At 40.8% G+C, this 260,952-nt stretch overlaps 3 protein-coding genes across 5 annotated transcripts; all 3 read left to right on the top strand.

The window, feature by feature from the left end:
* Positions 1–16,047: 16,047 nt before the first annotated feature.
* Positions 16,048–62,917, top strand: ACYP2 (acylphosphatase 2). The gene is made up of 4 exons (XM_042789782.1): positions 16,048–16,230; positions 16,879–16,895; positions 19,161–19,270; positions 61,953–62,917. Exons 1-4 carry the CDS (start codon positions 16,161–16,163, stop codon positions 62,065–62,067), a joined length of 312 nt encoding a protein of 103 aa, XP_042645716.1. The 5' UTR covers positions 16,048–16,160; the 3' UTR covers positions 62,068–62,917.
* A 15,528-nt stretch (positions 62,918–78,445) lies between these two features.
* On the top strand, positions 78,446–92,158 carry CUNH2orf73 (chromosome unknown C2orf73 homolog). Its single transcript, XM_042789800.1, is given in 6 exon segments — positions 78,446–78,537; positions 80,301–80,346; positions 86,454–86,522; positions 90,827–90,931; positions 91,980–92,019; positions 92,022–92,158. Coding segments are annotated over 6 exon segments (489 nt in total).
* Positions 92,159–127,715: 35,557 nt separating this feature from the next.
* On the top strand, positions 127,716–260,324 carry SPTBN1 (spectrin beta, non-erythrocytic 1). 3 transcript variants are annotated; one of them, XM_042789265.1, is made up of 36 exons: positions 127,716–127,835; positions 167,785–167,981; positions 205,987–206,138; positions 211,363–211,536; positions 212,867–212,958; positions 213,635–213,715; positions 214,510–214,625; positions 215,663–215,775; positions 216,409–216,596; positions 217,632–217,749; positions 219,106–219,264; positions 219,859–220,161; positions 221,009–221,162; positions 221,856–222,726; positions 222,868–223,005; positions 223,648–224,404; positions 224,644–224,846; positions 230,578–230,668; positions 235,012–235,158; positions 236,790–237,053; positions 237,747–237,971; positions 238,170–238,259; positions 238,545–238,823; positions 240,000–240,130; positions 241,482–241,686; positions 241,839–242,213; positions 244,408–244,652; positions 245,070–245,208; positions 246,328–246,412; positions 247,601–247,797; positions 248,890–249,002; positions 249,608–249,671; positions 254,844–255,082; positions 256,376–256,549; positions 258,531–258,573; positions 258,984–260,324. In XM_042789265.1, exons 2-36 carry the CDS (start codon positions 167,834–167,836, stop codon positions 259,197–259,199), a joined length of 7,089 nt encoding a protein of 2,362 aa, XP_042645199.1. In that variant the 5' UTR covers positions 127,716–127,835; positions 167,785–167,833; the 3' UTR covers positions 259,200–260,324. The 3 variants fall into 3 exon arrangements, with proteins under 3 accessions (XP_042645199.1, XP_009970629.2, XP_032845334.1); XM_032989443.2 differs by lacking the exons at positions 127,716–127,835; positions 167,785–167,981 and adding an exon at positions 182,073–182,621; XM_009972327.3 differs by lacking the exons at positions 127,716–127,835; positions 167,785–167,981; positions 254,844–255,082; ... (1 more) ...; positions 258,531–258,573; positions 258,984–260,324 and adding an exon at positions 182,070–182,621 and having other exon boundaries at positions 249,608–250,350.
* Positions 260,325–260,952: the final 628 nt, after the last annotated feature.

Genomic DNA, 260,952 nt, shown 5'->3' with positions numbered 1-260,952 from the left:
TTTTGCTACATGCTTTTTGTATAAGGTATTATTTTTATTTCCATGCCACGGCAACAGGAAACCATCGTGTGTGCTATATTCGCCCACACCTGCAGGAGCAGAATCACACTACTTTGATTTACAATCACCAAAAAAAAAAAATCAGTGCAAGTGCTGTAGGTTTCTTCTGATGAAGTGTACTAGTAAACCAGCATTATATAAAGTTTTTCCCAGGTGCCCAAAGGAGACTCGATACTCCCATCAAGTATTTTTCTTGTAATACCTTGGGAAAGTTAAAGTCTATAATCACTTTAAGTGCGCCAAATAGCTCCTTCTCCTACAGGTTCGGTGATGGTAATTGTTTGGGGTGATGAGATGAGACTAGGATAAAATAGATACTTTGCTAATCTCCCTTGAAGTGCTACAAAGGCTGAGCCTTTTCAAGCAGGTATCAAAGAAAAAGCAAATTCTACCTTTTCTCACCTTCCTAGACATACTTTTAATAAAGGAAGCGCACCAATTATTTTTACTGTTCAGTGCTTTTGAAATACCCTTCCATTCATTTTGTATCACATAATCTTGAGATTATGTATATCAACTTTTACATTATTACAAAATACTTGGACTTTCCTATTATTTTTATTGTGATTTGGAGGATATTTGTTGACATCTTTCACACTGGCTTTACAATTACATTCTATTGCCTCATATCCATATTATGCAAAACAATTTATACATGAATTTCTGTCCTTTCTGGCCTGCATTAAAAATGAAACTTGATTATGATCAAATTTCTATGAGAATAAAGTAGATACTGTTCTAGTATTTTGCTCGTGAGAGCAGGAATAAGCAAAAGGTGCAGCTAGACATTATGAAATGAATAGCTTTATCAGTTCAGACAAGGATAAATTGGATAACTGGCCCAGAAACTGTAATTTCAAAAATCCATATTTATGGATAAATGAAAATATATGTACCTTGAAATTGAAAAGTCTACAATTGCTTATTTTCTGTCACTTACAGGTGATTTTTCTTCCCTTCTTAATTGCAACGGTGGTTTGTCCTAAGAGCTGCTTCCACTGTGGAAAAGTGTTTGTAACATTTGAAGCATGTAGAGTTTGTTTGGAACTGGAGAAAAAAAAATATCAAAATTATAGTCCGGTTTTCTGAAATCAAAGTTGGCACTTACATAAGAAACTTCAAAGCTGCATTCTGTCTCTTCATAGCTATATTATCACAAAAAAACTTCTGCAGTTTCTGCCCATTCTAACCCAAGTTAAAACTGAAGCTTGATTTTTCACACATTTCTAAGTATTTTGCAACATGATAAAGCACCTCTGACCTCATGGAGCCTATCTGATCTGAACCGGTGAGCCCCCTCATCTGTGACCGCTGTACCTCAGACACACAAGTGCCTTCCACCAGAATTAAACACTTAACTTTGGGGAAAAAATGCGCAAAGTATGTATGTCATCAGCAACTCAGTCCTCGTACTAATGTGACCTCCTCATTCTCAGAAATAGGATTCCTGTTTTCAAAATCTAAAATATGGAAGAAGGAGTTTCTGAGTCCATTCACAATTATAATAGTAAGCATACATATACTACTTTCACTTTTGAAATATTTTCTGTATATTGATTAATTTAGTAATTACATTCACTAATGATTAAAAAACTAATCCTTTCCCCCCCAGTATGCTGGCATTCTGCTATTTAAAAGGAAAAAAATGATACATTTTGCCAAGTGAGTCAAAAATAAATTTGTTCTTCAAGTTTGCAATATGTTTTGGCTGCAGCAGTGTGTAAAAGCACATTTGGTTCCCGAGTCATATGATGAAGCACTAGCTTTCATAACAAGGAACCCGTCTGTGCTACTTGCATCAACAGCTTTTTCCTCTCTTATTAAAGTAGGAGGAATATGAATTGAGAGCAACCCAAATATGGCTGCCACCTGTTGTTTTTGGCATTAAATCCTGAGAATTGATGAATCCAAGTGTTGTAGTTGTGAAAAAAAATACAATCTTTCCATTCATGAGAAATTTCGACTGTTAATGGTGACTTCAGTCACGCTGCACATTGTTCACACATTCCCTTGTCGGATGGCTTGCTGCCTTAGGTCCGCTAACACCAGCACTGTCGTCGCTATTTAGGAAACTTGTCACTCAACCTTAACCGTGGTTTCTACTATCTCAGATCTTAAGCAACTACTTTTCTGATACGGACATTTTGCATAGTGACCCATCTGTCCTTTCTGACCTAAGTTAAAAGTTGAATAATTTTTTGAGTGACAGTCTTCTATATATTTTACAGCTTGGAAAAGAACACCCAATCCAACAGGGGCTTCACATTACCTGTATCATACCTGTCCTGGTCTGTGACCCCACCTCATATCTCAAAGAACCGGATTACAAAAATAAAGAGGAATAGCTTGCTTTTCAATGTTGTCAGTGATGAGGATTGTCATACTTTCTCTCATCCCTGCATTTCTAAACTGGTCAGTCATCCAGAGCAGGCACTGAAAGATGCCACAGAGTCAAGAAGCTGCTGCCATCCTGCTCACCACCTTTCAGACAAGATGCCAGTAACACTTTCTCCAAGAAGAAGCATCTGTGATTACTAGCTGCAAGTCTTTGCACTAACAAGGGCATTTTCATTGTAAGGAGCTGTTCCATCCCTTCAAGATGGAGACATGAGAAGAGCCTGTAATTACAGCCTGCTATGAAAGCGTTTACTCCCCTGCCCCTGGGAAATGGAGCTGCTCTAAAGATTTTGGGTAGCAACACTTCCTCGTCTGCTTCACTTCATTGTCTCAGCTTCACTATAAACAGTGAAGAGCAGTAATTGCAGCTGCTCCTCTCCCTTCTGCCCCTAGGAACTCAACTGCAGTTATTCTGTTCTTGAGAAACAATGAGCAAGATTGGCAGTAGGATTAGTCAGCCTAACCAATCTTCTGAAGAGTGTGAATGCGATTGAATCACTAGTTTAAGTCAAAGAAACAGTAACACTGATTTTAAAAACAACATATCTGTATTGGTTTGGAGCTAGAAAAATCTCATCTGGAGACATGTGACATCCTTTGCCTTACTTAAAAAACATATGAGAAACACTGCTTTACCTAAATATAGAAAAAATTTTCATGAGCCAGAGACTACAACTTAGAAATACACCTATTGCATAAACTTCTATTTTACAGAGACTTTATCTATTTGGAGGATGGGGGCAAGAGTGATTACAGCATCTGAATAAGGTGCCAAAGAACTTAAGGTTCCTGTATAGTATGGGACAAAAATAGGTTCTTCTAAAGCATGATTCAGAGTAACTAATTTTAGGTCCCTAAAGTAAGGCTGTCTAAATACTCTGTTACGTGTTTCAAGTTGGATGTGGAGGCGGGTTCGGTATTGACTAAAGCACATACACTGAACGTTGATACTGTTCTGTTTCTACGAGGCCTGTTTAGGTACACAAGTTCTAATGTAAGTGGAACATTTCTCAGTTCAGCCTATATTGAACAGAAATAAAAGGTGCTTGTGAAGGCGTTAAAAGTGTTAATACGGGTACCTATATATTTTGTAAAACTCTGCTACATAGGGCTGACTGAATATGTGCAACATTGCCATCATTCACTTCATGTTCTTGGCAGTTCTATTTACAAGAGTTCAGGCAGTTAAATCCATCCTCAGTTATACCAATTCACAAGATATTAGTTGGCCTCTTCTCTTTCCCAACTAAAGTTAGTGTGTTACTGTTCTTACAAGGATGGACAGTCACTGCACAAAAACAGGACCAAAATCCTCCTTGGTGAAATAAATTAATTTATAGCAGAATTGGTTTTCCCTCTCCACTTGCTCGATTTTTCTCTTTAGGTGTCTTATTGCCCAAAATTTGGAAAGCAAAATTGTTTCAAATCCATGCAAGAGAACCTGGCTTTGACAGTGTTTCCTCCTGAAGACAACCCTGGAAACTACTGTGCCTGCAGGGAGAAAAGTAATAGACTTGAGCCTCCTTATAGGACCTTACTGCTGACTTCTTTCCAAATTACTCATAGCTATTTGAAATAAATAATAATTAATTTGATGTGAAATAAATGCAGCCAAGTTCAGGGAGACATTTTTTTATTTTTATTTTTTTCCTTTTGAGTCACTGAGATGGATTTTTCTGTCTTACTGTCTTGCCAAACAGAAACCAGCTGCAGAAGAGCATGTGATGACAGTGAACTCACAAAGGTCAATTCTAGGGATTCTGCTGTTCTAGGAAATCAAGGAAACACATTGCCTTGGCAGCCCACAGCCACTTGCACTGAAACTGCTCATTATGGACTTTGCAGTTTCATACAGCTACTCTGTGTTTGCCAAAGCAGAACTGCAGCAGACCTTATCCCAAGTGCTTGAGTAGCTGATGGTATTTTTTTTCAGTGGTAAATGCATCTGCTGTATCTTCATCTGCAGTTCTCAGTTCTCTAGTTTGTCTATTGATTCCTCTCATTTCAATCTCCTTCCAATTCTTAGGTTAGCAAAATGGCAACCATATATAACTTTTCTGGGCAGGATTTATCTTTCTAAATAGGAACAAATTGTGAAATACCAACTTGTTTGATAGTATCCGACTTCCTGAATAGTCCCATTGACTTCAGTGGAGTATCACATACAGCAGTGTACTTCTTCGCATTAGAAGAATAAAAATATTTTATTTTAGAAAAGCCTTCAAAGCCCATTTGGATATCACTGATGAATGGAATCTGTGAACAGGTGCTCTTCATCCTAAAATATCTGCAGTCTCTCCTCTTTTGAATTAAGCATTAACTGAAAATGTAAGGTCTTCTGTATTGTTCTGGTTAGGAGAAGAAATTGGCAATGTCTATTTAAAAAAAAAAAAAAGAAAAAAGCAGAAGGTCTGTTTTCCCAAGCCAGGATAAATCAAACAACAGCCAAAAATCTTTGTTGAGGTTTTCAACCTTGCTTCAAGCAGCATTCAGCACAAATAAATAGTTGTTGTGTTTATCATGGCCATAGCTCAAGTAGTTGTTCAGGTTTTAACTCTTTAGGTGGATTTTGTGTTCACTGTTTCGACGTGTGGATCAGACATATTTAAATATTTATGAATCCTGGAAGAGAGGCAAGCTCACTTAAATATTCCCTTAAGCAACCAATCCTTTCTCTCCTGCTAAAGAATTATTTATACTCTGCTTCTGACTGCATGGTTTTATGCAGTGAATCCACATCGTAGACTTTTTGGCACGTTTCTAAAGCAGCAGCTTCTCTCACAGGGTATTATGGAGACATCCAGCAGATTAACAAACTTTTGAGAGGATCAGGTGAAACAAGCTGAGTTATCTAGCATTCATTTGGTCTAAGGTGGCAAGTTGTTTACGTTTTTGTCCTACCAACATGGAAATAATAACTCTAATTGTGTCATGGGCATGATTATGACACTGCAGGTCCCCCTGACTAAAACTGGGATTCAAGGAACTGTAAATTGGTGAGTTTTATTGTTGTGTCAGGTATCCTGTTAAGAAGAGTTCAAGGTGAAACAGTAACTCTAAATTAACACTTCATAACAACCTTGGAAATGCAACTGTCAAAAAGGCCATTTAGGATAGAAGGAATGTTCTAATTATGGAACACAATAGGACTGTAAATTCAGAGAAACCCCAGGGAGAGGGAAAAGTCGATTTTGCCACATTTGTATATGTCACTTAAAGGCTAAATCCAGTGGAAAACAGCCATATTTAGTATAAAGGCAGAAGCTGCCCTTCTGCTGGGCAAAGTACCAAGAACTGGGTGAAAGAACTAAGGAGGCTTAAAAAACTCAAGTGAGAAAAAGAACCTGTCTTGAACAAAAAGAGCAGAAAAGATAGCTTGTAATCTCAAGAGAGAGCTCTGCAGGACAATACAGTAGGCGTTAACTGTTATTTCCTCAGACAGATAGTGATACCACTATCTACAACCCCCATGTGTTTTCTTTTTCAGTAACACTGCAATGGATGAATACAGAATCTGATTCATGCTTTCTTGGCTTTGCCAAACGCGCACTCAAATCCTATAACCATGCTATGAATTAATCTGCTCACCCAAAGGCCTGATGACACATGGTTGGAAAAATTGTTGTCCTTGGAGATTCCAGCCCTCTTTGCCTGGGAAAGACAGAGTAAGGGATTGGTCATCAGCATCTGGAATGGTATCAACAGGAAGCCTGACAGGCTCTGAAGTTAGAAGAAACTGGGTCAGTCACTCTGGTTATCTGCAGCAAGTGAGCACCTCTGAAAAGCAGGGCATTTTGAAATGGGAAGTTGGGAGGAAAAGGAATTTCGGGTGGTGTCAGGGGTATCAGAGGTGCTACCAAGAAGGCATCACTTTCTGACCCCGACAGAGTGTACAAGAGCTTGATGTGTTTTAGCTACTGAGCACAACACCTCGGCAGCAGGGCTCAGACTACAAGCTACGAGAACAGCCATACCAGCTAAGACCCCCAGCTCTGTGTCCCTCGTGCTATTCTACCTCTGCACAAAATGTGGGACAGCATCCTTCAGCTCTCCAGGGACTTCTCAGGGAGTGGTTGGTACCAGGAGGGTTGTTTAGTTCAATACCTCATTCTTGCTCTCCCATTTTGATAACTTCAAACTTAGATGTTCACCTCCCTTCTCATTAGATTCCTGGGCTCTGTGCCTTTTTCTCTCTCCAGCCCACGCAAACATTTATTTTTTCCAGGAAGGCTTTCAATTCCTTTAAGACTGACCTGAGTCTTTGCTGCAGAAACGTACAAGAACAGTTTCCTGTGACCGGACTAAAACTAAGAACTAAAGACTAAGAACTGGGCATGCATACAATTTTACTTCCTCTCTGTACAGTCTCCACTTTCTTCAGTTCACAGACAGCCATCCTGAATCACAGGCTATTTAGTTGTGATTAACAGTGCTAAATTGGTTTTTCATCCCCTCATTCATCTGCTTAAGCTCATTATGTTTTGGCATCAGTGTTCTGCGGCCACAATTTCTGATTCATGCACGCACGGTGTGGAAAGTTGCTCCCTTCTGTTTGTCATAAACTTGTTATCTGATAATTTTGTTTGATGCTGAGTTCTCGTATGTGAGAAATAATGAAGCCTGTTCACCATTTACAATTATGATTATACAGACCTGTGTGGTATCCCCTGCATGGACTAATCTTCTTCTGTCTCAAGAAGACACAGAAAAATATTTGTCTACTTAGTCCTTCATCATATGAAGCTCTCGCAGGCTTCAGATCATCCTTACTGATTTTTTTCTGTGGTCTTTTCTGGTGTTTGAGGTGAGGAGTGGCTGGAACAGGATATTTGGTACAGCATAGTGACCTGAGCATATTTTCTATTCTGTTGTCCGTTAACATTCTTCTCCTAGGGGCTTTTCTTGACAGCCACTGAATATTACACTGATCTTCTCATAAAACTGTTCACAGTAATTCCAGAATCTCTTTCTTCAATGATAATCTCATCCAGTAATCACCACTGTGTTTCCATAGTTTGGTGTGCTTTTGGTCTGAATATTACTTTGATTAATAACACAGAATTCAGTCTGACTTTTTAATGTGCAGTCATTCAGTGTAATGAGATACTTCCGTAGTTCTTCACGGCGGCACTTGCTTTTACCACCCAATCTAATAGAGGATTTTATCAAAAGCTTTTTAAGAATCCAGAAACACTCAGTATATCACCCAGATCACCCTTTTCCACATAATCACTGATTTCTCAAAAGCATTTAAGTCGATCCGAAACATGAATTCTTGCTACAAAAAATCACGCTAATTCCCCCCACATTTTATCAGAACTACTGATGTTTTTACTAGGTTGCATGGGGACAATGACATCAAAGTAGCATAAGGATGGATAGAAGTTTGGGTCCAACAGCAACAACCTTTTTATCTAAGCATAAACCCTGTTTAGTTAGGACAAAAGAAAGGGCACACAAGACCCCACCGTTGGGGTCTGTGGCATGCATTAGGTCTTGCCTGATGCATCTAGATTATACGATATGAGCTTCATCCCACCTTTTAGAGGCAAGAGAGCCTCTTCCTTCATCTAGATGCTGATTTTCACCAAATTTGTCACAAGTTCATGTCTCTGAAACATACTTCACTCATTTGATAGGAGTTGGCCAGCAGATTTAAACTTGGAGAAAGATAGGGGAGATTGACAGGCTGGGGGACACAATGAATGGATAAACATCGCTTCCTCAGGAAAGAATTGCTGTTATTATCAGCCTGCTCTAACCAGTACAAGGTCCTGTACTGGGGAACTATGAATAGAGAATAGAAGGACCATCTGAAACCATCTGAGAGTTTTAATGTGTTACAATATAGACAGTACCTATGGATTTACTGCCTTTCACACCTTGTCTCTTTTTATCTTAGCAAGATGAGCAATCAACATGTTTTCATTGTTATTACTAATTTAGCATTTAATTTTCTAGCAGAAGTAACAACTCAATGTACCAACTGAAGGAGGTGATATTATGGGAACTTAAAGTAAATGTTTGGATCTGAGTGCCTGAATTAAAATGACAATATAACAGTATTTTTTGCTAAATCTAAGAAGCTATTCCAGGCCCCCCATTCCATCAACACCAAGTGCTTGACCATCACTGGTTCTCAGGTTTCCCTGTAATAATAGCAGATTGCTCATTTTATCTATTTCAACACAAATTGTATCTTAAGCTTTTGAAGTTATCCAGTTCCGAGAACTGGAGTGGTAATCAATTCAGCAAAACTTGACTGAAATACTTGATGTCACAGGCTGCACTAATACATTTCAAGATTCCGAAATACTAATTAGGGTTTCTTTTTGTTGCTTTTGAGAAACAGTGGGCTAAAGCAGTTAATGAGAATGAATCAAATAGTTTCACAAAACTGCAAAATTTAATAGCTGTCAACCCACCTCCATTATAAACCATTCCTTTACCAACCCACACTCTTTTGTGCTTTCTTAGATCTTTTATAGAGCCCTAAATCCTCCACAAAATCTGACGTCATTGGTCTAGTGGCTGTGGGAAGGGTGATGTTTAAATTTCCCATATTTCAATGGGAATAAAGAACTAACTGCCTTAAATGACCACATCTTCTCCTCTTCAGTGTGTTGCATAAGAGAAAATATAACCATCAGCAGCATCTCAGTCCATGTTTTCCCCAAATTTTAATATGTTTCATGTGAATGGGTATTTCATAAATAAAACATCAGCTAAATCTCCCTCTGCTTTTCCGTCAAGCCATGAGATTAAGACTTCTAATGTGCCCCTTCTAAATCTAAGAGGATGGCCTGGGCTCCCCTTCTTCAACAAGCCCCCATCCTTTTGTCCTTTCTCTCTTTCCCTGTGCAGCTCACTCATGCCTCTAGTAAAACCTCAGGAAGCACGACATTTCAAATTGTTTAATAATCCAGGTAAAACAGATCACAAAGACAACACCAAAAGAACAGCTTGCTAAATTGAAGAATTTTAACATTTTGTTTGCATGCATAATAAACTTTTTCCTGATTAAAAATGCTTTTACATGTTTGTTAGTTTAGGATCATATCTAATTTGCATAAAACTCCTAGGTCTTGGATTCATAAAATTAAAATATTATGGTTAAATTGTTCTGTTGTTCACGCACTGCTTGTAAAGCCAAGTTATACTTGTCTTCTGTAATGATTTCATACCCAGTGAGTTTAAATCCTTGCAGGCATTATAGTAGGTGGGTTTGTGTTTAGACTTAATCATCAAGCCAAGCCTTACTCAATCGACCATGCCAGCAGAGGCCTGACAGACTTAACTACAAATTGCACCCTCTGATTCTTATGCTTTAGGACTCAATCACATTACTTTATCAGTCACATTTTTGTTTGAGAGGGATATTTACTTTTTTTTTTTTTTTTACTATAAGATACATAATTTCATATTCTCATGTTTTATTTACCAACACTTTATAATTTAAGAGAACTTTGCAATGATGATGCAAGTCTTCAGGGCTGACTTCCTCATACTAAGCATTTATTTTTACCGAGTGTTTTAGTTCCTTATTATGTTTCCAGATTAATATTTTTACTACTACTGACTAGAACCTATTTATCTGAAGATTCTTTCTTTTTAATTAGCAGTGAAAACACTTTTTAAAGCCTAACGTAGGCTGAAAAATCTGAACTTCATTTTCAAGTGGTTTCGTTGGTGGAGGTTTAGTAGTTTATTGCCCTAGACATTCAAGTGGAGGAGTGTTAAGCAAACTAAAGACTTGGACATGACAATGACTAAAAAGAAAGTTGAAAAGTGGACAGAAGTTCAATTTCATCGAATATTCATATCTATATAGGATGTCAAACAAGATTGTCAAGCTGCGAATGGGGTCACAAGCAAATGAACTTCGGGGATTTCTGTTTTAACTGAAAAAATAAAAGCTTGTTTCACAGAAAAATACAGTTGATAAGTCTTCATGCCTTAGAATCAGGATGTAGAGAATTACGGTTTTAATAAAAAAAAAGAATTCTTCCATGCAATTTGCTGTACAAGAACATGGTGGTTCTACATGTAGGCTCTCAGCAAAACTGTTTGAAAAATCACAAAGTAACACAAAATCTACACACTATAGCCTAGCCACAGTAAAATAATGGGTTCACAATTTCATACCTGTCACCATATAACCTGTGTTACTTTATGTAAGCAGTCCATGATTTTAGAGCACGAGCAAGACAAATTTAGGTCCCATCCCCTCAAAGTTTGGCCGCAGTCCTGTAATCTGATCTGTGCAGGCATGACCCTTCCTCTGCGCAACACTCCACTTGCTTAAGTGGGACTCTGCACAGGTGTGTGGGTCCTCCCACACAGATCACATTGCAGGATTTGGATCTTGCATTATAAATGGAGCAGGAGACAAATGTTGTAACCGGGTCACCTGCCTGTGCTATGGGTATACTGTAGATTCATCTATAGCATATTTAATCAGTCAACCACCAAGCAAATATTTTAGCAATTGTTATTTTTATCCATGTGTTATTACTTCAACAATCTTTCATTTTTATTTTTCCAGAAGGGTAATCAAATCCTCTTTCAAAACTGAATGCAGTACTTTCAAGCATTCTGTTAAAATTTTTCTCTAGGTTACATGGTAATATTTACATTATAGGTAACCAAGTAAATAATTCCCAACTATTTTGTAAAATTTATATGATTGAACTTCAAATTTTGCAGTTCCAGAGTACAACATAATTTTTCATTTTTAATGCAGCTAAAGAAAACAGTGTCCTCCTATGTTGTTCTATTTTAACATGAGACTTCATTCTTCCCAAGCACTACTTTTTTGTTAACTTATATCCCAACGCTCTCTCTTAAGACACTCCTTTTCTACACTTCTCTACAAAGCGCTTAGACTCCCTATACTATATGAATATACCGTATCAAAGATATATAAAGATTAAATCTTCCACTGACACTTTTACATTCACACCCCTTGACTTTTAATTTCCTCTAAATAAGCTGACTCATAGCTAAACTCTTACAGGCTAGGAACACTTCATTCTCTTCCACTAAAGCTTAAGGAAAAGAAGTTATTTTGTACTTATTTCTGCATGATTACAACATTTCTATTCAGTAGTTTTGCAACAAACCATTGTTTTCTATCCAATGTTTTCTAAGGCAAACTAAAGCTCTTCAAGAGTCCCACTGTGTGCTTATCTTGTTCTTCAAGCTTCAAAATCTAATCTTTACTGCTAAAGAGAAGACCACAGCTACTGATAGCTAGTGATCTCCAGAAAAAGAAGAAATGGGATGAATTGCAGCTGTCTTTTATTTCACAGTTAGTCACTATTAAGCCTTCAAAAACTTTTGGGCATATTTAGATATGATGTAAATAAGGATTGTAAAATAAAAACCCTGAAGAAGCTTGTACAACTTCAATGTAAAGTCTGTAAAGTTGGAAATCTTATTAATTTTTATTCAGAAATTAAGTAATGAAGTTAATGTGATAGAAAAATAAAATGCAATAAAGGAAAAAGAAAGAAAAAACCCTTAAAAAGGAATGAAGTTTGTAACTTCAGCTGAAGAAATAAACACAAAGTATTATTATATAGACTAACATACAGTACATTTAACGGAAAACAAGCTAAAGAAAGAAGCTATAAAGAACAAACTAAACATACATAGCTCCTAACTTTCTTCCTAGATATTTAGTGCTTTTTAGGTAACAACAATAACCACATAAGCCCCGCAATAGCTTCTTTTATCTAGAGGCTTTGGTATCCTTTGGGAAGTTGCTCATCGGAATCAGCTGCGGACTGTTTGCAAGTGAATCAGGTTTAGAGTTTGGTTCAGATAGTGATGAAACAGAGTTGCACAAATATTAAAAATTCTAGAGAAAATGTATAGCTAAAAGATACCTGTTAGCAAGCCAATAAGTGAGAGAGAGGGGTCAACTCCAAAGAAAAGTCAGGAACGTTAATGGTTTGTAGACTGTTTAAGAAATTCTGCAAAAAGGTAGCAGGAGAGCAGAAATGCAATCATGCACAGGTCTGAGGAGAAGCCATGTTAAATTAAAACAGTACAGAAAAATAGCAGTATAGTTACAAGTTGAAGGATGAATTAAGACAGCAAGGTGGGAGGTTATGTGCTTAATGGGACATCTGCACGAACACCAGAGATAGTAATTTTAGAAGTGGCAAACATCAAGTAGATATGGTGTTGTGAGGTGACAGCCACAGAGAGAAATCAGGAGTACTGGGTATGGAAAGAAAATATGGTTTTGACGGTTTTCCAACAATTCTGTGCCAGCATTGAACAAACAGCATAAATATTGAAGCTACAACTTGCAAAATAACTTCAACAACCAAAACAAAAGCTTAGTAAGAGACTCTTTTATCAAAAACTTTTTTTTTATATACTGGTCAGTGTCAAGGGCACCAATAGGTCAAATTGTCCTGACCAGCCTCACCTGGGACCCAAACACACCCCCTCTGCTCCTTGGTCTCACAGCTCCATTTAAGCTCAGGGTTGAGCCCTTCTTTTTCTTCTAAATGCTAGGCTAGCTAGTTTTCAGTCTTTTTTTCAGTTTTGCTTCTTAGATGTACTTTATTTCTACATTATAGCTATACTTCCAGTCCAGTGTTCTATTGCTCCTAGACAGACCCTGCTGTCAACCCTGGCTCTGCCTGCCCTGCTTAGGTAATGTGGGACTGTATCACTTAAGTTTTATCATTGGTCTCAGCTCCTTCTGTAGTCACCCTTGTACCCTTCTCTGACGTTTAGCTGCAAGGGCACCAGTGCAGGGACTTGGTGTTTTCCTAGAATGATGTTCTTTACTATATCCTTTCTTTATGCTATGATTAAAAATAAGAGAGTGGGAAAATTTTACTGTACTTAACAATAACTACTACTGAGAGGAATTTTTAAAGACTTAATGCTAGAGTAGAGCCAGATGACCTAGTGGTAATACTAGACCTATCTGTAATAATTTTCAGCAATTGCAGAAAGTTTGCCAAGTAAAAAACCTTTCAGAATAAAGAAGCCCTTCTGTACAAACCAAAGTTGCAGTAATAGCTGTTCCTAGATGACGCTGTGCTGACAGTGAAAGCCAATCTGTGCATCAAAAGCGAGAACACAAAAGTTTATTCTGAATGAAAGAAAGGAATAAAAGCTAGGTAGCACATATTTGAATTAACAAGCACATTTAGTAATCAGAAAAGAAAAAGTAAAATTAATATTGTGAAATAAGAGATGATTCTTAAAAAAGCAACTGCTGTGAGCATAGCAAGAGCCTGGGCAAACTGGCACCATAATGGTCATCACTGGAATTCACTGCAGCTGGGAACTTCTCACTAGAATATTAATTGTGACTGTTGCTGCTTTGCTTTAATAATAAAAAAGGTCACTCATTTACTGAATAGCAAACTGAATCGAATATGTGGTAATAGCTAAGCTGGCACTAGTATGAAAGACTCTCTATTTTACCTAGAGATGCTATGACATTATATTTTCTGCTTATCCTAAAGGTACAAAAATTGCAGGAAATGTTCATAATCATTTACATTCCTCTGTAGTATAATCAAGGAATATATCTTATGCCTTAACAGATGTAGGTCTTCAACATTTTTTACAATTGGCTATAGCTTTAGAAAATGCACCAATATCACCACCCTAAACAGCTGAAAGAGAGGGAGAAAATTTAGGATTTTACTGACTTTGTACAGATTTTCTACATTTCTTGTGTATGATAAAGCTCTCATGCTAATTAGAGTATTTAAATACTGTTTCTTTACTGGTCTTGGTTACTTGGACTGTAAAATATTAGATGTTTATGGTATCTCTGCTACTTCTCATGAAATAATGAGAAACTCAGACTCATCTAGGAAAGGAGTGGCAAAATGTTCTTATAGCAAATTAGAAAAAATAATCTTAAACTGACTTTTCTGAAAACCAACCATAGCCATAGGAAGAGAAGAGATAAGAGTACTTCTGAGCCAGGGGGCTCTCAAGGACAGTCACAGTGATTTCCATCCTTAGTATGAGCCAGTGCAGATATGAGGAGACCTAACAAAGTGACATGGAGAATACTCACTTGAAAGGTCAGAGATACTCTTGGTAAAACAAAGGTTGTCATTGCCAGTACTGGAATCTGCAGATAGTGAAATGTAATGAGTATTAGAATAAGCTTTGGTTTCAAAGCTTGTGTTACAGTGCTTTATACTGCAAATACGCTGCTACTGTATTTTTTTTTTTGTCTTGCTCTTCACTGCTGATAGATGGCGGCAAATGATAAAAGATTTTCAGTCTATACTGCATTCTGTTCCTCTTTGTGTAGAATCCTTCTCTTTTAAAACAAAATGGTGCCGATTTTACACTAGTAAAACGTGTGACCCCTGCAAAAGGCAAAGGTTTAAGATGTTATGTAGGTTAACCAAATGATGAAACTTTGCCCACTGTGTTCCTATTCCCTGTGATACTGGAAGTTTTAGGATTCTATGTGAGTATTTGTGTTCTCCACTGAATTGTTTCTGTAGTTAATTGATGTGTCTCAGAAAATCATTTTTTTTTCTAGGTCTTGATCTATTTTTAACCTTTTAGTCTTGAGATCCAAACATGTAAACAACTTGGGTTATGCTGCATTAATGCTAGGACATGAAGTGGTGTGTGGGAGGGAATTGCCTAATGGAGAGCAAATAAAATTATTATTTTAATTGTTTGTAAAGTCACAGTTAACATACCTTTATCTGTTGGTAAGAGAAGGCAGAGTTCATCTTCTAAGGTTGGTTAAATGTTGTTTCTATTGTAGAATTCTGCCTCAAGACACTTATTTTCAGGAAAAGGCAAATACCAGGGGGGTGTGTGTGTGAACATTAAACTGTAAGCAGACATAGAATATTCCAGAGAAAAATCTTTGTGGTGTTTGGAGACTCAGCCTACTAACAACCAACTTCTGGCCTGTGCTTTTGCACATGTAGCATCTACATAAAATAAATTACAGGCGAACACATCTGGAAAGGTTTGCTAACATCAAAACATGAGCACTAACAGATATCACTGAAGGTTTGGTGAACAAGTTTGTGTGAGGGTGAGCTTTCTATCTCCAAGGCTAGGCCTCCTGCTTCAGCAGAGTACTTGAGCTTTGCTATTTGCCTCAGCACAGTGGTTGAACAGGGAGGAGAAATGAGCTTTTAAAACTTGGGGTGAAAGTTTAAGTAATATGGAGATGTACGTCAGGCACATGGCCTTGCCAGGGAGCGACACCCAAAATCAATTTGTCATTTTTTCTTATGTTTTAGCTTTCAAATACTTCTAACCTTGTCAGTCAAAATTACCTCAGGTCAGCCACGTATGGAAAATACTTTTTTCTTTCAATGATTCCTGTAAACCTTTGAAAAAGGCTAACGCTGCTTACCTGCGCACTGGATGCTCCAGCTGGGAAGCCCAGTTGGGCACACAGTCGTACTGCACCAGCCCTGAAAGAGGAGAGCGCCTCGTTCAGACCTTTGTTCTTTCAACCTACTTCTAATCCTAGCTACAGGAGAGAACTAACGCCTTTCCCAGGGCTCGGCAGGTACCTCACAACACGCCGTCGCCAGCAGCTGCCGCAGAGCGCCGGTAACTTGAGCCTCGCGCGCTGCCGTCCGGCTGCCACCGGGCGAGGGGACGCGGCTGCCCCGCTCGGCCCCGGCCCGGAGAGCACCGCGCTGTGCCAGAGCGGCTCTGCCGGCGCCATGTCTGCCCTGGCGAAGGCCTCGGGCGCGCTTAAATCGGTGGATTACGAAGTGTTCGGACGGGTGCAAGGTAAAGACGGGCCGGGCGCGGCGGGGCGGGAGGGTGAGGGGCGCCGCGCTGAGGCGGTGGTTGCGATGGCGCCGAGGGCGCGCGGCTGCGGCGGGCCGCGCATGCGCGCGGGGCCCGGCCCGGCGAGGCGGGCGGGGGCTGAGGCGGCGGCGGGGGCTCGTCCCCAACGGGGAGATGGGCAGGGGGGAAAAGGTGGTAGGTATGGCCCTACTGTAAGGCTCGCCGGGCTCCCTGGGGAGCACAGGCTGTTCTGTCAAAAGCACTTCACGTTGTCCGCGTTTATGCTCGCGTCTTCTGTCAGCGCGGTTATGTGGGAATTCCCGACCCTCCCACCCCCCCCCCCCGTTTGGCAGCAGTACTTTTTAAAAGTGAGAATTATGTCAAAGGTAACTCCCATACCGCAGCATCTTTATTAAATAAAGCTGTGTGCGTTAATGAAAACGACTGTTTGCCGAAGGGAAGGCTCAAGGCCAGCTTGTACCCAAATCCTGTGGAGTTTGCCCAGTGTTAAAATTTTGTAACTGCTCTCTGAGATTTCTGTAAGAAAAGGCCACAGATGAGTTGTATGCAGTTTACTATATATTAAGTGAAATTCCTAAAAGTGGTATTCTTCCAAATTATTTTATTGTCTTTTTCTTTCTTTTTTAGGTGTTTGTTTCAGGATGGTAAGGCAACATCTGATTTACTAGTTCCACTTTACAGTATAGTATTTCCAGTGCTAAAAATACGGCAGCAGGTCTGTAGAGTATAATCATATCCAACCTGAGCTCTGAGTTCTAGCTTAGACGGTTAAGTATTGCAAGGGGATTTAAAAGGAAAAAAAAGTACTTGTTTTATATTACTGTTATATTAAAATGGATTTTTGAAAGCTTACTCATGTGTTGCTTGTTTATATAGTGTATAAAGATTGTGTTTAGATTGTCTTGTGATAAAACAGCCACAAGCGCATTGTAACATGTTAATTTTAGAAAGGTTAAATCTGAACTTCTTGGTACTGGCTTCTGAAATGATGTATTCCAGTTGATCCTTTTAAATTACAATTACAGTACCACTATTTAAAGACGCTTATTATGTTTCCTTGTAACAGTGTACTACAGACACACTGTCTGTGTCTCATATCCCAGCCAGATGTCTCTACCAGCTCTGAAAATGCATCAGGTAGTTTTTAATTTTATAGAAACCCAAGAAACAAGAGGACATGTTTCAAATAAAAGTTTTCAGTCTCAGAATAGTGGACCATGCTTAATATTAGACCTATAGGGTTTTATGCATACTTTATATGTATTGTGAAATAGTGCAAAATTGAAATGGACAGAGGATTACAATATAGTAGGCCTTGAATTGAATTAATCTATCAAGTGGAAAGTGTATGCCCACACATTATGTGGTGGGCAGGTGCAAGCTTGCTCTGCCTTCTTTGGAGCTCACCTGGAGCTGCGTGAATGCATACCACAGTGCCAGTCCTGAGCCTAATAAGCAGTAGTGAGAAGCAGGTTGTCAGCTGCATTCCCATGCTTTTGGACAATTTAGTATGGAGAAGCTGCTCATAATCCTCTTGAGAAACACTCTTAATAGTTAGCAGCACCTTTTCATTAGCTAAATTACCCCAAAATTTGTTTTGCCTTTTGGAATGTAGTCATATTGACCTGAAATTTTTGGCTGTTGGCATTAGAATAAGTGTCTAAAGAGGCTGATAACACAGTGTGCCTATTTAGTATCTGTGTACTGTTTTGAGTATTACTCCACATAGTCTAAAATGTTTGGTGGCTATTTCCCATCTAAATGCATTGAAAAATATCCGATCTTATTGTTAGAGCCACCAGTGTCTGTTGATGTTCTGCAATACAAGGTAAAAACATGGCCATGTAGCTTTGTACCCCTTTACTAAAGGAGTGAGAAGTAAAACAGGATGTACCTTTAATGTAAATAAATTTGCTATTAATGAAATTAAGTAACCTGTATTGGCTAATAGTGTTTTTATTGTCCTACATGGAACAAAAATTCAATGGATTTCTGCAAAACAGGCTTTCTGTTCCCTACCATTACAATGTCCAGAAAGAAATTATGAAAACGTGCATGTATTCTGTGGAAGAGGGAAAATGAGAAAGTTTAAGAAAAAAACCCTGAACATTAAAAAAACCAGGAAACTTGGAAGTTCCCAATTTCATCACAAGGAGTGAATAGCTGGGAAACCATAATTTGTTGTGGTATTGCAAAAACACTAGAAAACCAGTATAAATTGATTGTGATCTTTGCTGCTATTTGTTTGTAGTAATGTAGCAGCTGAGGGTAGAATTTAAAGGGTGGAAGTCAGATGGAAAGGATTTAAAATTAAACTGGAGAGAAGAACTATGAAGTTTGTACATATAGCAAATTTAATGAGGTCAGTCACTGATTGCTGAAGAGGCAAATGAGCAGTGATATGAGCTATAGAAAGGAATGGAGTGGGTACAAGGGAGAGGTGTGGAACTAGTAGAGTACTTAGTGATCAAAACTGTGTTAAAGTTCCTGAAATAAGGGGAGCAAGTCTTTGGCCTCCCTGTGAAGGAAAAAAGCCTCATGACATCAGAAGGCTTCTATGCACGTATATATGAGAAAGGCAAGAAGATGTCTTCTTTATAAGCAATGTAATGTCTCAGTGGGAGTAATCATATGTATAGTTTTTTTTAAGAAAAGTATTAAAAGGTGTGGAAGTGGGAATTAATTGTGCGTTTATTATGTATATGCGAAATCTCATTCTTGGTCCAAAGCTGGCTGCCTCTGCTGCATCTTCAGAGCTGACAGGAATATCTTAGTGCCTGAATCTGAACATCATCCATGTATTTTTTTTTAAGTGTAGGTCTTAAAGATATGAAAGTGGGGTTTTAAATGGTATACATGTGGTGTATATGCTGACACTGATTGTCCTTTTTCGTTATTTTTCAAATCAGTACACAGAAGAGGAAGCTAGGAAATTAGGAGTAGTTGGCTGGGTTAAAAATACCAGTCAAGGAACTGTAACGGGTCAAGTTCAGGGCCCAGAAGATAAAGTAAATGCAATGTAAGTACTTTTGTGGTTTTTTTCAGTCTTACTGTAGTTGTTTACAGAAGCATTTTTAATACAAAGTAACAAGTAGAATTGTATGTCAGTAATGTAACAGTACTTTCAATAGTCAGTTTTAGTTTTGAGGAGATGCATCCTCTTAAGCTGTAAAAAAATCTTTTGGCTTTAAAAATAGCATGTACCATCAGGGAGTTTTAATTTCTAGTGTCTTACAGTTTGTCGGTGTATTTCTGTAACAACTCTTTTCGTGTGAAATGAAGGAAAAGCCTTTATTCATATACATGAGCAAAGATCTCATTTTTAATTCTTCAGAACTTCTCTGTTAAGAAATAGACTGAGGAACTACTTGAAATGCTTGTTCAGCCTGTATTTAAATCAACTTCAAGGAAACTGTGTTTAAATGTTTTTTTTTTTTTCCTGATTTAAAAAATTAATACGTAAATACACATTTCAGCAGAGGCCTGTAGGCTCTACCATCTGGAAATAAATTTTGAAGTATTTTGCTGACTTGAAAAGAATGGGTAATGATTTTCTTTATGAAATTGCCAATTTCCAAAAACTTAAAGCTATCACTCTGAGGAAATGATGCCTGGAAAAGCACAAAGCCCAATTCAATTGCTTCCAACCATCATTTTTGCAAGTGTATGTAGGAGGATTGTTGGGAGTTTTGAAAAATCCTTCAGTGGTTTGTACGCTCAACAAATAATGAGTGAAGGTAAAACTTCCCTTTGTAAGCTTTATTATGGATGGGCAATTACTGGTGCAAATTCTGCCATCACTTTTCAATACAGGAATTGCTTCAAAACTGAACTTACATAAAGTTGCCTTTCTGCAGAAAGACTAGTGTTATACTTTCTGGTAAAGTGATTTATATATGATTATCTAATGTGACAGAAGTATTTGTAGTAATTCTCGTTGGTTTTGAGCTTAACATTAGGTTGCTTATCTTGGGCTGCAAAACAAAGCCAGAGAAATCTCAGTTGTTTTCCTAGGTCAAGTTTGTACTTATATTCTGGAAGAACTTTGTTAATAGCCTGATTTAAATATTTTGTAAATTTAGTATCGGGGTGCTACCTCTCTAGTTAATTTAGCACCAAAAATGAACATGTGAGGAATCAGGACTTGGTTTCTATTTGTTGGAGTACTTGTTCATTTCAAAATTTCTAGTCAGTTGATTTATTCTCATTAAGCAGGTTTAAGTGGAAGTGCAGCTTAGCTCCTGATATTTCTCGTATCTGCATGAACTAGATTTTCTGCAGAATGCAGTGTTTTCATGCATCCTTTTCCTGTTATCTGTGTCAATGGGATTTAAAGGAAACCACACTTACCCCAACACCAGAAAGTTTGTGTGTAACGGGGGATCTCACAGGAGAGCTCTAAAATTAGACTAACAGAAACTAGGCTTGTTCTCAAAGAGTCATTGCATACAGACTATTGCAAAAAGAAAGAAAAGTTTTTATTTTTTGTTGTTATACAGTTTTAAGTGGGTCAGCAAGCTGGACTGCAACGAAGAAAAATGTTGAAGCTTTTGACATACCTTGTGTTCGATACTCAGAGCAAATAAAAAGTTGTTTTGAGTTGCTGCCTCTTCATTTCATGCTGGAAATCAGTGTTTTCCTCTGTGGGAATAATGTTGCAATGCTGAAGTTGAAGTATGATTTCAAAGTATGCATTGATACACAGATTATTAAATTGGAGATCCTACAGTAGGATGCTGAAGGACAAACAGTTCACTTTTGCTCCCTGTGTGTACGCTGATAAATTGAAAAGGTAGTGAGTTTATTTTTGTCATTAAATTGATGAACTTGCACATAAAAACAGAGCTACTCTATATGAACAACTACTTCAAAAGGTCCTTACTTCTCTCTGCTGGTACATGTTAATAGGAGGTCAAAATACATTTGAGTTTTCTTTGAAGTTTTTCCTAGAACTTACAGCAGAACATTGTAATGCTCAGTCATGCTTCCCAGGATTTTGTAATACTGTGTGTTCTAGATTCAAGGGTTCCTTAAAATGCTATGTTAAAAACAAAATGATGCTTCTGTTATGGCAAATTAATATAAACCGGTAACCCTAGACATACATTTGTATTCAAACTGTGATAAATAATCAGGAGGTAACTCTGGAGCCAACTTCCTATGCAAGCTCTGGTTTGTATTTACTAGATATTCAGAATGTAAGAGACTGTGTATGTATTACACTTCTTAAAAATTTTGCAATCTCTATGTTCAAAGACATTGGACACTTTTCAGACACATATGGTATGTGAATCAATATTGTAAGATATTACAAGAAAGGTTCCTGGTGAATGGTATTTCAAGTGTTGGAACCACGTGCTACTTTGTAGAAATCTTTCAGGAATAGTTTGTGTAGTGTCTTTTGGAGAAGTATTTTCACACTTGCATAACTTTCCAAATTAAACATTAGGCACAGAATAGCCTGGTTTTCAGAGGTGCAGAACTTGGACTTTAAAAAAAAAAAAAAAACGAGTATTGATGGTAATAAAATGTTTTATCAGTAGTTTTACTGGTTCTGACTTGTTAATGTTAGTGTTTTTCTGGGGGGAAGGTGGAAGAGGTGTTTTGGTCTATCATAAACAACTTCTATGCTAAGAAGAATCAAGGATATAAACTAAAAAGAGAGGAGGGATGCCATAAGAAAGTACAGTTCTAGAACAGGTACGTAGAAAAAAGCAATATGGGAGGGAAGAATGAGGGTTAAGAGTTTGAACAGGATAATGATAGGGAAAATGTAAAAACAAAAAAAAAAAAAAAAAAGTGGGAAAACCACTATGAGGCAATTCACATTACCAAGAAGCATGGAGTGAATAAGAAAGCATGCCTTTGTTCTGGGGCAGTAATGCGGCAGACCTCCAAGCCAACAGCTTTCCAGCAGCAGTCCTTTGCTCCTGATTTTCTGACTTGTTTTATTCTACTTTGTATCACTACTTGTATTGTGAGGCACAGCTAGGAAGTGTCCAGTACAGGCTCAAGAAACAATGCCCTTATGTGATTTATTTTTTTTTAATGCAGATTGCAAAGTAAAATGTAATCTGGAAGGAATTGAAGACAGTCCTGGTGATTGATTTTAAGCATTATTGTAATGCATGTATAGAGTTTAGATGGAGAGTGACCAGAACCAGTGGAAAGTGGAGAAAATTAGTTTTAACACTGAGAGAGTTGGAGGTATGATTATCCATCCACACTTAAAGTTCTCTAGAGAAGTGGGAGTATGTTAGAGAAGATCTATTCTGGAAATCAGTTGGCCAGGTATTTGATGATCTTCAGAGAGTCTAGGGTAGTCAAATATGACTTTATTCTGTTAGAATTGAGGGATTAGGTGCAGGAAGGCAGCCAAAGGCTTACGTACGTACTGCTGCAGGTGAGCACAGAAGAGTGCTAATGCAGGCAGTGAGCTGCCAGTTTGGTTCCTTCCCATCCTGGCAGGGAAAATAACTGGCCTCTTTTACCTGAGCCTTGTGTAGTTTTTCAAGTAGTGTGCTGAAACCTGGGTTTTGTTCTAAAATGTGGAAATAATTGTTTCCCTGCAGACACAAAATTATGATGAATTATTTCTAAAGATGACATACAAAACAGAGTTTGCTCTGGAGCATGTAACAGCTTAGCAGGGGCATTCTGACTCTTGCAGAAATAAGTGGAAAATGATAGGTAAGAATGAAGGACTGGGGCTTGAGAAGTGTTGCATGTGCAAGAAATTACATTCCTTATCAAACCATTCGCTTAGTGTTGAACATTGGTATAAACTTTTGTTGAAGTGGTGCTGGGAGGCTGACTGATTTAGATTCTGTGGTGGAAACCTGATCACGATGAAAACTGACAAAATTTACTGACTTCACTGAGGCTAGGATTTCAGTGTGAGTTTAACTGAAATACAAGAAGCTTGAGGTATGAATGGGCAGGTTTTGATTTAGGCATTTCCATTTCAAGATTTGCCTTCAGTTTGTTTTTAATGAAAAAGCTTTTAGATTCTCAAAGATCAAACAACTTTTACACAACGTATTTTGAAGCCAATTATTTATTTTAATTGCGAGATCTTGCAGACCATTTTAGGAGGTATTTTTAAGAAGTCTTGGGAATATTTTACCTGTGATCTTGCTTTAACGTTTCTTGCTTTTTAACCTCTAGATGGAGCTGTTTGTTCTGTAGATACTTTCAACTGTCCGTGCTTCATTTGAAGTGAATCTATTTTTAGACTGTTATGGTAGAATCCATCTTTTCTCCACTACATTTTTTTCTACTCTATTTTATAGTCCTGTTCTGTTTGCTGCTACTGTTCCGCATAGATAATACCCATTATCCTTAGCTACTAAAAGCTCGTTTTCAGTCTTTTACCTGTCTGTAAGCCAAAGAATACTAAAGTCCCAAGAAAAGCAGTAGCAGCATTTCTAAAACATAATGACATAAGGTTTTACGGTAAACTGAAGGCTTTTTTTGCCAGCCCAGATATTGTTAAATGGGGTAGAGGAGGTAGTCCTTCATCTATGTGTGTTTGTTTGTTTGTTTGGGCTTTTTTGCTACTAAGATTTATAGTACAGGGTTTTTCATTATAGTATTTTGTGATATTTTTTCTGTTTTATCCTTTAAATAAGGCTAGAACCTTTTTAGTCATTGTGGTTGTTGCCATAGCAACTTGCCTTGACAGGCTAGAAATCACTTTTGTATGAGAATTTTTTGAACTTTGACATATTACTTAGTTATCCAGCAAAAGAAGAAGAAAACACTCTTGTGGATTGCCAAATTCAGAATTTATTTGAAAAATCAAAGATTTCAAATCAGGCTGACACTCTAAAATCTTAGGACAATTTCTTTAGACACAGGTAGTATATAACAGCATAGTAAGTATTCTTCCTGTCTTTCTAGAAATACATTATATTAAATATAGACTGCTTGTTTTAGAAGTTGTTTCTAATTAATAAAGTAATGCTAATTTAATTTGAATGTTTTAATTTTTAATATCAATGTCAGTTAAGAATTAAGATGAAATATATAAATGACACAAGATTTTAAAATTACTTCAGTGTGTATCTGCATAGAAAAATCTAGATTTTTACCACATAAAGGGGAGAAAGGAACTCTATCTTAATGAATATCACAACTGTCATTCTGTTTCATTTGGTGTATCTAAGATTACTGTTTGTACCAAGTAGCGTTGAATAAATGCTTTTTTCCTCGATATAATTTTTAATTTTTTTGCAAATAATATCCCTGATGGCATGAAATGGAACGAAATGCTACTAAAAAGACCAAAGCTCCATATTTAGACTACGACTGGGTTCTTTGAGCAGAATTCTAGATCTTAATACCCAATTTACATTGAGATAAAAAACGAAAGTATTTTAGTCTGTATTTTGAGATTTTTCTCCACTATAAAAGGATATTTTAAAAAATGTTCAGTTCAATCTAAATGTTTAGGAGAAAAAACTGTAATGCTTTACACATGAACCTAGGCATAATGGTAGAAATGAATCTGCAGGGGATGCTTGTACAGAAAAGGAAGTGGTGTAGGTTTTTAGGTATGTGCGAGAGACATCTGTGATATGCCCAGAAACCTGCTATTGAAAAGAAGACAAAGGCAGTTGAGTGAAATGTTCAGAGAAGTTGGAAATATTGATGGATTAGGGAGAGAATATGGAAGTCAATTTGGGTTTGGCAACAGCTGATCAGTAAAATAATGTGATTGCAGATTGGGCATTAGTGGATTCAGGAAGTGGGGAGTAATATCAGATAAGCAGAAAAAGTACAAAACTTCCAGAGAATTTTGTCTAGGGGGCAGAGATACAGTAACCAAAGATGTGCTGTAATAGAAAAAAAATCATTACTGGAGATTGATCCTAGAGATAGAAGGGAAATTCTGAAATCTGTTAGTGTGGGAGAGGAGAATGTCAGAAGGATGAGCTAATTGCAGTGGGAGTGAAACGCCAAGAGGGGTTTGAAACCAAGTTTATGGTCAAACATGGTAGAGACAATTTAGCGAGACAGAGATTGTTTAGACCATCTTAATACAAGTGCTTATAAAACGAATTAAGTAGGTTGTGAGAAACCTCTTATCTTTATTCAAAGACGAATGCAGTTGTTCTCAAAATAGGCTCCAAATTCATAGGTATACATTTTCAGGGTTGTATTTATTAAAAGGTGGTAAAAATGAATTACTGGATTGGTTTAATTACTAGCCATGTTTAACAAACACAGTGGCTGAAATTTCATTGTATCTTTTATCTGATCAAGGAATGTGTAGGCCAAGGTGAACATTAACATCCCACATGTCTAAGAGAAGCATATAGATGCAAAATTGCAACTATTGTATTTGAAGTTGATCATGCAAAGTATACTAGACATTATATGCTTCATTGTTACATAAAACATTTATAAAACTGTGAGGATTAATACTTTTTGCCATACTTATTTTCTATTATTTCTATAAAAGTACATCTGCTCTGATGCAGAGCACATAAAGTTTACCTTGTGTCTTGCCAGTGAGGCAGCTATATGGCATAATAGTAAGGCTAAAATATTCCTAAAATATGTGCTGTTCTTGGGAAGCTGACACTGAGATATTTTGAAGGAAAGGGGAGAGGGGAAATTACAGTCACATTCTTTAAGCTGTCTTTTTACTTTGCCTAAGTGTGAAATAGTGAAAAAGGGTTAGGATGTGTTCTCATTTATGGTTGTAATGAAAAGTAGTTTTTACATTAATCACTGCTCAAGGTGGTTTACAGTATGTCGGTGACTTAATAACAGGCAGATGACAAGAAGTACAATGGGGTTTTTATAGTTCAGTGTGGGTCCAAGTATAACAAGCTCTGGTTTTTTGTTTGGTTTTATTTTTATTTGTTTAAAGGTAAAATTAGCCTACATTGGAAAACTAAATTATGTTAAACTATAATCTTTGTGGCTAGTATAATGATAAATGTGACCATCTCTTCCTACTGAATGTTTGAGGTATTTTTTTTATGATTATTTTTTAATTGCTTAAAATTGATAGATGAAATTGTGAACTATTTCAATTACGCAGGCTCATATCCTGGTCCTGTAAATTAAATTTACTAAATATTACCGATGATGACCTGGAAAAGATTGGAATTAAGCCTTGTTCTTTGGCATTTTAGCAGTTCAAAACTAGATAAATGAAGAACTAATTACAGTTTATTGTAGCAACTGTACTCAGCTTGCAAAGATCAGGAATGGGTCGGGTAAGTCAGAAGATGTAGTTTTTTGTTACTGGCTTCTGAGAATAAAGCCGGTAAGATATGAATGATACTTGGCTGAAGGAGAGAGCTGCATGCTTCCAACATAGAACTGGAGGCTGAGTGGCTTACCTTTGCTCTGCCCTTGCCATTTTATATGCAGCAGTGCCAACTGCCCCTAAGTGAAGTCCCCTCTTGTTAGTCACTTTGGGACATAACAAAAGATAATTCTCTCCCTGTGGACCAAGAACGGTTGAGGGGAGAGGTGTAGCTCTCCACTGAGGGTTACACAGCCCACCAGTAACAGCCACAAAGAGAAGTGGACTCCTGGCACTGGTCCTGTCGTTTAGACTGTAATGGATTGCCACTGTTCTTCATTGAAATGCCATAAACCACTAAAGCTTTTAACCATGGTTATGTCTTTCTTGATAGGGAATAGTGCAAGAAGGATGTTTTCTACACCCCCATTTCTTCTGCTGGGGTATAAAGATAGCTGTCTTGTGTGACCTTGTAGATTTTCTTTTTTAATCTAGCAATTTTTAGAGTCACTGTGAATTTGCAGTAGCTCAGTGGAACTGGAATTCTGTATCAAGTGTCTGCTTTCATTTCAAATCACTGCAGTGTTCCTAGTAGTAATATATTTTAATAAAAAAATAGTTTGTACTAAATAAATGATGCTAAATGTAGGTTTACAACACATAGTTAATTAGGATTTACTAAATACTGTCTAATTAGAGCTTAGTCCTCCTGTTTTCTTCACCCTTTGAGTATCAGATTTTTTGAAGGCATGCAGGCTAAGCACTTCAGTTACTTCTGAGAATAAATCAAGTTACTGTTGAAGTTCACATGTTCTCACTGACACTTAAGGCTACTAAATTAGGGCAGTGTTTAGAAAAATAGCTGTGAGAATTAAAATACGTTACGGTTTAGTCTCATACCATAAACACAAGCCTGTAGAGGTATTTTCATTTGTTGGGGGGTATTTTCAATTTGTTGAATTGATTCGGTGAAGAATGTTTGTTCCTTCCAGCTTGTTCCTTCCAGTTTGTTCCTCCCTTTGAAACTGCCAGAAATGTCTGTTTGCTTTAGCAGGAGCCATACAACTCCCTTTGTTCATCAAAATTTTAAGATGTTCCACACTTTGTGTGTTTGTACATCACTGTAAAGGTAAAGAAGTTGCTGCAGGCCTCTCATACATATCTGGTCTCCTGTTCTTACTACTAGTGAGCATTTAATATTTATTTAAATGTTAGATACAAAGAAGTCATAAAGCTGTTTTCCTTTTATGTTTATAGAACATCTACCAGATGTTATTCCTGCACTTAAACAAGACTCAATTTCTGGAATTGTGCCTCTGGAATAAGAAGTGTTAGTCTATACAGTGTCTTGGAAAAACTGGATGTGATCTTGGGCAAGGTGCTTAACTTTTTTTTACTGTGTCTGTCTGGTGGCTTGCCTCTATGGAAATGATGGTTCCACAAGGATGTTGCATTAACACTTCACAGTCCTTTAGCAGTACATGAAGTTCTAATTTGCTGTAGAATTCTAGACTTTGATTTGCTTAGCTGATGACTATCTGTGTTAACATACAATTCTCAAATCTGTTCCAATTGAAAGTGAGTAGGACCGCAAGGTTGTATTGGATTGTACGATCACAGGCAAGTGGAACTGCTGCCTGAACACTCAATTTAGGGATTTTTCTCACATAATTAGAAGTGATACGCCTTTCTTATATCCACAATGAAAAATCAAGAAACTCACTTTGACTCTAAATTAACCTTAATTTAGTAACAGTAACTATTCTAGAGCAACTCTATGCAGGATTGGTTGAGCTTTCTGGGAGACTGTTTAAAATGCAAATGCCAGTAAGATGTGTGATTTCTACTAGAAGCTTTTTATTCACTTGAGCATTTTAAGCATTTATGTATTCTTTATAGTTGATATTACTGTGACCATGTGTAATGCTTTGATATTTTCAAAGCAAAGATGTTCTCATTACTGATACAATAGGATGTGGAACTGTACAATGCCATTAGTCTGGCTTTTTGTGCTGAAGGAAGTGTTCTAGATGTCTTCAGTGCTTCAGCACATTTACAGAAATACTGAGTACAAGTTCAGTTTAAACTATACTTTTACGGAGGCTTTTGTACTTCAGCTTGTCAAGGGCAGTAACTGTGTGCACAGTTAAAAATTGATAGTTGGCAACAAATTGGTAACAATCAATAAAAGCATGTACTTGAAAAGCATAGGTTTCCTTGAAACATCTTCTAGGTGCTGTATTTGACAAAGCTGTCTGTGTTTTTGCAGAATGAAATAAAACTAGTACTTGAGTGATGTAAGGCTGTAAATGTTGGTCCTGTCAAATATGGCTTACTCTGTCAAGATTGCTGAGACAATGTCTGTGTTGCCTTCTGAAGGCACAGTCTTTCTTTGCCCTTGTTGAAAGAGCCAAAAGCTGTGTGACAGTTTCCAGAGCAGTGAACCCAGGCTGCTGTACTTGGCTTCAGTGGGGTCTTCACCAGTGATACTCTGTAGCTTGTAGTCATTTTAGCACATGGTAGAGCTTGCTCATGTTTTCCTATATCAAATTGCATAAACATAATAGAAAGGAAATTGAGGAACTTGTAATCATTTCCTATGGAGAAAAGACTCATATGCTAGTGAGGCTCAATTTATTCATGCACGTGGATTACACACATACAATTGTATGTAAACTCACTGGAGTTTATATGGAGGCATCTTGGACACAGCTTGCATGTGTTATTTCAAACAAGTTCTGAAAGTAAAAAAAAAATCAACACCAACAAATGTAGTTCTTAACTTCAGAAATGTAATTTTTTGTTTTGCTTTTCTAATGCAAACACATTTTCTTTGACCTCAAATTCTGAAGTGTTTTTTCTACTGAAATAAATTGGGGCATTTAAAAATGCCTTTTTTAATCTGCATTTCTTAAGGGTTTATATGTTTCAGCAGATTAGGCACAAAGATTTTGTAGGATGGTTGTGACTTTCTTCAGCATTGTTCAGGAAGCCATGCCAAAGGTATGGTATAAATTCTGGGATGAAAATTTTTGATTTGGTTTCACATAAATTCTGATGTTTCTCCCTGGGAAGGTGCTAATTGACATTAGCGTGAACCAAGAAATAGCCAGGGAAACCTACCCTGTAGCTGGGTGTCATAGCAGACCTTTTGCCTTCTGAAAAGTTTAAGGCATCAGAATTAGCAAATCTTCTGTATGCTGAAAGGGTAACTGAAACTATTTATACAAATTTATAATTTGGAAAGGGGTGTCCACTTGATGTTCTAACCTACAGAAGCTTACTGAGGAGGGAAACAATTCAGCTAATTGGTCTAAAAATGGAGATTAAACGTGCAGAGCAATGTTAAAAAATCATTACTGAATTTGTGAAGCCAAGCATTCAAAAGTCAGAATACACTAGAAATGAGTTGAACTACAGTGCACTATAATGTCTGATTTGTTCTCTGATCTTCCCACTTGATGGATGGAAGGGGGTTTGTTTGTCTTTTGTATGTGCTGATTATTTTTGAAGATTAATAGTCCAGTAAGTACGGAACAAGCCTGTTATGACCACTTTTCTATCTTTAAGAGGGATGAGGGGTGTTATTTTGGGTTTAGAGGTTTGTGTTTATAATCCATAGGAGAAAGTGACATTAAACTACTATTAAAATTGCATAGTGTAAGGATGAAAAGACCTCTGCAAGAGTGCTGTTGTTGTTCCGTAAAATAAGTGTCATGAACTAGGTAAACATATTCAGGATTAAGCTAGTAGTAGCCCTTGCTTCTGGTGAGAAATTGGGAGGGAATGTTTTTAAGATGTGTTACATCACGTGTAATTACCAGATGCAAGATCTCTTCCACAGGAATTCAAAGATTTTGTAGTCCAAATGGGCAGCATACAAAGGAGGGGGCAGATAGTTAACCTTAAATCCTGTGGTCAGTGGATGGATTTGATGTAGTTCTGAATTCACTAGTGTGATTATGAGTTTATCGTATGAATTATGCTACTACTGATCCTAACATTCTGGTGGTAAAAATGCAGACTTGAAAAAGCATCGTCTCTCTAGCATTTAAGCACTTAGTTAACTAGGTGAATCTAGAACTTGAAGTGAAATCTTTATTACTTAAGCCACACTGCACAGATAGACAGAAAGGGAGAAGCAGCCAGTTAGAGATTGTTTTATGGGGAAAGAAATCTGAAGCTTTTTCATGTTGCTGAGAGGTATCTGTTTGTTTTATTCCACAAATTAATGCAGTACTGATTTTATTCATAAGCAATCTGTGTTCAGTTTATTTACCATATTCTTATCAAAAATAAGTATGTTTCACACTTATGTACTTAAGATATGCCCTTTGCCAACAGGAGAAAAAAAATAAAAATTTCTTCTGATGCTGCTCTTCTCTCTGCCACTATTAGTGCATTGCAGCAGTAGGAAAATATGTATTGCTGGGTAACTTAATTATATAATATGTAATTCAATTTTACCTTGTTGTTTTTTTTCCCCAACTCCTCCCTCCACTCTCTTGTCTTACACTCCAGGGAAATACAGGGTTTATGTGCTTAATGTGGTGCCCTGAGATTTTTTCCTTGAGCTATGCTGGATGTTACCAACTATCCTGCAGAGTTAACATTACTTTTTGTATCTTTGCCTCTCTGATGTGGTCCCTCTGGAGGGGGACACTGAAGTCTTTTTACAGAGACTCACATAAACTTGGAGAAGACATTGGGTTTGGTCTGACATCCTTTTGCTCTTGAGCTGATTTACTGTAGTCACTCAGTGTTACTGGTTTAGAAGCTTTCTTTTCAAAGCTGGTATTCTTTGTGATGTTTTTTCCATAGTTGGGGTGAAACAGCTGGCTGGTTTAATCTATAATGAATACTCTGCTTGTGTACCTTAAATGCTTTCCACTGGTATTCAGACTTGTGCTCCTGTATTGTAATGCTGTGGGCTCTTCCTGTGTGCTACCCCACTGCTAAAGGAACAAAGAAAATCAGTCTGGAAAGTATTCAGAACTTAATGAAAGAAAAGCAGGCTTTAAAATGGGCAGCTGATATTATGTTTGGAAAAAGATTCTTTGAACTTGCAGTGACCATTCTGATGGGAGAGGGTCCTGGACAAACAGTTTTCCTTCTCTTTTTTGAATCTAAGCCATAGAATTTCAATAATTACTAGAAAACAAACCATCTGGAGCAACAAATCCAATCTATTCCAGCTCACAAATCTCCGAGCAATCAATTAATGAGATTTCAGCCATCATGTTTTTGGATCAGAGCAGGTTTGGCCTGCCACATAGCAACTCACCTGAACTCTTGTTTCACTGTATGAATGATAATCCTCAGCCTCTGGCCCTGCTTATTGTACAATATAAGCCATCCCTTGAAATTAGATTTCAAGGTCAGTACTAGGGAACTTTTCAGACAGCACAAGCTATATCTCACAGTCTGTGTAGGTTGAAAGTATTCTTTAAATGTCGTACTGTTTTGCAGAGGAGATATTTAAAAGTTTAGGACAATTAGTTGGTTTGGCTCTGTATTCTAGGAGGGGTGGAAAGGAGCAGCTGGCTGCTGCCAGTCTGAGATCTCCGTGCCCTGCTCTTGCAGATTGTGGGTCCAGGATCTGGAGCCTGGAAACTGAGATATTCCTTGTCAGGCAGGGGGCTGTGAGGACTGGCCCTAAGGGAGCTCTGCAGGGGCTGTTGCAGAGCCAGGTGCATTGGGAGGATTGGCCTTGAGCAAGTCTGCATAGCACAACTGTTCTGGGGCTGTGAACGTTGAAAGCTCAGGCTCCCCAGCAGCCTCATAGACATACTGGCAGCATATTCTGATGAAAACCACTTGGGAGTGCAAATTCAGTTCCTTTTGAAGATCAGTCTGTTCAAACTCTTAGGTCAGCTGCCAGTTTTCCAGTGAATCACACATGTAACCTGTCCATGGCTGGGAGTATATACACAGAATTTTTATTTGTGCTGCTGCAATTTACTGTTGCATGTGCTATGCCCTACTTGGCTGAGAAACCATGCTTGAGCAGTGTTACTGAGCTTCAGTGATGGGAAAGCACATTTGCTGTTCCCTGCTGCTGGTCGCAAACATCACTCGTGATGTCTACTTGTGCTTAAAAACATTCATAGTTAGGATATGGTCACCTTTGCAGAAGTTTGGTCAAACATGGCTCCCACGATGCCTTGCAAAATGACTGCTGTCCATTTGACTGCTTTCCCAGATCTCTTTGAGAGCATGAATTGATATATTATATTATCCTGCTGCCCTCACAAACACTCATCAGTAATCCCCACAATGTGTTCTGTGAGACCTGCTAGGGAGAGCAAAGCTGATTGAATGCTGGCTGTCCTAGAGATGAACCCTGCTAACACAGTTGTATTGGTGTTTTCAGCTTTCCTTTTAACTTCTGCATCCTTTCCATTAGGGGGAAAAGTGCTCAATATTACCATGAGTGAAATGAGATACATCTCTGCTTAGTTTTAGATTGAAGTGCTTTGTACGCCAAGTGTGCCGCGGATGTCAAGATCTAATGGATTTCTGTATTGTCCAGTTCACACAGCACATCAACAGTTTTGTGTGAAGTTCAGCTGTCAGGACCTACTGTTACCCAGCCTGGGGGGTGTTTGATGCTATTATTGCAGTATGTAGAGTCATAAATACACCATTAGCAATATAGTGCAACTTGAAAAACCAGATATTCATATTTACTTTTTGCTATTGTAATGGTGCTGCAATTAATAGCCATGAAGGAGTATATTTGGAATGAGGGTTGAGGCAAATCTTGGTAAATGGTGGTTGGCTTAAATTCCTAGGACAAACATGCATTAAAATTTAAAACAGTTCTGCTGAACAGCTAGATTTGGATTATTCCTATGCTGTATGTAGAGGAGCTGGTGCCCAGAGCAGCGTTAGTGCAGTCTCATAGAGCAAATCTGTGATGGAGCTGAGGGACATGTGGGACTATTGATATCCAGTCCTACACTAATCATTAGAACAAAATTTCTTGCTTTAAATTGTTGCACTTCTGTAGTGCATTGGTTAGCTAATGTCAGTAAAGTACCGAAGAGAATAACACCTTGCTCTAAACTTCAGGGTATAGTATGCTCTTACCTAGTTTTCAGTAACTGGATTTAGACTGTTTCAAACTGTATCATTGCATTATTATATCAGCTGATTTCTCTGGGCCAGCTGGAACAGTCTGTTTCTGCTACATCAGAAGAAAGCATCTAATTCTAGAACCCACCTGATGTTAAACTGAACAAAGGAAAAAAAAATTATAGGCTGTAGTCAGTCAGGACCCCATTCTGCTTTATTAATGTGTTATGAGATTCCTACTACCGCAGAGCAGGTATTAAAATGAAGTAATAAAGCCAGAGAATGAGAAAGTATTAATTTACAAATGGAAACCAGTAACAGAGATAAACTGATTGGCAGAACTGCACAGGAATTTTGTTGCAGACTCTGAATTCAAGTTGTTTTCTGACTCTCAGTCCAGTCCTTTACCACTCTATTCTCTTTGCCCTTCTGATCCTGTAGTTTAAAGCAAAACTGTTCAAATATGTCTGTATTTTTATGGCTATTAATAAGAAAACAAGTACCTTTTGTAGTTCATGCACAATAGAAGTGAAGTGATTGTTATGTATGCTAGCTGGCATGTTTTTGTTAAATGCTAGCATTAATAATAATTAATTGGATAATTACATAGAAATTTTCTTTCTGGCTCATGTCCATATGGATAGTATAGGCAGAAAATTCTGAGCCATAGCAGTGTGGAGTGGAATGTATGGGCAATTAATGGTTTCAGTGAGTATTTGTAAACAAGGTCAGCTCTGCAGGCATTTGGGAAATCTCTTATGAAATGTGATGCTGCTTTCATTATCCTTTTCAAGGGTTTTGGTGTAGGACCAGAACAGCAGGCAGGATTTCTCTCTGCCATGCTCTTGGAGTACATACAGCAGATTTCTCAGGACTTGCAGACCCATAGATAAACATTTCAAAAATCAGACTTATAGTCTTTTATTAAAACTGTATGTTATTCTCATTTTCTGAAAGCTGTTCTTTTGCCTGAGTTTAGTCACAACTATTCCTTGAATTTAGGCTAACAAGAATTTAGTCAACTTTGGGTCTGATTTACTATTTTAGCTAATATTGAGATGTTTCTGTTATTCCCAATCAGAAACATGTAAGAAGCTGACAGCCTATGTATTGAGCCACACACGTGCTGAGAAATGCTAAATATTTTGCTTGACTGTGTTGGGAGCAATCTAATAGACTTAAAAATTATCTTGAGTTTTATAGTTGTCAGGCATGTAAGGTATACCTTCTAGAGACAAATGGAAATTGCAAAGTATGGAGCACATATGGACCTGGGCACAAAGCATGTTGATGGGGATAGGTGCCAGTGTTTTCCTTGCCCAGTGAATTGAAATGTCTTGTTGCTGTGTGGGGTTGATGTGGGAGGCGATGCTGGAGCTTGTGGGACAGCACTGTGACCTGAGCAGGGATCACCGAAGGGATCACCCTTCCCCCTAGAGACCTGCCTGATGCCTTTACCCTGACAACAGTGTCCCTAAGGAAGCTATTTGTTCTCCGTTTCCTGACTATGCTTTAACTGTCCTCCCAAATGGTAATAAACAAATGAAGTTGATGGCTTAAGTTGGAGTCTTACATGGAAACTTGTCTTCTCCTGAGGGGATCGTGTCACTGGGAACATGACTCCCTGCAGAAAGGCATAAAAAAGGCCTGTGTTGCCATGTGGTTTAAAAATAGAACTTATTAAAATTCTCTAAATACTTTTCCAGCTAAATTGGCTATCAAAAGTTATGACATTAATCTTGAATTGGATAGCTTCTGAATGAATATGGAGCCCAGGTGTCTTTAGTGGGACTCTATTTGTGCAAGGGGTCTGTCTGTGCATATCTCTCTGACTTCATCATGGCACTTGTTAGGGGAAACATTTGCCTTGCTCCGCTTCATTGCCTGTTCAAAAGCACAGCATGTGCTTTGAGATACAGGGGACTTCACAGAAATAGCCTATTTTCTTAGCCAGGTGATATGTGCTGTCCAACCTAATATTTTTTTAGTGAAAAAGGAACAGAAATGCCAGAGGGCTGAAGGCAGTAAATATGTAAGTCCCTTTGGTTTATGTGAGTGTGTTCCAAGGTAGCAGAGTGTTTGTTTGCAGCAGTGGTTTCCCCGGTAGGCAGTTGCTTATTGTTGCTGTTAGAAAAAGCCTCAAAGGACAAAGTGAGAAAGGACAGAGAATTTATAGTAGTTTCGGTAATGTGTTGATGTCAAAGTATATCTGGTATGTAGCAAGTGTTAATTTTAAACAGCTGTCTTTAGGTAGACATAAGTTCTCTGATCTACACCTCCTAAAATACAATCCAGAATGGTCATGTTCAGCTGGTCACAAGATCAGGCAAATCCACAAGTGGAAGTTAGCAGTGGTGAAATGAACACCAACAGAGGTGACGTGGGCTTGCCTGAGGGTGGAACAGGCAGTCCATTTCAAGGTAATGTTGATGCAGCTTGTTTAGACCTTTGTGGTTGGTAACCCTTTTCTCCTTTCAAGCTGCCTCCCTGATCTTAGAATGGATCAGCAGTGTAACATGCCAGGGGCTTTTGGAATTAGTCTCAAAGTTCTGTCAAAATACAGGAGGACAAAATGGAAGGGCTGTGCTATACATTCCCCCCCAGTCAGCTGTAGGCAAGCATAATTCATACTCTGTATCATTATTATACAGCCATCCTGGTCTTTACAGTGAATTTAGCATTTTTAAAAAGTTGCTACATATTTGAAGGAAACCAAATTGGAGTCCGTGGCAGTGTAACATAAGCCTCTTACCTTTCTTTAAAACAAACTTTTCTGTTTAAATAATTAGTATGTAAGAAAAATTTACCACATTTACATTAACTTGTGCATTATTACCATTGTAGACAGTATTTCAGACAGGACCTTGTGAGTCTGCCCTCTGCTGAGGGTACAGGATTGTTCATACAGTAAGCAGAAAGGCCTTTTGCTTAGCTTTGGAGTTGTTGGGGGCAATGGGATGGAGTTCGCTTAAGATGAAGGCGTAAGATGAAGTGTCTAAATGCTGACATAAAATGTTAATTCTGGTTCTGTGGCCAGATCAAAGAGGAAAGAGTAAGATGGGCAGGAGAATTAAGTACTTATAAATGATTTTTTTTTGATCCTTGATTCTGGCACTCTCCAACAGAAAGAGCAGCTGTCTGGAGGCCAGCAGACGTTGAAACACATGAGCACTTTCAACCTCCCAGTTGTTCTGGCTCTACTACAGCTTGACAGCAAACAAGTTCCACTTGTGACAATTTAAATTGAAGTTTTGACTATGTTTACACCACTAGAGTGGGACAAAGAGACTGGATGACAAAGAAATTATGCCTTAATGAAATTTAAGTAATCTAATGATGAATTAAAAATAAAGGAAGCCGGCCTCATAACAGTTTTTTTCAAAGCATATGGATTTGTATAGGAAGATTTTTTTCAAGGAATGTAAAAACCAAAATTCCACTGGGAGAAAGGCCTATAACTTAAGAAGTTGTGCAGAGGAGGCTATTGCTCTAGCAAATAACTTCTGGTATGTTTTAGTTGGTGAATATAATGTCTAGAAAGGGAGGTTTTTAGTTAATGAACACTCTGGAGAACAGCAACAATCTGTTTTGTGAAGCCTGTGTTCAGGCCCACTGATAATATTTAATTCACTAATGACTCAGTGATTACATCTTGATTGACTGCATTGCTAACTAAAGATTTTTGTGGCAATACTTGTTTTCCTTAAAGCCCTGATGGTTAGTGCAAAACTGTTATGTGGGAATTTAAGTTTTGTTTTAAAGGTTTCCAGCCTTGAATATTGCAGAGAACAAGTTGGCACTGCTGAGATAATGCTGAAACCCAAAGGCAAGCAAAAACTGAATTTTGTTTTAAAGATCTCATAAGACTGCAGTTCATGATTTTCTGACACTTGATTAATAAATCTGAACATGTGGGATTAGTAATAATCTTGAGTGAAGAGGAGATACTAAGAGTATTATGAATAGTTTCCAAGTATTTCTTGCTCTGTGCCATTTTTGGTCAGGTGGTTTAGTTCTAGTGTCTAATCCTCCTAATAAAAAAAAAATGGATAGTGAAAATAAAGAAAATAATTATGTTCAAGTAATGTCATGATATGTTTAAGTCTTATTTTTTTAATCAGAGCCAGTGTAATACTAATGATGAATAAGAAAGCAGATCCTGAATCCGTGTTTGGTAGTTGGTTCAGGTGAATTCTGAATTGTTTTTCTGGAAATGTTCTGTCAGAGCTATAGCTGAACCTAGAAAGGTAGCCCTAAATTTTTTCACCCTCAGAACACAGTTAAAATATAGTGTGGTGTGTGTAGCTCATGAACAAATGAAGTAAGGTATGAAATACCAGCTGCTTCATAGTTAGAGCTTCTCCACAGTGAGAATCTCTTGTGTTGCTTCTGGATGTGTTCACCTCTTTCATCTATTCAGTATTCATTGAACTGTGGAGTTTTTGTATCTTAGGATGTACGGAAGTATATTTAGTTAGTGTTTTGTGTTGGGTTTCTCTTCCTGGAGTGGCATACGAAATCTCTTGATTTATCACATGAAAATTATGGTGGTCTTTAAACTGCCTGTGTCCACTGAAAAAAAATAGATGCGTACAGAGTAGGGCTGCTAGAGGAGGACTTGGTTGGGATCAGGGTGTGAGGAAGAGATGAGGTGAACTGCTTTTGGTAGGAATAAACTTTAAAAGTAGCATGATGAACTATAAATTAAATGTCTGATGTGTAATTTATGGTGAACAGAGTCAAATTTACTCCCTGGATCTGTCAGATAATCAAGGAAGACAAAACTTAACCTGTTTGTTCCAAAAGTACATAATTTTAATTTGTTTTCAGTATGTTTCGGGAGTAGTTGCCTTGGGTGCAGTCATGTATCTTTACTGGGCATTTCTTCAGTTAGTTTCATATTGCTGGGTTCCTAGCTCAAAACAAAAATTAACAAGATAAGGGGTTTTTTCTTCAGGGTCTGCTTGTTCTGAGAATTCTTTGCTTGAGGAGCAAAACGATATATTTGAGATTGGCAAGGTCTTTGGTATTGAGCAAATTCTTTTTAGCTTTCTCTTTAAAGCTCTGTAAGGTTTAAATGGTGCCAAGAAACTATTTTCCGGTTGACTTGACATGTACAGTATAGTTACTGTCAGGAAAGTTTTACTTCAGTGTATAGGCTTACGGTTTTCTGTTCTGTGCCCTTGCAAAAATGGCACAATGAGCAGCTATTTATTTCATTTTTCCAGATGTATTTACCATTTCCAGACCTTATTCTGAAGTCATCACTCACTTCTGACTCATGGTGCAGAGATTCCCTTGAGTCCTAAGTTTTCCTGGGTGAAAACAAGCCTTTGCTTAGATCTACAACATTAGAAACTGTCAGTTGCTTAATGATTAACATATTGAGCCAATGTCAAGCTAAACAATAATTTACTCATAAAAAAGAATTAATTTTGGCAATTAACCTATTGGCCTGAGTGATGGTTATCAGAACATAATGTAATCAGCAGTACTTTTGGATTTGAGACAACAGGAAGAAAAAATTTAGTATTAAGGATAATAGTGGGAAATACAGAAACCAATGGGAAATAATTATTAGTTTAGATGCCTGTAGGTACCATGTCTCTGACTGCTCCTTAATATCAGTTTGCTAATATTAGGTGATGCTAAATGCAAAATAATAATATATGTTGTGTGGCTTGAAGGTTTCCTTGTATGAATGTGGACTGTTACTCAAATATATAAAACTAAATTTCTTATCAATATCTTCAGGTTATGTTGTCCGTGTACATAATTATTTCTGTGCTCGTGCCCCTCTCCCTCAAGGCCTTTCCAAAGGCTTTTCAGTTCCAGAATTCTGTGATTGAGGGGGAAATGAAATAGCGAGGTTTGTGATCCATCTAGCGTATTCATAACAGATCATAAGGATGGGGGTGGACAAACTGCGAGCGTTGCCTCTAAATACCTGGAGTGCGAACGTACATGCGGATGACATCTCAAATGGCTCCAGCTGCTGCCAAGTAATTCCACTCCTATTTAGTAGAAGGCTTGTAAACTGTTTTCGGCTAAAAGCGTGTGTTCTGTTAAAAGCTGTTTCACCACTGACACTAAAGGGGGGTTGCACGGACAAGGGCCATCAGACAAATATTAGCAATAGGCTGATACTATTAGTTTCTGGAAAGCATCTAATATCTAAACATAGGGGTATGAAATGAATAGGCTCGAGGAGATTTTGGCAGGGGCCAGAAGAGAAATCCTAGTATTGTTATAGTAAATGAATCATAGATGGGTTTGGAGCTGTATTATGACTGCAATTCTGTCAGTTTTTTAAGCTATTATTTTTTTTAGATACTGCTTTTATAAAATTACTACAAGCAAGAAGGTGCAAATAGGCCTCAAATGATTGAAACTGCCAGGAAAATGTGTTTAGGTCCAAAATCTCTGCCAATGCTACCGTGAACATTGACATGATACTGGTAAAGATGAAAAGGTGACAAACACTTTTGAGATTACTTTGCAGGAATGAAAGAAAGCATCTTTGAGTAAAGATATTTCATAAGCTAAATTCTAGGATAGTGAGACTGATACTAGGGTTCAATCTTTAGCGGGATCACTATGAAAAGCCTTTTATTTCTCTATTCTACAACATACAGACTTTCTTTCATAGCTATATACCTTGTGCTAAAGAACGTAGTAGTCCAGAGGATAGTTACACCGATCCTCATCCGCTTTTGGGCCTACATCACAGAAATTATGGTATTCAAGATCTTTTTCAGTGATAAACTATAAAACAAATAATGTAGTCATTCTGCCTTTGTCTTTACCTTTTCTACTTCACCTTATCCAAGGATACAAAAAGTACTTCTGCTTGACCAGCTAGCCCTGTGCTCCTCTCCTTCTCAGTCTTCCTGTCTGAGTTTCTTTTCTGATTCTCTCATTGGCTTTTAAGATTCACTGCTAATATCTCATTTCTTCTCTTTAGAAGCTATACTTCCTCAGTCACTAGTACAGTGTTTTTGGCTCTGCGTAGCAATTTGAAAAAAGAAGATTTAAGGGTGGTTGTATTTGGAGGATTTGGTTCTCTTGTCATCTAAACAAATATATAATTTACTTTAAATTCATCCTGGTTGATATGCAGTATAGGCTTTGTAGTTCAGTGCTTTCACACTAGATGTCAATCTACCTGCATATGTAGAAGTTGCTATCCATTTTTTGCTTCTAGATATTTCTTTTGCCAACTGCACTAGTAGAATCCTGTTTTTCATCTGCTTTGCAAGGGAATCAATGCCATGAGACAAGGGATGAATTTAAATACCAATTTTCTTTTGATGGCAAATATTGAGGAACACTTCTTCCACATAAGACAGCAGTTTTGGGGTTGCCACGTGTAGTGAAAATGTTTTATTTCAGTAAAGCTGGTTGACAGCATTAATGGAAAATGAAATTTCAACAACATGGAAGCAGAAGTTGTGAAGACTTAGCATTTTTTTTCTAATTGCTGAACCGCAATTTAATATACCTATTGATATTTTTTGTTGGTAGCTGTTTTTTGCTATTTGAACGTTGCCGGTACTGAGTTTAGTAAAAAGGGTGAATATTTGTGTGACTGGTCTCTTGCTGGATGTGTAAAACTTCTGTTTGCAGAAAGAAATTCTAAGTTCCCAGAAGATGGAGGCTTCAGAAACATGAATGCTAAGCTAGAGGCAATAATAGATGTGTGCTTATGTCACCCCACCTCTGTTCTGCTTGTTCTATTCCTGTAGCAGGCAGTGTGGTGAGGGATATAAAATAAGCCCAATTAAACTTAATAGGAATGCTGCCATCACAACAGAGGGAAACTTGTATATGAAACACTTGAAAGTCTGAGAACACTGATTATAAAAATGCATACAATAATCTTGTCTACTGTCTTGTACAGAGAAAAGTATCATTTGTAAAAATGCTGACTAAGTTGTTTCAGTGCTTTCTAATCTCTTTTCCTCTTTCCAAATTCCATTCTTGCAAGGTCTTAATGAAATGAGAAGATCCTTGAATTAAAGGAGGAACAGTGTGATATATTGTGTGCTTGCAAAGCACAACACAATTTTAGGCTTACAATAGCAGACATGACAAGAGGTGTTTGAAGTCCATTTCACATGGTATTCACCTACAAGCCAGGAGATGCAAGTTTTGGCTCACATCTGTACTTAAGCATGAATGTTTTGGATGGAGGTGTCTGCAGCTGACTGAGATGCTTAACTCCAGAGGAATCCTGAAGTTTGTCAGTGATGAAGTACCACTTTTGAAGAGGTAGGGATATTAGGAAGAACAGAATCACTTCAAAAAATCAGTTCTAATAATTTTTCTGCTATTATATCCTGCTTCTGCTGTATCTCTTCTTTTTTCTGTTCTAATTTAAGGAATCATGGGGGGAAAAAACAGCTGTCTGAGGTGTATAATGCTGTGTGGAAGTCAGGTCCTCACCACCAACCACTGTACTCCACAAACCTGCTCTTGCTGGTCTGTGCTCCTGGCTAATGTAGGTGTAACCACACCGGTTTCTAGTTAGCCTGTTTAGTTTGAGTACTTAAGTGCCACTTACAAAAGTATTTCCCACCTTGGCATTGCAGAGCCATTAAGAGGATTGGGAAACCTTTGGGACTGGAGCAGTAGGGGCAGAAGCCTCTGCTTTCTACTGGTTTTTCTACATACCTTCAGTATCTTACTTGAAGTAACTGCTTAGAAGTAAATGGAACTTATTACTGCTATGAATGCTACTGGCAGAATTCAGTGAGTTAGACTGAAGTTTCTACTCACAGAGCAAGTAATAGCTGTCGTAACAATCTAACTCCCTTCCTCATTGTTAATCTCTTTCACTGTGTTATAGCATCAGTTTTGTGGCAGACCTTCTCTACCTCTTCAGAAAAAAGCCTGGAACATTTTTGGATACTAATAAAATAGCTAATTGGTCTAACAACTTGCATAATTTTTTTGACAAAGGTAAATGTGATTCAGCATGAAACTGCTGCTGCTATGCTTAGTCATCCCTGCTGTCCTGATCCTGGCTGCCTCCCAAAACTAGAGTTACCTCTTGTAGATGGCTGTGGAGGTTTTCCCTGGGCAGGAGGGCCTGTCCGGTGGGCTGGAGCGCCGTCTGGCATCACTAGGGTGTTGCGTACTGTCACCCTCCACCCAAACTGCCTTTGCAGATTGTAGCATGTCCCAGTATAAATGCCAGAGTTTGAAAGCTTTTTTTATAGTCAGGCAGTGTTTTAAACATTTTTTAATTAGTGTCTGTGTAAGATGAACTTGACCCTAGTTGGAAATACTCAGTTTATTTCCACCACGAACATGTCTTGTGTTCTACTCTAATTCTATGAGATTAAAGCATTCAAAGAGTAATTCTGCCCTTAATATCATGCAGGAGTCTTATTATAATTTGGGTGTATTAGTAGTGAGATACCAATGTAGGTAAAATTCTTCATAAACATTATATTGTTTTTTTCATGTCCCTACCTGTTTGGATCAGAGTTAATATTTTTGTATGTCTGAATAAATGAATGATAGTTCACATACTTTTAAGTTTAATATGTTTTATAATTGCATCCTAACTAATTGTATTAACCACTGAGTTCTTCAAAGCTTGCAGTGCTTTAGGGCAAAGTAAAATACCCTATGTTTGGGGTTTTTTTTAAGTTTTTGGAGTGCATATTAGTACCTTATCTTTAATATAATTATTTTTCAAGATTTTCCTTTTTCTTAACAAAATTTAAGAGATTAAAAATTTCAGACATCATTGAAAAACCAAGCTGGCCAGTGTTTCTAGTGATTTGGCGATCTGATACATAGTTTAGACATGAGTTTAAAAAGTGAAAGGATACATTCAACATGGCAGTAAAACAGCAAAGCCATGGCTAGCTAAACTGGATTTTCACTTACTTTGGATCTACTCTGGTGTGAGCAACCAAAATGTGTAGCTGCACTTGTCTTTGTGTTTGCACTGGGTTTATCATTGTAGTGAGTTGTGTCTGGGTGATGGCTGCCTCCGTACGCTGGCACAGAGAAGCCTTAGAGGCAGCACTAGAAAATGTGAGTGTAAGGCAGGATAGTGCCCACTGCCAAGAGACAGGCCACACTGCTTCACCTACATAATAAATTTCAGTAGCCATTTATAATGTAATTTCTTCATGTTGCCCATTTCCAAATTATTGAAGAATTTTAAATATGCAGAGGCTTGAAGAATTTGTACTTCTTCATTATGGAGGTAATTGCAGATGAAGAGTGAGATGGACCTGAATTTATTAGAGAACTCAATTAACTTGTTAATTAAAGTCTTTTCTTACAAGGTCAGAAAATCCTTTTAGTGTTTAGTGCTGTAAGGTTAGAGAGGACATACAACTTTGTGAATAAAAAGATTCATTAAATTTTGAGTGGAATGTAGTCTCAATTGAGTGGCAGCATCTTTCATTACCTTACAGTACAATGAAGAGCAATCAGAATTTCACTAAATACATCATTAACCAGAAAGCCAGATTGGATCCATATTGCAAAGACCAAACTGCAATGTATGACAATAATAGAACAGAGTAAGTGAAAAGATGGGGAAAGTGGCATTTCTGTAACCATAGGTAACATAGATCTCTGGCTGCGTCCTTGAATATCTGTATATGGTATCTTCATGGGGTAATTTTGGGGACCGGTAATGCTGTCCAACTGATGCTGCCTTGACTGCTTTACAGTTTAGAATTACAAGGCCAAATGCTTAAAACACTCCTGAGGTGCCGGTGTGACAGGGTTACAGGTGCCCTGAACCAGCCTTACAAGGATGTAATTGGAACCAGATGCGAATGCAGGCTGGCTGGGTAAAGAATGGAGAACATCATTGTGGCAATTTTAAGCTAAAGAAGGTATTTCTAGCAATATCTGGTACTTCCACATACAGCTGGAACTCTGTGACTGCAACTATTGTGCAGAAATATTTTAATGAAAAGGAAGTATTTTAGTATTTCAGTTCTAAAATGTTAAAGGCTTCTTTTGGTGCATCATTCTAACTGGTAGGTCAAAGTACTTTGAACTACTATAAAAAAGAATTTGCTTGGTTTAGGATTTTTTGGTAGTTTACATAAGTCCTAGACTAGAGATTTTTTTTACTAGAGATTCCTGGAAGTTGTATGATAGAATGTGGTCTTAGTAGTTATGCTTCATTTATTTTGTTATTTCATTGGGCTTAATATCAGTTCATGAAACAACTTTAACACTGAGTCACCATTCCCAGGCCCTGAGCCGAACAGGACTATTGCTACTACTTTGTGGCTGACTGATACCAGCCCCGTTAAAAACTTTGCTGACCATTGCTGTGTCGAGAGCTCTTTCTAACCTATGGGGTGAGTGTAGAGTCACTTGGGCTGTGTTCCCTGGATACTGCTGATAAAAATAGCTATTAAACGTATATTATTTTAACATAAATTTGTCTCAAATACTGATTGAAAGTGGCATAGGTACATAAACTAATAATTAATGAAGAATAATTTGCTTCAAAAAAAAAAAATTCTTTTGATCAGCTAGAATGATTTGTATCCCCTAGCCAGCATCTATCATGCAACAGTTTCATTATCTGAAAGAATTTTGCCATAAGGGAAGTGTTTTGCATTCCTTAGCAAACAGAGTCTCTTCTAGAATTCACTGAGGTGCCCTGAAGAACAGTAAATAATAAGTTATTTCTTGGAACTTGGAATTTTCTTTAAAACTAAGTTTACTTTAAAAACATATCAGGAAAGAGTGCAATTTGAATGTTATGTAATAACATCATAGAGCAGAGGTTTAGGTATTCTTTATCACATTTTACACAAAAATTTCCAGGTTTAAGAGCATGTTACTTTGACCCAACTTACAAAGTGATTTCTGTAGACTTGCATGAGTGATTCTGTTTATATATGTACTTACTGGAAAGTGTACATGGTTGGTTGTTTCTCTTGCTTCCGTATTTGAGTGCATGGATCAAAGTGAAGGCTTGTTCATCTTCACCTGTCACTTCACCTTCCATCATACACTGGAGGTGTTCTGTCTCAGGTTTTATCCCTGGTGTGAGGGTATCCTTTATTCCTGCTATCTACACACTACCCAGCAACCAAGCCACCTCATCAGGAGGTTTAAGGTGGTATCCTCATTCTCCACAGACTTTTCTGCCAGTGTTGATGCAGACCGTGGTCCTTCTGAGCAGAATGGTGAAGATCATAGGATATGCATGCTGATGTGTTGCAGAGTGCTGCTGTAATATGTTCTGTCTTTATGTGCATATCTGGATATACTATTATTGTTCATATTTGCTCTATCTTTGCCACGCTTAACTCTGCTTAAAACAACTTTGGTTTTCCTCAGTTTCTCTCTTCTGTCTAAAGTACCGACTGTCCCTAAGGACATATTGTGTCAGCTACATCTTTGATGCACTAGCAAGGACCTGTGGGTTTTGAGTGTCAGAACTTGCTCATGGAGCTAATGGCAGGCAGCGTAAGCTAGACCTGTGTTCACAGGGCTCAAGCTGTGCAGTAGAATGTGTATGTGGCAAGACAGCCTTGATTTGTAAGAGTAACAGTAGTAGACGCAGAGAAAAACTGGACAGACAAAAAGATTCTTCCACATATAAATGAATTGGAAGGCTACCCATTATTCTGAATTAAGTGTGCTTTGCAGCCCCCTTAGCATCTCTGTCTACATTTGGGTCTGGTGTCCAGCCAGGTTTCTATCAGAATTGTGTGGCTGTTCTATGTAAACGTAGCAGCTCTGAACTGCTTATGGCTCATGTTAAAACAACAGCCACGTAACCATTTTTGTCCCATGTGCTCATAGTGAACATAAATGTGTTAAAAGTATACATACAGATTGAGGCCTGAATTATTTAGGCAGTTATCTGTTCTGGTAATTTGTTCTCCTTAGGGTTCTCCCTGTTTTGTTGTGTTTTGTTTTGTTTTGTTTTGTTTTTTTCCACCACTGTATTTTTTTTCTTAATCTTGTAAGGGTTGTGTACATGTTTATGTAAAAGACAATTTTTATTAGCTTCCAAATGCCCTGTTGCTGCAGCGTTTTTTCTGTTTCATAGTTGGTATTTGATGGTTGTACCATTGGTGTATCAGTTGTATATCTGGGAAAAATGCATGACTTTTTTCCTAATAAAATCAGTAGTTTACATTTTGTGGAAGGTAAGAAGCTGTCATCGCTTTATCCAGTTCTTAGATGCCATCCAACCTTTCAGATGCACTGGTGCTGTGGTTTTTGGAAAGAATCTGCTCTAGCAATTTGGAGCGATTTTTCTGTCTCCAGAGACAGTGAAGTAGCAGTAGATAGGCCCAGCGCACTAACTCAGGTTTGAATATGTGGAGAGGAATCTAAGGGTTTTTTTCTCAACCATCAATTGCAATTTGATTAGTTGGACAGGGTTATTTTGGCTTTCTTTTCATCATTTTACTGACGCTATAAGAGCAAGGCAAAGCAGTAGATATATTAGTATTAAATAATCTGATTCTCAATTGTAATATCACATTTCTTTTTATCTGGATTAAAAAGGGTGTTGCCTCTTCAAGTTCGTAGTGTGGATTTCTTTATCTAAGAAGCTAAATCCAGATTTCATAAACTAATTAATTCTTGAGTTAGTTATATTGAGATATGCTAACCAGTTGTTTGGGTATATTCCAATGGATCAGGCTCCTGGGTTAAAAATTTTTATAAGTGAATATCCTGAATAAGAAACTATTACAGTGGGTGGCTAGCTTTCATAGACCTTTGCTGAACTGATTCTTAACATACCTTGAAGAAGAAACACTATTAACAGCTGAAATAAGAAATGGACCCTTCACTATTTGTGAATTTTGGGGTGTTGTCTTCCAGTTTTGGAAAAATAAGTCATGAAAAGTGTCTCAACAATTAAAGCAAAGATGGGGTGGAAACAATTATTGTAAAGCTGAAATGTAGAGTTTTATCTATTTTGGGGATAAAAAAAATTAAGAAAATGTGGTAGTATTTTTCTACATACTATATCAGAATATATGGATAAATAAGAAAAACTGCATAAAGGAGTAAAGGTTGTTTCTATCATGAAAGCAAAAGAGAATGGAAGAACAGAATTATTTGTATCATAATAGTAAAAAATGTGTCTGTCAATACTTGAATTATGAACTCTTGTTTCCATTGTTTAAGTAAACCAAAAAATATGTAGGCAAGACTGTAACATCCTGTATGAAGTTTAAAGCCAAAATGGATGTACTGTTTTAATTAACTAAAAATCCTTTTTGCTGCTTTTTAAGAGAAAAAGTTGTTCTTAAAAAAAATTCTCTACTCTTATTAACTTGCAGGCACCTTCCTAACTCTTACAGCTCTTATACTTGAAATGCCGTATTTGACATGTAAGAAAGGACAGGAGAGTGAAGTTAAACATGCGAACTCTTAACTTGCAGTAGAGTGTTGTTGCTTTATTGATGCTACACAGTATACATGGAGAATTTGGTAGAAGTACAGGAGAGTTAGACACGTGTTTTACATAACTTTCATTAAAGTTCAGTGGCCAAATTCCCTGCATTGCAATGAAAACAGTGTCAACAGCTATGTACGGGGTAGTGTACAGCATTATGTGTGTTTAAATCTTAGAATCAGCATTACAAGTACCTAGCAGAAGTCCTTGCTGACTGGATTTTGACATCTGTTGAATTCTGAGTACCAGGATTTCTAGTCTCCTAGAGTCGTTTGGTGTTCCTAAATGATTTAGCATGTGGTTTGGTATGTGTGTCCTAGAGGAAATGTGCTCTGGTGATTAAGATAGCATTGCTATTCAGGAGTTTGAGGCATATTTTGTCTGACCCTGATCTTTAAAAATGCAGATCTTCTGTAAATCTAGAGATATTTGAGAAAATACTCTGTCTAGAAGTGTCACAGTAAAGATTTAGCTCTGTCTGTATTATTTTCTACACTGTGTATAATGCAGATTTTGCCCCATGTAGAATGCATCTATCCCTCTATTTACACAGTATTAGCAATAGTGTTGCCTCAGTCATCTTTGCATGCGTGTTTTCTAATGAAAACCCCTACTGAACACTAAGCTACTAATTTCTCCAGGGACAGAATGATGCAGTATGATGCCAGAAACGAAAGTATTACTTTGCACTTCTTGTATTTCTGTAATATGTTGAACGTATGGGCGATCACACCTACTTGTTGGGGGTATAAAGATGTAATTCTGAATCTGTGCCACTGGAAGGAATTCCACAGATTTCTGCAGGGTGGGAATTTCACACAATTGGGCTCTTTCCCTGCAGAGAGTACTCTGGCATGGCCAATTCTCTTCACTGAAAGCAGCATTGCTCCCGAAAGGAGCAGCAAGTAATAAAAAGGCAAGTAAGAGTACATTATCTTGCCTAGCACAGGTGGAGTAGCAGAGGACTTCTACAGAGGTGAAGTTATTCCCAAGTTATGCACTGAGGGAAGTGAGGGGGATATTGGTGGTGGGTGATGCAACCTGTAGGGAGAAATGGTGATATTAAGTGTTTGTCTAAGACTTACTGTGATTCTTTCTGCTAATGTGTGCCTGTCCAGCCAGGGTTCAGTTACACCATCACAAAGCAAGTTTTTCATAGAACCACTGCATTGTTCTGTGTGCAGGGAAAGCTTGATCAGAGGCGGCAGTGGGCTTTTTATAGTAAAAGGGCTTGTAGCTTTTGGTCATGGCTTCTGTTTTCACTAGTCTTACCAGTGAATAAGAAAAGAGAGGTGATCAACTAAGACCATTAAACACTGCTTTGAAAGGTGGGGATTTCTCTGCTTTTCATATGTGAGTTGTTTTTCTTCTTTTTTTGGTACCTAGTTTGTGACCCTGGAATGTGACTTGCAGAAGTGATGTGCACTGAGCTCCTTCCTGATCTCAGTTATATCTGTTTGGCAGTGAAATTTGTCATAAAATCATAAAATTTCTTAAAAATCAGGCCTTGCTAATCTCAGAATGGGCATTCAAATTCCTGAAGGCTTTTAGTGTCTTTATCTGGAGGTCTAGCCACCCTTTTCATCCTGAATTTCACTGCATTTGTTGTAATGTAAAGTTCATATTTAACTGATACAATTTATATAGTGTTTGGACTATTTTTTCTGGACAACAAGGAAGCTGGAGCATACTCTTGTTTTTATAAAGTGCATGATGACATGAACTGTTCTGACATTAATTTTGCAAAGTTGTTATTTTAGAGCAGCTCCCCCTAATCATACACTGCTAATATTTGTAAGCTTGCATAACTCTTCCTCATAAGTTATTAGTTTAGTTGTTTTGCTTCTAAGGTCCTGGTGTGGCAAAAAAGGAAAAGATCTTTCATTCTCTATGCACTTACAAATGGCCAAACAGACCTTCATGAGCAAATCCAAAGAGTGTGAGTGTGTGCCTTTTGGCAGGTTTTATTCTAGGAAAGCTGCCAGTCTTCGATGCCGGCATTTCAACTCTCTGCCTTTGGAAATCTTTGTCACTGGAAGCACTAACTGAAAGATTATTTTGAAGTGAGCTATTTGAAATACTTTATTTATTTCTTCACTTTAAGCAAGTAGTAACTTTGCACTGTAGTCCTGAATTCTTCTAAATGTGCATTTTAGCAAGTTGAGTCAGCAACGTTACAGTTAACAAAGAAAGGGCGAAAACCTGCACACAGGTGATCACCACACTGTGACTGTCACAGGAAACACTCTTGAGTCAGGAAAGACATAATGCAGCTGAGCACCTGTGACTATACCAGTGAATTGTCCCAGTTCCATGAATTGTGTTGGAAAGCCCTTTCTGTGTGGTGCATGCAAGTTTTGTAACAGAAAAGAAAATTTATTTGTAAGTCGTGAGTCATGCCTAGTCTGGTAGCAGTCACTATTCATCCTTCCATGCATTAATTAGGCCCTGGCAATTAGCTAGAAAACCTAGGTTTGTCAAGCACAATATTAACAAAAAATTTGTGCATAACAAATTTAAGTGAAATTAGCTGCTAGTGAAATAACTGCTTTTCTGTTTGTTTGGGGTTTTTTTTGGTTTGTTTTTTCTTGTTGTTTTTTCTTACTACTTGATTCAGACAACAAAACCTACACAGTCCCTGCAGCAGTCTGCAGTGTGAAAGTGATCAGAAACAGATCTGTCTGCTTTAACTGTCCAGGCAGAATAAAATTTCAAAAAAAGGGGAAGGCAAAGGAAGAAATGGCATAAATTACACAAAACAAATGAGATGTTTGATATTTTCTGACAGCCCCTGTAGCTTGAGGGAAAGATGAAAAAATGGGAAGATTTATGAGTTTAGGAACATATTTATACTTTGCCTGTAATTCTGTTCGTACCAAGCATTTCACAAAATAGCAAAACCTGTTGTATATAAAGGAATTACAACATACTACTCTTACTCTGCTGTTATAATCTACTTGTGTGAGTTAAGTGGCAAGGTGGCATTGCCTGAGCAATGCTCTTGAAAATCTAATAGTTAATATGCTCAATTATATACATAAAATGCAGAGAGCTGAATTTACCTAACTCTTACAGCTTATTTTAAAAACATCTCGGTGCTTCATTAAGGCATACATTCTTAGGTCATTGCCTATAGTTCTTCTGAAAATGTGTTTTTAAACAATTATACGAAAACCAAACAAGTTTAATTGGACTAGAAAATATTAAAGAGAAACTCAGATTTAGCTAGGTGTTACCCATGTCAAAGGAATGTGAAGTTATCCTAAAAAAGGGAATAATATGTTGTCTAAAACAGAAATTCTTTGGGGTGGAGAACATTGCCTAGCTCACTGCACATCTACTGAGTGAGATAAGTGTTTCCTGGGCCTGTTAATGCCTTGACCCAAATCACCTTTTTTCCATATATGTCTCCTGATGAACATTTCTGCTCTGGCAGATTATATCACATGAAGCATAAGTGACAAAATGAAAATTGTGCAAGACAAGGTGCTCGTTAATAGTTAACAATGCCTATTTGGAAGGAATACTTTAACATAGTATAGGCCAGTCTTCTTCCAAAGATGGTTTCCTTGGTTTGGGCTTTTTTAGGTGTTTATTTCTTGCAAGTAGTTGTAGATCTTTGTTTAAATTTTGTAAAAACAGAGGTCAAGTCTCTCTTGCTGTCCTTGTTAGAAGTGTTACTGTTGACTTTAGTAGAAATAGGATTCTGTCTTCAGTAGAATTCTGCTTTTATTCTAGTTTTTGGAGTCTGAAGCTCTCAATAACAAAAAAAATGTACAGCTAAAGGAAAAGATTCTGAGTCAGCAGGAAGATGTCCAAAACTAATGGAAAGTTTAGGAGGAAAGATCAAGCCCATTATCCTCATAATAATAATAAAAAAATCCAGTCAGTCTGTTCATTTGCTTTCTGTAAGTGGTAACTTTAAATAGCACATACCATAGTTGCCTTGAGAAGGTGATAGTTTAGGATTTCCAGCCTGGGTTTTGTTTTGTTTTTGTTTCGTTTTTTTTTTTAGGAAAAAAGTTTTTTTTTTTTTTTCCCCCTAGAAATAAAATTTCTTCCTTAATTCAATTTATCACTGTTGTAAATGAACAGGAAATTTTTTTTTACAAATACTCTGAAAATCAGGTTTAAACGTATGTAGTATAGCACAGGAACCACTGAATAGTGAAGAACATGTATCAGATCTTATTTCAATAGATACTAAAAGCCTTGTTTGGAATAAGAGGTTTTTTTACACAAAGAAGCATTGAACCAAAATATGTGTTCATACTCTGATAGCTGCCTTAAATAGCTTGGAGCTTTGATATGAAGTGTATATATTTCTACTGAGTATATTCATAATGACAGTTTATAGACCACAGGAATGGACTTTGCCATAGGCATACTTACAGAACTGTTACAGCTCTTTTTCTTTCTATTGAGCTTTTTGTGATACTGATAGAAAGTATAAAGCCTAACAATTAGAGATGTTACAAAGCTGATCTGAATAACGTAAACGTCGGAAATCAGGTAGCTTACTGTTGAGTTACTCCTGTTATCTCTTGTTCAAGATCTCAGCTGATATATCCAAGATACCTTCTATCAGAGTAGTTTGGGATCATGACTTGAAGGGCTTCTTCAGGTGATGTATTTAATACCTACATGGGAAGGTAGCCTGTGTCATTTTATGGACTTAAAACCAAAGTGCTTACAAGTGAAATGATAAATTTATGGAACTTAGAATGTCAGTAGAGAAAACCAGTCTTTATATTAGTTCTTTCGAGAGTGGTGTTTTTTTAACGTATACGAAGTCATAAGAACAACATGATAAAGAAGTAATAGTTAAAGAATGCAAACAATTCTGTTACTGTAAATGAAATAGAACTTTTGGGGATGTTGCAATGTGCAAGAGGTAGTCCCTCCCTAAGGTCTATCTGCCCTTCCCTAAGGGACAGCGTGCCGTGCGGGAGGCTTGGCATGTCTCACTTCTGGGCCTCTGCTGCCATAGGCGGCCGCTGTGACCCGCGGTTTGCCTCAAGGCGGATGAGGCAGGCTAGACTTCGGGAAGCATGCCACTGTATTTAAATGGGAGATCTACTGCTGTTATTTATGGAAACAACAGATAATACATATCAACAAATCCTAGCTCGTGGTAACAAATCTAATCAATTGCAAAGGGGATTTCCTTTCCAGGGAGTATTATATGTAAATCTTGTATACCATGGGTACAATGTTACCTTCCTTGTAAACTTACCATGCTGGGTTCACCCCAAGAGCATGTTCTCCTGTGCTGGAAACCACAAAGAGCTCTTGTCGAATAAAGAATATAATAGCTGTAACGTATCCTTATGTTAATCTTTTTCTTCCTGCTTATTGTGTAGCTATGTTTATAATGGAAAAAAAAAAAATACAAAACAAAAAAACCCCAGCATTATAAACGTCTTGACAAAGCCCAAATTTCCTCATTGTGTAAAATATAAGTAGACTATTAGCCAGTAAATCTATTTGGTGTTTTTCCAAACAGTTGTGCTAATATAACATTGTTAAAACATTTTCCTGATCTTTTAACTCATATACTAAACTGTACTATTTTATATCTCACAGTTGCTTTGAAAAAAGCTGCTAGAGATTGCAGATTAAAACGATGGGTGTAACTGTTCTCCTTTGAAAGTGTACGATTTAAATTACCAAATTAAATCACATAATGTAAAGTCAGTGGAAAAAATAGAGCTGAGCTAGCTGAATGCTTAATAACAAAAAACATTTTTGCAAGCTGCAGATAAAGATAAAAGGAAAAACCTCGGTTGCTAAATATTTTTCTGCCAACATCATCCACTTCTATAGGGGCTAGACACTATGTGTATTGCTGTTATCTTTCCTTAAAGGTAATTTGTAAGTATTTCATCTTAAAATTGTTTTGGCTGAGATTTTTGTGACACCCTGAGGGGTGGGTTTTGTTTTTTCATGTGAAAATGGGCAGGCAGATGTTTTGTGCATACAAGTGTGATTGTACCTGCAATTCAGCATGAAGAACAGCTGGACGACCAGCTCTGCAATCGGTGCTTGTGTGTGGATGCTAATGTCCAGTACTTTGGTAGAAACACTCACTCTTGCATGTTTTGAAGTGAACCAACCTCAATTATTCAAATAGTGGTATTCTAGGGAAGGGTAAATCTGTGCAGTCACTGGAAATACTAAACGTTCTCACTCAGACTTGCCCAGTACTCTATAACATAATGCTTTGAAAAGGGTGATGCTTCCCTTTTAAGATGTCCATTTTTTTTTAAAATTGGAACTTGCAACTGTTCAGTGAGTCTTCTTGTTTTTCAGTCTTTTAGCTATCCTAAGTATTTTAAGTAAGGGAGACTTTTGAGGAAAATAGCAAGAATCCCAGTTGTGCTTGAAGAAATTCACTGTGTTTTGGTCTGGCATTATTTTTAGTTCTTGCATAATAAATGAATCTGTATTTTCCTGTGTAAATGTGTCTTCTGAGAATTACCTAGAGGATACAGCAAGCGTGGTAATGTGGGGGGTTGGTCCTCATGTGGCACTTATGTCTGTCTTCCTTGCTGAGCCTCATTACCAGAGAACAGGGAGGTGTTGTCTTTCAAATTCTCGATTGCATTTGTCATCTGCAGTTTTCTATCTTATTTGAATCCTTTCCTGGACTGTGGATGCGTGTTGGTTTGGTATGTATTCTCCAACTGGATGGCTGTAACTGGGTGCCCTTTACTGTAGTGGCTGTTTTATTTTTACCAGGCTGTATAATAATAAGGCTTTCAAGTAAAACTGAATTGGTCAAAATGTGATGGTTCATTATGGCCTTCCAACAGGGTTGCTTTGAAATGGCCAAGATGTGTAAGGGTGTATTTCACATTTTTAGGCATAAAGTTGATGGTCAGAAGCGATAGTACCTTACTCTTTGTTCAACTCTATTTAAAACAAATGGCTGTGTTATACAGTTCATGTGGGTGGTGGGTGCTAATCAGTTCCTAAGCATTAGAACTGGCTTTTCTTCACCAGAAGCCTGAATTGGTACACTAACAGCAACAGTTCCTCCTGATGGAAGCTTCCTGTGGCCTTAGATTTAATAGATGTGGAATGAGAAATAACTTTCAGTTACGTTCTGTGCAGTGGAGTCGAGTTAGCCAAAATTCCTAGTCTGCCTTGTGAGCCAAATCATACCCTGCAGAGGCAGACATATTACAAGGAAAAAAAAAAACACAATAGGCCTTTTTACTGCTTCTGGCTTTCTGGTATGTTTATTGCTTCAGGAAGATAGGACACAAGCTTAACAGGAAATCCTCTTGTGTCTTGTACTTTCTGTAGGTCAGTGTGGACATAAAAGCTGTTTTGAGTTACTGAAATGGCTGAATTTGGTTTTACTTTCCATCTACTTCTTTACTCTTCTTTGTTGGAACAAATATCTACAACTTTATTTTTTTCCAATAAGATCTATGAAAGAAGCCAAATGTGACTTGCCTAACATGGTTTAAACAAAGAGGTATTCTGATAACTTTTTAATAAAAATACAGTTCTTATGATCCCATGTTTAAGTAAATTATTACATTCTACTTGAAGATTACTAAAATGATTAATAGGAAAATCCACAACAGATCTTTGCTTTGTATACAAGAAAAAAGCCCTACTAGTTTAATTCATTCTGGCATAATTATTTCTCTTTAAATTAAGAAGTGAAGACATTTAACTTAGATTAGGTATGAATAACAAAGTGAATTTGAGGTACATAGAGTGAAATTCTATGCTAAATCAAGCAGGTAATGATCATTTTTACATTAAAAAAATCTTGCCGATAGTATATACAATGTGTTGAACATTAACATACAAGTACTTTTTCTCAGGTTTTGTAAATAGAAATGTAACACCAAAATATCTATTTGAAGCTTATTCAGTGTTGTGTCACACAATATCTTTAATATATCAGATTTTGCTAATGTGCCCTTGCTGTTGACATTACTTTCAAATAGTAGGATCATCATGTATTCTCTAGAGAAATGCTGGCCTTGAGTGTAGCAGGGTTTGACAGAAAAGGAAGAAATATAAACAAATTAACAACATTCGTCTGGCAGCTGTGTTTAAAAACACAGTCAAACACTAGTTTTGATTAAATACCTTTCTCCCCTTTCTAAAACAGTTCCAGAACTTCTGCTAAATATCCACTGGGCCAAGAAATTCCTGTTGTCAGGATGCCTGGAGCAGCTTGTGAACATACAGCAACAGTGCAACCTTCCCCACACCTACAGGCTCCAGCTCTGTTCTGGGGCACCTGCATTTACACCTGAGCAGGTTACTTCATTGCTAGCCCACCCAATTCTTGGCCTGCATCCTTAGACTGCTGACAGTTTTCTCTTTTTTGTTTTAATTCTCTGAAGTTACCTGTCACTTGGCTTTGATTTGGCAGTCTGTGGTGGGGTCATTCTAATTAATGTGCTAAAATTCCCCTCCTTTTCGATTTGCCTTGTTCTCACCTTACTACTTCCCCCATCCTTTTGCAGGTATGTGTATGCAAACGGCACAGACATGCAATTAAGAGCAGCCATTTGATCCTGACGTAGTGTGGACTGCTGCCAGCAGTGGTTTTGCTGGTGCAGCAGGCACAAGAGTCTAAAAATGCCCTGACACCCTTTGCCTGGGGAGGTGCAGCAGCACAGCAGAGCTCCACAGACAGCAGCTTGTCAGGTCAAGTGGCTTCAGTTTTCTACTCCAAGCTAGAGCCTAGTTTTGAGAGCTAACAAAATTACAATGAACAGAGGATGAAGGTCAGTAGGAGCAAGTTGACTGTACGTATTGCTTGAGTCCTCTTGACCTTATCCTGCAGCAAAATAGTGGTAATTCTTCCCAGGATTCTCCCCAGGATCCCTCCTGTATTTTCTTCAGAACCTGTTTTTTCCACCTTACTAAGGCCTGGATTGCTTTTGCTAAAGTTAAAATACTAAATGTGGGTCTTTTTCAGGCCACACTGATTCATATCATGTCAAACAAAACAGCTTTCAAACACTTGTCTTAAAAGGTTTTTATCCTTTCTGTTAGTTTTTTCACAACAACACTGAACCCTATAAATTTTGTTTCCATATTCCTATTTTACTATTAGGCCCTGGCATCAGGAGCAGGGGTGTAGAGACAGTGAAATGGCTCTACAGTAAGCTGTGAGATGTATTTACTATCCAGGCTACTAGAGGTTTCACCTAGATGTGAATTTGAGGTTTATGAAAATAAAGGTTTTTAAGTAAAATGTTCCTAGCCCTTATGATGGTAGAGAAGAATTTGAAAACCATGGCGAAAGTTCTTCCCAAAAGCTCTGAAGCCAGACAGCAGTGAAAGAGAATATTCTGCATTTCTTCAGCAAACATTTAAATACAAGGGTTTATGAAAACTTGACAGTAGCGTTTCAGAATACAACAACATTTTGGAGGTATTTTATAAATATTTGCAATCTTAGTCTATATGCTGTCACAGATGTAAGTACACTCTTCAAAAAGCAACATTCTCTCCAGTATTTTATCCTAAACAAAGGGAAATGAAGTGTAAACAAGCTAGTGAATTTATTTTCTCTCCCTCTAAATAAAAGCACACATTTCTCTCGTTTCACTGTGACACTGTGGTTAAGGTAAAGAGAAACAAACATACTCCTAAACTGTGCCTAGCTCACCAGGTATTAATGCTGTGGGTCATTTTGAGGTCCATTTCTAGCACTCTGGACTGTAAATTGCTCCAATCTCAGAATAGTCTGGCTTTTTGCATCCATTAAATGAACTATTGCAGAAGCATCTTGTGTATATCAGTGGTTTAATACAGAGTCTAGCAGAGGAAAACTCGCATTGTTCGTTTACGTGCTTGTTTGGCATGCCTGCTGGGTGAAGGTGCAGAAGGCCTGTTTCTTCCTGCACCAGAGTTACTTTTTCCTTATCAAAATAGGAAAATATTTCAGTCAGAGAATAATGCCAAGACATTTATTTTCTAGAAATCTGGTTTATATCATAGATTTTGGTTAAAATGTCTTATTTGGGGAAATCAAAGTCACTCTATTGCCTGTAGCATTCCAATCACAGTGGTTTTTAGGGCTGTGCTAGTCTTACCTTGTAAACAACGTTTCCAGAGAACTCTGCAGGTTTGACAGGGTCAGGCTTCATCTTAACAGGTTAGCAGGTAGGCACATGTGCCTCAGCTTGCAAGGAAAATGTCTGCTTGGAATACTGTACACAACCAGGCTCTTTCTGCGAGATCCTAAATTGGGATGGTGCAAACCCAGGTCTTTAGATGTTAGTTTCCAATAATATGTTGAATGGAAAGAGCCTGGTTGCCTAGGTAACAAGCCAGAGTCACTTAGCAAGGTTCATTTCAGTTAGTGAAATAAGAGCAAAACCATGACAGATCCAAATGTTTTAAACGCCTAGGAGTAAGCCCCTATGAATAGGGGATAGGGGAAGTGTGTGTTTAAGTTTAGCTGGGAAGCTGTTTGAGGCAGGCTGTCCTAATGGGGCTGAGCAAGTCAAATCCAGAATGGTGAGGAAAATGTGCTCTGAATGGCTTCAATAATAAGGGGTATTTTTGTGAGCAGCCCTGCCCAGATATGGCTACGGGGGACACCGGGGGCAAGGGCTGGTTACTGGCTGTGGAGAAGCTTCCAGAAGGAGGGGGGCAGCCCACACCAGCAGCAGCCAATCACCAGGTGCCACCTGTCCAAATGAACCAATCATCTGGGGGCTCTCAACCCTGCAGCAGAGGGTGGGAACGGGGTGTCAGGAGCGCTTCACACCCTGAGGAGAGACCCTGGGGTGCTGGCCTGCCTGGCTGCTGCCCTGGGCAGGGAGGTTGTGTAACTCCTCACTCTGGGATTAACGTGCATCTGAGTCCATCTAGTCCCCACAATGCTGCTTTGGTTTGGAACAGTGAGATCCGAGCATGGCCAGGAGCGGTTGCATGGACATGCGGTGCTTGAGAAATAAAACATGGTAGGAAATGGCTATTTGGAGATTAGCTCCTGTTCCATACTCCTTGAGGCAGTGCAGCTTTAGAAATAGATCTTAAAATATAAGAGAAGCTATATACTGTCCTGTTGCAGACTAAAGGAATGTCCTTGTTTGATTCAGACCTACCCCATGTGATGAGTGAGGTGGAAGCTGTCTTTCTCAACTCCTGAAGGGAAGTGAGTAGCAGCAGTGAGTTTTAAAAATGGATGTTATAAATGGTAAGCTAGAACTCCAAATGCTAGTAATTGTAGCTAATCTCTTGCACACATTGGGTGATCTGAAATTCATGGCACATGTGAAAGAAAATTAAGAAGGCTGAGTGAAGTAAGAGGAGGATACAGAACCTTTTCTTAACTCAGGTCTATTGACCTGGATACTAATGACTGTTAAAACCATTTTAAAGATACTTATGAAAGATAATGGAGATGACATTTTCTGCTCTGTATATAAATGAGGAAACAACTATAACTGTGTACTGCTTTTAGCAAATACTGATTTCCTGCTTTCTTAGCTTGTAAAGAATGTGCTTCATAGTGTTCAGTGAATGGTCTGTCACTTGGGCGAAGTGAAGGGACATGACTGAAGAGGTCTGATTGCAAAATATTGGCATCTCAGTGAAGATCTGACCCTCTCTAGTCATGAACATTCCAGGTAGGGAAGTAACATTTCCTTTCCTACCTCCCGCATTAAATAAGGAATGAAATACATGCATCCTGTGAAGAGTTTCCATGGAGCTAGATTGTTTTAATTGGATTTTCATCATTTGTACTTTATCATTCATATGATAGTATATGGAGCTGACAATGAGTAAAGTTTGCTCTGTGCAGTTTGCACAGTTACTCTCTTCAGTGAACTTTTATCCATGCAGTGAACTTTAATCCATGGCTGCTTCCAATTACAATTTTGGTCTTGTGTAAGGTTGTGAAGGCTGGGCAGGAGTATATTTCTTCTGGTTTTGTCTAGGACAAGCTCACCTTTAAAATGAAAAGAAAAAAAAAAAAGGAAATAGTATGTTTACCTGTGGATATCACATTAGACTTCTAAAAAGAGTACAGATTATTTTATGTAATTCAGTATTTCAAATACATGTTCTTTTTCTTTACTCAGGAACATCCAACTATTTTAGAGACTTTTCTGCAAAATAAACAAAGGGCTTTTCATATTTTTCATACTATGGAGCAAAATGGAGTGCTCTATTACTAAGCTTTTTTCTTTCTGTTGAAAAATTTAATCAACCTTTAGGGCTCCAGTGAGGAGTGGTAAGTTGGGTTCTCCTGTTTCAGTCATGTACTTGCATTCCTGTGTTACATTGCTTACTGGAAAGGCTTCATCATCTAAAACAGACAAGAAGGGAGGTTGTTCACAAAGTGAAACAAATAACAAAAGGTGTAAAGATGTGTAAACATCTGACATAATTATGAATTTTAATTGCCGTATACTAAATCAAGGTTTGTCACACACTGAATTATATCCGTATCTGGTTTGTGTTTTCTAGGCAGTCTTTCCATATAGATCATCTATTTTAGTGGTCAAATGGGAAGGAGGTCATGGGGTTCCTTGACACTGCAAGTCTATAATCCACCAAGCATACTCCCATGGTTATATTTCAAAATGATTAGTAGTACATATCTGCTTTCTTAAAGTATTAAGTATATGTATTTCTTCATAATCAAGAGGCTGTGTGTGGAGTTTCAAGAAGGAGGTTAGTTGTGCAGGTCCTGAATACAGGTTTGGAACTCTCCATGCTAGTGGTGAGACCAGTCTTATGAAGGACTAGCACAGTTTGGAGAAAATTACTTGTCTCTGATAACCAGGGAAGACATGCAAGATGCTTTGCCATGTTAAATTATGTCAGAAATTGTCTAAAACCCCTCTTGTCACATAGGGTCTCTAACAAGATACGCTTCTATATCCCAGGTGTGTTTTATTTAATGGCTTGAGACGAGCAATCTCTAGGCACAGTTTTCATTATTAAGACATCAGAAATATGTCTCACTGCAAGAACATTGCATTTTATAATGCTCAGTGTGTTGTGTTTTTTAATGGATTAATTACCATAACTTAAGACATTACTTTTATGGTCTTCAAATGGAGTTTAAATGAATATTGATATATTTCTTCAATATGGATCACAGTTATGTGTCTATACCAGTTTATGCATCATTGCAGTTATAAAAAGTAATTGTGTGGAAATATATTTCTCCTTAAATGTGGTACAGTAAAATACTTTCCTATTTCTGAGGCATCCGTGCAGGAGAAAATACTGAGACAGTATTTTTTGTAAATAAACCTCTCTGTAAGCAGTATTGTCTGCTGCACTTCAAGTGTTTGTGCACCTCCTTTTATCACACAATATCTTACCACTACTGTGCATTAGCAAATTACTGCAGGAGAGGAATATAGTGGGTGGGTGTGTAGGAACAGCCATCGCACTGTCAGTTTCCAGCCTCAGTATGGTAATTTATGTTCAGTACTATTTTCTAGTGTGCCGTGGAAGAAGGCAAGCACCAGCATAAATCAAGATTGGATCATAATGCAAATACATGCAATATCACCACTTAAGAATTCAGAATGCCTGTATAAAATTCAGTATTTATTAGTACAATTTAGTATTACTTTGTGACATCATTTCAGTTTCCATTTGTTTTAGTTGTCAGAAAAGGGTAAACAGGCTGTTAGGACTCTTTGTTTGTAATATTTTAAAATTAAAATATTTTTTAGGTCCTTGATAAAAATAGAGTATTGAATCTGCAAAGCTAATAGATATCTATTTTAGTGCTATTAATAAACACTTAAAAAGGACTTAGCCTTTAGTCAGGAATGTTTTTATATAATATTCAGTAATACTTTTTGAAATACTGACACCTTTTAAATATTTTTTTTTTCCTTTTAAGAAGAAAGGGAGGGAAAACAGAGAACTACTAAATATATTCTTTATATTCTAACCCTCTCGTTTTTCTTGCAGGAAATCCTGGCTGAGTAAAGTTGGAAGCCCCAGTTCTCGCATAGATCGAACAAATTTTTCCAATGAAAAGGAGATTCCCAAGCTTGACTTCTCAGGATTTAGCACTAGATACTAATAGAAGAAAACATCACTAAACACAAAATGATGATGTTTCTGCTGCATGATATTTTCTGTGCCTCCATAAAATGTCACAAGAGCATTTGGATGCTTTCTATACTAGAGATAAATATAAATGATCCCTGTTCACACGAAGTAAGAATCCTTAGTTGCTGTGTTAGACATTTTACACCATGAATGTCAGTATCTAGTATCTAAAATGCTAGTATCTAATTTATTGCATCTTGAAAGCTAGATAAATGGTTAAAAGTGTCAGTGATTATTTGTGCACAATGAGAATTGTTATATATAACCATATGGCACCTAATCTTTACACTGTGATTCATATTATAGATGCAAAATAATAAATTTATGGTCTACTGTTTGTAATCTCACCAAAAATACTTACCTACAGAGCTGGAATACAAAGAGATCTATTGTAACAGCTCTGTATTATAGATCATGTTATTTGTGATAATTAAGATATAGTGGTAATTTAAAATAAATGTATGTTGCCTCAAACTCAGATTATCTAACCAGTTTAAAATTCTCTGTTATAATGCAGATAAGTCTTGGGACGAGATGATGAAATGTGTGGCCTCTCACCCTTTTGTCCTTGTCTACCTACAGCTTACATCCATACTGACTATAAAGGATGTTTTGATCTTTTTGCTTGTTTGATGTTCTTAACTGAAGTCTTCAGTTTTAGTATTTTCCCTATGGACATGTATTTGCCTCTTAGTTAACGTATGTTGGAAACTGATTCAACATGATGCACTCACATACACCATATCAAGTACATGAAAGGTCCTGAGAAACTTGAGGAATGTGCTTGCAATAAATATTGGTTAAGTCTTTGCAGTATTGGATCTAATTCTTATATACAGTGCTCTTTTCACAGGCACCAAGGAGTCTGTCAGGGCTGGAACAGACCCATATCCTCACTTCTGAAGTACTTCAGTGTCAGGATTAGTATGTACAGGAAGACTCTGGTTAGATCTCTGACGTATCCAAGCAGGCAGCTGCATGATCTGGCAGTACTCTCTTAACCGGGATGGGTGCGATCATGCTCTGATGGAGGATCGTGCTGTAAGTCCCTGGGAGAAGCAGGTGGTGCATAAAGCCCAGTAATGCTGCAGTGGCGTGGTCACAGGGCCGCAGGGGGCTCTCAGCATGGGCAGAGCCTGCTGCTGCCTGCCGGGGCTGTCTGCCCTAAGATGCCCTTCGTGAGGATACTGAAGCTGGTATTTCCACTGACTGGTCTGTACCCTTCTAAGGGTAGGTTGTGTCAACGTCATCAAATTTGAAGTTCACTTTTTTTTTATTTCAGGAAAGGATGTTTCATAACTTAATCGTTGCTTCAGTGCTCTGTGTAGAGCAAGGTGTGCATAGAAAGGTACTTCTAAATTTATTTTCACTGGGCCTTTGTACATTAAACAGTGAAATCTCCTTTCTAGAATTTGCAGGAGTTATCTGTAAGTTGTTGCAGTCTACCCTTAGCTTTGCCCCAGCCAAAACCAGCACAAAACAACATTTGACTTCTGTGATAATACACAAGCATCCTTTGTTAAAGTCATTGTCAATTACTCTTGTTTAACTCAAATGGTAAATGGCAAAGTTCAAGTGTAGCAATAGCTCAATAGCTGTTACATCCTCTCTGAAAATTATATCCTGCTGAACATAAGTAGTTTACATTTTCCTTGAAGCTACCTGGCAGAAGATACCTCCTCAGTCAAAGGCATTTCCAGCCAAGTTGTGTTGCTCATATTTTGAGCAACAATGGTAGAGGAAGGCAGAAAACAAATGAGACATTATATACACAGGAAGAGGAGCCAAAGATGAAATTTTTGTTTTGATGTTTTGGCATGGGTGGAGCTGGATTCTCACAAGGACTCAGTAATTTTATCCTGACTCCACTAAAAATTCAAGGTTTGAGGAGGGGGAAGAAGCCATTTTAAATGCTTGCTTTTTTTGAGAGAAAATGTGTGGGTAGAGAACTTTGAGAGAATTGTAAGATGAAGAAATCTCTATGTATCTGTTTCTCATACATTGAAAACCAAAGAAATATTTGAAGTGTTGATATGAGCACTACACCAAGGTTTTTAGAATGCTTTTCCTAACCAAGAAGTATTTCGGCAGAAGTTATTTCTAATACGGTATTAAGCAAATATAATTCCTCTACTCTGTGGCCTATATACTGTAGGCCAGATGTCACAAGGGTGTTTTTCTATATCTGTGCAGTAACACTTCAGCCTCTGCTTTTGTGCTTGTTTTAAGGTTATCTGATTAAAAGGTTGATTCTGGAATACATCTATAACCTTCCTCTTTGCTTGTGAGTCAGCAACACTGTTTTCAATATCCACTTTCTTCACATCAGTGATATGACAAGAGGCAAAAAATACATGCATGTTCTCTAGTGAGTTTATCTCTGTTTGTGGCATTATTCAAAAGTAAACTACATCGTTTTAGTTATGTGCCCTAAAGTATTTAAGTTTTCTAACAGTGATAAATAAATTGCACATAGTATGCTTTTCCTTCTTAGAGAAGTTGATTTTGCTGAGCAAGTAAGTACTACAGGTGTGTCAATGTTTCCCAGAGGCCCTGGGCAGGGTTTTCAGAGGAAGAGAAAGAGAATAAATACCACATTCCATACCTTCAAAGTTTTGGGAAGTCTTATAGCCAGTTGTACTTCTGGAGTGTACCCATGTGTTGTTTTCTGAAGTGGATGGAGTTCCAAGGGTCAGAGGGATCTCTTCACTTAACTCCCTCATTGTAGCTAAAGGTGAAAGCCCAAGAGGGTGATAAGGGTAATAGTAATATATAACACAGGAAAAAAAAAAAAGTACATCCCTGTGAATTTAGGAGTTACTGAGGTGAAAGCCCATCTTCTGTCAAGCTGAGGAATTAATACTTGACTTACTGAGTGCTGCTGGCATCCTGATGTGTAGCCATGGGGAAATACCTTTATAGACATTTGAGGCTCTTTTTACATTGCATTGAAATCAAACTTTAATGCATCAGATCTGTTCATAAGTGTTGTTGCGTAGCCATGTTTTATTTGTGCAAATGCCTGCAGTACAGTTAGAATCCTGTATTTTTCAGGGCATACAGCCAGCTTGAGGAGTAACTTGTTTTATGCAAATGGAAATGTCTGATTTGCACAAAGTGGCACCTACCTTACTTGTGGAAAAATACAAGCTTGTAGGACTCCTGCCCAGGTGATCATCAGCAATAAGCAAATAATCCTGCACCTCCTTGGGGATGTGCTGCACACAAAATGGTGGCTTGTTGTCCTGGGTTTGAGTGAGTGGTGGGGTTTTTGGTAGCAGGGGAGAGGGCTATAGGAGTGGCCCCCTGTGAGAAGTTGGGGGGGGGGGGGGGGGGCACCACTGCCATCTCACCATAACCTCCTCCTCCCAGCTGGTTCCCTCTGAAGTTTCCCTCAGGATAGCTGGCGCTCGTCCCGGGGCAGGTTTACCCGGTAAAGCGAACGATTAGAGGTCTTGGGGATGAAATGATAATGTTCTGGGTTTGAGTGAGTGGTGGGGTTTTCTGGTGCAGATGTGGAGCTGACTTGGAGCTGGGGACGCTTCGAGAAGCTTCTCACAGTGGGCCACTCCTATAGCCCCCTCCCCTGCTACCAAAAAAACCCACCACTCAAACCCAGGACACTTGTGCTGATGGCAAGAAAGAAAGTGAAGTTTGTAAGTAGCTTAATTGAGATGGTGTTGTCAAAAGCATGTTGAAAAGAAGTAGTCTAGAAGACAGCGTGCCATTGTTGCTCTCCTGAAAAGGCTATTATAAGTGAACAGATACCAGTTTGTTTTTAATAATTTGGGTGACTTCTTCCAAGTCAGATATTCAAAGACTGTTCAAAGTAACTTCTGTTCTCCGTCCGAAAGATCCTTCGGATCGAGACAGGATGCAGTCCTGCAGGCCAAGGCTTAATGGTGAGCCTGTGGCACGGCAGGAGATAGTGGTAACTTCCATCTGTTAGCTTCCTGGGTAGGCTAGTGAGGCTGGCCTGTGTGCTAGTGAGTTCAGGGCTTCTGAAGTTGGATGCAGAGCTGGTCAGAGGGATTGGATGAGTCTGGGCAAGACACCTGCACGTTTGGGGAGATTTGAGCCCTCTTAGAATTTGGTTGCTTGGAAGTATTTTTCCATGCTGCAAGTCACATGTTGCTGTGTTACTGCAACGAGTGAAGTGTTGTCTTGTGCTGCATGCATTAATGTTCTTATTTTATTTAATCCTCAGATTGTCTTAAAGTATCATGACTCCAAAATCATCCACTTTTTGGAAATACAGTGTGTGCAAAACATCAGAGCAGTATCTCTAGATTTAATGAAAACATTCTGGATTTTGAGGAGGCAAAGAATTCCCATGGTAAGATAGCAAAAAAAGGCAAGAACAGTTGGCTAATTAGACATCAAAATGAAGTTGACACCTTTTTCTACTGCATAACCTTCAATTTCATATTTAATTCTTTTTTAAAAATGCAGTGCAGCAAGAATGGGTGTTGTGTAGGCCAACTCCATTCTTGCTGTAATTGGAAATAGTTTCCACCTCTCAAAAAAGGGTAGAGACTCCTGACAGTCTGCTCCCACTATTTCCAAGTTATTTGTGAATTCTGGACAAGGCTGTCTTTCTTGAAGGAAAATTTTGTACCTGATTTGTATTCTACTGTAATTTAAGAAAGTTCACATAATTAAACCTTAAGACCAGACATGATAATTAAAATTGGAACTTAACTCCTAAGTGGCCATGCAATTTAAAAACATTATGCTTGTTTATATTTAATTAAAGAATAAAATAATTAAATGTTCCCTAAGCAGTGAACAGAATGAGAGCATTCTGCCTCATCAGGAATGATGTAATCCTGTATTATGCTATTTACTCTCAATATTTACAATGTTGTAATGCAGAATAGGAATGTTCTGCTTTACCTACTGATTCTGGAGCCTTCATACAGAATAAAGCATGATAATATTTCCTGCCATACTTTCTCTTACATGACACCGATCTGTCACTTTTTGTTTTCTTGATATCCTCTGGAGCTGCCTTTCTTGGCTTGCTTTCTTCTTAGAAATTGATATGCATGTTTGCTGTTGGAATCCTTTTACTAGACAGAATGAACTGGATTAGTCAAGAGAGTTTACTCATTAATGCATAGCTACATTCAGCTACTCCTGGCTGAAAGTACTCCAATTTGAAGGGAACACTGTGGCAAAAGATGATGGCAAAAGTTGGTCTATGCTATCTCTTTTTTTTTTTTTTTAAAAAAAAGTCTGTTTATACAATGACAATACTGCAAATTGGAATTTGTGTAGCAATGTTCATTCTTGAAGGGTCCTCACAGTATCTTGTGTAGTGGGTATAAGTACTGGTATTAAAGAGTCAGAAGATACTTCTACATCAAAACCAAAACACATTGCACAGGCTTAAAATAACTATACTTGCCCCAGTTCATTTGATACTAATACTGACAGAATAGAATAAGAAATACTGAAATGGAAGATCAAAGGAAGAGCAACCTTACTTTTGGTTAAAAGGGCTGCAGAAGTGGATTGAAAGATTTTACTTGTCGAATTTCAAGAATGGTTTAAGTAATAATGAGGATATTAGTTGTCTTCCACAATTAGGTGATCTTACTATAATAGTTAATGTACATAAGTACAAATATGAATATATAAAAATCTTTTCTTATCAATTACTTCATAAATCAGTTGTGAAATGTCATTGTTTTTTACCAGAAGGCAGCAACACGAAGAATCACACTCTAAACAGTGTTATTGGAGGAGTATGAGAAGTTTGGCCCAATATCGTCAGAGTAGAGATCTTCTGTTTGAAAAGTCACTGTGGGCCCTTCTGTAGCTGTTTAAATAGCTTCTTGGTATTAACTAATGCCTGTGATTTCACTGCTTCAGAAATAGGAAAGTACTGTAACATTTCTTCCTGCATTTGAGTTTTTCTTGAGTGTGGACAATAGCCTTTAAGCTACATTTTTGATTCAAAGACATTTGATCGGTGTCAAGAAGTAAATTCTGTGTATCATAACTGTGCACTGTTGTCTATTCCAGAAAAAAAGGAACAATGCCCTTTAGACTTTTTGAGACCAGTTCTTTCTTGGATCTGATATGCATAGCACACGAAAACACGGCAGGATTAGAGGTGTACCCAGATTCCCTAGGTTTCTCCATTAGATGAAAGGTAACCTGGCGTTCACTTGCACTTGGCAGGGAGGTAACAGGACAAACATTGGGGAGACACAAGTTTGACCTCGGAGACACTAACTTATGTTTCACTGGAATGCTGCCATGGACTGCAGTGAGAACAGCAGTGGGGCATGCAGCTGGAGGAGCACTACCAAGCAAGGACATGCATTATTAATGGGAAAGTGTCTGAGAAGTGGTAGGTAAGATAAAGACACTAATTCACTTTATTGGTGCTGGCTTTGTTTTTTCCTACTTAAAGAATCTCTGTGGCTTCAGGAACTTTATAAAAGCCTGACCTTTCTTGCATGAAGTTCACCACTTGAAAACATGCCAGATACTGTGCTATCCCAAGCAAACAAATAATTAGCAATTTCTTGTTACAAAGTTGTTCTGCAAGGTGTGGAAGCAGAGAGAAGTGGACACATAAAACACTGTGAAGCAGTAAGAGTAGTAACAACGAAATTGCAGCTGAGACATAGGAATGGTAAATAGAGCAGCAAGGGTGCAGGAACTGGACTTTTTAAAAGCTCAACATGGAGGAATTTACCTTAAGTTGCTGATTTGGAGCTGCAGTCAACAGCATCAGTGGAAACTAGTTCTTGGTGAGGATCATAAACAGAAAAAGGCTATCTGGGAAGTAGAGGGTCTCAGCAGAAGAGGTCCTATCTTGAATGAGTTCTTAAGTTTGCGAAGGCATTCATGAGCAAAAATTCAGGAGATATGTTTGGAGTGTGGAGAGAGATCAAAATAATCTATCAAATATTAAGAAAATAATCTGTTTAGATGTCAGCATCTTGGTGTTCTGGGCACGTCTCAGCTGTGGACATGGGAGATTTGCTGTGAGTCTTGTACAACTGTTGCTGATGTTTTGTATATTTTTCCCCTGTTTAAAAACAAGTAGCCTCATAAAATTTCTATGACATATACTACTGAACTGTACAACTGCTGTACTGCTGAGCAGCTTAGTTCACTTGGGAGGGAAAAATCTTAGTAGCAGGTAGGAAAATACATATGAATTATAATGTGTATCTCCAGATAAGAGAGAGGATATAGTAGTACCATCTCTTATCAGAAATGACCATGTCTGCAGTCAGGAAATAGACAGAAAAATTTGCAGACCATGTTAAAACTAATTAATGACCCACTATATAACTCTGAGCAAAAAAACCCTGTTCAGTTATCTAAGTTTGCTGACACTTTCAAAACAAAATGATGACTAAATAGTAATGTGTACTCCAAAGAATGAGTGATATACCAAGATGAATAGGATTTACGCACTATTTATCACAGTTAAGCCATAGCCTGAATACCATAATGCTGATTACTTAAATTCATTATGCAGACAGTATAATCTAGCAGTCAGTAATGTGCCTGTGAGAAGGAAGAAACTTTCTGTCGTTTTAAACTGAATTGTAGGCACAGTGATTGACGAGGTTGTGCGTTTTCTTATTTCTAAGATATGGTATTAACATTTGTAATAACGCTTTTGTCTGAAGCAAGGTCCATTAAACCCACTGAATTCTTACATGTTTAAAATATTCAGAAGAACTGTGAAATTCACCACTGCTGATGAAGGACCCACTTTCTTCCTTGAGTCTTTCAGTAACATTGTAATATTTAATCTAGTCTGAAGCTGATGTTTCTCAAACTGAAAATGCATTTTTTCATTCCTTTAGACTCTTAGCTCTTTGAGTTTACTGGATCCAGATAAGCACACAGTGTTTTGTGATAAATGCCTTCCCAAAGTTTTCCTGCCTAGAACCACCAGATGATATAAGAACACTTAGTGCTTTTCAACTTCTGGTCACAGAACTACTTTATCGAAGGTAGGAAGTGTGATTTGCCAGTTGTATGGAAACTAAGGCACAGAAAGGTTAAAAGTTTGGGTTTAGATAGTCATTTCAGCTGTAACAAGAGGTCTTTACACCTCTGCAACTCTTAAACTTCGGGATTGTGAAGCTCACGCAGCACCGAGTTGCAGGTTAGGAATAGAGCATCGTACCTTCACGTGTGGGAACTTGAGTGAACCATTGTATATTTGTACTTACTAAATATAGGTGCCTGTCACTCTGTACGTGTAAGAGATGTTCGTGATCTCTGTTTAAATAGCCAGCAGTGCATGCGTGCATTTCCAGCTTCTATTTATGTAACCAGTCTTTGTCCTGTGGAATAAATAATAGTTCATTTTTATGGTGTTAATACTCACTCCTGAGATTCTTGTGAGTAGAGTGTTACAATTCTGCATGCAATTATTTGTAGAAATTACTATGTATGAAATAACAATTTTGTTCTGACCTAGCTATAAGATTCATTCTTTGGATGGTAGGAAATTTTGGTGGTAGAAACTGAGCTGCCCTTCAGTGGAAATTCTGTAATACTTTGGGAAGAAAAGAAAAAGAAGAGGCAACAAATAGCCCCAACTTCTGAAATTTTTGGCTTAGTCAAGGTATGTTTAAAATGCATACATGGTCTGAGTGAGCTAACTAACTGTTCTGAAAATGCTGAGATGACAGTTCTGCTTATGAGAAATGCTTACAAGTTTTCAGCCAGGCAAAAAGGGCAAATCCTAATGAATTATGCCTGCAGTGCTTATTTTGCTTCTTATACTACCTAATACTGAAGCAAATCAGGGAAGTGTTTCATACACACATGCAGGGTGGGTTGCAGTGGTGGCTTTTAACCCTTCCAATTGTGCTACAGTTGAACATGAGGAGCTATTTCCATGTCTGATGCAAAGGTGAGTTAATCACTTCAATATTGCATCTTCAAATACAGTGCCAGGTTATAGAGGATGGGAAGAATTCTGCTGTTGTACACCTCTTGTGTCAGTGGTGTGAAATGTCACCTTTTGTTTCTAGGTGATGCACTTGCCCTCCCCCCCAGCCCCAACTGCTTTCCTCTGAGGCACGCAGGTACCATCCTTCTTAGCCTGTTAACAAGAAATTAGTGAGAAGGAGAAAACATAAAGCCCAGTAGCAAATCCGCTTCCTATCTGGCAGCATTACTGACCAGCAGCTGTTTGCCTCCGGGCAGCACTCTTCACTCACTGGTTGTTTTTTTAACTTTTTAGATATAGTAGTCATGAAATACAGCAAATGAAATCACATGGGAAAGCTGAGTTGTTTTTTTTTTTTTTTTTTTAATGTCCTCTTTCCATTTTTCTAAAAGCCATGGCCAAGACTTATCTGCATTTTTAAAAAACTGTCTGTCGGGGAATGGAGACACTAAAAACTGTAGAGGATATGACATGGCTGTGATAATTAATATGATTTGATATGCTTAATGCAGGCTTGCCTTGAAGCAAATCACCATAGAAATCCAACTCATGTTCAGTCCTAGGGGAAAGGCCTGGATACATTATTTTGCTTTGTAGCAAGCCCATATGGTAAGGTTTTAAAATGTCTAAAGGAGACAGTTTGCAGAACCAAGGCCATTCTGCTAAAAATGCTGCAGAATTATCAATTCTGAAGAACCTTAGCAATAATAACATGTTATTTTTGCTGCCATCACTACAAAGTGGAAGAGAAAAAAAATGGATTTTTCTCTTTGCTGCTACTGCTGTATAGGAGGCATTAACACCTCGAAACTAGGAGGCACACTTAACCTTAGATGCTCCTAGTCACTGAAATGAAAAAAAAAAAAGATGTCAGCTGTATGTTATTTAGCATTAGAAACCTGCTGTATCTAGTAAGAGAAGCAAGGGAAAGTACCCTCAGTTTTACAAATATGCTTTAATTCAGACAGTAAACAACCACAAATCAAAGACCTGCAGCTATGAGAAAAATACTTGAGAAAACAACCTATTGAAAAGTAACCTGAAGCAACCACTAAACTAATGTAGTAGAAACAAGTATTTAAAAAGAAAAAGAAATCCCCCTGTTAACTGTTAGAAAAACAGGTAAAGGGATATTTTGAAGCAAACCACTGATGCTGCCACACCTTGTATCAGTGTATCTTTTAATTAGTACATGTAATACTTGCTGCTCAGTGGTCATGGATTATTTGGTTATGCTTCTGTGTATCACAGTGGCTATAGTTAATGCTAGTCTCAGTGAGAGAAATCCTACCAATTTACTGTTTCACATTTCCCCACTAATTTATTTTTCCTCAAACATCTCTTTTCATGTTTTGAACATCTGAACTGTGATCCATCTGTCGGAGCCAGAGATGTTTATTCTTAGTCCAAGATGGAATTTCAGACTTCTGTTTCCTAGTTACCATTTTCCTTCACCCAAGACCTATATAGTTTTGGATGTATGATATTGACGATGTAAAATTTCAAGTGGAGCAACTTAAAAAATTGAAACGCCTTAAACAGTTCCAGGGGTCCTCTGAAGTATGTTGTTGAACTGCATCTCGACAGTAGCTGCAACATAAAGTGTAAGGACTATGTACAGTCTTTTCTACACTGAGCTGCTTCCATTTTTCTGTTTTTCCAGTCCTTTGTTGCTTTAGATTAGAGTTGTCATATCCTAATGGCTAATTCCAAGATACTCCCTATGTAACAGTCGGTTTTTAGTTCCCTTGAGTCTGAGGTCATCTAGAGTTTTATAGTCTATGAACTCCCAGAAACCTCTGTGGTTCTCCTCTGTCCCTCTGGGATTTGCCTTTCTGTTTTATTTCAGGCTTTCACCATTGATAGAGCTCCCTGTACAATCCTAACCAGGAACAGCCTTGTATTTCCCCCCACAACTCGTTCCTCTCTTCTAGCTATTCCATTTTAGCCAATAGTGATCACTAACAGCTTAGGCTCCTGCTTGTGCAGTAGTTACAGTCTCTCCCAGAAGTCCTGCCTCAACAGCCACACTCCATTGGATGCTCGGGGGTGATACTTCCTGACAGCATAACACCGCTGGGGATTGCATTACCCAGGCATGCAGAAAAGAGAAAGTGCCTGTCTAGCCTAATAAAGTAAACACATGAGTAGAAAAACACAAGCCAGAGGTAGAACTAGGGCTGCGCACTATTGGGCTTTCATGTGCTCAAATTGCTCATCTCTTTCATTTTACAACAAATTTTAATATTAAAAAAAGTCGTGTATGCACAGGTTTGGGGAGATAGGTCAGCTCTGAGATTCAATCAGTTTAAGTGAGAGTCAAGTAATCTTAATCCAAGAAAAATAAATCACACGAACCAATCCTATTTCTTCTTCAACCCACTTTACAGTACATACTGCCATTAGGGTCCTGAAACTTAGCTATCTCTGCCTGACCAACTCTGACTCCTTCCCCAAAGACCCCCCAAAATCCCCCTCTGAACGCATCCTACAACCCTTCCAGAGGCAGTTGGCATAGAACAAAGGGGAAGCCCCATGTGCCATCTCATTGCTCTTCTGCCTTTTCTTCAGCAAACCAGAATGACTAAACCTTTCTATAAGGTAGCAAGCCTAGAAAGTTACTTTATTTTTAACTCTTGGTATAGGTACAGCACACAATTTTTTCCATGTCTTCATACTGATTTCTGCAGTGAACCTACTTATATTTACATAAACATTACACCTGTGATTCTGCAGGGGAGGGAATAATACTGTCGTGGAGAGAACTTAGATCCACCTGTGATCAGGTGAGTGACTCTAGTAACCCATTAAGGGTGATTTTCTTCAGATGCTGGCTGTAAACTTAAAACCCCAAATCCTCACTTATCCTTTAGGGTGTGCTTATATTTCCTTTAAAACATGTTTGTGGGAAGAAATAGACAGGAAAATATGAACTTGTGGCTTTGCCTATACTGGGAAAATTTACCTAGGAAATCTGTTTTCTGCAGGTGAGCTGTTAATGAGATGGATTTTTTCTTGAATTTAAACCCCCTCCTTTTCAGATAAGTTACTTCTCATGACTAAGTGAGGGTTCTGAAGGAGGTACTGGCTACAGTTGTCCAGTCACAAGAGTAGTTGCATCTGAAAGGGTAGTGCAAACTGTGGGGTGGTGGGTGTCATGGTTCATGCCATAGTTAAATGTCTGATAATGAATTGGAAGTTTAGTCTAGCTGTATAAATATTGCACTGGCGGTCATTTTCTTCCTTTTTAACTAATTTCTGCTTGGAACTGAAATAGTAGCAAGGTGTCTTGATATAAACTGGAACTATAGAAGAAATATTCTGTATAGGTTGCTTTTCCAAGGCTGTGAGCACCAACATACCGCTTGAGAAGCATTGAATTAACTAGATGGTGATGCTGAGCAGAGTGCAGGAAGGGAACCTCACTGACTTCCTTACAAAGTAGTAGTGCAGCTAACCAGCATGAGAAACTGAAAATGGTGAAGTCAAACAAGTCAGCATATGTAAGATCAAGAAACATTTATTACCCTAGATTCCATCCCTCACTGCTGAAGGGGGAGAAACATAACCTAAGGCCATTTTTCTCAATCAATACGTTGCTTCGCTCTCCGCAGTTGCAGCATTCTGCATCAACAGTCCCCATTCAGCAAAATGTTTCCTCACAGCCAGATAGTAAGCCTCTGCTCAGTGCTCTGTATTGAGCTGATCTCTGGTTCTGTACTAACTGCTGAGGTGTTTCAGACTGGGGTAGGAAATGGGGATATGAGTGAGCAGGAAGGCGAGGAGAAGCGCCCTGGGGAGCCGGGTGGGCTGATGCCTTTGTTGGCAGAGCCAGCGCAGGTGCTGCCCTGATGTCCTGTCCTCCCTGAGGTCAGCCCCACGCGTGTCTTGCTGCCTCAGGCTTCTTGGATGGGTTCTGCTAGCAAGGGCGCTCTAACAGCCTGGCTGGGAGGAGAGGCAGCGCTTGTCCCCCATTGCCTTCCACTCGCAAACCCTCTCTGGGTCTTTCCAGGTGCCATACACCATACCCGGGTGATCTGCATGCTTCAGGAGGAGGGAGGGCACCTCCCTGCCTGCTTCAAGTGCTCTTGCCAGTACAGGATCCCAGCTTTAAGCCCTCAGGAGCAAAGGGGACTGCTGAGATTTCCCACCCACCAGACCTGGGTCTAAACTGAAGCAGAATAATGCAGTTGTGGAGTAGAGTTCTGCCTGAGTGTTTCCCAGTTCAGGGCTCCACATCATTACTGGAGAGGTCCTTAGTTCTCAGAGAGGTGACTTGCAACACAGAGAGTGATTCAGGTACCAAACTGAGGGCTGGTGGAGCCAGGAGCTTGGGATGGAAGATATGTAGGGATGTGCAGGAGAAGGCTCGAGTCTTTAGGGTACATGGTGTGTGTGCAAAGCTGTTCTGTGAAGCGATGTCTCCATAACTGATTATGTAGCCCTCTTGAGAAAGGGGAAAACGGTCCAGGCTACTGGCACTGCAGTGCTTTGGAACTTGAGCTTAGCTGGCTGTGCATGGTACCACACACCAGGCTGTGGAGTCATAGCCTGACTCCACCTGGGTGTTCTGCTCCTTGCGCTGTGGGTGTTACAACAGGTCCCTGAGAAGCTGTAACTGTGTCTTGGACAAGCATCAGAATATGGGAAAGGATCTGTCACTTAGAGTAGATTTTCTTATGCGAACTGTGGAAGAATTTGTAGGTTCCAGGCATGAAACTGGGCACTGGTAGGCTGAGCAGTAAACAAAAAAAGTCAACACAAGAAGAAAAAAGCAGAAGGGAAGAGAAAACATCTGTTCCGTAAACCTTGTTGTTCAGCTATCAGCTCGGCTTGAATTTAAAGAACAGTTTTAGGGCCTGTAACTGTGATGTCTTTTTTTTTTTTTCCTCCTATGGATATCTTTCTCAAAGGGACATCCTCCATCAAACTAGCTATTTTGTACCTTTTTCCTCTTTTTTTTTTTTTTTTTTTTTTTTTTTTGTTATTTAGACATTCACATACTTTATAAACACAGTTTCAAAGAGCTTTCAAAATCCAAAAGATTGGGGACATTATACAAATTAATCTTACGAAGTAGGGTATTTCCTGGGAAAGCCTTCTAGGCGAATTTCTTTTTCATTAGCAAGTCACTCATTACAGGATTAAAAGCTAAACTCCTTCCTCCCTCATTTCTTCCACAAATTAGGTTTTCATAAAACCTTTTATGTGTTTTTCTAAGTACCACAGGTCTCACCTCTTCTGGCAGAAATATAAATGTTAATAACACTAATTGCTTCACATTAATCAACTACATTTGGGAACTTCATCTAGGAAAATCTTTCCTTGGAAAGTATAGGAATTCCTCCTTTTTCAGTTTTTTACTATGATATATACTAAGTGTAATTAAAATATTCAGAGCCATATAGTAGATGAATTTCATTGACTTTAAGTCAGTCTAGATCTTGCAGAATAACCCTGTCTTGGCCTTCTGAGGTCTTGCCTACCACTTCTAATACTGGTGTTTTGGGAGGGGATTTAGATTCATAATGGAAACTTGGGCCTGTTAAATCCCCAAATCTGGCAAGCGGTGTCCGTGGGTGAGCCCCAGATCCTCTGGAGATACTTTAATGTCAGGACTTTTCAATATGGGGCCAGTGAAAGATCTTGAAGAGGGAGATGCAACAGGTTGCCCTGACTCTGAGGGCTCAAAGTTGGCATAAAGGCATTAATCTCTTTTGCCCTCTTTTGTGTTCATGTACAACTGCAGAATAAGATTGTTTCGTAATAAAACTACTTTAGCAGACAGGCAGGGAGATGAGTATCAGGTTGAAAAGCAAAAACATCTGCTGGAAGATTAATGAGAAGATTATTGGCCAGGCTTTTTCCACTTCATTATCTCTGTCTTCCACAGAAGTAATCACTTCAATCCCAGTGATTTACTTTGGAGCAGAAGGGAATCAACAAAGTAGGACTGAATTATCTAGCCTGGGAGCTAGTACCTCAGGGTCCAATCACACATCTAGTAAAATGCATGCAGGGAAAAGTTGCTATTCGGTCATCTCTGAAAGTGCCTGTCCACCGTTACGGTAATGTTCACTCTTGCCACAGACCTCTGAGGAGACTTTTGTGTGTGTCCAGAATTTGAGGGGGAATGAAAACCAAAGGACAAGGACTAACTGTAAACCAAAAGAAAAGTCTGCCTCTTCTAGGCCCCTTTCTTTCCCTGTGAGGGTAATACAGATAATGCCTATATTACATCCTGGTTGTTATATAATAATAATAATTAACCTAATACAAACCTAAACCTCCTGCTTTGCCTCATCCAGTCTTCAGTTAAACTGTAAATGAATTTTAAAAATTAAAAAGCTAAGATTACAAGAATATGAGTACTAATTTTTATTAGATAGATATTTGTAAGATGTATGGAAGTTGGAGTACATAAGGATTAGCAGCCTGAGATTGATGATGTAGAAATTATTGATGAATGCTGAGCGTTTAGGATTCAAGATCTTACCCTCAGCAATAATAAATCATGGACAAGAAAAAGAAGGAAGTGTAGAATTTCTGATATGAAAATATGTGAATGCCAGGAAAAAAGGTCATTAGTCTTGTAGTCTGTACCTAAAAATGTTGGTCAGTGTCTAATGTTGTTACCAGCTTCTCACTTAATGAGATAATTTCACCCAGTGACAAGACTTGATTATTACTTCATTTAGGACTCTAGAACAAATGGAAAAAAGAATAACAGTGTTAACCTGGACTTTCTAAAAATTTTGTTAACATATCTGATTTTCTAGACAGGAAAATCATGGTAGTGCAAATCAACATTGATTTACAAACTGATGCAGTGATTCCTGGGTAACATGAGAACATAAAAGTAAAACTAAAAAAGATAGGCCCTGGTTCAGAAATTGGAAAGTGGGTAGAGAGCTGATATGAGACAGTGAGTTGTATGGTAAATAATGGGAAAGTTCATCAAATTCAGTCTTACTGGACTCATGCACACACATACATATGTGTGTGTATGTTCAATATTAACACTGGGAAGAAGTGAAAATGTGCTTATTGAAGAGATAATTTGGAGAAAGTGTCAGGATGATGAACAGAAAGAGCTGAATGACCCAGACGAGAGAGAAAAGTGTTAATAGTATTGTACTGTGTGCAGTCTGACAGTTGAGAATGTACAGGAGGTTCAAGAAGTTGAACTGGAGCAGGTTCAGCTGGGGTGAGTACAATAATCATGAGATGAAAGAGCCAAATTTGGGAAAAAAGATGGAGAACCTGCCTCTTTTTAAAACCCATTCAGAAAGAAACAGATGTAATAGAGAATGTCATTGCTATTTCTGCTCATGTTATAGGGGTAAGCACTCAGGGTCTCAGCAGAAAGAATAACCAATTTTAGCTAAAGAATAATACTTGGATAAGAATGACTGGGGCTTTATTGGCCCAAGAAACTGATCACACTGAAAATGAGGTAGCTTTTGACTTTGTGAGCAGTGAGTCTCTGGCACGACAAGAGTAGGAGTAATGGGCAAAATCTGAATTATTACTAAGATAGAGTTAGAAAATGCATAAAAAGGATCATATGGCAGAGTTGCCTACAACAACAGGTTTGTTTGAATGATCAGGATGTCCTACCAACGCTGTATTTCTGAGGCCCTAAAAGAATTTATGTAAGGTGCATATGTAAATATAAATAGGTACAAGTGTGGCTAACTTAGAAACCAAAGTGCCTGATAAACAATCCTGAATTGACACACGGTGCTGTAGCTACAGAAAGTCACTATAGGAAAAGCGGTAATCTTTAAGTCCAATAAAATCTGTTAATAAAAGACATTTATTTGTAAATAAAATTAGTATGTAGAATAAAACTAGACTGGAAACACTTCAGAGAGCTGATGCCCCTCTTCGATCAAAGACAGTGGAAGAAATTACTTCTTTGAGAGCTAGATGAGATTTTTAGGTGAAAGGCTGTCTTTCCACTGTGTATTTGCACACTGGGTGACACAGGGCCCAGTTTATATGACAACATTCTAGGCACAGCAATAAGGCTAACGGTTACTCTGATGTTTCACTATGGAGGTGTGCTGTTGGAAACAGCAGTGTGAATTTTTATTAGCTCTTTATCAGCTGAATATTCTGAGACAAGAAGCTGATATGTTGATATGTGAAGTTGGTTTCTTGTCTATGACTTCAAGTTACAGCATACATAAGACTTTTCCTTTCTTATCAGAAAATAGCTTGTGGTCTTGATGGAGAGCATTTCTGTTTTTAAACATTAACTGTATATTTCAGTATTGGTTCTGTTTATCACTGCAATAAAAGTGCAGTTCACTATTTCCTTGAAATGACTGAACTAGCTGGGTGAATGTTTTGTAGTAGAGACCTATTTCCTTTTGTAACTAAAGTACTTAATTGCTTCTAATGGGTTTCTATCGAAAAGATGGGTTGGATCAAAATAATAGGCTACAGAGGAAAGGATGCGAAAGACAATGGTAACCATATTATTAATGTGTCAATAGTATGATCAGAGCTGTCATTATGGGGTGGTACAAGGGAAAAGGAGTAGAAGACTAGGAAGAGAATATCTGGGAAGTCACAGAGAGGCAATTGAGGGATTCTGGGAAAGATTACTAAGGCAAGTTGAAAGAAACCACTGGCAAGCAGAATCAGAGGACCAATATTTGATGAGGCGGGAGAAACCTCAGCTAATCAGTGTCCAAAGCAACTGATAAGAATAGTCAAAACCTTTGAAATTAGCTGTTATCACTTGAGAGAGCTGGCACAATGGCTAGATTAAAAAAACCCACATAATTAAATCAGGAATAAAACACTGAATGTGTTTTAAAATCTCAAAAATAGGCAATCCAGTCCAGGAATTTGTATCAGTTTTGTGCCTTCAGGATCATATAGTAGATGTGAATGAGTCATATTCTTAATTTAGAAGAACTAAGACATTAACACTTTCACTGCAACTATTTGTACAACTTGACATTCATTTCTCTAGTATGACTCAGGAGTAACTGGAACAAAATTAGTTTGAATGAGAACAGAATCTAATTTTTGGCTTTTGCTGAGACTTAAACCCAGATTATACCAGAATAACTCCACTGAAACCTTATTCTAGTTTCAGAGCAGTGAATAATATTCTCTAGGGCCTACTGACTTCTCAACTGACATATTTTTTTGTTTTCTTGGTATAAACATATTTAACAGTTATAAATGTGTAGAGTGCACGTATTGGTGTAAAAATTTTTTCATTGACTGCTTTTGTCTTTTAGCTCAAATACTTATGGAATATTTAATATTGATGTGCTTGAACTATGCGTAAGAGTTGTCAACAGAGACTTTGTATCTGTCCCAAGAAAACACTGCTAATGTTTGCCAGTGGCACAACAATCCCCACATTACACAAGATTAATTAGCTCCAATGTCAGGTTGCTAAACAAGCCACTATACTATACAGGAACAAAAGACATCAAGACAAAACAGGTGTGAACAATTTGTGCTTCCTCTTTCAGTGTTATGGTAGATACATATGTGGCATGAAATAACCATAGTAAAAAAAATTCTAAACATCTGAATGAGATAATCAACCTTAGAGCAACCCACAATTAAGATTTAAAATCAGTCTGGGACTTCATGTAGCCACAGAATTTATTTCCTCAGAAGGCTAGTATTAGGTGTCAGAATGGGCTTAGCAGTAGCGGCAGGGTGGTGGTGTAGTGGATAGTGTCCACTAAAGTGTCCAGGGGGGACACTTTAGAAACACTAATTACAGTTTTGTGGTTAGTTGTGTATGTGGAATTTCATCTTCTGATTTAAAAGCATCATTGGGTCACATGTATCGTTACACTCAGCTGAATTACAGAGCACCCAAAGAACTGATCTTCAGAGACTGATCTGAGTAGGTTTTGCCAGCTGAGTTTAGTCAGCAATGGCCTTCATGTGGAATAGGTGAAAACCCTTAAAGCTCTTCTCTAATATTAAATAACATTACCTGGCTGAATTGCACTGCATACACTGTCAAATAGTTGCTATCTGCTAACAGATTTCAAAGTTATGTATTTCGGTTTTGTCTACATTCAGAAATAGCAAATAATGTACATTTTTCAAACTACACTTTATGGGGAGCACCCATCTGCAGATATGATTTTTGTTTCCTTCTAACAATATGTGTTAAGAATTTACCCTACTGATATGACTCGAGGTGTTTCCTTCTGACTCTCTTCCATCCTGAGTAAATAGCTATAAAAACTGAAAGGCTTTGCTTGCAGAGTTCACCCGTTAAATAACTGTATTAGTAACAACTGTTCCTCTGGCATGCAAAAAACCAAACCTTTTTGAGTTATCACATGAGGAAATACTTCCATTTAAAAAATACGCGTCTGGAGGCTGTAAGATTGTAAGAACCTTCCTTCAGCTATTTTAATGTATAGATACCAGATAATATTTTTGAGAGAGCTTGACTGAATTCTGCTGTCAGAGGACAATAGTTTGCAGTCCCCACTTTAGCTGACTGAATGGCCTCCTACCTGAGTGCTTGCTTCTGGCTGCTGCACTGCACTTCGCAGCCCAGACTAACACAGTGCTAGTGAAGGGCTGTCTCACCAGGGCTCAAGGCAGGCAGAATACATTCTCTTGTCCTTTTCCCCAGCCATCTCTAAAGCAAGTTAATGAGAGCAAGTCTAGACCCATTTGTTAGAAACTGCTCAGACAGGCTCTCTCCCTCTTGCTAGTGTTTTGTCAGCATAATGACTAACATTTTATTCTCTGCAAGTAGGGCATTTGGGGATCTAAGTCTTCCATAAAAATCAGACTTTATGTGAGGGGGAAAGACTCATCCAAAAGCACATCTGTAACAGCTGAGCTGACTGGCTAGAAAAGCTGTCTGTACTTGTTCAATGTGTCCCTTTATGTGCCTGGTAGCACTGTTACCAGCAAGTCAACTCAAACTGCTGCTACTGTGATTTTCATCACTTATTTTTATAAGAATAATTTGCTGGAGAGCAGCTGCAATTCTGCATTTCTTGACTCCATGCATATTTACTGAGGCAACTGGTTGATGAGCCAACACCCTCACTAACTGTGCCAGGAGGATCAGAAGAGACTGCCGCTGTCACCAAAGGATATTCCAAGGGAGCAGCATATAACAGCACTCTTGAGGACCAGAGTGTTACTGCTGAACTACATTGTCTTCAACTAAAAATATTTGTCACGTGGGTTACTATTTCAGTGCCAGAAAACACATTGAAACACAACAGATTATTTAAGAATCCAATATATTTTCTCGACTATCGGAGCCTGATATACTTGAAATAGGTATACTACTCTGAGGCTCTGAGATGCTCAGTTTCTGTGGGCTAATAAGAAGTTTTAGATTTTCAAGTCTGGAGAGAGGGGCTCCCTAGTTGGCAAATTCAGAGCAATCTGAGAGGTGAGGGGAATAGGGCAGAGATTATGCAGTGCTAAAATACTTCCAAAAAACCTTGGCAATTATAATAATTACAGAGAAAGAGGGGGAGATATTTTCTTGAACAGAGGGACAATTTCTTGTCTGTCCTGGTTTAAGGAGGGGAGTGGCTGCTTGCTCAGGGCTCTTTCTCTTCAGTAATTGATGAAGCAGATTCATTCTGCAAGGCACCACAAAGCCAGAAGCAAACGTGATGCTATCTGGGCAGATTTTGGAGCTCCCAAGGTTTCTGGCAGTACAAGGGGGACAATAACATTCAAAGAAAACAGGGGGTTTGACATTACAGCAAGAATTAGCATCTTCTGGCTTTCTTTCCTCCCAGGGTGGGAGGGGAAAGAGAATGGCAGTTGTTGGCTCTTTTTCTCTGCTAGTGGAGGAGAATAACATAGAAAAACAATGTCGTAATACAGATAGGGACAAATCTTTCAGCAGATAGGTCCTCTTGACTCTTCACGGGGTCTCTGTCCCAGTGTTAGCATATAGGAGTGAAAGTTGGAGGCAATAGTTAAACCATACATATAGCTTTTGATATATGCAGCATCACTTAGTGTTGAGATCGAATGGCTGTTGTTATAACCAAACTGCTGCGAGTTTTTTAATTGTGTAGATTATTTTTCATTGAATCCATAGCCAAATGTGAGTGAGTTATGAAACAATGGCTTAAGGTTTACTGTGTAAAGTTACGCTTGTGTAGTGGAAAATAAAAAGCTACATTTGGAACCGTGACAGCTTTTGCTAAACACTGAGGAGAAGGGTGAAAGTGACAATTTACAGAATTACTTTCAGTTTTCTCATTCTTTCTGCAGTGAAATTTAGGGCTGTTGCAGAGATGACTGGTGAAAGCTAGAACAACTTTTGAGTGTTCTGTATATATCTACCTTTACCTGAAGGATCCTGAAGCCTGTGACACTCTTCCCTGTGTCATGTTGCCCAAATTTGTGACCTAAACATGTGTTGAACACAAATAATACATACCCTTGTGGCAGAAATATTTCAGGCACTTCTAGGAAAGATCTTGGCTCTCTTGCCTGTTTGATGCTGACCATGTGTTGAGGCAGATGGAAGTGGCCTGTAACAGGATGCTCTGATCATCCATCCATGTCCAAGGAAGGAGCATGCTCTGAAATGCAAGCCCTTCCCCTTGGCAATACCAGTTTACTGGTCCTAATATCATTCTGGTTATTGCTCCATGGCTTTGATCCATGATTTTTGGCCTTGTGGGAGCCCTTAATAGATTTTGTTTGTAACTGTGGCGACTGCAGCACTACCAGCTTTGTACAATCTGGAGTCCCAAATGGGCAACTTGTGGAAAGCTTCTGTGGAGGTACAGATAGCAAATACCAGGGGAACCTGTTTTATTGATGTCAGCCAAACTGCGGAACAAATATCTTTCTATTAAGTTCCAAGTGGCTTAGCCAAGCACTGTTTCTCACTGAGAAAATTAAGATAATCAGCTTGATTATGAATAATCAACTGAAAGCAACAGCATTTACCCAGTTAATGGTGGGATCCTGGTCTGTGCTCCGTCTGTTGGTGTGAAGCAGGTGGAGCAGTCCAGCTCTCCATGGCATGGTCTCTGGGCAGTGCAGGTTTGCTGTAGCAGCTCCTCTGTAACTCCATTCCCCAGCAGTCATTGTGGGGGCATGGTGGGGGCAAGGGGTTAGGAATGATCCTGGTGATTTTCAGCTGCTGTGACAGCAGACTGGGGCCACAGAAGACTGGTGCAATCTACTCTAAATTGCACCCTAAGACCTGACTGCTGAGTAGTCCCAGGACCGAGAGCAAGTAAAGGGCACCCTTGTGCCCTTTACCCCCACAGCCACCGTTGAGCAATGCTTAACACAGCTGAATGTCTGGCCCTCCCAGACAGATACAGTAACTAGTCTATGAGAATGTTCATACCAATTAAATCTTATCATCAAATCATTCTGTTCCATCACTCTACTTAATTAACCATGGTCTTTGGTATTTCAGCAATGTTATACCATGCCAAAAATGAAACTATTCTTTGTGTGGTACACACCCAACAACTGCCTGTCTGCCAGCTAGAGTCAGATGAACAAATATTTCTCTTGCGCCAGAGCAGTATCTGCTGGAAAACGTAATTGCCAACTTCTGGTCTTTCAAACCAAAACGAATTAGAGGCTGTGGTCTTTTCATCTGGGCAGTCAGCTTTTATTATAGGAGAAGCAAGCTGGTTTCTCATCAGCTGTCTTGTGGGTTTTGTGTGACTCATCACAGTTTATGTTCACAACTAAAACACAGTTCCTCCAGTGTTATTTGTTAATATGGCCTTTCTGTTTACAAAAGATAAATGCAGAAAGACTGTAAAGGAGCACAAATTAAATATTAGTTAGCAGGGAGCAGCAGTGGATCAGAGCTACTACGTAGATCTTTGTCTGCAGCAAGGTCCACTGACTTTAGGAATTTAGATTAGGTGAGGATCTGACCTGATTTTATTTTGTATGACTGAAAACATCTTAACTCAGGCACATCATAACACCTTGCTATTAACAAGAAAGGGCCTAATTTGACAACCCATGCTCTAAATGACTGGAATTTTTTATTTTTTTTCTTCTTTCATTTGAGCAGCGCTTGTGAATAAGTGTGGATGAGGAGCTCTATGGTCTGCAGCATCCAGCCTAGAACAGCTCATAAGCAAATGGCAGTGAGGGGATGCATTAGAAATGAATTCTCAGAGCAGTATAAGGGTTAGTTCCCTGATACCCACTGATGTCAAGCCCCATTTTCACTGCCAGTGAGAAAGTGGCTACCAACCTACCTGAGAAAATAAATCAGTTTATTCGGTGGAAATAAAATCTATTTTAATAGCACCACCACAAATCTGTGTTATGCCATCTGAGGCATTTGTCAGATGTGACAAGGCACTCGGACTATTTTTGTCATGCAGCAAATCCTTTTTCCTATTCTACTTGGGGCTAAGTCCCATCCTTAGATATGAGCTCACTCTTCTTTCTCACTTACATGGAAATGTTGGGTGTACAACTGAAGGTAGAATTTGGCTGTCATATGAATATATGACATCTGTAATCTTCTTGCAGATAGGAGACCCAAAGGACACAAACAGGTGCTGGTAAACATCTAGCCTGCATTGATGCATTTGTAAATCCTGTGTGGTGTTTGTCTGCATCTTCGAGTGCCCAAATACATTGGAAAAAATCTGCCTTTGAGAGACCCATGTTTGTTCTCACAGGAAGGCCATACAGAGGTGGGTATTGAGTTGGTTTCTCTTGATTGCCCATATAGGACCTTAGTCATTATAATAGTCTTCCTCTTGCCAAAAAGCCACATTGATGGTTTTTGTCTGCTGTACACTAGAGCTAGATCTGCTTCTGTCTACTTGTCCTCCATGTGAAAGCCTCTCTCTTTCTGTAGTCCATAGAACTAATTGCAGAATTTACATTAGTGTGGAATAGCCAATCCTATCACCAGCAGACTTCAAACATTCACATGAGCCCTTGGCTTTATTATAAGCAATGGAAAAATATGTATTCGCTTCCATTGAGCTACAATTGCATTTTTAGTTTGTGGGCCTGTTCCTGGGATACATAAGGCCTCTGCCCAGAGTAACTCCAAAAGTACCACCATCACTAGTATTTACTGATTTAAAAAAGACTTCTCCTGTCTTTCTTTTTATACCAGCAATTCTTTAGGAAGTTATTTGCATTTGTTTCCCTTCACTATCCTTTGTTGTATGAGCCCAGAAAACTGTTTGAAACAGACTTTCCCTGCATTCTCAGCAGGAATTTGCCTTCCTGATCTTTCTCTCTCCAGATCATCCACATGGTTACAACAAAAATTCTCTTGATTTTTTCCTTGTGTTCCAGGCTTTCTGCTATTGCAACTTCATTGAGGCAGTCAGGCTGTTACCAGTGTCAAAGCATGTAATCTATGGTCAAGTATTTGCTATTAAACCTTTCCACTCACTCTTCTTGCTCAGACTGCTGATGTGTGGAAGTCTGCTGGATTCCCAGGGGTGATCAGCAGCCAGCACAGCCTTACTATGCAGGTATAATTTCAAGATTTATTTGCTTTGGCATTAAGCAACATCGGTGCTGGTGTATGAAACACAACCTTGTACAGAGGAGGAACTGAGCTCAGTCAGGACACAGTGTGGCTCAGACAAGCTATCACAGTGCAGAGGCTCTTTTGCTTTCTGGCATTTGTAAATATCTTTCCTACCCTTCACACAAGGCTCTAGGGATCTTCTATTGGATAACAACTTTAAGTCCAAATAATGAACCATTTTGGATGATTGATGGGGGATGTTGTGCACACACCCAGAATATGTCATTTCCAATCAAAAGGAAAGCAATTGTTTCCATATGTTGGCACATTTGTGATCTTGGTGTTGAGCCAGTTGTCTGGCTGCGATCAGGCAGCAGCATCTAACAGTGATGGAAGATTATACCTTGGAAGTGGGGTGCTAACTTTAGGCTGTATTCCTTAAAAGGATATAAACTCTGAACACTTATCCAGAATGTAATTTATGGTTCCAGTGTGTTTTGACTTTGCATAGATGAAAAAATAATCCTTTTGTGTATGAATATATGCATAAAAATTCCTTCCTGCTCAGTGCTCTCCCCTCCCCCCAAAAGGAATCCAATAAAACAATAGTTGGTGCTGGTTTATGTGCTAACTTAGCTGCATGGGCTATTGCCTCCTGAGGCTTATAAGGATCCCCTCTCTTTTTACCGCAACTCCTCAGAGGTGTTTTAACAGCTAGATCTAGTTTTGCTAAGTTGCTCAGCTGCAGTCCAGGCTCTTTGAACAGATTTTTAGAGATGCCCTGCACCTACTAAACCTATCTGTTTGGTTTTGTTTTGGTTTTGGTTTTGTTGTTTTTTTTTTTTGGGGGGGGGTAAAGTGTCAAAGTAGTTGCATATTGCTGCACAAATAGATTAATATAATTTTCAAACTTCAGAAATAAGCTTCCTCCCTACCAAGGCCCTACTAACTTCTGCTGCATCAAGCACAGGTATATACACCAGGGAGGTGATAAAGGCTGCTGGAAGAGAGCATTTTTAACAGATGAAGCAACTACCAGTTTAAAATATTCTGCAGATTGTCCAGCTATCTACAATTCACTGAGCCATCAGCACTGGAGCAAAGATGCCTGATTATGATCCAGCCAAGGAAGGATCACTGCATCCTTCCTCAAGCATCCGCACCAGCAACACAAGGCTTGCAGTGGATGTTGCATATCTGTGTGTCACAGACTTCTTTCTGTGTCGCAACCAGGCCTGTCCTTTTGGATAATCTCAATATGGACTTCTGAAAAATGTGTTCTTTTACTCCCTGAATTGTGAGCAATGGTCAAGCTTTTAATTCTGCAGCCAAAACCCCTTTGCCACTGTGAGACACAGTTGGCAGAATCATTCAAATTACTGAAGCAATGCTAATTCCTCTTGCTGAAAATAATGAACGTATCAAATCACTCTTTGACATACACATTAAAATTTAGGGAAATTACTAGATTAGGACTTTAACTCTAGAAGTGTTTGCAGTGATATCGTTGGAGTGTCTTGGGGGTGTGTATTGACCACCCTTATGAGCCTCATCATGCAAGACTTGTACGTGTATGGAGTGAAATGTCATTATGATGAAACAAGGATACATGTTCTTCCTAAGATGATTTGCACTGTTGTGAAAGGAGAGCAGAGAGCCAAATTTGGTATTCTTCTTTTCAGTCATGTGCATTTTTTAAGTTGTTTATTGGAAATAATAACTTATTAAGATTCTCTATTAGAATATTTACATAATATTTTATGAATAGAATTCTGATGTCTAAAATTCCACTGAGAGAAATGAACTAATGTCTTTTTATAGAAGATTAATTTGCAAAACTAATGTGCTGAAATGTATTAGGATAGATAATATATTCAAAAGCTAACAAAACTTACTTTGAGTAATTTGTTAAGAAAACAGTTTTGATCATCTGTGCAGGTGCTCAGATACTGAGAAAGAAATCCTCACTACTTTTATGTAAACCACATGCACACTCAAAATTTCAACAATGGCATTATTCACATGTGGTTTTGAGCAATTCAGATTCTACCTTGTCTCTAAAGAATGGCATTTTCCATGTAGCAAAAACAGAGTCTGTAGAATTTATAGCAGTGTTGTTCATGCAGCTACTACCATGATTGCTATTAATATGCTTCTTACCTCTGTATTCCACTATGAAAATTGAGAATTAGAATTTCTATCTTTTATTTTTATTTACTTATTTTATTTTTCACTTATAAGGTCTTCTTCAATTGCATATATAGATTCAGTTATTAAACACTGTCATCAGGAATCAGATAGGCAATTTATAGTTCTACCAAAATAAACACTTGCTTCTCCATGCAAATGAAGGAGGGTTAATTCTAAACGTGTATCAATTCCTGCACAGAAAGTTGTAGCTACCAGCTTCATGCTGGTAGGGCTCCAAGAACATCTCCAAATCTATGTGTGTGCGCACCCTTTTGTGGGAACTTCAAAAGTTTTGTTTGCATGTCCAGACTGTAAATATCACTATTCTGCTTCTGTGGCTAGTGAAGCCAAGGTGTGACTTTTCCTGTCATTGCCCAGGATTGCTCTACAATTGCGGAGAAGATGATGATTGGCCTAAAACTGCTAGCACCATACTTGAATGTAGATCTATCTGCTTTATCTTCAGAACCATGTTAGTACTATTTAACTGCTTTCAGCATATTAACGGTCTTCAGTATATTTCTCAATACTAGCCATGCACTAATATAGCAAGCTGCTCTGTGTTAACTACAACCTTGAGGCAACTGGTTTGCAAAAAGACTGGGAGGTCACTTAGTTCTCTGTCACAGGCGTTCCCTCCTCGCCTGCTGTGCCTGGCAGCCAAGCACTTAAGCACAGCCTGTCAGTTACGTTGACCTTGAGGAACTTGTACTGTTGACCTCTGTTTCCCTATCTTCTCAGTGCATATCTTGTTTCCTCTGCTGTTACTCTAACAAAAGGCTTTAGGTTATCACACTTAGACTTACGTACCTGATCTGGCCTTTGCTGCTATATGAGGCCTGTGGACCACTATTTCTGTACGATGGTGCATGTTACCGAAATAAATGTTCTTAAATTGGCTGGTTCAGTTACTAGGAGCCAGTCTGGCTGTAGCAGCAGAGAGCTTGATGTAGGCCATTCCGATTATTTTCTGTGTTTTTTGACAAAATGTGGTCTTTTGAAGTTAACAGTAGATGCCTATCAACATATTAATGGAATATCATTATTGTCATATATATTTTTCAACAAGAATGGCACCTTTTCAGCAGATACAGGTCTTAGTCCAGTGACGTCATAGCAATAAGCCAGCATCTATTCATGTGCTGCTAGTTGTATCATAGAGATGCCAACTATAAATGTACTCTGTTCCAGCTCTGGTCATCCATCAAGGGTTTATTTGAGACTTTTATGTCCCAGTGACTTTAAAAACTTTGCTGTGCTACCACTGTGCGAATGGAAGTGCAGCGGCCTACATTTCAACAGTGATTAGTGAGACAGCCTGACCCACTTGAAACACTTTAAGCAGCCCTGCATTTCAGAAAGCTTTGAGCACTTGTCCACCAGTGGATCTAGTCATATGCCACATCTTGAGCTGAAAATTTAAAATTGCTGGTCAATTTGGAAAATTTGATAGAGAGTATTTAAACTGTGCTTGACATTTGTTTTCTTCCTCTTGTGCCCAGATGTGTCATGGATCAAAGTAATGGGTCGGTCTGTGTTTCATTAAATATTAACAGTGAAAATTATTCATGTTCATTTAGAGGGCAATACTGTTGTGTTAATGGATGGAAAATTGCCTGGAAGACTGCTGATAAAGGTGTAGTGGCAACTGGTACTGAATCATTGATGGTGCAGTTTTTAAGCTGTTCTGCAGAGGCGATGGGTAATGGGAAGAGGTAAAATGTCCACGGGAAAACAAGAAGGAAGATACCATAAGAAATGTTCATGCACCTGCCAAGTGACCTGACAGGCCTTTTCAGTCATGCACTTTAGAAGCGATCACATTGAAATGCTTTTCCAAACTGTCACTCTGGCCTTCATCCTGAGTGCAGTGACACCACTGCTCTGACGCCACCTCAGCAACGCTGCCCCTTAACATGACCCTGTGCTGTCTTGGCCTGTGCAAGCACAGCTGAGCATCCAACTCAGGGTGACTGCTGCGGTTTCACATGTCTGGCAAGGTAACTTCAGCAGTTCAAGAAAAGCAGCGATCACTTATCTTTTGTGCAGCATGTTTGTGTGGGCTGCCTTGGATCATGTAGTACAAGTGCTCCCTAACAATATTATATTTTTCAGTTCCACTTGCAGTTCCTGGAGCTTCCAGAGATTTTACAGGAGCAGACCTCCTTTAGCCATCAGTACAACGCCAGAGAGTCTGCTAATGAACCCACCCGAGGAGAGGTAAGACAATGTGCATCCTGTATGATTAATAGCATCCAGGAAGGTGGAGGAGTATGTTTATCCCAGAACTTCCGACAGTCTGTTTAACATGAAGATTTGTTGTCAGATGAGTTAGAAGAGCTAGTAGTTAATACTAATTACCTGCTCTTTTGTTTTACTTGTACATGTTCTATTTTGTATTTGTGTGTATTGTAGCACCCAGGCTTCCTGTAGTTTTGATAAACAATAACCTAATCATAAATCACATGATTTAGATTTCTGAAGAGTCTGTTTATGCTGTGACTGCACTGAACCAAACTGTGCATGTGAAAAAGCTGGAATGAGTAAGATTAGAATAAGGGCTAGTGCATAAGGGTCCGTATGAAAACAGAAACTGGACAAAACTTTTGCTAGGCCTTGGCTCTCAGGAGTTTGTATGGTTATACACTTCTTATAAATTGGTAAGTTAGTATAAATAGGGGACTGATCCATAGATTCTGGTAGACTTCAAGAAGATCCATAATACAGGATTATGTTGTGAAAAATATTTTGAGAAATACAGGGTATGTTTGTTTCTACTTCTGTTTATTTAGAAAAAAAAAAAAAATTTTAAATCTTGTGTGACTCTGATGAGCAAAATCATTTGGGATGCAGTCATAAATCTCCTGGCCTACAAAAGCAGCAGTTCGGAATTGTATCCATAGCAACCCATGTAGCAAGAAATGAAATCTGATATGAATAGTCTCGTACAGAAGAGCCGTATGCAAGTCACACACACTCTGAGGCGGAGTGGTTGTGAACCAGAGAAAATAAGATGCATTTTCTTTTACTTGTTGCTTCTTTCCAAGTATTCCTGCCGTGCCTCATTTCATGAATAAAATGGGCTGACAAACCAGCTATTATTCCATTGCCTTCAGCTATTCGGACCTAGGCCAGTGGCCAGTAGAGAGGCCGAGAAACAAGTGTAAGCTTTGCCAGCACTTGAGCTAATAAATGAACTCAGCTCACAGCTGCATCTACGAGCTGCTTATGTTCCCCTGGTTAATGTCAACCTTGTTTCCCCTTTCAGCGACATGGAGCTTTTGTGTGTGCAGAGATAAAACCAGCAAGTGGTCGATAGTTCCTAAGGGAACAGAAATATTCCTGAGTGCTAGAGGGTCATGTTCACTAGAACGGCCAAAAACAGAGAAAGGAAACTCAGTGAAAAGCCGAATGACCTCACCCAGTCTCTTCCTGGAGAATTCCTAGGAGACAGTAGGCTCTGAAAATCACTTATCAAAACCAGACGTCAGAGAAATAGCCAAGGCATACCCCAGAATTCCTATGGGAGGACACAAAAGTTCAGGCATTTCTCAGACAACTGAGGTGGATGTTGGCTGCCCTGCTGGGGAGGAGCCCTTTACATCCTACAATGAAATGGCCTTTGATAGTTGGGGAGGGGAGTTACCTACTGTACATAAAAACTCGCAGACGCTGATACCACCATCAGCAACTGAAACAAAAAGACCCCAGAGTCACTGTTAGGCCACTGCGTTTGCTTATTCTAATATCAATACCACCAAACACAAGCTGACACCAGTGAATTGTTGGAGGGAACACAATACTTCTTTGACGTACTAACAGCTGCACCATGCTTTGATGTTTCCAGAAAAACTATATAAGAATGTTTTTTTAATGGTGAAATTTCACTGCCTTCTCTGGAGCATCTGCCCCTTCAGTTTTTTTCTATGCGTTCTGTAAGATTGCTTTGAAGTTAGTTGACACTTTCAGAGCTGCTGGTTAGAAGTAGAAGTCACTGTGATTCATGAAAAGTTACTTTGTTTTTCGAACCAGTTATACTTTTCCTTTTATTTTTTTTGCTGGTTGCTAGACTTTTTACATAAGTGGTTTTTATTTACACCATCACTTTGGATGCTGCAGTGTGAAACGTAATTTTGCATGCCATGTGGTGTCAGCTTGTGATAAATGGAAGCCATTGTTGCTTCTGTAGGAAACAATGATGGCCAAAAGGGACAATTTACTGCAGTCCACAGGAATGCAAAAATAATATGTCACTGCTCTCTACAGCTGATGAAGACAAACCCTTAGAACAAGCCCGTGTGAAGGAGAATCCTTTTGCATAGATTTAAGTCTGTAATTTTTTTCATATTAGAGCACATTAAACAAGAAAACAGCTCATTTACTCAAGGCTTTCCCTCCGTACTAAAAGAAAACTATTGTTCAAGAGACTGAAGGACAAGTTTTAATAAGATTATTTCTTGAGTATTTTTCCCTGCACTTTTCACTGGTATTCCCAACAGATTTCCCCCTCTATTCTTGTGTCAGAGAGACTAAAATTTTAATTAAAAAATTTAACTTTAGCGTTTTAACGAAACAGACAGGAGCAAGTTATTACCTGCAGTAATCAAACTGGCCCCTTTGTCATGCTGCAGGAGTTCATGTATGCACTTTGCCACAGTGAGAGTAGTGAAAAATGAACTGTCAACTTTCTACTTCAAGAAAGACATACTTGTCCTAACTATATATAATCCTACTAAACTTAGATGCTTTATAAGTTTTTATCTCAAAGACTGGTAGCAAAATGGGAAAAGAATCTCTGAACATTTTGGGGAAAATTACTTCAGATAGTATTTACTTAGTGCTTTAGATCCTGTGTTATAACCAAAATTAAAGTACACCCCTTTACAGCGTGCTGTGATAATTCTTAATTTTTCAGTTAACAGAGAAATGTATGAACCTGCTGTAATTTGGGCTTCTGATGTACAAATTCAGCTTTCATTGGTATCAATGAAAACTGCACTAGTTTGAGCTGCACCTCTTCAGTTTCTACCATCATTGCCATAATAATAAAAAATTGGCATTTATAGATATAGAAGTTACCAAAATTATCAAATCTGTATCTATTGTAATATAGTGGGGATTTTCCTGATCCTGTGCATTACGACTTTCCAATTCTCATAATGAGCTGTAAGATTTTTCAAGTAATTTGACAAAGTATGGGGAGTGGGAGTAGAAGAGAGGGTAAAATCAGTAAGAACTAAACCACTCTATACAAACACCAACAGAGATACTAGGCATAATGAGCCAATTCTGAAATCAGTTACAGCCTTTTGGGACATCTAGTACATTATAAGTAAACCTACAATGTCAGACCTCAGAGGTCAAAACAGTAAAATATCAATACTTCAGTAAAGCTGTCAGATAATCTCTAGAAGTTCAGTTCTTCCTGCAGTAACAGGGAACGCAGTTAGGGTATTCCAGGTACTTAGCTGAACAACTTCATAGCTAAAGGGGAGAAGAGCTCTACATCCCTAGCACTCTTGAATACTTTCTCTGGATGGATTTTTTTCACATGAAGTAACAGAAGCCCGGTGTTATATTTAATCGGAGATTTATATAACATGCACATAGATTCCAAAACCGTGTTAATTTACTGTTAAGTTTTGCAAAGTACAATTTTAGACAAGATGTCTTGAAAGAACAAAATACCAAAATTAAAATGAATGGAAGACCAAGTTAACGTGATAGAGAGGATGTTGCCATTGTACCTAATGTCTTCTCAGTCTCACGAATGCCCAGAGCATCTTTACTAACCAGCTTTAATTTTATCACTTCAGAAGCACCTGAATCTTGATTCTGGACTGTCTTATTTGTAGTCCCATGCGAATAGCATGTAGTGTACATCAACTGTATTTTCCAAAATAATACTATATGAATATTTTTCTCTCCTATCTGGAGTTTCTTGGAGCTTCTGTCAATGCCAGGTCACCTTTCTGAATAAATTAAATCTGTATTCTCCAAGTAGAGAAAATACCATTAGAAGCACAGGTATTACTATTTTAAATAGTGAAGAAATGTCTATTACAGGATAAGAAGGCATATACGTGACAAATTAAATCAGAGAATTTATTGCTGCAAGGACAACCATTAGGCATGTATATTATTCAGTTGTACTACAGCAATATAATGATGCTCATTAAAGTCAAAGGAAAGTCAGTGTCACTTGAAAAAGAAGTTGGATTATTTACCCATGTCATCAAAGGAGTCTGAGGAAACTTGCATTTTTGATTTTAAAAATTATCTAAAGAATCAGCAAGTGCCTTGGACAAGCTCAGAGTTCGGTTTCTATCATTACTATGAGAATAATTTAAAAATCAATAATTGCTGTTATTACTGTCCATATTCCAGTAAAAATGGTCAGACTGCCTAACTCCTTAGTAGTGTGACTGGTTTTCACTTGTGAGTAACATTGCTACTCATGGCTTTTGTGAGTAAATGTTTCCAGGCTCTGACTCATATTCCCTTTTTAGAGAATTAGCATTACATGTTGTGTAGTTTATTTCATACACAGTTTAATTCATACATTAAACAGACTACAAAGACACAGTCCAATGCCTATCCTGCCCTCTACCAGTATACCTGTATGTTCATCCTTTTGATTACTTTTATCAGATCTACTTTTTGAACAGAATTCTTTTGTTCTGAGCTTCTCTGGTGAATTCATGGTAACTGTACTGGCTGATTGCATCCCTCTGTTGTGCACTCTGGAAGTTCTGTTATCCAAGTATATTTATCTTCTCTGTTTAATAAGCTGGTTACTTTAACAGAATTGTTTCGTTAGTGACACTTTACTTTTTCATCAAGCGTTAGCGAAAGTATTTCAGCAGTCATTGTACACATGGAGAAATCAGTTTCATTTAATTTGAACTTGTTACACAATAGATTTCTATATTCTGAAGATAGCTTTCTCTTCTCTCAGTGACATCATCAGACAGTACAATACACAGAACCTTTCTGTCATAGAAGGAAAAAAATCTGGGATAAGTATTCATCGCTTCTTCTTCCATCTGTCTCTTCAGCTATACGCAACTTGGGCTGAACCCCTCTATTCCGTGGTGGCCAGGACCTCTGGTCATCATTTGGGGCTCCATTGTGCCAAGTGCTGTATGGTGGAGCAGAGGAGTTGACTGCTCTAAGGTGTTCACACTGCTAGGTTTGACAGAAGGCTACATGGAAGTTGGCCATAAACCAAGGCATTTGGTCATTGCGCATCCCCAGTGAGCTGTTCCGTTCCTCGAGTCTCGGAAGTGGTCTTCATGGGTTGTTCCCAGGTGGCACATTTCAGTCCAGGAGGAAGCTGCAAGGGAGGAATTTTGTAAGAGAGCTCTAGCAGAAGGCTCCTAAGCCTTCTCCCACAGATCTTGGCATGAGCGTGGGATATTATTAGGAAATAAATGCCATGTGGAAGAAATGGGTCTTGTTTTCTCTCTCTCTCTCTCTCTCTTTTTTTTTTTTTTTTTTTTTTTATAATCAGAGATTTTATGAGCCAGAGACTTAAAAAAATATGGTAAAATCTTTTAAATATGCTGACATTTTAGGACTTTTTGTTGTAGATACTAAAACCAGAAATTCCCAGTATTGCTATCTAGAATGTGCAATGTGAGCCTTTGGAGTGTTTGCTGACTTTTTGTGACATTTCGATGTATTGTTAAGATCTTGGTCATGAAGAATTTCTTTAGAAGCTATGCTACCCACTGTGTCATTGATCAGTGAGCTAAAAAATCCTTCAAGGCAACAATGAGAGGATAAAGGCAGTTGTTATGTTCTCACAGGTCACCAACCCAAACTACAGTCACCCATACTGGCACAGTGAGGCAAGGCAGATTATCCCCCTCTGCCAAAAAAGGCTTCTACCGTGAGGTGAGAGAATTCCTTCACAGAGGTTTGTATCCCCACTGCTCTTGTCCCTGCGCTGTGACTGGAGTCTGGGCTTGTCTCGTGCTGTTTTCATGTGACAAAACGAAGGAAGAAATGACCAAGTGTTGGCCTGGCATTCAGGTTTCACTCTGCTGAGCTGTCTAGTCTTTCATTTCCCAGGTCTTTAATGTTACCTCTATGTTTGAATGTTTGTTACCTCTGGGTTGTGTCTGATAAGGTCTGGAGAATTGTAGCTATCTAAATCAGGCATAGGTATTGAGAAATGTTAAAAAAAAAAATGATGGGATAAAGGAGAATTGGTGGCTGCACTTGTTGCTTCTGCCCCCCTCTCTTCCTGACCATTTTCTGCAATTAATTTTAGTGTGGAGAGTCAGGTTGGTCCAGCTATGATCTAAATTGCTCAACTTTTACGAACTAGACAGGCTGTGCTGTCTTTTCTAGTAACATGGATCCTGTTAGCAGAGTAACTGTACAGAATGTATAGTGCCTCATCTTTCAGCCCCGGGGAGAATTTTTCACTGTAAAGGATGCACTAGCAGCCACTGAAATCCTGCTTCTTGCACTAGCTAGGAAGCCCTCTGTCCTGGTGTAGGTGATGGAAAGCAGCAGAACCTTGCTGTGAACTCAGTTTACAGTTGGTACAGTCCAGCATAAAATGGTAAAATATATGGCTGAGGCTTCTTGCAGTTTCTGGCTGCGTTGTTTGCTCCATAACACACACTTTCCTTCCTAAGCAGCGAGAAGCTCTTCTCAGTGAAGTGTCAAAGCTTTTTTCCACAGTACTTCTGAATATATAAATATAAGAAGAGATTCAGGGAAGATACATTTTTTTTTTCTTTTCCCTATTCCTGGAGATGTGGTTCGGGATGATGGGTAGGAATTAGGTAGACAGGCATGAGTGTATGCTGTTTTAGGAGCTCAGTCATGAGGAATTCCTTTAGAAATTATGCTACTCAGTGTGTATAGGTCATTGGTCTGTCACTTTGTTGTGTGAATTACCAACCTGTTTGCACACCTGGATGGGCAGAACTCTAAGTCAGACATTCTTGAAAAGAAACATGGAAGAAGATGCCACATTTGTGCAGGAAATCCCATTCTAAGTCAGCTGAAGGTGGCATTATTCAAGACTTCTGCATTTGCATTGTGGAATGAAGACAGTGAATGATTAGCCATATTATTGTCTCTCTAGCACTGATTTAACAGAACTCATGAGATTTAATCTGTAAGGTGGGGCTAGTGAATTTTTGAAACCTCTTACAGTTAATCAGCAATTGTAATTACAATAGATTAGTCTGTCACTGATCAGCCTAAAATGTTGTGTTTCACTCAGCTGACTGGTGCTTCATGAGGACATGTCTGCTTCTATTCCAGAAGCAAGGCCATCAATTCTGTCCTTCTGTAACATGAGTGCCAAAACAGCCAAAATACATAACCTGATGGCTTATTACCAGACTCTATGACCAGTCACAGGTTGGGCATGGTATCTTGCCCCAGGCCTTGATTCACAAAACCACAGCATTGAGGCTGTTTTTACACGGTGGGCTGGCTGCTGCTTGCATCTAATGGTAGAGCTTCACCTCTCTTCTGTGCGTGGCTACTTGTGAAGAGCAGTGAAGCAGCCTGAGATGGCACTATTTAAACACTACATCATGTTGTCATTTTATATGCCAGTTTAAGCAGTAATACCCTCATATTTCTGTGACAGGTGGCATTATCTGTGTGCACTGTGGCAGTGGATGGTCAGCATGTTTAATAAAGTAGCAGTTACCGGTAGGAACAGAATCAAAAAAACTTGTAAGGTACTAAGACTTTTCCAGTCAATCTTTAGTTATAGGGTGGGGTTGAAGTCATTGGAAACAACGCCAGAGGCTTTAGGTAGTTGGATCTGGCCCTCTAATGGCACTTTATGTTCTAATTGTCTCAAAGGACTGTGGCTTTCATGTAGTCGAAAGTTAATGAAATTGCAAAGTCAGTAGTTCCAGACTAACAAAAGGAATGAAGCCTCAGTTTAATACACATTTCCCATTTGTAGTAAGTAATGGGAGCAGGACAAAACTGCAGTTTTTGAAAAAGGACACAGCCCTGTTGTTGCATTTCTTTGGCACAAATCAATGGGGATTAAGCTGTAACCCATGGAAGTTCCTACTAGAACTCTTCTATGAATACAATTGCTGTCACTGCACATGAGAGGGGAAGTGGTTTGTGCAACCACAGAGTGTGAAACACTGTGGTTCTAACCAGGAGTGAAAGTGGGGAATATCTGATATGAAGTGAGTAAACACCAAACAATGGCTAATGAACATCACAGGGCCCAAATGTGGAGAGTTTACTCTAGGAAATCCTTCTGTTGAGGAAGTCCTGGTGTCCTGACCAAGACTTTATTTAAATTTAACAGTATCTAAAGAGAGATTTACTGGGAGTGATATGGGTGGTGTAGAACCCTTTCATAGCACAGCTCAGTGCAACTGTGCCTGTGGACTTTCCTCTGCCCCCGATCCCCCTCCACTTGTCCTGCAAGAAGGACATTTTTCAATGTGAAACCTGTTTGTCAGTACTTGAGCAGAGAGGTGAGAGCAACAGGATCATTAAAAAAGACTAAACTTTATTTGTTTAATGACTCAAAAGAACATGCAGTTTACAGATGCCAAGATGCAGTTAAGAAGCTGCCTGGTGCTCAGGGAAGGTGAGTATTGCACACAGGTTTGGCACTGATCTTCTCATTCATGTTCTTTAATCTTCCCCTCTTCATCCCTTGACTAGACTGCCAGGAAACAGCTCTAGACAGTGCAATGTCTCTGAAGGTAGTGTGCAACATAGACACTGGTCTCAATGCTCTGTGCTTATTCTTGTGCAGAGAATGCTACAGAGAAAACAGTAAAATATTTATTCATTGCAAATGTCAATTAAAACATTAATAAAATGACAAAGTAGGATGTGACCTATTCAACTAGTATTCATCCCATTACTGAATATCCAAATAGCTGCTTGATAAGAGAAGTGTCTCATTACCTTCCCTTCATTTCTGAATCTGCCAAAACTCTAGCAAGCTCTCTTCAGCCCTGTGCAAAGTGATCACAATGCACACAAACGCCCAGAAAATGTCTCTCAGAATCAAAGCTGCTCTTCATAATAAACAGTGAATATTGATTTGAACCAAAGGCATTTGGCTTGAGAGGTATGGCTTAGCCCAGTCTAAGAATTTGGCTGACGTAACGGAACTGCTGTTAGTCAAGTGACTTTGCTTGACATTGTTTTGCATTGTGTTCAGGAGTCTTATCACATAGACAGCTAAATTACCTTCAGATGTTCGTTTGTTCATTGGCTGGGTTTCTTGCATTACTGTGATGAGTTCTACCACATGGAATGAAATCTAATCAACAAAAATTAAGACCCCCTTCCTGTGACATTGCTATGTGTTGGTACGGTGCGTGCTGACAGGGGAGGTTTACAGTAATGGGGAGGGGAGAAGGGAGTATAAGCTTTGTTATTTAAAAAAACCCAAACACTTCCATACTGTTTTATTGTGAACTTGTAGACTTGTTAATTTTTTAGCCCAAGCATCAAAATAGTTCCAGAATACAAAACTACAGAAGTAGAACTTTGTTTAAATAATTGATAGTGAATGATTTTATAATGCTTTTTTTGCATATTTGGGTTGCTTTACAAAGCTATAAACCATCTTCACCTAGCAATTGCTGTTCCTGTCACTGAATTGGGCCAGTACACTATGTCTTTACATGATTTATATTAACCATACATATAAACATAGGAAAGGCAAGATATCCTGACAGTATCATTGTGACCTGTATCTGTAGGCTGAGTGATTTCTCAGACCATAGGAAGCAAATAGTTTTGGAAGCTTTGGTCCTCTCTAACAGAAGTAGCAGAAGGAATTTACTAGAACAGAATGAAGGGCATCTGGCTTCAGGCATTCAGCTAGGACTCAGAAGGCCCGTGTTTGATTCCTAGCTCTGAGCTCCTCCATCCACATAGTGACTGTGAGCCAGACAATTTTTGAGCATCAGCACTTCCTCTATAAGGATGATGCTTTCCTACTTTGCGGAATCTTGAAAGCTCATAATGAATTTAAGGTACCAAGGCACTATGATAATGGTGGCGATATTACTAGATCAACTGTGCCAGCCACGCCTAGTTTTAATTAGCTATACTGCAAATCTGCTGATGTGGTAAAACGTTAAACAGAGCCAAAATCTTAATCTCAGGAAAAGTCTCTGAATATTCTCACACTCATCTAAATTACTGACTCCTGATCTCCTAGGTTACGGGAGTTTGTCACTAATTGGTCAATGAGTCTGCAGCACCAAGGATGATGTGGATGAGGCTAGAGTATAGCATTTACAATTTTAAGAGATTTTGTAAAGAATTTGGTGAGAACGGACAGTTGGGCGTGTATACAGAGGATTTAATAAAGCTCTAATAAAGATTCCTATGTTTGTTCACACAGACCTATTGTCTAGTGAGTTGCTCTGAAGAGGAGGCTCAGGCTGCAGGATTACTGTAAGAATCGTATGTGGTAAATCATGTCTTTTCCGTGACCAAATCATTGGTACAAAACAAATCTTTTGGAGAAGCCAAATTTGCTTGTTTTGTGCACAGCTCACATAGACATGCCTGCACCTTTACATGCTGCAGAATTAATCCTTTGAGTAGAGTAGGTATTTGCCATATATCCCATTAACTGCTTTGATGCTTTCTTGGTAGCAGGTTAAAATAGTGACTCAGCTAATTGAGCTTGAAAAACAGTTTAATCCTATTCCAGCACATAAGGCATCGTCTTTTTTGGCTGTCTTTCAATATTGCTGGTTCATGCACTGTTCACAGATGTTAAGAAGCACGTTTGTAAGTGGTCTGTCTAATCTAAAAAAGTGTGGATCCACAACAGACAAATGAGTATTATATTTTGCAGTTTCTATCAATGGGACTTCCAATTCACTTCATCTGTGCCTTGTTTTATTACCATTTTTACAAACTGTCACACAGATGGGGATAGTTTGCCAAGATGTTTGGGTATGATTTTTCCTCATGCACTTTTACCTGCAGCAAAGATCTGGACTAGAAGAAGTCTAGTTCTAGAAGTCTAGAAAACAAATGCATTGTTTTCTCTGTGTGAAGCAATCCATTCAGAAAGAGAGGAGCAGCTCCCTTGCTTCACCATAAAGGAAAGATGTAAGGGTCGGATTTGGCTAGTGGGGCCTCATTAATAAGCTGGCCTTTCAATAAATGTTTGGGTATGGGGAGAATTCTTGGTGTGAGAAGGTCTCTGCCTTTAGGCTTGTGGCATGAGGCTCTGTTGTGGCCTTGCAGTACTGCTTGTTGCCTGTGGAGAAACAAGCCTTGTGAGTTCATTATTCCAGGGAGTCTGTAGTAAAAGTCTCTTTAGTACCTATGACTGCTTCATGCTTACTGTGGGAACTCTCAAGCTGGTTGCTTTCCAGTGCTCCTGCACTCCTGTTCAGGATGACCTTCAAAGGCGAAACAGCCAAAGTCAGATTGTTCCGTTGTACAAAGGCCTGTTCCCATGGCGTGAGACTCTGTACGCCACAGGACAGTCAGCCACTTCACTGACCTCTCTTCCTTCACCTTCCTAATAGCTTTATAACGTGCAGCCCAACAACGGGGGCAGTCTGGGGCAGGACAGTGAAATCTTGCTGTTTTAATCACCCCCACATTCCATAGTACTCTGCTGAAACAGGGGCATGCAGATAATGGATATTTTATTTCAGTACTTTGTGCCTATTGAGCAATATATTTTCCTGCTTATGTGTCAGAGCTTGAAAGGACTATCCATTTTTAATGAGCTATACCATGCATAGCTAATGTAGAAACTTAATTTTAGATACAGATTTTGGGTTTATGCATTAGGGAACCATGTAAATCACTGCTACGAGTTAAGTTCACACAAGTGTGTTATTCAGTGGTGGCTTATAGGCCCAGGCACAGATAAAGGTGATCCTTCTGACGCCTGAGTCCCAGCCAATAGACACTGTCAAGTATGAGCTGCTACATACCTAATGTAAAAGCCTGTTCCAGTTGGCCCATTCTGGAGTTTTTTAAAGGCTCAGTTTCCTGCAGGCAGGGATTAAAACCAAATAATCTGAAAGCGGTACTAATTTAGCTAATAAGCAAAGGAAAAGAGGTGCTGCTTTAGCTTGGAATCCAACCTATTTGGCCAAATCCTCAAGCCAGCTGATCTTAATGTTCTGTTGGTACAAAGCTTGCATAAAGCTGGCCTAGGGGTTCCAAGAAGTAATTGCATTTCACTGGAGCCCAGTGGTCCAAGTCCTCACCTGCCTACATGATAATTTAAGTCTGCTGTGATCACATTACTGTCAGTGCATCCCAGAAAGTTCTGGGGTACAAATATAAAAGGTCAAACTCTCAGACAAGCCAGCCAGCCAGAAATGCAGTAAGAGGAATTTTTCTTTGCTTTGTTTTCTGTTGTATCACACTTCTTCATCTGTTTTGCTTACTGCAAAATGGTAGTTCTCCTTCCATGCTCTGGACTGCCAGTTTGGAGTGCAGTATAGACTTTTTTCTTCCTCATAATTTTGTCTTGTTTTTATTTTATGTATTATTTCTCAGCAGCCAAGGAGAATTGTAAAGTACTACATTTATGCTGATTGCAAGTGGCAAAGCAATACCACCAAGGCCTTTGTGCCCCAGGAAATCACTGAGGCCCTTCATGGCTGGTGAACCTATTAATCTAGAAGCACCTTTTTGTAATGTTCTCTTTCCCCTGCCAGTTGTTTATTCATGCATCAACAATGAGGAGCAATTGAAGGTGAACTTACTCTTGCACTTGTAGCATATTAAAATTGAAGAGCTGTGCTTCCAAGAATTGTGGTCTCCTCCCTCAAACTGAAAAGAAAAGAAAGACCTGAGCAAAGTGCAGCAGGAGATATGAAGATCATTCTACTCACATAATTAAATACAGAGATTCACAAGATCAAAGGGCACCTGGGTAAATTACAAGAAAAGCCGACATGGAATGGCTCCATCTCTTGAGCAGCTTTGTATGGATTAGAAGGATATGAAGCCTTATCAATCAAAGCAAAGATGAATATGTCTGGGGATGAACCTTTGGTCAGAGTGCACTTCTGGTTTGTATCCCGCAAAGGGTGAAAACTGTGATACAGACATATATGAGCGAAACAGGGCGCTAGCTTTCTTAGACCTTAAAGAAAATGACTGTCAAAGTCACTGAGAGTCTTTCCATTAGCACTAGTGATGCTGGACTGGGGCGAGGTTGTGTCCCCAAGATACACATCCCCATCTTAACCATACAGGAGGACCACAAGATGCTTGTGGTACAGTGCAGTAGGGAGGCAGAACAGGGAATAGGCTGTTGTGGGTACATGGGCAAGTACAGGCAGCGGTGAATCAGAAACTTTCAGCAGCGTTGAAACTAATCAAAGCAAGGAGAGAGTGAAATGTGAGAAGGACAGCACATTCCTGGGAGTGTTCTAGCAAAGACACCAAGACAAACTCAAACCTGGCGTAAGTGGGAGTGACTCACCTGGACTTCAGTGGGAGCTGGAGCTGTTCAGACTTGCTCAGAGGTTGGTCCAGTTTAGCATGAATTATGTTCCAGGGCACAAGGGTGAGAGCATCTCTACTTGCCCAAAGAGTGTTTTTCATTGCAAGAAGCTTTTTGTTCCGATTCTTGAGATTTCCCCCAATGCCAGCTGAGTTCAAGGCACTTCAGCATCTGTAAGGCACGGCTCTTGAGTGTCAAGGAGATAAGGATCTGAGGCCAATAAGCAGCATTTAGAGGAACAACACATGCTCGACTTTGTTATCGTAAATTATCCCATATCCTTCCTACAACAGAAGTTGCCAGGCCATCCACATACATCTGCAGGGTAGACACATGTCCATAATAATTGAGTGCTTATGCCCTGCTTTGTTAAGCCCTCTACTAGTTCAAAAGTCAGTGGGGGTAAGTAATAGATACTGGAGCCAAGTGGGATGATTGTATACTCATTTACATTTCAATGTCCGCATTGCTCTTCCAGTTCACAGCTCTTTTATGGCCCTGTTGATGATATCTGGGTGCTAGGAACAAAGTGACAGATCTGAAGGCATATGTCTATGGGCTAAGCTCTTTCTGTGGCAATTAAAAATCACAGCCTTTTGAATTACGTGGGACCCTTGAAAACATTACCTTCAGAGCAGTGAAGCTTCAGAGGCCCTAAGCACTGGCAGCCTTGCTGCTTTGTCCTGTTCTCCAACCTCTACCTCCTTTATCCCTTTTGCCTTCTTAAAGCGAGTATAGCACAATGTGTGTGTGCAGTGGTCTCAGTGGCGCAGCCTCTTGGGACACACAAAAGGAACATCTGTCTGGATCCAGTATGAGTAGTCTGAGAGACAGGTCTGCACTGAGTATCAGTCGTCTTTAGCAATGAGCAGAGATTCCCATGCAAGGAGGGAGTGTTAAGTTTGGCAAAAATTTGTGAAGTTTAGATGATAAATTGATTACTAAGGCTTACTACTTATTTTAGACAAATAAATTTTCAACATTTGGCTAGGCCTTTGCCAGTCTCAAAGGGGCTGTATGTTCATACCAACATCCATTACCTTCAAAGCCTGTGGACCAGTGTTACTAGTTCTAATGAGTGAGGGGTCACTTCATCACTGAAAAATGCTGCAGAGCCTCCAAGCAACTGTGTGCTGCTATGGTACTCCCCCTGCAAGTCAGTGCAGAAGCGCTGCAGGAGCATAACGCGCAAATGCAGTATTTCTGTGCGATGACAGGACATCTTATTGCAATTACTTTGAAGAGTCTCTAAGAGGGATTTGGGAGGCTTCAAGCAGTCAGGAAAGGGACAGAGAGGATAGGGTGTGGAGACCTCTTAACCGTTTCCTTAGGGTTTGCATGACTATGATTTATTGTGCCTAAACCTAAGTGGAGGGTATAGGCTCTCCGAGCTTTGGATTCCAGGACAGCAACAGATGGAGCCAGAAAGAGTCACAGCTAGGTCCAGCTCCACAGAGGACGTTCACATTGCTTGAGCCCACGCATTGTTCCACCTTTAAATTATGAACAAAAGGCCTGCTTTAAATTATTAGGCCATTTTTTCACCAACCTTGCTGTTTCTTAAAATAGCCATAGTTTTTTGCTCAGCAGGCTGCTCATGGGTTAAATATCATTTACACTCATTTCTTTCACTTATGACTGTAAGAATAACTCAGTCTTCTCCATTAGACAATTCTTGGATATTAATTGCAGGTTTATTAGCTTGCTCAGGAGCATTCATTGTTTGCACAGCTGAGCTGTGTATCTCAGGAGAAGATAAATAAATGTTCTTGTCCTAGGAAATGTCAATGACAGACTTTCAGGCTTAGCAATCAATTTACATGGGTTCTTTTCAGAAGAGGGAAGGCAGGACATTTGGTTTTGGTTAAGGAAAATCCTTTCTAGCGTCACTGGAGGTGGGCAAAAGAGTAGTTTGATGTAAGAGCCACAGGGCCTGCCTTTGAGCAGTGGAAAAATACCCTAAAGAGCTTGACATGGTTGAACATTTGCTAAACAGAGCCACAAGAGAGAAGAGCATCTGTTGGAATTAATTGCCTGTATTTTTTTTTGAGGTGATGGCTGAGTGTGAATGGCTGCAACAAAGCAGAGATCAGAAGGGTAGAACAGGTTTTTTTTCACAAAAAAATGGAACTGGTAAAGTATCTCAAAAAAACTCAAAAGAAAAGCCACATGCAGAGTCTATCTTAAGACATTGACATCTCCCGAAATGCTTCAGTTGCTAAGAAAATGTATTATAGAAAGTTCAGGTAGCAGTGCCAATAAAAGACACAGATACATTGTCTGAGACTTCCAACTCCCCTTTTTCAGCAGCTTGTAAATGCCAGATTTGAACTCTTCATACTAAAGTCTCTTGCCCTGTGTGTCAGGCTCAAGTTGAACTTGCTTTCGCTGTGGGTTTTTTAACTTTCTACTAAAGCACTTAAGCTCTTTCTCACAACAAGTGTGTCCCATGTTATATGATTTTTTTTATAGATTGGTTAAACTTTATTGACTTGCTGTTTAGGAAGACACTTACCACAGATGTGTGGTTTGCCACTTCTGTGGAAGTAGCCTGAATTTAGTCATTATAAAACCTCAGAAAACCTGTAACAGCATCTACCAAGGAGAGACATGTTGGAGTTTGTCAGCACTGAACACTTTCAGACACAGGCCCACCTCTTAGCAGACCGTCATGGCAATTCTTCCTCCTGCTGAAGGGCAAAAGCTTTGAGCTATCATGTGCAGGGAAACACAGTTTCCTGTCATCTCACTGATTCCCTGGCTGCTACACCAGCCGCAGGAAGTGAGAAGAGAAAGCAGACTGATCTTAGTTGGGAGATGGAAATAAGGAAGGAAGGAGACCTAATCAGGGAAGTAGGTAAGGGACTAAAATGTGGGAGAGATGCGTGCAGAGATGGGATTTAGTACGAGCACTGGTTTGCCAGGAGGGGTAAAATCCAGAGCCAAAGGTGAAAAGAGGGAAGAATCTGGGACTGGGACAGAGAAAGGCAGGAAAGGAATTAGGTTGAGGAGAACCAAGGGAAGGAGCATCTAAAAACCATTAAAATGCTTTCCCCACAGAACTGTATGTTCCTGAACCTTGGTACTGCTGTGTGGTCGGGAAGGACCCGTGAAGCCCAGGGTGGTGGGTAACTCCCTCCCTGCTCAAGGCTTGGCCAGAAGGCAATGCGCAGCAGTCTTCCAGTGCTCCAGTTGCTGCTACTGAAAAGCTTACCCTGGGATACCCCCTGAGGATTGTGCCTGTGAGTACTCACAACTGCTACTGATTCACTGATGTTGGGGGAGGCACTTGGATGGGTGTTATCCTGGATATAGTTCAAGGTTTGGATGATTTGTGATGAACCAGGCCTTGGATGGCTCAGAGAAAACTGCAGGACTGAGCACTGAGCAGGGAATGGCCTGATCCAGCGATGATGGGCAGCTTGGAAGCCAGACTGAGGCTGCACGGACATTTTCTAACCAGCTGCTGCTGCACAGGGTGCTCTTGCATATCTGATGTTCGTGAAGGGCAGCAAGTAGCCAGGCATAAATGAAAATGAGACGTTTCATGGGGATTGACTGTGAGAGCTAGGAAGCAGTGGGGTATCTTTGTTGTGAGCACCAGGAAAAACAAAACCTAGCAAAGAAATGAGAAATGCAGTGTTAAGAACAGAAAGGCAGGCATCTAGTAATATGTAGAAAATGAGAAGACAAGAGACTATCTACTCGTTGCTATTGGGGACTGCTTTTCCTGGAGACAGAAAGAAGGCTGAGTCCCAATGGAAAAAAATAGTGTGTAATAGTTCATAATACAAAGAAGGCTGAACTAAAATTGCGCAAGCAGCTCTTCATTTGCAGAGGTGGGAGAGGATGCTGAAAAGTTAAAGTCAGAGGAGTGGTTTGGTATTTTTTGTTTCTTCTGAGGGTTTTTTGTTTTCAACAAGTAGGGTAAGTAATTACTGCAACAATGTAATAGGGTACGTAATGAATGACTAATTAATTCTCTTCTTGGAACCTCTAAGTCTCCTAGGAAGACAAACATAACCAGGACATAATTCAGTTTACCCAGCATTTATTGGGGAAGGACATTATGGTGGGGGACATTGTGGCCTCTGTGAGAGGGGCATTAATGCAATTTTTCCTAGTTGTCAAGTCTCTGATCCTTAAATCCTGGCATTTGTACACATGGTGTGTTTGACCACAACTTTAATGCCGTTTCTTTTAGAGTCAGGTTTTCATGTGCACATGGAGCTGCAGAAAGTTGCAGAAAAGCTTTTACAGACTCGGTGGCAGCACCATCAGTTCTACTGGCTCCTGTCTGCTGCACAGGCACGGCCAGGCAGCATGAGCATCACAGGGAAAGCCAGAGAGGGGGTAATTTGGGTAAGGCCCAAATATCTCCTGGAATTCCAAGGTCAACAGGGACCAGATTATGCTAGATACTTTTGGCTTTGTGCCTGCTTAGTCCCATTTCCAGCCTTCCCTGTGTGAATTGGCTGCTAAGAGGAAGCCGATCCTGACTTTCAGGCATATGCTTGTCCCTCCTGACAAGGAAAGTTCTCCTTCAGCCCAGACATAGGCAGAAATGATGTGACAAAGGAACAGGGAGCAGAATGGGAAAGGTAGGTGGAAGAGGAGGATATCTCATTTTTCTTCAAAAATGAGCATTATATTGGAGCCTTGAAATATGCCTGAATCAATTAAATAATTTAAAAATAATTTGGGACACCACTGGAGAATCTACTGCAGAGGAGGAGCAGCTGACCTGTGTGCTCTGAGAGGTAGTGTCACAGTGGGCATCTCCAAGTGTTTCGTCACACTGTACAGTGCCTCTAAACAGATCTTTTTGTGCAGGCAGACGTGGGGCTCATGCGCAGGTTGGGGGGCAGCTGCAGAGCTTGCAGTCAGAGTCTGCAACTGCCAGCTGAGCCTGTACCGTTCCCAGTGGTGACTGCTGAGATCAGCACCTCTTGAGGCAGTTGCAAGGCCTTCCACATCTGGATGGCACAGTTCTGCTGCTGGCTGTCATGGTGTAGTTAAAGATGTGGAAAATAGAACAGAATATGGTCTATAATGTCCTGTCAATGATAAACTGCCATATAGATTGAGCTTCTTATTGCTGTGACCTGGTACCAAGTGAGTCATACCTGCACTAGTGTGGATTTTGAACCTGCTCTGCCCGAGTCAATGGTGGGAGGAAGATTTCTGCTGTTTGCAAAAACTGCAAATGCATTTGGCAGGAGGATCTCCTCTCGTCCTTTCTCCTCTCCTTCCTCCTACTGCATCCAATTCTCTTCTCCCTCTCTCCCACCCATCCTGCTTGGGAGCAAGCTGTTCCTAGGAAGGGACAACCCTTCCCTATCCCCAGCAGCCATCTCTGGAGGGGGGCAGACAGTTGCTGCCCTGGACCTGCCAGGAGCCAGGGGTCCAGGGTGCAGGCAGGTGACCTGGTGCCTGGAGGCCAGCTCCCTGCCTGCCTCTGCCCTTCTCCCTCCTGCTGTGGCTGGAGGAGCAGGGAAAAAGGAGTGTGGGTGGCAGGAGGTGTGTGCCCTCCAGTCTACAGTCTCAGCTGGGACTTCAGCACAAAAAGCAGAGCCTGATGGTGTTTTGGAAAGGGGTGGGAAGTCCACAGCTCAGGCTGTGTCTTGGGTGGAGACCTGTTGGCCCTGAGGAGTGGGAAGCAGGCCAGTGGGCTGGGGCCAGGTCCCGTGGCCTCTGCTATCTTCTGGCATGGAGGGTTCTGCTCCTCCCAGCTCTTGCAGCCAACATATGCTGCTCCCTCACTGCACTCACAGTAAACAGGAGTGGTTTTGTGTAAAAATCCAGTAAAATCTAGTTTGGATTTTAAGAGATCTCTGCTGGGCTTCTATGAAAAGTTACCATGATTTCTGCAAAAGCTGGGTGGATATTCTGCACAGACCTGCTTCCCCATGGCTTGTTCACTGATGTCATCAGACATTGGTGAGACCCTTAGCTGGTACAAAACTGCTGCATTGCCTGGAATGAAGTCACACCAGTAATCTGAGGGATGTCAACACAGTATGAAAATCCAACCATCCTATTTTAGGTTGTGCCAGCATTTGGGCTGGATTTTAGGGCAAGCATTTAGAATTAAAATAGTTGAAGAGGTGCACAGAGAAGGAAGAGAACATTGTGGAGGCTGTGACTGAAAGCCTGGCAAAATAAGAATCTCAAACACAGGTCTGGGTGTGCCCTGGGGCTGGGAGATAGTCTGAGCAGTCCTCTGGGATCCCTTCCACTCCTGTTTTTCTCTGAGTTCAGGGCACTGGAAAGGCAGACTCTCTTTTGGTTTTAATCAATGGCAGTTTTCTGAAGAGAGTTTTCTGCGAAAAGCAGCTGAGAAATGGTAGGCTGTCACATGAGAGAATCTCCCTTCCTCTAAGCTGTTTTGGATTCCAGATAATTTCATCTATGTGCACACATGAAAAAGATTCTGTTCTAAGAAACTGGATGAGGTTACCATGTCCAGCCAGCACTCTGAATTCATACGTGCAGATCTTGGAGAGTTCTCTCCATGACAGACGCATTCAAAGCCAACCAAGCATGCACACTTTTTGCAGAACACATAAAAACTGTCTTACAATCATTTCTTCATGCACTGTCTCCAGCGCCACAAAAATCTTACTCTTTTTAAGTATGGGCAAGGTGTTAATATTCTTGGCTGACTGGAAACCTAACAAATACCTTTGACATCTAGCTTGGCTGTGTTTCTTGTTGGATATGCCAAGCATTCTTTAGATGTCAAGGTCTGGGATTTATATGCTGGGAAGCGCATGATATTTTGAGGGCGTAGAGTTAACCAGTTTTGCACAAAATGTACTAGTTACGTAAAAGTCATATTTTAAAATGAAATTGGTGCCTTATGGAAAATCCTAAGTAGACAACGAGGAACCAAAGCTCTCTGTTTATGCATAGTGCAGATGCAGCCATAGGACTGGCTTTGCAGGCTTCTCCATCCTCATGTGTTACTGTGCTTCAGCCGTGATCTGAAGGGTTCATCTGAGTGGTAAAGAGCTAATTGGATTTCCATGTCCGCTCCCTTAACAAGAGTTTCATATGAGGCAGAGTCTGTTTGGTTTTCCACTTTGGATGTCTGTGTGAAGATCTCGATTCTAAAAGCCTAAGTAGCCAGATAACCCCATGCATTTTGCAACATCGATTAGTGGATTTCTCCCTTGACTCCACTGATTTCTGTTGGTAATCAGAGAAGAGAGCTTTATTGGAGGTGGACATCCTCCTCTTCACTTGGACCACCTGCTCAATTCACTGCCACTGTTACTTGCCTTGAAGTTCCAAATCCCCCAAACTAGATGCTCCTGAAAAGGACTTGAATCTCATGAGATTAATGAATAAAGGAAGGCAGGTGAATTTCTTATATTTGTCTTTCAGATTTTTTAGCTTTCAGAGGTCTCAGATGCATTTTAAAGCATTTTTCAACACCTAAACAAACAAACAAACAAAAAGCTTACTGTTTCTTTGATGGGTGGAACAGTATGACCTTTGAAGATATCTGGTATTCTTATGCAATCACTTGACTCCAGTAGCAGGGTCTTCAGGAAAAATGTCTGTCTTACAATTCCTGATAAAAACAGGGAGTGCTAGCAACACAGTTGCTCTATCAGCTCTGTCAGGAAAAGATGGCTGTGTGATACAATGCCTGTAATTTCACTGGCTGGAGCAGGAGCCAGAGTTCACTGTGTGCACAGCAGCCGCTTCTCAGATCCACGCCCTCACCAGGGGAGAGTTGCAGTTGCTCTTCTTTTTGATTAATAAAACTTCCCCCCTCGTCCCTCAGCTCTTGTCCAAAAGCGTGATAACTCTTTAAAATGAGACAACTGGAAAACTGAATTGTGATAATATATTCAAGAAATGGTATTTTGACGGAAAGCGTGGCTGTGAAGCCTTCTGAAGACCGGTTGCTTCCTGTTCATCTCCCGTAAACACCTGGTGGTGGCTTATCTTGGGAACAGGCTGCCCGTGGGTGGGTAAAGCAGGCACAGCTGCCCATGCTGCAGCTAGAGTCCGTGGGTGGCGTGACGCCAGTCTCTCTCAGAAATGCTGTTATTTCCAAAAACATTTCCTTCGGCGCAGTGCTGGCTTTTGGAGCCTTTGCAACCTCTTTCATTGCGGAGAGGAAGGGAATCATCCCTAAAGCTGGCATATTTTCATGTGTTTGCTGTGTGGATAGTGAGACTTGTGAAAGTGTGTGTTTAGGCTGTGACAGATTACCTCAACCCCCAAATCAGTTGCTGGCTTGTTAGAAGAGGAGCTATTAAAGTCAACTGTGCTAATAAGTTTCTAAATATTGGTTTGAATTGGCTTGCTCTGACTCTGCAGGCTCCCAGCTCTGCTGGGGGGGTCCTATGTGTGAGGAGTGAATCAAACCCACACAGCAGTTGGTCTGTACTGGGAACTTCCAGGGAGGCCAGCAGGGACCTGGCTTGCAATGTGAGCTAGTCTAGGGCATGGGATATTTATTAGAAACCTATGTTTTCAAGCAATTACTATCTGCCTACTTTTAAAGCAACCTGTCGCTGCTCTTTACAGTCCTGCCAGCTAAATAAAGGTGCTACAAGGAAGGAATTGAGCCTTTTCATTTTTTTTTTTTTTATTTTTAAATTAGAAGGTAATTGTTTTGGAGATCTGGTGGCAAGTAGCAAACAAACAGCCTTTTTCTAACTGTTATAGATACTGAAAAAATGTAAATACGTTAAAAGCAGAGGCTTAAGGTGGGCCACATAGGTTCTTAAGTATGGTGGTCTTATCTGTTGTTATTATGTGCACAACTAAAGTCTATCTGTCATATCTTTATTTTAGTTTAGTTAATAGAGAGTAAGATATTTCCAGACATCTATGGAATGGAAACTGAGGTTATCATTCTTGCCACTGGCTTTTCAGAACTGTAGCAAAAGATCTGATTGGAGGCTTTGTTGAAGTTTAGAGTACAAAACTACATGGAATGAATATGCCTTTACTGTGAAAAGCAGATATGGATTATTACTAGGTACATTCCATAATGGAAAGTCTCCATTTTTAGGTGGATGTGGATCCACCCTGAATATGTCTTTGCTTATTTGTAAGGTTGTTTCCTGTTTTTTCTTATCACAAACTTTCAGCTGTGAATTCAAATCAAGAGACAGGCTATGATGTTACAGTCTCTAGACTACAGGATGTGAAGAGGCCTTTTCATCAATGCTTTGAAGGAGCTGGAGAATTATCCAGGGGCATAAGGAGTCAGAGAAGATTTCTACAGCTTCCTTCACTAACTCGGTTGTTAGTTCAACTCCACTGAAGCAGAGGGAATAAGAGCAACACCAAACCTGGATTATTTTATAGTGTTTTTTAGCCTGGTTTCACATAGAATTCCACATCTGTGTCGTCCTCTTCCCCAATATCTTTTGGAGCTGCCGGCCAAAGTCAACAACATTTGACTGAAAGGAAGAATTTGCAACAATAATTAAGTTCTTAACAATTTCCTAAAAATAGGAGGACAGGGAGAGCGGAGTTGTGTTTGAACGTTTGATCCTTTCACCCATTCCTCCTGCACAGGTTCTCTGAGGTTCTTTTGCTAAGGACTTAGGAAGAATAAATTTCATAGATTCAGCTGTTCTACTTGGAGATGAAAGTAAGTCTTTATTTGCAATAACCTATTGACAGGTGACTCTTCAGTTTGTAGGGGTCAAAAGTGAAGTGAATCAGGTGTATGTACCTTTTTTTCTTTGTCTTTGAGGCAAGAAGGAATCACCATGATTATCTCATACAATTTCCATGGCACAGATCATCAAAGCTGAGTGAGTAATTTATTCATCTAGCTAAAAGTTCCCGTTGAAGCCATAGGATTGCTTTCAGAAATGTGTTTTATTCTAGTATTTGCTGGAGAGTTCATGTCATCTCAGTATATTCCAAAATTAATAGTTCTGATAGTTAATTACTCACATGGGTGGAAAAGTTTGCGCTTTATTTGTAATGAATTTGCCATTATCTTCAGCAGATTGATCTTGTATTTCCCTGATGGATTCAAGTCTGAAGTGTGTTCTGTGTTCAGTACATACAAAACTGATTAGGCAATTTCTTGACCTCTGCTTGATAAATTAGAATGAATATTTTGATATGATAAATGGCAAGCTTTTTAGATCTAAAATAATTTTATATTTCTTTCTGATCCTTTCCCCTGCATTAATCTTCTTTTTTCTCAAGAGTAGCATTCCTGAGAAAAAGCAGGCATAGCATTCCAGCAGCTTTCATAGTAATGATACAAGTAATGTCATCCTTTTCTCCTGGAAAACAAAGGAGAGTAGGAGAGGGAGATGACCCAGATTCTTCCCTTGTCATAATGTCAAAGTCAGTTACAAAGATTTCTGAACATGTAAAATTCTACATTATTCTTACTTCTTCTTCCTAAAGTTATAAGGAAACAGTGATGAAATAGATCAGCACATCTCAACTCATTTCAGTGATCTTTATGTTAGTAGCGAGTTGGGCCTCCCGTGATAAAATATTTAGGTCTATCCTAGGATAGAAAACAACATGGATATGATTCATAGAAAAGCCTTCTGAAGAAAAAGACGTAGCAAATTCCACACTTTTCAATGTGTTCCTTCTTGGAATATGAAAAGCTTAGGCATCATTCTGCTCCTCTGACCCAAGATCAAAAAAGATGTTGTGAAATAAAAAAAAATAAAGGATCCCAGGTACATAAATGGGATGCCTCTGAAAGAATCCAAACTTTTTGTCAGAATCAGCACTTCTTTACAAGCCATTGAAGTTGGTTTAAAGCTTCTTTGAGAGCCGTTCACTGAGAGCATGAGTCATTGTCTGCATACAGAATGGGAGTTGGGTGTTACAGGAGACCCTTAAACAAGATAGATGTGTAATTTACATGTTGAGTACAATTAACTGCAAGTGTAATTGCAGCTGAAATCTTTTACTCTGCAGGAGCTGGTGGCAAATTCCAAGACTGAGTTATGCTGCTGTGATGTGTCTGTCTTTGTGGCCATTGCAATGATATGACAGCATTTTAAGAATGACAAATTAAAGTACCGTGGCCTCAGGTGCTCACCCTTTTCCAGGCCATATGTAATGTCCTCAACATGTTCCTGTTGTGTGCAGCTTTTTCATCAGCCAGCACAGAAAGTGACTTCCCATTTTTAAGTGAATCTCTTGAAAACATGCCGAAGCGCTTCTCCCAAAGACCTTGCACCACGTGCAGCGCTCATTCGGGCGGAAGAGGCCAGCGGTGCCTGTGGGTGACCCGCGGAGGGATCATGGAGCCTGCAGCTTTGTAAGCCTCCAGCTTTTGCTCTTGGCTGGTGAAGTGATCCTTCCCTTGCACAGCTGCAGCACTGTCCTTGGCACCCTCTAAGCAACCTTGGGTGCTTGTTGCTATGTGGGAATGCTCTGCAGAGAGCCTTTTACCCCTATGGATTCGTCTGAACAAAGGATGTTAGAAAAATTAGTAATTTTTAAAAGAATTTATTGGTATCTGGAACTTCTTTCCATCTTAGGCTCTTAAGGAACAACTGTTCCAAGTAGGGTACTGTCCAGACTGCTTTCCTGTGTCAAGCAGTTCAAGGTCATAAGTCAATAAATATCAGCTACTGTAGAAGCGCCAAAACATATAAGAAGAATGGGTGAAATGAAACCAGAACTTGCAGGGTGAACAGACGAGGATAGTCTTGAGTGCTGAAAGGGGAGTAAATGAATTATTGCCATGGCTATCATTGCCAGACCCTCCTGACAGCTTGGCCTAACAACGGTGAGAACTGCAAACCACAGAAGATGGCAAAAGACAGTCCCTGTTAGTTAAATAATGAATCTGTATTATCTCAGATTGAGCTGTCCCTTGCTGTGGAACTGATTTTTATTTGAGAGCTGAGGTCTAGATTGTAAAGAAAACACACTTTACATTTCTGTATTCCAGAGAGCAAATCAGAAAATAAAGTAGATTTTTGAGGCTGCTCTAGTGCAAGGTACAGACCAAACAAGGCAAAGTGGGTCTTCCCCAGGGTGCTTCCTAAAGTAACAGTGGTTTGCCCTGGGTGGGTGCAGACCACCTATTCCCCAAGTCTTCCAAGGATTACATCTCCTGACACAACAGGAGAACCTGGGAGGCAGCAGTAGCAACACAGCATTATCACTGGTTTATGTCTCAAAGCAAAACAACAGCCTGATGTTTTTTTCCCTTTCCCCCCATCTTTTTTTTTTTTCCCTCCTTTTTCTTTTTTCCCTCTTCCTTTTTCTTCCCCCCTCCCCCCCCCCCCCTCCTTTTTTTTCCCCCTCTTCTCTCTTAGAGGTCCAGGAAGACTTGCATCCTAAAAGGACTAATGACCAGAATTAGATGAGGTACTACAGATTCTATTTTAGCTTCACTGAAAACACACCCTGATCCTACAGGACAAACATGTGGGTTGGATTGTTTCCTTAGCTGAAGGACCATGATAACAGAGCATGTCTGGGTTTGTTGAGGCATCAGGGAACAAGAGATTTTTCAAAAAAAACCCTTTTTTTTCCTATATGCTTTTATTAATATGCCTTAGTCTGGCTCTTGGGGTATATCTGCTGAAACAAGAAACTTATTCATTCCCTGGCCTCCCTGACGGGGCCACTTACATGTATATTAGTTACTGTCAGTGATCATAGTGTATTATGAGCATCTGGCTGGTGGGAAGTGTTCTGTGGCCATAAGAAGTGCTGGCTAGAAGCAGTACCCCTCTCCTGGCTCTGCTAGATTAGAATCTGAAGGGTGAAAAGCTGTGAAATATATTTCCCATCCCCAAACCTATTAGTTGCTTAGACTGAACTGTGATTTTTGGTGAAAAGGTTTTGCAAACAGAACACAGATACCAAACAGTTGTGTGATGTGTATTTTTATTGTTAACTTGTACTGTTTACATGAGAGTTAAAAAAAATACAAGGCTTTTACTCAAGCAGAATATACAAGTATGCATGAAGTTATCAGGGGTTTTTAATTTTTTTTTTTCTTTTAGGTGCCTGTGAATGTCTCATTCTAAGATGAAACAAAAATAGCTGGAGATCACAAAAAATGACTGCATTTTCATGCTGTATTCCTTGGTCATTACATCTAACCCTTATTTTCTTTTCATATTGTACATTATAAAACTATAACTGCTATGTATATAGATTTGTGTTCCAAGTAAAAAATGCACGCGGAATTATTCCCCCTTAATTGGAAAGATGTAGATCACTTTCTCTGTTTTCACCATGGCCTTGATCCAGAGCTCAAGGAAGGAAACTTTCAACAGGCGTCAGCACAGGCCAGTGTGTCACAGACACTAGAATGACTTTCTACGCATGGTGGGAAAATAGAATTTTCCATTTTATTATTTTCCTTTTTAAAAGGACATGCAGTATGTACTGGGTTATTTTTTAAATTATTTATGCAACTGTATCCTGACAAGCTACAACTTCCTCCAGTGTAAACATGGCTACTATTTGTTTCTGTGGTGTTTAGCTGTGTTTATAAGGTTGGGCAGGAACCCTAATATAGTGTGGTGTATGCTTTTCAAAAAATTCCCCCCTTTATTTTCTCTAAAAGCTTTTGGTCAGATTCTGATCTCGGTTACATCACTAAATCGGTGGAGCTGCCTCATATCCACCAGTGGGCCTGAGCTGAAAGTAGTTCCCAGCAGTGTCTGTGCTGGGAGTAAAGCTGAGTAGATACACGGCCTTGTATAGGGCTCTGCCAAGAAGGCTGTACTCTATGTCTGTAGGCATGTGTTTAAAAACACCTCTATCCAGGTCAGTATATTTTTCAGACATTCTTCTTATGTGATTTGCATAACTTATGGTTACTTGTACCATGAAGCTTATTTGATGTAACCCATGGCTTTGGTTTTGTTCAGCGTTGTACCTGACCCCTGGATCTAACCATTCTTGCATCCTCAGCATCTCCTGTTTTAGAGCCAAACACTGTGAATTTAGGCCATTGTCATATGAATTTGTAGTTTGGATAACCATATATATTTCCAAGTGAGCTCCAGGCACTTCAGGGGAAAGGTTCAATCACAAATCTTTACCACTCTACGTATTTCATCTTGAAATTCTGGCATCAGATTATTTTGCCATATATTAAAGGCCATTTTTCTATTCTAGGCTTCCATTTGCTAGGGATGATCGAACCACTGTAATGCATTGATTTGTAAAGTGCTTTGTGATATCTTGAGTGTGAATGCAGGGAAAAAATAAAATTCTAGTCTGTCAGTCTCTTAAAAAAAGTTCATCTCGTGGCTGAGAAAATCACTATGCTGTCACCTGTTTTTGTGCTAACATTTTCCATGGGTAGGACAAAGGCTCTAAAAGTGCTTGGGGATTGGGAAAAACAGTGTAGTCAGTCTTTGATTTTATCGGGCCTCTCCTTCCCATTAGCTATCCCACTTTTCAAACACTCCTAATAGCCATTTTATTTTTTTTTCCCCCAGATGAAAGCTTTTTATAAGAAACTGCAAATTCAGAAACCTCTGGATTTATTTATGAAATCCAAACCTCAGTTTTGCTGCAAAGAATCCCATGTGGGTTTGGAACTGCTGCTTACTCGCGACCAGAGCACAACCTGGTGTTTTCCAAACAAGTAAGAATCGGTGTGCTGAGTGCATCCTTGTGCAGTTGCTGCTCACAGGGACAAAAAATGACATAACTTCTGATACGCAGACGATCCAATCTGTCTTGACAGGCTAGTGGGGGATTTTCCATCAGCCAGTGTTACTATGGCCTATCACAATTTGTTTGGCTGTGTAAAATTTACATTAACATTTCTCCACTAATGTCAACAGCTCATAAAAATAACCTGGATACAAAGTCATAATCTTTGAAGATGAGGTGGATACTCAGTTAACCGGAGATAAAGCTGCCTTCCAGGAGACAGGATTCCTGGAGAGGAAGTGTGCAAGAAGCGTCACCTGCTGTGTCAGTTTTGCTCTGTTTTTTCTGATTTTGTTTTTGTTTCTAGAGGATCAATGTATTAAACAATAGCCTTCTAACTTGTTCTTGGCTTTGGCAGTTTTGGTAATATCATACACCCTGAAAGACTGGAATAAAGCATTGTGATCCCCAGCTAATTATAATAAAGACAAAAGTTGAGAGTAAGAGCCAAGGAAACTAGCCCACAATTAAGATGTAATTCTGCAATTCAATATTCCTCTCAGCCATTCACTAATTCTACTTTGTGATGAAATTTCTAACAGATGGCTTGAATCCTCTAGGCATGGATGAACTGTTAATATCAGAACATTAGAGACATTTCTTCTTACCTTAGCTAGAGTGCTAATGAGGCAGCAATCTTCCCTCAAACTACAGGCAGGGTTTGCAACAGTTTAAGTTTATGCTCCTGCAAAAGTGACTGTTCAAGAAAGTAGTGAAAATGGTTAAGTAGCTGTTGATAGATACAGCCTTGGAGGAAGAAGACTTGCCTTCATATCCCTTCTGCAAAGGACTACATAGTACTTTTGACTTTGTTTTCCTCATGCAAGAAAGATGTTTGGACCTTGAATTCAAGCATATAGGAGTAAGCTATAAAAAGCTTTTTTAAAAATGCACAGCAGTAGGGGGGAAGCAAAGTTTTGCAGAAAACTGCTGCTCTAGAATAAGGAGCAAGAATGTATGAAATATCAGATCTGCTACTCTGGATTTCGTGCAAGTCACTATTTATAGGATGATCAGTGAAGCTAGCTTCAGACTTCATTTATAAATAGATGAGCATACATTTCCTTTCTATGCCAGAATTTCCAAACTGCAGTTTCATGCTGCCCTTGTTGTTCTGATGAACATTGCTGGTGGTTTGTGGACATGTGGCTGGGCATTGGGAGGGGGTTGATATAATTGTGTTCAACAATAGGTTCATCATCCTGGTTAGCAAATGCTGCATGTACAGTATATGCAATCTTACTTCGAGAGTGATGAAGGAATGTGGGTTCTGTTTGCCTGCGCACAGACTAAATGCTGATAACACTTTGGAAAATGAGACTTTGGGCTTCTAAGACACTCAAGAACTTTTGACTGCAGTTTGAAAGTCAAATTTTATGAAAGGATGGCTTACTGTGTGGAATTTTGAAGAAATCCCACAGTCCATGCCTTAAGCCCTTTAAATCTGCTGTGCTTGGCTGCTTTTCACTTTTTTTTTTTTGTTTTTTTTTTTTTTGCCAGATCCTGTCTAAGAGAGAATCTAGAAATACTTTGCTGTTAGGAGCAGCCCCACACCCACCAGACAGACTGACAGAGTTACACTTAAACTCATCACTCCTGGGTTTCATTGCTGAGAGTTCATAATTAAGAAGGCAAATATTACAGGCCAGGACATTTTTTGAGTAAGAAGTCTTTCATGGAAGCAGGAGAGAGATCTCTGCTAAATGAGGAAAGGGGAAGCTTCTTAGAGCTTGCCACAAAATTAAAAGTTAACAACTTGCATTTACAAACCTGCACCAGAGTAACAGCCCTGGTGTGGTGTGTGTGCAGGATCTGACATGGAAGTCATGTGCCTAGGAGGTAGCAGCTTCAAGTTAATGCTTTAACATCAGAGCAACCTGTTTATTCTGGTAAATAATTCTTCTTAGTAAACTGTTATGAGAATAATTTAATCCAGATATATGGTACTAGCATTAAAGCAGTGAGAACAGATGACTGCACCTGGATGACATTCCACTGATGTGAGACACATCCCTGTACAGGCAAACGTGGTCTGCCTGCATGGGACTGAACAAGGAATCATAGCCTCAACAATTAAAACTGAACCTTACCAGAGCAAGGTGATGACCGCTGAAAGTATTTTAAAACAATTTAACTTTTCTTATTTACTTTTTTATGCTGATGGGTTTTTGGAGAATATGCTGATGTCTTAACCTGCCCTTTACCCTGCTACAGTTTCTATAGGAGAAGTAAGATTATTGTCAGAAAAGGGAATGAAATCTGGGAAAGGAGCTAAGAATTTTAACTTTTTTTTTTTTTTTCCAAATGACTAAATGCAAAAATTACTGAATTAGGTTCACTGAAGTTCACTTTTTTCTCTCTTGTGTATCTGCCTCACATATCTGTATTTTCTGCCACATTAGTACAAGTCTACTTTGTTGTTGATTTCTTCAGCTGTTTTTGAGTTTTCCATGTCTGCATTTCTTCTTGTTATTGTGTTCTGTTTTTTCTGAATCATAAAATCTGACTTTGGGTGTTAAAAATAGAGACATTGTTATCCCACCAAGTAGCTAATGGACTAGCAGTTCCAGTGTAACCCATCTAAATACACATTACAACTTCATGTTTTGTCAAATTACAGACTGGCTAATGTGTATTTGTCTAATGCACCTAGAGGAAATAGAGGAGTTAAATTACAGTTAAACACCAGAAGAGAGGAAAGAGAATAGAAAATAACATTTGACAACAAGGTGGAAAGCTTTTTTTTTTTGATAGGGAATCGTGCAGATTTTCCTAGGACAGATAAATGCTGAGGCTTTTGGTCAGCTTACCTCACTATTTCTCTTTTGGTACATGTGAGGAAACCTTGCTGCATTAACACCTTTAATGCATGGGACTGATCCTCAAACTGCTGCACCACAAAGGATGTTTTGAAGGGGCAAGAAACTTACAGCTGCCTGTTGGGTGTTTCTTACTAAAAATCAGGCTTTTTTCAGGGAACGTTTAGTCTGCAGTCAAATGCCCATCTCCAACTTGTCCGTGCAACCCTGCAAGAGGCAGAAGTTTGCTGGCTGAGTGCTGGTGGCAGGGTGGCCTTGGGAGCGCCCAGCTCTGTGTGTGACGCAAGCGTTACCCTGCTTCCCAGGGTGGTTTTGTGCTGCTGCAGCTGAGCTATTTATTGGTGTGCGAGCTAGCTGGGGTGAACCTACTTTGTGTCTGTCTGCACAGCTTCAGGCATAGCTTTGACTGCAGTTGTAGACATTCTCTGTGATAGAGTTTCTTCCGTATGGAGCCTGCAGGACATACAAGTAGGTCCCAAGACACTTATTTTATTTTTTAATGTACTGACTTGAACACAATGGAAATGTCTGCAAGGGATGTTGTGGTACGCTGGCCCTGTGCCTCCACCAGTTCTCACTAATGCTTCCCGTCCCTCCACAGCGCTGCAGGCCCGGCACCAGGACTCCTGCCAGGACTCCTCCTGGACACTGAAGATTGCTGTGATGTTGGCACAGAGAGCAGGAAAGCCATCTTTTCTTCACACTGTCAGCATTTCCACTGCTGACTCTGGTGCCGTGGGAAGGAGACAGCACCTGGCTAAAGCCAAGGCAAAGGCTTTTGTAAGTGCCCTATGCATTCGTCATTTTCCAGGGTTTGGTATGTTGGGCACACTGAGAAGCAGGCCCTAAGCTCATGGGAGGTGATGGTAGAGAAAATGGGTAAGAACAGTGTGGGGATGGGGTAGGCACAAAGTAGAAGAGATGCTTGGGGAACGTTTAAGTTAACAGAGAGAAATAGGACTTTCTCAGAAAGACGGTATTCCTAGACCTCTGTGATATACTACGTGAAAGTAGAGCGGCTAAGGGTCTCCATGTTCCTGCTGTCTCTTACCAGCGCAGACCCTGCCTGTGTCACGGGTGCCTTTCTTGCTCTTGGTTGGGTTAATGCCAAGTACTGTGCATGGAGATACCCTGGAAGCACATTTATTTCCTGATGCAGAATTCTGGGCTTATCCACTTCATGGGCTGCTTGTAGAGGGAAGGGGAATGGTGGAGTGAGGATCTAACATGTTTCTGTTTGCAGTGACTGTTGGGAAACAGAAATACGTTTGTAAATAGGTCACAGGGAATGCATTGCTACAAGGTGTTATTGAAGGTAAGGGTGTAGCACAGTACTGGGTGTTCCTAAGATGATGAGAAAAAATAGTTACGTGAAGAAGAAATGTTGGTGATAGAGAAGCTGTCGTGCTTCCAGACAAGTGGTGCACATAGTGAGGAAGCTACGAATTTTTCCTTTAGGCAGATTATTGCCCATCTTTGATTTTCTTCTTCGGATCTTGGCCAAGTCTGCTATGAGACAAAGCATGAAGCTAGATTTGTGCCTTTGAGCCTCACTGTGTTTAAAACTAGGTGTTAGGGGTGGAAGAAAGGTGTGTCTAGTGGGAGGAACGTATCTCCCATCTCAGTCATACTGTGAACCTGTGTAACTGGAACCTTCTGGTAGCATAATGCTTTTTCAATTTAATGGTATAGCTAGGAAATTTTTTATTGCAGTATTCATTTCTTTATGTACATTTCTTTTTTGTCTTCTTTGAAATTGCCACCATCCTTAAATGGAATTTTTCTAGTTCTAATATTGCCTTAACAACTGTGACTCTAATCTAGATATGCTGCATTTGTTTTTATTACAGAATACCCTCTTGCAATTTCAGTTCACACAAAGATGACTCAAATGCCCTAGATCCTGAAAAGAGTAAAACTCTACACTAAATTATTTCATTTTGTTTTGAACAGTGCATTAAGTTATTTAAACTATAACTTATTTTAAAATGATCTTTCATAGATTTTGGAATGTGGTTACCTTTACACACCTGCGTAGTGTTTTCCTCTTGGTGAAGGTGTTAATATGCATATGGGTATAATTCTGCAGGATGAGGACCAGGCAATATTATTGAGCACGGTGACTTAGTAGATTTTCCAAAGAAAAAAGATTAAGTATTTCTTCAATTGTAAGAAATTCATGGCTGCATGGTCAAAATGTATAAGAGAAAAAAACCTCAGGCTTCCAAGCCAAAGCTCACTACAGAGTAATGGGCAGAAGAGGGGTGACTTTGCCCAACGTTGCTTTTCTAGCCCTTTCAGCTTCAGTTAACAACAGCTTCTAATTCTACTTCTTTCAGTTTGATTGAAGGAGTGGGAATGTGGCTGTCAGTGTGAACAACCTGTTTGTCTAACTGGGTTTTCTTGCTGGTATTAAGAAGTGCTGGTATTTTAACTTGTAGGTATTCCCAGCTTAATTGTCACAAAGTTGTAGGTTTTGGCTTTCTAACTCTGCAAGTTGAAGGTTCATGATGAAAATACTAACAAATATTTGCAGTAATTTTTTAAAATGAAAATAGCATCCTCTGTCAAACCTGGAGATGCTGGTTTTAACCATCAGTGGCAAAACATTTGTACCTGCTCCGTTCTTTACAAAATGTGGGCTCTTTAAAAAGAAGAAAATGACTGTTGGTAACTAGGATAACTGGTTGGAGCCCACAGTACCCCTGCTGTTATGGTTCTTGCTTCTTCAGGCATTCATTCCAACCAAGTTATTTTCATGATAATCGATGGCCCACCCACCTTTGAGCTATGTGGGTTAAGACAGACAGAATCTTAAAATATGCTGGATGCTCTTGCTCACTCCGAGATATTACAATCCCTTTTTTACTGCCTTCTTTGCTTGAGAGATATTAATAGTTGAGCGAAGGATTATTTTTTTTTCCCCCTGATGTTTCTTAACATCCTAGCATTTGAATGATTAAAAAAAAAATTATATCTATATATATACACACACACACATCACTGAGTTCTCTGAATTCCTATTACTGATGGCTAAAGTAAAAGCAACATTTATGCTAGATCAAAAATCCAAGAAGGTTTATCCTTCAGAGCCTGAAATGTGAGAGAGTACCAATACTTAAGACACTTGCTAGTTTTTATTGTTCACAGCCAAATTTTTTTTTTTTTTTTTCTAAGAGAGAAACTCTAGTTGGGCTAACAGAAATTGTGTTGTCCAATATTTTAACATATAGTGCACATAATAAACTGTGTAGAACTTTTCATGTTATTTGGGCCAGATTTAGTGAACCTGTTGGTCAGGAGCAGTGTCGTAATCCTGCAGATATTCCAACCAATTTCAATACCACTGTCTGGGGGAGTTCAGGAAGGTTGGAAAACCAGGTTTCATTTATTTTTATTTTCTTTGTGTATTTAACTTTTAAAAGTGATTGAAGCAATTGACTTGTCCTTTGTCACAGTAATGGTTAAGAAGGGTTTTGCTTGGAATTATTATTGTTGTTAAATGAAAAACCTTTTTACCTCTTTACTACTACCATTTACATTACATAGAGGGAAGTACCTTCCAGCATCTACCTGGAAACCCTAATGGTGGGCTCTTTTTGTTCATGGTGCTGTACCAATAAAGAAAGCAGAGATGGCCTGTTTTAGATATTTTAGCATCTAAGAGTGCAGTTAGGCACGCTGATGGAGCTGACCTGACTGCTGCTGAAAGCCAGTTCAGCTCACTGAGCCAGCCCGGAACTGTTCTCTTGTTGCTGAATTAGGATTTTCCAAGGTGGGGAGGGATCAGTGGGCCACCAGAGCCAGTGTCAGAGAGGAGCAAGAAAATGGGGGGATGGGGACAGGGTTGCCCCTTAGTTGTTTTAGTTTTAATGCATCCCAAGAACTGGATATGAGCCACCACAGATGACAGACATGGAAGTATATGCTTCTCTCTTGTCAAGAGTCTTGTAGTCTTTATGATGACAGAACATTTTAAAGAGGCTTTCTTAATGCCCGAGGAACTTTTCCCAAGTTTGAGGGACGTAGGAATGGGAGCAAGCATGAGGTTACTTGTCTCATATGCTGGACAAGTCAAAGGTAGATGCTGATGCTGAATATGGGCAGGTACAGGGAGAGGTGAAATTGCCAGTTATCTGTTTATGCCTGATCTGAGAAGTGAGACCTACTGGAAAGATACGGAGATGAATGGTGTGTTCCAAATGACAGATGAGGAAAGGAAATGTGCAGCAGCATTAGGAGTAGGTTCAGATAGGCAAGGGTGCATCTGTAGAGTGTACAGAAGCTGAAACTGATGGGTGAGGTGATGAGAACCTGGGTGAGAGCACTGGTCACCTGGCTGGGTAGGGCAGGGCAGCGTTCTAGGCCTGGACTGGAAAAAAGAAAGGAGTCAAGTCCAGCTAGGGATGGTGTCCAGGCCAGAGACCTGAACGACGAGCAGGGTGGTGATTCTGGCTGCTGTGATCAGGTCAGGGGCTAGCAGAGAAGTTACTGGCCTGTTTAGTCGGGGTTTTGGAGCTCTCGTTTGTACATGTTGAACCAGTGGCTTGCCATCCTGTGGGTGCCGAAAGGGCAGAATGAGATTTTAATCTGGGCAAAACAAGCCTGCAAATAGAGAGGTAGATTACAGAGAGACTGTTACCGAATGTGTATGTTACATGTTGTTTAATTTTAGTTTATGGGGTGATTTCACCTAACAATAAGTACAGAGGGAATGATGGATTAAGTGCCCTCTTTGGACTCCCACTGGCAATTGGGAGTACGAGGAGGATGCGCTGAAGGAGTGGTAAGGAGGCGACTCTGGGGGGGGAGTCTTGGAAACCAAAGGAGAACAAAATATCAAAAAGAGCCTGGCTGATAATTTTGACAGGATGGAAATGAAGCAATATTCCAGAGATTACGCCAGGAAGTGGCTATTAGAAACTTTGGCAAAGCAGCTGAGTGTGAAGGGGCAGGAGCCAGATAAGAGGAAGTTTAAGATAGGCACAGAGGAGAGGAACTCCAGGCAGCAGTTAAGTAGTGAGTTAGGAGTGAGTGTGGGGCTGAAGAGCAGGAGAGAAGAGCATGATGGCTAACGAGGCAAATGTGAAACCAGCAGTGGTTTGTTGTTCTTTTTTTTTTTTTTTTTTTTTTTTAAAAAAAAAAAAAAAAAAATGGATAAGACTAGTCCATGGCTGGGTTGAAAGTGAGAGGTTAGGGATAGCAGATGGGAGGGAATGAGAATGGGCATGAAGAGAATGAGGACACGTATGCCAGCAGAGGGGCCAGGATTAGCAAAGGAAACCTGAAGCAGAAATGTCTGCCCCTGGCCTTGGCTGGCGGAGAGGGGCGTGGGGGAAGGAGAAGAGGCACGCTGGCTGTGGGTTCACAGTTTTCTCTAGAACGACATAATCCTGCCTCGAGAGGGAGGGTGAGGAGAAGGGCGGCAGAAGGGCAGCTGGGGTTGAGTTTCAGGGGATTGGGTGACACTGGCAAAGGGGAGCATTTTACATAGGAAGGTGGCAGGACCGAAGCGGGAGAGGATGACTCTGCAGTGGAGGAAGTCAGACCCGGGATGGGATTTCCACTGGGAATGACAGAGCAGCGGGAGAGTAGCACTAGAGGAAATGGATGCTGGGGGGTGAGCCAACATTGTCTTTGTGATAGGAGAGGGTGTCAGAGGAGGAGGAGCGTGAAGTCGAGAGACCCAATAACCGAATAAATGTAAGGGAAGGGAAGGGAAGGGAAGGAGAGCGGGGAGCGGCAGCGGGTACCATTCCAGGCAGGCCGGGAGCGGGGGAGGCGGCTGCACCGAGGGGCAAGATCCGGGGGTGACGGCAGGGCCGGGCCGCCCCAGCAGCAGCAGCAGCAGCAGGTGAGGTTGGGGCCCGGCGCTGCCCCCCGGGGGCTCCGCCGCTACCGGCCACACCTGCCGGGGCCGGGCCGCGCTCCCCGCGCCGCAGGGCCGCCCGCCTCCGCAGGGAAGGGGCGCGGGGGGGCGGAGGGGCCGCGCTTCGCCCCCGCCCCGCCGCGCTGTCCCCGCCCCTCGCCCCTCGCTGCCGCCGCGGCCGGGCGGGCGGAGCGCAGCGCAGCGCGGCTCAAGCGCAGCGCCGCGGGGGCTGCGGGCGCCGCCGGTCACTCCCCGCCGCCGCCAACGCCGAGCAGGGAGAGCCGCCGCCCGGGCAGCACGGAGGTAGGGGCGGCCGGGCCGGGAGCCGGGAGCGGCTCCCCCCGCTTCCCGCGCTGCGTGGGGGTGTGTGTGTGTGTGTGTGTCGGGCCCGCCGAGGCGGCGACCGCGGGCGGCTGCCGCAGCCTCTCTCTCCCGCTCCGCCGGGCCCCGGAGCAGCGTGGGCCGGGCGCGGCCCTTCCCCCTGGCCGCCCCGGCGTGGGGCTGCGGCCCCCCCCCGGCCGGGCTGTCAGGGCGCGGAGCCGCCCCGCCCCGCCCTGCGGCGGCCCCGGCCCGGCCCGGCCTCTCCCCGGGGGCCGCGGCCGCCGCCCCTGCCCGCCCGCCCCGCCGGGGCCGCTGCTGCCGCGCAGCCGCACGCCCCGCCGCGGTGCGGAGAGCCGCGGGGCCGCTACTACTCCTATTTTATTTATTCTTTTAATGAGATGCCATTTTTTTTGTTTTTGTTGGTTTGTTTTTCTTTGGTGGCGGAGCGGCGCGGTCAGTGTGTGGGGCGGCGGCGGGGCGTCCTGTTCGCGTTAGCAGGGGCTTGGCGGCCGCTGTCAGGTCGTTCTGCGCTGCGGCGCTTTGTGCTGAGGCGGTGCTGGGCTTCGGGATAACGCCGGTCCGGAGCGGCGATCGCTTTTCGCAATCACGAGATGCGGTGCTTTGATTGCTTTCATCCGCTGCCTGTATAGATTCTTGTGCTTCTTAAGTGAATGCGCAGTTAAAAGACACAATGCGTGCACTCGATTTCGTTATCTCTTTCAGATAGCTTTTAGGCCTGATTTAACAAAAAAAAAAATATGGCAGACTTCTGGCTGGATGCTGTAAGACTGCAGCAGCTCTGAAAAAAATCCTTGTTCATGGCACTGGGGTCTGACGTTTTATTTAGATAGCCCTTTCTGATGGCTGATTCTTGTGCTCTTGGAGCAATAATGCAAAACTAGAGTGAGCAACTGAATTTGTGGTTTTGGTACCTTAATTGTGAGTAAAATTGCTTTTTTGTTTAAAGAAGGTGAGTAGTGAGCTGTATTACTAGATTGTACTTATTCAGTATTGTCCATAGGTATCTATGCTCAGTGTTCAAAATCAGGAGCAGGATTACCGTAAGAGGGAATAAAAATAAACTATCAAGATCTGGAGCATTCAGTACAGCCTTCAACCTTTATTGACAAGATAGAAATATTATGAAACCTGCCTCTTGAGCTGTCTAGTTGGTTCAGAAGAAACGCTGTTACTCACTCAGCCCTGTGAATGTATTGTGCTGAAAGACATCTTGGGGAACAATGCTCCCCAGTCTGAGGGTTATAGAGGCAGGTCATGTAGAGTAATTTATTCAGAGAGATATCAGCCATGTGAAAATGTCAAGGGAGACTGTGACTCCTCAGGCCATTGCAGGAAATCTCTGTTGGAAGGGCTTGCATATGCTCAGAAGCCTCTGGAGGGAGAGAGGAGATGAAAACGGGATGGCATAAAGGGCCAGGAGGGGTGGGTGATGGCAGCTAGATCTGATTTCTAAAGAATTATTTTATTATCCATTGCCATTCTTTTTTCTTGCTGTTTCTCGGTGAAACAGCAATGGCTGTTGTGATGCCTACATGACTTAGCAGTGGTTGTAGGGCTGTGAGGATGGACTAGCGGGCTCACTAATGTGTCACGACCAGTGCTAGATAAGCAATAAATAAAGTCGATAGGGAATATTTTGTTACTTCATGCAATAGCATAAATTTGGTATTAAAAAAAGAGGTCAGGTTATGGAACAGTAGTCCGTTTTGCGTATTTCTGTAATGCAGGCTAAGTGCAGTAAATGATATTCACTAAAGCAGGATGCAGCATGTTTGGATGAAATAGGAGCTTGCAGCAGTTATGTGGCAAAAAGCAGTACAGATGCTGTTTCATCTCTATGGTGGCATGAATCCTGCAGCTTTTCTAATTATTGCATGTTACTGAACTCTGCCTGCACACACAAGTGGAACAGAGAAGGGGCAAAATGTTCATGCTACATGTATGGAAACCGGAACGCTGCTGCGTGTCTCTGACAGCTCCTTTTAAGTAGGCATACCAGACCATTTTATGGAAGATGTTTTGTTTTTCCTTCAACATACATAAAATTTACTCGGTTAAAACCCCTTTATTGGGTGGGTCTGCAATGCTCATTTATATTACGTCACTCGACTAAGGATTTATTTTTAATGTGGGTCAGTCACAGGATTTAATATTTGTAGTTGGATTGCTTATAAAATAAGCATTGTATTACATTAGTGAGGAGTACGTGGACATATTTTGTGGAACACAGAAGAGAATGTCTATTTATGCAGATGTTTAAGGCTTAGACTGCAAAAGTTATTTAGACAGTTAATCTCTATAGGCACCTAAATTCCTTAGTCATCTGATCTGGGCACAAGTTAAAAACCAGTACAATAGTTTATCATTGCCCATTACCCATGAGTCAGCTCCTAAATCCAGTCGGGGCTGGTATCTGACCACAGGCCTCCTGCTCACCATTTCACGGTTCTAGGAAAACCTTTGTGAACTGCGGAGCTCAGGCTGCGGGAACTGGATGGCCTTCTGCCAGAGCAAGGAGCCACCAGTGACCCCTTGGATTTTTGTGACTCTCAGTGGAACGAGGGGGCTGTGAAGGGGATCAGTGGAGGCCATTTGCTGTACTATGTGATGCACACCATGCAGTGGAAACTTCAGATGAGATCGGGCCACTGCTCCCTGTTACGAACTGTGTAGAGCTGTATATGCATGCTGTGACGCACGAGCTCGCGCCATGGGCTTGCTCCTCTTCCCAACAGATGTATCTGGGGAGATTGCCAGCACGTTGGACCCTTACTTCTGCCTAAGCTCATGGCGACTTGCCCAAGTTAAACCAGTGGGAATCTGGCTTAGGGATATTAAATGTGAAAATCTAGTTGTCTTTTGCTTACTAGTGTATTTACAGCTTAGAAATCATCTTGTATTTGACTGTTACCACCAAATAACACTCGTCTGGTGAAGCAAGTGTTGGAGCTGAAACGTGTACTGTCAAATGGCACTGAGGTATAATCAGTGTTCTGCAAAGAGACTGCATTGAAGACTGCTTTTCCCCAGTGTTGGGTTTTTTTTCCACATACGGTTTTCATTTGTCAGATTTTTATTATTACTCTTAAAATGATCTGTTGTGAATTTGTTTTTCTAATGAACATGAGTACAATGTTGCAGCAGTTACAGCTGGACCTTTCAAGGCTTTGCTTTCCTTTAATGAAAAAAGGGTTACAGAGATATTATATGTAAGGAATTTTTCTTTTGCCTAGTAGGTCTCAGTTTAACAGTTTTAACAGAGAGATACAGATCAATTCTGTGTATTCAAGCATGCAGTTTTTTTTCTATTTTGTCCAGCTTTATTTCTTTTTCATCTATTGTTAATCTGAGGTGCATTTTTTTACTGTCCGTTCCTCATTAAAAAGCCCAGTTTTGCATGGAAAAATCTTTTGTATGTATTGTTAATTGATGGTTCAGTTCATAACAGATTTCATAGTTGTTGAGAAAGATGGCTAGGGAGGGCGGGGTTGTGTCTGAAGGTGTTACTTCTTCTTGCAGAACTTCTTTAAAAGGAAATAGCATGTTGGCTTGATTTATTCAGCAACCCCTCACATCAAGAGGGCAGCAAGAACTGAACAAAAGAGCCACTCAGCATGAAAATCTTGTGCCAACAGATGCTCACACACACCTGTTAGATGCTACGAATAGACTAGCTGGTCATAGCAGTCATGCCGTTGGAACAGGAGAGGTGTGCCATTAATACTCTGTGCATGGATCTAAAAATATACTGCTATGAAACTGTTCATAGGTAAATGTTCCAAATTAAGTAGCTTTTCTGTGTACTGGGGCTCCAAACATAGGCTGTTCTCCTTTTGAAAGAAGTGGCCAGATCTTGAAGTTACACCTGCTGAGCAATTTGCCTGTGATCTGTGAAACACATTCAGGAATGATGTTCTTGGATTTAGTCTCCTGTTTTTGTTCACATATCCACAGCTGTACACAAAAGGAAACCATTTCTCCTTCTCTGGTTAAGTCATACTGTTCAGAGTTAGTATAACTGTAATAAGGTAAAACTTCTGCAAGTAATGGAAGAAGCTGTGGAGTTGCTGTTGAAAGACTTGCAAAGAAGTAGCAAAGATGGGTGGTTTTGTTTTTTATTATTTTAAAGAAAGGAATAAGGATTGACTGGCAGCTCAGTTTTATTGGAATGCCCACTGGGTTTGGTTTTGTTAATCATGACTCCACACAGTTGCAGGAATATGGAATGACCCCTGAAATGGCCTTCAGTCAGGGGTGGGCAGTTGGTAGTCCTCTGTGTAAAGGGGTCCTGTAAAGATGTGTAGTTGTATACATTGTTAAAAAGATTTAGTTTAGCCGGTGGAAGATGCAATCAGAGATGAAGATATGCAGACCTAAAGCAAGCAAACCCAGCTTTTATATACTGCTTCATTGCCCACATGATTGAATGGCACATGGGTTACTGTATTTGAAGTAGCCAACTTAATGAATAAAGCATTTCTGCTTCATCTGTTCAGTATCGCTATAGAAAGTGGGTAAATGGTTGTTGTGATCCTTTCTGGTCTTAGTCCATAGAGACTACAGACCTCTAGGTCAGTCTGCTTTTTTTTTTTTCCTTTTTTTTTTAAAAAAAAGTTTGCCTTTGGGTTTCTTAAAACACAGTGTCACATTAAGATAATGACTGTGCTAAAATATAATGATTCAGGGCTTCAGTTGAGTGCCTGTAGTGGTCAGGAAGGATCACCCCCCGCACCAAATTTTATGGAGTTCTATATTCTATTTCTATTTTCTACTTGTTTAAAGGTGTTAGTGGCAGGGGGCTGGCTGGGCAGAGGCAGTGAGCTGGGAGGGAGGTGCTCTGATGTGACGCAGAGGCTCCTCTCGAAAGCCTGGCCCTGATGTTTTAAGGTTATACTGATTGCCAAATTTGATACCAGGCAGAAATTTCTCCCAAGCTAGACCAACAGGCATCTTTGGGAGGTCTTCAGTCTTTACTGTGGGGTTCAGCTCCCAGTAGTGTTACAGTCCCAAGTGCATGGTCAAGGTCTTCTACAAGGCGTTGTGGGGATTTCTTACCATCAAGCAGTAATCTGGATCTGCATTTTTTGGTTTTGTAAGTTAATTGTAATTTGATCCTGAATAATCCTATTGTTCTATTGATTGATTTATTATAGGATGGCATGGAGTAACTGCTTTTGATTCTTTCTTTTACATGATAAAAAGGAGCCTTGAGTTTGTAAGGGCAAGAAAGCTGTCAATATATATCGTTTCTTATGGCACAGTGAGTGCTGGCTGATGGGGCGGGTCTACAGCCTGGTTTACAATGGGGTTGATTTGTGGTTACTGCAGTCTGTAACGCAGAGGAGAAAATATGGTTTCGTGCAGTATGACCAAATGCTGATTTTTTTCTACTCATGAAATCAGTTTTGCTTAGTGCCTAGACACCACACGTACAGCTAATTATAGCAAGTAGCTCCTCTGTTTTTTTGGGCTTAGAAGGGAAAAGGTGCTGCCTGCTGTATCTAAATTAAATTAACTTAATGTAGATAAATTTATTTTAACACCCCCAGGTTTTAGTTTGGTCATCTGAGTTTGAAAGTGTTGGCTTTTGTCTGTAGCTAAACTAATGATGAGATTTTCTTCCCAAGGGCTTTCACTGACTTTTCTCTTAGTAAACAAATATTTAATTGAAGTGTTTAAGGATGATCTATAGCCAGTCTCTGCAGATGGAGAGCTTTGCACTGGTGGGTATCTTGTGGCTCTGGTATGCTAGTGCCATATACATTTATAGCAACACTGGAATGCAACATGAAGCTAATCATTCTAGTCTGTGCTTGGAGAAAGCAGTTTTTGCCTCTCACTAGCAAATTACTGGCCTCTGTGCTTTTGGAAAGGTACTTTGGGCCTAAACCTGACTTATGGAAGTCAGTGGGCATTTTTGGTATAGGAGGATCATCTAGTAGAGCACCCTTTATTAGACCCTGTATCACGCGGGGGTCTAGGAAGGAAGTCAGGACAGCTAGTGATCTTGTTTCCAGCTCTGCCACTTATAGTGTGTGAAACACGAAAACAAGGGAATTGAGCAATATACACTGCTTTTAGGTACTTGAACTTTTGAAAAGTATGGTATCTGCATCTCTTGAAATTTGCACGGTCTTTTAGTCAGCCTGACTCAGAGATGATGAGTTGGGGAAAAAAATGGGCTTTAAACTACCATGCTGCAGTTCACCTTAAGTTAACAGGTATTCCTGGTCATGTAGGGTCTGTATGTGGTAAAGATAGCCTAGTTAGTTTAACATTTGCTTTATTTTTGTAACTTAAAATATTGTGACCTTTTTCTGCACAGCATACTATGAATAAATCTCTACAGTTTCATGATAGTCAAAGGTGAATGGTTTAATTACTAATGCTTTATTTTTAATCTTTTTTTAGAGTAATGTATTCTTACTGTAATTTTAAATGCTTTTAGAAGGACAGATGCAAAGCCTGAAAAAAATCTGCTTGACTTTGGTGGAGCTACACTGGTTTACACCAGTTAAAATTCTGTCTTGCAGTCTTTAAGTTTTGATAAAACAAACACTGGAGCCTGTTGTATTTTATTCTCTTTGTGGTTTTGGCATCAGAGAAGCTTTTCCTGATTGTTTTTCTCATTTGAAGACTGATTGTACTGAGTGACCTCTTGCTACGAAAGGGTGGGTCAGTTTATGTGGGAAAGTCTTAGTCAATGTGTCTGGGAGATAAGTGGGACTGCATCCCAACAAGCGTTGTGCATTAAATACTGGAATGTGCTGGGGATCTGCCAGGAGATTGGAAGCAGGACTATGCGACAAGCGCAAATGCAGTCACACTCTCCCTAAAATAGTACTCTGGATAACAGGAGATCTGGAAAGTTATCACTTACCTCATTTTAGCACAGATTCTTTCCTAAAAATGGATTATTGCCTGAGAGTTCATGGGGAAATTTTTTTTTTTTTGGTAATATATTCTGTTTGCATCTTAAGAAGATCTAGGTCCCTCTCAAGTCTCTAGTTAAAGTCAGGAGAGGATTGCAGGTAAGAATGAAAAAGCTGTATTTAAACCATAAGTGAAACATAAACCCTGCAGTCCCAGTTTGGGGAAAGCTGTTTGTGTAATCTTTACTGTTATCTGAATGAGAAATGAGATGGATTTTTATCTTAGTGTAGGTTAGGAGTAGAGTCTTCATCTTGAACTGTCTGGAAGTATCAAGGCAGAGATAAATCAGTTCAGTGGCCTCAGACATGCCTGGACTGGTTGTTGGTGATGGGATTTTGGCACAAGACACTGGATGCAAGCAATCAGCTCTTGGATATTAAAATGAACAGCGGTTTACCACTGCAGACCGTATATGGTTTTGTTTAAGAGTAAAAATAAGCAAATTTGCTTTTCGGCCCTGTGTCAAATTTGTCAACAGAAGAATCTGCTTGTGCAGCTTCAGTCGTTGGCATAAGCCGTTTAAACTTAAAACCTGTGATGCCTAAATTAGTTTCTTATGGAAAGAGGATGAGTTACCTTCTAAATGGGATAGTGTGAGGACAGTGTGGGGGCTGGAGTCGTTGAGGGTTTGGAGCAAGGTTGCAATGCACTGAGACAGCAGGTGGTTGTGTTTAGCCCTTGTGTGAGTCTGCTGTAGGAAAGTATGGATTGAAATAACTGTTCCCTGGATGCACGTTTGCATTGCTGCAGGGACCTGGACAAGGAACTCAGTTAAAGGAAAAATAAAAGTGGAAATGTTATGGAATAATGAAATTCGGAACAAAAGGTCTCGACTACTGTAAGTCATGACCTTTTAGTGCATGCCGATTTCAGGACAAGTGATGAACTGTACTTTTAAAAAGGCAAAAAAATTACTTCACTTGTGGAAAAATACCCATCAGCTTCTGGTCTGCACTACAAGCCTGGGATCACTTTAGCTCTTGAGGACCGCAGGATGCAACTCTCCCAAGGTGCCTGTACCAGAACTGACATCTCTGGCCCCAGGTATTGGGCCCACATGGCCTGTGCTTGCAGAAGGGCAGTTCTGTGTCCCCTGTGCCGCTGCCCCTGAGCTTCCCTGTGGGGAGGAGATTTTCTTAGCCTTCCTTAGCCTGTTGTGCAGCTCCTGCAAGGCTGCTTTATGTTACACTGGTTTACAATACAGCGGGAAAGGAAGGCTGTTGCACTGACTCAGGGTTAAGTGGAGCACACTGGTTATGCTCCAGCAGTTGTTTTAGGAGAGGGCACCAGATACACCCTCTCGGCACCTTGGGGGGATTCCCTCGCCCCAGGTGGCCCATGAAGCCAGCTTTGCAGCTTTCCAGTGCTGGAGCATGTGAAGTAGCTTTACTGCTGGTGAGGATCTGGCTCCAAGGAGTGATGCTTTTATAAAGTTCAGGTAAAAGGTAAATAGAGGTAAAGTAAAAAAAATGCAATCCAATTGAGTTTCACTGAGCTTTGTCTTTTTCAGTCTTGCACACCTTCAGATTATCTCTACCTATTAGGAGGCATGAAAATTTCCAGAAATTGTACAGTTTACGTAAGAGATGTGAATAATGGCTAATAATACACTAAACTGCCCCGAGGAGCTGAAAGATGGGAGAAGTATGTTATTTTTAGAGATCTATTCCCATTGTATGCTAGACAAACAAGAATAAGATGACTTGGAGTTAAACATATACCACAAATAATTAAAGATATTTTCTCCAGACAGTATTGAAGTAACCGTAGGGGTAGTAATGATCTATACTACCTGCCAGATTAATAATGAAACTCAGTTGCATTTTTTATTTTGTTTAATAAGAAAAGAGGGAGCTTCTTTGCTTATTCTCATTGCAATATTATGATTCTTCTTTCCCTGAGATGCTCAAGAATGAAGGATCTGAATCTCCAGTTGTGCCAAGTTACGTAGCTACATCCCAGCATGTGAAGCTGTGCTGATTTACATCATCACAGTCTGTGGCTCAAGGTTTTCTATCATTGTCATATAAAAATACACAGAAGAACATATCTGAGATAACTTTATATTGCTCAGTTACATTTCTGAACCACGTTAAAAACACAAGGGTTGTAAAAAATGTGAAAAGATGCCAGAATGTTGGTAAATAACTGTAGGAGTCAAGGATGATGATACCCTCTTTGTGGGCAGGTGTGAGTGGTAGGGAGCACATAGCGCTTACCCAATCTGAGTTTTTAGTTTTAGTAATCCTAATCGGTGGTAAATCCTGAGTGAGATTGTGCTGTTGGAGTGTGTGTAACAAAGATCACCATTTAGATATGCTGTAAGGGCATAGCAGGATCTAGAGATGCTTGTTTAGATATTTATTGCTGGTAGGCTGAGGTAAACCAGAAGTTTGATTGCTTTAACTAGGATCTTCTAAACAAGTAGAAAAGGAACACTGTGAAGACCTAATAATCTGTTTGCTGAAGCAGAGCTGACAGGTGAGGACCACATGGACATACCAGTGATAGGTGGAGCACTGAGTTGGCGGAGGGCATGCCAACCATTTTAGAGATGTTTCTACAGCTGTTGCTGACTAGCAGAAAATAATGTGAATCATTTGGGGTTGCAGCCGCTCAGCTTGCTGTGAGAGTTCAAAGAGCCACAAAGTTCCTCAGATTCCTGTCATGGGGTGGTGAACCTGCATGTCACCTTAAGGGCAAGTTGCAGAGCAATGCGTCCACATTATTCCAGGGTGCCTTTAACGGTAGTACAGCTGTTTTCATTTTTAACTTCTGGTTGTCATAAGCTGTGGTAGGATGCCAAGGAGCCATGGAAGATATTTGGGGCTGAAATTAATTTTCACCAAATTTGATTATATTAGTGCCTGTAGCAGTCTTACTGTTAGAAGTTTTATATGTATTTTAATATAAATTCATCTCCTTTCTGACACTTAGTAGCTTGGCCATAATATCACTTGATGCTCTAAAGAGAGATAGAAGGGCATGCAAATATATAAAACAAGGATGAAAATAACTTTGTATGTATTTTTAATGTTCTATTTTGTGGATTGATTAAAATGTTGCAATTTCAAAAGCCTAAAATGCTTGATGGTAATGACTATTGAGCAATGGTCACTATGCAGGCAGCAGGACTTCTTTATCAGAGGGGAATTTCCAAATTGCATTCCAAGTATGTTATTAAAGGATTAAAGAGATGGGCACTTCACCTTGGGCTAGCTGTCCTGAAACTATACTTACGCTTATAATACATATAAATATTATGCAAATATTACTGTAATAACAAACCATATTTTGAATTTGCTTTGGATCTCACAGTGGTTCACGCACTGGTTAGAAGTATTTGCAGTATCAATTGGATAGGTCTTGAGGGAGTTTATGTTGGTATTAGATTGTAGTTCTTGTTATGTTTCTCTCTGAACTTTGTGTCCGTGGGCCTGGTGTGGCAAAGAAGCTCAGGACCCGGCAAGCAAGGTGGGGAATGCCATCCCAGTGTGAACTTACTCTTTGTTGGGTAGAATTAGGGTCTTGGACCTCTTGACCATGCAAAAGGTAGACCCGCACATTTAACTTCACAGTGTGTTTTATTTGCGCTTTGTGGTACTAGACTGAGATCCCAACCTTTCTAATTTTGGGTGAGCTGCTTTTTCAAGCAATGGGATGTTTGTGTCAAGGTGCCAGCAGTGGCACTGCAGTGGGCTGAGGCTGGGATGTTTGCAACAACCCAGCTACCCTTTCACTTTTTTCTTTTTTTTTTTTTTTATTGGGGGGATGGGGGGAAATGGAGCATGGTCCCAATGAGTGTTACTAAAGATTTTGACTGAATTGTTCTTGCAAATGGCAGACTCATTTGTTTTGTTCCAGTGTTCTAAATGATAATCTTGTTTTCCCAGACCAAAAGGTACTTAAGTTAACTGTATAGAGAAAACCATTTAACTTTGGTAAAATATACCACTTAATTTCTTTTTCTTTGAATTTACCTCAGTGGATAGTAGCAGACTGGAATGTTTTGTACATAGTTTCCTTCCTTGATTATGTTAAAATTAAAGAAAAATTCCTATTTTTTTTTTTGTCATCAGGAGCAATAAGTTCTTGTTCCTTTTAAAAATATATCCATTCTGGTTTTGAGTTCCATTAACTACTGCCTGGAAAATGCAGGTATTGATCTTCAGAGTGCTAGAACTCTTTTGTGCAGTCAGCCTGAAGGGCATTGTTCACCCTTGGGCAGTGCCAAGTAGAAGATTGGTGGGTGCTGGAACTGCAGTGACCTGGTTTTAGCACTTCCAGATCTGCTGGTTTTCAGACATAAGTGCCAGGAAAAAATTGCAGTATTCACTTTAGTTCTCCAGACAGAATACAATTTTTAAGTCAAGGCTTTAGAGTATATCTGAAATCAGAGGCTAGATGGCTACTGCTTTTTGCTTCTAAATGCTAACATTTTTTTTTGTGCTGATACATGGTTCTTGAATATTGCATCTTAGGAATTTGTTCCCCGGAATCACTTAGAAAACCCTTTGATGCTACTCTGAGAAGTTCATGAGCTGTCTTAGAGACATGATGTGACTTGCCAAAGAGAGTACCCTGTTCTCTGGGGGGGTGGTTTCTGAACCAGGGAGTTACGGTGACTTTGGGAGGCTCCAGTGCTTTTGAGCAGGGTCACGGTTGTTTTTTCAGGTATTTGGAGCCACACAAATGTGGAGTCACGGCCGAAGAAAGTGTCTGAACCTCTGCTTGCCAGGATTCTGTTCAAGAGAACTACTGTTAATTTTTAGGTCTGAAAAATGCTCTGCTGTTGGTGCTGCTTTCAAAAGGTGTCATCTTAGAGATTAAAGCCTAATTGCCTAGTGCCCAAACTCGTTGCAGCATATGTTCTCCTTAATAATAATACTGTGAAGTAACTGTGTTAATGGCCCGTTCCTGTTTCTTTGGCGCTGACATTGTATCAGTAGAATGACCAAGTACCTCTTGCCTGGGGCTTGAGTTTCTCATACAAGGACTGACAAGCCAGTTTCCAGAAAAAGTGACCTGTTTGGGGAAATGATGCAGTCTTTGTATTTAGATGACTGGCACTTGGCACGTTTTGATGTTGATTTACTGCTAGTGGACCCAGGTCTCTCTGACAATGAAGAATTATCCTTGGTCTGTCGGTTCTGAGTTATTTCACTCTGGCCTGAACAAGGGTTCCTGATGTTGGCTGTCTGATAGCCATGCAAGCTAGCCTCATGGGAATGTCCAGGAAGTAGAATAGGATTGATTTGAATGGTCAATAGCATAGCTAGGATTAGCATTGTGTTTGACAGTATATGGTTTAAAAGTTGTATTTTCTGGGGGGAAACCCAACCAACCAAAACTTTCTGGGCTCCTTCCCGAGTTACTGGTTTCAGAATGAAGGCTACAGGCTATCTGTAGTGTCAACAAAAAGCGGGAGGAGGCTTTGTAATTTGAGTATCATAGCAAAATGAAACCAAACAAAAACCAGAAATGCAGCTGAGGGAATTTTTATACAAGCCTATAGTTAATTTTAGCTGTGGAGTTTGGGTTGGGCTTGTTGTTGTTTTTGTTTTGTTTTCTTGTTTTGCTCTTTAAAAATTATTTTTAATTTCAAGAACTGTTGAGGGATGAGGAAGAAAGGAGCTATTGTCCCAGTTAGTCACACTGCAGTGTATGCCTACCTCCTAGCCCTGTTTTTAGCTGTAGCCTGAGGTAACACCTGGTTGGTTTTAGCAGCTGGATGTGTTGAGAAGCTGTTGTAATTACTAATTTTATGCCTTTGCTGCATGGTGGTTTCTGTTGGAGACTACGATAAATCTCCCCAGCTCTGTTTCCGTGTGGAATCCAAAATGGCATGGAAAGTGCAGGCCTTGTGCACAAAATTGACTGTGCCACAGTCTCTCCTTTGATTGCCTCTCTCTGTATTACAGTGCCATGATTGTAAGTAATCCATAAAGTCATTGCATTGCTTAAAATAGGCCATTCCTTTTCTAATTGCTATTACAATTCCGATATTCAAATATTAAGCCTTCTCTACAGCATTTGAAATAGAGAAGTTCTTTCACTAGTTTTACCAGAGAAGTTAAATATTCAGTGTGTCAAAGGTTCGCTCTCAAGGCTGGAGCTGTGTAGGAGTTGAGCTGAGGCTTCTTCACCCCTGTTTCTTCAACTCTAATCTGTTGTTATTGTTGAACAAAGAGTCCAAGTGGGTGGGAGAAAGATAGAAAGAAGCAGGAAATGGATCAAAAGAAAGTGAAGAGTATCTGAAATCAAATGGAGGAAATAATGAACCAGAAGGAATGCAGAAGTAAAAATAGCAATTTAAAATAGAAAAATGCCTTCACAGAATTCCATCAGGACAAGACTGATCCTGGCTTTGATGCACATGACTGCATAACAGTGACTTGGGCAGCAGGCAGCACCCTGCTCTCTTGGCAGGCACTGTAACAAAGACCTGCCTCCTCTCTGGAGGCTGTGGGTTCAACCCTGTGTGTTTATGGCAGGAGGATTGAAAATTGCAGCAAGCCACTAATTGCCTTTTGGGAGGCCACTTACAAGGGTGGGTGCAATCGGAATGATTGAGCTTGGTGGGAAGATCAAGGGCTTGGCAAGTTCAAATGTGTGCACTTAATGCTGCTATCCTCAGCCTACATGCTGTAAGAATGCACAAATGAAAGGCAGGTGTTTATTTTTTTTGTCCCTTTGTTGTACATTAATGTAAAATTTAGTAATAAAATACCATTTCAGCCAAATAATTTCCTTAAACTGGCCATCATCAAAAGATGTATTGGAAAAGAGAATTTCCTCTGGGGTGAAATAAAGGACAAACAAACAGAAATGACCATTGTATATTTAATGGAGAAAAAAAATGTGCTTGTCATGTGGCTTGAATGTCATCTTAATGATGTTATGAGGCAAGGAAGGAAGCCAAACAATGCACACCTTTTATCATGGAAATGAAGTCCAGAAAGGCTTTCAACAAACAATGTTTAGCCAAAATAAGGGGTTGAATTGTCATCTGCCATTGATGAAAACCTAATTTCTCCATATAATCCTGTTGGTCCAGGTGAGTGATGGGAGTACTGTTCTTCTAATTGCCTTTGAAGTTCAAAGTGAAAAGCGATCCTTTTTTCTGTTCTGTTCTCTAGCTCGGCTTCTGTGGGTAAGGAGGAGACCAGCAGTATTATTTCCTTTATCAACTTAACTTGGGTTGAACCATTTGCATTTTGCAGGAAGCTGCTCTGATGGTCAGCCATTACAAGCTGCAAACCTCTTGGAAAAGAAGACTGGAACAGGATATTTCCCTGCAGTCCCCAACTGAGGGATGGCTGGCTGAAGCACTGGGCTATGCATTTCCCAGCTGTGTTTCACGAAGGGCTTTGTCAGCATGCCAGGCATTACTGACCTTCTCTGGAACAGGGGAACTGAGGCAGAGAGGGGCCAGCTTGTTGCAGCAAGGCTGGGTGACAGGCCTCAGGGTGTCAGGGCTTGTCCCAGCCCTGTGCCCGGCTCCCCAGTGAGTGCAGAGCCCCGCTGCCCTGCCGTCTCATGCTCCTGGGGCACTGAGGTGGGTGCTCTCTGGCTGGAGATGGCTCGCCCTCAGGCGGGGTAGATCCTCTCAAGGCAAAGATGGAATGATTTTGGTCCCTGACAATTAATCTGTGGCATAGTAAGCTTGTCCTGGATTTACCCCGGGAGAAATGCCGTTTTGGGTTGGGTGACATGTGCTGTCAGACTGACCGCTGTCAGTAAGTGAAGAGGCACAGTAAATCTCCCTGTCGTCAGTCTGTCTGGCTGCATCGCAGGGGAAGCTCAGTATGTGAGCGGTGCTAACACTCTCCCTCCATGCCCCAGCAGCTGGCTTTGGAGTTCCCACCTTTAGGAGGTGCTCCAAGAAAGGGAAGGTGTCCCTCTGTTCTCCCACCTATCCCAACACCAAGCTGTACTTCTGCAGTCACATGCTCATGTTCACCAAACTTGCTCTCTAACCAAAATAAAGCCCAAAACATGTAAACCCAAAAAGGCATGATGAAGCTGAATTTCAGTCACAGGTGAAACACCAGGAAAAAACCATGCTCTTAAGAGGGGAGGGTTGGCTGGTCACACACCCAGCCCACACAATTTGGTCCTGGTTCACGGTGGCCTTGGGTTGTTGTTCAGGCTTGCTAAGTTAGCCAGTGATTTTTCTCTTGACCACATCACTTGTTGATACAAGTGGAGCTGGTATTATTTAAGTATGTCTATTTGCATTAGATTTGTATTGGATCCCTTAGATCTAATACTTGTGCCTGCATTCATGCTAAAGGTAGTTTTCTTGGCTTGAATATATACAGAAATTAATTTGTTATTAGTTACCCTTCCTTTAGTAATCAAGGCAGAATTTAGCAGATTATCTTTGGAATGTAAAGCTAATGTATGTGCAGCGTGTGTCAATGGTTTGTGTGTAGTATGTTGTGCAAAGAACTGACCTGCAGACCGTTGGTGTCTCCTCACAAAGTCTTTACTTGAGTCCTAGTAACCACTTTAAATGCAAAGATATTGTCGAACTTCTAATGCCATGTTAGTGTTGACTTGGGCAAGCAGTTAAGTGCATTATTTTAATTCAGTAACATACTGAAGAGATTAAATTCTGGGCACTGGCATTGTTATCTGGGCAAAACACACTCATGTAACCTGTAACCACAGGGCTGGCCTCCCAAATAAGTTAATTTTTATTCCTGTCTGTTATGTTTTAGTTATCATGGAAGAAGAAGATGGCTGAATAGTGTCAGCTCTGGATAGCACATGTTTTCAGGTTGTGCATTTCTGTGAATATGTGTGAAGGCACTTCCCTGTTCTGTCAGTGGTAGATCCTAATGCCTTCTGTCAGGTACCAACTTCACCATTCTCTGTTTGACATCCCCAGCACCTTTTGTCTAATTCAGTTTTATTCAGTTATACTTTTATTTCTAAATGTTTGAAAAAGCATGTAGTGGCACATGGTCTCTACAAGCAAGTACTGGTCCTCAGGAACCTGCCAGTAATTGCCCAAGTTGTTGCAGCGGTGTCTTGAATTTTTTTAAATGACTTCTGGTGTATACAAAAGTAAAAGTGCCTGAAATAGCTTAAGGGACCTTGGCCTCAGTGCTCATTTTTCACTGACAAACACTAATTATTTAGCAACATGAATCAGATCTCGGGAGGCTTATTTTAGGATCAGTTCTTAATTCTTCTTTCCTGAGCAATGATTCGATCATAGTGAGAGAAGCAGTCTCAGTAAACGATTGGGCAAGCACGTGTGCTCTGCTACCAGAGGATGCATAAATCTTAGACTTGCTCTGCAAAGACTTATGAACAGGTCCATTACCTGTCTTGGAAAAACTGCATTTGGAACCAAGCCTCTCCCGGGGCTCCTACACAGTGTGCACTTCAGTCCTGTTTGGCCGTGTCCTGGCTTCTAAGCTATTTTTCTGTCACCCCATTTTCTTCTTACTGCAATCTATGTAATTGCCTTGAAATGCTCTTGTGAAGGTCATATTGCCAGGGCATTTTGCCATTCTGAAACAGCCTCAGTTGTTCTCTAAAATTACAAGTATTGGTAAAATACCAGCTTACTTGGTGCAGCCTGAACACTAAGGCATGCTGATACTTGCCGGACTAAGAAATGTACTTCAAGGGTAGGAGCAATGGCCTTTACACTAAATAACTTAATTTTTATGACTGCAACAAATCTGACTTTTTCAAGTAGCTAAAAATCAAGACCAACTTTGTAAAGGTGAGCAAAATTGAAAATTGTGTGAATAAGAGTGCCAGTACTTTTCCTGGAGGGGAAAAGAAGTTATTTAGACTTATTGCTGGCTGATCTCAGCAGAGTTAAATTGCAGATCCCTTGTCCTCAATGTGCTCATAAACCAGCTTTGATTAAATTAATAGCAGAATCAAGTGGGAGGAAGGAGAGGGAGCTGTACTAGTCTTCATGAAAGAAAACCTGCCTGAGGAGCAGGCGATGCCAAACGCTAATTCCTACAGAGCCTCTAAAATGTCCCAAGTTTTTGCTGATTCAGAACATCTTTTCTCCTAATCTTTGCATGGGTGCCTGAAGGCAAATCTGTCTGTGTCTTCATTTGTCAATCAGAGTAAAGAAATGAAGGTTATGGTAGGAAATGGAGTTCCCAGTACCCAGACGAGGTAGCCACCCCTCTGTGCTGGGGAGCAGAATGGTACAGGGCAGCAGCCAGCCCCTGTGCTTGCTCCTCATTTGGGGTGCTGGCTCCCTTGTGCAGCTGGGGCTGGTGTGAGCTCAGGTGTGGTCAGGTGCTGTGGGTGATCTCTGGGAAAAGCCCTAAGTCGGGGAGGGGGGGAAAAGCCCTAGCACCATTCATGGGGCTGAAGAATTCCTACATAGCCTTGTGACCACCTGATAGTGTTATGGCTCCTCTTCTGCCAGGGATGTTTTGTGGCCTGGCTTCCAAGTGTGTCTGCTTTCCCACTTGACTCACAGAGAATGAAAAATACTGATGGGTGTAACTTTCTTATTGGTTAAAATCTTTGTGGGTATTACCTGGACTTGCAGAGAAGGTAACAACCCCCTTCTGTCTGCTCTGACCCTGCGAGCCTTCAGAAAGCCTTGACAGGATGAGGGGTCCTGAAAACCCCATGCTAGAGACACAGCTGCTGTAAATGGTACTGTTGAGGTTAATGAAAGGAGAGAGATGACAGTTTTGCCTTAGGCTTGGAACATCAGAGACACAGTTGATTTTGATGCGAGTTGTTGATGTCTAACACCTGTAAAAATTAAATTTCTAGCATTACGCTGCAGATAAGGAAGTTATTGTGGTTCTGAATCCTGGTGCTGTCTGTTTTGTCTCAAATGAGATGTATTGAGAATTAAAGATTATTAGTTTGGAGGGGTGGCAAAAGCGTTATTTTCGATACTTTCTGCTAGTTCTGTTGCTAAAGGGATGATGGTGAGTTAAAAATTAGCTTGATCAGGTGAAATGGTTAATTAATTTGTTGTTTCTGCTCTTGTGCTCTTGGTGCAGTAGCAGTGCAGTTACCACTGCCTCTCTCCAGGTGCTGTTCTGTGTACTCTTGCCTGTTCAGAGCGTGTGTCCGTGTTGAAGGGGCACTTGGTATTCAGCAGTTATGCCTTCTGTTAACAAGAACAAACCGGACACAGAGCTTTTTGAGCACTCAATGGAAAAAGTCAGTAGAGAAAGGTTTTACACTAACAGAGAGGTAAAATGAAAATGTGAGTGTCCATTTCCACAAGTCCACGGTCTGTTACCTTGTTTACTTATTTACTCCTCTAAACAATTGACTGTCATTTTGGACAATTGATGATGACTGTTCTTTTTTATCTAATAAGGTCTTTGCGGTTGGGTTACTCCTGACTGACATCTGTATGTAAGAGTTTACACCCTCCCCTTATGCTAGTTGGAGTGGGAGATGTTATCATTGTTTCCTCCTTCGGCACTGGGAGGAGACTGTGAGTAAGGAGTCATTTTTGTCTGGTGAAGTGACAGTCCTGGTATCTGGTTGGGTACGTCTCGGAGGTAAGATGATAGCTGGCAACGGTTGGTTTGTAGAGAATGTCTGAGGCTTGCTGTAATTTCCTGCTCTCCAGATTCCCCTCCCGCTCTGTAACCCACACCCATACGCTGCTTTGTTCTGGTTTTGGGCAGTTTGGAGAAATGCCTTGCTTTGCTTCATCTAGTGCTATCGTTTGACACTACAGCTCCCTTAATACAACAAATCCATCCAGGTATGAGTATGTTTAAGGCCACAGGATTGCACCGATGCTGAATGTGACTTGTGATGTTTACAGTAGGTGCCAGAAATGCTTATTCTAAGGTATAATAAGCTTCAAGGGAAAAGGCCTGTTTTAAATCAGTGTCTGTGTTCAGTGTTTCTGTTACCGCCATATGTATGGGCTCCCAGTGTTAACTTGGGATTGGATAGTCCCCAGAAATGTGATAGTGATTTTGAGCTTCACCCCCTCCTGTATTCCCTGCAATAACATCTTTTAATCTTGTGCTGCACCAGGGTCCCGAGGGAATCTGATAGCAGCCACTGGTGAAGTGAGCGGGTGAATACAGAGGGCTCTTGTGCTGAGTGCCTTCGTTCTGAAGCTGGAGGCTTTCAGCAGCCTTCAGGAATTGAAGGTTTTATTTTAAATGAGCATTTCTGTTCATCTTTCGGTTAATTTCCCTGTTCTTGCATAAATTCACAGGTTGCAAAAAGATTCTAGAACAGTATAGCACTAGTATTTCTGCTGCTTATATCCATTTTCTGGTGAAGTGTGTCATGATAGGCTCTGAAAAATGTGCAGCAGAATTAAGTTACAAAACAATCCTTATTTCTTTTGAACAGAACATATGATAATTTTGAATGGTACGAAGTTTTAATAGGCATTAAACCTTTGTAAAATATCCAGCATAACTCCTCTGTGTTTGCAATTAATAGGTGATTCAGCCATCTCAAAGTCAAGCAATCACAAATCCCCTTTATACTATACTGTACCATCTGTCTAATCTATCTTTGTCAAATATGACTTGTTTGGGTCTGTCCTCCTAAAACCTGTTCTGGATAGATTAAATTAAAATTTTTGGTCAATGAGTACTTGAGTTACAAACATCAAAAGAAAAATAATAAACGTGGTTTTCATGCTCGTTTTATGAAGTGTTTGGTAAACAAGAATGTGGTAGTCAGCGCAAATACTTTTTGTCATGGTTGGTCAGAGTGTTTTTACAGCTACAGCACCTTTTCAGCAGTTACTGAGTACAGTATCTGAATGAAGGGATTTGTACTTCAGGCGCTTGCAGGGTAGCAAGCACCAAAATGGATAGTGTAGTTCATCTATTGCCTAGAGCTTGTTTTCTGTTGATCCACTGCTACCCTGGAAAAGCTCTGTTCTGTTTGCCTGGAACTTGCATTAGTTTTGTGGAATGTCAGAAATGAAGATCTGAAAGATCTTACTCTTTCATTTCTATTTAATTTTGTCAGTCTGTGTGAGCTGTAAGCTCTCCCTTCTAAATGTTGGAGGAGTGCAAGTAATAGTAGTGTAGCAAGACAAAAATGAACCCTGAATTTTGCAGGTAAGCTTTTCTCTTGACATCTTTCCAAACCCAAACTGATGCACTGACACGTGTCCTTGTGGATTACAAAGGATGTTAATGTGACTGTTGCTCTACTGGCAGCTCCAGTTTGAGGGAAGGAAGCTCCAGTTTGTGCAATGCTGTCTCTCGGTGCTGTGGGCATTAACATGTGGTTGCATAAATACCACACTGTGGCATTGTCTGATGATTTGTGTTCTACCTCCATCTTCTGCACATAGATGTGAGTGGCTTTTAGGCAGAGAACCGTGACATTTTCAGGATTCAGAAATCCTGTGCCTGGCAAGGAGAGGTCCAGATGTCCCCGTGCTGGCAGGCTGCTCCTGCTGCTGCGGTGGGCCGCAGCCCCTGCCCTGGAGCCGTGCAGGGGCAGCCCATGAGAGGGATGCTCAGGGTGGGAGCATAACTCGTGCATCTACGTGACTCCCAGGTTGTGTTGTCAAACTATTGGCTTTGCACCCCGGCTCTGCCGCTCCTGCGCCATGTCTGCATTGTCTACAAGTGTCTGCACACCCAGCCTCTGTTTTGGTGTGTGCCAGCTTACTCCTACGGCCTGGGAATTTGAGTTTTCTCTCTAGGGCTGTTATTAAAGGCAGCATAGATACAGCCTGTGTTCATCATTACCCTCCCAAGAGAACCAGATTGCAGAGTTTTTCCTGAGATGCCTGTTCGGAAAAAGAAGCCAGGGACAATCTAAAAATTCTGCATTTTCACTTAGTCCAATTACTGCACTCTACCTCTCACCACCTTTCTCTAGCTTTTAAGAAATATTGTGTGTGTTTTTTTTTTTTTTTTTAGCCTTTGCTTACGTGCGCTTTGTGCAGAGAGATTCCTGCTCTCAAGACAGCTGAGCCTGATGTGCAGTGCCATGCTGAAGGGAAAGCAAACTCTAGTCGTTCAGGAATTAAAATGGCTGAATCATTGTGCGGTGAGGCAGTGTTAAGATGGAGTCAACCAAGCAGATCATTCTAGAAATAAGAGGGGGCAATTTTGCTGTCACTGTTGAAATGATGATGCTTCTTTCTGTGTGTTGTGTTGACATTGATGCCATTACTAATAGAAACATTTTATACAAAATTCCACTGTCAGTGCTTCATTCTGTCAAGGCCGTAATACCAAGTGTTGCACAAGTAGAAACTAGGAGCAGGATCATCAGGAAAAGAAAGAGCTCAGCAATGATCATAGGTCTGTTTTAACCTCTTGTTGTCGTCACAGCACATGGGTTTTCATGGAGAGTATAATAATTGAAAAGCTAGCATAGTGTAATCCTGAGGTTTATATTAAAGCCTCTTACTGGTGCATCATGCATTTCAAAATACTCCCATTAATATATTCACTTTGAGAAATGTACTGATCCAGACGTTTCCTGGTTTTACTAGTCCAAATAAGGATACTTTAATTACTGTTGGCCTGATTTGAATAAGGTCTTGACTGATTTTATTTAAAATACTGATTGCAGTGCATTGGATTGGATGTGTTTTTGCTTTATTCCTGTAACAGCTACCATCCTCGCTCAAATTTGTGAGTTTAGATCTCAGTTTTTCTGTGATGCCTGGAGAAAGGGAGCTTTAACATACGCCCATTTTGGGATCTCGGAGTGTGTCCTGTTCACTCCTGTGTATCAGGGGTTTACGTGACGTGCTGGTAATGAGAGGGGCTCTTTGTTTTGTTTGGGATTGCAGCATACTGAGCACGCTGTACCTCATGTGAGTTCCAGTTGGCCCTGTTGCTGCATCACCCTGTATTTCTGTTTACTGTGTGTAGAAGGCTTGGTTGTGCCAGGGAAGGATAAATTGCACTGCTTTTTAATATGGTTTAAAATTCAAAATCAGTAACAAAATGTCTCAGACTTGATGCGGATTACATTTTCAGGCCAGCCATGCAAAAGTCATTCTGTATTTGAGAATTTCTCTGGGAGCTGATGGTGCTCCTGAGCATCTGGTGCCGTGTCTGTCTGCCTGTCTTATGCCTGTTCCCAGCCTTCCTGTCACAAAGGGGCGCAGGATCCACCTGGTCTTTTCAGTTAAAACACTCCTTGTATGTCTGTGTGCAGTTTCTCACTTTTACTGTTGGTAGAGGATTCTTGCGTGCTGCATCGTGGGTGGAGGACCGCTGAGAAAATTGTAGTCTGGGCTCCAGGAGATGTTTGGGAATGTTACAAGCAGCAATGCCAGCACAACTTAAAAGGTCTCTGGGAGCCTACAGTAGTGTTGCACTTTCACTAATGAACTGTTACACTGCATTGTTGGTAATGAGGAGAGTCGCGTGCAAGGTACAACGGTAATGTGAAAGCACCGCTGATTGGGTAGCAGGGAGGGTAAGATCATTTGATCACAAATAATTGTTCCATTTTTAAAAATGGCAAATGACAGTGAAAGTCATTTGAGACAAGTGATGGGGTGGATCTGTACAATATGTTAAAATCTGTTCCTAGTAGGAGTAATAGACCTAGTCCCACTGCCTTTAAAACTGTAAAAGCAATGGCAATTTGTAAATCCTTCAAAAAAGAACTTTTTTTTTTCTTTCTCCTTACCTGTGCTCTTATTTGACAATGCTTTTAGAGCTTTAGGATTTTATTTTTGCCTTGAAAGTGAAACAATGCTCAGGATTTCCCTCGGGAAACAAAGCTTTTTAGATCCTGAAAAGACTGCAGAGAGCATTCTCCTCTGGAGGTTTTTCTTCACCCAAGATGGCTGTCTAGAGTGATGTGTAGGAGAAAGAAAAAGCAAGATGATCTGGAGAGCTGCCAAGCTTTTAGAAGGACTTTGTAGTAAACAGTCATTAGGTGGAAAATGATCAGGATTAGCACTTTCTAAATTGCTTCAGGGCTGTTATGTTTTGGTTTTGTTTCTCCCTTTTTTTTTTTTTTTTTTCTGTAAATCTGCAGGTGTAAATCTTAAATATGTGAGAATCTTAGCTTTTACTTTAAAAATATAAATCAGGTTTTACCATTTGTCTGCAAGCGTTCTTTCATGTCGGTATCACCCTGTCATAGTTAAAAGACCCAGAGAAAAATGAAAGAAATGAGTCATTGTTATTTTCTAAACAATTCCAGAGCCTGATTCTTGATATTTTTTTTTTTTGATTTTTATTTTTTTTTCTTTTTTAACTATGTGAGAAAAAATACTTCAGTGTTACAGGAAAAAATTGAATTTCCAATGACAAATTCTGTACTCGGATGTCTTGTGTGACAAAGTGAGTTACTACCTGGGTTATCTCAGGTAGGTATGACCATTTTAAACATGGAAGTGATAGCTCAGCTCGAGTACAGTGAGCTGTACTCAAGAAGTGTTTGCGTTCTACTCATTGGACTTTTATTTCTGCCTTGTAACTAGCCAGATTCTGCATCTCCCTCCTAGTATCTTTTGGATATAACCCTCCATGAGGGTTAACATTTAGTATCCATGTTGATACCTTTTTGTTTCTCACCATTAATTCAAGAAAATGTTATGATGATGGCCTTGTTCTGAGTAGGCCCTAGGCTGTTGCCCTAAGCAACAAGAAATAGTCTAGGATTCTTCCTTCTTCAGTTGATCATGTCTATCTCAAGGTGGTCAAAGAATAGTAATTGGTTTATTGTGGCTGAGAACTCTGGGTGGCCCACAAACTGGCTGTACATTATTCTTCTTATTTTTAAAACTCTTATTGTAGATACATGAAATAAGATAATATTGATATAAGGACCAATCTGTTCAATATCTAAGGTCAATGGCACTTGAAGGGTATCTCTTTCAGTTTCTTTCTTCCTATATGGGACTCAATTCATGTATTTCCATAACCCAAGGCAATTGAAGGTGCTGCGTTCTTATGAAATTCAGGGAAGAAGTGGAGGTTTTCCATCGGAAGCCCTGAATGCAGGGAATGTGAATCCAGAAACTGGAGCTATAGTGCATCTGACTACTACTTGCCTTAAAGACTGTGCTGCAGTATTTTTTCATCATTGGAGGCAGTTGGTCAGATTCAAACTTGATGATAAAACCAAATTAAAAACCAACCAGATAAATACCCCCCCTTGAAAGGAACAAAATCAAACTGGCTGAGGATTTCAGGCCATCAGTCTATCTGTTGGAAACAGCAAAAGGCAGCTCAAAAACTATTCAAGGACTGAAGTCAGTGTGTATTGGAAATGTTTCCTCACTTAATTCACAAAGAAAGTGGAGAGAATAGGTAGTAATTTTCTGAAGCAGCAAATGTTGGCTTGCCATCCTTCGTGAGGTAAAATGGAACTTTTCTGTACCTGTCATTTCTTAATGTTAATTTTGCCATCTGAATTCCCTGGGCTGGAAGGGGAAGTTGGGTGAACCCCACCAGCGTGCTGTCTTCAGTGTCTCTTTACCCATGTTTGGTACAGAGACGGGGTGGCTGCCTGTGGCATAGGTGACATCTGTCACACCAGCCAGTTGATGAACGGAGGCAAACCCTGTAGTTGTCTAGTCCGTGCTTGTGTACATAGAGATTTAAATATTTTTTTTAAAACTTTTATTGAATCAGAAGTACAGTTGTGGCTGGTAAAGTCTATTTCAGAGCTGTAGGAAAGACTTAATCTCTATAGACCTTTTTCCAACTCTGCATTTACCAGATCTGCTTTTTTCAGATGAGAACTGAGTGTCTAAATCTGTAATGAGGCCATGACCTTCATACAGTCTGTTGCGTAAGCCACATCATTGGAAAGGATGAAATAATTTTTCAGGAAGAGTTTATCAGCGGCTGTGGCCTGTGGGAAAGGTGAAGGGAAATGTCAGGTTATCTGACCAAGTCAAGATGTGCTTTGGGCAAGGAGGGGAGGGAGCCTGGCTACTTCTTGCTTGACAGTGCTGGGGCAGAAATGCCAGTGGTCACATGCATTCATTTGCAGAGATGCAACCTTTTCTGGTAATTTATTCTCTTGTAAATTCTTGGGAAAATAACCAAGTGAATGTACCTTGTTTTGCCATTTTATGCTGGTGGAAAGAAAGCACTCATGATGTAATTTGAAATGGCAAAACCATTACACGTCAGTTATGAAAAATGCCAGTGATTTTCTTGTGTTTTTACTTCCATAGTGTTTACTGTCAGCTGCAGTACTTTGCACACTCCAAATATTTTATAGAATAAATTGAATGAACCAAGGTTCAGAAATCTGGCTGGGACTGGGTTACTTTTGTAGGCAGCTTAACCTGAGTATTGGCCTCAGTGAGGGTTGGGCATCTGTATAACACTGGGGAAACAATGGTCCCCACAGATGTTGTTTGCCAGTAAATAGGGGGAAAAAAAAAAAAGGTGAAAATGATTAGATATTTAGAACAGTATCTTTGGGATGATGAGATATTTTATCATGAATTCTAAATGCTGGGGATTTGGCATGATGTGTCAGGTTTAGTTTTTGGGACATGAAGTAAGAATGAAGTAGTCTGATTGCATTTGAAAGTTGCCAGATAATGAAAACAACAGCCAAGATCTTATTTAAATATGAAATGAATATCAAGTGGCATTTATGTAACTATGAAGAGAGATTGTTATTGAGAGGAGACAAGTGGAGATCACAAGTTACTGCTTTTTGAAGGAGGAATTCTAGAATATTCTTCAAGGATAGCAAGCATAGTTGTCTTTTTAAAAACTCAGAAAAGCAAACAGGTGATAGAAACAATATGTAAGATACTGTCCAGTGGATAGAGTTCCATAAATCTTCAACATCTGTACCTAATTACTTAGCTTCTCTGGATTTTTTTTTTTTCCTGTAGTGCACATTTCTCCCTATGAACTAATAGGACATAATAATAAAATCTTGGGTGTTTGCCAGCACAAACAGGGTTTTGGCTAACTTTTAGAGTGTTTGTGGAAGTAGAAAAGCAATGCAGCTGTTGGGTTGGGTACGTGCCAACTGAGGATCTATTTCACAGACCAAAAACTCAAATCAGAATGAAATAATATTCAGATATTCTACATATTGTTGATTTATGCAGGTTTTTCTTCATCTTCTGCTGCTGTGTGTTGTGAGTCTGTGGTATTTGTAGGCAGGTTTTGGGCTTTGCACCTGGTAACTAGTTGAAACTGAGTGAGCGCAGAAGAAATACCATGTGTTTGCTTATGTTCTTTTCCCGAGTGCTTCAGGAGATGGGGTTTGAGACCTTACTGTGAAAATACTTTGTGCAATAGTGCTGTTTCCCTGTGAAGTCAATGCAAAGAACCATAAAGCTCTTAGACCAAATTACTGTTCTATTTTTCTGCTGCCGCATAGCTGTTTCCATTCTTTGGGTATACAGAGCTAGCAAAGCTGCTGTATGCAAATGAAGCTATATTTACATGTTGCCAGAAGCTGTTTATAATGAAGTGCCAATAACAATAGTTAAATATTTTGAAAAAGCTAAATGTCATGGGTTTGTTTATTTGCCTGTTTTACTTAGAGTACTTAGAACCGTGAATAACATGCACCTCGGAGGATAGTACCTTTCGGTCTGGGCACTGCTCGGGGAGCCAGCGTGCGTGTCCCCAGGGAGCAGAGGGTGCTGCGAGCCCTTTTCCTGTCCCCGATGCCTGGGAAAGGTCCTTTGTGGGTTGTGTACCTGAGGTTTGAGCTGGCTGGGGGTCGCATCAGCGCAGCCGCAGTGCAGCTGTCCTGGGTACAGCTTCCTGGGCTGGAGGGGCTGCACTCACCAGGAGCAACGTCTTGGGGGTAGCCAGACAGTGACTAACACGAAGCCAGGGCCTTGCAGAGTCCTTCAAGTAAATACTGCTTTTTATGAAGTCATTTACTGGGCTTTTCTCATGCTGTTGCTAAGTATGAGTACTGCTGTGAAGTTTTGGGGAAGAATATTCTGGTGGTCCTTTTAAAGCAGCTGAGGCAACTTGGGCAACTGCAGGAGTGCCAGCCCTTCTCACAGAAAATGCAGAAGTGTACAGGACAGTATTCTAAGTATTAGCAAGCTGATAGGAGAAACCTGGAAAGAGTCATCTCTAGATCACGTATAAAATAACTATCTTGCATGAAGCAGCATGTAAGTATGTGCAGTAAGATACCTACACACACAAGAAACCCCAAGACTTAACAGTAGTTGGAACATCAAATAACCAAAATAATGACCCAGGTTATTTAAGATGTAGCTTTTTGGGGCTTCTGCCCCATATCTATCATCATATTTCCCAGGGTTTTATATTCTGGCTTGTGTTCTTTTTCCTCCCAGGATGCATCTCAAATGCTTTGGTCATGAATGCCCTGAATAACAAATTGACTTAATTTAGATGGCATTAAGGCTCTTTAACCCATTTCAAAGGGCAGGGATGCACTGAAGACCTACAGGCATGCATTTAAATTAAGCCAATAATGATATATATTTCTTTTCCTTGCCTGAAAACGCCTGACTATTTTATCTATGCATCAGATGAAAGTTTAAGGGGAAAGGTTTCTGTTAGTCTTGTCGGGAGTTGGCCAAAAAAATGTGAAGAATGTCGAAAAGAATTGACAGCTGGTGTCCATTTAAAACTTCAGTGTGGGCAAATGCAGGCAGTATGCTTAGTTTTACCTGTTGTCTTCCTCTGGTTAGTACCCACTAACCCACTAAAGGTTAGTTTAGGAGTGAAGAGACAAGTTTGGATGTGGTGTTCTTAATTCTTCTGCCAAGAGGCTAATGAGTGGATGATGTGTGTTTTGTTTCCTCTGGGGAGGATGAGACACATTTCCTCCTCTTTGGGAACCAGCGGCTCAAGCTGTGTTTGGTTACTTGAACCAGAAAACTTGTTGGCCTGGTGGAATCATGCTGTGCACTGTCTAACTTGGTGCTTTGCTCATATGACTGCTGACATTTTCCTCTCTTACTGGGGAAGAATTGATTTTCAAACAGCTTTCAGCCACGTTTCCGGTTTTGCATGGTCAAAAATGTGCATGTGCACAAAGAGGACCTCGTCTCTCGGAGGGGAAAGGGCTGCAGAGTTTGGGAGTGGAGTCCTGTGGTCAGTGCTGCCGCAGCTGTGGGCGTCAGGTTTGTGCTCGCTGGGCTCTGTGCGTGTGTCGGCGCTTGTGCCGGCGAGGGTTATGCCAGTGATAACATGATTCCCCTGAAGCGGAGACACGTGTGTCCTCAGCATGCTCTCTCCTTGTCCAAGGCCTTGCTGGGGGCACCTGTCAGCCCAGTATCTTGGTGTAAAAACATTGTAGGCTCTTTGTAAAGGGAGAAGGAAAAATCCTGAAGTCAGAGAGAAATACTTTAAGGATTATACAGGACTCTGCCCCTCTTCAGTGGGAAGGTATCAGAGGAGATACTTGTTTCAGAGGCATCACATACAGATGTGCTGGGGCAGTGCCCGCCCTTCTCAGCTCATCACTGGTGGCCCCACTGACCACCTTGCATTGAAACTGTTGCAGTTTGTGCTAATTTGCAGAACAATTTCTAACTTGTATGTTCTCAGATGGAGTATTTAATATCAAACTGCTCTGTTCTGTTTCTCAGTTCACTTCCCAAAGATTTCTGAATTCAGAGAAATGCTGGAATTCCCTAAGCAACAGTTACGTATTGTCTTTACATAGTCTCACCAAAGCAAAAGTTGTCCCATTCTGTAAGTAATTCTGGTTTTATTTTCATTAAAGAAATAACAGCTAGAATCCATATGGTACCTATAACATATTCCAGTGCTGCACTAAGTTTGGCCATCAAGAGGCAAACCTTGCGTGATCTTGGCTGTGACTTGGGTTTCAACATCTGAAGGTAACACTCATTCTGGAGCTGTCTTTGAGCCTCTTTTGGGACCACCATATTGTCCAAAACCAAATTCTTTACTAGGTCAGTTCTTTGTCTAGACCTTATTGAGCTGATTAAATGTCTTTGGTTAAAGCAGAGCTAGCTCAGCTAGAGAGGTCTCAGGAACCTCTGGTTCCTGGACCAAGTGCCGATGTGAGAGCAGATAGATCATCTCAGCATTGCCATGGAGTAACTAGTGCTGTCTTACGTCTCTTCTTAATGAGAGTCACTGGTATCTGGACTTGGGGTTGCTCCTTCGTCGGTTGGTGCTGGAGCTTAGTGTGCTGCTGAAAGCAGCTGCTGCTTCAGCTGTGTTGCCTGCTGTTGCCTTACGAAGTGTGTTAGCAAATCTTTCCCCATTCCCGCCTCCAGAATCGGGTTTTTGTTGTTTTGTGTTTGTTTGTTTGCTAATTCAAAATCTGCTGACTGTGTAGCAGGTTGTTTCTTCCAGGCTGGCCCTTTAAATTGCTTCCATGCTCTGCCTGCCTGGCTGTGAAATATTGCAGATAAACAAAGCCCAGAACAAAAGCCTACACAACAAAACATCCTTTTCTCCCTAGGCGTCGCCCTGGGTGCGGTTTCCCACCGCTGCTCTGCAGTTTGGAGGCAGAGCCAAAACTGCTCAGTCTCATTCTTCCTGCCCTGGAAGTTGTCATCAGGTGGCCTCCCCCTGAGCAGCACCTCTGAGGAGGGAGGAGGCCGTCTGTCTGTCCTGAATTGCTCTTCGTTGGCTGAGAGCGATGGAGCCTTTTCCTGCCCTTAAATAAGAAGCTCAGAGGAGGTTTGTCTAGGTGTGAAGAAGTATATCTTGATATTACTCCTTGGTTTTGTGTCCTCTCCTTCCTAGGCACACCCAGACCGCCAGAGCTGTGAGTGTGCTCAGCCTCCCACGGCTGCATCTTGTTCTGGCTGTGCCTCATCTCAGCATTGCGGCACGACCCTGGTGGGCGTCGCATCCTCCTCCCTCTGGGGAGGAAACCGGGAGCTCACGGGGACCCAGGGAAGCAAAAATGGCACAGAGCCCAGGCAGAGCCTCTGGTTCACTCCTCCTTACGTACATGTTGAATGTATGTTGATTGGGCTGGGGCCTGTGCGTTGCCCTCTTTCTACCCAGCAAGTAAGCCTGCATGTACATCCAAATTTTCTCTTGGGGCCTGGTAACCAGGTCCTATAGGCTTCTTTCTTACTCTACCTTGAAGTCGCTGTTCTACCCTGTTACATTGTCATTTTGTTCCAGTTTATCAAACACGTCTCAATGCTTGACGTGTTACTTTGGTCAAAAAGTAATTTTTTGCTGTACCCCTCTTTTATTCTGTGCCTGTTAGCTTTATAGTGTTCCAGTAGCTGGGCGGCAGCACTGGGAAATAGCATTTTGTAGCCTCTGTACAGACTGTATCCTTGGTCTGTGCTCCTGACCTCTGGTGGTTCCATTCGCAAAGTTGACTGTGCGTTTATTAACTGTCAAAGAAGCTAAAAGATATATTAATAGCAAGGCTAGGAAGGGTGGGGCATGGAAATGGAATATAGAAGTGCAAGAAAGAGGCAGCAGTTGGCTGTCTGTATCCTCAGGCCTGTTTATTTGGCAGCCCTCCTCCTCCTGTAAGGAGGTCAGAGCTATCGCATCTCAGGTTCCCGGAGAGAGACTGCTGGAGGAGGAATGTGCTAGCGGATGCAAGTGTGTCAATCCACTCTAGCCAACCTTGAGTTAGGTTTTGCATTCACACGTAGCAAAGGCCTGCTCAGCTATTCTCTCACTGTAAATGTAATTCTGGGCCATTTCTTTGGTATAAGATCTTGTCAGTAGGAGTGAGAAGTGAGGCAGAAAACTCTGGTTCCAGCTTTATGATTGAAGATGATAAGTTGTACAGCATCTCTAGTCCCTCTCCCATCCCCAGAAACTCAGCTGTAGCTCTCTTAATTGGAATTAATGTAAGAGATGTAAACCTATATCCATAAATTACATGGTCACCCATAGGCAATCACAGTATTTATTGAACAATCAAGTGACTTCTGAGTTTTTCACAGTTTTTCCTAAGGAATATTTCGTTTGAGGCTACAGGCTAGCTGGAAACTTTCTGTGATGCCTCTCGACAGCCTGTGCTGGGCACTGCTGGTTTGGTGAAGCATTAGTTTGGGAGCACTATCAAAATAACCAGCGATGTTGCTGAAGGCATTCAGGTTGTCTGCCAAGTTAGGGTCATGGCTAGGGTTAAGATGTTAAGGTTTTTCTGCTGTTCCCCGAGCACAAACAGTGATGCCATCATCCAAAGAACCAAATGTCTAGCAGACTTAAGGCAGCAGGACCATCTTTGTTTTCAGTCCTTTACTGACACACAGCTGGTTTCCAAAGTTCAGCACTCTGTTTCTTGTAAGCTGGGTCATGAGAGAGTAGAGACCAGAAAATGGGAAACTCCTTTCTGAGGGTTGGAACTCTGCTCTGCATGAGCACTTTAAAAATACTAAAAAAGACTTTTTGTTTTGTTCCGCTGAAGAAAAATGTTAATACTACTGTAGACAATTCCCTATATTTTCACATTCTTTTAGTGAAGGTCAACCCACAGATAGCTTCTAGAACATGGTAATACTAAATATTGTCCTTTAAATTCTCAGTGACTGCAGAAAGAATTTTTTTGATACTTTCTTTGGAAGCCTGTTGATAATTATTGAAGTCTGTCAGCTTTCCTTCCTGCCAGACCATGAGGCAAGATGGTCCCAGGTGCCCTCCACCAGCTTAAAGACCCAGCACATTCATCCACAAGTACTTTCAGATGGACTTTTTAGAGGTTTTTGGAAAGTGCACCTTGGCCTTGCTCCATGATCAGGATTGAGAAGGGTCAAATGCAGAGGCTTTTAACAATGTTACAAGGTTGTTTGAAATCTGAATGTTCCTTTGAAACAATATCTCATCTTCATGGCATGGCTCTGTAAAAATCTGCCAGGGTAAGTATCCATTCATAAATAAAGACACAGACATATTTTCACTTCCTTGTCTCTTCTGTTGTAAGCATGAAACATCTGAATTGTGCTAAAGCTAAAGTCTGTAGCAGAATGAATGTTATCTTGACAGTGAGAGCCTACATAAGAAAGGTCCTTCCCGTAATTCCAGAAGGGACTGAGTTGACTTGACACTGTCCAGAATATAATCCCTGATTTTGCTGCTAATTTTTCACTTTTCAGGTGCAAAGAGACAAGCTGCATTTGCTTTTGGCTGGTCAAGCACCAGAACAAGCCTGCAAAGTTTGAATGGCAAATTTTTTAAAAGTTATGAACTAGCACTTGACTTTTACTTCATGGGAATATTTTCATTGGGCCTAGGCTTTGTAAAAGGTACCTTCTGGATGGGTTGCCCTACACAGAAATTAAGCTTTTTCTATTAAGTGGGATATAGAAGTTAACAAATGATAGATGCAGGAATAGAGGTGGGGGGAGAAACTGTAGAGCAGAGCTGATGAGCTGGTCCCCCAGGTTTTTTTCCAGCTAAGCCATTTGCTTAGCAAGACACTCCCAGATATCCTAGTAATTAAAGGCTGCCTTTAACAGACTTAGGAAAGACCCTATAAAGGTGATGAAAGTGTTTTTTAAAAGCAATTGATGTTGACTTCGAGCTGCACAAATTGAAATCTATGGGAATGTCTTTATTGACTAAATTAGAAGCAGCAAATAGGATGATGGGTTTTGGAAAATGCCTGGTTGATGTTTCACAAAACAGAGTTTTTGGATGTTGGGTTACGTATCTTCTGGCCACATTGGATATGAAGTTGGCTTGTGAGATTGAGTTAAGCTGTATTTAATCCATGGACCTCACTTAAGCAGCCCTGGGCTAGCTTGTGACGTACTTATTTGAGCTGAACCTTACTCTTAGAAAACTACTAAATTGCATTTAGCCCTGACTCAGCTTGTATAAACCTTGCCCAGCAGTGATCATTGAAGGAAAACCCTAAGTACATGAGGAAAGAGGTTGAGTACTCTGTGTTTAGCTTAAAAACTGAAAAAGGAGTTTGTATTCTTTACGCATGGGGCTAGCACTCACAGTATGTGGAGTTGTATTAACACAGACCTTATGTGTGTTACGTGCCTCTGTGTGTAGCTTGGCGCAGATTGTGCCACATCCAGTCTCTAGATCCCCATTGACTTTCCCTTTCAGTAGAGACAAGGAATATCGCTTACTAGAAGCGTGCTAATGGCTGATTGAGAGCCCTCCCCGCTTTCCTCCCCTTAGCAGCTTGACAAAATGTGTTTTACATTCTTCAAGTGATGAGGGGAAAAGGAAGGGCAGTCTCAGAAGGGATTTGATGCTTACTCCACCCTTAAGTGTTATGTGTGGTAATGTTCAGTCCTGCTTGATTTTTGTACTCATCTTCATTAACTTTGTTCAAAAAACTGCCACTTTCTACCTAAAATGTCTCAGGTTTTTTTCTGGTTTAGTCTTTTCATGGTTTGTATATAGTTGGTGGAGGGGCCTGGGCTTCTCTAGAGCATGGTTCAGAGGCAATATCTCATCTGGGATGCTCCACAGGGAAATGAAGGAACCTAGAGAGGCTGGACCCCCCCCCAACTCCTCTTATGTGTCTGATCTTGGCTGAAACCAATATGAAGCCTCCCTGCTGCCCTCTTTGTAGTTTTAGGAGGCTTTTCAAATAATGTTGGCACTTTACGGGTTGCATCCTCATCTGGATGGAGCTACCTTAGATTACAGAGGACAAATTTGGACACAATTTATTCTAGAGTCTTCAGAAAAAAATGTTGGAATCCAGATTTTTTGGGTAAAGGATGAGAAACTGGGTGAAATTTTGTAGCTTTAAAAGTGGAGAGAATCAGACTAGAAGATTTTAATGATCCTTGTTGGAACTGAAAGGTTTGAAATACAGATTTGTTTCAGGTTTACTAAATAACTTTTTTTCAGTCATTTTTAGTTCCTCTGTGCTCTTGGCTGGGACGCTGGGTGCTTAGTTGTAAGCACTGCATTTGCTGAACCACTTTGAATCTTTGTCCTGTTCATTGCACGTGTTGGTCACGAGTGTGTAACAGTCACCCCTGCTGAAAACACTTGGGTTTCCAGTACAGTGAGCTGTATTTTTGTTTACAGTGAACAGCGCAAATGCTTTTTGATGTTGTTTCAATGCTTATGTAATATGTACCAGTCTCCCAGCTAGAGTGTGATATCCTGGGGACCTCAGAAGAAAAATAAGAGCCTGTAAACCACTCTTAACTCCCTGGTTGCTGGCTTTCAAATGATGGGTTATCTGAGATGTGGGAAGTAAACCTCACTCATGAAGGATGAGCTGCGCATGATTTTCATGACCTTTGCACGCTTTTCCAGCCTGTGTTGGGAATAAAGAGGTTTCAGTCTTGCTTTGTTGGTGCATTCCTGAAGCGTCTGTGCCCTACAGGCTGATTGTGGCGTTTGACTCCCCGGCACAGCCTGCCCGCCCCGTTCCTGTGACCTTTCAGAGTGCTTTCAGCTCTCGGCCTCCACGTCCCAGAGCATGGACAGCCGGAGGAGTTGGCGCCAGAAAGTGGGTTGATTCAGGAAGCAAGTGGGAAAGCGGAGACAAAATACGTGGAGCACTCTTGGGTTGGAAAATGCAGAAACAGCATGGTTCTGTTCGTTGAAGGAAAGATGGGATTGGGAGCCAGACCCTGCACGCAGAAGAGAGAGAGAGGATATTGAAGGTCAAGGCAGTTAAAGCCTTGCCATATTAATACTTTCATTATTGTACAGTTGGTTTAGCAGCTGAAACAACAAGCCGAAATGTAAGCAACTGTGTTGGCCACGCTGCCTTGTCAGGCCAGGGGAAGCTTCTTTCTCTAAAGACTGTGATGCAGTTCTGTAACACGAAGGAGTGGTCTCTGGGCTGAGCATGGAGGCAGGCTGGAAACCAGCCCCAGAGACTTCAGGTTAAGTGGGTAGAATTGAGACATGCATTTTCTAGTTTTTCTAACCTTTACACACAGGACTTTACTTTCTCAATTCAGGTGTTCTGTAGAGCTCTGAGTTTCTGACTAGTATTTTTTAAATACTTGCAGAATTTGACTTGGGGGTGTGTGTTTGAATATTTATGTTGTATTACCTATAGCCTTGACCTTCTCCAAAGGTGTCCTTATTGACCTGTGATCAGGCCAGTTTCCTTCCTGGGGAAGCTAAGGTGAGAATCTACCCTGATCGGGAGACAAGATATGACTGGATGCTGTGAGCTCAGAAGAATTTCCATTCTCCAGCAGAAATATGGATTTAAAAAGACATTGGAAAAAATAATAAATACCTGTTGTACTGCTTTTAGGAGGGAACTGTATATTGCTCAGAATAAATGCAAAATTCCATTACATCTTAACTAGATTTTCCTCCTTTTAATAATAATAATAATTACTCTAAAGTGAATTTGTTGCTAAAGAGCTGGACTAATTACCTTGGTCCGAGTCCTCAGTAGGAGAGAAGCAGTACAGACTGAGAGTGAAAGTATCCGGAGATGGAAGTCCTGCAAAAAGGGTAATTGAATTTATTTCTGTGCGTGTCTAGCCTTGGTTTCAGAGAGGGCTACCAGAAAGGAGGCGGTCTGTAATTTTGGTTTCTTTGATGGTACATATCTGATATGTGGGTAATGGAGAGAGACCATTGTCTTTACTACAGTGGTTGTGCTCATGCTTGTCTTTGAACCCATGTGGTCTAGTAACCTAGAGATGGAAGTGTCTGTATCCCATTTTCAGTCCTCTCAGCCAGTCATATACAATTTATCTTAACTGTCAGAAAAACTGCAGTAGGTTGAACTGTGCATTAGCCAGGGAATAGTCTATTTACGTAAGTAATGAGACCGTTTGGGGATTGCTGTTCAAAATATATTTTCTTCAATCATAACACCATAAAAACCTCTTCACAATCCTTAGATAGTAAAAGTAACATGAAACTACAGCTTAGGATGTTTCATGGAAGAATAGTAACTCTTGAAAAAACAATGTTTACTTTAAAGATAAATGTAACTATTAGGAAGTAATTCCAGATGTGTGGTTATGGCAGAATTTTAGTGATTACAGTCTTAGCCTGTTTAGTGAATTACATTATTGCATTTAAAAGTAGCCAATGAATTTTTTTTTTTAAATTAATTCATTCTTCAGATGGTCTGAATAAAACTGTTTATTTTCTGTTATCTGAGAAACAAACAGAGCAGAATCTGGTTTATTTATGAAAGTAAATACAAAAGGTCTGACCCCTGGATATTGCCTTTGAAAACTGTCTGAGAAAATGCTCTTCCTGGTAGCTGATTCTTTCTTCGAGCCATTTCTTCTTTTTGAAGATAATGCCAACCTCCTCCCCCCTCAAATTATGCAATATATTATAAAGAATGCTTTGAAATGAAATGGTTTGATCTCCCTACTCTCATGAGATCTTCTAGTATTGTATCAACTGCAGAAAGCGATAGAGCGTTATGTTTTATCATTGAAGACAGAAGTTCTCCAATCTGCAAAGCCTTTATTTGCCTGTCGGGGTGGGTCTATGCTGTGTGTTTTGGGCACTGGAGCAGTTGTGTGCTGTTTATTAGTTCACCTCGTGCTTGCTTATCCCTGTAATTGCGTGCTGATGTCTTCAAGGCCCAGGTGCACACAGCACTGGCATGTAAGTTTAGGAGGACATGGACTAGCTGAGAAATCCCAATACCTGTTTTAAGCCCTATATAAAGGCCACTTAGAGTCAGTGTCTGAATTGTGAGTGGTAACCAACTTGGGCTCTGCCATTTCTAAAGTGTCTTATTATCAATATGCTTGTGTTTATCAAATTCTGAGAATGGATCGGCTTAGTCCTCTCTGTTAAGACTGCTCAGGATGTTGACAGCTCAAATTCATGTTACATTTGGCTCTCCACAGAAAACATTGTTCCTTTATTAGATTGGTATTTCAGCTTAAAGCCAGGCCAGGATGTTTAAATTACAAAGCTTGTTCCTGCTGGAACACAGGCTTTCTTCTGTCCCTGAGTTTTCTGCTTGTGCTACATATTCTATAGTAATTTCTTGCAAGAGTGTTAGTGGGTGCTTTGCGCATGAGTGCAGACTGCTGCAGTAAGCTAATGGTACACAATACAACTGTCTCCTGCGTTGTGCTGACTACACAGTCAATAAAACAAATCTGTACTCACAAAGTACTTGTTGAAATCACCCAGCGGTGGAGGTCTGACCGAATAAAATTATGGTATTGAGCAGCAGTTAGTGCAAGTAGCATGTCAGGCTTAAAAGAAATATGTAAATGTATGCCTGTTCTATGTATGTGTATGCTATATACACACAGATTTTCAGCACATGTCTTCTAAGTACAGGGGTAATTTTATGGATGACAGATTACACTTGAGCTCATTAATAGTGAACTCTGCTACATTAAGAGCTCCAGAAAAATTCTCATCCTTTTTTTCCCTGTTACTCTCTGGACGGTTGCAGACAGTGCTGGTGTTTCTGTTTGTCAAATAGAGACATCCATGACTTAGAACCAGGATTTGCTGTTGTAGCTCAGCCCATCTTCAGGACCTCCATTTCTGTAGTAAGAAGCTGGGAGGTTTCTGCTGGAGCTTGTGTTTATCTTCCCTCCCTGATCCCAAAGGCACCAGGGAGTTGTGCTGGACCGAAGCTGCAGTAGGAATCTTAAGAAAAATTGCTTTTTAGCACAGGTTTAAGGCAGTGTTGCACATTACGTAGCTGAGTCTTTCTTTGAAAGAAGGCAGCACAGCTTATTTCAGTTTGGATTGAATTGTGTTATCCTCACCTCACCACAGAAGTGCTCTGCTGGAAAATACTTATTTTTATCACTGGAGCACATGTCTGCTACCCCTCTCTGCTGTCCCCATGTTGTTGAGCCGCATCGCAGAAAAGGGGGCTTGATGTCAGCCAGTGAAAGAGGCGCTGCTTTTATCTTCATTTCTACAGAATCAGAACAAGGATGTGTTTCCCAGACCTATATGTGTAGGATAATAGGCCCTTTTCATGCTCAATTTAGCTTTATCTGGGGTAGACTTTGCTTGTGTAATGCTCAGGAAACGTAAAAGAACTGATAAAGCACAAGTTATAGTTTAATTTATTCTGGATCCAGTTATGTGTACATCTAAACAGAGATGATACGGAAATAAATGAGATCTGATGGCTTGTAGCATCTATACTGAATTAGCATGTTGCTGCATCCTGGTTTTAGGGTCACTGCTTTTATTTTTATAGTTTGAGCTGCTACTTTGCAGTGGCATACCTCCTCCTCTTCACTGAGCACTGATGAATACAGAAAGCTGAAAAGATTGAAACTGATGCTGTAGAACAGTCTGATTCCACTCATTTATACCATGGTTACTCCATGGATTTAACTGGAATTAAATCTTATTTCTGTCTTTGTACAGAAGTCAATGGGAGGCTTTTGTCTAGGCCTGTTACTGGATGAGGATCAGCTGGTGAATGCTGTGCAGAAATGTTTGGGGTGGGATTTAATCCTTTCCCCCATCTTTGTTCCATCCTTTTGTTTGTTTGTAGTGTCAGAATCCATCTGGCTGAGGAAGGACCCATCCGTCCCCAGAGCTCCTTGCTGGAAAATGTCAGCCTAGGCATGTGCAACAAAGGAGTTATCATTTTAAAGACCTTTTCCAGAGCAAGTTTTTTTCATATTTTTTCAGTCTGTTGGCAGCTTACCATAACTAAAGCGATTTCTTCCCACCTTTTGTGAAGGTTGAATTGCTCACAAACAGGCTTTGGTAGCAGCTGCTTATGTAACAGCCTTGAGTGCAGCTCGTTTCCCATTTCTCTGCAAAAAGAAGGGATTATTTTGCAAGTAGCTATATTGGAAGCCTTCTCATCTATGTTGGGGAATAGGGGAAAATCAACACGGCCTTTTCATCCTCAGACCATCTGGAAAATTCATGCCTCGGAGTGTGTGAGCAGTGACGGTAAATGTGTTGTTTTTCCCCTGTGAGCTCGACTGATGTCAGGTGCAGGATATCCATGGTTTTGGGATGGAATGTGGTCCTGTTAAAGACATGCCCTAGACTGTCCCGTGGGGAGATGATGCTGTGCTGTCCCTGCTCCCCAGCGTCAGTAGGTGGCACCAGGTGGCCTCCTAAGGCTTCCCGTAATATGACCGTTTAGCTCAAAACCCTGTCATGCCCCCCTTCTCAAATATTTAGCTGCATTTTTTATAATGATCTTGTTTTTATAAAGGTGAATTGTGTGTTTGCTCTTCAGGGTCAGCCCTTGGTTGTCTCTGAGCACTGACTTTGGAGGGAATGGGCTAAAAAGGATGCAACGCAGCTGCTGCTTCACGCCCCTGTGATGGGGGGAGATTTGGACCAACGCTTCCAGGCCAGCGGCTGTTCCTGCAGGGTTCACAGTCTCTAGTTTAGCAGCGGTTTATAACCTCCCTCCTCTTCCCTTAGAGGAGGTGTTAGCCTCTTATATTTAGTGCTGATAAGTACATGCAAATTCCGCCTAGAAAATGGTATGAATATGCCAACAGTATCCGACTGCCTGAAAGAGGAGAACCTCATGTACAGAGTTGCGTTGGTGGGCTACCATTCTGTTGCTAGGGAGAGTTCAAAGCAATGCATCAGTTAGTTGTTTTTATCTGGATTAGTTCAGAAATGAATTCCCAGCACCCATCACAAAGTCAGCATTTGCATGTGAAGAAAGAAATGTTTCTTCAGATCTATGTTAAAAGGCTTCTGCTGGTCAAATGCTTATGTGACTTCTGAAGCATTTGGATTTTCTCCATCAGAATTTGCACCATTTTGTGAAGATGTTGAGGTCATCTTTGCACTTCAGGTTTTTCTTAGCTGAGTTATCCAAGGCTCCATATGCTTTAGCCAACATTCACAGATTTATAAAACTGACAGGCTGCTTTTGAAAATAACAATTGTGAAAGTATCTTACTGCACCGTTTCATACATGTTCCACTTTGTGTGGAGTTGGACATCACAGTTCTGCATATGTGTATGCAGCAAAGCTACTGGTGTGAAATCTTGCTTTTGTGAAGTCTTTAATTTTTTAAGAAGACTTGGAGCATTCAGTTGCTTTCTGAAAAACTGGTTGGTGTTTAACCTGTTCTTGAGTTTGTATCCAGGCTTCGAGTAAAAGTCATTGATTTATGAAACCAGAAGTCTTGAGCTTGAATTTTACTACTTCCAATATATGTATATTGTCTAAATTAGTATTATGTGGTTTTGTTTTACAGAGGTTTTTAAGAAGAATCTGATGGTGAGAATAGATTAAGACGACTCAGGATGACGACAACAGTAGCGACAGATTACGACAATATTGAAATCCAACAGCAGTATAGCGATGTCAACAACCGCTGGGATGTCGATGACTGGGACAATGAAAATAGTTCTGCTCGACTGTTTGAACGATCCCGCATCAAGGCCCTAGCTGGTAAGCATGCATCACATGAGCAAACTCTGATGCTGTACGTATGTGTTAGTATGAGATACCGTCCGTCTTCAGTGTCTGCACCTTGGCAGCAAACTCGAGCAGAAACTTTCTTGAAGTCAAGTGCAGTTTGACCGAACAATTTTTGAGATTTTGTTCATTGACATCAGTGAGGCATGATGGTCTCATGTTGCTTTGCAGGATGTGCTCATACATAACGCTTTGCAAACACTTGGCTGTTCAGATTTACTAGGAAGAGTACTTTGGTGTAATCATAGGAGAGCAGAAATTTTATCTGTGATAGGGATTTTTTTTGTTTTTATTTCTGTTGGGTTTTTTTGGTTTGTTTTGTTTTGTTTTTTTTTTTTTTTTGTTAGAAGATTGTACCGACCACATCATTGGCCTCATCAGATATTAACCATTTTGGCTGTGTGTTCAAATTGTTCTGACTGGGTTTTTGTGACTGATAGTGATGTTGGGTTTCCAGATTTGGAAAAAATCGGAAGGATAACAAAATTCTTCTTCAAAACATCTTCATTTGGAGGTGTTCGGAACACCTCATCTGTGCTGAAATGGAGGAATGTGGTAGGTCGGAATAGTTGTCATTTAGTAAACAATGCTGAAACTACAAATTTTTCTGAAGAAGCAGAGCTTCTGAAATACATGCTGTCTTCTGCTGAATTATATTCTCATTAGAAGAGACATGAAATTTGACTTGGCATCTTTTTTGGTTTAAAACATTTGATTACTGCGTATTAAAGGTTCTACTTTAACCAAATTTGTTTAAGCAGCAAGGAGATTATGTCATGTCCTCTCAGCTCTGAGGCATTGCCCTGCAAAGCAATTTTTATGCATTCTGTAAATGATTTCCTGACTCTTATGGTAGCATGCCCACATTCCTGACCTCTGAACAAAATGCCTCAATAGCGTGGGACATACTGTAAGCATGGAGAACAGCTCAAAATGTGCTAGGCTTTCTGCTAGTGAAATTTTTAGTTACAAGGACAGTTTTAAACCCAACACTTTATAATGTGTTGAAACAGGTTTATTAAATTAACTGTACTGAGACAAAGGTATCATCTGTTCCATTTGTGATTCCGATGAGACTGACTCTGGAGCGCAGCGTGCCCTTTCTCCTCTTGATGCCGGTTGTGGGAGTGCATTAGATGCAGAACACCTTTACGTGTCAGGCACAGGGCAGGATCAGGTTTGGAGCTGAGCAACAGGGGAATCAAGTAGTTGAGGCAGGTGGGCAGAGAGCAGATCATGTAACTCTTACTGAGGATAGTAATCGTATCAACTTAATGGAACTGCTCGCAGAAAGGAAGAGTGTTAAATTTTGTTATCTTTAGAAGACTTTTAATTACAGCCGTTCTCATTACAGTGTGCGTTTGAAATTGCAGGTAAAATGCCTGGCCTGGAACGGGGCTGTGCTAGGTCAGGCCAGAAGCAGCCTGACTGATGCCTGTGGTGATGGATTGGTGGTAGACAAAAAGAACCTTGACTTGCATTTTTGTATAGTTTGATATTGTTTGAGGAAGAAACTGTATTACTCCTGACACATTAGTGGTTGTGGGTTATATTATATTCCTGGGGTGAGAAATGCTTTTAGTAGAAAGCTCATTAGTCACATTTGGGTCCCAGATCTAGCCTTTACTGAAGTTGCCTGTTCCACTTTTATGGCAAGCAGAGCTCCCCACCTGAGTAATGAATAATAAACATGAAACTCTTATTTCAAGGATAAGTAATGTAAGGAAAGTACTTGAATTATTTAGATAGCCTAAACCAAATATCAATGTCAAGGCAAATAATTTTGCTGAAGATTCAATTCAGAGGTATATTTAAACATTTCCCCAGAGTATGATGCATGTATTTTCCTTCTTAATAAGCATTACTCATAGTTATTTTCCTTTGATACATTTCATACCTGTAATTCTCTACTGTTAGCGTTGAGAATGCTGCATGCTGCCAAAACTTGGTGTAGCATGCTGCACTGCTTGAAAACCTAATCATGATGGAGGGAGAGAGGAATGAGGAGGGGTTTGTATTGCAAATCCAACGTTTATAGTTAGAGGCTGAGCCATGGTACTCCTGGCACCGTTCAATGTATATTTTCAGATACGCTGTCTGGTATATAATCTTCCCTTGCATCTCTTCAGAAAGGCACTTCCAGGTTTTTAACAGCTGCAGCCTGGAGCTGGGATAGCAATAATCTCTGTCATTGTATGCTTTAAATTGAGACAGGCTCTTTCTGGAAAGGTGTACTCTAATTCAGCTGCTTGTCACAGGATCAGACATGATAATCACTGTGAAAGCCTGTGGCTGGTAGTGCAGACAAAGCCACACTGGGTGATATCAGGAGGCCCTTCTGGGCTCTAATGTATTGGAGAAAAGCTCAGTTAAAGCAGGTATGATATAATAATAGTAGAAAAGCACTATAGTCAGCACAGCAGCTGATAACCGATATTATTGAAGTGGTCTGCATACTGTGAAAACCAGAATGCCAAGGATTGTTTCAGTTTAATACAAATAAACCATCTGGGAACTCAGCTTTCAATCAGAATCCAGATTTGAAGGGATATGCAACCAGATTGGTTGTCATTCATGTTGAACTAACTCACTCTGCAACTGATATGAGAAGCAGGTAACTGATCCCTACTTGGTCAAGTAAGAGATCCAGCTGTAAGAAATCATCTTTCACCTGTCCTTGTTCTCTGTGGTTCTTTGGAAGGTCTTGCTGGAAGACCAAGTAATTCTACCTGCTCTGTAGAAGCCAAAAAGATATCAAGTTTGTGCAAAATTCTTCATTCACAAATCCTCAAGTGTTGGATTTCGTCTGTCAAGGACCATTAGCTAACAAGATTTTCTGTGCACTGCCTCTGTGCATTGAGCTTTTATGAAAGCCTTAAGAAACAGTTCAGTTCAGCAGAATTTTTCACACATTCAGATGTACCATGCTCACCGTCTCAGATGCTGTTTTCAGGTAGTATGAGAATTGTCACCTCTAAAACTTTCCGTTTCTTCAGTTAGCTAATTCAATATTAAAAAATGCTTGGCTAAAGTTACTTGCTTTTCTGCTCATTTGTATTTTGCCCTTTTGTCCTCTGGGTTCACCTGAGTGACCAGAATGTCTGTGGCTCGGCTGTCTGGCATATGGATTAAAAACAGTTTCAAAGTTTATGAAATAAAAGGCATATTTTCTTAGCACAGGGCAGGTAAAGCTGCACATTCCTTTTTCAGCTCCACCTGAGTGACTGTGCATAGGTCAGGACACTTGATAGTGTTTCTCATCACCATGTTCATGAACCTTGGCAGGGGAATACAGAGAAGGAGACCACACTTGTGCAGCTTTCCTTAGTTGTCCCTATTGCACAAAAAGAATCTGGGCTTGTAATTCATGCCAGGAACTTAAATTCTCCCAGACGCAAAAGGGGAAAATCATTAAAAATGGTTACTGAAGTTACACAATTGAAAATACTGTCTTTTTAACATAGTGGAATACCCCTTTCTTAAGGGTAGAAAAGAGAAAACTTGCAGTGCTAGGTACCATATGTGGGGCTAGTTAGCCCTTTTGGCCATGATATTTGAGCCATTCCCCCACAGTTGTGGTGTAAAAAGTCATCAGAACACCACCCCCCCACCCCCCAAAAAAAGCATAAAGCAAGATCCCTCTCATTGTAGTACATTTAAAGTATCACTCAGCCGCTTGTCCCTGCCGTCTGGCAGATCTCGCATGGTAAAGTTCCTACTGTTTCCCTCTGAGTATACACTAAAGATAGAAAAAATCTGCATGGTCAGAAAGAAGTTTCAGGCCTCAAGTCAATAAAAAAGGGCAAAATACAATGATTTAGAGCTTGACAGAATAAAGCTTTAGTTTTTTACTGGCTTAGAAAGAGCATACTGAGAATAATGTCTTGCAGTACATTTCATGAATATCTAGTACCTGGGCTATCTGGGACTTGGAAACCAGTACCCTCATTTTAATCCCAGCAAGTGGTTAAGGAAGGAGAACTCAGCTGTATATTGATGCTTGTAAATCAGGTTTGAAGGGCATGTGAAGGATTCACTTGACATTAAACAGTAATAAAAACCTTACAGCAGTGAAACTGCAGATGCATCTTCTCAGTGCTGGCAGGGCAGTGGTGGTTATTAGTCCATGGTTTTGTTTAGCAGCCAAGGGCCTAATGCAGATTTACTCAGGTGAGCATGAAAAGGCTTATTTTAAAAAAGTCTTATTTTGCTCAGATAAAAGCTGATGGAATTATTTCAACAAAAGCTTTTCCAAATGTTGACCTCACATAATGTTTTCCTTCTGGATTTTCCTTCTGGAACAATTTCTTAGCTGTAGTTCCTAAGCTGCAGTACTGTACCAGGAAAGGTAGGAGGCTGGTGAGAAAAACAGGAGTATCATTTTGCGTGTTCTGTGTCATGCAAGCATCAAGGGAGAGACCACGGCAACAGAAAAGCTGCTGTGCTTACGCGTGTCACCTGCAGTGCTGGCGGTGACTACTGACGAGCACTGTGCTCTTATCAGAAAACAAGAAAAAGCTTAGCCCATCTGTCACTGTTGATTAACGTGCTAGCTTTTAAAGTTGCTGCTGGAGAACTTTCTAGAGCAAGTAGCAAAAATCAGACAATAAATAAGATCTTATTCCTAGCGGTTTTGTTTTTAAAGATCATCAATAGGCTCACCTGAAAAGAAGCATTACATAAATAAACCTCTCAAGTAAATGTGAACAACTTGTATTCAGTGATGTCCCATCACAAATGTAGTTTGGTGCAGAGTTCATTTGTATTTCATTGCTATAGTAACGTGATTTTTGGTATCAGTTATGCATAATTTGAGGGTTCGTGCTCTCTTTAGAATCAAACCAGTAGTCTGCAAACTATGTAGAGGTGTAAGTCAGATTTTTTGTAGTCTGATTAGATACCAGATCCATGATCCCTTGTAGCATCCTGAATATGGAGCCAAGTTTCTGTAAAAAAAAAAAAAAAAAAAAAAAAAAAAAGAGAGTACTGCTGAATGTAACTTTGGAGCTTTCTGGAATCATGCATGCTTGTCTGCTTCATGGGTAGTATTTATGATTACTTAGTAACAGAGTGGTGCATGAAAGCGATTGCGTCCTGGTGAATAACTGTAATCTAGCACACACTACTCCGGCAAGACAAGTGGAGCTGGAAAAGTAGGCTTTTTGCTTCTTTGGGGAGGGAGCAGGAAAGGAGCAGCTGCTGGCAGCCCTGCTCTGGGAAGTCTGACAGCTGCGGTCATTCTACATCTCCGATTAAATTCTTTCAAGACTAAGCAATATTGAGTTGGACATATACATGGGAGAGCCCAGCATCTTGCCAGCAAATGAACCTGTATTGATCAGTCTTTACATCTTTGAATTCCTGTGCATTAGGCTCCTGGACTGGAATACAGGTACCATATCTGCTTCTCATAATTTCCTGTTGAGAACTCCAGACATACACCAGTCCATATACACAAAGGGCCAACTCTGTGCTTGGACAGCAATTCAGCAGTTTAGCAAAATAAGGTACAAGAGAATTCCATGCTGTAGTTAAGAAGTGATTAAATATAAAAACCCATCTGTACCTAGAAGAAGATGATGGAAACCCAATATATGTATGCTGAATCTGTGTGCATGTGTGTATGCATATCTGCTTTTAGGATGTTACCAATGAAATACCTGTGCAGATAACCGTGGAAGCAGGTAAATCTACTTTATCATACCTAGGTATTAGACACATTGGCACTGTGCTTACTTCCATAGCGTGCTTCTGTTCTTGTGCTGATTTTAGGTGAGAACTATGCCTTAATGCCCAGACTGGCACAGCACAGCGCTCTCCTGTCTGTTTTAGTTTTCATCATCCATTCATCACCATGGCACCAGGAAAGAGTGAAAGCCCCAGGGGAAGTGCTTTTGGCTGCCCACAATGCTGAGATGAGCGAGCTGCAGGGCTGTGCATCAGCTGAAGCAGGGAGAGGCAAGCCCAGCAAGGAGAGGCAGGGTTTGTGATTGGGGCTAAAATGCTCTGGCTGCACCGGCTGCTCAAGGAAAGGAAAAACACTCACTGTGGGATACCCTCCATGCAGTTAGAGAGAGCTAAGCCAGGCACAATAGTAGAGCTGGGATAAAATCACTCAGAAGTTAGTGATTTAGGAGGACACCTACCAGACAGGTTCTTGGCTAGTATAAATGGGCATTCTCCCTTGGCTTCTGTGGGACCATGCAGACTTGCACCAGCTGGGGGTCTGACCCATAGTGGCCCATCATGGGAAACCTGAAGACTGAAATGACTATCGTGTTCTTTGCTGTTGGAATCATTTTTTTTTAAGGATATTTAATACAGAGAAACCATGGGACCTTTCATCGAAATAACGAGATTGTTTATAGATATTTTGCCAAGTTGTCTTAATGGAAAGGATTTCTTGTTTATAGAAAGTCCATGCCAATAACGGCAGTGTTTTGTTTTGTTTTGTTTTTTTCCTTTTAAATTATGACTTCTATCAGGGATGAGCTTGGCTGTAGATGCATTTCAAAATCTAGCCATGAGCCTGTAGTTTAAAAGAAGTCTTTCCACAAAAAATGCATATGCAGAAGAGAATGTTCTCATCTCATGTCTTCAGCATCTAACTAGCGATGCTTCTGTATTAATTTTATTTATTCAGCCAAAACTGCAATGTGCCTTGCATTTACCCTTCTATTTGTTGCTTGGTTACTGCATGAAAGCACTCCCTGAAGTATAAATAATGTCTAGCAGAGCATATTGCAAAGTGAAATTCAATACAAGATTAAAAAAATGTTTACTAATTTCTGTTAACCTTGGAGCTCTTCTAATGGGGAAAGATTAGTGATGAAATCATTCTCTCAGATCAGAGCTTTGATTCTTATCTTGAGGTAATATCCTGGAGAGATATAAACCAAGATTGCCTTGAGATGAATTGCCTTGATGGGGAAGAGGCAAAAAGAACAGGAATAAGGATGAGGACCAGACAAGTAGAGAGGATGATGAAAATCCACTTCCAGGTTCCACTTTTTTTTTTAAGTTTCTGGCATTCTTCAGCCATGGACAGTATTTGTACATATGTGTGTGTAATGTAGTATTATAGTTATTCTGTAGATTATATAAAAATGAAATGTGGTTTGCTCTGCAATAACAACTTCACGAGTTTCAGACAGTTAGTACTTCTCAGTAGATCATTAAGCTTTTTTGCAGAGATAGGCAATTCCCAGATGGGGAAATTTTGTGGGTGAGATTCAATAGAAGAAGGTTTTTGAAAATAAAGAGATGTCTTTTATGTTGGCTTTTAGAAGTGAGGCTTTCAGCCCATGTTTCTGCATCTAGTATATTTAAACAAACAAACTTCCAACAATTTTTTTTCTAACATTTTCCTTCTTCATTTTGAATGAAGTACAGGATCAGTGCAAGCCTGTACTACCTTGTCTTTTCTGGAACTTTACTGCTTAGGTATAATAGGATCTAAAATTCTGTAGGGAGCCTGATTAACTTCAGGGGTTTCTAATTTAGGGGCTCGGTCTCCTCCAGTTACAGACCTGACAAAACGGACAGGTACTTGTATACTCCTCTTGCCTAAACTGACCACATGTGAATGTGACTAGTCACAACTGGGATGTGTTTGTGACCATTAATGCAGTTTATATGCTTTCTTTTCTAGCTATGTGAAGCAGGGGAAATAGTAGAAGTAAATACTCTGGTTAATGGAGATTTGTAAAGATCAGTGTGTTCTGCTTGTTGTTTTCACCTGATTTCCGTTTTGCTCAGGAGTAGCAGGAGATTGAATTTTCATGCCTCAGTGACCGTGGTGTAGCAACAGTGCATCTTCTGTGTTCATGGTCAAATTGGAAAAAAAGAAAAAACAGTGCAAAAGGAAGAAAAGAAAAAAGAGGGTGGGAATCTCTCTCTTTCTCTTACCTACATATAAGCATAGATGCAATTCAGTTAGAAGAGGAGAGGAGGGAGTGAGAGGCAATGAAAATAATTCCAGTTTCTGAAAAAGTATATTTAAACCCATAAAGAAAAGCTTTCTGGATGAAAATCAAGAAGTGTTTTCATGCCAAAATTTCACAGAAAACTAGTATGCTAAGTGTGTACCTGTATACCATGCTTGATTTTAACAGACTTTTAAAGGATTATTCATCTAAGTCAGGGAACAAGCCCAAGTGCATTTTGTGGGTCACACACAAAACCTGTGAATATAGTTCTTACAGTTTTTCAGGGATGGCTTCCCTACTTCAGTGAGTTCAGAAGCTATGAGAAGCAGTGCAGTTCAGAAGAACCTTTCTGGACTGCAATACATACCAACACAAAGGGTAATTTCTTCCAAACATCAGTGCCTCGAGTCGCTCTTTTCTGTAGGCTCTCCTGGCAAGTGTTCCACTGTTGTAGTTAGCAAGGACACGCTGTTAAAGAAGTCATGTCAACTTTCCTGTTAATCTGGGACTTGTGTAAACTGAAACCTGAAACCAGGTGGAACTGACCCAGTTTCAGTAATAAATTGATATTATGGCCTGATTTGTGAAAAGATTCCCAAAGGTTTCATACTGCTTCGGTCTCGGATGTCACAACCTAAAGGTTCATCTGGAGCCCAAAGCTGGTTTGTGCCTGAGACTTGGCATGGACCTGTTGGAAGGCTGGCCTTGACATGGCAAAAGGAGAACATGTGAACAAACCCTTCTGTAATAAAAATCCGTGTCTCTTGCTTTTTAACCTGACCCTTTCCTTTGCTTTTTGATTGCATTGGCTCTCCCAAGCCCACGGGTCACAGAGAATATAGCTGGAAGGGACTCAAAGGACCAAATGCCTTGGGATTTGCCACTGACCTGAAATCCTCTTCAAACAGAAAAATTAAAATAGTTTTTGAAATGGAAATGTTACTTAAGAGAAGATCTCGTGTTTTGTTCGTATTTATTTCACCTTCTTCTGAGACAGTTGCGAAGTATTGCAGGAAATGGCAGGTTTATAAGGTGAATGGTTTTGTTCCCACTAATACCTGCAGGACAGGTAATTAAGTTGGCACAGTGATTTCTGCTTAGTGTGTGGGCTGCTTCTCTCTGTGTTCCAGCATTGTAGATCTAAACCGGAGGGAAAACAGTTAACTCTTCAGGATTAATGTTATGCAAACTGTCAAATATGATAAAAATAACTATTTCCTATTACATTCTAGAACAATCTAAACCAAAACCCATCTTTCCTTACTGTATTGCATATGCAGGAGGAGATTCTAGTTTTGCTGTGTAGATGGGGGGTATCAGCGTGATCATGTGTTTTCAGTTCTTAACTGTGGTTCTGAGGGTATGTGTAAGAACTTTACCCTCTTTCAGGGAAAAAAGCAAATGTTCTGTGATTTCTGTGTCATTTTAGATTAATAAATCATCCTTTTTATCTTGTAATTTTTTTCTAGTTAGTCACCAACTAGAGAATTTACAAGAGCAAATAAGAGTAAAGAGGAAAGACAAGGGTGATGATTAACCAGATTTGTAATTATTGTAAGCTCTGGCGTGCTTTCTGCTTCCCATTAGAAAGATAATTGTCTTTCATGGAGTTGTAAAATCGCATCTTTATTTCAGGACACAACAATACAAAGCATGCATTTGTTTTATGGTACCCAGGGAATGTTTTGTGCATTGCTATCTTGATTTCTCACATACACATTAGGTGAATATATTTTCAGGGTGAGTCTGGTTTGGACACGGAGTGCACAGCCCGTGCTATCTTCATTGTTGACCCAGTAAAACCAGCCAATATTGGTTGGCTTTATTGGTGGAAGATAGTGTAGTTTGATGGGGAATTTGTAGCTATTCCAATTCTACCAAGGCTGTGTGAATAATATTAATACTGCATGCTTACCATTTATTTTCTGGAGAAGTTATGTACTGGATCCTTGGAATTTCTTGAGAGTTTTTTGTGCTGTTTTGAAGAAAATGCTAAGACTTTTCTTGAGGGATTTCTTTTGGCTGAGAAAAACAATAGTTTTCTTCAATCTTCAAAACACTGATGATTAGGGATTTGGAAGGTAATTTTGCTAGATCAGGCATTAGTTTTTTCCTTAGGAACATCAGTTTTTTCTGTTGTGGTAGGAGCCCATTCACTTCAGCAGCAACTTTCAGAACCACATAAAGACAGATCCCAGGGCAAATCCTCTTCTGTTCTGGGGTAAGTACCTGCCTCCAGAAGTTATTTGTACATTCATAATATTACTGTAATCAACTTCTCATTCTCCTTAAGGCTTTTCAAAGCTCTAATCATGTCAACCAAGTCACACTTTGCATTATGGTTAAGTGGATAATCATTTATGTTTTTATTCACTTACAACAAGTACACAAGTAATGCAAGCCATCATTACCAGGCAGTTACTAGGGGAGACAGGTACAATTCAAAGAATGCAAGTAAAAATTATTTCACAGCTATGGGGAAAAACAGTGAGAACAAAATTTAGAGGGGGGGAAAAAAAACCCAAAAAACTCCTCCCTCCCTCCCTGATAGACTAAGTGTAATATATGATTTGGCCCTTACATTCCTCCAGTGCTATAATCAGTGATGAATTACACCATGGCCAATTTTAAGCCGTGTTGATTTGATAAGTTACTCTTGGACCAGTGCTCAGAAGTTATCTTATCTTATGGTTTCAAAGCATTAATTCCCCTCCATAACTTATTATCTAATTAGAATTGTCAAGGGCTTAGTCAATTAAAGAGGAACAGAGAAAATGAGTAGAAACCAGGTATAAAAAAGGGCATTGTGTATGTGAGAGCCTTGTGATGGATTCGATGCATTGCTACATAGTGGCAGTAAACAGGTCTGGGGTTTACCAATTTGGAGTCAACAGCAAACCAATGTGTTGGGATTAATGTGACTCAAATAAAAAAGGGAACTGGCAGGATGCCTGTTTTTAAGAAGCCTTGCTACATACGGTGTAGCGTTTCACACACACAGACAGATCCCCATTTTGCTTTGCTCTTTCTCTACTGAATTACCACCAACCTGTGAAGTGGAAGTTTCAAAATGTACGCCAGAAGCCCAGCAAGCAGCAGTAATGCCCTGGCAGATGAGTCAGCAGCGCCTGGCAATCAGGGCCATCCTCAGGAGCAGATGCCATCCTGCACAAAGTCTGTCACATCTGTTGCTTGGGGACCTGTTCAGCCCAAATGCCAACCTGGATGGCTGCTCAAATGAGGTCAGAATTTCACAGTGAGTGCTGCTGAGTTCACCACAGCGTGGTAAAGTCCTGTGTCTGTTTTCCAAACCTCAAACTAAACAAGTTTAAACACAGATTCTTCCCTTTTCCTTTAGTTTTCCACCTACTTGCTGTGTAGTCTGCACTGCTCCATACCTGCTGCAATTCTCTCTCTTTTAAGGTAGCATTTAGTGCTGCTGGGCAGGCCAGAATTGTGGGGGACAGAGAGGGGGCACGGACAAAAAAATCCTCAAATCCCAACTTTTGTTTAGTATTTCTTGCGAATGTTAAGCTTACCAGATTCAGTTGTCCCACAAGGGCCAGAAGTGTAAATTCGTGTGTGTGATGTTAATGTTTTATGATGGGGTGGGGAAAGCCAGTCTGTGTCTTATATGGGTCAAAGCCAAATTATTATTTTTAGTTTTGAATGTTTTGCTTTAGTAATATTTTAGTTTTTAATACTTTTAATAATGGCCATAGTGCATTAGTCTGCCACCTGCCAAAGGTGTTGGGAAAGCTTTCAGCTGGAGAGAAGTTCCTGGCTTCTGATTTACGGCCTTCGTGGTGTTAAAAATGCTCCAGGTCTCCTGTCAGTCACTTGGACTTTAGTTTTACCTTCAGAGCTGGCTTAGCAACACCTGTTTGCTCAAGGTGGGACAGTAATGAGCTGATATGCCTGCAGGTAGGGCCTGGCTGCCTGCCTGCTCTAGAGGGGAAGGGTTTTGTTTAATTATAACATAGGTCAGGCATCGCAGGCAAAGCTGCTGTTGGTAGAAAGCTGCTGGAAAAAAAAATGTGACGGAAATAAGCCTGTACTTGTGTGCTGGGTAAAACGTGCTCCTCGAGCTTTGGAGGAGTTTGCATTTGTGTATTAATGGCTAGGTTCCCCAAGCACTGTTCCTGTAAATTTTGGAGCCTTTTGTGTTTTTGTGTCGTCCTTCTTGCCTCCCAGCCCAGCCTGGAAATCCCGTGGCCGCAACTGCAGCGCGTGGGTCCCTGCGTGCCGGAGGGACAGCTGGCTGTCCAAGGATTATCAGGGGAAGGTTCAGCGGGGCCGGGGGCCTTGTCGTGCCACACCACTGCATTGTTGTCTGGAGAGCAGCATCCTGCCTGCTGCAGTGACGAGCGCAGGTGCTTCCTCACACCCCCTGCTCACCTTGCAAACACGCTTTTAGGGCACAAGCCCACAGTGCCTTGGTCCCCTGTACAGCTGCGGACAATCGCTTTCTTCCCTGACACTGTAAAATCTGGCTTGGGCAGCTCAGTAGTCTTTTAGTGACCAAGTGTAGGTAGTGCTGAAAAGATTGAAGGCCAACTTTCAAAAATGTTTTAGCCTCTACTTGGGGTCTGCTGTAGTGCTGGAAATCTTGTGTAAATACAGGTATATTGATATAAAGGAGTTCACTGAAATATGCTAGTAAAAGCCCCTCTGTATCAATATAATAAGCAACTCTGGAGTAGGTCTATGTTGCTGTTTTAAGTAAAACAGTGTAGCTAAAAGCCATAAGTATTCTAAATGTATTTATGACATCAGGAGCAATGTGCCAGGCATTTGCAGCAGCCCAGGTGTTTTTGGAAATCTCAGCTTCAGTTGAGAAGTGTTGATTTCCATGGCTTCTCCCTAAATTAGCAGTGTTCATGGTTGGGCTTCTTGCACATTTGTTCCCCTGTGTGTTGGTAATGGCTGGTTGAATTTCCAGCTTATGCCTAGCAGGAGCTAGGGCTGCAGCAAGTCAGTGGGAGTGGACTGAGCTTCTCCCACAGAAATTGTCCTCATATAACTTGCTATATTACTAAAAACTTGTGGAATGACAGTATCAAAACAAAGGCAACATTTTGAAATGTTTAATGAGTGGACAGAGTGGGAGGAGAAGAGAACATGGATTCCATTGGAAAGGAATTTGGAAATGCAAGAAAAGAAAAAAAGAGAAAACGTTTGTGTGAACATTATCAGCAGTTTTAAAAATGAACAGGCAAGTGCTACATACTGAGGATATGAATGTGGAATGACCTTTTAATTTCACTTATGAATAAGTGAGGGCTAGGAGCTCGTGTCCCTGAGGGAAAACTTGGCATCCTGTGTCTCATACCATCTGCAGGAGCTGACTGCTAGTACCTATAGTACCTAGACGTGTGGCCGCTGCTGTTGTGCACATTTCTATTACAGTAGGGTATTAAGGTGGCAGTCAGAGGCCAGGCGTCCTTATTTACGTTACAGCCCTCCCCCTCCAGTGCACAGCCCAGACAACCATTAATCTTGCAGTAATACCCAGCACGCTGATAAATGGGCAAGGAGCCACATACATAGGAGATGTCAAAATCTTCAGTATCAGCAAGTAACATAAAACGAAGCGACAGGAATTGGCTGTTTAAAGAACCTTTTCACAAAGCTTTCGTTTGTTCCCAGTGTGCTGGAGCGTACATCTTTGTGCGTCCCTTCGTCGCCTGTTGCTAAATAATGAGTGCTTCTGTGTGCCTGTGTTACTTTTTCAAGTGAACAGTCTCACAGATAAATAAAGAAAAGTGCCCTCCTTTTCATGCGATAGTAATCTGAGACTTTTCCGTTACATGAGGCTCTTAACAAAAGATTGTAATTCCACCGGCTTCGCTCAGGAAGATACCACTGCTGGCCACGGCCGCGGCGCGGGCTGGGAGCCCAGGGCTGGGGACCCCGCTGCCACCTTCCCCCCCCCGGGCTCGGGGCGACGCGGGCTGTGCCCGGCCAAGGAACTCGCCGCAGCGTTGCGTGAGCCGCCCGGCTCTTCCCCTGCTCCGCCGCCCCTTCACCCTTGGTACAGCCTTCCTTTCCTCCACGGTGCTGTATGGTAATCGAGTGACATCAGCCCGCACCCGGGCGGCTGCTGATTATATTACAAACCAGCAGAAAGGTCTGAGGTGTGCACGGCTCCTGGAAGCGCTGGCAAGGACGGCAGCGCGTGGCTCCATGCTGCTTCTGCTTTGGGCTGAATCGCAGGCTGGCTTTCATTTGGTTTGGTTTCGCCAGAGTCAGGCAAGGGTTTGAAACCAGATTCAAGCGCTTGAGAATTGCCTGTAGTGGAGCAAGGGAGGAAAAAAACAACCAACAAAAAAAACCAAACCAAACCAAAACAAACCTCATGGTGCTTTAAGTCTGATTCTGTTACAGACAACTTACTGCCAACCTGCACTACTGGATTTTGAACCGAAGCTGTTATTTACTTAGGGCTCAGGGAGAGCATTTTCTCTAGGGACTGAAGCCAAACTACTGAGGAAGCTGGGATTTACTTGGATGTACAGTAGAGAAACTCGTGGTTCCTTTATGCTGCAGTTCATCGTATCCCTGTGTTACCTGTAAATGGAATTACAAAAATCAACTGGTATGCCCGGGCCGTTGTCCCCAGGATATGCAGCTCAGGTGCCGTATAACTATAATCAGTTAGAAGGAAGATTCAAGCAGTTACAAGGTAAGCCTGTGCTGTTTTTTTTGTAGGTGTTGCTATGGTATGATCCCCATAAACATGTTAGTCTGGGCTTGTTCTCATTGCACCAAGGTGTTAATGAGAGGCCAAAAGAGGTGCTACAGGAAAAAGCTTTGTGTTCTTTTAAGAGATACTATGTGGCTTTTAGCGTTCTGAAGGTGTCTTCAGTCTTACACAGTGTTACCGTGCATGTCCAGCCTCTGAGCCACTCAGCATTACAGATGAGGGCTGACCCCTGGCCAAGTAGCTTAGAACAATAAGGGGGAGAGTGAGGAAGTGGTCTTTCAGTCGTAACTCTGGAAATTAATCATAAAATCCTAGCTTTGTTTGGGTGCAGTTTGCAGTGCGAGAGCCCTTTGTAACTCTCTGCATACATCCTGTAAAGGCTGGTGGCTTAATTTCTTCAAATGAAGAACAGTTGCATGATTTCCAAACAAATTAGTTTGCTCATGTCATGGAAGGTCTCCAAGAAAGTGTTCATGTACTTTAACGTTCCCAATTTTCTTCCTTTTGTATTACCCTACTTTCAGACAGGACGAATGTGCTTTAATGTCTTCGCATTAAAGTCTCTATCTGTGTGAGAAAACAGACATTTCTTTTGGGGAGTGGTGATGTGCTCTCTAAAGGGCAGGCCTCTGACCTGTGCTGGAAACCCAGATTATTAGCAGTGCAGTGGAGCAGGATTGTGCCCAGCATCTCTCTGCCTCAGACAGGGTGAAACAAGCTCTGTGTGTAAGGCACATCCCAGGGATGAATGAACTCTAGCACTGCAGTTTCAAAATAAGAAAGAATTCTTAACCAAAACCAAACCTTCTCCTTCTCCTTTACATCCATGTGACTCTGCAAATAATCCCAGAGCAGCCTGAGTACAGTAAAGTTCAGCCCTTCTGTGCATGTTTCTTATTTTACTCTGGCCTGTGCCACAAGTGTGGTCCTGTGGTTCCTGTCAGAGAGGGAGGAAGAGCCTGGTTAGAGCAAAGAATGTTCATATTTGTTGGCTCAAGGAAAGAGGAAAAAAAAATCATTCATTCATAATACTTTGTTTATCTTGTAAACTGGCTCACAGTAATGGCTGCGTACTGGATATAATAAGATAAAATGACAGCATCTTAAACACTAGCAGCATAGACATTCCTCAGGCAAGGCATGGAAAATCCAGACTCCTAGCTTGCACACGAGGGAATACGTTAGAGGCTTTATCTTGGACATCTATCAGATCTTAGGCTGTGGTACTTGCTTTAAAAAGAATGAGGTAAGTTTGTGGCACCGGGGAAAAAAAAATACTGGCTCACGCCTCTTTCTTTGCTGGTTAAGTTAGCAGTCTAAAGAAGGCAGATTTTATCATTTTCAGGGTCACTGCTTCAGGAATCCATTATCTGTGTGTTTACATCACACTGAAAGAGGAAAGCAGACCACAGTGTTGAAAGCACAGAAAGTGAGTTTTCCCTTCAGTGGAATGCACTGTGTTGACTTAAAAAAAAAAAAAAAAACCCAAACAAAAAACAACCCAAAATTCAAAAAATTCAATGCTCTTCCAAAATGTACTGCCATTTCCTCTAACAAAAGAGATAAATCAAGTGAATTCTCCTGCAATTGTAAGGAGGGACTTTGCAGTAGACCATCCCACGGCTGTTTACTCACACTGCAGAGAAGGTAGACAGGCTTGAAAAATAGTGCTGCCAGTGCTTGCTCAGGGTGGAACTTAGGTACAGGAAATGTTTTGAATTATGCACTAGATACTTCATGAAATGCTAAATAACCATACAAAATATTGTGTGCTCTAAAGGGAGTGGCTTAACTCTGCTCACACAGAAGGTGTCTTGCCTTGGATTAATGGCTCTTTGTTTGAAGAATATCTAAAGAGCCATTAATTTGTAGTTCTAAAATTTTGGGATGATTCTTGTCCTCTTGCTAGAAGGCTCTGGTGGAAACATTAGGGTGTTCAGTGTCACTGGGCAGTTCTCAGTGCATCCAGACTCAGACCCATCAGGGATGAGCTGAATGTATGTAATATTTCACAGTGACAAAATTATCACCAGTTTTACCTTTTTTTGCTGTGAAGGTGTACAAAGAAGTAAGAGCAGTTACATTCCAAACCTTGTTCAGTCTGGTAAAAAGTACCTTCTGAAGCTTTCCTGCCTTTTTATTTTGGTGTTTTCTTCCTTTATAACTGTGTTTCACCCCTCTTGCCTCCGGTAGGACAGCTCTCTAGACCAGCAGCCAGTATTGGCACCATGCTGTAACTGCGTTACTGTAGCCTCTACTCATGTTCTTCCCACACTGAATTTGCCCCTCATTTTTCACAGTTCCTAGAGTCTTCATGTGAATCCACAGCTTTGCACTAGATTATAGCAAGGCAGTGTTCAGATTTTGTGAAGGTTGGGAGTTTTCCTTAAAAGAAGCACTTGGGAACGTCCTGTTTTGCCTAAAGTAACACAGAGCAAGTGCTCAGGCTCTGTATGAAGCAGAAGTGTGAATCAGCAATGAGTAGAAGACAACTCTCTCTGATCTCTCTCCTAAGATATGCAATAAGATAGATTTGGCAGTGGAAGCTTCACATGAGAAGCCAGCCTAATTCTGCCCCAGAATGCTTGGTACAAAGCCAGTTCAGATCCTAAGTGAACACCTAGGCACTCCTACATTCCTCTTTTAAATGCCTTGAAGTGATGATTGTAAGGAAACTGTTGTTCAACTTGATGATTGTGTAGCATTTAAAGCAGATTTTCCAGCCCTGTCCCACTGGGGTGTGAAGCCAGTGCTGCAGGTTGTGGGACTACACTGGAGGGACCAGACTGGCTCCTTCTGCACCTGGGAAAGGTTACCTCGCAGGAGATCCCAGCTCCCATTTGCCTTGATGGGCCAGAGTGAAGCAGCATGTGGCAGAAGATACTGCTATGAGTGAATCAAGGCTGTCTTTGTGTCAGAAGAAACCCTCAAGTCTTGTGCATGATAATTCAGAAGTTTAGCATACTCAGTCCTTGCACTCGTGAGAATGTCAGCACAGGTGTGGGGAGAAAAATGCTTTAGCAAGTTCTGTTTCCTTCATTAAGTTTCCGTAAGTTCTTATTATGGGTAGTTCACCCAGTCCTGGAATGATAAGTGAGAGATAGTATCAGTGGTTGCTATCATCTTAAACCTAGGCGTGGAGGTTTGGTTCTCATGGCCACTTGTTCAGTAGAAAGGGATCGTATTGCAGGGCTGGAGTAGCTCACTGCAAGTAAAGACAAGACCCCAAAACTTGTTTGTGGAAAACGCCTTGCCATGTAGCTTGTGCAGGGTACGCCAGTGGAGAAAACTTGTCCTCCTCAGTTGAAGAATTAAATGAAAAGCAACCAGATATATTATAATTCTAAACCAAGCCTGTCACCTGTGCTACGTTAACGTGTCAGGACCCTGTGGATTGGCTTGGCGTGGTTGTAGGAGCTGGCAGGAAGAGGTTAATACAAGTCGGGAGTTGGGAAGCAGACCCCTGCAGCTTTGTCCCCTTCCACAGCAAAGGCAGCCAGCATCAGTGCCACAGGGAAGCGGCCACCAGAAGCAGCTATCACCCAGAAGCGGCTATCATCGCTGCTTGTGGCCTCCTTCCCCCCTGGCTAACAGCACAGTTTGGTATTTATTAACGTTTCTGGCATGTAGTAGCTTGGTGACATTCTCAACTCTTGCAGTGTAATTGGAAAGTTGGGTGTCATCTCTAAGGCTGTGCCCTAGGTGTGACATTTCCAGTGGTCCTTACAAATGTAAAATCTTGGGGGATGGGGGCAAGCTAGATTTGTGCTCCTGATAAATCCCCAGAGGAAAGCCAGCTGTCAGAGGAGCTCTGTGATGTACCCTGCTGTGTGGTACCTTTCCATTTGGTTTATTTTTTAATGTTGCATTTCGGATTAGAAACTGTTCATTTTTAGTGGGAGCCTGATGTGTTTTGGTGTCCGGGCTGCCTGGGTGGAAGTGCTTTTATTTTATCACTACTTTTGAGCCATGTTAGAAATAGTATGGCTTGAAAAACTTGACACCTAATGTGGTGACCACTGGAGTAAGCCTGTAGGAAAAGTGAGCTGTCTTTCCTGACAGAGGTGTTTACACCGGCTTTAGATCAATTCTAAACTCTGTTTCATGGGAATGAAAGAGTGACTGGCTACATAGCACTACCTGCGCCAGAAAAAAAAATGCAATTGTATGAGTACCTTGGGTGTATGGGGCAAAACCCTTGCTCCCATAGCAGTGCCCTTCAGCAGGGGAGCTCCTTGACTTTGATCTGCAACCCAAGTAAGTTTGTTCTGGGTTCCAGTTTGGTGTAAGAGACACACAGTTTCTATTTTTAAGTGGTCAGTGATAATTGGCATTGATAATATAGGTAATATGCATAGATTGGTTCCCATCCAGGCTGCAGAACGGCCGGAAAATGATCTTGTTGGGTTTAATTTTTCTATTCTGAAGTAGAGCTTCCCCACAGCTTTTCCTGCAAGAAAATCTTATCCCCAAATCCCTGCCTGTGCCCAGAGATAAACAGGGAGCTCCCACTGCGAACAGACAAGTTTGTAGGAGTTAAAGTACTGTCCTGCACTAGGGCAGTGAGATCTGCAACACCCTCGATCCTCTGAAGTTATGTGGGTGCCCTCTGAAAAGACAATTTCAACAGCCGCTTTCCTGGTTGGAAAATTTACCTTTTAAAGAATTTCAGTCTCTTGCGAGCAGTGACCTGCATAGCTACAGGCGGTGATTACCGCACTGAAGGACATCCTACTTTGTCTACCAAATGGGTCACTGGCATTTCTTGTCATGGTAATTTCTGTTAAAGGTGCAATTCAGGAAGGCTGAATTTCACTCCAGATTAAATATGTCTGGTTTACCTGGATTTTTTTTTTTTCCACCCTCTCAGTTCCACTGATGTTCCTGTGACAAATTTTGCATGTTTGCTGTCTGTAACCGTTCCAAAGCCTGCATGTGTCACAGCATACTTCAGTCTTCTGCTTTTGGTGAACACATGAGCACAAGCTACATGGTTGGGAGCCCTGTCAGATCTGCAGAGTTTTTAGGTGATCTCAAATGCAGTGTTCTGAGTGTGCATTTCTATGATAGCTGGGCCCTTAACTCCTTCCAGTGTAAAGATTTCTGCAAACATATCTGAAACCTAGACTCAGTTTTAGGGTGTTTTAGCTATCTGAAACAAAGATGGTAACTGAATATTGGTGCAAGTGTTCTCTGCCTAGAAATATTTCAAATGTGCAGGTTATAAAAGCAACCTTGCTGACTAATTGAGTGTATAATTTAGGGATTTAACTTGGAGGAGATGACTAGGTAAGTGTTGTAACTGACATGTCCAGGTTCTTCATTAAAATGGACAGTTGTGGCAAATCACTTGCTAGAAATTGTATTTGTCTACTCATAAAACCAACTGGTTGAATTTCAGCTATTTGCACATCCCCTCATAGCACAGAACTGATGCAGAGAATAAGTGAGACAAGGTGTCTCAGAGCCACCTTATCATTTCTGCTCTTTCCAGAAGTAAAAGCCCACAGTTGTATTGTAGAAACTGTGGAACGACACTCAGATACCGTTATTTATTCCTAGTCCTAAATACTGCAACAGGACCTGGGGAATCTGTTTTTCATGCCCTTCCTTTGGACAGGGACTGACAAGGTGAGTAGTCAGAAGTGAAAGCCATGTTTTGATGACCACACGTGTTGTCTGATAATTCTATTACACATAAACTATCTAACTTTACTGCCACGCTTTTAGAATACCTGCCTAGATAATGTATAGCAAGCCCATGGAAGAAGGTTTTACAGGTGGTTCTGGAATAGTTTTGTCTATGAAGGATAAATTTCAAAAACACCCAGGACAAACCTTTCACTTCCGTTCTCTCCCAATCCTGGTATTTAAAAAACCCTACAAAACTAAATATGAAAACTTTCAGTATGAACACTGAGAAATAAAGTCTGACAGTATTTTGTATCTTCCCTGTTTTAAAGGGCTATTCAGGACAGCATGGCAACTCCATCCTTACTGCCAAATAAACTCTTACCATGGCTCAAGATTAAGTGATGACTAATACATTTCTCATTATTAGAGAAAGAAAACAGAATTTGATAATCCTATAGCTACCGAAGACATTTTGTCCAAAATTCCTGCTTTCTCTTCCAGAAAGCTCCGAAATGTCTTCAAAATTTCCAGATATATACCTTTTCTGGTTATGGGTTTTGGTACTTGTGAAGATACAAAAGACAAGGTAAAAGAGCATAGGGTAAGGTATTTCTGCTAGTATGGTCAATGTTGATACAGTTGAAAAAGTAAACGTTTAAATTGGATTTGGCTCCTCACTGAAATAGCTGTGAAAATTTACAACTTTGAGTTGTTGCCTCAGGTTTTTTTGTAGTTTGTTCTCTTCAGTTTCTATTTAAATTATGTTTGTAATATTTTTTAACTGTGTGTATAAGACAATTTTAAAACAAATCTCTAGGCTCTGGAGCATAATTTTGTTTAAAAAGTGCAATTCTGGTGCACTTTTTGTGGAGTAAACAAAGCTTGTAAGCAGATATTTTCACATGGGACAGTAAGGTATTTTGAATATCCTGGGGGTGATTTGTTGCCTGAGTTAGAACAGTAAAATGATTTGTGTGATGTCCTTCACTGGTGTAAATCCCCATAGCTCTGCGCATCTGGAAATGCAGCCATTTTTGCTAGCTCAGGAGCTGGCCCTTTTGTGTTTCTGCATTGGATGTCTCAAATACGCTACATGTCAGAGACTATCCCAGTGTTTTGTGGGCATGTTGTAACCACATAGCAGTACAGGCTCCTATTACAAATATTTTCCCTATCCGAGAGCCCTATTGAAACTGATTGTGGGTTTTGCCATTAACTTCTGTGGAAAGTGGGGCAATAAAAGAAGACTACGGACAGAGATGAAAGTGGTGATAAAAAGCCTGAACAATAGTAGGCTTTCATTCCTGAGTTCTTTCTCAAATCTGTTTTGTGATTTCCTCCTTCCTTCTTAATTTCTTTCATCTTTCTGTTTTCTGTTGGGTGCATGCTTTGACTATTAAAGTGGATGAAATGCTACCTAAGCTAAGTAGAAATGGTGAAGAAAATCAAGTTACAGATTTGCAACATGATTCACAAAATCCCCATTTCCTATTCCCTGTACTAAACTACTCTTGTGTGATATGCAAGTGCAGGATGTGGGGTTTGGTAGGTGCACCTCTTCTGCTTGGAGTCTGAATTTCGTGCAAGGATTTATTGAGAGAGTGTTTGATTACTAAGAGCTCTGAAGGTCTTTTTGTTCCTGTTTAAGTTGAATTGAGAAGTATTAAGTATCAGCTATTAAGTAGCAGGCTATGACAATGACATATTTTTTCCTTATGTGAAAATGAATTCTCTTCATTGAATAAACAGGTTTGGGAAAACTGTGAAGCCAAATATTATTAGTCTCTGCTAACTTTAAAAGCTGTGATGAAGGAGATAGAATAAAATAAGTAAGGTGGTTTATAATCTGCTTTACTCTTCCCACAAGAAATAAAATCTGGAATTTCATTTGGAAATTTATATCTGGGACTGGCAGGTAACGGTCCTTTTCCCAGTGTCATTGTCCAAGTGAAGTGACGTACAGAGATGAAAATTGTTTAATAAGCATTAGGTAAACAACTCTCCTCCCAATGCAAAATTAGTCCTTTCAAAGTAAGGAGTCATTCGTGGAGAGAATAGGAAACTTGTGGGTTACTCTGCATTCTGGCACTTCTCAAATTCAGTGCAACAAGAATAAGGTGGTGGCCTGGCACGCAGAAACAGAGGATAACGTGTGTGCTCCAAACCTGATGGGAGCAGGGATGCTTTGGGGAGGGGGGCCTTACTCTTAACTCAACTTTGACTATGTAATTTAATTCGCATACTGAACATAGTTAGCACCCAAAGTAATTCTGGCTCTACTGCCCTCTGTGATAGCCGGCACATAAGGAGAGCATGTGAGCCTAAAATTGCTTGCTGCTCCTAAAAACGCATAGAGCTGAACCCTTGCATTTCTTTAATAGAAGGGACAAGAGGGATGGTGACCACTCATGCTTGTGACTTTTGATGTGGAGTCTGTAAGGTCGCAATGGCCGGGAGAGCCCACATTAACACAAAAGACCTTGTACACTTGCTGCTGGAACGAGGGTATCCGGGGCTGAGAGCCTCCTTTGTTGAAAGAGAACTACTGTAGCCAAACTAATATTAACCAGTCTCGTAGCTGTGCTGAATGCCCCACTGTTTCACTTCGAAAGAAGCTTAAAGAAAAAGGCCCTTCAGTTTTTGAGGGGAACAGTACAGTTAAGCAGACACGCAGACACTGTGGCATAGTCTAGGGGCCATGTTCGTGGCTTTTCAAAGGTCTTGTGAAAGATCTGGCATTAGCAGATGGCCTTTTCAGGAGATAACTGGAAATGCTGATAATTCCATGTTCAATCAAGTTGGGTTTGCTCCTAAAAATATGAGCTGGAACTCTTGAAAGCACAGGCTCAGTTACACGTAAATGACAAACTTAGACTGGACAGGGTCATTTGTCTGCTTGACAGGTAATCAGTAGAATGCACAATTCTGCACTGTTTTTAGTAAAATGGTATTAAGATTGTTGGGGAGGGGGACACAGGAGGTCATAAATATGACTTCACATTTGCAGGTTTTGAATACTTCTGGTGTTAGTGAACAGGAAGAGTATCATCCCAAATGGCATTGCACAGGAATTGTATTTGTTGTACCTTCCAGCAACTATGGATATCTCTGCCTTGGATATTGTCAAAATGGCCAGGCATATGTTTCTGAGGATTGTTTTGGTTTTGGGGTTGGTTTCTTTAAGTTCTCTTGTCTATTTTAATTGTGCAAGAACTGAGTTTTCAGGTAGAATAGCCCCAGAATTACATACGAAAGAGACAGTGAAGAACATGTGGTAGCAAGGTACAAAAATTATCTGTATTACCACAGTACTGTAATCACAAGCAAGGGGTGGCCTTATGCCTGCAACAATTAAACAAAACAATGTGTTATTACAGAGAGATTTAAGAGTTTATCTGAACAAAATAAATGCTGGCTGCCCAGATTTTTCTTGGGGAAAAAACCTTATCATTTAATAAAGATACCTACATTTAACTTAATGGCTTGGCAAACTCTTGAGAAAATCAGCCAATATGTGAAACCTGCTTTGCAGATAATCAGAGAATTGCCTTATTCTCTTGAAGGCAATAGATCTACACAACAGTACAGTGCCAAGGCACTCACTGGTGGGATTTTGTCTCAGACCCAGAACAACTTCTTCATTCTTCTCAAATAACAGCTCCTCTTTGGTTTGAGCTCCTCCACACTGATACCATATGTTGGGTTCAGTCTTCCCCTTCCCAAAAACCCCTAAAAGTCCAGTTCTTAGTGCTCATTTTGCCCAGGCAGCATTTCCAGTTTTTGAAATGATGATCTGATTATGATTTGGTTCCAGGAATAAAGGAAAGTGAAAACATGGCTGTCTCATCTGTATTCAGCTATGGTTTGCTTTGGGTAATAGTTAATTCTGTATCTAGTTTAGTATCTTTCCACAGTTATTTCCAGGGAAAATAGTCTTGCTCTGGTAGTGCAACGGCCCTATCCTTTCAGGGTGTGTTCCTCTTTTCAGCTTTTCTGGATTGTCTGGCGATATAATGAAAAAGACTGCTCTGAAATTACGGATGTGGCTGTACTTTGATTGCAATTTAACATGAGTAATAGCCATTATGGAATGGCAATTAAGTAAGGCTCTGAATAAATAGGGGGAGGTGTCTAGAAACATCAGATGTTGGTTGCGTTCTGAACTTCTGACCTTTCTGTTATTCTCAAGCATGGGGAGTTCAATAATTTGGGTTAACTCTACCTTTAAATGCTCAGTGTCTCTTGTTCAAATAAAAGTAATTCCTTGGGAATACAGTGTCTGCACCCACAGTGCAAGTGGATGCACCCACTTTCACCCTCTGTGAGAGAGGGGCTGGGGGGTGTTGGTGAAAGCCACAGGGTAGGTGCGTTTTTTTGAAGTGGATGGAGTGTAATTGGCTCGAGGCTCTAATCTTGAGCCCAAAGGATAAGGAATGAATATCAAGAACTGTTTTAACTATGGCTGTGAGAACTGTATTTGCTTTCTCGGACGTGAATTGTACCCCATTCCTTCTCTGTGTTCTCACAGGCTTCGTTCACCCTGTGGGGCGTAAGTTGGGTTTCATCCTCCTGGCCTCGCCTGGGAATGGGAAGGTGTGTTTCACTTTGAGCTCAAGGAAGTAATTTTAGAAAATTGGCATCACCCACAGACAATTTCCTGAGTGTTCCCTAGGTGATGTCCCGGCCACTGTTGCTTCTACAGGTGTGCTGATAATCCATCAGCCTCTAATAGTGGATTATGTGCTGGTTGCATCTGGACATGATTGTTCATCGCTGTTGCCTAAGTCCTTAAGAAGGAGTTCACAGAGCGAGATATGGAAATTATGGCACATTTTTTCCATAAATCCGCTGCTGATCACATATTATTAAATGCTTCTCTCTGCATCTCTCACCCAAAATAAATATGTTACTAATGATGCCTGATAGGATATACTATAAAATCCCCATGGTATAAAATCCTTGTCTAATGGAACATTTGCTCCTAACAGCCAAGTTGCACTGATACTTGTCAGCATGTTGATGCTAACGAATCTCTGTGCCATTTCAAAGATGCTTATGTTTCCTCTGCACCTGGGGCCAGACATGTTCCAGCCAATTCCCTGCTGCAGATACTTTTTTTTCCTAAATAAAAGCAGTCACAAGTTGTCCTGGATAACAGACAACACTTAAGGACACCTAATATGTAAAATCTTTAGCCGTGCATCATGTCCTGGCAGTGGCATTGTTGGTAGGGCTGGAGCATAGTTCTGTGCGGCCCCAGGAGAGCTGCTCTCTCTAGGCTGGGTACGACAGGGCTGGGACCAGCACTGGCCAGCTCTAGCAACACAGAATAAAACAGCAGCTGGGAGGGGACTTTTCCCCCCTGTTTGTCCTGTAACTCCACAGTACCTGCTTCAGTGGGCTGGGCACGGGGCTGTGCTTTACCTCTCCTCCAGTCTCCGTGAGCATGGCCAGTCCCAAACAGTTCATAGCAGACTTTTAAAGTGTATATTTGGGAGTCACCTAATGCCATAACACTTTTTGTCTTCTGTGCTACGTAAGTCAGCTCTCCCTTCTGGTTTAGCTTCTGTTGCCGAGTTTAAAAGCATTTCCCTGGCACCAGCTGCAGGTCACTGTGGACTTCATATTCAGAAGTGTATTTGTGGAGCTTTCTCCTATGCATAAATGTCTTGTGTATTTGAGTTAGGCTTAAATAAGCTTGTAAATTTTGAGACCTGAAAATCCATGGGTTGTCATGTCTCAGGCTTCAGGAATGCACAAATAAGGCGCACAAAATCTGTGTAAGATGTCATAAATGCATTTTCATGTCTGGGTACACACATGTCTCTGTGGTTTGGCTATGAAGGTGTGCAACATAGATATAAGCACACAAATAGTCTTAGTTCAAGGAGCCTGTTCACGTGTATAAGGTGAACATGTAATAGCTCTGTGCTTAACCAATACCTGAATTATTTTTTAATGGCATTAATATCACATCAGCAGGCACTTTGGATCATTAATCAGTTACTTAACTTTCAGAAGTTCTTGCGCCCTGCATTTCCTTTATTAATTGCCATATTTCATAGCCTGTTGTTTTTTTTTTAAAAAAAAAAAAAACAACACTGTTTCACATTTTGAGGGAGGGGGGAAAGCCCGGAATGGAGAGCCCGCCTGCAACATGGTTAAGGAGACATAAGTGAAATGACTGATCAGGCATGTTTGGGTGCTTCTTGCATTGATTATGCTGAGCTGATGATGTTTGGCACTTAATTTTCTCAGTGTGCTGAAAATGAAAGATGTAAGTGAAGGTAAATTACTGTCTGTCATGGGTAACTTGGGCAGAAGCTGCGCCTTTGTACCCATGCAGAGCTTTTCAGTTTGCATAGTCAATGCATTACACAATCAGTATGACACACAAGTCCACTTTTAAGACTAGATAAACAAATGATATTTTTGGATGAAGGTACATATTTAAGGTGTTCAAAGCATGATTTTACCCAGCGAATTCCTTCAAATTTGCATCACCTTTTAAATCTCAGAGAGGTACTGGAGAGTTTCAAAGGGCTTTTTTTCTAGTGCTGCTTTCAAAGTCATTATATGGCTAGAAAGGTATCTTTTTTCCCCACTCTTGCATAACTCCAGAGGTTAAAATGATGTTGCTTAAACATGCCATATTGTCCCTCAAAAGCAGATCAGTAAATGACCTTTGGATTGGAATCAAACAGACCAGCAGGACAATTTTGAGGTGTGGAATTAGAATGCATGTGCAACTTGCTTGTACCTCAAAAGTCACAAGAAAGCAGGTATGGCACGGAAACAAAGATTTTTTTTTTTTTTTTTTTTTTTTTTCTTTTTTAAATTACCACATGGATTTCTTAGAAGAACTTTAATATACAGAATGATTGATTGGAATATGTGTGTGTGGTGTGTGTGTTGAAGTTCACATTGTGGTTCAGTTTTCTGGAGCTGTTCTTAAGCAAGCGAACAAGTGAAGGCAACAATTCTGCCAGTCTCAAAAGACAACAACTTCAGGACTTCAGCTGTAGCCCTGCATGATAGGTTTGCAGATTAGAGCCAGAGAAGATTAGGGATTTTTCCTCTAATGCTTCTTATTAGCAGTTTGTTTCAAATCGCATTAAAATCCATTCATTTTTAAAACTCTCTTCTTAGAAATAACTACATGTTATAAATAGCATGGTTCCTTCAGTTAGACAAGTAATTTTTATTGTAATCTGCAATATTTTTATTGCTGTTATTCATTCAGCTTTAATCTTTGGGATTTAGCTTAGGTCTCAGGCTTACTGAGCCATGGCCTGGCTTACCTGTGGTGTTACTCATTTTATTTGGCAGCCTGTCAGTACAGCGTAGCATGTCTGACTCTACAATATAGCATGCAGTTAACAATAGTAAACTATTGCGTGACCATGGAAACTGGATGAGCTAAACACTTTGTTCAGCAAGGCTATGAAATCAGCTATTATTAATCCTTGATCAACGCAGTGGTTGTTTAAATACATGTTCTTCCATTTAAAATATTTCTTTGATAATGAAAATTATAATTTAACAGCAATTAATTATAATGATAACATCTCTTAGCACCAAGATTTAATATTTTGAAAGGATTAAATGTATTCATCATAGATTTATTTATTTTCTACTCATGTTTTTCTGTCATTAAAGTGAAATTAGATTTAAACATGAAACCAAGAAAGGTTTGGCATTTCCTTTATCTATTCTCCTTTCTGATTGCAGTGGGTTTTTAAAGAAGCATGGTCAAAACATACCACAGCTTTGACTTTTCTCTCCATGTAATGTCACAAGTTGTGCCTCGGATGAAAGAAAGGATCCCACATCTCTGAAATCCCTCAATGGGGTTCCATAGGAATACTAGCAGTTCAGTCTCCTAGCCTATTTTTGTTTAAGCTTGCTAAAATTCATAGAATCACAGAATACTTTAGGTTGGAAGAGGATTTTATTTGGTCCAGCACACCTGCTCAAAGCAAGGTCAAGTTCTGTGTTAGATCGGGTTGCTTAGGGATTTGTCCTGTTGAGATTTGACTATCCCTAAGGATGGAGATCCCACAGCCTGTGGAGGATCTAATGTCTGAACACCCTCACGGTGGCAGCTTTCTTCTTGATATCCATCAGGTATCAAGCAGATTCCCTTGCTTGGCTGTGTGCCACTGTAAGTTTGTCTGCAGTGCCTGGGTTTGCTGTGTAAAAAGACGGGGTTTAGCATCCATTTTTCTGTTTTCAGGGTGAATGCTGAGTCCTGATGCCCATCCCTTACTGACTCACCTCTGCTTAACAGTTACAATTTCATGTTTCCAAATACCTAGATAAGGAGGATCCCAGTCTGGTCACATAGTTGGGCTGTAGAAATAGCAGATTGCTGGTAGTCTTGTGTGACAACTGTTGCATTACCCGCGGAGAAGAGGGAGGAGTGCTGAAAGGAAAAGAGAAGGATAGAAATAATAATTAACCCTCCGCCACCCCACCCTCGGCTTTCCTACCCTTGTTTTTCCTCCTATAGTCAAGTGGGAGTCCGCTGTAAAACCTCTCTCATTCTGCTGGGTTTGCTGAACATAGGAATAAATAAGATGGGCCTTCAGTAGTGAAGTACCCGGCATGTTCTCTGCCTGTGCCAAGCCTTGCTCTCACCCTTGCTAACACTGCTGATCACACAGTGGTTTGGGCAAGTATAGAAAACAGCACTGTCCCCTGCTCCAGAAAACCCTGGCACTTCCCTGCATTATGCTTATAATGTTTTTTAAAGGAAACTGCAAAGACCCCACAAGATAGTGTGTACTTGAAATAGTGCACTGACCTCAGGTTTTCATTGTTCTTCTGTGGGAATTTCACAGTCAGTGTCCTGGGACAGGCCGATGCTTTTTCCATGCTCCTTTTTGTTAAGTGATTTGTCTGTTATGCAAAGGGAAAAAATGGCAACAAGTGTAAAACCACTAACATCAAATCAGCCATAAGGCATTTGTGTCCTTTTGTGTTAAATGCTGGCAGCACTGAGATATTTTTCATGCTGTTTTTAAAAAGTTCCATTTGAACACAATACTGCACCCTCATTGGGCCATAAAGTTATTCCTTTATTCAAGTATACTTTTGCTATTTTGTTGTCAAAATGGTTTTGTAATATATTTCTCCAAACAAATTTTGGAGATCAGGCCTTGGTCCTCCTGAACATTTTTCTCATAACGGACTTTCGTAATGAGAGCGGTTATATTTAAAGCAGGGCAGATGTTGGTGTTTAAAGCTGAAGATGGATGTAGTGTTTCCAAGAGCAGCACCTAGAAGTGTTAAACCATTTTAATCATCCACTAGAAAGGTTGCATTTCTGTAGCTGCTTTGCATTTCATACAGAAAAACAAGAAGTCAGCTGGTATACTAGAGTACCAGGAAAAAAAAGGTGATGGTTAATGTTTATGAAATAGGCTGTGTGGCACCATGTTTTCCATTGCAGGGAGCTGGTCATGAAGTGGGAGCTATTTACACAGTTTTGCATTCCAGCTTTCCTGAAGTTAAACAAGCTGTTCATGTAGCTTGCACCACCAGTGTAGAGAGAGCTAAGCACATATTCTCTCCAAATCTGCTTAAATATGTCATTTTGGTCTTCTGAATTAAAAAAAAAAAAAAAAAAAAGGCTGAATTCTTCCACTAGTTTAATCTGTTAAACCCGGATGACTTTTATGCTTCATTTATTTGCTGTGAGAGACTTTACAGTACCTTTCTGCAGATGAATATAATCATTCTTCTACATGAATCCAAAGCTCCATGATTTCAGAAGGTTTATTTTTGTATTGCTGACAGCAAAATGCCATAAACTCAGTGTAAAAATAAAGACAATGAAGGGACCTGCCCTTCCACACCCTGTAATGCTTGGCTGGCTACCGGACATTGTTCTGTACATCATTTTATTGTGTGAGTGAGGTTTAGTGACATCAAAGAGAGAAAGCAACAGAATTGTTTTTTCCACATGCTGCATTATGTAGGTTTCCCTTTTTTCTTTTCAGAGCATTTTTAGCAGTGAAAGTAGTCACATGCTGTAATGTTTAGTAGAGAAGGGTAGATATTTAATAGGATTTAGAAGCTGGCTTGTGCTTCCTAGTAAAAGAGAATGGATTGTTGAACACACCCCTGACTTCTGAACAATAGCCTCTGTGTATCAGAGTCAGGAAAGCAGCAAGGGTTTTGCTCCTAATGAAAATCACCAGCTAAACGCAGCATGAACAGAATCACCTTGTTGCTTTGTCATCCTTCACATTTGCATTCAAGTTCTTGTCTAAGTCATGTTCAAGCATGTAGAAGCTTTGGTGTAATCTCACCATTTTTGATGGGGAAATCACATCACAGATTCCTTGGTGCCATAAAATAACCATAACAAATACATCCCACTTTCATCAAAACCATCAGCTGCAGTCATTCCTCAGTTACACTGTCTGCAAGATTGCAGTAAAAATGAAGGAGATGCCATTTTTTTAAATTAAAGTTCACCTGTTGTTTCTGAGCAACAGACCCAGGTGTATCGTGTTCTCTGTATGAGATGTAAGTTTGACTTCCTTCAGGTTTTGTTCTAGGTTGTTGCTTGCCCCTGCACGTGTATGTTACGGACTTTTGTCTTCTACATTAAACTAATTTTCTTACTTTTTCATCAACTCCTGTTTTCAGTCCTGGCCCATTATCTGCAGCTAGAGAAAAGCAGCATTCACTGTTCAGTTTTATTGCCTTACGATTAAGGGGGAGATAGTCACAGGATACTTGAATGTTAAGAGAAACTAATTTTATTTCCTTTTCTCTACAGACACCTCACAGTCCTTCTCCTGACTGGGTGATCCTTCCTCTTTCCATCATTTTTTAACCTGTTGACTGATTACAGTGTATTTTAATTTAGACTCTCTGTGCCTGACTGTGCATGCTTATGCATTGTTCTCTCTGGGCTTCTTACTGCCAGACGTACTAATAATATAGCGCATACTGGGACTGTGTGAAAAGGCCATCAATTCGTGAGTGTTCATACAAGCAGATGTTTCTCTCCTCACCTGATCCAATACAGATACACAGAGGTGCTTTTCCCCCTCTGGGTTATATTCAGTGTAGCATCAGCTGACTGACGCATTGCAATCCCATGGGGGGTCCCAGCTGAGGGTCTCACCCCAGTGTGGGTTCCTGCCAGCTTGTCAGGAGCACACAAAACCCAGCTGCAGCCTCCTGCCCCAGCATGGATCACTGGCCAGGGCTCCTGGTAGCCCCCAGCCTTCCTCTGAGGGTGCAGCCCTCGTTTCTGACAGGAAATTTAAGGACCAGGAGCCGCCAGTGTTGTTCTTTTCTCAAGGTGCTACAGGGGTGGTAAGCGAAGGAGCTCTTGGCCTACCAGATCCACCAAGGGGTCTGTGTACCGGTCTCGGGGCTGGGTACGGTGGGAGTTATTTTGTACAAGTCTGTGCTCAAGCCTGGCTGAAACAACAGAGGTTAGACCTGTATTAGAATTATTTTATTTTCGGTGTTGGTGTAATGTTACTATAACAAATGGTGAAGATTATTGCAGTACATGCGTTCATGTTGTTTCCTGGTATAGTCTTGTTTGATCACCACACTCTGGTCTCAGCAGATGATCTGCCATCCTTTTAGGCATCTTTCTCAATTTAAAAACTTTCTAGCGTGGCTGGAATTTGTGAAACTTTAAATATTACTGGCTATTTAACTCCATATCCTCATATCTACAGGAAAATGTAGGGTGATTTCCTGCGCCCCTGAAAACCTACGGTACTGGAGATGTTGTCTCGTGAAAGTAAGCTCTGTTTTCTCTGTGCACAGTTAACGTGGGTTATAATATGGGGAATTCTGGGAAGCTGTGGATATTGGATATCAGCAAAAGCGGTGTGCCTGGAGCAACGCTCAGCTGATCTCTGAGTCAGTGTGTTTAGCAATGCTTTGTGTAGGATGCACAATGGCTACAGTGGTTGCTATAGTGAAAAAATAATAATTTTAAGCTGGAAAAATTACTTTTGGCATGGAAATCAAAAAAGACATAAACCTGCAGGAGAGATAGGTCTTTTAGAGTTAGGGATTAAAACTCATCCTTAATTTGTCTGTATTGAGGTATTGCAGGGATGCCCAGAGGTTGATAATTCCTGGAGCAAGCTGCCGGCCGGCTGGCTCGGTGCCTCCAAGGGCCAGGCTGTCCCGAGACGGCTGCACACACACCAGCTGCCCGGCAGCAGTCCTGGACACTCGGGGCTCCTTTCAGCTTCCCTTTCGTGCTCTAATTTCTGTGTTTCCTTCAGCAGCATTTCAGCTCCTTTGAGAGCACCCTGGTTGCTGTTTATCTGATCGGGTGCGGAGGCCTTTGCCGTCCCGGGGCTGGCAGGAGCTGTTGCTTTACCTGTGCTGGGCTGGCAGTGGTGTGCGCCAGGCATATTTGCTGTTCAGTTTGAAACGGATTCAAGGTCAGTTTGTTGAAAATGTGGTTTGACCGGTATGGAAAGGAGCAGATAGTCTTCAAGCCGTTTTTAGAATACAGACGGCCGCACAGGTAACCTTTGCCACAACAACGGTTAGCACTGCGGTCATGCAAGAGGGACCAGGGCTGATAACGCTTTCTGGCATGTGGGAGCAGCAAAGGGGTCATGGGGGACCATGTTTCTCGCAGCTGGCTCCTGCAGCCCTGCATTTTCCAGGGCAGTTACTATGAGAAATTCTCCTTTATTCTGGCACAGCGCTATTGAGTTCACTCAGCGGAGTGGAGCGTGTGACAGAGGGAAGATGGTGTATGCGACCCCCCTCCTGCTGTCCTGCACTGTGGATTCAGAGACTGACACTCCAGGTTCTGGTTTTCCAGAAAGTTAACCACATTTTTTTGTTTTGTTTTGTTTTGTTTGTTTGTTTGTTTTTCCCCCTCATCCAATTAGTAGAGGAAAAAATTACTCTTCTCAGGCAGGGAGGGGGCTAGATGGCTGCTTGTGATCCTGTCCAGCCCTGGTTTATGCGAATTTCAGTGTACAAGCTCCAGTTTATTTACTAAACTCCTAAACAAAGTCAGTCCTTGATTTATTAGAATCACAGAGCTGAGACTTGCAAGCTGCTGTATGCTAGTAGTATTGTCGTAGGGGTTTCCGCATAAAGGAAATTTCCTTCCCAGTGTTGCTTCAAGATAAGTTGGATTCTCTATTATCAATACTGCTGTTAGAGCAGCTTCCGTTTTCCTGCTGTGTGTGTTTTGCATGTTGCGCATTTCTCTTTACCCTTGGGAAACAAATGTTTTTACAAGCTGTAGGACACTTGGAGCTCCACCCATATCCTCTAGTTTTAATTAATCTTCAAAATCTAAAACTATGTTTTTGAAGGTATGAAGGACATTTGTCAAAATGATCACATGAGATTCATAAATAGTGCTTCAGGGCCCATCACTGATGTTAAATCCCTGGTATCGTCACTCATGGATGCACCTGGCCCTTAATGTGCAGGTTTTTGCACAGCACTGCATGTTAAAAGAGTCATGGTTGTGTGTTTAGCCGAATTGTCAGAGCTGTAGGTACCACTTTTCTGTACACTTGTTTCTTTCTCTGAAACGTATATCCAAAATTCATTGGTTTAAATTCTGTGCATGTTTTAACCTGAAACCCCAGAGCAGAAAAATACAGTTTATCAGTTTGAAAGGGTTGTTAAAAGAGTTGCAAAAACCTGCAGTCATTATGAAACACCGTGTAGAAATAATGAGGAGAGGTTTTAACATGACCAACCCCAGTCACACAACTTTCAAAACTGAGCTTGTTTTGCTTTCCCACGTTGTGGGAGCACAACAGGAGTGAAATGATTCCCCCCAATCGGCTGCACCTTCTCCCTTCTGGTTTTGTATTGCTAATAGTGTCAGTGGGGAACTGTAGAGCTGTGCTTCGCCTGTGCCAAGTGTGTGATAAAGAGTGGCCTTCCTGGGTGACTGGCCCATTAGGAGACTGAAGGAGCTGCTGTGTCTCTCCGGTGGCATTTTTCTGAGATAAGTTGCCGGTTGTCCCCCAAAGCTGGCAGTGAGCAGGTGCGGCCCTGGCTCTTGCGCAATGCCATGGGGTTGGAGCCTGCCCCTGGGATCTCGCTGATTTTGGCCATTTTTTGCTGTGAGAAGAGGAGAGAGGGGAAGAAAGCGAAAAGCTGTTGGAAGTCTAACAGCAATGAAGTTGCTCAGACACATGTGAAGAGCTGCCAGCAGGCTCAGCATGTGGAGTTAGCTCTGAAGCCATCGCAGCTGTGGTCTCAGTAGAGACTTTCACACTATTTTTATCTGGTTGGGGTGAGCAGGGAGGAGGATGGCATTGCAGAGGATGGGTGGGGATCAGGTGAGAGGAGCAAAGATGAGAGCAAAGGCGGGGTGGGTATGGGGGTGAGGAGCCAGAAAAAACAACAGAAACCTTCAACCTCTTGCCGTAAACAGGAAACCGAGGACCACAGTGAGTGAGATGGAGGAAACGGGAAGGCAGAAGGGGAGAGGCAGCAACTGTGCCTGAACTAGACTAAAGAAAGCACACCTAATGGCACCAAACATCAGCTACCAAAGCCCAGAGGGCCTCCAGCTAGCTGGGGGGAGCCTGGAGGCTGGATTCCCATCCTCTCCCTCACTGCTAATTTGGTGTGCTCAATGATGCTGAGGCAACACAGAAGAAAAAGAGTCACTGGAACTTTCTCAGGCTTTCTTCCCTGAATCCCCACTGCCCTAAAAATACACTTTCATGTCCTTTTTTAAGGCCACTGGTCATGCTGGGGTGGGGAAGGAGAGTGACCCGTGGGCTTCGTCAGCACTGTCTGTGGGAGGAACCCATCTTTCCCCCTCCTGGAAGGGCTGCCTGGAGCCAACTGTTCTGTTGACTTCCTTGACGTGCTTTCAACAGCAGAAGATCCTAAGCTGGTGTCAGTTAATACAGCGGCACCAAAGTTTTCACAACCTGACTTGGCATGTCACTGTGTTTCCCACATCATGTCTTTAATCTGTTCAAAATTAGGCTCTGACCCTTCATCTTCTTCTACTAAAACCATATAGATGTTCTTTTCCCACTCATTACTTTCATTGTGATCCCAAATTGGTTTTGTTTTTTTTTGTTTGGTTTTTTTTTTTTTTTTTTGTTGATAACCATATCTTTTGACCAGTGATTTTTTCAATGGATGGTTTCATGATGATATTTGATAGCTTTTTTTGTTTTACATAATACTTTCTATATCTGACTGTATTTTTAGGATCCTGTACATCCGTATTTCTCTTAGGAATGAATGTAACCACAGGGATCTCTGAATGTTGTGCTTCTGGATAGAGACTACAGTGATTAAATAAACAAACTTGCTGAGCTGTTTTGGGGCTTGTTCAAGCTGGTGAAGGGAGATGTGGTAATTTCTGTTGGAATTTTCTTTAAAAAGCACTGACTATTTCAAGGTTTTGCTTCTGTGACTCATTTAAAAAAAAATACTTCAACTAAAAGCATGGATTACTAGACAAGCAGATGTGCAGATACAGCATTCCCAGGAACTTGCTATAAATAGTTCATAAAATATATATCTAAGGTTAGTAGACACTATATTTAAAATATTACTAGGTTGGACAACTATTTCCACTAGTAAGATGCATCGGGCTTTTTCTTCTTTGATCCAAGATTGAACAAGCGATGTTGTTACGCCACGGGTACGAATTGCGATATGGTTAGGAGACACGGCAGCTTTTGACTGCAAAGATAGTATTTATTTTTCTGGTATCGCCTTGCTGCGACCAAGGTTTGGGCTTTCCAACGGGCTGGCCATTCTCAGATCGCGCGGTGCTTGTGCTGCTGACGCTGTGATGTTCTGGCAGTGGAGGACATGAGCATCCCGTGGCATCGGCAGGGTCTGGGGCAGCGCCGGGGGCTGGTGAGAAATGGGTCGTGGCTCCTCGGGGTGCACTGGAAGGCAAGCCACAGTTATTGCAAATTTCCTGTTCGCTTCCTGTATCTTAGCAATCCTCTGCTTCATACAGAGCGAGACAAATGAGTAAGGCAAACTGTCAATTCATTGAAAGCATATTGTGGTTTTATTGCAAACCCCACCTTTTTCATCTTTCCAATCCCCGTTTTCTTCATTTCACACCTTACAGGTAGGTAAAAGCTGTTAACAGATGGGACAGTTTCAGTGCGTTAGCTTTGGTCATGTCCTGCCACATGGGTGGCAAGAATAAATTCAGAAATACATGGGAGGAACTGAAATCTTAGGGTGGGGTTTATGAAATTGAGCAAATGACCCCTGAAGTGCTGGTCTGCTCTCCCCCTCCTTGTCAGATTCCTCCTCCTTACCACCATTCTACTACAGGATTTCTTTCCTTACTATCTTTTTTTCTTTTACTTGTTTCCCAACTTTCTGTCCTCTTCAGCCTCAGCTTCTTCATTGTTCCTTGCCACCAAGATGAGGCTTTTGCTGCTGTCCCCAGCGTCCTGTCGGTGTGGAGGCTGTCGCTGGTTAGGAACATGCTGGGACCATGCCCCCACCATGCTGCGCTGCCAGGAAGGGAGCACATCCTTCCTTTGAAGGACAGCATCTCCTGAAACCCTGGGTAGTCAGATAGAAACTTGGCATCGATCTGCACTGTCATTAATGTTTTCTGTGTTTCAAACAGCATACTCGGAGTTTTCAGAGTTGGACACGTTACATTTTGGTTTAGGATTTACCAGTCTTCCTGTCCAGTTTCTAAACATGCCAACAATTTTAGAGAGACTGATGTGAGGCTTAGGTGCTCAGCTGCTTGGCCAAGCAGACCGCTTTCATTCGTATGTCTAATTACGGACTTTGGAGTCCAAGTTTGAGCACCTGTGTTTTGACAAATTTGGTCTGTAGTAGTTCCCAGCTCAGTGAAATGACTTTTTGCTAACAAGGAAGGGCTTCATCCAAAGCGCTTGGCAAAAGAGTTTAACCACAAAGACATATAACATTTTCTGTCTGAGAGTTCTTGGCTTGGCAGAGAGCTGTTTAGGAGTTCCTAAATTACTGTGGACTGTAGTAAGCTTGTGCATTAAGAGAGCTCTTGTAGCCAGGGTTTTCATGTATAAACAGTTGTGAAAGATTCTGGGAAGGGAAGGTGTAAAGAACCTATTTTTCTATGGTTTTAAATAAATTCAAGTCTACTTCAAGCATGCAGTTATGAAAAAGTTCATCTTGATGTTGTGTCAATACAGTTACAAATGTTGAATCTGCAAATAAATATTATGACAAGAAGAGATAAAAAGTAAATGGCAAGCTTTGGTATCTGCTGTCTTTTGCACCTATCTTCATCCAAAGCAAGTTCTGGTATTTCAGGGGATCTGTTGTGGATTTGTGTGTGTATGCAAGAGCAGAAGTTGGCCCGTTCTTCCGGTGGTGGAAGATAACTCTTGATCAAATTACTGGATGGTCTGATTAGTCCAAAGGGGCTTTTACATTGTAGCTCTACAACAGACCTTTTTATACCTTCAGAAAGCTGCTTATCTGAGCAGCAAATAAGTCTGTAATACATACTTCAGATTTATTCCACAAATAGTAACTCGGTAAAGTTCCCACTGACATTAGAAAATGTCATAAAACAGGAAGGTGGATTTTCAGTAAAAGGTCCTAATTTCTTAAATGATTGTGCTAGAATATAAGCCATACTTTTGCTTTAATATTAGACGAGTTTGAGCACAGCATTTTTATGTAGGTACGTGAACTGATTTATTTTAACATTGGATTGCTTTCCTAACAGATGAACGTGAGGCAGTTCAGAAGAAGACTTTCACAAAGTGGGTTAACTCCCACTTGGCACGTGTATCATGCAGAATTACAGATTTGTACACTGACCTTCGCGATGGAAGGATGCTCATCAAGCTTCTGGAAGTTCTTTCAGGAGAGAGACTTGTAAGTGTTTATTTGTATTCATTGTGGGGTTTTGGTTTTGGTTTTGGGTGGTGTTTTGGTGAATGCTCAGTTCAGCTGAAGTACAGCAAAGGTAAGTACTGAGGGTTCAGCACTGAAAATGTCTTTTTATGTATTAAAGGGCAAAAAAAGAAGCCTTTTGCTTCAACTGGATCCGGACACCGTTAAAATATCTTCCTGTTGGTTTTAATAGGAATCAAAAGAAGTCTCCTTCAAAGGTACCTTGCTGGTGAAATGCTGAGTGCCTTCAGCAGCGTGCTCCCTGCTCCCAGTTCTGACAGGCGCAGAGCACTAAATGTTCTCCAGCCCCTTAGTCTGTCTCGGTGAATTCGATGTTCAGAGGAACGTTCCCGGGCACTGTGGCCAGCTGGCCCATCTCTGTGCTAGTAAACACAGCCGCCGGATGCAGGTGGCTGTGTGCAGGCTGCCTGCCGGCCCAACGCCTGGAACATCCGTCCCTTTTCCCTCCCCGGGAGCGTGCTGGGGGCTCGTGGAGGACAGCTCACTGGAGAGGGCCAAGTCCACCCTGGGAAGCGTTGTGGCAGTTTTAGCCGTGGAGTTGCTTGCGTCCCACTGCTCAGGAATGCTCCTAGGTGTTCTTGATTTTACTAGGAGAAATAAGGCTTGGATTTTCTTTGGTTAGAGGAATATCTACAATGAATTTAAATGGGGCAAATTCTTTCTTTGAGCGTCCTGAGAGAGCCCCCTTGATCCCAGCACAAGGGAGCAGTGAGTAAGAAAATCCCTGTAGTGAAAAATGCTGCTGCTTGAGAGGAAAACTGGGTGTCAGGAAATGGCTGGGTATCAGTTTTTCATTCAGTTCCTTAAATGATGGCTATGCTCTTAACTCTACCTAATTTAAATCAATCTTTTCAAAGAGATACGGGTCTTTAGCTAAGACCTAAGGCTACATGAGGATGCAACTGTGTAATCGCTTATCATCAAGCACTGCTATTAATGGAAGCTCCATGGCTTAAGCTAGGTAATGAATTGAACGTATGGCCCACAGTGTAGTGTTTGTACAGTAAGGCAAGGGAGGGAGATTTCCAAGTGCATATGTGAGGGTAAGGCAACTCTGATGTGCACAGAAGTACCCTCTGTGGATGAAGGCATTGTGTGGATAGAAGTAACTAATCTCAATGTTTGTCAGCTACATTTTGCTCAAAATACGTTTCTCTCTGCCAGATCATTTACTTCAGTGAGGTATTAGGTTTGACGTGTTCACTGCAGGTAGCAGATGTTATTCATACAGGAGTAACTGAGACCAACATGCCCCATTATTTGAGGATTCAGACAGCAACCGTGCCACCTCTGTTTAAATCTTCATATCTGCCTGCCAAGATGCGATTTCCAGTGTCACATAGCAGCAGTGAAGCTCAGACTATTTGTATGATTCTTGCTGCATGATTCATTTACATTTTTCACTCCAGGTTTTGAAAAATGCAAACAGAGCTTATGCAGCAGCTGATGGGGCAGGGAGGGTGCAGGAGCCACCCGCGGAGACTGCTGGATCTGCACTTGCATCATCGTTCGCGTATCGCATTGGCAGCTGCCTGCACCACCACAAATTCTTTTTGTAGCTTCCTTATCTCAGGATGGAGGACAGAAGTCTCTGTTTGAACAGTGCATTCCACCACACCTTCCTCTGCAAACAAGAGTACAGATAACGCAGTGCACTAAACCTTGAGACAATTATACATGCCAAAAATATTCCAGGAGGATCAGCACATAGCATCCACTTGCTGGTGTTCTCCAGCCTTTTGGAATTCATTTTAGCTGGTCTTGGTTAGGTTCTGATATCTCCATGACACCCAAGCAGAAATCTGAAGGCAATATCTTATGCAGAAAGCTTAAAATCGACAAGAAACATCAAATTGTAAGAAAGCACTGAATAGATGCAGAAACTAGCCTAGATAATGATTTTAATGTGGTGTGTTTGCTGAACTAGTAGAACAAAGAGGAATTGTTTTCTCACTTCTGAAACTGGGGTCCAGATTCTGGAGCTGGAGCCATATGCCTGTGGAACAGATCCAGGATTTAGTCTACTAGTCAGGGAAGCAGGAGTACTGTTTGCCCTCTGTAAGACCTCCACCTTCATTTGCCCAAACTCTGTACTTTTCAAAAGCTGGTGTGATTTTTGTTCATGAAAATTCAGAGTCCTTGAAAGGTGTGTTGGAGAAACTTGAAATGAGAGCATCGAGTACAGGCAACATCTGCATTTTCCTGTCTCTGCTCAGCTTGATTCCTAATTCTAGTGTTTAGTCCAGACCTTACGATATAAGTTCCTCTGCGCAGCACAGTATTTGTAGAGAAAGTAGTGGTAGCATGCAGTAGTCTCACTGAGCAAAGTGGAGAAGAATCCAACCAGTATGAAAAGACAGTGGTAATTTTGTTTGCACACACTGTTAACCAGCCTTCTCCCAAACAGAAAAATAAATCTGACAGTTGTTGTCAGGATAAAAATAAGCATTTAGTTCTGTTTCTTCCATAACTGCAAAAGGATTAGTAAATCCCTTACAATTCCTGGATACTCAAAGGTCAGACTGTTTAAGCAGATACTCTGTAGTGGGTTCCGTGATGTTTTCTGTTGGAAAAGGGAAGTTTTTTTTTTGATGTAAACCATTTTCCTGATAATGTGCGTGTAAAGAATCAGAGTTTAGGTCAATACAATAAACGGTGCATTCAGCATGCTTTCTTTCCCTCTGGCTAATACCTGGATCTGTGTTACCCCAGTGAGGGTGGGATTTGTGTCTCCCTGTGCCTCATCTTGAGGCTGTGCAGGAGAGTGTGGCAGGCACAGCCGCGCTGCCTACAAACCGGCCTCGGACGCCTCTTCCTCTTTCTGTCACAGCACGGTGGCTTAAACTGTACAGTCTGCCTGTGTGGAGGCACAGAAAAATGGAACTTTCTGTCTCCTCAAGGGTCACTTTTTTTTGGCTGGGTGGCACTGTGTCATTCTCATCCAGGCAGAAATTTGAAGTGTCTTCTCAGACCATTAATAAATCATAGTTTGAACAGCCCTAAATGATGCTGCTAATAAGCCGTTACAGCCCCTATAGGGAATTTCTGAGCCAGAAAGTGCACCTACTGCTGGAGCACTAGAAAAATACGTCAGCCTGCTCCTGCTCTACAGGGAGCAGTGTCCTTTTCAGGTTTACTGCGTGTGCTCTGCTGCTTCATGTACAGTCTTTGTGTTTGTGGGGGAAAAAATCCTGCCAATAACCTGAAGGTTATGTTTCCTGGATTCTTAATTGGAGAGTATGTCATCATACAGAGCGAGGGTGGGAGCAGGCAGTCTCAGGAACTAAATAAAACATCTAACGTGAACGGTAATACCTCTGTCACCTTGGTGCTGGAGCTTCTGCGAGCACAAAAAGCTCTAAAAATCGTTTTCTGCTTGGTAGCTTGAGGCATTTAGAGGCAGTGCAGTCACTGCGTAGGTAGGTGAGAAGGGCGGTGCTAAGGCAGGGGGTGACAGAGTCAGGTCTGCCACTGCTGCCTAGAAATGGCCGTAGTCACAGTCCTTGCATGTTTTGGGGACAGTGCTGTAAAAGTGATGTAAAGCTGATCCCGGGCTCCCAGGCGTGGCCGTGGGCCGGGGTGAGCTGTGGGCTGGGCGGCTGCCGGGCGCCGCCTTGCCTCTGCCTTCCCCCGCAGCCGGGCGCTCCCACTCCTGCCCTGGAAACAGCCTTCCTACCTGTCTTTTGCAAGATTAAATTATACCTGTGGTCCAGTTTACCAGGCTCCTGGCTGACTGGTGGTACCAGCAAAAGGATGGATCCCGATCCCTGCTGATGGCGAGGGACCTCCAGTTACTTTCGGCCAACCATGTAACCTCCCTTTTGTTCCCACTCACCCTATGGCTCTTCACCCTATACGGGCAGCATTTGGGGACTATGGTATGTGCATAGAGTGTATGTATAGCGTGTATCTCTTCAGAGGGACTTTTATACCCCAAAGCAGTGACAGGTGCTTGGAAATTTTTGTCCTTGCGGGGACTTGTGGGTTGGCTTCTCTCTGCATCGTTACCCGGCCTCTGGAGGAGAGTTGTGCTAACTGGAAGCCGGAGTGAAACTAATGACCCTGGGGCTTTATGTGTACAAAGGGCATCTTCTAGCAAGCGTTTCATCTTTATGGCACACTGTTATACAGGCAGCTGTTTCTAGTGACCGTAATATGGCTCTGGCTGGAACTCTACCACCTGAATGCAGTCTGAGGCAAGGATTTTGCCTGAGCTATTTTCATGGCCAGTTAATTACACCCACTGCAGAAAGCAAGGAAATTATGTCAATTAGTAATTTGGCTGAGTACCTTTGGTGACATCTCAGTGAGCCCTGAACAGGCTGTTCAGCTGTAATCCTTATCTGCAGAACAAAGTTGCTCTAATTTTATTCAGTTCTACAGCAGACATCTATGTGCTGTTAATATATTCATGGGTTTTTTCATTTGCACTGGGCCATCATAAAATTGTGTTATGTTGGTGTGGCTGATTCTTTTATTATTATTTTCACTTTCCTATGAAGAAATTGTTTGGAATAAATATCTTCTGTTATTTTCATAATATTTATTCTACTTCAACTGACACAAAAAAGCCATGACATTTCTTTCTTGAGGAGTTCTACTGCGTAGTTTACAGTCCAGATCTGAGCTGCCTTTTTAGAGTGTATCTGTATTTACAGATGCTTTCTGAAGCATTCATTACCAATTTCCCTCTATTGTGTGTGTATGCCAGTTATCAGTTTGTTTTGTATCTTTTTCTTTGCAGAATCGTATTTTTAAGTGTGGAGAAACTTGTACTGGAGAAAAGAAGCATCTTGGGAAAATGTAATGGGTGTGTCATGAACCTAACAAAATAATTTATCTTCCAGCTCGTGAATAAATATACTAGACAGAAAAAATGAAAGAAGCAAGCAGGCAAATACTTTGAAAGGCAAATTAAACTGGTGCCCCATTTGTGTGGCTCGGGTCTAGGGTGTTGTCATGTCCACTGTGGGTTTGACATGTGCTGCCATTATCCTTCGTAAATGTGCTGCAAGGTGCAAGGAGCAGTTTTGTCCATTGACTGTGAAGAACAAATGCATTCGGTATCGCAGGCTGATAGTGAACAATGTGGGTCACTCACCTGCCTGGACTGAAGGGTTAACAAGTACTTTTTTCCCTTACATCTACAGTAATATATGTTGTTCTTCTCCATTTTACCTTCTAGCCAAAACCAACTAAGGGAAGGATGCGCATCCATTGCCTGGAGAATGTTGATAAAGCCCTCCAGTTCCTGAAAGAGCAAAGAGTGCACCTAGAAAACATGGGATCTCATGATATTGTGGATGGGAATCACAGGCTGACACTTGGCCTTATTTGGACTATCATCCTGAGATTCCAGGTAAAGATGTATACTTACACAAATATACACACATGTGAGTTTTCCATACTTTTTGTAATATATTTCATTGTGCTTTTTAAGAGTGGAGTGCTCCCAGGCCCCGCGAGATGATGGGAGTGACAAGTGCTTAACATCTGGCAGAATACACTCCAGAGCTAAGGGGAGAGGATAAACTAGTCTTCATGGTGCTGCTGCTGATCTGTAGTGGCAGCCAGTGGGAGGTCCCTGGGTGGAGAGTCATATGGTTTTAATCTTAAATTACTAATAAATACGAAGCTCCAGTCATAGACCTATACGCTCTTGCAGACCTAGGAGGAAATGCTACCCTCAGCTGCTCCTCACCTCTGTGGTGATTATCGTTAACCTGGCTGACTTTGCACTGAAGCGGATTAAGGGTGCCCACAGGAATTGTTCTAGTGTCCCAGCTATAGGCTGAGATTTGTTGTTTTCTAGGGAGTTGCACATTTGTCTTTGCTCTCATTTAAAAAAGGCTGGAAAGTCCTTTTGCAGAAAGGATAATAAATTTATATAATATATAATAAATAGCCTGATAATAAATATTTAATAAATTTAACATTCGCTTAATGTTGGTGTTGCTCAGTGTTTTCCTAATATGAAGGGGTCTGTCCAACTTGGAGTGTCAACAGTGGAACTTCAGTGAAGCTACAATACTCTTTTTAAAAAGCAGTGAGCTATATCCATAAAATGCAATATATTTGTCCATGTGAAGATGTGAAGTAAAAAGTGGTTTCCTCTTCCCCACCCCCCCCTTTTTTTTTTTTCCTTTTTCCTCTTTTTATAAAAACTGGATACTAGCCTAAAATATGGAATCCTATAGTAGTGATGCTGCTAAGGGTAAACACTATTTCTTCCAAGCTTTGACGGTCCAAAATTGTTTGCTGCTGTGAAACTCCTGGCTAGCTTTTGCCTGCAGATAGAACTCTCCTTATGAGGAGTTCTACCCGCTGCACCCCAGGTCCCAGGTGTGCTCAGCACCCTTGCAGGAGGGGACACCTCGCAGGGTGAAACCGTGATGCTCTGTAGGGCAGGGTTTGTGTTGACAGTTGGAAATAAGTTTTTTGGTGAAGTTTAAACTGTTTTGTTAATGGACTAAACAAAGAGTAATCCTCTGCTAAAACAAGGGCAGCTGAAGCTATCTTTTTGCATGAATGCTCTTAAATGAGGAAAAACATTTACGTACTTCAACCCTGTCTGTCCTCATACATCTCCTTTGTTACTTATATTCTGATATAATTCCTGTCATCTTTTCAAAAAAGTCAAACAATGTGTTTTCTCAGAGGAGTATTTATACCTTCTATGTTAATTTTAGATCCAAGATATCAGTGTTGAAACTGAGGACAACAAGGAGAAGAAATCTGCTAAGGATGCTTTGCTTTTGTGGTGCCAGATGAAGACAGCTGGGTGAGTGTGGATTAAGTGATTATCTCTAAAGCTCTTACAGCATTTTGAGTTTTCATTGAAATAATTTTAAATGGGAAAACATATCTCTCCTTAAGTGGATTCAACCAAGAGAATTGAATTGATGTTTACAAGTCAAAAAACTCTGAGTTTATTATATTAATGCTCTGTGATAAGCATACCGATCTGATAATCCATGAATATATATTAATAGGCTGATTCTTTCACTCTTTTCTGAAGAAATAATAAGGCTTCAGATGTTTGCCACCAACTTTTTCCCCTTTCCCTGTACATATACATATATATATATACACACACGCACAAATATTTCCAAAATGCCTTTGACAGTAAACTTCTTGCATAATTAAGTATCCTTTTGTAGAGATTCAGTATGTTTCCCCCATGAAACTTGGATATTCCTGTGATATCTTGGGGCACTTCAGCATTATTCTGGTGGTACTTCATCTTCTCCTTCCAAGAACTTTTATGAAAGTGTGGTGAGCAGCCTGAAATTTTTGGAGACTTGCAAACTATCCAGATCACCAAACACATTAATCCCATGGGGCACAGGTTTACAATAAATGTGTCACTCCTGCAACCAGTTTTTAGGGGCAGAGTGTGCAGAGCTGCAGCAGGGATGCTGTGTTGATCACGTTCTCTTTGGTTTTTGTTCTGCCAGTTACCCCAACGTCAACATTCACAACTTCACAACAAGCTGGAGGGATGGGATGGCTTTCAATGCGCTAATACATAAGCACAGGTAGGTGTGGGTCTATGTCCTTATTGGTTTTGAAAGCCTGGACTGTTGCAGTGTGCACTGGGTTTTGCAGTTACCTTGCAGCTTGATTTTAAAATTTGTGGAGAGGAGAAAGTTGAAGAATTGCTCAGAGTTTTACAGCAACTTGACTTGCTTTAGAGTTTTACAGTTCTTGAGGTCACTGTGAGCTCATCTGGGCAACAGCTTCATACATCACAAGTCAAAACAGGTTGCATTTGGTTTCAGGAGAATAAATTACACACCTGATTGTTTTGGTTTGTGACTAACCAGGTTGGAAGAAAAGTTCTTTTAGCTTATTGAGTAAACAGTGATTGGGTCTGGTTGCCTAGAATTTGGGGGTGGCAGGAGGGGACCACCCACAACAGCAGCCTGGAGGGGGAAAAAAGCCTTGGGCAGGGATTGCAAAATGGGATGCTAGGCTTTGACGTGGCTGGGGATGCTGCTCATGGGCAAGCTCTGGTGAAGTTACTGGGACAGCTTGCATGCTTACATAGCCATGAAGAGAGATGGCATGGCCACAGCTTTGTTCCTTTCTTCCCCAGGGTTGCCTTTACTGCTGTGAAGCTGTTCTCCGTTTTTGGCCATGTCATATGCTAGGCATTGCTTCATTTCTTTAATACTGCTATTGAAATGCACAGGGCTACTGGACAAGCGAAACCTTGGCAGCATGAGGGGCCAGGTTTTCTGAGGATTGCAGATTTTAGTTCATTTGTTCATTTGAGGGCAGCTGCACTGTGCTTTGGGAAGAAATCTAAAGAATTTTCCATCCTGTCTAGGCCTGATCTGATTGATTTTGACAAGCTGAAGAAATCAAATGCACACTACAATCTGCAGAATGCTTTTAACCTTGCAGAGCAACACCTTGGTCTTACCAAGCTTCTGGACCCCGAGGGTAAGAATTCCTGCAGTTTCAGTGCTTCACAGCTCTTTGTGGGCTCTCTTCTCTCCCACCCTTCCTTGTTGCAGGGCACAGCTTTGTGATAGCTTTATGCTTTAAAGAGCAGCTGGAAGCTGCTGACTCACCTGGTGATACAGCCAGAGAGGGCAGGAGAGAATGCAAGATGACTCCTGCAGAAGACTGAGTAGCAGTAGCACAAGATCCCTTAATCCTGTATTTATTTTCCCCCATCTGACAAGATCACTGGACTGCCCATGTGTACATAAAATCATTGCAGTTAGAGGCATCATTCTGATCTGCTCTGAGAAACACCTTCTCTGAGCTGGCAGATGAATGATGTGGATTTCATCAAAGAGTTAGCAGCTTCTTTCACAGGCTGTCAGTGAGTTCTAGCTTCTGTTTTCATGAGAGTGTGCATGTTCATGTGTATCGGAAGGTGTGCTTACGATGCCAGGACAAGAAACTTTTGTGTCACAGGGCAAATAGAGGCTGTGTGTTTGGGCGAGTTTCTTCTTGCTTATTTTCCAGTGCCTCAGAATAGCTGCAGGACAGGAAATTGTTTTCTATCTGTATCTCTCAGAAGATTTGCCTGGACAGACATACTATTAGGTTTGAATTCCTCTCTCCAAACGATGATATAGCACTGAAGTTCTCAATTAATGGTAGTTCTGTCAACTCACACAGACACTAGAGGAGCTACTTGGCCGTGCACAAGCTGTGGCAAAGTCTGGGACCTGACTCTAAGGCCTCCAGCCCACAGACGTGTGCTTTAACCACAGACTGCACTGAGACAGAGGGATAATAAAGCAGCACTTCTCAGTGACTGAGTTAATCCTGTACAACACTACGTAATCCGGAACCAGGCCAAAGCTGCTGAATTTATTTCTGATTAGGACATAAATTCTAGGAGCTGAACTGCCACTGAACCCATCTCTCTGACTCTGTTAAGTTCATCCTTGTTGCATTGTTAGCTTTGTTGTTTTAGCCCATCCACCCTCAGTATGCTAAGATAACTCTTGTTTGGTTCGCAGATATCAGTGTTGATCACCCTGATGAAAAGTCAATCATCACCTATGTGGTGACATATTACCACTACTTCTCCAAGATGAAAGCTTTAGCTGTTGAAGGAAAACGTATCGGAAAGGTTTGCAAATTCAAATCATAAATTGTTAAATAGCATTTGGAATATTTCTAATTTTTTTTCTTTTTTTTTTTTTCTCTTGGGTGTTAGTTCTTTAAGAGTCCACTGTATGGTGGTTTTTAGTTTTGCTTTTGAGCACATTTTGAATGTTAAATATTCCCATATGACTGTGAGTAGTTAATTTCCAGCTGCCTCATATTAGAAAACATTTGGCTGGTGTTTTATTTTCGTTTGTTAATTTTGCATCATTGCTGCTTTTCCTTTCTCATTAACTGCTCCTGACCCCCTGGGTCCTCTGTCTCTTCTGGAGCCCAGGAAAGTCCCTCATTTAAAAAAAGTGCAGTCATTCTCCGCCCTTTGGCAAAGTTGCCCTGGTCTTTACAGCTAGCAGACTGAACATGAATCCTTGTGTAAGCCTCAGCTTTGCCCCTCTATTGCTGTGGGATCACAGGAGTTCACTGCTGAAAACTGCAAAGCCCTCATCCCTTGGGGATCCCAGCTCCTGTGGCCTCAGGAGAGAGTGCTCTGATTCATAAGTCAAGTCTCCCAACAGTTTCTTTTATGTAGCTGGTTGGATTTAAATGACTGAAGAGCACCGCCCTTGTTACTCACATTATGTTGTGCTGCTTGTTGCAGGTGCTTGACAATGCCATTGAAACGGAGAAAATGATTGAAAAATACGAATCTCTGGCTTCTGACCTTCTGGAGTGGATTGAGCAAACCATTATCATTCTCAACAATCGCAAGTTTGCCAACTCACTAGTTGGTGTGCAACAGCAGCTACAGGCATTCAACACTTATCGCACCGTGGAGAAACCACCCAAGTAATTTTAATCTTAGCTTAAAACAACAGTGGTCTTGTTTTGTTTAGTCAATCATTGATTTTTTTTTTTTTTTTAAAACAAACACATCCAAGTAATTTTAATCTTGGCTTAAGAATTTATTTTCCTGAACAAACCCAGATATCATATTTCTAATTGGCACTCATCATTATTACTCAGGGCCTGTTTGCTTTATAATATTCAATGTGCAGATAATAACAACAACAATAATAAAAACTGTGTTGCCTGCAGGATCTCTGAGTCCTTGAAGCTGTCACTTCATTGAGATGCCTGCCTTATAATATGAGTGGTATTAGCATACTGTGTCAGTGCAGTAATACCACCAGTCATGCTTGCTAGCAGTGTATAATACCAGAACGCTGCTATTAAAAGGATCTTACTGATTATCCAAAATCAAGAGCAAGTGTGTCTGGCTTTGTAAAACATAGCTGTGCTTACTAAAACTGATGTAACCAAAACTGCAACTTATTTCTGGAAAGTGTCTTTTAGCATTATGATATCAGATGTGTTTATTTTTTGGTCTAATATAAGTTCTAACGGTTAGTAATCAGAATCCAAAACGTCCAGAATCCAGACGTCTTCTAAAATTGCAGTCTATTCCCTAGTGCCTGTGGAGTTTGTTTGGTTCCCAGGCGTTCGGCTCAGGGAAGACAGTGGGAAGAGTTTATTGACTGCAGTGAGCTTTAAATAAAACTTCGGTTTCTTGAGTTCATAGCATAAACTAGGGCAATGCATGCAGTAGAATAAAAAAAAAAAAATGCAGTCTTCTGTCCCCCAGGGGCATTTAAATCTAAACACACAGACAACTGACTTCTGTGAAGTTTCTTTTGCTATTTGACCCAACTGGTTCCAGGGGATGTGTGGGCTATTTCAATTGCTTCCAGCTTTCACACAAGATGAAGGTGTTTATCTGAATGTTCCATTCATAATGTCAGTCTTTTAAGGAAGTGCTTTATAATACCTTGGTATCAATAAAAGCTTTATTGTAACTCGATTCTTTTGCAAAATTTTGTTTAGATTTACAGAAAAAGGAAACCTAGAAGTGCTGCTTTTTACCATCCAAAGCAAAATGAGAGCCAACAATCAAAAAGTATACATGCCAAGGGAGGGCAAACTCATCTCTGACATTAACAAGGTAAACTGAGCCAGCTCCTCCAGTGTGACTTCGTATTTTGTTGTTTTCTTTCAGTATGTGTCTCAGCATACTGAGAAGAAACACATTTGCTATCTCCAGCCTGGATGTGGGGGACCTTAAGGGGTGGGAGAGGTGGGGTGACCTTATGTTATAGCTCGGACTCACTAAGCTGAACTGAGTCCCTGGGTATCCTCAGCATCTGTAAGATCTGCTCTGGAAAAACGCTCAGTCATTCTGTGTGGTTGGTTATGGGTCTCGCAGGCCTGCCTTGCTCCTCCGGGGTCCTGGCCGTTGGAGTTAATTGACAGAAAGTAGCAACAATATCTAGGTATTGCAGCCCTCCCCATCTGCCCTGCTGCCCGCAGTGCCGGAGAGTGAAGGGAGCGCCGTGACCCATCTTGTGGGTTCCAACTCAGGGTTTCTGCAGCTATTTCCTGTGCTGGTGCAGCTGGCAGAGCAGCAGCAGAGCTGACAAGCTCTTTCAAGGATAACAACGTAAAACTGTGAGCTTTCCACGTTTGTGTTTGATCATGCTTGGCGTTCCCAGAGCAGCTGTTGTGGGTGTTGGTGCCCTCGGTCTGCATCCTAGACAGCAGTAAACTGCACAACTCCTGTTTGCATTAAGCCTCTGTGCCTGTAACTGCCTAAAAAAACCACTTGGGTTTCAGAGTGTTTCACATCTGTTAGGATTTAGAAGAATCTAGGGTAGCTTGTGTTTAATTGTGGGTATTTTTGTTGTCTGTAAGAAGATCTGAAAGGTGATTAGCTAGCTTTCAATATGCTTCTACGACTTTTTGTTTTTGTAATTTTCATGTCATGCATATGAATAACTCTTGGCTTTGAGGGGAAAAAATTATTTGTATGCACCAAAAGTAACCACATTCTGCAGTCGTTTTCTAAAGTGGATATAAGAAAGAACAACAGTTGTATGTTGATTTTAGAGGTGAGAGGGCATGAATCTCTAATTCACGGTTCCCAAACAAGGAAGATAGAATCCACCGTTTTCAAACAAATATTCCCTTACACATTCAAGCCAGGTGGTTTGCTTGGGCCTTGTTTGGAGGCACGAAACAAATGAACTCGAGAAAATGCATCTGAGATAAATAAGTCTCATACCTTTGCTCAGAAAATTAATTCATTGAGAACTAATTTTAAGTCATGGGTTTGTATTAGCAAACAAGGTGTAAGGCCAGCCAATGCAAACCAGCTTTATTGGCATATAAATAAATAAGCCAGTTTTGTGAAACTTGGCTGTAGCGTCTTCAGTACTGATTTCATGCAAAGAAGACATGTTTACCATAATCCTATAAGAATGTGTGTTTAGAAGATGCATGGTTTTTTTCTCCACAACTTCAGGCCTGGGAAAGACTGGAAAAAGCTGAACATGAAAGAGAACTGGCACTGCGAAATGAGCTCATCAGACAAGAGAAACTGGAACAACTTGCACGCAGATTTGATCGCAAGGCAGCTATGAGAGAAACTTGGCTGAGTGAAAATCAACGTCTCGTTTCTCAGGTGCTGCTTTCAGAAATTGTCTGTGTGACTAAAATGATTCCCATGAGTAATTACAGGATACAGTTGTTGCAAAGAGAACATTCCTCCCCTATGCCTCATATTTTACTGAATCTATGTTTGTTGTATGTGTGTGCAAATGTACGTTTAGTGTGTATGTACTATCTTTAATGCATTTGGGAATCCCTTCCTTGAATCTTACCAGTCTGTACTCAGGAGACATTGATGTGGAAATACTTACCCATGGTCACGATTTTCTTTATCTGAATATTTTGGTCAATTAAGTGGAATTAGCCCAGGAATTAATAATAAATTTTTAATATTAGATATGACTAAAAAAAATTCAAAATCTCAGCCTAGTCCTTATGGCTGCCAAGATTCTTCCCCCCAGAGGTAGTAAATGATATGTCTGATTTTTATCAGCGGTCCTCTGGTTATCAGAGGTATCTCTGATTTCATTAAAGATGACTTTTTAGACCATTTTGAGATCCCAGATTTGCTAACAAGGGTATTCTGCACAATCAGAAATCATGTTATGAGCAATAGGGCTTTTTCTTCTCAGCAGCCATTACTGAAGCAGCATCTTTGTCTTTACAGGATAATTTTGGCTTTGACCTTCCAGCAGTAGAGGCCGCAACAAAGAAGCATGAGGCCATTGAAACAGACATTGCAGCGTATGAGGAACGAGTCCAGGCCGTGGTTGCGGTTGCGAAGGAACTTGAGACTGAAAATTACCATGATATCAAGCGCATTACTGCGAGAAAGGACAACGTTATACGCCTGTGGGAATATCTCCTGGAGCTGCTCAGAGCACGGAGACAGCGACTGGAGATGAATCTTGGTCTGCAAAAGATTTTCCAGGAAATGCTGTATATTATGGACTGGATGGATGAGATGAAGGTAGGTGTTAGCCATTTGAGGATGTAGACCAAATATTCTGGAGAGGTGTAGATGTCCCTTTTTTGTACGTTTTTAAGATTCATTTTGCCCCTGTGGTTTAATAGACAAATGCAAAAGATCCACATTCAAGAGCAGTGAACAAATTCCTTATACCTTATGATGATTTTTAAAAAATAAAGATTAAAAACAAGTAAGGAGAAAGAACAAGTTGTCTCCTATAAAATGTACTTTTCAGCTTCATGCCTGTCTTATAAGGGCTAGAGGCTCTGGTCACAGTGCTTGGGTAAGGATTTTGGTGAAGGAGAATTGAATAATCTCTCAAGGATTTTGGTGAAGGAGAAATGAATAATCTCTCTTCATCACAATTTACATGGGGAACAAGTCACCTCTTCACCTCTGTGCTTTAAAAAGCATGAATTTCTTCCTGTCTGTTCTCTTGGGATCTGGGAAGGGAGAGGACCACGACTTTGTTCTTGTCTCTCAGCCAGCAGAACTTGGAAGCTGTCGGAGGAAAGGAAGATGTGTGTAGCTCAGTGGTAGCTCACAGCACCTGGTCTCAGTGCTTTTTGTTGGTCCTGCTGAGCTAACTTAGCTTCTCATCATCCTAGACTTAAAAATGCATTAAAGAGTAGTCAAGTTCTTCATGCTTGCCAGTGATTTTAAAAATAGTGGCTCAAATTCATGTCAGCCATGTCTCTACATTTGCAATAGCTCTTCTAATGGGCCTGGTGTTTATCTGGACTTAAATCAATGTAACAGCAGAGAACAGTGTGATGCCTGGAGTCACTAAGAAACAAACAGCTTATGGTCTTCAGCCCGTTTTACTTGTATTTTACATTTCTACCAGGTGCTTCTGCTGTCTCAAGACTATGGCAAACATTTGTTAGGAGTTGAAGACCTACTGCAGAAACATGCTCTTGTGGAAGCTGACATTGCTATTCAGGCTGAGAGAGTGAGAGGGGTCAATGCATCTGCTCAGAAGTTTGCCACTGATGGAGAAGGTAACTAGCAGCCAACACATCCTTCTTTGTCTTAATTACGTACGAGGTTATCTATAAGCCTCATTAGTTCTGCAAGGCAAGTTAGGTTAAATTCAGTACCAGAATAAGAGAATCCAACTTCATCTGTTCCTCCTTTACTCACTGTGTCAATGTTTAATTTGTCCAGGTACCTGCTCAAGAATTCATTGTGGCATTGTGTTTTGCATGGGAATGTCACACGTCTAACCAGCAGCTGCTGTAACTTTCTAGTAGTCACCATCAATTCCCCATTCTGTGTTTCTAATGCAAACAATACAAATTATTGGAGCCAGTCTTATACTGCCCCAATTATGATAAAGAAAAGCAATTCCACTAAACCAGTGCCATTAACTAAAGTAAATGATGTTCATTTTGTGCAGTTGTGTATATGAAGCTGGTATAAATCTGGAGTAGTGAATTTTATTTCACTGCTGAGTCATGAATACCTTTCCTTTTGGGTTTTTTTTTGTCTTTAGGCAAAGAACACTATTTTCTGATCTGTGTTATTGTATGGTGGAGCTTGAATAGCCCACACTCACTTTCAGAAGGCTGACTATGAATTCCTTTACATAAACTTTGTAGGTGGAACAAACAGGAATTCAGAACTCTGTGCCCCAGCTGTAGAAATGAAAATGAATCAGTCCAAGCTGTAACGTACATTCTCTGTCTGAACAGGTTACAAACCGTGTGACCCACAAGTTATCAGGGACCGCGTTGCTCACATGGAGTTCTGTTACCAAGAGCTGTGCCAGCTCGCAGCCGAGCGCCGGGCCCGCTTGGAGGAGTCCCGGCGCCTCTGGAAATTCTTCTGGGAAATGGCTGAAGAAGAGGGTTGGATCAGGGAGAAGGAACAGATCCTGTCATCTGATGACTATGGGAAGGACCTAACCAGTGTTGTCCGTCTCTTGAGTAAACATAAGGCATTTGAAGATGAAATGAGTGGTCGTAGTGGCCACTTTCAACAGGCGATAAAAGAAGGTGAAGACATGATTGCGGAAGAGCATTTTGGGTCTGAGAAAATCAGAGAAAGAATTAAGGATATTCGAGAGCAGTGGGCTAACTTGGAACAGTTATCTGCCATTAGGAAGAAGCGTCTGGAGGAAGCCTCTCTCCTCCACCAGTTCCAGGCTGACGCTGATGATATTGATGCATGGATGTTGGACATCCTCAAAATTGTCTCCAGCAATGATGTTGGCCATGATGAATATTCCACTCAGTCCTTGGTCAAGAAACACAAAGATGTGGCTGAAGAGATTGCAAGCTACCGGCCAACCATTGACTCGCTTCACGAACAAGCGAAGGCTCTACCGCGGGAGCACGCCGGATCTCCAGAGGTGCAAGGCAGATTGTCTGGAATAGAGGAAAGGTACAAAGAGGTGGCTGAGCTGACTCGGCTGCGTAAACAGGCCTTGCAGGATACCCTTGCTCTTTATAAGATGTTCAGTGAGGCAGATGCTTGTGAGCTTTGGATTGACGAAAAGGAGAAGTGGCTGAATAATATGCATATTCCAGAGAAGCTGGAGGACCTGGAAGTGATCCAGCACAGGTGAGAATGCCTTTACCAGGAAGTCTGGGGGATACGGGGTAGTAGGTTTTTCACACCAGCTACCTTTCTCAGCTTGCCTGTGGCTCAGATGCTCTAACACTTGTGTGATCTCTTTTTGTTTGTTTTTTTCCCCTGCTCCAGGTTTGAAAGCTTGGAACCAGAAATGAACAATCAGGCATCCCGTGTTGCAGTAGTGAACCAAATTGCTAGACAGCTAATGCACAGCGGCCATCCAAGTGAGAAGGAGATCAAAGCACAGCAAGATAAACTCAACACAAGGTAAGCAAAGGCCTCATGCTTGTGAACATAACACTGGCTGAAACTAGTACAGTGGGGGTCATTTGTGTTTCTTACATATGTTTTTTAAGATACTACGATACTGTTACCTGAAATATCTTCAGGGTAGGCCTTTAAAGCTTCAGAAGGAAAAAAGAGCTGTGCCTTCCAAATATTTGATTAACAGATGGGATTTTGCTGTTGACTTCAATCAGGTCCTGAGTGTATCTGTACCCTGATTTGAGAGGTGGAAATTTACTGTAATGACTATTACGATAAAAAAGAAACCAATATAATTTCATGTAACCTCACTTATTTTTCTTGGCTTCAAAATAAACCAAGAGGGTACATTTAGCATGAAAATTAGATGTAACTAGCAATTTTTCACTTGAGGAAAAATTATACTTTTGAGGACTCAGTGTTGCTGGTACTTGTCTTATTCTAATATACTCCATAGCCTGGTTAATGGTTGTTTTGCTAAAACTATTGATGGTATGAGAAGGACTGGAAAGAACATGAATAGTTAGGTTATTTCATGGCCTACCAAGCTAATGTGAGCAGCTGCTCACTCAGCAATGTTGCCATATCCTTCTCCCTTACACACAAATCTCAATTTCTCTGCTTTTCTCTCCTCACAAATTTCAGATGGAGCCAGTTCAGAGAACTGGTAGATAGGAAGAAGGATGCTCTGCTCTCTGCTCTGAGTATCCAGAACTACCATCTTGAATGTAATGAAACCAAATCCTGGATCAGGGAAAAGACCAAAGTGATCGAATCCACACAAGATCTGGGTAATGATTTAGCTGGAGTGATGGCCCTGCAGAGGAAGCTGACGGGCATGGAGCGTGACCTGGTAGCCATTGAAGCCAAGCTAAGTGACCTGCAAAAAGAGGCAGAAAAGTTGGAATCGGAGCATCCTGACCAGGCACAGGCTATCCTTTCACGGCTTGCAGAAATCAACGATGTATGGGAAGAAATGAAGACCACCCTCAAGAACCGGGAAGAGTCCCTTGGAGAGGCAAGCAAACTGCAGCAGTTCCTGAGAGATCTGGATGACTTCCAGTCTTGGCTATCCAGAACGCAGACTGCAATTGCATCCGAAGATATGCCAAACACACTGACAGAGGCTGAGAAGCTGCTCACTCAACATGAGAACATTAAGAATGAAATCAACAATTATGAGGAAGATTATCAGAAAATGAGGGACATGGGTGAGATGGTGACACAAGGGCAAACTGACGCTCAGTACATGTTCTTACGCCAGCGCCTACAAGCTTTGGACACCGGATGGAATGAGCTTCACAAAATGTGGGAGAACAGGCAAAATCTCCTTTCCCAGTCTCATGCCTACCAACTGTTTCTCAGAGATACCAAGCAAGCAGAAGCATTCCTTAATAATCAGGCAAGTGGTTGAGATATACCATACTTCATTTCTTCAGCAATTAACAAACGAGACCATTTGTCAGGAGAGCTACAAACAGATAAATTGCCCTTTTTTAAACTATAATTTTGCTTTTTGTATTTTACTTCTAACTGGTCTTGGGAGATGTTCCTTTCCATATGTGGTGAGTCTGTTGTTGGAGCAGACCTCATAGCCTTAGTGTAATACTTTCCTCTCTCTGATTTGTGCTTTAATCACAGGAGTATGTTTTGGCACACACGGAAATGCCCACTACCTTGGAAGGAGCAGAAGCTGCAATTAAAAAACAGGAGGATTTCATGACCACGATGGATGCCAATGAAGAAAAGATCAATGCAGTTGTAGAGACTGGCAGGAGGCTAGTTAGTGATGGGAACATTAACTCTGATAAAATACAGGAGAAAGTGGACTCTATTGATGACAGGTAAGGTCAGAATGATCACAGAATATAGCTGTTCATTCCTTAATTCTGTTTTCCGAGAGATGACCTTTTACCAGAATCCAAAGGCAAAGCAACATGTTATCAGATGTCTGGTGCAGACTGTTTTCTTTGTCCTGTGGAAAAATAGGAACTGTAATGTTTAAAAAATGTGCCAGGCTAATCTTAATTAAATACTACCTCTCCCTATTTCAAGAGACTTACTAGGTAATGAGCTCACTACCCAGAATTTGGCTTATATGGGTGTTGCTGTATAATTCTTGGAGTATTATCAGACTTTATATTATGGCGGGAGCTGTAGCAGTTAGCTATATCTGATTCCACAAGTCTTAGATTCCTCTGCTACCTCCTAGCTGATCTAATTATAATATATTCCTGTCCTTCCTCTGAGGAAGGAATGTGGCTCTTCAAGAGTGTAATTGGCATTGTATCTACCCCTCCCGCTTGGCTTTGATCGCCTTTTCCAACTTGTCTGGCCCTTCTGAAATCAGATTAGGAAGCACTGGTACAAATGTGTCTTTCATCCTAGAACAAGTCTTTTGCTTTGTCTCTTTAGCTGTGGCATGGACGCTATTAAACGTTAAGAGTTTCTTTTTCTTTGAAAGCCAAATGTTCAGTTTTGCTGGCGAAGTTTCATAGTTTTTTCTGGGTTTGGATTGAATAATAGTGAAGTCTTTCAAGGCGCTTTTCAATCATGGGTATCAGAATGCATCAGTAAGTGCATACAGAACTTTTATGTCAAATATTACTGACCACACTTCTATCATATTTGCATCCTCCCACAGCCGGTAAGCTCAGAGTTATCCAGCAGTCTTTATCTCCAAGGAGGAACTGAAGCGAAATAGTTCAGAAAACATTGTGCCCTCCCTGTTTTGGCAAACTTGTCCCACTGTGTATGCACCTACTTAAGCTATGGCTTATGGCTTCAAGGAAGGGGGATATTCCTGTTCACAGAGCTGGCTGAGGGACTCTGAGTCCTCTGACAACCTAACCCCAAGGATACCTCACATTGTCATTCTCTCTCTAACCAGCTTGACTCTCTTTAGATCCCAAAGAGAAGCTGCAAAGACCAGGAAGAGGAGGTTATATGAAAGTAATCAAAGTGAAAGCTGGGGAATTAATTTTTCTTATTTACCCTCTCTGGCTTTCAACATCCCCTGCTGTAAGTTTTCACATCCACTTATGAAAGCAGGAGGACTTGGTCCTGGCCTTCTGGTCAGGTGTCTTCTTTCTGCAGCTTTTGGAATATTAAAAGATAGCATCCAAGGACTTAGTAGCAAATGGTCAGCTGCTCCTTTCGGCCCTTTCTGAGGTGGCTGGAGCAGGAGACAGCTTCAGCCTCTGCTCTGCAGAAGGGTTCCTGCCACGCTGGCTGTGGTGCTCTGGTGACTGTTTCTCCCTGGTGCAGCTACTCCTCTGTGTCCCCATTGTCCTGTGGCATCCTAACTGGCTGCCTGGGCTGTCCTGCCTGTGGGACGTGTGCTGGAGTTCCTACTCAGGACGGCAGGCAGGTCCTAGAGACTATGTTTTTAAGCCCACTTTTTCCCAACACATTTCCTCAATTCCAAAGCTATTTATGCAGAGCACTGCAAAAACCATCCGGTGCACTGCTATTCAGGAAATCCGTGTGATTGCTCTCTGAGTCTGTAAGGCTGATAAGCCTCAAGAACAAAGCCTTAGGGCTGAGTGTAGTGGGAGGGGTAGTAAAGGAAGCCTCTTTGGTTTTACAAAAATTTGCTCTCCCAACCAAGCTCCACCTGGATGTATAACAAAGGACCAAAACAAACAAGTACAAATATGTGCAGTGGCTCCATACTTCCCACTTGGAGCTCTTTGTAGTTTTTAGTATTGTTAATAGTGTTTTTTACAGTCATGCTTTCAAGCTATTCCAGAGGAGACCCCGCTGTTGGTTGGTACAGCAGACAGACCTGGCCCTAAAAGTGGTTACCACCTAAATCTAAATAGACATGGTAGGCATCAGGCTAAGGAAGGAGAGGACAGTGGAGCTGGGGAAAGGGTGAGGGAGGGAGAAGATGGATTTGAATAAAGCTATTACTAGCTATTACTAGCTAGCTCTTCCAGCCAGGAAAGAAGCTGGTCTCCCCAGTGCATCAGTTCCTGCTTTTGTGACTTCTGCTGCTCTTTGTGCCGGCCTGAGGGGAAGTGTTTTCTCCTCTGTTTTCTCTTGTAAGAGTCCAAGGAGACTGCCCTAGTTTGCATGCTTACACATGGCCTCTCTGATTCTGCAAATGAGATTTAATTTAAAGACAGTGGTGGATCTGACTCAGATTGTGATCTGGGTTTGTTTTTTATTATTCATGTTTTTTGTATTTGTGCAACTTTCTGCTCAACAGAGGACAGAAGTAATTTTTGTTCTTGCCCATTCAGAAAGGAGAGTGACTCTTGTTTGCTGGAACACCTGAAGAAGCTAAAACTGCCCTGAATGTATCTCAGTGTTTTTAGTGGGCAGTTGCATTCACACTACCTCTAAGATGTATTTATTCCTGCACAGGCTTTGAAACCCACAGGCTTACAGTTAAACCACAAGGGGTGTTGTCAGTTTTCAGCATTGTGAGCTTTCGCAGAGGCCTCTGGGGAGACAGCATGGGAACATTGTGGCAGATTTTGATGCTCTGCTCTTGGGTTAGTTATTCAGACACCTCCTTGTGCTGAACAGATCTCCTTTTCCTGTTAGATTCTTCATAATGTTGCCATAGAAGGAAGATGCCTCTGTGTTTTAACTGACTACAGTACATTCCCTACCCCTCCTTTAACCCTGGAGGTCTGGCTTAGCTTGGATATTTGGATCTGAGGTTGCCTCTTCGGTATATGCATAGGGAGGGCCCCTTTTAATGCAGCCCTAGACACTGCTATGGTATAAGTCATATATGTGATTATTTATGTGGACAGGCAGATGAATGAAAAGTCATTATAAGTAATTAGAGTCTGCAGAACAAAGTCTTCTGTGCAAGTGTAGGATCTTCTTCCACAAACTACTGTAGTGAATTAGTAAGCAGCAGACATTGACAACCTTAAGTGTGACAGGGTCTGAGTTTCTGGCCTTCTCTGCTGTGCGTATCTCAGAAGAGCAGGATGTTAATAGTTATGACTGCAGTCAGCAGTTGAACAGTAAGCTTTGTGCTTTCCTCCACCCTCCGGTGACGGCCGAGTTACTTGTAGCCTTCAGCAGAGCTGCAGTCCAGGCTGTCCCCCAGCCCAGCATGCCTGGCTGGGGCCTCTGCACGCACAGCCAGGGAGGCAGGGACACCGGGCAGCCTCCTTAGCAACACACTCTTGTAGGACCTGGATTAAAACTTGTATTATGAAGGGTTCTGTTCTCCAGTCTGTCTGCCCGTTTACCTAAAGCCCTTGTGGTGTACTGGTAGTTGAGGGTGGGAGAAGCTTTCTCTAGTGGTATGGCTGGCTAAGCCCAGAACATTCTAAAATCTCTGTCATTAGAACTTTTAAAGAATTTAGGAAAATATGAACAAGGAATTAATAATGTTTAGATATAGCCAGGCTGGGTCAGGAGAGCAGACTAAATGACTTCTTAAGGCCCTTTATTCCTATTAAAAATAACGTCAGTTCTATGATGAAAATATAGGAATTCCTGCCTGTCCCAGCTGTATCCATCCTCAAAATACTACTACCACATCTTCAAGTATATCCAGTTTAAACCTTGTTACAGTTCAGCCCTGTTCTTCTTCAGAGAACGCTCATCTTTCAGTCTCACTCCAGGTCATCTTGGACAACCAAACAATCTTTTACAGTTAAATAACTCTAAGCGCCAAAGATCATATTTGTTATGCTGAGGACAAAAATGATAAAAAAAAAAAAGCTATGTCATCATCTGTTTGATAGCCCTGCATGGTTTCCCTGCAGTGTTCTTGAAGTTAGTGTTTCCAGCACTCTCTGGGAGATATTTGTTAGTTTTTTGAACTCAAGTTTTCTGAACATAAGAACTTCTCTGCTTACTCTTAACTGTTCAAATAAGTGTCATGAAAAGTCTCCTTTTAATTTCACAACTTGTCTTCTCTTCACAATACATTAGTCTATAATCTAATCTAGCCTTAAATCTATGAAATCATCATGATAAAATCACCCAAGCAATTCCTTGCTTCATTTTAGCAACTTGAGTAATGCACTGTATTTGCCCAGGCATATAAAAAACAGCCAAGACAGAGTGAAATCAAACCCAGTGACGTTAGCTGTGTTATAGAGGTTTTTCCTAAGGCACAATTTACGTGTCCTTTCCTTTGTGTTCTCTCAGATAACCCCTGTCAAAACTTAAAGATTACCTGGGCTTGGACTCCAGCTTCTTGGCTTTGATGGTAACCTGTTTCTTCCTTGCCATCGGATCTGTAAATCAGTTTTCTTGACCTACAGTTATGTAGATGCTGCTTGCCTGGTTATTCAGAGGAAGCTGTTGAGACAAAAGAGAAGCAATTTGTTGTCCTATAAAGGGTTTTCTCCTGTTCCTCTGCCGACAGACCTTTTGCTTTTATATAAAATGTATCCTTAAGTATTTCTTGTGTTTCTGAAGTCACTGAATTCATGCCAGAGATCTTGCTCAGGTAACTTACTGTAGATCAGGAAAAGTGGTAGCTTAATCCAATTGTTGTCATCATCAACTGTAATTTATAGTCTTCTAGAATATCACGAGTCTCTGGGGATTTCCACTACCATGGATTTATTTAGCTATTGCCAGTATGTGCTGAGATCATATTATAAACTGCCACCCTTTAAAACAATTTCCAACCCTTTATCCCCATTTTATCTTAGATTATTACAAAGGGCACCAATATTTCACTTTAAGACCCTGTGCAGTGAAATATGAACAAATCTAACACAATGAGCAATAAATAATTATTATCTTCTTTACTCTGCCTCCTCCATCTAAATTGCCTCACAAATAATGTAAGTACTGAAGGACAGTCATAACCACTGCAAATTAAGCATTAATTAAAAACGTGTTCAGAGATACCTTGGGAATCAGCTCCTCAGGCACCATGTCCATTTGAAGAACCCACCAAGACCTTTGGGACTGCCAGCATGACTCATCCTTCAAGGGGCAAAGAGTTATGAATTAAAAATAGGGCTTCTAGACTAACCTTTTCTTCTGTCTGCTCTTAAACACTCTGAAAAATATGTTCCAATGCGCATAAAGCTTCTATTTGCAGAAACACCCAGGTGTGTTGCATGCACTGTTTGCGAAATACAGCAGTTGGAAGGTTATATAAACCACACCAGGTTTTCTCAGGAGAGGGAGGTGCTGAGCTGTAGTGAAGGTGTATCATAAAGAACATTACAGCAAGTACACACTTCGCAAGAGCCACTTAACATGCAATCTTACTGTTGCAATTTTGCAGATTGTTCTCTTATGGTTTTTGGCAAACAGTCTGAACTTTCCTGTGGTCTTCAAATTAGTGGGCCAAAATCTGTACATAACACTTGTGAAACCCTGCTGACTTCAAAATTTTCCCAGTGTATTTAACTGGACATAAAAACAAGTAGATGCTGAACTTAAGTAAGCACATTAAATAACACATGCGTATCTGAGCTTCAAAAATGTCCTTCATCTGAAAGGCGAAGACACACACCATGTACTTAATCAATACTTGTGTCCCAGAGAGGCTACAGAAACGAACAAATGCCAGTTTTGCATGAAATGCCTATTTCAAGGTTTTTTTTTCTCTGCTGTTATTTTTTTGACTAGACATAGGAAGAACCGTGAAGCAGCCAGTGAACTTCTGATGAGGCTGAAAGATAACAGGGATCTTCAGAAGTTTCTTCAGGATTGTCAAGAGGTAAATTACATCCTTTCACTTATCAGTAAAAGCTGCATCCTGCAGAAGAGCATTCTTACCCTGTATTTTATGACCGGAATACTCAGTATTTTGCAGTCAAGTCATCCAGTAGTATTTAGTGTGGAGTAAACAATTCAAAAAAAACCCCGGCCAAAACCCTGCAATAATTAATCTGTTGGGTTTTTACCCTCATGAACTGAATTTTCTTTTGTCATCTAAGCTAAAGACAGGGAAAATTGCCAGAAGCAGTGAAGATTTTCTGCTGTGGCATAAATTAATCATGTGGAATGTGGTGGGCTTAGCACTGAACTCATTAAGAATTCTGTCCACAGCTGTATATATGTATGTGGCCTGGTGCAGGAGATTGCAAGTGATTCCTATAAAATATTAGCCAGAAGAATAGGAGGTTATGAATTAGAGGGTAGCAGGCTTAAACTGGATCATCTTTAATGTGTTATTTATCTGATAGTTTGCATGTGTTTAAAATTGTTATGTACTGTAACATTTAAAAAAATATATCCTTTTCAGCATTTCTAGTGAGTTACATGGACCATATACACTGAAAGCGACATTTTAAAGTTAGGAATAATCTTGTTCCTAGCATGAGGAATTAAGTGATTTTCAGGTTATTTCACGCAGTACTGACAGATATTAAAGATCCTGGCCCGTGACATGCGTTAAAAACTAACTGTCCTTATCTGAAGCCTGCAAAGAGAGCTGACTGTGACAAAGCTGTGCTTTTAAATTCAAGAGTCAGTACATTAGCTGCACATCTTATCCAGCTACAGGAGACTGGAAGTCACTGCAGTGTGTCTGAATGGAATTGCCCACAGCTGAGATTTTTTACAAGAAACAAACAAACTGACGATCATAAGCTGGGCAAATGATGTTTACTGCTTGGTTGCCTAGATGCAGTCTATTTTCCTGCATTGCGTAAGCTAACCATGAGTTTGGCTTAAATTGCTCCTTCCTTGGTAGTAAAAACATGACAGATTAGCAAAAATTCTTCTGTTATTAGCAGCAGCTTCTTCCTTCCTCTGTAACATCTCTGGTACAAAAATCCCTGTGGCTCTTGGAGCTGTTCTAGCCTCTGTGTCAATGCGGTTGTGTTCCCTAGGATCTGTTTTTTCCCCTATATCACTGAAAGGAAAAGGGAAACATAAAAGCTCTAGTGTCTGGCAGCCTGAATGCCTTTCCTCTTGATTGTCTCTCCAGCCAATAAAGCATGGATGTCTCGACTGTACGGTTCAAAGACAGAACTTAGAATACCCGAATGTTACCAATTTCTCCAATCCTTTTGGAGAGGACATTAGCACTGACGATAATTGAATGGTTGTTTTCTGAGAAGACAGCCATAATGAGGCTTGGAATTTGCATTCGCGTGATTACACTGTGCCTACTGATACCTACGTTGGGCTGGCGGGATTGTGCGATGGAGCAGCGCTGTCCTGCGGGTGGAAGGCAGCCAAGGGAATACCTCGCCCTTTGCTTTTTCATTAGCTCTGACCCTGAGGCTGGGAACTGCTAGAAAACAGATTTGAACCAGTCTCCGTTTCACCTGGCAGTGATCCTTCGGCCTTCCTGCCTGCCGCCTTAGGGACGGTTTCCCATCTGTCTGTAACTTGAAGAAAGGAAGAGTGTTCTCTGCAGCGTGCTCCTTCCCCAGGGCAGCTGCTTCCCTCGCTGGTCACTCCGTGCTGAGGCATTCTTGTCCGTGTGGCCACCTGCCCCTGGCTCCTTCTTGCCCCTGACCCCCCAGCACAGCAGCGAGCAGGGCCCGTGCCATTCGAGGAAGTGGCAGGGTAATGCTCCTAACGACAGCTCGGCAATGATAAACCTCTCCTCTGGGTCACAGACGAGAGAAAATGGAGCAGATTTTCTTGTTGTTAGTAGCCACAGGTTAATCCTGGGGTGTTGCTTTTATTTGTCTGTTTCTCACATTCATAAATATGAACGTGTTAAATAAATTTGCAGAGTGAATGAAAAAGAGTGACAACAGAAAATGCTGAGAAGAGGAGATGTGATAAATTTTGCCATTTAGTTTTCTTTGACTTCCTGCTCTTTCACAGCCCACCTTTGAAGAGATTAGAGCTGAACTTCCCTGTGAGTGCTTAGAAGTCCCAGCGCTGTCTGGGCTAATTTCTCTAGGGATGCCAGAGTGAAAGCATTTGGTGAGACTCCACACATCAGAAGTTTTCTGCTCGCTCATGGAGTGTGCTGGCAGGTTTTGTCATGCAGCACAGACGTCTGCGAACCTTGTGCTGCAGGATAGGCTGCGTCAACTTGGGTGTTTGCAGTGTCTGGGAAGTGGAGCTGCAGTTGGTGCTCTTTCACCTTCCCTTGTTGCTCTGCCAGATTTACAAGGGGTTTGTCTGCGTTTCTCTTAGCTCATGCCTGGTTTTTGCTGCAGTGTTAAAGTCTTCCTGGAGCTGAGAGCAGGAACAAAATTTTGTGGTATAGGTGCAAAGGATGGGAGGAAGCCTAATAGCTAGCTCTGCTGGCATTAACAACTGACATGGTTTTCTGGAGAAATAAATACTCCAAGCATCCATCTGAGGCCCTGTTTTAGAGAATTATTGTCTTATGTTTTAAGTCTCATTTTGCGCTGAAGATACTGATTTCCAGTGACTGTAGCAGTTGGAAACAACAGATTTTAATAGTCACCCCTTAAATGCTTTATTTGCACTCCTTTGTTATCAGAAGGAACATAACAACATTGTGAAAGTCATAAATGAGGGTTTTATCCTGTGGCTAGGCTCACCCCATCTGTTAATACAAACGATAGCCCCTTTCCTTGGGAAGCACTTTTAAATCCTCAGAAGACTTAATGCTGTGGCTGAGTAAAAGCAAACAAGGAAAGACAAGCAGTGCAATTTGCAGAATACAACAGCTGTGTCCTACCCATAAAAGCATGAGTAAAGCCACTCATTTGGGGTTATATAGTAATCCTTGACGTAGCCTTTGTACATTTGTTAAGTAGTCCAGTAGCTGGTTATAACTGTAAAATTTGCTGCCTACAGAAGGTTAGCCTACCAACACCATTAACATGAGTATTTTTCTCTTCAGACTTGATAGCAAGATCAGATGAGTTTCTCTAATTGCTCTGATAAGTCTTCCCTTTTTGTGGAGCTTAACAGGGCCTTTAAGGGACAATTTAAAAAAGGCTTGTGAATGCTAAATGAATCTGTTGCCCTGTATCCCAAGTATCTAGTGGAGAACTAAGGAGTCTTGCCCATGGTCTGTTTGTCATCTTGTCAGGGTGCTTCCTTGGCAGGATGGTGTACGTCACTGAAGTAGCATTCTAGAAACAAAGCTTAGACTTGTTTTGACATTTTCCACTTGGGTAGGGGACTCTAAATATACAGAAAATTAATCTTTTTCAAATTCTATAAGCATTCCTGTGAATGTGTTTTTTATCCACACCTAAGGGACAAATAAAGCAGTCAGACTCACCCTGGGAGGAAATTTGATGTTGTCTGCTCTGATCATTTTCACATTCTATTTCCCCCTGGCAAATGAGCTATCTTTTAAATTATTGATTTTTCTCTAGTGTTGATCTGGAAATTGTTCTCAGTGCCTTTGTACTTGCAGAAAATCAGAATTAAATCAGTCTTAGATTTTATATAATAGGAAAAGAAAAGTCTTGAGTACCAAAACCCTACTGGAGATTGGGCAAATAAACAAATTTATTTATGTAAACCTATATAGAGAAAAGACTATAGGGAAAAGGTACAAAGGTGGTGTGAATTAATGGTACAAAACTGTCTCTATTCTTAAACCTTTTGAGACCAGTAGAAATACCGGATTTCTCATTCAGTGTTTCCCTGAAAAATTTACCTTGGGGCTCTACTTAATTCTGGAGACTGCCTTTTGCATGCCACTTCATTAGTGCGTATTTCTGCACTGTCTGTCCTCAGGAAGTCAGTCAGGCTCCACAGGGGTGTGGTGGTGATGTTCAGGTCCCTGTCCGGAGTAGCACATTGAATAATGTTGCAAGGGAAGAATGATACAAAAATACACAGTGACCAATAAGTAGGACACATGCCCCTCTTTTGTTTCTCTTTCTGTTGAACTGGGTGAGACCTGTGTGTTTGGTTTTGCTCATCATGGAGTTGATTCCTTTGTGCTTCAGTCATGGGTTGCTTATATATTGGAGATAGATGTTTAAATTTAACTGGTAAAGAGGTGGATCCTTGACTGAACCCTGAGTAAAAGCAGTCTCCGAATCTGACACAGCTCTTCTATAGAGGCATCTCTTTATCCTTGATCTGGAGGCATTTTGATACTTTGCATTATTTTACACTACAAATGTTTTCAAAAACATTGTGTATTTTCCTTTTTAGCTCTCACTCTGGATCAATGAAAAAATGCTTACAGCCCAGGATATGTCCTATGATGAGGCAAGGAACCTGCATAGCAAATGGCTGAAGCATCAGGCATTTATGGCAGAACTTGCATCCAATAAAGAATGGCTGGAGAAGATTGAAAAGGTAACTAAAGAACGTCTGAAAACCGCCCTCATCTTTGTCAAAGATGGTTATGCACAGAGATAGGGTCTGTTCCTCTGCAGAATTGATTCTGGAATCATCTCTCCAGCTAAGGCAAAAGGAGATTTCATTGCTGTAGAAAAGTATCTATTGTGTTGTGTCTCCATCTAACACATTTTATTCCTCACTGATGTTATATGTTTTTTACCTGAGACACTCTCACAGAATAGTCATTGGCTAAGTTGCTAATTTAATTTTGTCCAGTCTTTCTCATCTGTTAGGAGGAAGGCATAACCTAGTTTTCATACCCAAAGAGTAAAGGGGCAAATGTTGTGATTTGAGCTAGTAGAGTAGAGGTACTTCCTGGGAAGTAACTGAATGTAGGTGAATAACTGAGTTTAGACTCCCATGCTGGTTTTCATTCATTCAGAATTATAGTCAGGCTGCCTTTCCCCATGCAAAATCAGTGCATGAGGTAAAGTACAGCCAGTTTTGTGATTAATTAAGATTCACAGCTCTGTATCGAGTTACTTTGAAGGCTTTAATATGCTGTGATGAGCTGTACTTTTTTTCTCCCCATTTCTCATGTGCAGCTCTGGAACACTAAGGAGGTCTCTCGTCCTTAGCTCTGACAGTGGGTTTCTGTTCAGTGTAAGTTAGCTTAATTGCTCATTTCCTCTCCCACTTTGGCACTCTGTATCCCATTAGAGGCTTTTCTGTGATCTGCAAATAGCAATACCCTTTAATGGTGTAATTAGAAGGCTGCTCTTAGTACTGGAAGTACTTTTTTAGTGATGCTAATACATCCTCACCCTCTGCCTCTGAAAAAATCAGATTGCAGCAAAGTACCAAAGTTGTGTATCAAACCACAGCTGACAATCACTCTACTTATGTTACCAATGGTCACAGCCATTAAATGTGCTGGGTTGTGAGTATCATACACACCTGAAAAGGATTTGTCCCTTGTCAGTACCACCCAGCTGCAGAGGTAGAAATATAATTAGAAGTAAAGGAAATATTTCCAAAACTAATATGATCTTTGTAAAGGCAAAAAGATATCTTAAGTCCAGGTGCTCTGATGGTGCTAGGTACAGGGTTCCTGCTTCCCAGGAAGATTGTTACTCTCTGATATTAGCTTAGACCCCTGGTAGTTGCTGTAACCCATTGACATGACCCTCTGCAGCTGCACAGCTCTGTTTTGGTGCCAAAAGCTCCCTCTCCCAGCATTACGCTGGGTCTCCATCACTCTCCCGCTGAAACAGCCTGCAGAAGCTGGACACACAGCTTGTTCGGCTGCAGCTCCCTCCTCCGCTGCCACACGGGCACATGGAGCAGCCCTCTCTGCTCCCGTCTGAGCAGTGGCTCCAGGAGCTCCCACCAAGGAACATGGGCAGTGGGGAAGAGAAAGGAGGCATTGCTTGACCTTCTCATTGCCAAGAAACCCTCTTCCTGGCAACAGATGGACCTGGGAGTTGATGTTCTGGAAGGAGTCATTGTGTAATTGGAGATAAAAAATGAGTGGTTGATGCTGCAAGCAGATGAGGAGTCCTGAGTGCTTACTAATCAGAATAATTTAACTAACGGTCTGTGAGTGCTCCTGAGGAGCTACCATTTTGTTGTTCTTTGCTTTGCAGGAGGGAATGCAGCTCATTGCAGAGAAACCGGAGACTGAAGCTGTAGTGAAAGAAAAGCTGACAGGTCTCCATCAAATGTGGGAAGAACTTGAATCCACTACCCAGACCAAGGCTCAGCGTCTCTTTGATGCAAACAAGGCAGAGCTTTTTACCCAGAGCTGTGCTGATTTGGATAAGTGGCTGAATGGTTTGGAGAGTCAAATTCAGTCGGACGATTACGGAAAGGATCTCACCAGTGTCAACATCCTGTTGAAGAAGCAGCAGGTAAATGGAGCGCAGGTTGCAGTGTGGGCAGACAACAGGTATCTGCACTCAAAAGAACAGACGGGGGTTCCTTTCAGTTTAGAAAATAATTTATTTGCTTTTCTTTCTTCCTGTTGTTTCATGTATCTTTAAGAAGAATCAGAAATACACCCAGAAACAAATGAGCCATAAATTTCTTGGTACAGTCTCTACCTTACACTGCCTTCCTTCTCTACATTAATATCTCTATTCTGTCTCCTGCTGTAGTACTTCAGTCACTGGTCCTTCCCTCTCTGTACATGGCTGCCTGCCTGTGATTCAAACTGCTCTGAAGCTGGTCGGTCCCTGATTCCCTGCTGTAAAGGCAGCAAGGAGTAGCAAGGAGCAATGAAGCTCTTGCGTGCAATTATCCGTGCTCCAGATTTGTTCAGGGTAACTTGTGAACAACTGATAGAAGAGGTTCAGCCATGTCGTCAGCCAAATTCACCATTTGCACAAGCAGGCATAACAGAGGGATATCGGCAGGCAGCCACAGTTGTGAATCTATGTTTAAGCCTTGTTCCTTGCAATATGACTGCTACCGTAATTATTAATGGCATAAATCCTTACTGACCAGCATCTGTTCTTCCTTCTTATGAAGCTGTTGACATACACTAGTCATATCAACTGCTTTTACCCCAGTTTTCAGGAGCTCTTTGCCGTATTTCCCTTTAGATGCTAGAGAATCAAATGGATGTTCGTAAGAAGGAGATAGAGGAGCTGCAAAGCCAGGCACGGGCTTTAAGTCAAGAAGGGAAGAGTACAGATGAAGTAGATGGCAAACGCCTTACTGTAGAAAAGAAATTTTTGGAGTTGTTGGAACCTTTGAATGAAAGAAAGGCAAACCTGCTGGCCTCCAAAGAGATCCACCAGTTCAACCGGGATGTGGAAGATGAAATTGTGAGTATAAAAGAAATACTGTTCCCCAGACAGCAGGAAAATGTCACACCTGTTGCAGAGCTATCACCAGAATAAACCTTTTGATCATGTTTGAGTAATGCTGCTTTTTGCATCTTCTGTGCACCAACCTCTCTCTGCTGCCCTAACTGTATCTCGGGTTGATTTAAATTATACGTGCTCTTCTTCCCTTGCTTTCAGTTGTGGGTCGGAGAGAGGATGCCTATAGCTACATCGACTGATCATGGACACAACCTCCAGACTGTGCAGCTACTGATAAAGAAAAATCAGGTAAGTAGGTGCTGTTAGAGCTCCACACCTTGATTTCTCCTTGGTGCTGACTAATTCAGGAAGGAAAGGCTTGGGGTAAAATCATGGGTGCTTCAGTGATGATGTGCTGGGAGGGGGTGGTGGTGTGACCACTGCATGGTGGCATGTTGAGAGAGGGCACAGCTGCAGTTTGTCCCCATGACCTGATGGCCTGTGTTTTGCAGCCCCTGTAGAGTTAAGACCCGTGACTGGCATTTCTTTTTTGTTTGGTACAGTGTCTCATCAGTCTGCTTTTGTCCTGTGTAGACCCTTCAGAAAGAAATCCAGGGACACCAGCCTCGTATTGATGACATTTTTGAGAGGAGTCAAAACATTATCACAGAGAGTAGCCCTAATGCTGAAGCAATTCAGCAGAGACTTGCAGACTTGCAGCAGCTGTGGAACCTCCTAATCGAGGAGACAGAGAAACGCCACAAGCGCCTGGAGGAGTCTCACAGAGCACAGCAGTATTATTTTGATGCTGCCGAGGCTGAGGCCTGGATGAGTGAACAGGAGCTCTACATGATGTCAGAAGAGAAAGCCAAGGTGAGCAGCTCCACAGCGACACTGGTTTGGCTTTAATTGCTTGGCTAGAGGCGGGCAGATGACATAATTTAGTATGTCAGTAATGTAATGGTAACATAAATTTAATTCCCTTGGGAAACCTTGAGTGATCATCTCTTCTATCTGTTAAGACATCTCTGATAGTGTGGCGGGTAGGCCTCACTGAACTGAGTCAGTGAAGCATCCTCAGACTGTGGATGGCAACTGTGTGCCTTCCTTTGCTGTAAGGTCAAAGTTACCAACACAGACCAGTTAGGTCGAGTTTTCTGTTAGTTTTGGATCACTGGGAACAGCACGATATCCCTGTCTCTGAGTCAGGGCCTGATGCTCACTCAAGTGATGCCACTAGTCATCAGCTTTTACTCCCAGTGACGTGAAATCAGAACAGCACCAGACCATACCTAAGAGTATGTGAACTCCTGTTTTTCAATGAGGTGTTAGAGTGCTGTATCATATTAGTTATTTGCGTAAATGCACTGTGTTCACTGCCCTGATAAAAAAAAAACCTCAGCTTTGTATCAGTATAACACATTCCATGGGTGTTCAGTCTTCAGTTAAAAAGGGTTTATTTTGTTTTTTTGTCAAAGCAATGTAAATAAAAAAGAATATTTTAATGAAAATGCTTATTGACAATACCAGTTAACACTGAGAGTTGGGGGTTATTTTTCTTAATCATAACAATGCAGAGAAAGTTTTGATTGGAATTTTTTCAGGCACTTCAGTGGAGAATCGTTTGACAGGAACTCCATAGGATTTCTTTTCTTTTACCCAGGCTGTTGTTGAAAAGCCTGACAAGTGATGTGCCTAAAATTGTTCCATTTTTCTGAGTCCTGCACCATCACCAGTGTTGTGCAAACACAAAAAGTGCTTCACAGAAGAGGAAATTCAACGTGCTCGATGCACAGCCTATGTAGTTTTGTTCTGCAATCCCAGGGGCGTTGCTGCATTCACTCTTTGACTTGTTATTTTGCTTTCTGCTGTGAGCTCAACTGTTAGTACACCATTCTCAGAACACCTTGTCTTCAAGCTGTACTGGGGACCACTTCTTTATAAATCATTCTGGCTACCACTGTTTGCTCACACATGAAGTTGAACTTGCTGTGTGATGTCTTTCTCTGGAATGGGGGACTTGACTGCCATTTTCTGTCACCATTACAGGATGAACAGAGTGCAGTGTCCATGCTGAAGAAACACCAGATTTTAGAACAAGCTGTAGAAGACTATGCTGAAACTGTGCACCAGCTTTCAAAGACCAGCAGAACTTTGGTGGCAGATAATCATCCAGAAAGGTATCAACTGCCATTTTTAATTGGGTTATGCGTTCTTTTAGTAGTTCAGTCACTTCATTGGGTTGTTGTAACGTACAAAAACTACAGCAAAGGGTAAGTGGCTCAGAGGAGTGTACAGAGGAAGAGTATTTCAGCCTCACTCAGTTCAAGATGCATGTTGGACCACCCTGATTTGGCTGGAGACAGGGTCCCGAGCAGCGTCAGTATGTGCAGCTGCCGATTTCTGGATAGACACCTTCAACAAATGTCTGCTATAGCTTTTACACAGGCTAGCAGTGTCAGATCTGCCACCACTGCCAAACCTCTCGGAGGTACAGCAATCCTGAGAGAAAGAGTCCGTACTCACTCTTTCAAACAACTTTTATGTCAGGCCCATAGGGTCACAGTCATTTGTCCTTCTCTCTGTAGGGCAGAGCTCCCCAAGATCTGCATCCTCTCTTTGAGGTTCTGGTAGAATCAGAGACTGGAATCTAATGCTTTAAACATGGGCACATTAACATCTTGGTTTTGGTAAATTTATCTCAACTTTCATAAATGGCTTTCCCTGTGGGAGAATTCAGGAAGCTTAAAAACTATCTTGCTGTAAGAGCTGCAGCTAAGCAGTCAGAATTCTCCATTGGCTTTGGCTGCAAGGCTTGATTTGACTACGGGGCTGATTTGTTTAACTGCTCTGCCTTTGCAGATAGGAAGATAGGACTGTCTTCAGAAAGACACTCTGCCTCTGGTGGAAGGTTGTTGTTTAACTCAAAAGCACTCTCTTGTGGTCATGATGATTTCTGATGAGAGTGGATTTCCTGGCTAAGCTGGCTGAGTACTGGAATAACATAACTTGACAAGGCAGAGGGAAGGCAATTTGACAGGGCTGTATGGCTCAGACAAAATATAGGCAAAAGATACAGAAAGTAGAAATATTAATTCGTTCTGGAAATGCTGAGCTTTAGGAAGTAAGAAACCCATAAGTACTTCCGAACTTTGAAGCAGATTTTAAATGAAAATTAAATACTACTTGCCTCAGCAGCTCAGATCCTGCCTGTAATTTTGGGAGAAGACTGGTGTGATCTGTGGTCAGACAAATGGAGAGAACGGTTCCCAGCTTCACTCTCTAAAGCCAGGGAGTTATGTGTACAGGGCAGAGAAATTTTCCAGATAGTGCAGTCAACTGTGCCAGCTGAGGATTGGTCCAGTGTGTCTGAGCCAAATCTGTGCATGCAGCAGACATGCATTCTGTGGATTAAATCCTCTGAGTGATTTTTATTCCTTGTAGTTTTTTCCCATTTACTTTTATTTATAAAGGACGATGAGGACTCAATGCTCTTGTTTTTTGTTTGTTGTTTTTTTTTTTTTTTTTCAGCGAGCGTATCAGCATGCGCCAGTCCAAAGTGGATAAGCTGTATGCAGGCCTGAAGGATCTAGCTGAAGAGAGACGGGGCAAGTTGGATGAGAGGCACAGGCTATTCCAGCTTAACCGTGAGGTGGATGACCTGGAGCAATGGATTGCTGAAAGGGAGGTGGTGGCAGGATCCCACGAGCTGGGACAGGATTACGAACACGTAACGGTAAATTCTTTGGACGTGGCTGTGGGTTGACCTTCCTTTCATGGATGCTGTGCCCAGTAGGTGGTTACTATAAATGGGCAGCTGGCTTGCTTGTTTTGCGCAGATCGGTTGGTGATTACAGTGCTGCATGAGTCTGTTCCTTTGCATTTCAGATGCTACAGGAGCGATTCCGAGAATTTGCCCGAGACACTGGAAACATTGGACAGGAGCGTGTTGATACCGTTAACCACATGGCAGACGAGCTCATCAACTCTGGACATTCAGATGCTGCGACAATTGCAGAGTGGAAGGACGGACTCAATGAGGCCTGGGCTGATCTCCTGGAGCTCATTGACACGAGAACACAAATTCTAGCAGCTTCTTATGAACTGCACAAATTTTACCATGATGCCAAGGAGATCTTAGGACGTATTCAAGACAAACATAAGAAACTACCCGAAGAACTTGGTAGAGACCAAAACACAGTGGAAACACTACAGAGAATGCACACAACATTTGAGCACGATATCCAGGCACTCGGCACCCAGGTGTGTAGCAAGCGATCGGCACTGTCTGTGGGCACGGGAACCTAAGGTGCTGAGTGCTCCTGCAGCTCTTGGCCCCTCCATGGCTGGGAGGCAGATTGCTGCCAGCTGCTTTCCAGGTGTATTTCTGTGGGAATCACTTCACCTGCATCATTTTCTTACTTGTCTTTCTGCTTTTCCATCATTGCATTAGATGAATTAGTGTATCTAAAATAGAAATCCATAAGCACACAGATTTCTGAGTATGTCGGTAATTGTTTAATGTTATTCCATTTCCTGTCATTGGTTGAAGAAGAAATCATAAAAGCTGAGAACTTCTGTATTGATTTAAAGTAAAGCAGCTCCTGAGAGTCTCAGCTTGCCGTGTGCGTAGGAAGAGAGGCACAAGGGTAACACACTGCAGCTCCGCAGAGGACCTTCCTCAGATTACCTCAAGCAGCAGCACCAGCAGTACACTGTGTGGCTGATATGCTTGGAAAATAGCTTACCTTCGAAGAAAAAAGGATTCATTTGACTTGTCTCTTTAGTCAGCTTCTGAGAGACATTGAACAGATACTAAATCTGTAAAGAATTTTTAATGTACCAGAGATGATATGAAATACAGGTTTCAGATTTTTCTGTCATTAACATTGTTCTTGGGTGTTACATTAGTTGTACTGGAAGCCACCTTAGCTTAGACTACTCCTTGTGCCATGTTCACCTCGATGAACATAAGACACAGCTATTCTGTCCCATGAAAGAATCAATATTCCAAAGGATGGTTGGGGGACAGTGGCAAATACGAAGGGATGTCTAAGCCTGGTTGTTTGTTTGGTTTTTTTTTTCTTTTTTTTTCTTCTAAAAACACCAAAAAGCCCCGACCAAACCCTCTTCTGCTAGGTACTTTTTATTTTCTTTTCTGAGAAGCAGAGGAAGTCTGAAGACCTACATAGAAGCTTTCTGACTTGGTTATGAATCTGGGCATTCTGACTTAAGAAGCATCATAAAAAGCAATATTGAACAGCAGTCTGAAGACATTTAAAGTACATAGTCCAGGCTAAGATCTTTAAAAGCAGCCAAACTTGATCTAATTCTGAATCTTTTGAAGCCAAGGTATGTTACATAGAAGGCGGCAGACGTTCGTACAGCACACAGGGGATTCTAAACCAAAAAACGTTGTTCAGCTGCCAAAATAAGAATTTCAGAAGAGAACGAGTTGCTTAAGGAATGGAGGAAATATGACTGACTGCAATTATCCCAGTAGGTCAGAAAAGATAGCTTTTATGGCCAAGCCGCCTGCCAATTCTTGATTATGTTGCAATTTACATACTTTACACTAGAATAAAGGGGATGTAGCAACCATTTGATTTTCCAAGTGTTATATTTTCAGAAGCTATAGATTTTATACATAAAATGGGGGGCATTCACAAAACATCAATCCCAGTCTCAGAAAAGTGTTTACAGTCAAGGCCTAAGTGAAGGAATTTGTAATCATAGCGCAGAGCTCTGGTGAAAGCACTTAGCGTATTTTTTGGGTGAAGCAGCTAGAGCACCAAGATGGATCATTATGACAGCAGCCTGGTCTCTGTGCCTGTAGCTGGAACACTGTTTAATTTGGTATTCAAACTTTTTTTTTTTAAGAGAAAATTATTAGAAAATTGCTGGCTCCAAAATACACAAAACAGTCCCATAGCATTTGATGTCCCAAGACAGTGTTTGAAAAGAAGAAAGATTTTTAATGGTAGAAAGATCTGTGAATTTCCAAATTTTCTTCTGCTTGAAGTCATTATCTACATTTTTGAAAAAAAAAAAAAAAAAACGATCTGCATTAAAAGACATTTTTCATACTGACAAAGTAGTAGTTTTGATACAGGAGTTCCTGAGTGGCATTCAAAATTTGGTGATGAACATAGTCCCCATTTGCCCTGACATTTAACAGTCACTTTGTATTGGTACCATTTTAGAGGAGGTTTAGGCAGTGGCAAATCTTTGTTATTTTGGGGGCCCCTTGGCCCAGCAGTCTTCTCTAAGAAGTATTCTCAGAGGGCTATACTGACTTAATAGTAGAACAAACCTTTTTAGTATCTACAGACCAGATATATTTGCAGTGATTTCAGAAAGCCACGCAAATGATGCATTAGCAGCTAAAATGGGGACATGTTTGTGACTCAGAAGTATCTAAACACTGATGCATTTCTCTCTCATGAAAACACACTAGGTGAGACAGCTGCAGGAGGATGCTGCCCGCCTTCAGGCTGCCTATGCTGGAGACAAAGCTGATGACATCCAGAAGAGGGAAAATGAAGTCCTAGAAGCATGGAAGGCGCTGCTGGATGCCTGTGAGGGCCGCAGGGTTAGACTGGTGGATACAGGAGACAAATTCCGTTTCTTCAGCATGGTTCGTGATCTCATGCTTTGGATGGAAGATGTTATCCGACAGATAGAAGCCCAAGAAAAGCCAAGGTAATGTGAAGTATCTCTTCTCAGTCAGAAGATAAGGCTGCAGGTCTGTTGAAGAAAAGGCTCAGTATCACTGAGCTGGAAATTCAGAGGGAGGCTGTCAAAATCTAATGGTGCTGTACCAGCTTGCTTTTGTGTATTGGTGCCCAGTGGAGGCTGGGGGCTAATGAAGTGATCACAATGTGAAATTATGTTAAAAGAGATTAAGTCTCACATGCTTGTTTATTTGATCTCTGATACGGACCAGAATGGCGCCATTCTGAAGGAAAGGCCAGTAGCAGTCTTGCTTCCTGAGCTTCAAAGACAACGTAGGAATTAATTTTTTTATTATGGAGTTGTGGGGTAGTTTACTTGTTTGGAAATCTAACAGCTGTTAAATCTGGAATACCTGCTTCTGAACCATGGATTGATCATTTTTAGGGATGTTTCGTCTGTTGAACTACTAATGAACAATCACCAGGGTATCAAAGCAGAAATCGATGCCCGAAATGACAGCTTTACTACCTGCATCGAGCTCGGCAAATCTCTTCTGGCAAGAAAACACTATGCATCGGAGGAGGTACAGTGCTTACTGAGTGTGTAACAGCCGCACTGCAGCTGGCCTGTAGATTTTGTTTCAACTGGAGAGACTTCCATTGTGTAATCTACAGACTAATAAGCTGCCTATTTATAATGATATGCATTACTTCAGGGACTGTTGTACATATTTGCTGTTGTGAAATTAGTGTATAATTTAACTCTGTGAATTCATGTTGGGTAGCAGAGATGGCACTTAAATGTACAGTATCATTTTCAGTCCAGGAAATGCAAAGAAGCCGTTGCATTCAGTTCTGCAGAGAGAAAACTCTGGGATGGCTGTGTTTGTAAAGGTGACTTCTTTGTGCAAGAGCAGAGGCAACTGTGAAACAGCCTGAATTTTGTACAGGGGAACTGGAATGCTACGAAGAGGCCTGCTAGGAAGGAGCAGGGAAAAGTTTGTCTCATAGGGAGTGAATCCAAGGAATATTCACAGAAAAATGTATCCAACTGCTTAAGGCCTTGATTTATTTTCTGATGTGTCTAGTCCAGAGGATAGAGGCTTAACCCATCTTTCTTCCTGGCTCCCTTTGTTGGAGGGAGGATAGCCAAATGTCATGAAGTCCTGCCCACTCAGGGAGGCAATACTTTCTGTGCCCACGTTATACAGGAGTGCTGTGGAGTACCCTTGGAGAAACCTTTGCTGAGGCCCTGGGAGGTTTTGCTAGCCAGTATTCACTCTGAGAACAGCATGGGGCTGATGCTGGCACTTCAGTATTGTTAGCACAGGTAGCTGCAGGCCTTTTGTAACAATCATGAGCAGCACATTTTGCATTATTTGTTAGAAAAAGGGCAGAAGATAGAATACATGATTGCACCATTTAGAATTGTTTGTCCATTATACTCTTTTTATCAAATGCTCTTGATGCTGTAGTTTTTAACAGATATTGAATGTTTATGCAAATGTGGTATTTTAATGCAAATGTCATGTTTGTATATACTTCTAAGAGAAAAAAAATTCTGTTATATTCACATTTAAGTCACTGCCAGACAATCTAGCACTGTGTATTTCATCAGTGCCTTTTGCTGTTAGTAATGGCTTATGGGTGTGGAGGGGTGAGCCTGGAGCTTGTGTAACAGTCCTGCATTCTCTTCGATCCAGATCAAGGAAAAGCTGCTGCAGCTGACAGAAAAGAGAAAAGAAATGATTGACAAATGGGAAGACAGATGGGAGTGGCTGAGACTGAGTAAGGCCGTCCTCTGGTTTCTTTTGGGCAGAGCAATAGCTAACTCTTCACTGTGTCTTTCTGAGCATTGAAAAAAACTGCAACTCCTTATTCTGTTATTAACAGTGATTGAAAGTGTGTTTGTACTGTAATAACTGTAAGATTAATACCCGCTGATTCTAAAATAACAGAGAATTTGAAACCAAGAAACCTGCAGCAATGGTCTTACTCTATATGATCAAATTTGGAGCTAGGTGAAGTAGATGCACCGTGTTTTGCAGGTGTCACATTCCAACTGCATTTTTACAAAGGATGCACTACTGAAAAAAAGGGAGAAGTAAGGTCCTGCTAACTTACACATATAACATACCTGTATTACCTGAGAGGCTAGAATGTTGATGAGCAGCTTGTTGACAAAAGGTGTACTTTTTAGACATTGCAGCACTTCACAAGTTTTACACCAGCAATAAGAAGCCAGTTCTGATACTCTAACAAAGTGATCCATATCTCCTGTACTGACAGAAACCTTTGCAGCAGTCCGTTGTCCAGGATCTCAAACTGTGTAGCACAGTGTAGTCATTCTGGGGGGCTCCAGGCTGCTGTGTATACATTCTTCATTTTTTCTGAGCCTCAGCAGGCTTTAAGAAATGCAGTAGCATGGGCGGTTGCCCCTCAGTTTGGGTGTTTGTACCATATTATTCATCAAAATTGCCATTCACAAAAGCAGTGGAAGCTTTTATTCAGCTGTGAAAGCAGAGGGAAGGAAACCTGGAACTGTAGCACCACAGACAAACATAAAGGACAGAAATACTGCTTGCTGAAGGGAACTACAGCCTACAGTCTAGCTGGTCTGTAGACAGGCCAGTCTGAGGAAGAAAACCAGCAGATAGCAGACTTTCTACTCTGAGGTCAGTAGGTTACAGTAGATTATAGCAAAAAGGTAAACACTGAAATTGCAAAGTTAAATAGTCTGTAGAAGGAATTAAGGTGGGCCTTAACATTTATTTTTTTCCTCAAAGCAAAGCCAACAGGATAAATTTCTGTCTTTTAAATGATTAATTTCAGTTAGTTTAGTAAAGGAAAATACTTAGCCAAATATGTTTACTTTTTTCCCTGATCTATGTTTAAGTATAGTTAGAAGATGCGTGATGACTTCGTGATGCTGTTTTTGACACTAATGGTGCTGATATCTGTACATTCTTTGCTCAGTTTTGGAGGTACACCAGTTTTCAAGAGATGCAAGTGTGGCTGAGGCCTGGCTACTGGGACAGGAGCCCTACCTATCTAGTCGTGAAATAGGTCAAAGTGTTGATGAAGTGGAAAAATTAATTAAGCGGCATGAAGCATTTGAGAAATCTGCAGCTACTTGGGATGAAAGATTTGCAGCACTGGAAAGACTGACCACGGTGAGTGCTACAGGCAAGAATAACCTCTCCTGGCCATTCCCCATCATTTTGGTGCCATCTGACTTTTCGGAATAACTCCCAGTATCGCCAGCCTAATCTCCATGTGTTGATCAACCCCAGCCAATCACCCAGAGCCTGAAGTTTCATGTTCCCAAAAATACTAAAACCCTCTCTGGTTAATTTGAGCTCAATAACCTTCAAGGAAAAAGCTCAAGTGATAAATTAACTTAGTGGTCAGCAAGAGCTGTCTCAGGACCAGGAGTGATGACCCAGAAGCAAATCCAAAAGCTGAGCAGTTTGCTCTGGCCCTCTGCCATGTGGAAAGGGGGATTCTGAGTGAAGAAGACCCAGATTCAAACACTTGAACTGATTCTTGGTTAAAGGTGACAGCGAGGAGACAGTGGTGGGGAGGGGGATTAGACAGAAATGTTTGTTGTGTTTTGACTGCTCTAGTACAAGGCTGTATTGTCCCCTAGAAAGACATAATAAACCAAAAAAATCCCAACCATTTTGAGCACAGCTGCAATGTCAGTAATTAATGCTTGGAGAGCATCTTTGGAGAATAATTTTACTTTAGACACTAAAATTGAAGTGGCTTGATTTTTCACACTCACTGAACATCACAGCTGCAGACGAGATGAATTGGAATTTCTCAGCATCTTCAGAAATCAGGCTAGTTTTATTTAGATGCTTAATTTCAGGGGTTTGGATGTGGAACACTTTATTTCTGTGTATGGCAAGCAGACAAGAAGATGTCAGTTTTCAGTATTTTAAGAGCTTGGGTTGCTTTCTTGTTTGTCTGTTTTTTGTTATAATAGAATGAAGTAGAAAAGAAACATGGATGGTGGTGAGCTGCTACCCAGGCACTCCACTTGTTAAAGGGTCTGATACTGTAAGCCTTTACTGAGAAATTCAGTGCAACAAACTTTGCATATTTAATACTTCTAAAGACTGATGCCTTCAAACTTTACTCCAATTAACTTTCATTTCAGTAATGTTTCAGAATAATGTGCTGAGTTATTTGTAGTTTCTAGAAATGCCCCTGGAAAATGCACAGTGCTTTTCAATGCACAAAAATGTTTTATTTCTCAGTTGGAACTGCTGGAAGTACGTCGGCAACAGGAGGAAGAGGAGAGGAAGAGACAGCCACCCACTCCCGAGCCCAGCCCAAAGGTTGCGGAGGATGCAGACTCCCAGCAGCAATGGTAAGCCCAGGATGCAGGAAGCTGAGCTGCATACCTCATTGGGTTTCTTCAGACAGAATTCGTAGGCTGAAGGTGCATTGTAAAGGGAGAGTCTGGAGGTTGTGTCGTTTTGTGATGTGACCCTTCTTAGAAGAGTTGATGGTTTATGGGGACAGGACCTTTCCCAGACACCTGAATTCACTGCTAAGTTGAAGGTTCCAATTTTCATCATGATGCAGCGTTAGGACTGCTGAGGTGTACTGGGCCCTAAAGTAAGAATGCTGGATTTACACCCCCTGTGTTATGAATTAAAATTTCTGAACAATCTTGGCTTTCTTCTTTGATGAGCATAGATTACAGATAGATTTCAAGCCACGTCTATGGAATATTGACATTTATGAAATTACGTATGTGATAGGAGTAGCCTTATTTGTAAGGTCACTGTCAGGAAGGTGTTTTGATCTCACTTAACATTGGATTTATTGGTTGGGCCTCAGGATTTTAAGAACTTGCTTGAATTTGAGGTGTGCAATATTTGGTATGAAAATGTCATTTTGGTGAAAAAGATGGGTGACTTTCCGGAACTTAATACATTAATTTCTTATCTTTTTCCTCTCTCCCAACAGGGATGGAACAAAAGGAGAACAGGTTTCCCAGAATGGTTTGCCATCAGACCAGGAATCTCCACGGGTTAGTTACCGCTCCCAAACCTACCAAAACTACAAAAACTTTATTAGCAGACGGACAGCCAATGACCGATCATGGTCTGGACTGTGATACAGAACCATTTGCAGCAAAAGACACCTTTTTTCAGTATGGTTTACTGGTACTGGTTTAATCTTTTGGCTTCAGATTTCCCTGCTGCTTTTCTCTTCCTTCCCATCAGTTGACTTTTATTTAATTAGCAGCCCCTTGGAGATATATTTGCTTCACTTTAATTGTTGTTTATTTGAATCTCCCCACTGACATTCAGTTGCTTTAAGGTGACACATTTATTTCATGTTATTTACTGTGAGTTTTTCATGTCGCTAATAGTATTAAGATTTTCCAGCTAAATCGTCCTTTATATGAGTAATTGAGATTTAATGAGATTACATCATAATGAAGAAGAGAACTAGAATCTGACAGGTATGACGCATCGAGTTACACTAACAGGTTTCAGCACGACAACATTATTAAATCAGCTGCATTAGCAAGCGAGTTATTTACAAGGCCAAAGATAATACATGCAAATGAGCGCGGCAGTAAAAGCTGGGAGGGAGGGGAGAGTTGTAACGATCAGCAAATAAAAGCCTTAAGGTTAGTTGTATAACATTCCATGCAGAATGGACTTATTGACTGCAGATAAAAATAAACATGAAATAAAACATCAAAAACTAGCTTCTAGATTTATCTTGGTATTTAGCCCTCATGAAGAGTTGAATTTTGCTGAATAGCAATGTTGGGGCCCCATTTTGCCTTCATCCTGTCCAGTTTACACTACAGCAATTCAATTTACTGACACTAGAAAGACAGTGGTATAAATGAGAGTAGGTGCGGATCCTCATGGAGGGGTTGTGATGCTTTTTTTTAAAAACTAAGTAAAATACATTGGTCTAAGATCCCAGCTCTTTTTCTGATACAGATGCAGGCTGAATGATCCATCCGCTATTCATTCCTTCTTGGTAGGGGATGTCCCAGTGGAGTCAGGGTGCATGCCAATAATCTTAATGTGCAGCCATAAAAATACCAGTAAATATGTGTATATATAGTTGATGCAACACAGTAGTTGAAAACTGGCTTACCGCTCCATTACCTTCATGCATAGCCTGTTTATTTTGCTTAATGCTTTGAGTGGTGAGAAAAATGACACTTCTTTTTCTTATATGTTTGAACCTCACTCTCTAAGGTGATATTAAGTGCAGGAAAGGCTCCTGGAAGGCTCAGGTCGGTGGATGTCTGAGCTCTTGCCAGTACTGCAAAGGAAATGCAGGTCCGAGTCCAGGACTGGGGGAGGAAAAGCCTTTCAGCATAAGTTTATCTTTCAAATAGCCCATCCTGGTTACTTGTGGGTCTGCACACAGACTCTGTCAGTGCTCAAGGATACTAAGCAGTTCTACTTTTTTTCTTTCTTTAAATAAAGCATTTTGGTTCATCTTAATATTAAATTATAAAGTGAGCTGTCTGTTGTACATTCTGATGTTTATGACACTGTATGTAGTTGTGGCAAAGAACGTGAGGTGGCTTGCAAGCATATCCCAGATCATCATCATCATCATCTTGTTGGTTACCACAGTCTTATACATCACCTGTTTGCTTCTTTTTTTTTTTTTTTTTAATTACCTTGATACATAATGCATTTCCATGTTAATCCCTACCATCTGCACTTCAGTCTTTCATGAGAGCTTCTTAGCTCAGTTCATTGAATCTTGTGTTGCGATACATCAGAGGTACACAGCTGTATTGTTTCTGATTTGAGGCACAAGATACGCTGCTGTTGATCAGAATTTCAACTTCTGACAACTAGCTGAGCAGTGCAGCTGAATCGTTCTGTATTGGCCGGGCTTGTAAAGTGAGAAAGGTGATTGAAAGGATGTGCTTCAGTAATTGTACTTTTGCTGTAACTTGTCTTTCCACTTCATGATGCATGTTTTTTTTTTTTTTTTCTTTTGTCAGGATAACAACATATAGCTTCTTAATGCTTTTAAAAATTCCATAGAAATTTATGCAGGTGATCTGGTGACTGCCTACACCAGTATCGGCTCTCTGTGCCTGTAAGAGTGTGACAGTTCTCAGAGCAGTATAGCTGTAGCTTCAGACTCCACCATCAGGGCAGCCTTCAGATGTATTCTGGCTAAAAAGTAGTGTTTCAGAACAGTTTATATCAATACATTTTTAAACTTGTATTAGTATACTTATATATAAAAATTACACTTTTGTGATGAAGAAAAATGAATCAAGTCATCGATTAAGGTCATCATTTTAGGCACTAGAAGTGTAAGATTTCACCTATTTATTATAGGCTATGGTACTAGCTTAAAATATTAAAATGGTACTTATGCCAGAACAATATATAGGCTGTCATCTGTTTGCCTCTGAAAAAGGCAAATACGTCTGTATTATTAAGCTGTGGTGCAGAGACTTAAGTTGATGAACTGAATATAACGTTGCTTCAGGCACTGTGAAAATCCAAGGGACGTCTCCAGTCATTGTCACCAGCAGTCTTGCTGCATGTTACAGTCCTCATCTAAATATCTCAAGAGTAGTCTTTAGCCACTAAAGCACTTGCAACTAACCTCTCGGCCACGATTAAGAAAACTGTATTCATGTATGTGATAACTGTTTTGTTGTAACAGTACAGTTTGCTATTAATGTTTGTCCTCTGTTGCGTTGTCTCTGCATGCCCGATGCATGTTTCCATTAAAGTTTGTTTAGCTCCTGTTTTTTCTCTATTTTCATGACACATTCTTTGCATAGCTGTTTACGATTCAGATTTATTTTGCTTGTTTTCTGTTAATTATAGATAACACATGAAGTAAAACCTGAAAGAGCATCAGAAAAGCTTTTCCTAGGCCTTTTACAATTAGTAGAATTTTAAGTAAAGTTACAGGTCACATTAGGTGATCAATGCTGGCAGTTATCTTTTAAAACCACCGGGTTGCAGATTGCAGCACTGAATTTACATGTTGTTTCCCATGAAAACACGTTAAGTAGCAGTGTGGTGGCTGCTGTTTTGAAACTGGTCTGGTTTACTTCAGGTTAGTCGTTATAGGTAGCCCAAAATCAGCAACATTTTCACATCTCGACGGTATCACTAAAGAAAACATGGTACATTCAGCGCCGGTTTAGGCAACAGTTAGTTCTGCGTAGTTTTTATGAGTTGTTGAGAGAAGTTACTGTGGTCTATGTAATTCCTTAGTGCTGGTCACAAAGGCTTTGTGTATCTCAGCCAGCGATCCAGCCAGCTGAAAAGGAGCAAGGTTGAGTTTCAGTAACGGTCACTGGTCAAAAAGATTTGCAGAGGGCTGTCCTTGGATGCAGTCGGCTGGCTGTTGGTGATCAGCACTGGTGCTGATGGATCACTTGAGCTTTTCATGGGTGGGTCATGGGGTGTTTATTTCACTACCTGCGGTGCGGTAGCTATGCTGGCAGTGTTTGGGTAATCTTCAGCCTCATCTATTTATTTACCCTCTATCCCCTTTAATGCACCATTTTTGTTGTATTTGGAGATTTGGATACAAATAGTGAGTTTTGATGGCTTAGATTTATCCTGATTGTGAAGCAGCAGTGTCATTGAGTTTTACTTCCACTGGATAACAGTGCAGGGTAGATGTTTCCTCTTATAAACTAGGCTGTGAGGCTACATGTCTCGAGGGACAGAGTAAAATAGATACGACTGAAGTGGAATGTGAGCTGTGATTCTCTCCCTGTTTCAGTGGTGTAGCGTCTGTACTCTGGAGGTTTAGATTGCTTAAAGGCAGTTAACCAATCCTTCCCATATTCATAGCAAGTTGACACTTAGATTTTCCTAGGTCAATATATGAGGTACAAAGGTGTGAGGTACAATAATGCATACTTGACAGGTATAAGAAGTTTTAGCAAATAGTGGCAAAATTTAGTTTGTTGCATAATAATTCGGCTGCTTTTGAATTGTCCAGGCCATGTGCAGAAGTGGGAATGTCTAATTATTGTGCCATTCACAAATACCTGCTTGTCTGCATAAAAACAGTCCAGAATGTTTGTAATCTACTAGAGCATTAGCAGCACTAAGCTTTAGTAACTTGCTAATAATAATAATAATAATACACACTGGTTGTGTAACTCCTGAGCTGCTACGAATGGCTCTACATGTCAAAGTAATGGTACAAGAAAAAAAAACTGGGACCAAGCTGCATTTCAAAAGCTTATAGCCATTAGGATTCCAATTTAAATGATTTTTGGATGAATGGCTCCTGAAGACGTCGACAGCTTGACCAGTCAGAGCTGCTGGAAACACGGCTGCTCTCTAGGCTATCTCGATCACAGTGCGACAGGCAACGCGATCAACAAAGCAAGTGATGGGCAAGGCCTTGGTTCTGTCTTTGTTTGGGGGTAAATAGCTGTGTGATGTTGTGTGACTGTGGTGGTTTTCAGTTCCTTTAACAAAAATCCAATCCACCTAATAACGAAAGTCTGAAAAAGACCTTGATAAATTGACACATGACCTCATTTCCCTTGTCTCTAAGATCCAATATCCTAACTGGGATGGTGGAGATGAAATGCATGGTGTAATCTTTCTAATTTCTGCATGTTTTGATTTTGTTGTGTCACTAGGGGAATGGGGAAAGTGGGAAAGGAGCTTTTACAGAAACAAATAAATTGCACACATTTTTGTAAATGCTCCTGGGCAATTTTGACATATTTTTCTGCTGACTCAAAGTTAATACCTTTTATGGACTTTTAATACCCCAGTAATGCCATAAATGTATTTAAGGTGGCTGATGTGTATAACTTGTACTGTTCCTCTAGGTTTGCAGAAAGTGTGATTGTTACTGTTCCAAACATTTGAGTACTTAGCAACAGAATTGAATGCTCTCATTTTAGGAATAACAATATATAAAAGAATATGAATTGACCAGCAGAGCAAAGCACAGTAAAATTCACACTGATGTTTAGCTGCTCTTATTTTCCCATCTCTCTACCTATAAAATGGGTACTAATCCATTCATACCTTCTAATTTCCTTGGCCTTCTGTGTCTCCATGCAGTGTGAGAAAACTTACTGGCCTGTGTCATTCTCCAGGCAAAGTTTATACACAGCCACGTTGTGCAGGGAAACAGATTAACTGCAAGATAATTCAGTGCTGTGAGGCTTCTAGCTGAACGTTTTTTCCGCTGTTCCTAGGTGGCTGAAACCGCAGAAACAAATGAAATGGTCAATGGAGCTGCAGAACAGAGGACAAGTTCGAAAGAGTCTAGTCCTGTTCCTTCTCCAACGGCAGACCGCAAAGCCAAGACCGCCATTCAGGCCCAGACTGCTGCTACCCTACCAGCCAAAACACAGGAGATCCCTTCAGCTCAGATGGAGGGCTTCTTACATCGCAAGCACGAATGGGAGACACACAGCAAGAAAGCCTCGAGCAGGTAAAGTACTCGATGCTTCACACGAATAATTGCATCCAAACTCACCAGGATGTAAGACTGGAAATGTTATCCCTGCGGCTGTTGTCTTCAGGAGCTGAGAGAAGACCTTTCAGGCTCATGCTCCTGTTACTGCAGGAACTGAATATGCATGGTTGAGCAGTATATTTGATGAAGTTGCAATCCAAAGATACATGGTAGAAAATGCAGTGCTAGCCCTATTTGGAAGGTAGAACACTGAGGCATAAAGATACCATGACTTTCCCACTTTACATGTAGAATTTGTGGCTGTGGCGGGATTTGATTCCAGATCTCTCAAGTTGTACGTTACTACAAGAAAAGAAAAACACGTAGGTGTGAGAATAGAAATGTCCATATTCTTCTGACATTTTCTGTTTGCACATTAGCACTTTCCACCTACTCTGTAATCTGTTCAGAAGAGAAAAGCGGGTGAAGATGATTTGTGTGCCTTAGCTGATTCTCTTCCTAAGGACCTCATCCTGCAACTCTCAAACAGACAAAACTGAGATTTCTGTCTGCGCTGAAAGAGCAGACTCTGGGGTCCTTCGTGACCAGAGAGAGCTCTTGAAGCCAGATGCATGACTTGGCTGACAAGGACGTGGTTGACTAGCACAAGTGGTGAGCTACACCAGCGTCTGAGGGATTTGGTAGGAGCCGAAGTACGCAGCAGAGCTGCATGCAGATCACAACTGAGTGCAGCACTGTCATGATTTTTGTTCAGCTAGAGTTGTTCCCACTAGAGAACTACTTTGAGGCAGTGACAGCCACCAGCACTAATATCTAGAGACTCTTATTTTTAGTAATCATTGATTTTCATAGGTGTATTAGAGAATGAGGCAGATGGTGACTCTGAGAGCATTTGTTGTAACAGTCAAGGATTTCACATGTAATCCATTCATTAGTTTGCAGCACAATGAAAATTCCTTCTACAATAAAGCATAATCATTAAAAGGTCAATCGGTTTCTCTCCCAAGTATGCAAACTGCCTAGTCTGCCAAACAGTCCTCCCACTGATAGGATATGCTTAGGTGCCATCACGGAGTGCTCGGGAAATCTCTATTCCATTTGGCTCAAAGTCAGTACTTTTGTCTTGAAGCCATGCTTTTATGAGAGAAAGTGCTGTCTACAGTTTACAGGACAGTGTATGCTGTGTTTACATCCTCAGACTGAACTAGTCTCTGTTATCTTATAGAAATAATTGTGTTTGGTGTCTCTAGTTCTGCAAGTAAGAGCATTAGATTTATAAATAATTTTGTTGTTTTCCGTGTCTTGAAGATCATGGCATAACGTGTACTGTGTCATAAACAACCAAGAGATGGGCTTCTACAAGGATTCGAAAGCTGCTGCTTCTGGCATCCCCTACCACAATGAGATTCCTGTCAGCTTGAAAGAAGCAGTCTGTGAAATAGCGGTCGATTACAAAAAGAAAAAGCATGTGTTCAAGCTAAGGTAAACTTGCTGAAGCCTCTTGCTCTTAGTTTAAGTTGTGGTTCACTGTGTGAGTTCATGGGAGGATCCAGCCTAAGAACTGATCATGAATATTAACTTCAGCATCTACTTTTCTGAACAAGCTTTTCCCAGCACTGCAACACGGTATACTTATCAAAGGTAGGAAGCACAAAACAGTATCAAAATAATCTGTGCACTTTATTTACATCTGGGGCAAGACTGGACGTGTCTGCCTAAAGTTAGGAGCCTGCTTTTAAAAATGCTGGGCTTCTCAGCAGCTCCCTCTGGAATTAATTGAAAACTGCTCAGCGTTTGTGGTTCTGCTCTTTTCAAAACAAAGCCTCTTGTTTAACTTTTTCAGTATGGATTTAGGGAACTATGGAAGACTTCTGTCGCATTTTCAGGCTTAGAACAAGTAGTTACAAACCATTTAATTTTTGAAGTATGTGAAATACTTGCTCTTCAAAGCTTAAAAAAAAATAAGGCTTTTCTTTCTGAAATTGTTTCAATCCTTTAGTGCCAACAGTGAAAAAATATTTTATTGCACAGCTGCTAGGTGATTCTGTCAAAGCAGACTCACTTTATGAACTGATCAGTTCATCTATTTCAAGACACGAATTTTTGGGGGCGGAGGACATAATACTGTATTGATACAGGGATCCTCTAAAGATGATAGAATCCGTATCTAGGGAAATTTGCTTCATAACAAATATACAGGGAAATATATAGTAAATATTTAGGGAAATTTACCTTTCTTGAAGACAGGCCTGCAGTTATGCAATTCATCCTTTATACTATTTTAAGCATCTCTGAATTGATAATGTAAGGATATGCTGTTCCAAATATGAAGTTAAGCAGAAAAATCAATTGCCCTTCTTTTCACAGTACCATGTCACCCGCACCTGGACTCTCGGGTAATTGCATGTGGCATATTTTCTTGACTCATTCTCCCTGTGAGAGTCCCCAGAGGGTTCACCAGTTTGTCATGGCAGTTCTATCCCTCCAAGCTGAGAAGGGATACATGCGTAAACATCTGAGAGGCTCACGTCTCTGCACATCTCATGTGCAGGCAGATTTCTCACAGAAAGGTCTAGTTGTGATCTATGAGGAGTACACTAGAAATATTTTTCTTAATTTTTTAAAGAAGGAAGCAAGGTATAATTATGTTCTTCCTAGCTTCTACCTGTCTTCACCTATATTTTACTGTTTAATACTTAATTTCACTTCATAAAGAGATTTTTAAATGCTTTATTTTTGTGGGGAAAGATCAGGAAGCCTGCAACACAGTTCCCACTGACCCTGCGTGTCCTGCTTGTTCAGATGCCTGACCTGATGCTATTCAATCTTTTTTTTTTTTTTTTTTTTTTTTCCAATTAATATATATCTTCACATGCATTGCTAAATGTATCCCAGTTAAACCATCTGAGTAACATCAGCACAGAAATAAAACAGAAGGTAGACTCTGGCCTTCAATGTGAGAAGAGGCAGCTACTCATAAATAATATACAGTTTAATATCTTGAGTCAGCACCACAGTAGTTACGGCATCAGAGCAGCTGCAGAATTTTGCCAGGTTTCTACAAAAGCCATGAAGACTCCGGGTGTTGCCTGTGACTTTTGTCCTTTTAAAGTAGCGAATAAACTTTCACACTGTCGTTTGCAAAAGAGCAAGGATCTGCCTGGAGGAGCGAGTGCTGACACAGCAGTCGTCAGCTGCTGAGGCCGGCGGGCTCCGCGGCGCATCCTGGCGCAGGGGAACGCGTCCGCTGCCCAGAGACCAGGGCGTACCGTGTGTGTGGCTGCCTCAGCCTGACAGCACAAGACACCGAAACAGGAGGTGTTGGGGTGGAGGTGCACGTGTAGATGTTATGACTGTCCCCTGCAGTCCCACGTGTCTGATTGTGTACCGTAGCTGAAGCAGCAGGAGTTGAAGCAGTGTGACTACTACTAAGCTAAATTTGCGATGGTTGTTCTCCTTACAGATTGACTGATGGCAACGAATACCTCTTCCAAGCCAAAGACGATGTAAGTTTGTTTTTCTTATTGTTTATTATTGATGTGATATCTGTGCTGTTGTACAACAGGAAAAAAATAGCTGCTAAGAGCTCAGGGGTGCATTTTCATTTCCTGGTCTTGAGTCTTACGCTTACGTGTGCGTAAGGTGTAGGTTGAGAAGCTGCGGCGGGGCATGACCGGGGCAGCTGGGCTTCTCAGACAGCTTCTGGGCTTCTCAGACAGCTTCTGGGCTTCTCAGACAGCTTCTAGTAGACGTCTTCTGCAGTCACGTAACTGGAGGAGTGCCAGACGCTGAGTTAGGACCGTGTTTCCTTTCATTTCCCACTCCTGTCCCTTCCCCTCCCACAATGTCGAGTGAATTAGAGAGGGTGAGCAACTCGGGGATTGTAACAGCTTTCTGCCTTTGGGGCTTCTTGAAGGAGGAGATGAACACGTGGATTCAGGCCATCACATCAGCTATCTCTTCTGACAAAATCGAAGTGTCCCCGACCACCCAGAGCACTCCAGCCTCCAGCCGTGCCCAGACCCTGCCTGCCAGCGTCACAATAACCAGCGAGTCCAGCCCTGGCAAGCGGGAGAAAGACAAAGAGAAAGACAAAGAGAAAAGATTCAGCCTTTTTGGTAAAAAGAAGTGAACTCCATCTCCACACACTGCACTTCTCTGACCGTTCCAGTGGAATTCCAGCATGCGAGCTCAGAACCAATACGTTACTCTCTGTGCCTCATGTTCCTCAATGTGATTGACATTTTTTTATTTATAGAGCGTTTTAAAATAAAAAGCCAACAAAAAAGAATCTAAAGTTACAAATGTATGAGGTGCATTGGGCAGCTTCTGTAGGAGAGGGAGGACCAGGTTTTGGGGGTTTGTTTTTGTTTTGTTTTGTTTTTTTTTTAAATGAAGTTAATGTAGATTAGATCTTAATATTTAAACTGTTCCTCAATTTTGTGAGGCTGTCTTGGAAAATAACCCACTCCTAGTGCTATTGGTATGCAAGGCAGCGGTGCTTTCGAATCTACTGTGCACATCAAAAACCAATGTACAAATTTTCAGAAACGTTCACTTCCATTTAAGGTTGTTATGCTGAGTCTTGACTAGTAGAGCCTCCCATTACAATTCTAACATTTATTAAAATGGTAGTGTATTATCTTTGCTGTAACAGAGTGCAGGTATGCATTAACTTACAGACAAACCATTTATATCCTGGCATTGGTTATTAACACAACCTGAAGCTTTTCTGCATCAAGTATGACAGATAAGAATGTTGGTGTACAAGATGGATTAGCAGGCTGATACGGTTTTAAATAATCTGTAATTTCAAATTTTTTTTTTTTTGCTGAAATACATTATATTGTATGTTTCAGATAATTCTAGTACAAAGTATAATAAGACTAGATGTATAATAAACCCTTTAAAATCATTGATAAGTGTAAAAGTGGAACTGAAGCATTTACTGGAAAAGTAATGTTACTCAAATGGTTACTTGCTTGTCAGCTGCAGCACTGTGTGTTATAATTTTGCTACATTACCTTGCTATTTGATACATAGTGTGCATTTCTCTGTCACTGTAACTATTGTAATGAAAAATTTTCATCTTACTGCACAATCAAAAATTACATTTAATAGGAATGAACTTTCAATGACTGGGCCTGTAGTCAAGAGTAGTACTGGAACTGGCTTTCAGTTGTATCGAACTGTACCTCTAGACTTTTACCCTATCTGTTAAATATATGCTATGTCATTAAATGCTTTTAAAACTAAATATGCTGGTTAAGTTTCTTATTTCATTTCTGATGATGTTAAATCATAATTTTGAAAGAGGATCAAAAATAAAGTTATTTTAAAATGTCATCTCTCCTGTGCACTGAAACTAATGTCTTCAAATGTAATTTCATTGTTTTTTTGTGCAAAAGTTCACACTGAAATAGTTGTTTTCTCTCTTTCCACTTTTCCATACCTTCTGTTTCCCTTTGTTTCCCACCTGCCCCTCCCTTTCAGGCTGCCCCCAAATTAACTGCCAAAGAATAAAGAGGGAAATAATTAAATCAATGGTTTGTAAGATATTTTGACATAGATAATTTTCATGAGAAATTAATCCAGCAGAATCAGTGGAAGTAAGCATAGGCATAGGCTAGGGCAATTGAACGAGTTACCTGACCCTCTCACCCGATTGGGGTAAATATCCATGTATTGGTTTGCAGCAAAAGAACATTATTTTGAGTGAGTTCTCCAACTTTTTGCCTACCTTTTGCTCAAGTGCTTAAGTTGTCAGTAAATCGGGCAATAATTTAACTTTGTAATTTACCAAGGACCTATTGTCCTACCCAGTTTAATTTCACTGGGGTTTTTTATGTCAATTTTTTTTAAACATGCCTCTCAAAGCACAGCCA

This window comes from Tyto alba, unplaced genomic scaffold (assembly GCF_018691265.1).
Source record: "Tyto alba isolate M040663 unplaced genomic scaffold, T.alba_DEE_v4.0 Super-Scaffold_16, whole genome shotgun sequence".
NCBI lineage: Eukaryota > Metazoa > Chordata > Aves > Strigiformes > Tytonidae > Tyto > Tyto alba.
The sequence above is the reverse complement of the archived record's forward strand: the minus strand, read 5'-3'. Positions and strand labels throughout refer to the sequence as shown.

Bases quoted from the DNA above. Each gene is read 5' to 3' on its own strand.
- ACYP2 (XM_042789782.1), top strand. From the start codon at position 16,161: ATGTCTGCCCTGGCGAAGGCCTCGGGCGCGCTTAAATCGGTGGATTAC. The intron at 19,271-61,952 runs GTAAGTACTTTT...TTTTTCTTGCAG, and splicing joins GAAGATAAAGTAAATGCAAT to GAAATCCTGGCTGAGTAAAG.
- SPTBN1 (XM_042789265.1), top strand. From the start codon at position 167,834: ATGACGACAACAGTAGCGACAGATTACGACAATATTGAAATCCAACAG. The intron at 217,750-219,105 runs GTAAACTGAGCC...CCACAACTTCAG, and splicing joins TCATCTCTGACATTAACAAG to GCCTGGGAAAGACTGGAAAA. The intron at 245,209-246,327 runs GTACAGTGCTTA...TCTTCGATCCAG, and splicing joins AACACTATGCATCGGAGGAG to ATCAAGGAAAAGCTGCTGCA.